General features: G+C 33.6%; 1 pseudogene across 1 annotated transcript; it reads right to left on the bottom strand.

Moving 5' to 3' along the window:
- Positions 1–231,275: 231,275 nt before the first annotated feature.
- On the bottom strand, positions 231,276–248,014 carry LOC308340203 (small ribosomal subunit protein eS6-like; annotated as a pseudogene). The gene is made up of 2 exons: positions 248,009–248,014; positions 231,276–232,025 (listed from the first exon to the last, which is right to left on the bottom strand). The product of its transcript is annotated as a small ribosomal subunit protein eS6-like (transcript).
- Between the last annotated feature and the right edge of the window lie 40,344 nt (positions 248,015–288,358).

Here is a 288,358-nt window from a genome sequence, read left to right on the forward strand (position 1 = left end):
TAAAACTTTAATGGTCATATACTCTGATGTGAAATACCTATCTATATATGTACATATATATATATATAATACACACACAGACATATGTACACACAGACACACACACACAATGATTTCAATGACAACCAATTTCTACTTTAAGACACTTTTTCCCCCCATGGGCTTTTTGTACCAATTAAAGTTAATTAAATCATCTGTTTTTTGTTTTCCTTTTTCCAGTTAATTGAAGGAAAACCTTGTCACATCAGTATTCTCTCCCCACTTCTCTTTCAGTTGGTAGTGAGTCCAGCGATCCATATATAATAGCACTGGAAGGAACATCTAAAACTCACAAATTCTAAGCTAGCATTTCTATAGAATTTATATTGTTTCATTCTACTCTAACCAATATTTCACTATACTTACTTCATCTCTTCTATTCTGGCCTATCCTGAAATGCCTCCATTTTTATCTGGTCTCCAGTAGTTTGTTCTGGTCCATAACAATGATCCAGTTGATCTCACCAAAACAACTTCAGATCACTTGCCTTCTAAACCAGTCTGCTGTACTCTCAGCTACAAAGAAAATGTGTATATGGCTATGTGATGACTAATATTATATGTCAATATGTCTGAACCACAGGGTGTCCAAGTTAAACCTTACTTCTGGGTCTATGAAGTTGTTTCCATTGAGATTAGCATTTCAGTGAACTAAATAAAGTAGATTGCACTCCCCAGTGTGAGTGGGCATCATCCAATCTTTGAGGGCCTGAATAGAACAAAAGATAAAGAAAAGAAGAATTCACCCCTTTGTCTTCCTGCCTTCCTGCTTGAATCAGAACATATGTCTTCTTGGGCCCTACCATGGGATTTACACTATCAGGTCCCCTGGGTCCCAGGCTTCTGGATTCAGACTGGAATTACACCACTATTTTTCCTGGGTCTCCAGCTTGCAGATGGCAGATTATAGGAATTCTCAGCCTTTATAACTGCATGAACCAAGAACCAATTGTATATATCCATATCCTATTGATTCTGATTCCTTGGAGAAACCTGATTAATACAAGCTGCTTAATGTATCCAGAGTATGAAAAGACACTATCAGATTATGTAAGCACATACGTTTAAGGCATTCAAAACTTCAATTTTATGCTGTACAGTGTCAATATGACCTTCTGGAAAATTCTGGTTGGATATTTTCTCATATGAAACACACAGAAACATATAAAAAAAAGTATATACACTGTTTTCCACTTCCTAGGATCTCCAAATTAAGGGTTTCTTGAAACCTCTAATTACATTTAATCTAAATAGACAAGCTAAATCAATGATCTCTTCAGAGAATTACACCAGTATCTTGCTGCATTGTTCTACATTCCAAACCATTCCTTATCACAGACCAGGGGAAACGAATTCTTATTTTGCTGGGATAAAATTACAACAACAACAAATAAGCAAATATTCTCTTAAAGGGGGAGGTTAATGGCATGATATCAGTTGTTGAAACTCTTCAAAATGTTTATATCCATTTGATTTGTCTCGAAAGCTATAAGTAAATAAAAATGATAAATGCATATAAAATTTTGCTAGAATGAAAATAACATCATTTTTATAAATATTATCCATTTGCAGTAATCCAATTAAAATACTTCCATAAAGTAGATTACTGAAAACCAAAGAATGTTTATGAAGATTTTAAGTAATGTGAGGATCATAGCATGCTTAACATAGTTGAAAATAGATTTTAATATAGACATAGATATAAATAGCTAGATACTTTAAGTAATAGAATAAAATGTTCACGGTGATGCTCTTTGCATGATATTATCAGTGTTCTATTCTTCATTTTGATAATGCAATAAAAACTTCTAAAATATTCAAATAGTAAAGAACATAATTTTCATTTTTTCCTCCTCTCCTCCACAAATTAAACCAATAATGTTTGATATTTATTATCAAAATTTTTTTTTTACCTTTGCACTTTAACCCATTTTCATTTTTCAAATCATGTTTTTTCTTGAGCATATAGTACAAAATGTGAGTGCAGGTTCAGGGAAAATGTGTTGTGTAGAAATACACATTTGGAAGTCATTAGCATCCATGACCTCTTTCTCTCTCTCATGACTTATCCAATCTACCTGAAGTCTTGCTGCCTCAGTTTCCAAACTATACTCAGAATGGTATCAGCTCATATGTTTCTCCCTCTCTGGTTCAAGCCAGAAGCAATTCCTCACTCATTTACTACTCTTGCTCCTATGAAGGTCATTCTCAACACAGCAATTAAAGCTCACCTTATATATAAATGCAGACAAGGTCTCTCCTTCACTCAAACTCTGATTTCTGATGTTTCTCCAACTCGCATTATATAAAAACTAAAGGTCCTCATTAAAACAATGACATCACTGGGTAAAGGCACCTTATAGCTTACAGTTATTACACTCTGACTCCTGTAAAGGTTTGTGGCCACAGCTTTAAGTTTTTCTCCCCATTTAGAGAAGCTCTTTTGTTTCTTTAATGTATATAGTAACGTCTGAATTTTTAAATAAAACCACTCAAAGTACATAAATACAAAGAAAATACATTGTAAAGTATAATTTAAATCTTCCAATACATGTTGCAATTCTCAGTATCCAGAAGAACATACACATATCTCCTGAAAATTTTCTTGCCCAGCTGCCAACCTGGGACAGTATATAATGATCCCCTAGAATACTCTAAAAAAATAAAACTGAATTTCCACAACACCCAATTAGAATCCATGGTTTTGAAGTGGGAATAAATCTAAGTGTTCTAGGCTCTGTGTTCTCTCTCTGTGCATTTTTTAAATTTTTATTTTTTTATACTTTTTTAATTTTTTGATTTTTTATAAACATATAATGTATTTTTATCCCCATCTCCCTCTGCATTTTTATTCGGAATACCTTTAAACTCCCTTCAGTTATTTATCTTTCTCAACTCATTACCTGCACCTTCCTATTAAGCTGCACTGATCACTGAAATCAGCATCACCACTCTAAGTCTCAATATAACCTGTATAGATTCCCACATTTACCAACACAGCTCTCTGAATACCATATGCAGTTTGATTCCACAGTGACGCTCAAGATATGTAGATCTTCAGTCCTGGACGCATTTGCTTACTGGAATTATGAAACACACAAGGCATACAGCATGTTTTATTAAAAAGCAACTATCAGGGCGCCTGGGTGGCTCAGTGGGTTAAAGCCTCTGCCTTTGGCTCAGGTCATGATCTCAGGGTCCTGGGATCGAGCCCCGCATCGGGCTCTCTGCTTCTCAGGGAGCCTGCTTCCCTTCCTCTCTCTCTGCCTGCCTCTCTGCCTCCTTGAGATCTCTGTCTGTAAAAAATAATGAATAAAATTTTTAAAAAAAAGCAACTATCAAAAAAAAAGCAGCTATCAAATACTATCAACTACTGATACAGAGGACAGTGAATGCAAGAGATCTACAATTGCCATCACTTTCGAGTTGCCCATTTTGGGGGCAATGTTATCTTTACGTTGCCTGTGTTTTGCTAGGTGAACATATAAAATTAGGAGTATTTTTGAAACTACTAACAAAAATATACTTTGGGAAGCTTCATTTACTAATCTTTCAGTTCTAAAATATATATAACATTATATAAAATAAAAGACAACAAGCTTGATTCAGATGTACACACAACGATATGATTTATAGGATATTCAAATATTATGCATTACTCTTAATTTATATAAACACACTGGATATTAATCAGAATATATTAACTTGTTTTTTAGAGGTTTGACAGATTCTAAAATTTTATATTAGGTTACCCTATGTCGCCATTTCTAATTTGTATCACCTCATACTTCCTGGTCTGTATTATAATTGCCATCCTATGTGGCCAAAAATGCATTCTCATTTAATTTATCAAAATATTTCAAAGTTCTAAGTTACTAGTGTTATGCATTATTTGTCTTTTTCTCTCTTCTCTTTATGTCATTCACTTGAAATTTTTCACACTGGTAGCTACCAAAAGGCCTTTTTCCCATTTATTTTTATTAATAATACCTTACTTCTGCCCTAGCCTAATTAGTCTAAGACTATCAAGAACAAACTTTTAGCCTAAAAATATAAAGTGTAAAGGGGGAGGTTTCAATCCAGAGGAACCAAGGGCTACCTCACAAAAACTTGGAGAAAATATAATTATAACTGGTTTTTAAGGAACAGTGAAGTTTAAATGAAATTTAAATAAAGCAAACTCACAGCAAAGCAGGCCCATGTGTAAAGTCACCAAATGGTCTGGATGGCAAAGTGAACCCAAGATCTTTTTTCTTAGGAAACTACAAAGTTAAGGAAAATATGGGAAGGCATATCCAGAAAACTTTTATCTCGAGCTTTGCACCTGGGTTATAAATTGAAGTGCTTCTCTGTGTCAAAGTGACTTAGATCTTCCAGCTAAGAATGGAATTATATCTTAGATATCATTTCAAATAGCAAAATTCCTGATGGTCTGAGTTTAGAAAACAAATATTCTCAGAAAGAAAGCAGCAGTCAGCCAAAGAAGGGGATTTTTTTATGACACTTCATAAGTGCAGCATTGCTCTGGTTGATAGATGATTTCCTGTTAACTTTTCACTTGGCTCTGTATCTACTATTTGGGTCTATTGAATTACTTGGCATATTTTCATTTCTTTGTTAGAGATAACCATTAGTTTCTTACTTCGGAATGACCAAATATCGCAACTTTAGTCATTATACTTACACAATTTGTTTTTAAGATAGCTATCCTAAAATAATGATGTATCTCCAATACTTTCTGAATTTTTATTAAGCCTACATGACATAGAATAAAAATAAATACAAGAACAATTGAGATGAGTCATTGAGAGGTATAAATAAATATTTTTAAAAATAGATCAGGAGATAAAATTTTAAATTATTTAATCAGAGTATCATATGGAAATGTAAATAAAATAAAAGTTACTGACATAAATGACCAGATTTAAAAGTAAAAAGTACTTGTTTTTTTTTTTGTTTTTTTGTTTTTTGCTATTGTTGTTGTTTTCAGCTTCGATATTTTTAGGGTAATGCTCTAAATTCCTTGATTAGGAGGGATAAATCAGGTACATGAATAGTACAAACCTTAACCCAATCTACTTAAAAAAATATGATGTTAGTAAAACTAAAGCATCTAGACCAGCTATCTACACTAAAAATTTCACTCAGGGCACCTGAGTGGCTTAGTGGTTAAGTATCTGCCTTTGGCTCAGGTCATAATCCCAGGGTCCTGGAATGGAGCCCAGCATGGAGCCCCACATCAAGCCCCACATCAAGGCCCTGTATTGTGCTCCCTGCTCAGTGGGAAGCCTGCTTCTCCATCTCCCATTCCCCCTCTTTGAGTCCCCTCTCTCACTGTCTCTCTCTGTCAAATATATAAAATTTTAAAAAATAAAATAATAAAATATTTCACTTAAATTTTAAGTTTGTATTACCACTTTAATTCTATTTAACAGAAACAAAATGAAACAGTGATGGGAAGTACTAGGAAAGGTTAAAATGAATATGTAAAATCCAGAATATGTGTATAACTGGTATTCTGGCAGTGCTAACTATACGTTAATCTTCTTAATCCCATTTATTTGAGGGGGAAAAAAAAAACTGGAGATTTGAAGTAATTATTTCAAGTCCTCAAAAGAGAAACCTCTCATTCTGTCTCTATAAAGGAAAAAGCGACATAGGAAACTTTCATATTAATAATAAAGCCTACTGAAACTCATAATACTATTTGTGCATTTCTCTAATTAAGAGCTTGATTTTATGAAGTTAATTTCTTTTTATAGCAGTTCGTTAGGACTCATAAAGTAAGTAGTTATTTTTGCAACATTTGGAGAAATAACAGAAGTTCAATTTCTTGAGATTAGACTCACATTCCTGCTGTTCATCTTCTGGTGAATGTTTTCTGAGATGTATTAATATGCAAAGTAACAGTTATAATTTAATATTTTTAATTACAGCAGTTTTACAATTATGTAATTTTTTACATTTGTCACTGATAAATTTTAACCTTTTCTCTTTTCCCTATGATTATCAATATCTCAAAATAGAATTCTAAGTGTATATTTAATCAGTCATGAAGTGTTCTGAGGTGTTTCCGAAAACTTGCTGAGCATACAACAAAATAATATTTGTGTTAGGGAGAATCACAATGCACCAAACCATTAATTTTGAATCAAGAGTCATTCTATGTGCTATTAGATGAAACCTTTCTCTTTCATTTTTTTGAACCTAGATATGTCAGTGTCCTATTTCAAAATTATATAAGGCTCAGTCATGTAATTCTACTTGAACCCTAAATTTCTTCTATAGCCCTGTTCTATTTCTGTCAGTAGATTCAGCCAAACTATAAAGTAAGTCATTAAGAAAAAAAGGAAAATCAAAATATTAACATTAATAACCTAATATACCCATCAACCCCTCTGTAGGTACTCATTTTAATTTTTTTCTGCATTATTCTTTTTGTGTTACTTTTAGGGGAAAAATGAGAAGATATATTCATATGTTCTTATTTTATTTTTCTTATACAAACTATACAGTACTATACATACATTTTTGCACTTACTATTTTCAATTAGCAATACATTGTAGATGTTGTCAATGTTTTGGTTTTTTTGTAAAGATTTTATTTATTTATTTGACAGACAGAGATCACAAGTAGGCAGAGAGGCAGGCAGAGAGAGAGGAGGAAGCAGGCTCCTTGCTGAGCAGAGAGTCCGATGCAGGGCTAGATCCCCAGACCCTGGGATCATGACCTGAGCCAAAGGCAGAGGCTTTAACCCACTGAGCCACCCAGGTGCCCCAAAGGTTTTTTTTATTTAAATTCAATTAGCCAACTTATAGTACATCATTAGTTTCAGATGTAGTGTTCAAAAATTCATCAGTTTCATGTGCTCATCAGATCATGTGCCCTCCTTAATGCCCATCACCTAATTACCCCATTTCCTCACCCACCCCCTCCAGCAATCTTCAGTTTGTTTCCTATAGTTAAGAGTCTCTCATGGCTCTTCTCCCTCTCTGAAGATTTCCCATTCTGTTTTCCCTTCCTTCTCTTGTGGTCCTCTGCCCCGTTTCTGATATTCCACATATGAGTGAAACCATATGATAATTGTCTTTCTCTGAGTCCCACAATAGCCAAACTGTGGAAGGGGCCAAGATGTCAATGTTTTTTATAATTACAATGGACTTTATTGCTCACTAGAAGCATGGTTTATTTAATTAATTATTCATAGGATACAAGTTGCTTATATATTTTATAACTATAAATAACGGTCCAATGAATAACTACTGCACATAAGTTAATGGACTGTTGAATGTGTATTTTCAGAATAATTACCTGGAAGTGGGACTGCAGGTTCAACATATGTATTTGCTACTATGTAATGGAAAATTTCCTTCATTAAGGGTTTTATCAAGTAACAATACCAGAAGTAATTCAGGAGAGTGCCTGTTTTCCCACAGCTTCTCCTAAACAAGACTTTATTTTTCTTCCCTAACTTTTCTTGTTTAGCAGGATAATTTTCATTACAGTTTTCATCTGTATTTTACTTATTCTTTTGTGAACTGGCTCTTCATGTATTTGTTTATTTATTTTGTATTTTTGGTTATTTTCCCTCAGTTTTACAGTTATATGTATATTTGCTAGTATTACACCTAAATTATCTCTGATTATTTGACAGTGCAACTTTAATGCAGATGCTGTATGTTTTAATTCCTTCCCCCATAGATTCTTTTTTTTTTTTTTAAGATTTTTTATTTATTTGAGAGAAAAAGCAGAGGGAGGGAGAGAGAGCACGCACACACACACACACACGAGTAGGAATAAGGGGCAGAGGGAAAAGGAAAAGGAGACTCCCTGGCCCAGTAGGGAGTCCAATGCAGGGCTGGATCCCAGAACCCTGAGACAACCAATGACCCTAGCCAAAGGCAGACCTTTAACTGACTGAGCCACCCAGGCACCACCCCCACCCCCACATAGATTCTTTTTAATTATGTGCTAGATATATATGGTTGTAATTTTCAAAGAATTTCAATATGAATTTTTGAATCTACATATTTTTTATTTTTTATCAAAATTATATGAAGTATATAAATTAACTTAGAACTGGCATCTTTAGAATGTTTAATTCCTTCTCCAAGAATTACAGACGCCTTTCTATATGCTGAAAGTCTACTCTTTTGTCTTTCTTTTCTTGTGTTTTTATATCTTCTTCATAAAGATCTTGCCCATCTATTTTAGGTTTATTTCCAAGAATTTTATTTTCTCACTGGATATTGTAAATAGAATTTTTATTTCAACAAGTTGATCTTCTAACTGGTTATTATGTGTGTCTATACGAACCTAACCTATGTTAATTTTTTTTTACCTTCTACCTTAGCAAACTGTTTATTTCTTTAGTTATACATATGACTGGTTCTGTTTCAATTATGTTTTACATCACCTGAAAATAGGATGATACTCCTTCTTTTCTTATTCTAAAACTCTGATATTTCTTGTCTAATTGCATTTACTAATACCACCGATAGTGTTCATTGTAGAAGTAATGGACATCCTTGTCTTATTCCTAATCTTAGTAGAGGTATCACTTGTTTTTCTTTTTTGTTTGTTTGTTTTTGTTTTGTTTTTCAACTATTATCAAAACTCAGGCTTAAGGAATATGTTTTATCCTGTTAAGGAATAATTTTTCAATTCCTGTTCCCTGAATGTTACTATCAACAATGTATATTTAATTTTTTAGAATTTTTTTTTTGTAACTACAGAAAAACTATAAGTTGTCTTTTTTTCTTGATCATTTTTTATTGTGGTAAAATACACATAAAATTTACCATTTTAGCTGTTTTTTTAATCGTACACTTTGGTGGCACTAAATACTTTCACATTAGTAGGCAACCATTACCACTATCCATTTCCAGAACTTTTTCAACTTTCTAAGCCAAAACTGTACCCATTAAACACTATCTTCTCTTTCTCCCATTCCTTCACCCCCTGAAAACCATCATTCTACTTCCAATCTCTATGAATCTGACTACTTTACATACTCATATAAGTATATAAATAGAATCATACAGTATTTTTCCTTTTGTGAAAGGTTAATTTTACTTAGTATAATGTTTCCAAGATTCATGCATGTTGAAGCATGTCAAGAATTACCTTCCTTTTTTAAGGCTATATTCCATTGTATGTATAGCTCACATTTTGCTTATGCAGTAAGTCTATCAATAGACACTTGAGTTTCTTCCACAACTACGCTATAAACATGGATGTACAATTATCTATTCAATGTCCTCTTTTTATTTCTTTAGGGCATGTACACAAAAGTATACTTACTAGATTATATGATAGTTCTATGTTAATTTTTTTTTTTCAGGAATCACCATACTTTTTTCTACCGTGTCTGTACCACATTACATTTCCAAAAGCAATGGAAAGGTTCCAACTTCTTCACATTCTTACCAATACTTATTTTTTCTCTTTTTTTTCTGTTTTTTGTGTTGTTTTCAATAATAGCCAACCTAATGGGTGTGAAGTGTTATCGTGGTTTTGAATATGTCCTTGTTTACACCTACTATTATGATATAATCATATAATATGAAATATAATATATATTTTATAATAGTAATGGATTACCAATATTAAAACAACATTGAAGCATTAGAGTAAATCTCACTTTATCATGATAAAGATTTTCTTATGTGGAATTAGATTGTTTAATAATACTTTATTTATTAATTTTCTATTTTTTTAAAATATGTTTTGGCTGAAAACTGAATCAGCTAATGTAGCTGAGGTGAAAAAATGTTTCTGGAGAGCAGCTGGCAGGAAAAATGAGCAAAACAAGAATAAAATCTTTACTCTCATCTGCTCCCATACAGTTTCTCTCCCATCCCCCTACTAATGTAACCTCCAGGAATCCTAGTATCCAGGAATCCCTAGTATCCCAGTATCCTAGCCTCCTGTCACAGAACAGGGTATAGAAGCTTGGGCTTAGGTCTAGAGGCCTTTTCTAAAAACATATATTTATTTTGCTACATTGTTTAATATTAATTGCACTTGATCAAAAAGGTTATTTTTAGGACTTGTACTTCTCTAAGTTGCTAATGTGCTGTAATTACTGTGAAAATATTATGTCCATGTACAGTGAGAAGGGAATAGGGAGGAGACTTTATGGTGCTGCAGTGGAAAATATGAATTTTATAAGCTTATACTCAATAATATCTTATTAATTGTTCATTACCTTCATTGGCATTAAAAATTTTAATCAAATTATTTTGATGTTGCTCTTTTGAGACATCTTTTTCATTATATGTCCAAATATATTACTATTATTTCACAATTGTATTGAAAAAAAGAGAATTTCTCTCCTTAAGCATTAACAATGTTAGAAGTTTACATCATGGAGCAAAAATAGAAATAGCCTGCTTTTATCAACTGCAAATGTACTATGTTCATTTTGGTGCCATATTTTTACCAAAGTAATTTTTATCTGATTCTTTGTAAAATCAGTTTTCTTCCAGTCCCTTTATTAAAGGTCAAAATGTTCAGTCTTTGTCTGAATTTCTCACAAATTTTAAATAGTAACTCAGTTTTAGTCATTTTTCAGTGGGCAGAATAACAGAATAACTATGAAAAATCTTCAACTATCTAGAATTAAATTATACACTAACTGCAATTTAACAGGTTTTAGGCTTCTGCCACTACTTGACCTGTATAAAAACAAGTCTTCATATTCTCTGTGGTATTTCTGATTTCTTTTTTAGTTTTCTAAAGAATTACACCTACACTTTCAAAGGTAAAAATTAAAAGATTTTCAATTTTTCTTTAGGAGTAAAAACACCCCCAAATTTTGTGTTTCAGTCTTACTAAAAGCACCTAAAAGAACAAAAGAATAGATATATAGGAATAAAAAACATGTGAGTCACACTTAATATTTACATTTAATATCACAGTTCATCTCTACATTTAAGGAAAATATTCAGATTTAAATGATCTGATTTTTAAATTTCTTATACCTCAACGTAATTGTTCAAATAACTGCTCTAAAATATGTGTCAATTACAGTTGTCAGTAAAAAATTATTAATTTAAATTAAGGATTTACTTAATGAGTGTTTAATGAAGGCAGAATTCAAAGAGCTGTTTACAGGTTTAAAGGACCACAGGATTTGATGCAACACTGTGGTAGTAGCTTCAGTAAAAAGCCATTATACCCATAGACCTAAAGGGGAAGACAATGGTGTACCAGATTTGTGAGTCCAAAAAACAAGTGACCATGTGACATTAATCAAACACAGTAATTGCTAGAACGATGGCAATACAGAGAGCAAGAAGGGAATATATCTCTAATGTATTTCTCCATCTGTCTTCTAGTATCCTGTTGAGGTTTTCTACACGCTGAACACAAAGTAAAATTAGAGGTAAGGAAACCTACCATCATTATGTAATGTGTAGTGATTAGATTTAAGCCTAGGTAATTCATTGTGAGTGCTGTTAATGTAAATGGTATTCTGTTTCTAATTTCAAATTCCATCTTGATCATTGTTGGTATATAGGAAAGTGATTGTCTTCATTTAAATAGTCCCTTAAAGTTATGCAACTACTGTTGAATTATACAATAAAACCTTTTTATTGCTCAAAAATGAGCATATAGATCTCCTATATTGTATAGTGCCTTTCATTTTACTTTGCCAAGTATGCCATGAAGAATCATTTCTGGTATACTGTTGCAAACGCTTCTTCAATTTTCCATTCCTCCTCACGCTCAACCCTTGGCAAACAGAATTAGTTTTTGTACCATCACATGGTAGAGGTAATTTTCTTCTCTGAATTTAAGCTATCCTCATGTCCTGCTTTGCCCAAGAGAATGTGATGGAAATGCCACAGTGTCTGACTTGAGCATAGACTTCAAGAGGCCTGGCACATTTTTTTCTAACAATTCCTTATGAAGAACATAACCACTTCAGTAGAACCAAGTTTGGTCTATGCTCAAGGAGGATTGAGATCACATGGAGGAGAGCCAGATTCTCCTCCCAAACTATCTTAGATCAGTTATCAGCCTACCTATTCCCAAATAGAGCCCACCTAAATTCAGTACAGCCTCCAACCAATCTGTAGCTCAGCAGAGATATATGAGTAAGGCAAGCTAAAATCAGAATAACCATCCAGTTGATTATAATTGTGAGAAATAAGAGATCCTTACTGTTTTAAGCCACAAATTTTGTTGTATATGGTGAGCAACAAAGTTCACCAGTCTCTATATCTATACTTATTTTGATTTTTTGGAGGGAAATTAATAATCAGAGATATTAAAAATAATAAAAAATCATACATTTAAGAGATAGTTATTTTTTAGTGAAAAACACAATTCTTCCATTTATGCACATTGCATAAATGTATAGCATTATGTATAAATGTATAACATTTATTATAACAATGAAGTATGATGGTTCAAACTGAAACAACTATTGTTTGTCTCAGTCATTGTTATAACTTTACCACAAAAGAGTATTTTCACTGCCTACATAATTCTAAATTGGCAATTATTTTAAACCAGTGTATCGAAGATAGGATTCCTTGGTCTCCTGGCTAGTGTTTTTTTAGGACAAGTGAAACATCAATTACCTTTAAAAGCAATTTTTTCTTCTTTCTCAGTTTTAAAAGTTTTTCTCTTTACCTTCATTTGTTGTTATTGTTTTATTGTTGTATACATGATAATTTATTTCATTTCTTTAACTTAATGTTAATAATGCTTTTCAGGTATAAACTGTCCCCAAATGCTGGACTTACATGTCTATATTTCCAACTTCTGAATTTTGTCCCATTAACACCATGCAATCTTGTATACTTCTAAGATAACTTTAAGCAAACATTTTCTAGTTTTGGGTTGGTTGGTCTGGTTTTTATAATAGTTCTCAGATGGGAGATTTGTTCCACATATCTTAATAATAATCAAATCAGTGGTTTCTATTATTAATTTTATAATTTTCATTATTATAGAATACTTACTATATTCATTTGTATACTCTAATAAGGCATATATAACGCATATAGAATTATAAAGCAAACTATGTACCATTCACCCAGCTTAAAAAAACAGAATTCTGCTTCTGTTTTCCTTCTAAACTACACAACTAGTCCTCTCTTTCCTACCCTAGGGTAAACATTATTCTGAATGTTGTGCTGATTACTTTTTTTATTATAGCTTTGATTCATAGTGATGTTTCCTTCAGACACATATTACTAAGTTATGCATGTCTTGAGACTTTGCATGAATAGTACTGTATTGTAGTATGCAGAACTATGGCACCTACACATGTTCAAACCATAATCCTTAGAGCCTGGAGAAAGGGACTTTGCAGATGTAATTAAAGTTACAATCTTAATCTGAGATGGGCAGGTTAATCTGGAACATCCTTGTGGGTCCAATTTAATTGTGTGAGACCTTGGAAGCAGTCCTTTCCCTGCTACAGTGAAGATGTGATGAGAGAAAAGTAAGTAAGATGTTATGCCCTTACCTATGCAGATGCAGAAAGGAAACTATGAGCCATGGAATGAGGCAATTTCCAGAACCTGGAAAAAGCAACAAAATAGATTCTCCCTTGAAGCACCCAGAATAAAATACAGCCCAGAAAATTCTTTGATTTAAACACAGTGAAGAATTTTAACTGTGTAGGGTGCCTGGGTGGCTCAATTGTTAAGTGTCTGCCTTTGGCTCAGGTCACAGTCCCAGGGTCCTGAAATGGAGCTCCCTGCTCAGAGGGAAGCCTGCTTCTCCTTTCCCCACTCTCCCTGCTTGTGTTCCTTCTCTCACTGTGTCTCTCTGTCAAATAAATAAATAAAATCTTTAAATTTTTTTTTAACTGTGTAGAATTTCTAACAAAAAGAACCATAAGAGTATTTGTGTTTTAATTCACTAAGTCTGTCGTAATTTGTTATAGCAGCAAAAGAAGTTACACGGCTACTTTACATATTTTTCTGCAACTTGTTCTCTTCACTCAAAGTTACTTTTTATAGGCATCCATGTTAACAAAACTACCATATTTCATTGTTTTTTTTATACTGGTTTATTCTATTCCACTGCACAAATGTACCACAATTTACCTATTTTCTTATTAACGGTTACTCTAATATCTTTTTTTCTAATATCTTTTTAATTTGATATTCTCTTTAAGTGGCTATTATAATCAGCAAACCCACTTCTGGGTATTTATCCAAAAACCCTGAAATCAGGATCTTGAAGATGTATTTGCACTGTCATGTTTATTACAGCATTGTTCACCATAGCCAAGATGTGGGAACAATCTAGATATCCACCAATGGATGAAAGGATAAAGAAAATGTGGCAAATATTTACAGTGGAATATTAATCAGCCTTAAAAAGGGAAAAAATCCAGACATATGCAACAACATGGATAAACCGAGATGACATTATGCTAAGTGAAATAAGCCAAATACTGCACTTATAAGAGGCATTCATATAATAGAGTCAAATTAATAGAAGCAGAAAGTAGAATGGTAGTTACTAAGAGTTGAGGGGAACCAGGAATAGGAAGTTGTTATTCCATGGGTATATAGTTTCAGTTATGCAAGATGAATAAGTTCCAGAGAGCTACTGTACATCATACCTATAGTTAACAATACTGTATTGTACACTTAAAATTTTGGTGAGAAAATAGATCTTGTGTTAAAAGTTCTAACCAAATTAAAATAAATTAAAGCAGATAGAGAATGCACATCATGTGTTTTGTGATGCAAATAAGAAAGAATTCCAATACCTTCAGGGTGTATTTAGTAAGTCATTTTTCTTATTCGCAGTATAAGCATAATAAAGTTTTATGATATTCAATATGAAAGTAGAAATGTACAGAATTAAAAGCAAATTAAAATAGAAATTAGTAACAAAGGCAGATGTTGGTCACTATAAAGTTTTATAAAATAAGACCCATTTACCATAATAAACCAAGAAGAGGATAAAATAAATTTTACTTGAAATAAAAACTGGCAATTTCACTCATTAAAATCTTAAATTCATATATATACATATATGTATATAAAGGAAAATATTCACAAGCATATTATATTTTTTCAGGAATATAAGGTTAGTTTAATATTTGAAAGTGTAGTTAACCATAATAACTGAAAAAAAAATTACCATCTTAAGATATGTAGAAAAATATTTTAACAAAGTCAACAGTGGTTCACAACAAAGACTTCAGAAATTTGGAATTTAAAGTAGAGAAAGATGATTTAAAGTAACTGGCCTACAATCTATTTTTTTATTGTTTTTAATAGGTGATGATGCAAAGCAATTGAGTATAAACACCTTGTCAACTAAACCTCCTTTGAGTAAACAGATTAATGATATTTGCTAGAAAGGAGAAATCATGTCTCTGTAACACCCTTAGCAGTGTTGTTAGCTAAGGATTTTCTAGAGTAAATAGAACACAGGAACTATGAGGTATAGCTTCTGAAGACAGCCATGCAAACAAACAAATCCCAGAGTTATAAAATGAAGTGGATACATATTTTAATCTCCCAAAATAATCTTAAATATTAAGAAAAAAATTATAGAAGTTGTTACTGTATTATTTCTTAAGGCAATCACAATCTTGAGGGTTTAACTATGACAACAATTTATTTTCTCATAGCTCCTGAAGATAAAATTCCAAAATCCTTTCTACTGTGCTGAAATCAGTGTGATCAGCAGGGCCACAGTCCAGGCTGAGCCTTTAGAGTAGGACATTTCTGCCCTGGTGGCTGTAGGCATTCCTTTGCCTATAGTCACATCACTCCAATTTGTCTCTGTGTCTTCCTATTCTTCTGAGCATGTCGAATCTTCTACTGCCTCCCTCTTAAAATGATGCAAGTGATTACCCAGATAATCCAGGATAATTTCTTCACCTCAAAGTTCTTAATTTAATTATCTCTTCAGTCCTTTTTTTCTCATATAAATTAATATTCACAGGTTCCAGAGATTTGGGCCATTTGGAGGGCCATTATTCAGTCTACCATACTGAATTTACTTTATCTCATCATTATAAAGGCTCTGATGTGAAGCCGCCTTCTTCAAAGACACTGGGTTGGCTATATATCCATACATACAAAATGAAATAAACACCTAACAGCATTCAGAAATATTAACTCCACGTGAAGTGTGATATTAGATACAAAACAATAAATATATAAATCTTCTAGATGATTTTATACACACACACCCCTCAGATTGGGGAAAGCAAAAGTTTTTATAACAGGTCATCAAACCCAATAATCCTAGAAGAAAAGATTTACCAATTAGATATTCACAATGGGAATTTCTGCTTATTAGAAAACAAACAAAGGGGCACCTGGGTGGCTCAGTGGGTTAAAGCCTCTGCCTTCAGCTCAGGTCATGATCCCAGGTTCCTGGGATCGAGCCCCACATCGGGCTCTCTGCTCAGCGGGAAGCCTGCTTCCCTTCCTCTCTCTCTGCCTGCCTCTCTCCCTACTTGTGATCTCTGTCTGTCAAATAAATAAATAAAAATCTTAAAAACAAACAAACAAACAAAACCTTGAGTTAGAAAATAAGCCATAGAATGGAAAATGATATCAAAACATATAACCAGTAAGGGTTGTATTTTTCATATCCAGAACTCACAAATGAGTAAAAAAAAATGTAAATCGCCCAACCCATTATATAAATGGGCAAAATATTTAAACAACTAATGGGAAAAAAAGATATATAAGTAAACAAAAAACTTATTTATGGAAAGTTAAACCATACTGCTCATCATAGAAATGCCAAATAAAACAAACCATACTGCTAAACCATACTGCTCATCATAGAAATGCCAAATAAAACAAATGTAAAACAACCACCACCACAGCTCTGCATGGCTAAAATATAAAAGCCCAAGAATACCAAATGTTGATAAAGAAATGAGGCAACCAGAACTCTCATACACTGCTTTTGAAAGTGGAAAATATTAAAAATTCACCATAAAATGTTTTTCCGTATCTACTAAAGCTCAACATACACATGCACTAATAATAAGCACTTCTACCCCTGTACGTATACCTAAAAGAGTTGCATGCACATACATACCAAATTTATGCACTTGTTCCAAACTAAAACAAATCCAAATTCCCAACACATATAAAGCAAAAAATTTATTATACCTTATTCTTTTTTTTTTTTAAAGATTTATTTATTTATTTATTTGACAGACAGATCACAAGTAGGCAGAGAGGCAGGCAGAGAGAGAAGGGAGGAAGCAGGAAGCAGGCTCCCTGCTGAGCAGAGAGCCCGATGCGGGGCTCGATCCCAGGTCCCAGGACGCTGGGAACATGACCCGAGCTGAAGGCAGCAGCTTTAACCCACTGAGCCACCCAGGCACCCCATACCTTATTAATTCTAAAGAATACTACGGAACACTGTAAATAAAGGAGATTCAGCTACCAGGAACAATAATGAATGGATCTCACTAACAATAATGAATGAAAAAAAAGAAACACAGAATCATATATATTCTATAGCCCATTTATATAAATTACAAAACCAGGCAAACTAGCAATATAGGTTAAAAATTGAAAACAGCACTTACCTTGGAAAAGATACTTTAAACAGTGACTAAAGGGCACAGGGCAGGAGCTCTGAGACATAAATACTATTCTTTCTATTAAGCTAGATGGTGAAATCAAGTTTGTATCCACATACAATGTATGTAATTTACTACGTGTATGTTATACTTACTATAAACTTTAAAGAGGAATTTCATTTTATTTTATTTAACGTCTGATAATTTTAGTAGGAGGGATTTTCAGCATATTTATTCTGGCATTTACTGGTTTAATAAGACATTAAAGCAATGCATTTCTATTATAACACAGAAAGTAAAATGCTTGCATATGTGTATCCTCACCTCTCTTTCTGTCTCACATACACACCAATTTCTAATTTATTCCCCTCCGAAAATGGATTTTTTTTTACCATTTTTGCTTACTGTAAAATGTAAATTCTCTTTCAAGATAAAAGTGAAAAGAAACACTTGAGGGAGTAATTACAGAAAAAAAATCTCAAATTTGCAGGAAGGTAATTTATAATCTTAAATAACTTACATTTTCATAATATTTCTATTGATTTCAGCCTGGACTCTCAGAAGCATAACACATAATAGTAGTTCTAATTTACTTGCACATTTACATTTAACAAAAATATACCTAACCTTATATCGCTAGTAAAGAGTCATGTCTGATTTTTATTTCTATGCATTACATTCTTCCAGGTAAAAATTGATTAAATGGGCTTGTTAGTTTTAATTATTCTGATATGTATTGAACTGAAGCTTGCTTTCACTTCCTTTTAAAACCACAAAACATGAAAGGGAAAATATATTCTTGAAGTAGTATTCAGAACAATTTAGTAAACACAGAATATTATTTTATGCTTGTAAGGCACTACAAACAAATTTAAACTCATTTCCAACATAGCATAATGCAGTTCAATTACTCTACTTAGGACTAAGATGAGGATAAAGAAAACAGCAAACAATTTAAAGTATTAAATTACACACACTAAATCAGAGAGCCCTTTATAAAGCACAATTCTCTCAGTGCCTGTCTCTGGAATTAAGTTAACCTACCCAAGAAAAGAAATTTTTTTTTTTTTTTCAGAAACATAAGGAATGCTAGTTTTTATTTCAAAATTTTTCATGGGCCTGAATTTTTTGTATTATTTCTTTCTTTTTCTATAAAATGTTTGAGATAAATATGTATTATCTCCCTTTCATGGAAACGCCACCGAGGCACTGATGTATAAATTTTAAGCATAGTAACACCAAGTGTTCAAACTGGAATTCCAACCTCAGTATATTTAATCCTGAGTCCTTTGTGGTTGTTAAAACACATGTTTTCAAGCACCTGGGTGGCTCAGTCTGTCAAGCGTCTGCCTCTGGCTCAGGTCACGATCCTGGGGTCCTGGGATTGAGTAAGCCTCAGCACCGACTTTGCTTCTCTGTCTACAACCCTCTGCCCCGCCCCATTATCTCTCTCGCCCTCTCTCTTTCTCTCTCTCACAAAAGTAATAAAATAAAATTTTAATTAAAAAAACATATTTTCTTTGGTAAGCTATTAATAAACCCCCAATTTGTCCACATTTCTTTGTGTGCAATTCACCTTAAAGAGATTAATAACGGAAGCCGCCTACCTTAAGATCCAGGAGGGCTCGTAAAAGTCTGCACAGCGTCCTCAAGAGACAAGCCCAGGAACTGACGAAGGCCACACCTCAGCCCAGAGGAGCCACGGACGCAAGGGCAGCTGGCCACCGACACAGCTCGCTCCCAGGCCTCAGCCCCCAGCAGATCTGTCTGTGCTTTTGTTCCTCGTGGCAGCAGCCTGTCTTCTCCCACTGACTCGAATGTGAGGGGCCCCTGACTGGGTCTCACTCTCCACTAGCTCTGAGTGACAAGAAAAGCCCTGTGTGCGGAGCTGGTCAGGTGGCAGTCCTGTTTCCGCTCTCACTCAGGCTGTGGGAAAGATGGCTCTAGTTTAGTTCCGCTCTGGACCTCTCGAAGGCTCAGCTCCCCCGCGTGCTGCCAGCAAGGGCATGCTTCCAGTCAGGCCACCGTGGGAGGTGTTCGAGGAGCGCATCAGGATCACGTGACTGCTGGTTGCCTCAAGTTAAATCCGGGCAATTTGCGGCTCCTCATCCCCCTCCCCTGTCTTGGACTATAGGCTCCGCCCCCTAGCTTCTGTCGTGAAAGTGCTTTGAAGGGCTTACTTAGCCTTGGGAGAGCAAAGGGTTGAGCCCCCGGGGCAAATACAGGTGGCTGGAGCACGTTCAGTACTCTACATAAACTTTGAAGATTCTGGAAGGTGGTCAGGAATCTACTCACGAGACACAGTCTTGCTGAGTAAGTTCCCGTGCTTGTTACTACCACCTGCTAGTCTAGACTGGTCTGTTTTTTTTCTTCAGTCTCTGCCCACTCTCTGTGGAGGCCATCTGTGCATGGACAGAATCCCCTCATGCTGTCCGTCACCAGCAGGCAATGAGGCAAGGCAGTTGGGGTAAGTGCTGCTGGGACTCTCCACTTCAGAGCTCACCCGAGTGACCTATGGCTGTCAATAAAGGTCGTCAAAAAAAAAAAAAAAAAAAGGTTCAAAACAAAACAAAAATAACTCTTTCAGCCTGTTGGGTTTTTTTTTAACAGAAAAGTTGGGGAAAATAATCGTTTCACTTCAGAAGTTTGTGGACATAATAAAATACAGTTGACAGTGAAATGTAAACCTTAAATTTATGAATCCTAAAGAAAAATAAATAAATAATACCGAAAACTTATTTCCAATAAACCTGGTGAGTAAAGGTCACTCAGGAGTCCCGTTTACTTCTAGTCTCTGTTTTATTTATAAGATTTGTGACTTTGGGTGAGATATTTAACTTCTCTGGGAAATGTACTTAATGATAGGGTTGTTAAAAGTATAAAATTAATTAATATTTGCAACTTAAATTATCCCTGCAACAAGATAACTGCTATGTAGCAGTTATTATCATATATAAAGTGGGAGAAAAATAACGCCTATTCTGTTTAGAAAAAGAAAAAAAACATGGAAAAGGTCTGGGATCAGGGTCTTGTATCCATTTATACTGCCCTATGACCTAAGTTAAGGCATTATTCTCTGAGACCTAATTTCTGCATCTGTGAGAAAACTACAATTTCAGAGGACCTTTAAGTTGGTTGTATTTAGTAATAATTTTTTAAAATGAAAGAATTAGAATGTTATTCAAGTTTGTCTCTGGTACCAATTTACTACTTTTCTACAGGTAAAAGGAACTTTTTAAAAAGTGGATAAAATCAATATTCAGCTATCCTATCAGAATGCTCTTACGTCTTCAATTTTCAGTTTCTTTCCTAATTAAACACTAATCCAACTGGGAGATTTAATATAAAAGGTAGGGGAGAAATAGAAACCTCATTATTTTATAAAACTCAGAAGACAGTGCAAAAGTGATAATCAGTAGACTAATTATATTAGTCATAATTAAAATGGTGGTGAACTATAGCTAAATTATAGATCAAATAATTAATGATTTGCTTATAGAAAAAATGAATTATTTTTAGATTGTGCTAATAGGAATGATATAAACTGCTATGCGTAAGGCAGTTACAGTCAGCTCTCATTCTTGCAGTAATTATCTTATAAAGTTGCTTTGACACTGAGTGAATACTGAACTGTTTTTCCAGCAGGAAATGTAGGGTTAGATTACTGCAAGCCTTTCGTCATAACTTTTTTTTTTTTTAACCAACTAATCAATGCATAACCTTGTTTTATGTATTTTTTGTTTTTAAAAAAAACTTAATTTTAATACGTACTTTTATTCATTAACACTAAACTTACTTCCTACGGTTCTATAACTCATGCCTCAAGCTTATGGTAGACATGTAATTTCTCTGTAAGGTGCACCACAACCTTCTTAGGAACACTGGACTGTACCTTAGAACTATATTTGGGGGCCATTTTAAACAGTGAAACACCAAGAAAAAAAGAAAAAGAAAAGAAAGAAAAAACAAAGTAAAAATATGGCATGATATAGACTGCAGAAGGGCTACTTGTGTACAGTATTAGGATCACGTTGTTCCACCTCATCTAGGAATACAGAATCAGGTGACTCAAATTTTTCAGTAATGGCCATGAATGACTAAAAAGACACTAAGAACTCATTGTGGGTTAAGGGGGGATTGAAACAAGTAGGCAGATTTGCAAGTATGGGATCTGCTAACAATGAAATCGAACTATATTTTATACCATGCTCTGGTTCTCATTTCAAAGTTGTTATTTAAAAAAAAAGATGCTGTTTCACACTTGCCTAATTATAGATACTTTTTGGCAGACACGTAAACATAAAGCTAAGCCATAAACATAACACATATAGATAACTGTAATACATAAACATAAAACTAAGTCAAAAGTACTCATCACCTCTTCCAGCATTTATGCCCAGGTCTTTAGATTTTTTATTTAGCCATTTTACTATGATGAACATTGACTCTCCTTTGAGAATTTTGTTTTGGTTCACACCTGTGAATTTCAGAATCTTAAGCTCCCTTCTATAGGGTAACCCACCTAAACATTGACTACCAGTTCTACAACTGAAGCCACATGATGATTTCTCGGAATGTACAGCCTCTATATAGGTATTCCATTCAATATGTAAAAGGGAGGAGAATTTATATGGTAGTCATGTAAACATCCATGCCGTGGATTCCCCCAGTCACATATGCCTTAAATTATTTCCTGCTTAATTACATTTGATCTTTCAGCTTTACCATATGTATCTGGAAGATGAACCAGTTAGGCTATGGCACTTGCCATCTTCTGCCCACCCTTCTGCCTTTGATAATTCTTATGTATGAACAAATAAATACACACACAGAATACATACTAAGAATTTTGTGGGGTAATTTTAATTATTAAATTTCTATTATCTTAGTCATAATTATTGATTGATATGACTAAGTAAAAGACTCTATTCATGAATATCATTTGGAAGTGATAATATAAATTTATGGCTATGTTTGTCTAAAAAAGAAACTTAAGTCTTTCATTGAAAAGGCCTAAAAATAATCACCAAATCTATAAGAATGATATTCAGAGTGCTAAGATTGTGGTTTCCAAAAAATAGCATTTTAAAAAAGATTTGTTTACCTCAAGCTACTGAGAATATTCTACTGTGTTAACTTAGAAAATCTATAAACATTTCTGTTTCAGGTTTGGGCCTGCAATACTCCTGAAAGTGATTTTTTTGTGTGTATGGTGTCAAGTGGGGTATTGATATATTTTTTTTTCCCATGTCAATATTCAACTGATCATGTACACTTTAATGAAAACACTAATAGTCAAAAAAGACATGGCCAACAAGAAAATCTGTTTTTGTATGATATGTGAGCTAAGAAAAAACTTTACATTTTTAAATAGTTGGAAAAAATTGGGGCGCCTGGGTGGCTCAGTGGGTTAAGCCTCTGCCTTTGGCTCAGGTCATGATCCCAGGGTTCTCGGATCCAGCCCCGCATCAGACTCTCTGCTCAGCAGGGAGCTGGTTCCCTTCCTCTCTCTCTGCCTGCCTCTCTGCCTACTTGTGATCTCTCTGTCAAAGAAATAAATAAAATCTTTTAAAAATAAATAAATAAATAAATAGTTGGAAAAATAAAAAGATAATATATGGTGACATGAAAATTGTATGACTCAATTTCAGTGTTCATTAATAAAGTTTCATTGAAGCATAACCATGACCATTTGTTGACATCTCATCTCTTGATGTTTTTAGGTAGAATTGAATAGTTGCAATAGAGTCTACATGGTCTGCAAAAGCTAAAACATTTATTATTTGGCACCTCACAGAAAAACGTTGCTGATTCTTGGGAAAATTTCATTTTGCTACTGGAGTTCAGTGTCACCTTTGACAAAAATCAAGTGACTATATATGATAGGGTAATTTCCTGAGCTCTCTAGGTGACCCATTTTTCTATGGGCTTATCTTCACACCAAAAACCCACTCAACTAATTGTTAAAACTTACAGATATACCTTGATATTTCAAAGTATAATTTCTCCAGTTGTGTTTGACATAGCTATATTAGGCTCTTGCTGTTTTGTATCTTTTATACATTTTAGTATAAACAATAATTTCCCAACAATGTATCTCCTGGATTTTGATTAGGATTGCATTGAAGTATAGATCAATGGGGGAGAATTTATATATTTATAATAATGAGATTTCCAATGCATAAATATGAAATATCCTTTTATTAATTTAGTTTCCTTTTTAAATTTCTCTCAGTAATGTTTAAGAACTTAGGTGTAGATATCTTCTGTATCTTTTATTGTATTAGTCTATATATTTGACGTATCTTTATTTCATGATAATATGTTAACATATATATGTGTGTGCGCGTGTGTGTGTGTGTTTGTGTGTGTATATGGGAATTTATGTAGAAATTTCTTTGAATTTCCTACATATACAATATTGTTGCTTGTAAATATTGATCTTTTTTATTTTCTAATTCCAACACTAATAATTTTTATTTCATTTCCTTGCCTTTTTTGGAGTAACTTTCTGGGTTCAACATGTAGCCACTACTGCTTGGGGTGCCATATTAGCAAAATGAAACAACATTCCATGTCCTTTTAAATGTTCTCTTTGACCAGAAGGAGTATATCTAGGACACCAATCCCAAAATGCCAGGCCAGCTCTAGGTCTTCTCACTCTAAACAAGATTTACTATGTGACACCAACCAATCAGTTATTTTCTGTTTTTCTCTTCTTTATTCTTCATTCTTTTTCCTATAAAAGCCTTCTGCCTTCCACTCCATTTTGCAGTTATCCAAAAGAATTTTCACTTCATGAAATATTAAATAAAGTTTATTTGTATGACCTAGATTATTTTCTTTAATCACTTTTAACAGCTTTTGCTGACAAGGAGTGGGATCTGAAGCTGAGTGGGAATGGCTTGCAGGATGAGTTGCACAGGACAGGCACCCATGGAATGCTTTGAATTCACTCTTCATCTAATCTTTACCAAGGTCATGGGTAAGTGGCTATCGGATCTGAGCTCCGCCCCCTTGCGTGCAGCTCTCTGATGGAAACTTTATTTTAAAAATATATGTTTATGTAAGGGGTGGCAGCCATTGTGGTACTTACAATGCCTTGAGTTAGGTTAATAGCATAAAAAGCTGGGAAAGATGGAGAAATAGATTAAGACCACAGATTTGGACTGTTTGGAACTTTAAAATCAAAATCTTAATAGACAGGTTGGACTATTAAAATCCATTGGGCATCCATCATTTTAAAGAAATCTTCAGGTAAAGTTGTAATAGATCTATTGTTAATGGTAATCTTGGAAAATAAAGTTGCAAAATTGGTGGGCATGGATCAAGCACTTAAAAACTATTCCAGTGCTCTCTACCAAATTCAGAGATTTCCGTGGTAGGATAAGTTGGTTATGTGATGAGTTAGATTGGCACTAGGTCACCTGTCAAACTTGAGAAAATTTCCATGTAACGAGGTACACTGTAAAACACCACAAAATCCCCAATCCAGCTGCACATCCCCCTTAGGTGTTAATTTGGCTACAAGGAAGTTTAGCTGAAGAAATGGGGCCCACAAGTTTCAAAGAATTGAGCATGGCCCCTGCTTATTTTATGTTTAAGAACTGTAGTCCCAGACATCTACAAAAATGGTAAAAATCTTACTAAGACAACCTAGAATTACAATGGCCACTATGGGAAATGTTCCAATTAGATAAAATTGTTCATTTGAGAAGTTCACTTCAAAGCAAGGGTTCCCAAATCAAACAAACAGAATGGGATATTTATTTTAACTGGCATGCAAAAACTCCCAGATGTCTCTAATATTCCAAAATAACTTCATCAAAAGATTCATTGTATAAGGCCAATGAAAATTTATATACGCAAGAGGTACCTAAATATAGTCTTACAAGACTGATATGACTCCTGCTACTCCCCTTTATCCTTCTTTACCTGAGTATTCACAGCCTACTAATCCTCTATCTGAATTGCCTTTCTACTTTGAATAGACCACAAGACCATAAACAAAAGTCTACCAAATTAACGGTCTTATAACTGCAACAGCTCCAAGGCCTTAAAGCTAAAACAACATCTAGGCCTCCCTTGTTTCACCCTCCTAGGGGTCCATCATCAGAGCACTGGCCCAGAAATCAGTGTTTCATTTGCAATCAACTGTGACGTGGGAAAAAATAGTGTCCTTGAAAGTTCTGTGAAAATTCTTCCACATCAGCTCGAATGCCTCGTATCTACACTCTAAGAAGGGCCACCATTAAAAGCCCCTTCCAGCATTGATGGGATCTCAAGGGATTCTCCAGTAAACTTCTGCCAGTTATTCCCTTAAACGGCCAAGGGGAAAGTAAAATTAATGGGAAATCTTGCCAAATTCTGGCAGATATCAAAGCTATATGCTCTACTTTAAACCCCACTACTCCAGAATCTGCAAATGGGATCCTGGCAGAAGCAAGTGAGGGGTAAGAATTCTTACCAGAGTTAGTTCTTTCAGATTTCTGCAATGCCTAGCCAAGAAAAGAAGGTAAATTTCATGATACTTATGCCTTTCCAAATCAGACTCCTGTGAATTTGGTTTTGGGTGCCCATTGGTTATTGATCCTTACTCTCTTAGGGAAAGCTATTGCCTTCTTGTTTGTCTCATTTTGTGTTCTGAAATTTGACTTGGCTTTCTGCTTGCCTGGGGCATGCAGGTTTTGGTTCTTCCACAGACAGGCAGCTCAACCAGTAGGTTGAGAGCCCAAAATTATGGTCAGAGAGAAATGTGGGTTTAATTTCATTTGTGACTAGACATGACTAGAAAGAAATGTGGGTAGTACTCCATTTACCCTACTGACTATTGCCAGCTCTCAGGGGGATTGTCTTAAGTCTTTTGTTTTTGGGAGGGAGGTATCTTTGGGAGTGGATCTCAGGGGAATAGTATTATTCTCACCCACTTAGGGAATGCCTCTTTCATCTATGGAGTAATTCAATACTTCCATGAATATTCATTTTTTGTAGTGGCTAAAACCTGGCAAGGTATTGGAAAGGACTTTTTAAAGGTAACTCTATGGTCAGATGTCCAAATTGGAAGCTAGTATTCAGATCCTGACAGGCTATTATTTAGGCCTTCTCCCCTGAGTTAAAGGAAACTATCTGCCCAAAGGGAAAGATAAACATTTCAAAGATAAACCGCTCTAAATTTAGAAAATAATGAACTTTATGATTTCTGTCTTAGTCAGCAAACCAAAAGTTGGGTAACTTCCATGTTTCTGTAAATACTCCACTTGACCAGAAATGCAGGATGGCCAATCAGTCATTTACCAAATTCCAAGCTAGCTCTGGACCTTCTCACCTCAAACAAGGTTGACTGTGTGACCCTAGCCAATCTGATATTTTCCATTTTTTCTCTTCCTTGATCTTCATTTTTTTCCTATAAAAGCTTTCTGCCTTCTGTCTCATTTTACAGTTCTTCAAAAGGGGATTGTTCACTTCATGAAAGTTTATTTCAATCACATAACATGTTTTCTTTATTTAACACCTTATTATTTTGACTAATATCTCCAGGGCATCACAGTGAGTATCTCCTTCTCATTCCTATATCAGGGCTAAAGTTTTCCATATGTTGATATTTTTTATTTGTTTTGTTGTAGGGACCATTTATGAAATTGAGAACTGTCCCTTCTATTTTTGTCTTTCTAGCAGCTTTAATCTCAAGTTGATATTAATCTTAATACTAATTTTCACCTATTACTATGCTTATGATTTTTCTCCTTTTCACATAAGTATTGTGAATTATGTTTTTAAATATCACACATATATCATGCAAAATAAGTTACCTAAACACAAAACCAAAATTATAAGATAATCAAGTAAATGAGTGCAGAGAAATCTTGATACTTCTAATCATTGGTACCTCATTGCATTACACCTTAGGAATAGTTTCCTTAGCAGATAGGAAGGTATGTAAGGTTTTAACATGTACTGATTTTAGGTCTTCCATATCAGACCCATGTACTGAGATCTGTCTCTTTTTCTTATGTACCAGAGGTCATTTTTGTCATATTATCTGATTAATCTCTTAGATTTATTTGTTAATAGATTACAATTAGTTACATAAAATAAGAAGAACTGGTAGTTCTAGTCCCTTAAGATGGTAAAATGCCAATTTACCTACTTGAGTAGGTGTTACCTGATAAGATTGGACAATGCAGGGATTATAAAGATGGTTCATAATACACCAAAAGACCTAGAATTAGTCTTGAGTTGTTATTTTTTTAAATATCACTAAGAGAATTTTATTTGTAGATTATTCATGCACTCAAAAATAATTTTTACAGGGGTGCCTAGGTGGCTCAGTGGGTTAAAGCCTCTGCCTTCAGCTTGGGTCATGATCTCAGGGTCCTGGGATCGAGTCCCGCATCGGGCTCTCTGCTAGGCAGGGAGCCTGCTTCCCCCTCTCTCTCTGCCTGCCTCTCTGCCTACTTGTGACCTCTCTCTGTCAAATAAATAAAATCTTTAAAAAAAGAATAATAATAATAATTTTTACACCGAGTTTGTACCCTGAACTCTCCTATTTACTAGGGATACAACAGTGAAAAAAAATGACCATTTCATAGATCTTAGAGTCTGGATATAGATATTATATATCTTTATTCATCTTTTACATCAAACTTAAAGCCTCAATTTTATATTTATAAATTCCAAACCATAAATGTTACCATTTAATCAAAAGTTTTTAAAGATCAATCCATTCATTTAAAAAGGCACTTGTTTCTATAGATTAATTCATTATTCAACAAAAAATACCTTCTTTCTTAGGTTCCTCAGAGAAATTTATAATCTCCAAACTTCCACATTCCTTTCTTCTTGCTTATTAAGTCCAAAAGGCTTGGATCAAATGCAAGGAGGCCTTATCAAATATTATTCATATATGAAAAAGCCCAAAAATACTTCTCAGATCTCAACACTGTAATATAATATAAAACCATACACATGCAAAGAGGTAACAGAGATCAAACAACAATAGACAGTCCTAATTTTGCATGGTCCATATATGTACAAATTGTGATTACCATGATTTAGTTATATAATACCATTCCCCCAACAACAGAGTTGATTTTGGTCACCACAAAATAGGCACTAAGTAACTGAATGAAATATGTACTTGCTGCTAATTCTTCAGTCCACAGATCACAATATAAATAACATATGTGCATCCAAATCCATGTTTGGTCTTACTACTTTTTTCAGTCTGTTGGTGATTGTTACCATGCATCTGCTACTCAGTGTATGCACAGAAAACAAAGCATGTAGTTTTGTTGCTTCTCTGTCTTTAAGTGATAAAGCCATGCACCATTGAAAAAAAAAAATGGGTAAATGAAAGAGGGAATTAATCGACAAATGTATGACAAAGAAACAAAATGTGAAAATGCTGGAAGGTAAATTAGAATTTGTTATGAATAAAAACGTAGAAGAAATAGCTGGCCATGGGGATACAGACATGTAGTCCTTTGAGAGACTCCTGATACGCACCCAGAGAAACTTAATTAAGGTAAACTTATTGGCATAAAAGAGGTACATGATTGGTACAGAATGGTTGGACATATCTCGTAAGAGGTGCTTGAAAAAACTTAATATTAAAGAAATTCCATAGATGTTTTATAATACTGAAAGTGAAAGGGATAAAATCATGGAAGGTGATCCAAACTTAGAGTTTGACAACATGTTAATGCATAGGAAAAGATGCTCACTCTGTACAATAAAATATATGTGAAGAAAAAGGCAAACATTGTTTGAATTGTATTTAAAGTTTTATGCAAGCAATAGAACAGTAATCAAATGATTGGTATTTCCCATATTTTAAATTAAAAACATATATTTAGGGGCACCTGGGTGACTCAGTCAGTTAAGTGTTTTCCCTCGGCTCAAATCATCATCCCAGGGTCCTGGGACTGAGCCCCGCATTGGGCTCCCCCTTTAGTAGGGAGTCTGCTTCTGCTCAGCCCTTCCCCTCTGTTCATGCTGTCTCCCTGGCTTGTTCTCTCTCTCTCAAATAAATCTTAAAAATATATTTAAGTATTTATATATATATATAGATAGATAGATAGATTTTATATATCTATATATAGATTTTGTTTATCTATATCTATATATATCTACATCTATATATCTATATTTTTTTAACCTTGTCCCCTGTTCTGGCACAGAGCTCCAAAACCCATAAACTGAGATTGTGTTAAGGAGGAAATCAGGGCCTCTAGATAGCCTCAGGATGAGGTTGGTAACGAGAGATCAAGTGTTGGGGCGCCTGGGTGGCTCAGTGGGTTAAAGCCTCTGCCTTCGGCTCGGGTCATGATCCCAGGATCCTGGGATCAAGCCCCGCATCGGGCTCTCTGCTCTGTGGAGAGCCTGCTTTCTCCTCTCTCTCTGCCTGCCTCTCTGCCTACTTGTGATCTCTGTCTGTCAAATAAATAAATAAAATATTTAAAAAAAAAAAAAAAAGAGAGAGAGATCAAGTGTTTAGAGGATTGGAGCTGACAGCCCCAGCCACCAAAGTCCAGGGAGTGGAGAGAGAAGATGAAGATTGACACGTATAAAAACTGTGGATCCACGGAGATTGAGAAAGCTTTCTGGATTGCTGAACACACTGAAGTGCTGCCCTCATACCTTGTCCAATGCATCTTTTCAATTAGCTGTTCCCAAGTTGTATCCTTTACACTAAACTGGAGAGGCATAAGTAAATGAAAGTAAAATGTTTTCCTGAGTTCTGTGAGTCATTCTGGCAAATTACTGAAACTGAAGAGGGGGTTATGAGAACCCCTAAATCTATATTCATTCAGTCAGAAATATGGGTGGCCCCTGAGACTAAAAATGAGTCCGCAGTAGGGCAGTTTATTGGGACTGAGTCCTTACTTTGTGGAGTTTGTGCAAACTCAAGATTGTGTCAGAATTGAATTTGATCATTGGATATCTAATTGGTGTCAAAGAATTGAAGAGTTAGTATAAAAAGTCCACACAATTTGGTGTCAGCAGTGATGTAAAGAAAAAAGACATCTCAGTATTAAATAGCTATTAACTTTACTATTGTTTTATTTCATTGTAAATGTATGGTGAGAGTGAGAGAGTTTTGTAATTTTTTTTCAAGATCTATTTATTGATTTTAGAGAGAGAGAGAGAGCATGTGCAGGAAGGAGGGGCAGAGGGCAGAGGGAGAGAGAGTCCTGAGCATACTCCATGCTGAGTATGGAGCCTGAAGTGGGACTTGATTTCACCACCCTGATATCATGACCGGAGTTGAAACCAGGAGTCAGAGGCTTAACCAACTGTGCCACTCAGGTGCCCCTAAAGAGTCTTAATCTTTGGACAAAATATTTAAAGGTTATTGAATGATTTTTTCCCCAGTGATTATTAAGATAGCTTTGCATGATTTCAGCTTGCACAGTTGTGTTTTTGTTGTTACTACCCTGCAAAGTGAGGACAGACTGTGTAAAGTTTGCTTAGGTTATTTATCTGTTTGCCTTTGTCCTTTTATAGCAACACAATAAACCTTAGCTTGGGTGATATGGATAAAAAGAGAATATCTAAAGAAGAAACACAAGTAAAATCTGAAGTTTTTTAAGGATTCCTCAGTGTTTTGTTATTCAAGATATAATGAAGAAAGAGGAAGGAAAATGTCCCATTTTTGCTGGAAAGTTTAAAGCTTCTTGAGCCCTTGCCTCTGGTTTTATTCTGAGTTTACTTTTTGGTCTTGAGGGGGGTCTAACATTTAACTAGTATTTCAGTTTAGTAAGCAAGTAGCTGAACAGTGTAAATGTATGTTTCTTTTAAAACTATGTTAATTACCAAAACAAGAACTAATTACATATATTCAGTGGAATAAACCCAGCCTTTCCTTTCAGATAATTGTTTTGTTAGACTTCATTATCACATTGTTCTAGAACAGTGTGAGATCTAGTAAAAATACTTAAGAGTTCTAACCAAGTTTATTATAGACAACTTTGTTAGGAGGCATGGGTGCTCTAGAAATTTCATAAAAACAGGTATCTCATCTAAATAGATTAATGTGCTTGAATATCCCCTTATCCATTAACTGCTGAAAAGCTGCTATAGTATAGAATATAATCATACTTTGTTTAAAATAATAAAAATCTATGTATTAAACATTAGCAATTTTGTTTTCAGTCCTTTTACAACAATTAGAATTTTATATCACATATAATTCCAGAACATAGTCAAATAGTTAACTCTCTTCAGAGGATAGTAACAGAACTCAAGGTCTTTTTGATATATCATATTTAGTGTTTAGTATAAAGTCATAGTAAAATAAAATAAAATAAAATATTAGACATGAAAAGGAACAGAAAATATGACCTAGTCAATGGGAAAAGATAGCAAGAGAGAAAATGTGAAGTAACTCAGATGTTGAAATTAGCACAAAGTGTATTAAACCAGTTATAAATAATTTTTTATATATGATGAAAATATGGTCCTAAGAAAAGAATAGATTGGGAATCTCAGTAAGAAAAGTAAAAACTTAAAAAATTAATGTTTTTATAGGTGAAAATTATATGAAATGAAAAACTCACTAGATGGATTTAATAGCAGATTATATGTGATGGAAGATTAGGACAGTAAGTTTAAAGATAAATAAAATTAAATTACTGAGCTAAAGACCAAAGAGAAAAAATCTGACCAAAAATTTTATTTATTTATTTATTTTTAAAGATTTTATTTATTTATTTGACAGACAGAGATTATAAGTAGGTGGAGAGGCAGGCAGAGAGATGGGAAGGGAAGCAGGCTCCCCGCTGAGCGGAGAGCCCGACGCGGGGCTTGAACCCAGGACCCTGGGATCACGACCTGAGCCAAAGGCAGAGGCTTTAATCCACTGAGTCAGCCAGGTGCCCCCACAAAAAAATATAGAAATTCTCATTATTAAGTGGGTAATATCAACCTAACATACATGTAGTTTGAACCCCACAGGGAGATAAGAAAGAAAAGGCAGAAAAGTATTTGAAGTAATAGAAATGAAAAATTTTCCAAAATTAATGAAAACACACTTACTGATTCAGTAAACCTCAAGCAAATGTACGCAAAGAAAACCATACTTAAGTACAACATAGGCAAACTTCTCAAAACTAAAAACGTAGAGTAAATCTTGAAATAGAGAAATAAAACAGATTACACAAAAGAAACAAAAATGTGATGACTGATCTTTCATTAAAAGCAAGAGAGACAAGAAGTCAATTGAAAAACAGTTTTAAAGCACTAAAACAAAAATAAATATCAACACAGAATTCTACATTACTGAAAATATGCCTCAAAAACGAAGGTGAAATAGATTTTATAAATAAAAAGCAACTGAGAGAATTCCTTGCCAGCTACGTGAACAGTGGTTTTAGTTGTTACTTCTTGTCACCCATCTGACGCTCTGTCCTAGACCTGCCCATTATTGCAAACAGTATGAACATTTATTCTGATTAGACAGAAAGTTTCATCCCCTTTCAGATAATAGTTACTGAGACAACCACAAATACTGATCCTGAAAGGAAAAAAAAAAAAGGACTAAACATGATAGAAACAAGACCAGTTGTTAGAAATTTGGCTGATTAACTGAGGAGGTGAGAATCTTATGGTGAGTAGTGCTTGCTATTTAAGAATAGCAGTGAGAGGCCTATCTCAAAGCTTAACCTGCCCTGCATTCAGCTTTCATGCTGACTCTGATGTTTTTAATATAATAGTAAAAGATCTCTAAGTTTTGGGGAGTGAGTTCTGGTTGCTATAATGGAACTTTAGTCCTCTTGAAGTGATTTCCTCTATCTCTAGTTCACATGGGAAGTCTTGAAGAAGAAATTGACTGATTTGGGGGCTCTTAGTGCTCTGTAATGGGTTTATGATATTAATGAATGTCAACCACTAGAGAATGAGAAAATGAAGAAAGCTATCTAAATTCTTACAGTCATCCCCCTCCCTTAAAAACAACACTATCCCTTTTATTGAAACAGGGTGAAAAAGTAGGTTATATAATCTTGATAATGAATATTGGATATTCTGTATTAATGTATACTCCTCAAAGAAGATTGTCTGTATGTGAGCCAGTCCCACATCTTCAGAGGACTCTTATTTGTCCAAGCCAGAAAGCAAAATGGCTAAAGCTGCTGAGTGAAAAAGTTGACAAGCCTTAAATAGTTTGAACTTGCTGCATGATATATAGCATTAGGTAGGCTGAAAATATTAGAAAATAGTCTGGTTGATCCATAGGCTTCTGCCATACAACTAAAAATGGAATATATAATCAAAGCCTTGTTTAATGGCAGGGAGCAATTGTCTCCCTTCACGGCTCCTGATTCCTTGCTCACTCTACCTATATATCTTTCCATATATTTGGAAATATATATTATTCCTACTTCTAGAGTAGTCCTTTGGAGAATTAACTATTCTTCAGTTGATGTTAAATGCAGTAAATTAAATTTCCCTGTCCAATTCATGAACATGGAATTCAACTTGGTCCCTCCCAACTCTGCCTCTTGAGATATGACTCGTGTGGAATAATACAAGAATAAATTGTTGTGTTATTTTTTCCTGAAAACTGTTCCAGGACATTTTCATTAATTCCTGTTAATTAGATCACATCTTAGGTTTCATGTTTTTGTTCTCATTCTATCTGATACTTGAATATACAGTTTTACTTTGAAATCTCTGGGTCCTTGAGCCTTTCTGTGGCCTGTGGAAATAGTGAGAGTTAATGTCTTTGCTTATAATCAAAGTTAACTGAAACAAAATTCTTATCATTTTTTTCAGAACAAAACTTTTGTTCGGTGGCGTAGAGTACAAATAATGTGCTAACATCAAATTACATAATTCTTTATAATTACTCCTTCTATATAATATGATATATTCTGTTTCATGAAAATATCAATTTGCAAACTTTTAATGAAATTCTATTGCTTACAGTAATCTTTTTTGTCCTTTTGTATAAGCATATATTGCATCATTATGAAAGTTAAATGAAATAAATTCTTAATACAGGTTGACTCGTTCAAAATTTACACTTTAAGAAAAGTATCAAAATTAATTCTTAAATAGAAATGTGTTACAATCATTCATCATTATTGTAGTGGTACAAAGGAGGTATACAATGTAGCTTTGGCATTAGAAAGCTCTGGGTGTGACTAATGACTAAACTATTCACTTATTATATAACATTAGTCATTGAAATTAGACTGTCAGATTTTTCAACTGCTAAAATGGATAATTACAGGATTTACCCTTGCAGGTTTCTCTTATGAATCTTATGGAAATTAAATGAAATTATGTACTTAAAGCATTTACCTTAATGCCTAGGCAATTATGATTAGATACTATATGTTGACTATTTTTATTATGTAGACAGGCCATTCCCCTTTACATCTCCATACCATATGGACATTGTGATTGATATTGACTTTATTTACCATAAATCATATATGGAAAATGCAAGTACCATGAAGTTGAAGCTACAAAATGAAACTGAACAGAAAATTACTGACCACTTTTAATTACTTCATATCTACTTACTTTATATCACTCAATATTTGGAATTAATTACAGATATCCTTAGTGTTTCTTTTTTTTTCTTTTTTTAAAAGATTTTATTTATTTATTTGACAGACAAAGATCACAAGTAGGCAGAGAGGCAGGCAGAGAGAGAGAGGAGGAAGCAGGCTCTCCGCTGAGCAGAGAGCCCAACGTGGGGCTCGATCCCAGGACTCTGGGATCATGACCTGAGCCGAAGGCAGAGGCTTTAACCCACTGAGCCACCCACTGAGCCACCCAGGCGCCCCCGCTTAGTGTTTCTTTTTACTAATCCTATGTTACACCCTGGAAATATGTGATATGGTTAAATGAACTCTTGTCACAAATTTATCCTCTTGCTCCAGGGAAAGTGTTACTACTAAGAGCAGTTATTAATGACTTTGGGAATGTGTATGGTAAAATCCTGATTATCAAAGCTCTGTGACTTCTAATATTGGTCACTTGGTTGCTAAAACAGATTCTGTATTTGTAAGTGGTAACTCTTCTGGGGAAAAAATTAAAAAAGGTTAGTTTCTGTTTAGAGCAGAAAAAGTATTTTTGTTCCTTCTTTGATTTATTTTTTGCTATTTTTTAATATTTATACCCATAGAAAAATGACAAGATTCTCATTTATATATTATAACACATTAATTTAAGCTGATTTAAAGACTTACTGCTACCACGTATATTATAAGATAATCATATCAGAAGTGCTAATCTTTTCAAGGAATGTAGTTTTTATTTTGAAGTAAGCTGTGTTTTAGTATGAATATTTATAATTCTTTGTTTTAATTGGTGACTCACATAACTGAAAATAATTTGTGTAACAATTCATTTTGCTGACTCTTTAGTAATACTTCTTAAACACAGTATACAATAAGATTTTTCAAAATAAATTCCATATATTTGATATGTCAGCTTACTCTGTTTTATATGATAGAATTTCTACTTAATATAAAAGTACCATATTATCTTTGTTCTACAAACAGCAAATATAAGCAAAAGGATTAAGTAATTTTCTAAAGGCAAAAAAAGGGGTCAATGTCAGCAATCGGATTAGAGCTAAAGTACGCTTTGATTCCCAGGACTGGCTTAGGATGATTAAAAATGCCTCTTTTAGTCTGACTTCAATAATTAGTTAGAAGTTAGGTCTTCCAATTGAAAACTTAAAACCTATTGTTTTGCTTATTCTAAGAAACACTAAGAGTTCACTAATTATTTAGTAAACTGAAGGGAAATTTGAAAGATAAGTTAATGTTTTTATTTGTTTGATATTTTATATTTATATTCTCCTTTTCTCTTATTTCCACTTATTTACTTTATCAATGAAACTTATCTCCATCATCAAAATATAGTCTGAAATCTTTTAGTTCACTCCTCCTCGTGATACCTTCTTTACCAAAGCATCACTTCATATGCATCACTTACATATATGAACTTACCGCCCCTTTTGACCCATTTAACAACCAGAATATACTTTTCAAAAATTGTATTCAGTCCTACCATTTTGGGGCTTGAAACACTAGTATTCCTCAGTGCAATTTTGCTTTAGGATTTCATTTTCACTTTAGGATTTTAACTTTTATGCCCTCCTTAAATTGGGCTTCTTCAGACTTTGCTAATTTTTTTTTTATAAATCCAATGTCACCGTGACCAGTGCTGTGTATATTTAGAAACTTTAACAATCATTCAGTACCATTAGCATGCTCTCTCACTTCCATCTCATGTTCCTGCTTAATTTTCCTCATAACGTTTATCACTATGTGAAACAACTGGTGTATTTATTTCCTTGTTGATTCCTGTTCCCTCCACTCACACAGCAAAACCAGAAAAGAGAAATTACACCTATCTTCTCCATCCTTGCATGTCTCCAGTATGTAGATGAGTATCTGAGAGATATCAATATCAAAATAGATATTTTTGATGAAATTAATAGATATAGTCTGAGAAACACTAGAAAAATACACATAATCTGATGAATTGTCCCCCACTATGAGTACTAATCTCACTTTTATTTATATCATATCATCCTTCATTATCTCTTTTAAAAAAATCAATGACCCATTAATAAGGAGAAAAAAATAAGTTGACAGCACAGAAAAAAATTGGCATATAGATCTAAGCTTATTTTTTTTAAAAAATCATATGTGATAATGAGGCATATTTAAATAATGAGAAAATTATTTTTCTTCTACAATTGTGCTATGGTATAAACACATTTAAATTCTAAGTGCTACATTTAAACTCTACACATAGAGAAGAAACATAAAAAGTATAAAGAGAGCCCAACTTCATATATATTTGGAAAGAATGATATGACCTTATAATTTTCTGGTGTCAAGGGTCACAAAACATGATCATGATTCAGTCACACTGTAGAAATCACCTACCTCTTTGTCTTTGTGATTATGTGTAATTGATACATATTAGATACAAACTGTAGTGAAAATTATTTCTGTGGTTCAACAAGATGATCTTTGGGTTTTTCCACCAATGGCATTGTATAAGTCAAACTTGATTCTGGAACACATAGCTAAAGGCAGTTACCATCTATCTCATTCTGCCTTGATCCGAATACACAGAGGGGAGAATTATTTAAATTGTGTATAAATATAGCATATTATAACCTTGACACACCATGAGAAATTGACTTCATTTGGCCTGAAAATTTCTTTTTTTTTATATTTTCCATAAAAAAAAAAAAAACACTTAAACAGGTGTTTTATTTTTCAAAGAGAACAAAGGGAGCCAGTGGTAAGCATAGCATATCACTGTGGTAAGCATAGTCAGCCAGTGGTAAGCATAATCAATATCACTGTGTTAATGTTTCAGATAATTTACTCTGAATTCCTTTTTTCAAAATTTAAGCATGGAAAATAGCCATACCAAATTTCACAGTGCTATTCAGTTTCTTTAATCCTTACCAAGCCTAGTGCATGCTTGTAATAGATGCTTCCTCTTGTATCTCAGCTCCTCTAGATTCTCTCTTGTGACAATGATTTTCCATAGGGAAAATAAAAGCCTCTCTTGAGTTTCAAGAATTTCTAGATATGGTCTTTGAAAGAATATGGAATGTCTCTTTGTGACCGTGCCTTTCTTACTGGAGAAGCCCATTCAAGTTTTCTATGCATTAGCTCACATTTGAGCACTTAATTCTTATTCTTGTCCTTAATGCAAAAAAAACATTTGAATTATATATTAAGGGAAATGCAGGTAAGTTATTAACTGCCAATTAGTACTTCCTCACTTAGAGTGTAGACAGTGAATCCAGTGGTCATTCATATAAACCTCCAGATGAATTAAGCCAGGGGAGGGATTGCTTTATATTTTTTAATCATTTTCATCAAATCAGCATTCATTGAGTACTTCACTATGTGTATGAAAGAATAAAACAATAATAACGAAAAGCTAAGATGTATCCTTTGCATTCATGGAATTCACACACAGAAAGAAAATATTTCTAACAAGTGATGTTTATAAACAAAAAATAATTGAAATACTTGAATTCAAGTGATAGATTCAGAGGATCTTTAAATAAGACGTAAAGTGAAGGACAGCTGTTACAAAAGAACTGGAAGTCTTTCCTAGGCAAGTTAAAAGGTGATGAAAAATACTTAGATGCATATAACAGCTGATAATAATAGGGATCCAAACACAGTTTAGCATATATAACACAACAATGAGACAGTTGTAGCTCATATAGTACAAACAAACCAAGTTTTATAGACTGCAAAATAATATGCCTCATGGTTTACTTAGCAAATTAGCATTAATAGATTTAAAACTGTTGCATAATTTGCAAATAAATGCTTATTTACTTTTTAAAACAGTATTATAAGTCTCCCAATATTCTTCTTGTTTAATTGTAAACACTTCTCCATTCTTCTGTAGCTCCCATTACTACACAATTTATAGAATAAACTTGTCAGATTCTATTAAAAAAAAAAAGACCCCTACTTTATTTTCTTTGGTGAAGGCAGATTGTATTGAATTTTTTTATTTTGTTTTAAGATTTTATTTGTTTGAGAGAGAGAGCACGAACAGGAAGTGGGGGCAAAGGGAGAAGCATATTCCCTGCAGAGCAGGGAGCCAAGTACAAGACTAGATCCCAGGTGGGGCGCCTGGGTGGCTCAGTGGGTTGAGGCCTCTGCCTTCGGCTCGGGTCGTGGTCTCAGGGTCCTGGGATCGAGCCCCGCATCGGGCTCTCTGCTCAGCGGGGAGCCTGCTTCCTCCTCTCTCTCTGCCTGCCTCTCTGCCTACTTGTGATCTCTGTCTGTCAAATAAATAAATAAAATCTTTAAAAAAAAAAAAAAAAAGACTAGATCTCAGGACTCTGGGATCATGACCTGAGCCAAGGGCAGACATTTAACCAACTGATCCACGCAGGCACCCCTGTATTGCAATTATATACCAATTTTGAAAGAACTGACATCACAATAATATCGAATCTTCCACTTTCTGAACATGCATATCCTTCCATTTGGGTTTTTATTGGTTTCTCTTATCAATGCTAATTTTTACTATGAAAGTCTTGATACCTTGCATATATTTTCTTAAGTATTTTCTAAATATTTTATGGTTTTTTACACTGATATAAAATGAATTTTTGAGATTACATTCCACTTTTCTTTAGTATACAAAAACATACCTTGATTTCTGTATGCTGGTTATTTTTCTGTATCCTTGTTAATGTAGTTTTTTCTCTAGGAAATTGTTTTTATAGATTCCTTAGGATTTCCCACATAAGCAGTAATATCAGAAAATACAAACAGTTGTACAACTTTCTGAATTATGTGTAGGTTTTTATTGTCTTATTATTATGGCTAGGACCTCCATTACACTACTGAGTAAAAGAAATGAAGATCAAAGTCCTTGCTTTGTGCCTTATGTTAGAGAGAACATGATCTAATTTTCACCACTGAGTTTAACACTCCTTTAGGAGCCCATAGGACAAACATGGATTTTCCTTCGCAGAAAATATAAAAGTAAGTAATTAAGTAAATAATAAGGATATACAGAGTTCAAAATAATTCATATAAATATAGCATAAAATCCTTATTATGTAATGAAAATATGTATTTAAATGCTTATTTCAAACACACACATAAAAGTACAGAATATAAAATATTTGCAAAATTTTCTGAATAGTTATCTATAAATGATGGCATCTACCATTTTTATTCATTTTTATTTTATAGTCTTTATTCCCACGTTTTACTCCAGGAATCAAATAAAATTATTACATTTATATTTATTAAAATTATTATATTTATATTATAGATTTTATATTATATTTATATTTATACTTGAATATATTTTTAAATGTTTATCTGAAAATATTTCCACTTTTCTGCCTCTTTTCCATTCTTTCCTAGGAAGATACAAAAGTGTTTTCGTCAAGGCAATATTTTCTAAAGTATCTACAGCTAAAATATTTGTTGATGTTCCTTCTCATTTGAGAGCACTTCTTGTTTCCAAACAAAATTGTTCATCACCTGGAGCAGGGATAGTTAAACTCCATCTCAGAGTTTGATGGGTGTCATGAGAGTCTATGAATCTCCTAACAAAAGCTTCAAGATCCTGTGTGCAGATGGTTGCAAATTGTCAATTTCTTTAATTGATGCCCTTTGCTTCAATAAGGTACTTAAGGGCATTTTTATAGATCTTTATATATATGTTTGTGCTCATCTATACAGGTACACAGAAAACTCGTTTTGTTAATGTAGCTTACTCTGTACTCACCATGCACTTACTAAATTAAATGTTTGTTTAAGATTCATTTTCTCACAATCCCAATGCTTCTTGAACTTACCTGTTTAGAAAATAATTTAAAGAAAAAAATCAGGGGTGCCTGGGTGATTCAATCACTTTAGCATCTGCCTTTGGCTCAGTTCATGATCCCAGGGTCCTGGGATGGAACCCAGCATCTGGCTCCCTGCTCAGTGGGGAGCCTGCTTCTCCCTTTCCTTCTGCCCCCACCCCCGACTTGTGCTTTCTCCCTCCCTCATTCTCTCTCTCAAAAAATAAATAAAATATTTTTTAAAACTTCAAAAACTTCTTTGACTTCCTGAACTGAATTTTTTCATTTTCTATAATAGGATTGAACTTCCCTAGAGCAAAGTGAATGTTCAGTATTAGAACAAAGTAAACTTGCTTCAAGCTTTGATCATATATGATATGGTAAAGCAATTCCCATTTAGAAATATAAACCTTATCTGATAACATTATCAAAATCACTCTTTTCTAGTAAAAACCAAAACTCACATTTTATATTTAAAATCAGAAAATTAAGGGAGTAAGAATATATTCATATCAATTGAACAGTTAAATATAGGAGTAAGGAATGCACAGTTAAAGAGAGATAGAAATGAATTATAAGCTATCTATCACTTCTAGATTAAACTCTGGAGAATATTTGTTTGTATTACCTTTAAGAGATAGTTGCATTATCAGATTTTATTTTGTTTTTGATAGTCAGAATATTACTTTTTTAAAAATTTTAATATGGATTTAAATGTAGTCTCAAAGAAAAAGAATTATATTCACTAATTAAAAATCTCCTTTTCTATTTACCATCAGAAGAAAATAAAGTATTTTTTGTCAAAATATAGAAAGAACCACTTAAGGTTAAAAGTTTCATAAGAGTACCTCAGGTCAAATTTGAGAGTATATCTAAATTGATTTTCTTATATTCACAATTAAATGAAATTTTATGTAGAAGAAGCCATTGCTACTTTCTACATCATGCAAAATATTCATCCTGTAAGGCTAAGGCTGAACATATTTGAATGATCTCTATGACAAACTTTCTAAAATAGCATAAAACATTCAGGAAAATACCTTATTATGTTAAAGCATACTACTCTGGAAAAATTTTACGAATGTCCAGAATAGCATAAAAGCTTACACATGCATATTTGTCAGAGAATCCAATGACAGAACAAATCAATTCTTTTAACATTTCAGAGTCATTTTACATGCCAAAACATGAGGAAGCAACATTGTCTTCCCATAGGCTTACATTTATTTTGATCCACTCCATTGTAACATTGAAAAGTGTTCTCACACAAAGTTTTGATAAAACCAAACCACTTGGTTTGCCAGGTGAAGAATGTGAAATTAACAATCATGCCATCAAGCCACTGTGTTAGATATAGATTTCCTTGTCTTTAAGTTACATGATAAATGCTTCCAGAACTTTTAATCCTGGCATTAGACAAACTAAACAGAAATTTCACTTTACTTAGCAGAAACTTTAATTATATAGAGGCTTTACTTAGAAACACACAAAATAATGACAAAAATATTTTTTAAAAGAGAAGAGAGAGGAAGATTTTAGTTAGAATCATTGCTTGTCAGAGTCTAAGAGATACTTCCAGATTTCAAGGATGACCAGAAAGCACTGGACTGAGAAAATATATTGAAAACATGTATTACCAATAATTTTATATGTCTAGAAGACATAAAGAAGAAAAGAAAACACCAGTTTGTTTAAAAAATGGACAAATTACTTAAGGACAAATTATTCAAGAGGAGTAATCTTGAGTGGCCAACACACATTAAAGACACTTAACCTCATTCATCAAGAGCATACAAATTATAGCTACAGTGAGAAACATTTTGTGTTCTCCAGATTTTTAAATATATAATTCTAGTTTAAACTTCTGATTGTGAGGTTTAGAAAAAGATGAGGATTGTCAACATAATGATGATTTACTTAAAATCTGGAAATGCTAGTGAAATTGAAATTTTTCTTACTCCTAATAAATGTAACATAGTATAAAGTGGAAAAATAAATTGTGTTCATACATTTAAATCTACAGAGTATTGAAAATTAATTTACTCTAGCATCCACCTAAAGGAGTCTAAAAAATTAATTCTGAACAAAAGAAATGGCAAGACACATAAACTACAGCAGAATGATTTCCCTAATATAAGATCAAAAGTAGGCAAAGTTGCATATGATTTAGGGTTATACACATGTCTGATAATATAAGAAGTAGAGCAAAGTATTTAAAATTTAATGATACTAATGTAGAAGCAGGTAAGGGTTATGATATAGGAGGAATAAAGAAATTTCTTCCAAGTTGCTAATGTTGCTAAAGTTGCTAATGTACATGACCGGGACATACATTATTATACTTTGATATTTTTTCTTTTTTATTATGTAATAATAATTTTGGATCATTTTATTTTTCATCAAGATAAGTGTGCTCTTTAATCCCCCTCCCCTATTTCTCTCATCCCGTCACCCACCTCCCCTCTGAATTATTTCACATACTATACTCTCTAGCTCTATCCATATTGTTGCAAATGGCAAGATTTAATTCTTTTTTATGGCTGAATAATGCCATTATATGTATATATACAACTCCTTTTTCCATAGTTCAACTACTGTAATTAATGCTGCAATAAATATAAGGGTGCATTTATCCCTTTGAATTAGTGTTTTTGTATATTTAGGGTAAATACCCAGTAGTGTGGTTCCTGGGTCATAGGGTAGTTCTATTTTTAATAAAATTAGAATTAATTATTATTAAAGTTAATTATTAAAGTAATTAATATTAGTTATATTAAGTAGAATTCAATAGAATTTTTAATAGCATTTTTGAGGAGCCTCCGTACTGTTTTCTACAATGGCTGCACCAAATTGCATTCCTACCAAGAGTGCAAGAAGATTCCTTTTTTTCCACATCTTCACCAACACTTGTTTCTTTGTTTTTGATTTTAGCATTTCTCACAAGTGTGAAGTGATAATCTCATTATAGTTTTCATTTGCTTATCCCTGATAATGAGTGGTGTTGAGCATCTTTTCATATGTCTGTTAGCTTTCTGTAGGTCTTCTTTGAAGAAATGTCTCTTCATGTCTTCTGCTCATTTTTAATTGGATTATTATTCTTGGGAGGAATGGTGTTGAGTTTTATCAATTCTTTAAATATTTTGGATACTAACCCTTTATCAAATATGTCATTTGCAAATATCTTCTTCCATTCAGTAAGTTTCTTTTAGTTGTCTTAATTGTTTCCTTTGCTGTGGGGAAATTTTTATGTAATCCCAACAGTTTATTTTTGCTTTTATTTCTCTTATTTCAGGAGAAATATCTAGAAAAATATTTCTATGGCCAATATCAGAAAAATTACTCCCTGTGCTCTCTTCAATAATTGTTATGGTTTCAGGTCTCATATTTAGGTCTTTAATCCATTTAGAGTTTATTTTTGTGTATGGTGAAAGAAAGTGGTCCAGTTTCATTCTTTGCATGTGGCTGTCCAGTTTTCCCATCACCATTTGTGAAGAGACTTCTCTTTCTCCCTTTGTATATTAATTCCTCCTTTGTCAAAGATTAACTATATAACCATGGGTTTATTTCTGGGTTTTTGGTCTAGTCCATCGATCTACATGTCTATTTTTATGCCAGTAACATACTATTTTAATTACTACCACTTTGTAATATAACTTGAAATCTGAAATTGTGATACCTCCAATTCTGTTTTTTCTTTTTCATGATTGCTTTAGCTATTCAAGGTCTTTTGTGGTTCCGTGCAAATTTTAGGATTGTTTGTTCTACCAACAAAATGCTGTTGGTATTTTGATAGAGATGACATTAAATCTCTAGATTGCTTTGGGTAGTGTAGACATTTTAACAATATTCTTCCAATCCATGAGCATGGAATGTCTTTACATTTCTTTGTGTTGTCTTGAATTTCTTTCATCAGTCTTTAATAGTTTTCAGAGTATGGATCTTTCACCTCTTTGGTTAAGTTTATTCCTAGATAATTTATTGTTTTGGTGCAATTTTAAATGGGATTGTTTTCTTAATTTCACTTTCTGCTGCTTCATCATTAGTGTATAGGAATTGAACAGATTTCTGTACATTGATTTTTCATCCTGTGACATTATTAAATTCATTTAACAGTTATGGTAATTTTTTGGTGGAGTCTTTAGGGTTTTCTATATACAGTATGATGTAATCTGAGAGTTTTACCTCTTCCTTACCAATTTTTAAAAATTGTTTACACTCTATTCTCATTTATTATATTTATATTTGTTATATATAAACAAATAGAGATTTTAAATCACTTTTGTCTAAAATTATCTGTGGTGTACCATTACTATGTTATCTCTCCAATAATGGTGAAGGAGCTGGCAATTTTATATAAGTGGGTATAACTGGCATTATGTATGCACAAGAAATTAATATCTTGCAGTATACAACTAATGATTCTTGTTCAACAAATATCTCTTTATTGGGTCTCATATTTTTAATCTGTGGTGAATTATGGAGTTGCAGATTTCTCAGTTTTGACCTAATCCAGGATCTTAGATTTATGTCCAATTTCAGGGACTGTGGTGCTAGTATATAGAAGTTAATTTGCTAGGTATATCTGAAATAATTACTATTTTTACATCTTCAGTCACCAGAGGTTTTTGCCCACATTTATTTAGCATGATGCCATGGTAGAGAATTGGCCAGGGGTGAATCTTCCTGGGAATATATCACCAAGTTCACAACTGACATTGTACTTTTTATGTAAGCTGTTTTGTTGTGTGGTTACTTTAATGTTTCTTTTGACATACTAAAATACCAACTTTCAAAGATTTAGCTTTATATTTTCATCTTCTTTGTCCTCCTGGCTCATAAAAATGTTTGGCAGATTAAATATGTTTCTGAATGAGCACATATATTGGACACATATTATTCAAATAATACAATCAGCTTGGAAGAAGTCCATCTATTGACAATTGGATTCAAGCTATATTTTACTCCTCATACTATTTCATCTTATACATTACTGACCATTTCCATAAAGGTAATGTTATTTAAAACAGTAAAAAAAAAAAGTCTAAAGCAGATATGGTAAAATAAGAGGTATAAAGATTGCCTTCACTCTTTCTAGATGAAAATTATGGTTCTTTTCCAGAAAGTGAACTTTTCAATCAGCCAGACAGAGTATTTTATAGGATTCTAGACAGTTTTATTTAGCCCATTAGCTAAAAGTTCAAGTATATGACCGTACGTTTTTGTCTTGTAAATTGTCAACCAAACAAAAACAAGGTTGCCCTGTATTTAGGCTAACGCTCATTTTGTTTTTCATGGGAATTTAAAGTAGGAATAGTAACATTAATAGAACAATTTTAGAAGTTAAATTGTCAAGAATACCTAAAGTCTGTAACTACCATAGTAGAGTTTTAATTTTAATTAAACAGAAAAATTACTGATGTTGCAAAAGTGTAAAATCTTACAAATACATAAATCATAGAAAGTGAGTTGACAGTGATAACTATGTTAATGCATTGGAAGTATAATTACTATAGTAGCTGTATCTCATGAAACGTCAGGAATTACATCATAATTTTTCATTTCAAATTTTATTATAAAAAGAGGATTTTAATTCATAACATATATAAATATGAGAATAAATGCACGTTTTAATGATAAGGCAATAAACCAATAGATACTCAATAAAGTTTGCAATATAGCACATGTATAGTTATGGTATTTGCAAAAAAATAACAGAAAAATAACTAGAAATAATGAATATCAAGATATATCTATAATAAAGATGAAAGTCTATAACTCATTACTTTACCCCTCAGTAAAATGTGGATTTATTGTTCTGACTTATGAATTTATATTACTATCACTAGTTTACTTCTCTATTATTCCAAAGGAAATGATGCTTATCTATTAATTTTTTTAAATACCGGTGTATGACCTCATTTGACTTGATGTTTAAATGTATAAAGAAGTACTCTAAAAGCTTTGAAGTGTTAAAATATTATGTCCTTTATATTTATGTAGTTATTTAGTCAACCAATGTCATCATGCATATGGAAACACCAGTTACAAGATGAAGAGGTTGAAATGAATGATATTTTTCTTATATAATGAGAAAAAAGAAACATTTACTTTCATTCTAATTTTTATTCTATATTACACTTTTTACTCTAAACACAAAATTGAATATACTAGGCAATGGTACAAGCCCATCTCTATAACACAATTGCTTTAATGTGATGCAAAAAGGTGTCAGTTTTCATTGGTTAAATACCATGATGTGAAGTAGAGCTAGATAATATAAAATTGTTTTTCAGTTATTTTGGATGAGAAATGAAGGTTGTTGCATGATAAAACAAGGTATACAGTTAACTTTCCAAAAATTCATATAATAGAAAATGAGAATTGATAATAGGACTAATAAAAATACAGTTAATATTTTTTAAGATTTTATTTCCTTATTCGAGAGAGAGAGAGAGCATGAGCAGGAAGGACAGAGGAAGAGGGAGAGAGAATCTCAAGTGGGCTCCACCCTGAGCACAGGGAATGATGCAGGGCTTGATCTCATAACCTTGAGATCATGATCCTGAGATCATGATCTGAGCTGAAACCAAGTCTGATGCTTAACTGAATGTGCCATCCAGGCACCCCAAATTATAGTTAAGATTTGTAGTGAAGAAAAAAAAATGAACATCCGAGGTAGAGAGTACTATATGGACTCAATGGAGAAAAATATAAGTACTTTAAAATAACCTAATTGTCTTCAAGAAGACAGTGACTTTTAAGTTAGGGAGTGAAAAATGAATGAATCATGTTTTTAAAGTGGGACAAAAATTATGAGGAATGGGTATGATTCTGGATGAAAACTATATATGTCACTTGGAAATATATTTTTCCACCTATTTATGCATTCACCACAAATCTGTTGAAAATTAGAATGAGTCAGAACTAATGATGTATGCTGGGGACACAATAAAGAATAAAACAAAAGAATTTTCTGACTTCATAGAGGCATCTTCTAGTGAAGAGATCAACTAATAACCAAATGAAATGTAAGGATCAGAGAATTTAGATGGGCTAGAAAAGGTATAAAACACAGATGCTATGATGGAGAATGAAGTAAAAAGTAGAGGGTAACACAAGGAATTCAGTTGGTTTGGGAAAGCCTTTCAGGGGAGGAAATAATTTGATTGAAATATGCCATGGGTAAACATGCTAGCCAAGTAAAATCTTAAGGAAAATATTTTCTTCAAAGGGAATTACCAGTTTTAAGCCTGAACAATTAAATGGTAGGTGGATGGTGAAAGCAAACTTTCTCACTGTGGAATGGCAATTTGCTGGTGAAACTAGAATTACCTAAGTGGTAATGCATTGGTTGGAGATAGGATGAGTTCACATTTAGCTTGATATAAATACATAGTTAAATATAGAAATAATTATACAATTGTGCATATGAGCAAGTTAGTTGATACAGTTCTTTGCTGTGTCAAATGGGAGAGCTTAAAAAAGCAAACAAACGGAAAAAAAAAAAAAAAAAAAAAAAAACCTTTTATCTGGGAGCATCCCTAGCATCCGATTTGGTTTCTAATATCATTATCTAATAAAAAACAACCAGGCCTCCTTGGTAAATGATTGATTCTAATATTGGGACAGTAAATATCCAAGATGAGTCTTGAGCATCTTGTAGTATCAGAAATTAAGTCCTCAAAAGAAAGAGGAAAAGGGAGAAAGAAAGAAAGTAAGTTACAAGGGTGGTATGTTAAAGGGACACAAGAGTCAAGGACTTCCCAATATCAAAAGCTGGAACAATTTGATCAGCAAAATGAATTACTATTATTTATAACTCAAAGTAAAAAATAAATATCCATGAGTCTATGCTGATATAAATAAATGACAGAACAAATAATGAGAGAAAAAATAACTAAATCATTCTTGTAGAAAAATACCAAAATATGTGATAATCGTAAGGGTGGAATATCCTTCTAAAGAATACAGCATGGAATTTTTTTTTAAGTACATTTACAGTGCAGAAAGCTGACAAACACTATCTCAGCTGGGTGATCAAGGTCAGTATCAACTATGATAAATCATATTGATATGTATTTGTGGTATGAAAATCATACTTCATCTCTTTGACCCTTCTCCCCCCCGCAAAAACAAAGCCACTCTAATTGTAGAGAAAAGTAGACAAATTCCATTAGAGAAATATCCTTCAGAATATTTGACCCATTCTCCCCCAGATTTTCAAGGTCACCCAAAACAACTGTTCTGAGAAACTGTCATTGCCAAGTGGAGCATGAGTCGTGATAACCAAATTTATCCTGGATTAAAGAAAGGCATTAAGTAAAACTAAGTATTCTGAACAAATTCTAAATTTAGTTAATTATAAATATCAGTTTTAATATTGGTTCATTGATTATAATAAATTTACCATACTAATGTAAAATGTTAATAATAGGGGAAACAGGGTGAGTGAGTATATGAAAACTTATCATACAACCTTTTAAATTTTTCTGTAAATTTAAAATTGTTCTAAAACATGAAGACTAAAAATATTTCACTGGCTTGGAGCCCCTGAATGGCTCAGTTGGTTAAGCAGCAGACTTGATTTTAGCTCAGGTCATGATCTCTGGGTCCTGGGATGGAGCCCTGCATTGGGCTCCATGCTCAGAGGGGAATTGGCTTAAAGATTCTCTCTCTCCCCTTCCCTCTGCTCCTCCTGCCTCTCTCTCTTTCTCTCTCTCACACACACAAATAAATAATCTTTAAAAAAATATTTCACAAGCTCTCCAACCTCCATTGCAGTTAGTGGCAGGTATATGACAGTGTTCTTGCCAAACACTGTGCCAAACACAGAGAAGCCTTGCTTCTCTGATATAAACATTACCCTTTCCTACATTTCTTCCATTTCTTTCTGTCCCTCTTCCTGGAATAAGTATGCAGTGCCTGGAAGAGCAGCAGTTATATCACATGTAAACATGAGGTAACAAGCACAAAGACTGGCCAATATGCTGTACATGGCAGGGCAGGAAGAATAAAAAGGAAATATATCTTTTAAAATACCATGGAATCACTGCCCTATCCTTAGATTGCTACCTCCAGGCAATCTTTTGCACCAGATTTTTAGGTATACTAAAGAAATGATAAGAATTGGTTGCCTTCACTTAAAATTTCGATTTTAATAAAGAATGTATCTCAATATACATTGAAAGGTATATATTTTTCTCTGGCTCGTAAATGCTGTAACACTGATATTTTATATTATAGCTCCATCTTTTCCACTAAAACACTTTAATATAGATTATATTAATTAGGGTACCAACACAGAGTTTGGTAATGGATCATAGTGTTTGCAAAACACACATTTCATACACTAATGACTTCAATTATTAAAGCAGAGAGTCATCAGCAAATAAACAAGATTGGTCATGTAACTACAGACTCAAATACCTTAATATACAACTGGATTGTGAAAACAAGCAGCTGTACCAACAAGATAGGCAATCAAATTGACAAAGTGTGTCTCTGAATTAATGAAGTACGATCCACTTGACAAATTTAAATAAGTGCTGAAATGGTGAAACAAGTTGATTTGGATTATCACATTCATTCAGAGTAGACACAATTTAAATAAGATAAGTGTGCATCAACATCAGGCAAATACATAGTTTTGTAGGTAACAGAGCATAAAAATAGACTTAGAAAACATATAAAAAGCAAAATATTTCATGTGTAATTAAATTTAACAAATAAACACTTGATATTTAGAAATAATACAAGTTAGACAGCAAATTGGCTGATATTTCAAAAATGTTAAAATACATAATTCTCAGTAAAGACACAATCCAGTTCAGCACAACTTTATGATCAAGTACGGGTGAATACCAATACACCATAAACAATTACCAATAAGCAAGAATAATTAAATATCGGTGACATTATTTGATTATTATTTTCTTTCATCTGTTATAAAATGTGCATAAGTCTTTTAACCTAATGACCATGAAAGAAGCAAAGAGGACTTCATGTAAGTAAAATACTTTATTTTTAATAGCTATTCAACAAGTATGGTATAGATTAGCAAACAACATAAGTAAGTAAGATTTGCTTTTATTTCTCACTATATCTAGTATTGCTCAAATGTATGGAGTATTTATGAGTGTGTGTGTGTGCTGTTTACGAACAGAAAAATCATCTGTATTTATCATCTTTCACCTAGATAAAAACAACAACAAAAAAATTTTAAGTAATTTTCAGCTTACAGAAATATGGAGAGTGAACGTAAAGAGAAATGCATGGTTCCTATCTTTACCCCTAGCTACTTAGTTCAAGAGACCCCCTCATCTTACCTGTTCAAATCCATCTTTTGACCTCCATGCTTTTCTTCTTTCCAGGAAATAGTTCAGTCTTAATCAAAATCATTACCGAAAACAAAAGATTATATAGTTCTCCTGCAAAAAATTTTGTTGCCTCACTGTGAACCTAATTCTTTTTCATTCTATTCATACTATACTCTTTGGAAGAAAGCCACTATCAACCAGGTTTGAAGGGTAAGGAGTTATACCCCACGTCACTGAGGAAAGAGGACCTGCTTAAATCATTTAAAATTGTTCGTCACAAGTGATTTGCCTATTCCTCCTGATTTACTTGTTTATTCAATCATTTATTTATATCAGTATAAACTTTCAGATACTGACTTTATATTAAGGATTAAAATCCAATATTAGTTTATTTTGTTTTAGGGTTTTTTGTTTTGTTTTGTTTTTTGTTTTTAGGTTTGGTCCATTGGCCAATCTTATTGCCTCCTGTCTCCCTTTGACATACCCCCATCTGGGAGATGTTACTCCTTTTAAGCACTTCATTAATTTTTGGCAATACAAGATGCTCTTGGCCCATCTTGAATATTTCATCTTCCATTTTGATTACAAGCCATTTTTCCAAGGAGTCCTGATTCCTTTTATTCAATAATGGTATTAGAACCCCAGATCTGGGTTCTATGTTGGCTCGTTGTTGTTGGAGTGTCTTTGGTTCTAGGCTCTCCCAATTGAAAAAGCAACAATATATGTGGGCATATACTATCCTGTGCATATATACATATTTATATTTCTACATTCATGTGTGTGTGTGTGTGTATATATATATATATATATACATATATATATATGTATATATATATATATATATATATATATACACACACACACACACATATATATACACACACACACATATCTGGTGGAGGCACCAGAATGAACTTATATTACCTTATATTATATATTATATTATATTTTATGTATATTTTATATATATAAAGGTAATTATATATATAATATATATATACACCTTATACCTTAATATATATATAATATATATATAATCTGGAGACACCAGAATGAACTTATATTACTTATATTACCTTATACCTTAATATATATAATATATAATATATATTTATATATTTATTTATATTTATAAATAAATATATAAATATAATATATATAATATATATTATATTGAACTTACATTACCTTATACCTTAATATTTATATATATAATATATTTATATATAATATATATTTATAATATATTTTATATATTAATATATATATAAATATTAAGGTATAAGGTAATGTAAGTTCATTCTGGTGTCTCCAACTCTAAAATATTAACTTTTGGATAATTTTTGCCTTCCCCACTTACTTGTCTATAATATCCCATTCCAAAACTGAGAAATCTTGCTCCCAACCATCAAGCATCCACTTACTAATTTTTTCCGTTCCAGTGTACATGTGTAGTGGATTCTGAATTGTTAACCTGTATACTCATAGATACAGCTTTATCAACTAATATATAGCTCCTATACGCAGTTACTTTCCCACTCATCTCTAAAGTTACTTGGATCAGCACTTTTCCCTACCACCCCCCAAATAAGGTTGTTTCATACATTTGAAAAGTTAGATTTTATTGTCACATTCTGAATTCTACTTAAGAGCTCCAAACTCCTAAACATTTTTTTTTAAATTTGCATATATTTATTTTGATTTTTTTGTTGTTTTATAGTTCTGAGGGTTTTAACAAATACATAATGTCATTTATCTACTATTATAATATCATACGCATTCAGTATCACACATACCATATAATATCATACACATATCATAGTATAGTATCATACACATACATATGTAGTATAGTCACTCTAAAAAAATCCTTTTTGCTTTATCTGTTATACACACACATAAAAAATACATAATTCCTTTAAGAAAAGGCAACTTAAAATCTTATCCCATTAGAGTGATTTAAGATATATAGTTATTATGACAACAATGTGTTAATAAAAATTTTATTTTTGATTATTTTACTTTTTTTTCTGTTTTGTATCAAGCCATTTAAATGTCCCTTTGATTTATAATGAAAATTGTTGGCATCATGGATAAGTTGAGGGAACACTAGTTTAGATGCAGGAAACCTCTCTCTAAACTGGCTCCATTAATAATCAGGTTGGTGGCCATGGCTGAGAACTAGTTTCACATTAGTACAACTTTGGAATAAGATATTGATGATGACCAAGAGGGAGAAAAAAGGATATTGAAGATGCCTAAATGTAGAGAGGCAACTATCTTTTCTCTAAGGAGTAATATGCTGAGCTGTCATCCCAAAGTATTAATTTTATTAACTTAATGATTTTATTAACTTAATGAGCATCTCAGTGGACCAAATTTTGATTTCATTTATTCTGTTCTTGTTATCTGTTTAATTGATTTCTTTATTTCTATTTATTTTATTTAGTTCATTTTTTACTCTTTATTAATTCCTTTCCTACACTTAATTTGCATTTTGTTGTTGTTATTCTGTTTTATTGAATTGGAGGCTGAGATCATTCATTTGAGACATTATTTTTCCTAATAAAAACATCAGCTCAAAAAGTTAGATACTTTATGTTTTAATTTTTATTCTGTTCAAAATATTTTCAAATTTATTTTTTTCTCTTCTTTGATATGCGGACAATTTAAAAGTGTTTTATTTATTTTGCACAGCTACTTTGTTTATTTTCTATTGTTATTAATTGAATATAATTTTAGGATTGTTACACATTTTTGGTAAATTGATTCCTTTATCCCCAAAACCTTTTTTCCCTCTAAATCTTTTTCTGACATGTGTATATCCATTCCATCTTTCTTTTGATTACTGCTAGTTTTGCATAACTTTGTCTAATATTTTACTTAAAATTTATTTGGGTCTTTCTCTCAAGGTCCATTTTTTAGGCAACATACAGTACGTCTTTTTTAATTTCATCCAATTTGAAAGTCTCTGCTTTCTAATTGGGTGTTCATATTATTTACATTTGTTTGATATAGTTATGCTTACTACCATCGTGGTGCTAATTTTCCATCTTTTTCTTTTACTGGCTTGTTTTATTAACTTATTATATTTTTAATTCATTTTAGAGACATTTTATTGCTATACTATTTCCTATGTTAGTGGTGCATTCAGGTGTATAGTGTAGATCTTTGACTTATTACAGTCTACTGTGACATTATACCATGTTAAGCATGGTATAAAAACTTTACAATAGCCTACTTTAATTTTTTCTCTTACAGGTCTTTATATTATTATTTTATAGTTACATTTACATATTTTAATTCCAACAATTTTTTTTTACAAGGAAGTTTTTCATAGCTTTATTGTTGTAATGGCAAGAAGGAGGGGACAGTACAGAAATAAGTCAACAGAGTGTTGGTCGAATTACTTTGATACAATGGATATGTAGTTAGTTAATGCCACAAGACAATATCCACAATATCAAATGAAGCAGATCCAAAGAAATATGTGTACCAAGGTCCATTTCATAATATATGTGAATAAAATGCAAATGAAAATATGTGCATAAAACTATTAACAGAAATAAGATTTTAGGTATAGTGGATTGAATAATATGCACTCAAAATTCATGTCCCCCTGCAACCACAGAATGTGACCCATCTTTGGAAAAAGGGTCTTTTTGCACAGACAGTTGGTCAAGATGAGGTTACACCAGCTTAAAAATTGTTTTTGTTTAAAGTTAAACATCTTGAAATTAAATTAAATGAAGAGGAAATATTTTATATAAGTATCCACACAGTTGACATTTCCATTGTTCTTTGTTCATCCGCCTGGATCCATAATTTCTTCTGCCTGGAAAAGGACTAACTTTATACTACTAATTCAGATATGCTGAATTCTTTAAGCTTTTACGTATCTCTAAAAAGTCTATTACTGTTTTGTTTTTAAAGACCTATTCTGCAGTTATAGTATTCTGGGTTGGCAGATTTTATTGTGTGTACTTTATGATGCTGTTGCAATGTCTTCTCCCATGCATTATTTCTCATTAGAATACTTCTGTGAATTGTATCTTTGTTCTTCCACAGTAACATATCATCTTGTATCGGTTCTATTAAGATATTGTCTTCATCACTGGTTTTTGGCAATTTGATTACATCGTGCCCCCCTCCCCGAGAGAAAGAACATGCAAGTGGGGGGGAAGGGGCAGAGGGAGAGGAAGAAAATCTCAAGTGGACTCTGCACTGAGTATAGAGCCCTACTCTGGGCTCAACCTCATGACTCAGATCATGACCGAGTTGAAACCAAGAGCCAGTCACTTAACTGGCTGAGCCACCCAGGCGCCCCTACATTGTGCTTTTGTTGTCGTTTTCTTTAGGTCTCTTGTGCTTGGGGGTTGTTGAACTCTTAGAGCAGTTATTTATAGCTATTTCAAAACTGGAGGTTTTAGTTTCATTTTTTTTCAAATATATTTCTGCTCCACTTCTTTTTTATTTTTTTTGAGACTCTAATTGCATATACTTTAGTTTCCTTTAATTTATCCCACATCTCAATGATTTTTTTTAATTTTTATATTCCTTTTTTTTAATTTAATAATTTTACTGCTGTATTTCCAACCTCACTAATCTTTTCTTTCAAAATATCTGATCTGGTCTTAATACCATCTAGTACACTTTTCATTTCATTCATTTGCTTCTCATCTCTGTTAAAATAACTTTCTAGGCACAAAGAAAATAGAGCCACTTCTGCCTGGGGTGCCATGTCAGCAAACTAAAATTTAACCAACTTTCATGTCCCTAAAAGTGTCCTGCTATACCAGAAACACAGAATATTCAGTCAGCTAATCCCCAAATAACAAGCCATCTCTGGGACTTCTCAACTCAAACAAGATTGACTGTGTGGCCTCAGCCAACTTGATACTTTGTTTGTCTCTTACTTGTTTTTTACTCTTTATCCTAAAAATCTTCTTGCTTTCTGTTCTATTTTTCAGTTTTCGGAATGGAAACTGAACACTTCATGAAGTGTTAAAGGTTTTTTGTATCACCTAAACGGTCTTCTTTAGTAATTTTTTTTTAAAGATTTTATTTATTTATTTGACAGAGAGAGAGATCACAAGCAGGCAGAGAGGCAGGCAGAGAAAGAGGGGGAAGCAGGCTCCCCACCGAGCAGAGAGCCCAATGTGGGGCTCGATCCCAGGACCCTGAGATTATGACCTGAGCCGAAGGCAGAGGCTTTAACCCACTGAGCCACCCAGGCGCCCCCTTTAGTAATTTTTTTAACATCTCTCAAAGTTTGAGTTGAATCCTTCTTTTAGTCATGGATGTACCAACTAGCAAACAAATGACATATACTTATAAAAACAGTCTTAGTAGCCTTACCTGCTAATTTTAACATCTCTGTTACCTCTAGATCAGTTTTGATTGATTGATGTCATTCATGCTTGGGTTGTGTATTCCTCCTTTTTTTGTATCTCTTATACCTTTTAATCAGGAGAAAGACATTGTGAATTTCACATTTTTAGGTGCCGAATATTTTTTATTGCATAAATATTTCTGAGTTTAGTTCTGTTATGCAGGTCAGTCACTTGTAAACAGTAACTTATCTGCCTTTGAATCTTGATATTAATATTTCTTAGGGGGGACCAAAGCTGTGTTTAGTTTATTGTTAATTTTTCCCCACTATTGAGGACAGATACTTTATGAGGTTTTCTAGTATGGCTGGTTGGAACATGAACTATTTACTATGCTAAGTGTGTGTCATACACTACTCTTCTTAACCTTTTGAGTTGTGTTTCCCCAATCTTGGATAGTTTTCTCTCATATACGTGACATTTATTATTCTGACAAATACTTTTGAAGAATCATCTAAAATCTATGGAATTCTCTCCCTGTGCTTTTTGCTCCTGTCCCATGAACCATATCTATCTACCTTTGTTTCTCTGGACTCTTGGCCCTTTCCCCCAACTCAAGGAAGCCATCAGTATTTGCTGAGATTTCTTCTCCATTCTACAGTCTGGCAACTTTCTCAAATCAGTAAAGTGGAGCATTCATAAACCTCAACATGTTTGCTTCCCATCTTTCATGGATCACTGTCCTTTATTTTTCCTGGCACAATGTATAGAATACAATGTGTATTTCATTGACTTTGCTCATTTATTTTTCTACTGCTTCATATGGGAGAGTAACTATCTTTCCTATTCCTCTATCTTGGCCCAAAACAGAAGTTCCATGTTGTGCTTTATTCACGTTGTTACACCAGTATGTCATACCACTCTGAAATTCATTGCAATAGGAAAAACATATATACTAATAATGTACCCAGGAGTGAATACATAGAGTGGGAGTCCATGAAGAGGAAGGAGTATGTAGTACTTGGGGTGAATAAATGCTAAAACAAGCTTGAAGGATGAAGGAGGCATTAAGTGTAGCTTAGCAAACAAGTCAATGCCACTCTAAAATTCTACTTGGGTACTTCAATCCTGAGCAGGTTATTTAACCTATATAAGTGTTAGTTTTCTCAAGTGTAAAATTGGGATGAAAATAATGTTCAGCTCATTGAGTTGTTTAGAAGAATTATATGAGTTAACATGCAAAGTGCCTGACATACTGCATTTGCTCAAAACATTGAAGTTCCCATTCATCTGCCATAAAGATTATTGCAGCATGTGGGAAGAAATATCTTCTCAGCCATTTTTGCTGAAGGGAGAACTTAAATTGAACATACTTTCACCCTTGAGTGTAAATTATCAACAGAAAATTGCAAAAGTATATTTAGGGAGTTTATAATAATTTAAAAAAAGAAAACTTCATTTCAGGTTTTATCTTGTAGAAACAAGACACCCCTGGCTCTTGTAAATTTTGTAAAGTTTTACGGATACATAAGGGATTTGGAGCTCCATAGTGGTGGGTCAACAATTTATTTGGCTTCATATTTCAAGTAGATAAATTCGAACCAGTGTTGACATTTTCTCTTTTTTAGTGCTTTAGTGAAGGTAGAATCAACCATTCACCTTTACTTTCCTTATATTTCTTATTCCCATCACATCACTTAGTTTACAAACTTCCTTCAATAGAATACCAGCCTACCAGTTAGGATAGACAACCAATACCAGAATCCTATTTTGAAGTTCTCCTCGCTGCAATCATTCCATATAAAAAGTGCTTTGTTCTTCAGGTTTTATGCAAAGTATACAGTTATCCACATTGTAAGGTAAACAGAATGCTAATTATCAGATTGAGCATGTCTAAGTAAAATAACATTGGAGTGCATGGGATTCTTCTAGCCTCCATAGTTATCCAACAAAGCATTTGCTGTGGAGGCAGAGATCATTATACCATGAAAAGAAATCCTACAGAAAAAACACGAATCACTAATCCCAGGGAATGACCTTGAGGAGACTTTGAAGCTCAGCTATTGAAATTACATATTGAGGTTGTTGATATCAAGTGGAAGATTTGGAGTTGTTAGGTAGGTGGAGTGCAGGGTAGGGAGACGTCATGGCCATCTTAAATAAAAGTTCTATTTTTCCTCAGTATAATTCTTGGCCTATTGGGGATTATTTAATGAAAACTTCCTCTTCAGGAAAAGTGACTAATTGGGCTTTACATGAGAACTTCACAATTGTTGATAGTATTAGAGGTCCAATCCACTGGGAGCCAACAGGAAGAAATGAGAGCCTTAATTGGCTAGAAAAGAAAAAGAGAGTCTAACACAATTAATATGACTACCAAGAAAAGCTCCAGGAAAGACAAGCAAAGACTTCAGGTAATTATAGAATGAAAATTCTTAAGGCATTATCTGGGAATGGTTTCACAACAAGACAAATTTTGGGGCCATGTTATGTTGGTCTTAATATTTCAAGGAAATCATACTGTAAGTTGACTATACCAACTGGTATATTAGAGGAGGCTTGTTCTAGGCTATCTGCCCATATATGTGATATAAAATAAGAAAGAAAGAACTTTTCACTGTAAATAAGCCCTGTCCTGTGTGAGCTTCCCTCTTTTTTTTTTTTTTTTTTTTTTTTTGTGGATAAGAAGTATTCATTCTGATCAACCAAGTTTTGCTGTTCCTGCTGGAGACTGGCCAAACTGTATCCTTTCTTGGAGCAGTAAACTCTAATGAAAGACAGGAGTCACTGTTCCACCAAATGTTCCTGGAAATGGATAAGAGTGACTGCATGGCACATGGAATCCACTAAAAATAGATAAGAACTGGAGCAATATTTTCTACTTTTAGAGTAGACAACCAACAAAATTGTATAATCACTCCAGTTGTAGCTAGCATTAGAGTTGCTCTTCTAGTGAGAGGGGCTAGTGGGTTTCTTCCTGAAAGATAAAGAGAAAAAACATTTGTGGTCATCCAGTTGTCTTTATTGCAACCATTGTGAACCTACTGGGCCATTAGCTGGAGTTGGTTTGGGAAGAGAAAATGGAGACAAGTGCTCAAAGCTGAGATATGGAAATTCTAGGTCCTTTCCTATCAGATAAATTATTCCCATTGTTTCTTCCTACTATATTAGAAAACTCAAAAGCCTGGCCAATTCAGAGGATCCTTTGCAGGTGATACTAATATTCAGAGTATACATATCTGAATATGTTCTGAAGAGGATAGGTAGACCAGCTAGCCAGTGAAGGTTATTGTTAGAAAGTCACCAGCCCATGTTGTCTTTGCAGGATGAGAAGCATGAAGCAACCAATTAATAGTATGTCGAAAAGTCGATTCCTTGTTAGCTACAGCTGGAAAAAGAATATGATTGCCTAATTATAATATCAGGAAATCACAGTACTGAAGGGGAAAAAAATATGGTCACTTAGGACTTTAATTTTATGTGCCTATTGTCTGTTCCTGCATGAAACACAGCAACTTCATATAGACATAATGCATATGGCAAATAAAATACATCATAGGCCCCTGTATACATGTAGAGGTTTTACAATGGCTGTCTGAGAAGTGCAAGCTTGTCCATGTCCACAAATTATATGCTAGTATCTTTCCAAAACCTGTGTCCTTGCAGAGGCTTACAAGTAGCTTCTGTTTATGAGAACTGGTAGCTAAGACATGTACCACATGAATCCCTCATTCAGTACTAAATGCCTTCATGGAGCTTTTATCTTCCCAGTAAATTCAAATATGGATCCAGAGAGCTAAATAGAAATGGAAATACTGATCAATGTTATTTCTCTAGTTGCTTTCCTCTAGGCTCATATCAATTGTGTTTGCTTCCATTTGAATTGGATCTTCATATGGATATCCCTTTAACAACCCAATCCTGGAAAGTCAAAGGATCTAACTCTTTGTCTGGGCCATCAACAGTAGCCTTTATATCCCAAAGGAAGTATATTTTACTAGATTTTCAGAATGACATATTTAGGCAAAAAGCACTGACTAGGAGCTTAATGTGTTATACGGAACATATAATGCTACGTGTGGGGTGCCAACAGTTTGCCATAGTCATGGTGAATTACTGCTATACTGTTTTGAATTTGCCCATCTTATAAGTGAGCTATTCCCTTACAGAAAATCCTGCTTTCTTATTAGGTAAAGCAATTTTGTAGATAACACTCTATTGGAATAGTGTTAAGGGGGGAAAAAAAACAGTAAGTGGGACCAATTCTGTAAGCAGTGGGTGAGCCGCTGCTCAATTTTTGTGTGCTGCGTATTTTATCTTAAAAGTTAAACTTGGTCATTGATTGGATGTGTCATTTTCATTTCACAATAACGCTTCTCATACTCTATGCACATTAGGCCCAGAAGCAACTGGTTGTATTATGCGGAAGTCCTATCAGAAGAATAGTCTTTCCTTCAGTGAGGTAAAGTGGTTTCTCTAACATCCAGTAACGAGGATACTTACCCCTCAAAGGGCAGCAGAAGAAAGTCTTTCATTACAATTCTGGGACCAGAAATCACAAATAACTTCCATCAGCTATGAGATGGCCTTAGATGTATAACTCCATAGGCGTTGCAACTCCATAACTGAAACAGAGAGGGCACCTGAAGGCAGAGACTGTTGTGCCAGTATTTGTACTCCAGTTTTCCAGACTACAAGTTGTAAGATCTCCATTAAATTTTGCCACTTAGCTGGTTAACTATTTTTCTTTCCATTTCCTTTTTTTTTTCTTTTTTAACAGAGCAAGCTATCTTCCAAGATAGGGAATGTACTGCTTCTGTGTCAGTTCTACATTACAAATTTGGCTTGAGGTCATATCATTGACAAAATTCAAATTGAATCCAGAAACATAGCTCCAGTGCAGTCTTGTGAGGAAAAACAAAACAAAACAGGTTTTGGGCTTTAATTCTCTGCAAGTCAAGCAAAGTAACAAAGGAGATGGAAATAGAGGCTGAGTGCCAAAGCACAATATCCACAAGAATATTTTAATTACAATGCTGCTCATTCAACTTTAGTCTAAAGGAAAAACAATACTGTGTTTTAAAAGATTCTGGCACCCTCCTCCATGTCATGGGAGAGTGTCTTAGGTAAGAGTCAGAGATTGGTGAATGGATCAACATGATAAATGTACTCCATTTTTTTGTTGTTGTTGTTCTGAGTTTTGTTGTTATTCTGTGTTTTAATTCACAACATTATACTAAGGAATTTCTAGCATCTTATCTTCATTTATTGTGGAACAGTTTTGAGATTTCTGGGTTTAGACCATCAAATGAGCAAACAAGAAGCCCGTCTCTTGGGTGTAAGAACAAGCCCATTAAACTATAAACTCTAAGAAGTTTATCTATAATGCTATACGAAATTATATTCTAGGTTCCATGGCCTAACACTACAAGAACGTACTCAAATACACCATCCAAAATTTATAAAAATCATACAAAATTTCATGTGAAATTCCACTGCTACAGAATATGGGAGAATTGGGGCGCCTGGGTGGCTCAGTGGGTTAAAGCCTCTGCCTTCAGCTCAGGTCATGATCCCAGAGTCCTGGGATCGAGCCCCGCATCGGGCTCTCTGCTCGGCAGTGAGCCTGCTTCCCTTCCTCTCTCTCTCTGCTTGCCTCTCTGCCTACTTGTGATCTCTGTTTGTCAAATAAACAAATAAAATCTTTTAAAAAAAAAGAATGTGAGAGAATGGATCTAATTATACTGGGATAGAGTCCAACTATAGGAAATTTGGAGAAGGTATGAGACTGAAGTGTTTGAAAATCCAACTTAGGAAGATGTGCTTTCCCTTGCAATGTTTGCCACATGCATTAAGAGAGGCTAGTATTACCTCCTTATGTGAGGGGGAAACTGTTGCACCTGCTGGGGAGGGAGAGGTAGAGATAGCTGGGTCATGGGACTCATCAGATTCATCTAGCTCTCCCACATGCTTTTAAGTCAATTCTCATTGACTTCAGGGAAGTCAATCAAGGAAAGTCAATCAAGGAAAGACCTTAATTTTTATTTTTAAAGGCCAACAAATCTAAGAATTCAAATGATATAATTTGACAACTTGAAAGTTTAACCTTTGAATTCTGGGTAACTCAGCCCTTGGGAAACTAGGATATAGTACCTATGTCCAATCAGAAAAATTTCCTGTTACAAAACCATACTTTGAATTAAATGTTCAGAACTTTGAATTTGTTCTTTCTTTATTTAAAATCTCTAGTATAACTATAAGTAGGCAACACACACTAAATCATGATATTCTTCATGTCCCTCACACTGTTCTTTGACAGAACCTCTTCAGTTTCCTAAGATCTTATGTTTGATAGACAAATACAAACAGACATTAATTTTTAAAAACTCTGCATCTGCATGCCAAAGCCTACCAGATTCTCATCCTTTAATGCTAGCTGGATCTTTAAATCCTTCAAACTCACAAAAACATAATAAATAATCAGAATTTCATTAAATGAGGGTCTGTTACCTGTAGTAATCCATTTATGATTCCAGTCAGTCGGAGTCAGCATTCACAGTTACAAGACCTATTATAGCTTGTTTATTTATCAACATTTATTATAAGATATAAGTTAACTATTAGATTGTTGAGAGGAAGTTTGAAGTCTAGTCAGGTAATAGCAACACCAGTGTTACAGGATGCTAATATTATAGAGTTCTATCAGCCATGACTCATTGATGCTGACCAGACCACATATGCTATAGCTCACCTAACTGACTCTGGCCATTATGTATGTAACTACTGTCATAGTCACTTGTGATAAACTGAAGCCTTTCCTGAAATAGATTCTGAATAGCACCTGCTTTCTCAGGTTGTTTTAGGGCTAGACCAGGTCATGTGATTATACTTTTGTTGCCAAAGAAACTCCAGAAGTAAATATTTATCTTCTATTTCAAAGATTCAGGAATGAAAATGTGAAAGACTTTTCCCCATTTGAAGAACAATCAAAATATATGGAGTAGCATAAGTTATAAATGTCTACTGTATATGGTAGTGAGATGCTAAGTTAAAAATAAATTTTAAATGTTTATTTTGTTGAGATAGTTGTTCACTATTCCAAAAAATGGCCATCTGAGTGGACTTAGAAATAAAAATTTAAGACAATTATTGATACCTATAATAAACAGCATCTGAGGGCACCTGGGTGGCTCAGTTGGTTGAGCGACTGCCTTCGGCTCAGGTCATGATCCCGGACTCCAGGATCGAGTCCCGCATCGGGCTCCCAGCTCCTTGGGGAGTCTGCTTCTCCCTCTGACCTTCTCTCTCATGCCCTCTCTCACTCATTCTCTCTCAAATAAATAAATAAAATCCTTAAAAAAAAAATAAATAAATAAATAGCATCTGAAAATAAAGAATAAAATGGTTAACAACTCTATAGCTAGAGACAAAAAGAGTATTCATAGACAAAGAAATGTTACTTCTAATTTATCTTTCATATATAAAAAAATGTTCAATTTGCTCAAAGTAAGAGAAATGTAGATCACAGCTACACTAAGACAATATTTTTCGTCTATTAGATTATCAAGTCCAAAAGTTATCTGACTTGGTAAGGCTGCAGGAAAACAGACACCTATGGTGGAAACTGCAAAATTGTACCATCCTGATGAAAGAGTTACAACCAAAGATACACTTTAACAGTAAAGATATACTTGTAAAATTATGAAAAGTCATACACATGGTTATTATTTTCAGTATTATTTGTAATAGTATGATTCTATAAGTAGCACAGTTGGCCATCATTAGGATATGGGTTGAAAACATTAATTACTAAATCTCATAATAGGGTACTATACAGCTTTAAAAAGGAAAGAGAAATATAATGTACAAACATGGAGTGACCACTGGGATTTAACATTAAGGGGAAAATAAGAGTGGTAAAATTTTGTTTACCATGCTACTATTAAACAAGAAAATCTTTAATTTGACTTTCAAGCTATGACAGTACAAAATATAGTTTGGGGAAGGAACCTCTTCATTTTGGAGTGGAAGGGATTATATATGGTCTTTTCCTACTTGGGGTTATGGTTGAACAGAGCATAAATGTGTAAAGTTTTACATGGTCAGAGCAGTAAGTTTGTGCAATTTTCTTAGTCTGAATATAGACAGCAGGAGCGAAACAATTCTGATACTATGTGGGAGCAGGTTATGGGGCTAGAGAAGGTCAGGTTTTAGTTGAATGAATGGAAGATTACTAAGAGTGAAGAATTTTCCAGAGACCCTGACAATAAGTATATATGTATGTATGTGTGTGTGTGTGTGTGTGTGTGTGTAGTCACAAGTATATCCTAATAATAAGTGCAAATTTACAAGCACTCAGCAATATTTATATTTCTACTTATATTTAAGAAAAAAGAACAATGGAAGGAAAAAGTAAGAATTAGAAAAAAATATAAAAGTAAATAGATAAAATAATTAGATTGGAAGGGGTAGAAATAAAATAGAAGACACATTATTTCTGGGAACATATTTTTATTAGCTCCGACTTTGTAACATGAATTATATTGCATAATTTTAATAAAAGTTTAATCTTAAAAGGAATCATTAAAATTAAGTAAAATGAAATGAATAAACATAGATAATACTACATGTGCTTTTAAAATACTATAAAACAATATTTTGATTGTGCATTTTTAATGTTATAAAACCTAGGTACTAAATAAGTAAAATGTTTCTTAAAAGACTGTTTTTCTATAATAATAATGTCTGCATTAGTCCTTTATTTTTTATCTTGGGCCGTTATCCATGTAGTATAAGATAAAGCATGAATAATTGTGCAGGCATCATTGAAAACAGAGATTCTGGCATTCTGAATAACATACATATGGAAGACTTATGAAGTCATGTAAAAACTCTGTGTCCTTGAATAAAATAGGAAGTATCAATGTTTCAGATATCTTATCCTTAAAACACATATTTTCTAGTTCTATCTTTTGAAAACTGCTCAAAACCTTGTACAAGCCTAGAGCACCAAACATACCAAGCATTAATAATTAAGGTCAGCAATTACTATGTCCCACTCTAGGTAGCCAACCCACCTATTGAAAAATCGCTGCTTCTGAATATAGGGTAGAATTATACATGGTGATTCCAAAATATATCTTGATGGTGGTTATCAAAGGCTACTTATCTTTGATATTTGACTAGTTGACTATATGTCAAGAAACTTTTCTCAGTCAAAGAAACCTCTTACTGGCCAATCAGGGACAATCTGAGTATCAACAAGAATAATCACTGCTATGGATTAAATATATATTAAATATGTTTAAATCCATGAGTTCTTAAAAATCAACCAGCCAATCCTTGAGTTCTTAACATATGTCAAAAGATTTTAATAGGTCCTCCTCATCTTTGGAGAATGAAAGAAAATTTAATAAAAATTCTACAAGATAAAAATATCAAGAGTTTATCATGCCTTTTATTCAATATCTTGATCTTTTAACCAAATAGTTCATGAACGAAAGTTTCTTTTATAGAAATATCCTGAAGAATATGACAAAATGAAAAGTAGAATTAGAATATAAACATTTTGTAACTCCTGATGAATTAATGGATCCAGGCAAAGATCATCAATGGCTGATACAGCAGAGTGATATTCAGGCATATACCTCCTAGTGGAAGTATACAGTTTCACTCCTATCAAAAAATTAGACATCTGTTATTATCCACAGAATGACAATTCCAGAATTTTCCTACAAAAGGGAGTTATGAGCAGTTATCTGTTTAGAAGAGTGCCTTAGGGATGCTGGGAGACTTATGTTGAAACTGCTTAGCAAGCTTACTATTTGAAAGAATTTACAAAAGTGGTAATGAAGCTTATAAGTTGACTAAGACCTGTCTACCAGTGTCATTTGCCATCACTTGTAACTGTTGTCTTTACATTTATTTTATGAACATCCAAAAGGTAAGTATATCCTTGCCTGGAAAAAGGAAATAGATACTGCTTTATTTTTCTTCACATTATTACTCAAATAAATATGTTTTTCTTTAAGAGGCAAGGTTTAAAAAGAAGAAGAAAAAGAAGAAGCAGCAGCAAGGTGCTGTAACTATCTGGTGTCAGGTTTGGCCAGCAAACCCTGAGATTGCGAATGAAAAGATTACTCCAGACACCTTAGTACAAGAAAGGAGAGGCCGGGAGTCCACCAGATGGTTTAGTGGTGAAAGACCTAAGCCGGGCTTTGTCTCACCTTTATTGGGGGTTCTTATCAGTACACCAAGTGTAAGCACAAAACAGGGAGGAAAGTGTAACCTTCATGGTCAGGACAATAATATATGGGGCAATGTGTGATAAGGGCAAGCACTTCATGCAACATGCATGCAAAGAAAGGTGGCAAGGAGTTTATGAAATACGTGACCACTATAGGTGTCTGTTTTTCTTCAAATTTAGGCATTTACTCCCTAGATGAGAGCCTTGCACCTCAGTAAGAATCTGGCTGCTTTCAGCCAAGAAACTTCAAAGGAGGCCCAGCATTCCAGGGACTCCTTTTCTTTTCAATTAGTCTCATCCAGAGAGGCATATACAAGTCAGATTTTATTTATCCAGGCACTGTGAATTCCCACAGTTTGGCTTACATGCATTGTATAGGTTACGAAATATGAAAAAAAAATTACCTCATTCTATTGCTTCTGGGCTGTAGAATGAGAAGTAGTATTGACTAGAGCTAGATATTATGTCTCCATAACCAAGTGTCCCTTCTTATAGCTGTGTGACTATAAAAAAATTATTAACTCTTCTCGTGTTCTTCATTTGTATTCCCACAAAAATAAAGATAATAATAGTATTTCCCATTGTTGACTTAGAGTAAGGATAAAATGAGTTAATAAGTAAAAAGTTATGGCCCATAGGGAATGTTTGATAAGTTAGTCATTGCCATTATAAGTTGTTAGAAGATGCTCTTCTAAAAAATTCAAGGTTGTGAGCACATGAGATAGGGGGAAAATCAAGAGCAAACTTGAGAGCTCTCAAAGAAGTCCATAGACTCATTGACCTGAGAAATGTTTTTGGAAAGGGTAGCATGCAGAAGTTGTTTGTCTCTCTGCTCTCTCCCAAAGTGGTTTATGCAATCCAGACTTTGTTTAGATTTGCATCTTTAAGTCAGAGATTTCTTTGCTTTCCCTTGTATTTCTTCAAAACCACCAGGGGCCTATCATAGAAAATTAAAATTGAACGATTTTTAAATTTTTTTTATTTTTATTTTTTAAAGATTTTATTTATTTATTTGACAGACAGAGATCACAAGTAGGCAGAGAGGCAGGCAGAGAGAGAGAGGAAGGGAAGCAGGCTCCCTGCTCAGCAGAGAGCCCGATGCAGGGCTCGATGCCAGGACCCTGGGATCATGACCTGAGCCAAAGACAGAGGCTTAACCCCCTGAGCCACCCAGGCACCCACGATTTTTTTTTTAAATTGAACAATTTTATCTTTTAAGAGAAAACATTTAGGAAATGTAACTTTTAGTGCAGAAAAATAATCAATGGATATTGCAAAAATATAGTGCCACATACAACATAAATATTTTCAAGATTTCTTTAAAAATAGGATATTTACATAGACTTATATGTTATTTATATATACATGATAGAAAATTTTGAATTTATATCTAATATGAAATTGTTAAATTGACATATGCCTGTATCTGAAAGTCTGTTCATATCTCTGAACATCTACATTTAGAAAGAAAATACGTTACAATATTCCTCTATCATAGATGGTAACTTAAAACTGTAGGAAGCAATTACAATTATTTCAGTTAAACTATGCAAATCACTATGCAATATAATAAATTGACAGAGAGCAGCATACATCACAATAGGATATGTATGTGGTTTTTTTAATTTGAATACTAAATTACCTCATTTTCATGCTGCAGGTTTGCTGACTATGGCTGTAATTAACCTCCTAATGATTAACAAAGAAAGACACTTTTTGATGTCAAATAAATGAGAATAATAGCTTCCATGAATTTTGTGAAAATCAATTTATTAAGTGGGTCCATAACATCTTGGAACACTTCCACTAGTATAAGTGAATGGATTCCAGCAATGAAGTATTTCCTATGAAGACAAGATTTACACAGGAAAATGCTCTTGAAGGAATCTTATCTTTTATACAATGGAGGTGACTATAAAGTTAAATGTATAGCATAGTTTAAAGTGAAATTGTGAAGAATGAGGTTAAAATAAGACTAAAAAAGGTGAAGGGCATATTTGATAATGTGATATCATTTTCAAACATAGAATACTTAACTCCCAGAAGCTACTTTAAAGAGAAATGCTTAATGATCCTTAAAATTCACTTTTATATAGTGTTATATTGTTACACACTTTACGGTAATACTTCTTTCTCATATTGATATATAACAGAAGATAAAAATGTTATATAGCACTTTTCCACAGAGTACTAAAAGATACATACAGAGTGACATCAAAAGACAGAGTTGTATTTTATGAACTACTATTCATTATAATAATTACATGCATATTGCTTCAGAAGTAATAGGAAAAGTAGTGGTGTTTTTAGGTATTATTTATTAGTAACTAATGTGGGCCATAGAGCAATCCAAGGTTCTCTGTGAGTATGTCTTTGTTTCATTCTCCAGCCTCAACTCTCCTATACCTGCCACATACATTTTGCGTTGCCATTCTCAAATAAGTCCAATTTGCTATACGTGTCTCTTTATGTAACCTTGAACTTTGTTCATGTTCTTCCGTTTCCTGAATACACTTCTCCTTTCTTCCTTGTTCCCCATAGTAGGACTAGCAAATCAGTACTTCATTTTTCTGATTCATCTCTAGACAATATTGTGTCCTTTCCCCACCAGGGAAGAATTGATTATATCCTCCTTTGGACTACCACAATGCAACAATTCCAATTTTATTTTGGCAGTTGTAAAACATTATCAACTGATATTTGACAAATCTGTCTCCTTATTTGAAACATGATTATTTGTAGCCGTGTTGCTAGTATTGAGCTAAATGACTGCTTGTTGAATGCATGCCATGGTTTAACTAGTATTGTCTGTAGGATTATTACACTTGATCTTAGCCAAAAGGCCGAGAAGCGATGTCTGTAGGATTATTAATGGATTTTTTTTTTTTTTAAAGATTCAGATGTCAGGTTCCTTTGATTTGATCAGTCTTATAAATAGATTAGGGATAATTTAAGATATACCAGTGCACTGTGGAAGTTATGTATTTCATCTATTCTAATCTAACCTTGAGGACATATGTAACAGATAATGTTGAAATATCATATTTTCCAGAGAACTATCCAATAAAACTTTCTGCAGTTGGAAAAGTTCTACATCTTAGGTACCCTCTTATATGATAACCATTATTTATATGTGGCAACTGAGCATTTGAAATGACCATATGAAAAAGTGAGTATTTGGTTTTATTTTATTTTAATTAATTTATATTTAAATTTAAATAGTCACATATAACTAGCTTCTAAAACTTAGCATCACTCTTGAATTAGCATATAATTAAAATTCATATATTTTCAGTGGTGTATAAATACTCACTATGCATCTTTATGTATTGACATTTAATTAAATAAATGTGTGTTTTCCAGCAATATTGTTGTGCACTGGGAATTCAAAGATAGTATGATACAGTCTCAGAACTATAGACATTTTTACTTTTCCAAGGAGAAGTTGTGATAATATCTACTTCAAACTTTATGCATATTTGAATAATAAATATTTATGTCTACTATTTTCCCTCACCGAAACACAGTATTTGCAGAGAAAGGAAAGGAGAGTGAGAAAAACAATACTCTTCATGGAGCAGGAGAATAAATATGAAAAATAGAGTGAAGATGTAGATAAAAGAATGAAATGATTCAAAATGAATTTAATAGGAAATACAGTAGATAGAAAACCTAGATAATGCTGGGACAATGAATATTTTAAGAAATAACAGTTTAATTTTCTAAATTTAATAAAAACACTTAAGATTTCACATTATATATATTTTGATCTATTTGGTTCATTTCAATGTTATCCCTTCTAGAGTGTGTGCATGGTGAACATCAGAGATTACGTCTGCCTTCTTCAGAATGCCTTTATACCTAGAATAGCGCTTGACCCACAGGAAGCCCTCAGTAAGTTTTAGGTAAAAAACTGAATTATTTGCTGAGTCTTGATCAATATCATAAAAAATAAATCCACATAAAAGCATATTGATGAAAACAAATAGCTTAAGAGACAATAAGTAATGGAAGCAACTTGGAAATTACAGATCATTTACATGGCAGCAACAACGGCATAATTCTCATCAACAGTAGGAAGTAAGAGTAGCAAAAGAGGTACCATTCAAATGACAAGGTAAGCTAATAACCAGTGTCAACATGTTGTTTGTTGGTAAAAGAAAGCATCAACAATATCATTTTCATTTTCTTACTTAAGGGCTACTTTCTTTTTTGAATTTTGTATGTTTTTCCCAATGTCTTAATACATGGGATATGAGTGTGTGTATGTGTGTTTATGAGTGTTTTCATAAATTATGTAGTTATTTTTTGCTTAAGGAACAGAGAAAATTCAAAACCATGGTGTTGTTATTGGAAAGAAAAAAGAGCAAACTATACTTAAAACTCTCTTAGCATTTCATTTCAATAAAAATAATTTAAGTGAATTGTGGCAATATATATTCTATGAAATCTGAATGGAAGTACATGGCTCTTAGAATGTCATTAATCTTTACTTTTTTTTTCAATTTGTTTAGAATATTTTATAATTAGGGTGCCTGGGTGGCCCAGTAGGTTAAGCGTCTGCCTTCGGCTCAGGTCATGTTCCCAGGGTCCTGGGATTGAATCCCGCATCAGGCTCCTTGCTCAGTGAGGAAGCTGCTTCTCCCTCTGCCTTCTGTTTCCCCTTGTTGTCTCTCTTTCTCGCTCTGACAAATAAATAAATTAAATCTTTAAAAAATTTGAAAAAATTTTATAATTAAAAGTGAAATAAAATTAAGTCTGTGATGTAAAACCTTAAATTGTGGCACTGTCATATAGTCCTAAAAACATGAAATGAGCATTGTGTGCACCAGTGTATGAATTAACATGAATTTACAAATTTTATTGCACTCTAATACCGTGAATCACTGAAAATATTCGAGTTAAGTTATTCCTTATTATTAACTGCATAGTTCTTACATAGTTATTGTTACACCAGTCTTCTTTAAGTAAATGCTAATTTATGCAATTAAAAAACCAAACCTTTGAAGTATCTAAAGTGCTATTTCTAATAACTTTCATTAGAAGCTGCATTTAAAACCATTTGAGATATGCATATCTGTATTTCTTTGAGTTTAGAAACAATGCCATTAAATTGGCATATTCACTCTCATTAATTTATATTTGAACACAACATAGCAAGTATCTAATTATAGTTTGATTCCATGTTTATAAAATGTATACATGTTTATTCATGTTGGTTGTTTTCACCAATTTTACAAATTTCATTGTTTTACTCTTTTCAAAGCAGATCTTGCTGATTTTTTTTCTATGAAGGATTTTATTCCAGCACTGAGTCATATTAAAATATGAAAAAGTTTAAGTTGGCAAGGAACATATGAAATCAGCAAAGTTGAGAGAAACATAGTAGTATTGGGGGAATTTGAGAAAATGCTGCTTATCCAGCATTGTCACTGTGGCTGCCTAGAGGCTAGTTTAATTAGGCTACAATTCATATGGCAGAAAGTAGTTTTGTAATTACCTTCAAATGACCAAACGATATAGAATTCTAAGGAGAGTTGCATATGCCAGTAATGAACCAATTTGCAATTCTAGATATTTTATCTAAGGCATTTATTGAGCAAACAATATTTAAATATATGTTACTTCAATTCTATATCCATGTAAATAGTTGAATTTTAGGAACTTATTTCAGAATACATAGAAGATGTAAAAAGATGTTAAAAATAAAACATATCAATTTTTAAAAACCTGTTTTGCTTAAAGTAGAGGTACTACATCTAAAACCTAGAAATATAACCATTAACTAAGTTTCAGACTATGCCATGAGAATTTACTTTGTTGAGTATGGAAAGCATAATTAAAATTAAAATACTTAACTTAAAAAATTAAAAAATATTTAATTAAAATTAAATAAAAATTAATTAAAAGTAAAGAAATGTAAATACTTCCTTTTCTGATTCAGTGTTTATAGTCAATTCTTTGTCAACAAAGTAACTAAAAAATCATATCTTCTTGATAACACTTTTTCTCTTTATCTGCATTTTTGCCTTTCACAAGGGATATGTGACTTTCATGGGTTAATGCATAGTCTCAGACCTGAGACATATCCTCTATATTACATAGAAGTAAAGTCAACAAGACTTTAGGCAGATAATGTGGTGTGGGGGTTCTTTTAACTAATCTAAAATACTTCCTTTCCTAGGGTAATATCAAGAGAAAAATTGATAGGCTGTAATACAAAATATTTTTGAAACATTATGAAGAATAAAAGACATCTAAATGTACATTTTTTTATATTTCAAAAGAGGAGTTTTAAGAGAAAAAAGCAGCAACTTCTTATAAATATCCAGAAAAATTATAAAAATGTGATTTGGAAATAGAAACAAAAGCTGAAAGAGTAACAATTTGTCATATTTTCTGTTAAATACTTATATTAATTATTATTTATAGATTTTAAGAATATTAATTCAATCCTCACAGCTGAGTTAACAATTATTATGAGTTTCATTTAAAAAAAATAATAGTTGGGGCACCTGGGTGGCTATTGGTTAAGTGTCCAACTCTTGGTTTCGGCTCAGGTCATGATCTCATTGTTGTGAGATGGAGTACCATACTAGGCTCCATGCTCAGCGGGGAATCTCCTTTAAGATTCTCTCCTCTCCTCCCCCGACTCATGCTCTCTCCCACTCTCTCTCTAAAATAAATAAATAAACCTTAAAAAAAAAAAAAAAGAAACACACACACACAAAAAACCTGAGATAAAGAAATTGAATGACTTGCCAAGGTACTCATTGGTACCACTACTGGAAACAAAATTTGACCCTAAACAAACTTAATTAATTTGAAAATCCATTTTAAAATATTATGAAAGCAGCCATAATCTAAGACTGACAGAATTAAGTTTTAAAAATGTACATGTATGAGAAAAATTAGATTTTCACCTGTGTCTTTATCCCGAATAATTTTTGTCATGAACACATCATGTAGTTGTTATTGAACTAAAATATATAAAATTCAGACAAAGAAACAATTGTAACAAAATAAAACAAACCCCAAACTCTTAAGGTTAATACATCAAGTACAGAGAATAAAAAGATTGTTGGCTGGAGCTATCATGGCCCATAAGGCAGGAGAATATATTGAAGGGCTCCATGAGGAAGGTCAGTTTAAACAAGTTTTCTTTCTAAGATGTTTGTTACAGTACACAGCTATGTATACACAATAAAAAAAATATTTTTTTCATGTGGGACCCTAACATGAACCTAAGTGTAAGATGAACTGGAACAATTATTTCAATTTTTTAAAAAATTTTTTACTGTAAACCAAGATAGGAGGAGAAAAACAAGGGAAAGGGAAACGGGGAAGAACAGTAAGAGAAAAGGAGGAAAAAGGAGAAGAAGAACAGAAGTAGAAGGAAAAGAAGGGGGAAGAAGAAGAAAAGTAGTAGGAAAAGGGCTGGGATGGGGGAAAAAAGGAAAGGAGAATAAGAAGATGGAAGAAAAGTAGAAGAAGGAAGAGAGGAGAAGAAGACAGTTGAGACAAAAGAGAGGGAATGAGAAGTACCATTTCATGCAGTAATTAAAGCAAGAAGACTTTCCTTTCTCAATTCATCAAATAAAAGAAGTTTCCAACTTATTTGCGTATTTCTTGCACAAAGATAAAGGGAAAAAATGGCTAGCAGGATACCTTTCTAATATTCACTATTTTAAAGCAATCTCAGCCCTCAAAAAAGAAAATCATCTAATGAAACTCATGATACTAATAGCCATCAATCTAGTCTACTTAGAATGTTGAGAGTACTACTGAAAAACCAGGTACATATAAAAAGAAAATACAAAAAATAGAGAAACATTAGAATTATCTAAAAAGAGAGTACAAAAAATGAAACTAAAATAAAATAAAATGCATTGTGTGTGTGTATATATACTCTGTGGTGGAATATTGTCCAGCACAAAGCCAGGCATCTATCTTGATCTATCTATATGATCTCTTTGGGACTTGGAGGCAAGGAGAATTGAAAAAAATACATTATTTATGTTCCCTGCTTTGCAATTGGGTTACTTTTGCTTTTGACCCATGAATATTGTGTTTTTGACAAAATCTGTAAAATCTTGGCAAGATAAATTTTTATTTTGCATGTGAGGAAAAGTAACAGACTCTTCACTGTTCTCTGCAAATATGTTATAACAATGATACTGGGTCTGAATCCACTGACTGATCAATGAACAAATTAAAAAGAAAGCACTGAAAGTATATTTTAGCAGTTGAAGGAGTAAAAAATAGGCTACATTTAGTCTATTAGAACTGTTTTAAATTTTGTCTTAGAAAGAAATTAAAATTATCATTAGGAACTACTCAAAAATAATGACTTGAACTTACATAGTAAAAATTATGTAGATGGGACAAGTTTGAACACACAAACTTGCTTATAAAAAATGAATGAAAATAATTAAATTAACTATTAATTCAAGGAGGGAGCTAAGATGGCAGAGTAGTAGAAGGACCCTAGGCTTCTCTTATCCCTAAAACACAGCTAGATAAGTATCAAATCATTCTGAGTTCTCAAGACTTGAAGACTGACAGAACAAACTGCACAACTAGTAGCAGAACACATTAAGGAAGGTAGGAGGTATGGAGAGATGGTTTGAGGGAGAAATAGATCATGGGTGAGGCAGAGGGGAGTGAGTCGCTGGTCACAGAGAGAGACAAGAAAGGCAGAGAGAAGAGCACACAGGATTGCACAAGAAAAACGCTTCTCTAAAATCATTGACAAGGAAAATGAGAGAGGTTGATTTTCCTGAGTTTTTGCAACTAATGGAACTCAAAGACTGGAGTCTTAGAGGTCCGCAGCATTGCTGTATAGAGCCCCGAGAGTGCTGCAGTGCTCCTGGAGAGAAGGCACAGAGGTAACCCCAGAGACATATCACACAATCTGAGGATTGCCTGAGATGCACTGGGAGAGACTTTTCTCTCTTCTTGGAGCACATCGGCAAAGGTGGCATTGCCTTTTCAGGTACAAAAGAGCCAGCAGGTGCCATTTCCTACCCCCACCCCCACCTCTCAGCGTGGGCACAGAGACACCTGCTAAGAGTAGCTAACCCAGTTGCTGCCAAGTTTAGTGTGCTTTGCTTCACATTCCATGTTCTGTACACCAGTACAACTGCCTTTCTGGGTCAAACTTTCAACAATCCCAGTGCAGCAAGACCCTCCCCCAGGTGACCAGCTCAGGTCCCTGCTACACCAGGTCCTTAAAGTTTGGAGTTGTAAAACTTAGCTGGCCTAGCTGGGATAGAGCTCAGAGTGCACTGTGCTGCAACAGGCAAAGCAACCCAGATACAGACAGTCTGAAACAGCAATCTGAAAAAAAAAAAGCCTAGGATGAAAGAGGGTAATTATCTGCTCTTCAGGGAGGGCTTCCCTGACAGCAGCAAACACAAACTCCCCTCTCCAGGGACAAAAGAGCTGGCTGGAACCATTTCCTTCCCCTGCCCTTCAGATTAATCCAACTTCAATAAACAGCACAGCCTCAACACTGGTTGCCTAACCTACTTATGAATCCCCACCCGACCCCCACCCCCACCCCTGGGCTCTTTTGGTGCTGCTTTTCTTAGGCAACTCAGAAGTTTTCTTGGGTGCCTGAGAAGCAGTACAGCAGGCCCCTCCCCCAGAAGATCAGCACAAAACCCCACATACAGCATATCTACTAACCATGGAGTTTCATAAAACTTCAGTTCTAGTGGAAATAGCATCAGGTCTCTTTTAACAATCAGACCAGAGCACATCTAGTTAAAACTCCCCACACTCTGGCCATGGTCCAAACACTTCCTAGTGCAGGCAAGGAGAACTCTGCAGATGACTGACCTGAGGGAAAGAACAGCCAAACAGTGCAGCAGAGTTCAAATGCCACACACCAGAGACACTTCCTGAAGCTCAAGGCCCTGGACACTATATGACATCTTCATAAAGTCATTACTCTCAGGAACGGGAAACATAACGGGCTTTCCTAACACACAGAAGAAGACACAGACTTAGACATAGTGCCAAAATGGAGGAATTCATCAAAAAGAACAAGAAAAGGTTATGACCAGAGATCTAATCAAAATAGATATAAGTGATGGGGTGCCTGGGTGGCTCAGTGGATTAAGCATCTGCCTTCGTTCGGCTCGGGTCATGGTTTTGGGGTCCTGGGATTGAGCCCTGCGTCAGGCTCTCTGCTCAGCGGGGAGCCTGCTTCCCCCTCTCTCTCTCTGCCTGCCTCTCTGCCTACTTGTGATTTCTGTCTGTCAAATAAATAAAGTCTTTTAAAAAAATAGATATAAGTGATATGGCTGATCCAGAATTTAAGGCAATAATTATAAGGATACTCACTGGACTTGAGAAAGGCAGGGAAGACATCAGAACTAAAAGAACTACAAGTAAATTAGGCCAAAATGAAAAATGCAATAACTGAGATTCAAAACTGACTGTGTGTAATGATCTCAAAGATGGAAGAAGCAGAGGAATAAATAAGTGATAATGCAAAATAGATTTATGGAAAATAATGAAGCTAAACAAAAGAAGGGACGGAAAATCTTGGGTCACAGAAGTTGACTTAATAACATTCATATTGAGGAATCCCAGAAGAATAAAAGAAAGAAAAGGGGACAGGTTTATTTGAGGAAATTATAGCTGAAATCTTCCCTAATCTATGGAAGGAAATGCACGTCTAAATCCAGAAGGCACAGAGAACTGCTATCCAAATCAACAAAAGCAGGCCAACACTGACACATATTGTAGTTAAATTTGCAAAATATAGAGATAAAGGAAAAAAAATCTGAAAAGGAGCAGGACAAAAGAAGTCCCTAACCTACAAGAAAAGACCAATAAGATTTTAGTAGTAGATTTCTCCACAGAAACTTGTCAGGCCGTAAGAGAATGACATGTTATATTCAATATTCAATGTGCTCAATGGGAAGAATATACAGGCAAGAATATTCAATTCAGCAAGGCTATCATTCAGAATAGAAGGAGAGACAGAGTTTTCCAGACAAACAAAAACTCAAAAAGACCTGACCACTAAACCAGCCATACAATAAATTTTAAAGGGGACTCTCTGAGTAGGAAAAACCAAAAGCAACAATGACTAGAAAGGAAACAATGACAAACAAGTAATAAAATGGTACCAAATTCGTATCTCTCAATTAAAAAAAAAAAAAAAAAAGACATATCTATATGCTGCCTACAAGAGACTCATTGTTGACCTAAAGTAACCTGAAGATTGAAAGTGAGGGTATATAAAAATATTTATCATGGAAATGGACATCAAAAGAAAGCCAAAGTAACCATACTTATAACAGAAAAAGTACATTTTAAACCAAAGACTGTAACAAAAGATGATAAGGGGCACTATGATCTTTGTGAAGGGTCTACCCAACAAGAAGATGTAACAATGACAAATATTTATGCCCCCAACATGAGAGCATGCAAATATATAAAACAATTAGTAACAGACAAAAGCAAACTCACTAATAAAATGTAATAATAGTAGCGGACTTTTACACCCCACTTATAGCAATGGACAGATCATCTAAGCAGAAAATCAACAAGGAAACAATGGGTTTGAATGACACACTGGACCAGATGGACTTAACAGATACACTGAAAACATTTCATCCTAAAGCAACAGAATACACATTCTTTCAAATGCACATGGGACATTTTGCAGAAGATCAAAAATCAAGCCTCAATAAATAAAAAAAGATTGAGATCATACCATGCATATTTTCCAACCACAATACTATGAAACTTGAAGTCAGCCACAAGAAAAAATTTGGAAAGACCACAAATATTTCAAGGTTAAAGATATTCCTACTAAAGAATAAATGGGTCAACCAGGAAATTAAAAAGGATAGAATTACATGGAAACAAATGAAAATGAAAACATGATGGTCCAAATCCTTTGGGATGCAGCAAAAGTAGTCATAAAAGGGAAGTATATAGCAATACAGGCCTACCTCAAGAAGTGAGAAGAATCTCAAGAACCTAACCCATCTCAAATAAGCAACCTAACCCTACACCTAAAGAAGTTAGAAGAGGGATAACAAGCAAAACCAAAAGCCGGTAAAAGAAGGAAATAATAAAGATTAGAGCAGCAATAAATGATATAGAAAGAGAAGAGTAGAACAGATCAATGAACCAGGAACTGGTTCTTTGAAAAAAAATTTAGAAATTGATAAACCCCCAGCCAGACTTATCAAAAACAAAAGAGAAAGGACCCAAATAAATAAAATCACAAATGAACAGGAGCAATAACAACCAACACCACAGAAATATAAGTAATTAGAGGAGAATATTATGAAAAATTATATACAACAAATTGGACATTTTAGAAGAAATGGATAAATTCTTAGAAATATGTAAACTACCAAAACTAAAATGGGAAGAAATAGAAAACTTGAACAGATCCATAACCAGCAAAGAAATTGAATCAGTAATCAAAAATCTCCCAACAAACAAAAGTTCATGGCCACGTGGCTTCACAAAGGAATTCTACCATTTAAAAGAGGTAATACCTATTCTTCTCAAATGATCCCACAAAATAGAAATGGAAGGAAAACTTCCAAACTCATTCTATAAGGTCGGCATTACCGATTCCAAACCAAAGACTCCACTAAAAAAGAGAACTACAGGCCAATATCCCTGATGAACATGGATGCAAAAATTCCTAAAATACTAGCAAACTGAATTCAATAATACATTAAAATAGTTATTCACCATGACCCAGTGGGATTTATTCCTGGGTTGCAAGGGTGGTTCAATATTTGCAAATCAATCAACATGATACATCGCATTAATTAAAGGATGATTCTCTTAATAGATGCAGAAAAAGCACTTGACAAAGTACAGCATTGATTCTTTTTTTTTTAATATTTTATTTATTAATTTATTTGACAGAGAGAGAGACAGAGAGCACAAGCAGGCAGAGAGGCAGGCAGAGAGAGAGGAGGAAGCAGGCTCCCCGCTGAGCAAGGAGCCTGATGCGGGGCTCGATCCCAGGACCCTGAGATCATGACCTGAGCCGAAGGCAGCGGCTTAACCCACTGAGCCACCCAGGTGCCCCTACAGCATCGATTCTTAATAAAAACCCTCAACAAAGTAGGAATAGAGGGAGCATACCTGAAATTCATAAAGCCCGTATATGAAAAATCCATAGCTAACGTCATCTTCAAAGAGGAAAAACAGAGCTTTTCTTCTATGATCAGGAACAAGACAGGGATATACACTCTCACCACTGTTATTTAACATAGTACTGGAAGTCTTAGCCTCAACAATCAGATAACAAAAAGAAAAGGCATCCAAATCAGCAAGGAAAAAGTCAAACTTTTGCTATTCATAGATGACATGATATTCAATGTAGAAAACCCAAAAGACTCTACCAAAAATTTGCTAGAACCGATGCACAAATTCAGTAAAGTTGCAGGATACAAAATGACTGTACAGAAATTTGTTGCATTTCTTTATACCAATAATGAAGCAGCAGAAAGAGAAATCAGGGATTCTAGTCTATTTACAATTGCACCAAAATCCATGATACCTAAGAATAAACCTAACCAAAGAGGTAAAAGATCTGCACTCTGAAAACTATAGAACCCTTATGAAAGAAATTGAAGATGATGCAACAAAATGGAAAAACGCCCCATGCTGGAGCAAATATTGTTAAAAAGTCTGCACTATGCAAAGCTATTGACACATTTAATGCAGTCCCTATCAAAATATCACCGATATTCTTCACAGAGCCAGAACAAACTATTGTAAAATTTGTATGGAACCACAAAAGACCTGAACAGCCAAAGCTATCTTGAAAAAGAAAAGCAAAGCTGGAGGCGTCATGGCTCTGGACTTCAAGCTATATTACAAAGCTGTAGTCATCAAGACAGTTTGGTATTGGCGCATAAACAGACACATAGATCAGTGGAACAGAATAGAAAACACAGAAATGAACCCACATATATATGGCCAACTAATCTTTGACAAAGCAGAAAAGAATATCCAATGGGAAAAAGACAGTCTCTTCAATAAATGGTGTGGGGGAAACTGGAAAGCCAACATGCAAAAGGATGAAATTTATCACTTTCTTACACCACACACAAAAATAAATTCAAAATTGATGAAATAACAAAATGTGAGACAAGAAACCATCAAATTTCTAGAGAACACAGGTAACAACCTCTTTGAGCTCAGCTGTATCAACTTCTTATTAGACATGTCTCCTGAGGCAAGGAAAACAAAAGCAAAAATGAACTTTTGGGACTTAATCAAGATAAAAATTTCTGCACAGTGAAGAAAACAATCAACAAAACTAAAAGGCAATCTTTGGAATAGGAGAAGATATTCGAAAATGACATATCTGATAAAGGGTTAGTGTCTAAAATCTAGAAAGAACTTACCAAACTCAATACCCCAAAAGCAAATAATTCAGTTAAGAAATGGACAGAAGACATGAATAGACATTTTTCTAAAGAAGGCATATAGATGACTAACAGATGAAAAATACTCAAATTTCTCATCATCAGGCAAATATAAATCAGTACTATAATGAGAGATCATCTCACACCTGTCAGAATGGCTAAATTTAACAACACAGAGAACAACAGATGTTGGTGACCATGCAGAGAAAGAGGAACCCCTTACACTATTGGTGGGAATACAAACTGGTACAGCTACTTCAGAAAACAGTATGGATATTCCTCCAAAAGTTAAAAATAGAGCTGTCCCAGCATCCAACAATTGCATTTATGGTATTTACCCAAAGGATATAAAAATACTGATTCAAAGAGATATGTACACCCTGACATTTACCAGCAGCATTATCAGCTAGAGCCAAATTATGGAAAGAGCCCAAATGTCCATTCACTGATGAATACATAAAGAAGAGGTGGTAGATATACACAAGGGAATATTACTCAGCCAGAAAAGAATGAAATCTTGCCTTTTGCAAAGACATGGATGGAGCTGGAGGGTATTATGCTAAGCTAAATAACTCAGGGAAAGACAAATATATGATTTCACTCATATGTGGAATTTAAGAAGTAAAACAGATGAACATGGTTGGGGGAGAGAGATAGAGGCAAACCATAAAACAGACTCTTAAATGTAGAGGACAAAATGAGTGTTGCTGGAGGGGAAGTGGGTGGGAAGATGGGTTAAATGGGTGATGGGTATTAAAGAGGGCATTTGTTTCTATGAGCACTGGGTACTGTATGTAAATGATGAATTACTAAATTCTATACCTGAAGTTAATATTACACTGTATTAACTAACTGGAATTTAAATAAAAACTGGAAACCACAAAAATAAATTAATTAACTAATTAATTAATTAAAATCACTAGTATTTCAAGATCTGAAGAAATGTAATTAACATGATATGGAGATGGACCTAAGAAATTATTGTTGATAAACTAAAATGTATTGGCTTTTTTTGAAAACACAGAATGAATCAACAATTGGAAAATGTAATAAAATAAATCAATGTCAGAAAAAAGTCAGTGGGATTTACTCTGATAAATATCTGATACTGATATTTACAGTATCAGAAATGAGAAGCTGAATATGAAGAAGACAGAATAACAATTTCAAGAATTATAAGAGCAACATTTCCAATTTGTTTCCTAAGAAATGTGAAAGTCTGTAGGAAATACGCACTTTCTAAGAGAAAAATACATTTTCTTAAAAATGGCATGGAGGGTTTTTAAAAGTTTAATAGTAAATATAAACCAAGATGAATTTTTTTAATTTAATTTTAATTTTGTCAGTGTTCCAAGATTCATTGTTTATGCACGACACCCAGTGCTCCATGCCAGAGGTGCCCTCCTTAATACGTACCACCAGGCTCACTTGTCCCCCCATCTCCTTCCCTTCCAAAACCCTCAGTTTGTTTCCAGAGTCCACAGTCTCTCATGGTTTGTCTTCTCGATTTCCCCCAATTCACTTTTCCTTTCCTTCTCCTAATGTCCTCCATATTATTCCTTATGCTCCACAAGTAAGTGAAACCATATGATAATTGACTTTTTTTGCTTGACTTATTACACTCAGCATAATTTCCTTTAGTCCCATTTATGTTGATACGAAAATTGGGTATTCATCCTTTCTTATGGGGGTGTAATATTCCATTGGATATATGTATCAAATCTTCATTATCCATTCGTCTGTTGCGGGACATCTTGGGTCTTTCCACAATTTGCCAGATTGTGGCCATTGTTGCTAGGAACCTTGGGATACAGATGGCCCTTCTCTTCACTACATCTGTATCTTTGGGGTAAATACCCAGTAGTGCAATTGCAGGGTCATAGGGTAGCTGTATTTTTAATTTCTTAAGGAATCTCCACACTGTTCTCCAGAATGGCTGGACAAACTTGCATTCCCACCAACAGTGTAAGAGGGCTCCCCTTTCTCCTCATCCTCTGCAACACTTGTTTCCTGTCTTGTTAATTTTGGCCATTCTAACTGGTATAAGGTGGTATCTCAATGTGGTTTTTTTCGTTGTTGTTTTGGGTTTTTTTTATTTTGTTTTATTTTATTTCTTTTCAGTGTTCCAAAATTCATTGTTTATGCACCACACCAGTGCTCCATGCAATACGTGCCCTCCACTACCAGACTCACCTAACTCCTCAGCCCCCTTCCCTCCAAAACCCTCAGTTTGTTTCTCAGAGTCCACAGTCTCTCATGGTTTGTCTCCCCCTCTGATTTTCCCCAACTCACTTCTCCTCTCCATCTCCCAAGGTCCTCTGTGTTACTCCTTATGCTCCACAAGTAAGTGAAACCATATGATACTTGACTCTCTATGTTTTGAGTTATTTCTGTCAGTATCATCTTGCCCAGTCATGTCCATGCCACAGTTGCCACTCTGTGGAAAGAACCAAGATGCCCTTCAGTGGACGAATGGATAAAGAAGATATGGTCCATATATACAAAAGAGTATTATGCCTCCATCAGAAAGGATGAATACCCAATTTTTGTATCAACATGGATGGGACTGGCAGATATTATGCTGAGTGAAATAAGTCAGAGAGAGTCAAGTACCATATGGTTTCAATGTGGTTTTGATTTGAATTTCCCTGATGGCTAATGATGAGCGATTTTTCATGTATCTGTTAGCCATTTGTATGAAAGACGAATTTTTTTTAAAGATTTATTTATTTACTTACTTACTTACTTATTTATTTATTTGAAAGAGAGAGTGGGAGGGATGGGCATAGGGAGAGAGAGTCTTAAGCAGGCTCTGCACTCACGTGGGACTCAATCCCATGACCCTGAGATCACAACTTAGCCGAAACCAACTGCCCCCCACCCAGGTGTCCCCCAAGACGAAATTCAAAGAGCTCTTGAAAGGAAAAGATACTGATAGATTAACCTAAATCTGGCATTGTGATTTGTTATTGGGTTGTATAAAAAATAATTAGAAACAAATATTCATATATTTCTTTCCTGAAATCAATTCCAATAGTTGTCTCACTAATTTTTCCACTTTGCTGGTTTGTTCTTATTTTGTTTCTCTATTAGTTTGTGGGTTATAGGTAGTGATGTTGTAAATAAACATGTATAGTTTCTAAAAAGACTTTCATAAACCCAATCAAAGATACTCATTTCCACTTACTCAAGCATGAAGTTACCAGTGCTAGATTTACATTCTTTTCATTGCTTTTGAATAAAACCATGTGGAAATTATCTTCAAAATAGAAGAATGGACAATATAACATATTTGGATGTCAAAAAGTTACTTATAGGATGGGAATAAAATGTATTTCCTCTTTAAGTCTTTTATCTTCACTAATTTTCCTGGTCTGGCTTTATATAACCAATGTCAAGACCAAAAAAACAATATTGTCTTAGCAATTATTACATGAATGTTCTCTGGTATTTTTCTCTTAAGTTCATATCGCTGTATCATTAACATATCCAGAGACAAGAAATTTGCAGTCCATGTTTTTCAAGGGTAAAAATGAAATAATTATATATTCTAACATTATGCCTCCTGCATATAAAGCTTAAAATAGGTACTATTTAATTAAGATCTGATTGGTAAAATATATTTTATCTTAAGAATTAAAACTTAAAGATACTCCTAAAGAAATAAATTGAAACGTGTGTTTCATGTACAGAAAGTGTTGAATTGCTGTATTTTACATCTGAAACTAATATAACACTGTATGTTAACTAACCAGAATTGAAATTAAAATTTAGAAAAAGAAACATAGAAAGTTTTACAGATTAAGCATTTTACATTATTTAAAATAATATAATTACTGGAAATATATTTGGGGTGGAGAAATATATATGCCTTTATTATTTATTTCATGTTTCTCTATATCTCTGAACTTCTTAGTTAGCAGTATATCTCAAGCTTCACATTGTAGATTAAGATAAAATTACAGGAATGCTATTCCTTGTGTCTGAGAAATTATTTCCTTATCTGTCTCATCTGTTAAAATAAAATTTATGATGATAAGTCAAGAAATTTAGAATACGAATGCTAACATATGACAAGCTGAAAATGAGAATAGAGGTGAATTCATGACAAGATAAAAGTACTTTCTCAGTATATATTTTTAATAAGTTCCAAACTAATACTACTTTGAGGAAATATTTACAAGTATGCAACAAGTATTTTATCTCCTAGACCAAATTTATCAACTTACCTAAATCCATGTCAGGCTTTTTAAGGAAAAATCACTACACCTACCAAAGGCCAATCCAAAGAAGCTTGATCCCAATATCTTTTATATACTTAATGTAACACTCTAGAAACTTAAAATCTTGCTCTCTAAATTCATGGACTCACCATTTACTAGCTCCCACGTAGTAAGAGGAGAAAAGAGTAAAAATGGGAAGGAAAAGGCAGGAAAGAAGAAAAAGGAGAAGTCTATCCCAAAGAGCCCTATCCCATCTCCATCAATTGCTCATATTAAAAATCTTGGTCATATTTGATTCTTAAACTTCATTTCTTCCCCCACTCAATCTCACAACTGAACCTGTTTGGTATATTATTGAAATATATACCAGTTTCACTAGGTATTACCATTAATTCAACCACAATCCGTAGCCAGCCACCATTTCTTTTAGACTAAGCAAGTGCAGTAGCATCCTAACCTTTCTCCCAACTCTATATGCTCATTCTGTTATCCACTCTCTTTAGAGACCACAGCAAGAGCATTAATTCTATTCTTCAAATATTTCAAATGTTTCCTTGCCTGTTACAGAATTCTGCATTTGCTCTTCTCTCAGTGTTTCTCCCTTATTTATGGATGGATTTTTTTTTTTTTTCTTAGTATTCTGATCTAACTCAAATGTCTGCTAATTTAAGAAACTTTTTTTCCTGGCTACCCTAAATTATGATTCCATCATCCTATATTGGAAAGCATTATTTTAGCTTCTTGTGAGCACTTATCATTATGGGAAATTATTTTATTCTATTTTGTCTCTCAAAATACAAGCTTTTTAAAAACGATTTTATTTATTTATTTGACAGAGAGAGACACAGTGAAAGAGGGAACACAAGTAAGGAGAGTGGGAGAGGGAGAAGCAGGCTTCCCGCTGATCAGGGAGCTCGATGTGGGACTTTATCCCAAGACCCTGGGATCATGACCTGAGCTGAAGTCAGACCTTAACAACTGAGCTGCCCAGGTGCACCAAAATACAAGCTTATTTTGAACAAGTACTTTTCTCTTTTTTCATGTCTCACATATATACCTTGTAATGAATATTTTTGAATATCTAAATTAATGAATAAATTGATGAATGCATTTACTTTTCTAATAATATTCATAGATTATAAATAAATAGAAACATTACACTACATTGAAACATTGAAGACTAATTTTATAAACAATTTAACTTTATTGTTGGTCAGGCATACAATCAAAAATTAAACAAAAGTTATAGAACAGAAATTGGAAATTTTAAAATGGATATTTCATGAATGCTTGAAATGCTCTAAACTAGATGGTATCAATAAGAAAATTAACAGTTCAAAAGTAATTTGGATTTATTTATTGCAGTAATATTGATAGATTGATTAAATAAAGCATTTGGCTACAAGCATTGTAATTATTTATTCATTTATTCATTCAGTAAATATTTACTGAGTATTGTCATGTTCTAAGTTTTGTGCTGGAGAGAAAGGCCCCATTTGAAAAAAGGCAAATATGACATCATGAAACATAAATCAAGCAAGAATAGTAATAAATATATAACTCAATAATACTTTTCTTGTAGGAATAAATGCACTAATCATAAAAAGTACTAAAAATAAGACGTGGTGAGAAATAAAATTTAAGATTTAATTGGTAATATTTTGTCATAAACGTCAACAGTATCATCACTAGAAGACAACAGGATGATGAGAATGACTATAGAAGTAATGTTCATAGGGGCTACCTAATTAAACAATGTTTGAAATCCAATCCCAATGTCAAAAGATATAATCCAAATGTATTATTAGAGGCACTAAGAACAGAATACATAGTATATATTTTTTAAAAGGTTATTTAAAAGAAAATCAAACTCTTCCAAAACATGGATAAGAAGTACATTGCAAAATCTTGTTTTAGGGGACTGTCTTCTCTGATCTAAATGAAGCTGGGCTTTACAGAGTGATATGTAAATGCATTTTCTAAATTCCTCTGGGTTAATTATCTGTGAGGGACACTATCTTCCTGAAATAACATCAGAATTTGAAGATGTTGAAGACACCTCATCACATTTGTGTCTTCTGTAGTTATCACTGTAATCGCATTGGTAAATGTTAAAAGATATTTTTGAACAAGTCAACAATTCAAAATCAACCTTTTTGGTGAAATGAGTATGCAATCGCTTGTCTTTCCATTAAAATGTGTTTCATTTATTTAAGGTCATTGCTGCTGTAAGTGTTTATTGCAAAAGATAAGTGTTACAAATCATGAAATAATACACACTTACTTATAAAAAGAATGCTTTATGTCAGACACTAAGTTTTATGTTTTGCAGATCTAGAGCATATGCATCACTGATAACTTTGGTTTTCATTAAATCCCAGCTGATGCCCATGTTCTGATCCGTGGACCACACTGAGTAGCAAGGTTTGAAGGAATAAAACTAGTGTTTATATAGGGCATTCTATTAGTAGTCTAAATATGTTACTATAGGAACTATTATCTCTATTTTCTTGCACTTCTGACAAAAAAAAATTAAACTTCTGATCCCATGTGGCAACTTTAGTGACTTCACACATCTCAAGGCTTAGGATGGCTATGTCAAATCTGGTTGCTTTACCAAGTGATGAGTAGAGACAATGGCATTGATCAGTTCTCCCATCACTGATATCTAAAGTGGTGAAAGGATGAATTCTGTGCCTTCCCTGTACAAGTGAATTGTTTCTTTGTTAGAGAACACCATGCATACACTTTTTGAAAGGAGTTTCTTCACATTATGAAAAGATGTAAAAAAGAAGCTAGTTGGTGATAGTGTTCTTTCAGATTTAACTTCTTACCTGTGTGAGAAATATATTCATTGTTTATGTATCTCACAAACTACTCAATTAGACATTGTTAAAATCCAGAACAAATTGGAGGTCTAACATTAATTTTTATTTTAAAATTATTATTAATAATATGCTTTTTCAAAATAATTACAAAGAAAAAAACTAGGAGAAATGTTAGATCAAATATGACACTGAACACATATGAAAGCAAGGAAATACACTAACACTAAGTAATTTTAAAGAAATAACTAAGGAATTTCTAATTAGGGAATGTATTTTAGACATTAGGAATAACAAAGGAATGTCTTTTAGAAGACATATTTCTAAATCCACACATAGAGGTACCATATGTGATAACACCAAAAACAAAGTAGAATTCTCAACAAGCAAAGAGAGAGATTACATATCAACCTAGTATTATCAATTCACTTATGCTAATCTTTAAGAATATAGTAAAATAAAGATCTTTTGCAAACAAAAATAACAGATTTTACTTAGCAAGCCCTCACTTAAAAGATGTGAATTTTTCGCAAAGAAGAGATTGAAACTTACAAAGACTACATTGGGTTGATGACAGTAAATTTATGAAGTTTTCACTAAATGACATCGATGAAAACTGTAAGATTAGTGTTTTTTAAACAATTGGAGAGTTTATAGAACTGGAAAAATATTTTATACTTTATTTGAAAAAATTACTCCACAATCTGTGGATTGAAGCAAGTAAACTATTTTCTATTTTTGTTAAATCAAGTATACAATTTAAATTATTGATAAGTGCAACTTTATAAAAAGTAGCTAGAACAGAGAGGAAACTCAGAGGAGACAGAGTTTGGCATGTATTGAATAAATGAGTAAATGGGTACACAAAAACAAAGATACGGATTCCTTACACATGAGAGTAAAAGGTAGTTGAAGAATAGGAATTTGAAATGAGAAAGGAAACTCAAATGGGTAAGTGCTAGAATGGCTAAAATTTGAATTAATTGTTGCAAATAGAAAAAATACCCATTAATAATGAGTTAGACCGACATTCATTCCCCTTCTTTATGAAATTACTGAAATACTGAAATATTTTAGGGGAAAATTTCCAACTGAAACAGCTGTAAAAACCTAACTTATTTAGTATAATATTATCTCTAATGTAAAGGCTGTGAAAAAAAATGAGCAATAATGGAATTAATTATGAGGAGATAAGATATTAGCAGAAGGCTTCTAAGAAGAAAAGTTATTCCTTTGTGAGTGTGTGTGTGTGTATTATAATTGCTTGATATTGTATTTTTGGAATTATATAGAAATCATCCTTTGCCTCCCCATGGCACTGGTTACATGAACATATGATTTCAGTTGTCTTGTGAAGGAGAACAAGCCTTAAGATGATGATGCTATAAAATATGGAGCTTCATTGCATTGTTGAATCAAATGTACTTTGATGCTAAACTACCTCTAGTGTAGCCTCATATAGTTTTGGACTTCGAGTAACCATATAGATCACAGCTCAACCACTGACCTGAGTTGGACATGGAGAATGAGCAAAGTATGTATTTATTTTAAGCCACTAATATTTTGAGTTTATTTGATACTGCGGCATGATCTGAAATTGCCTGATTTATACAGACATTGGTTTCAGGAGTAGAGTGCCATCTCAACAAATCTAAAATGTGTGACACAAGCTTATCAGTTGGGAGTGGAGGAAACAATTTGCAGAGCCTGGAAAAATGCCACCTTTGAACAGTAGCAGAATATTTGGTAACACCGTGTTTCTGAAAATCTTGTGAGGCTGATTGCATGTCCAATTATTGTGTAGCTCTAGGGGAAGAGTTCAAAAACAGAACATTAGTGTTTTTGATTGTTATTGACTGAATTTTATCTGGTATTACCAGAAAGAGATAAGTAAAGAATTTGATTGCTGAAAAGCAAAAAGTGAAGTGAAGTAAAAACATTCTAGAACTCTGGACTCAAGGCTCAAACTGTAGGAGATAATTGATAAGGGTTTTAAGAGGCAACACCCTATCAAAATTCAGCATTTTAAAAAAGATAAAAATAAGAGTGTAGCCTTCCCATTTATTTCCAAAATTCCCAGAGGATCCATGTGCCTCAGGGTAAAGATCAGATTAAGGATATGGAGGAGAGTTAAACGTCAAAATTGCATTAACTGATTTAGAGAAAAATCAGTCTATAGCTTTTCTCCAGAAGCCCAGATTTCTACTTACAAACTTAAAACTTAAAGGCAGTTGAGAGAGAGAAGGGAGGAATATATGTGTGTGTGTAATGTATATACATATTATATATATATAATTGTATATTCATAAATCATATATTACATATGTGTATGTCAGATATGGAAAATTATATCTTAGTAAGAACTGTAGGTATTTGCTAGCGTCACATAGATAAAAATCTTAATGCTTTACTCTAAAACAAGTGCAAACCTAGAATAATAATAGTGAAATTTTAAAAATTTTGTTACTGGACACTTTTGCCCCTTCAAATCCCTCTAATTGAACATGAGTTCAAAAAGTTGAACAGGGGCATCTGGGTGGTGCATTTGGTTGAGCATCTGACTCTTGGTTTCAGCTCAGGTTGTGATCAGAGTCTGCAGAGTCATGAGATCAGGCCCTGCACTGGGAGGCATGCTTAACACAGAGTTGCCTTGAGACTCTCCCACTTCCTCTGACCATCCTCCCCCACTCTCTCTGTCTCTGTCTCTCCTAAATAAATAAATCTTTGGGGAAAAATTTTTGAACAAATCCAAGATAGGCACATTCCTTCAAGGGAAGCCAAGAAGAATAGGTTAAAGAAGCATTTCCTTGAGTGTACAGACGGGACCATAGGAAACAATGCACCATGAAACAAATCCTATAAAGCAGAATTAGAGTTTAATTAATAAATATTCACCAGCACTATTGTAGGTCCTGGTTATAATGCCTATTCAACAGAATTTTAGAAATGCTATGGTCCTGTGACTATTGAGGGTCTTCTATTCCTCCCTTTCTGATAATGAGAATTCAGTACAGATATCCAGACATTTCACTAATATTGAGAATTAGTAGAGGAAAAGTAATTTATCCTTTAGTTCATAGTTTGTTCAGATGAAGAGCCACAGCCGAACCTGCTACTGAACTTACTAAACAGCACACCAGCATTCTAAAATTTGAGCTGAATAGAGTGAATGCATTTTTAGGTGGTTTGTTCTGGGGATGATTTATTGTGTATAATGTGTTAAAAGAAAAAGAAATGCACAAAGACATGAATAAACAAGTAATATGCACCAGATAATCTGTTTGACACTCTACATTAGCCAGTCCTTTTTCATTTAAGTCCTTTGGCATTGAATCCCAATGAAATATGAGGCAACGTGGTTGTATGATACTCTAAAGCTTATTATCCCTCACACAGTGTATTCTGAGGTCACATATTGAGATGCTGGTATTGTAATGAATCCATCTATCTGAGTCTCTGGGTGACTTCATAGTATAAAGGACCCTCTCGCCATGGTCCATAGTTTATACATTGGGCACACAACTGGGGAGAGAAATGAATACTTAATCCACTGAAAGTTTGGGGAATGGGGTTCTCCATAGCATAACCTAGATTACCTGGTATAATAAGCACTTGATTGACTAAGGAATATGTATATTGAAAGACAAATTAGTGATCTATGCTCATGGTCTATTATGTTCTGAAATCAATCCCTTTTCCTAAACCCTGTACAGGGATAATCATTGTGTGGGTACTAGTACTGATATCTGAGAAAAACCATGCTGAATGTAGGTGAAATTGTGAAGTAATTGGAATTATGAGCTGATTTAAGATGTGAACTAAATATCAGAATGAAGTACAGATCTTACAAAGGATAGTTGGTACTTGTTAGCCTTAAGCACCATCAACTCTACCTAATATTCATATTTTATTAGAAATGATATGAAATAACTTAATATAAAACACCACTCTAAAATTTTGGAAAATATTAGATAAGTCACTTGCAAAAAACAAACAAACAAACAAAAAACCCTGTTACTCTAACTCAAATAAAAGTGTCTCTGCCTTCACTGTTCATATTTTTATTTTATAAATATGCTTTTCATGTTGTCATTTTCATAGGAAATTCTTTATACTTATAAGTGTGATGGATTTGTCATATTCCAGAAACCAGATATATAATAATTTTCATAAAATATTTTTGGAGCTAAAGGGGTGGCATACAAATCAATACTATATATATATATGTGTGTGTGTGTGTGTGTATATATATATAATTTTGTATATATAATTTTGTATATATATAATTTTGTATATATATAATTTTGCTGAAAATCCCTATACAGAAAATATTCACATGATTCATATTACCTTCTTAAATTAATTAAAAATACCACTATATTTTATGATTACTATAACATATCAATAAACTGCTTTCTAAAGAAGAAAGATATTCATGATATAGCTGTTCATGCTGGTGCATCTTTTTTAGATTTATTCTTTTATTGACAATATATTGACCTACTTTTGAAAATAACATTTCATCAAGTCCTGATAATCTGAAACTGAATTCTATTTGTCACTTCTTTGTCTCTTCCTGTCCCTGTCTCTGTTTACACACACACACACACACACACATTGTCTTATCTTTTGCCTTCCTTTCTACCCATCTTCCCTTCTTTCCTTCCTTTCCTCTTTCTTTAATCTTCTTTTTTAATTTCTTCAATCTGTGAATACAAAAAAGCCTTATATTCCTTATATTTTTCTAAATAAATATGTCTGCTGCATAAATCTGCTGTAATCCTGGTTAATATTAGTTTCTGAGAAGAAAAAGCCAGGCGTATGTTTTGTAAACGGTACCTCTTTATATATCTTTAACTATAACAAAACTCATTAGGATTTTGTTATTATTGTTTATTTATTTATTTATTTATTTATTTATTTATTTGCTCTATGTGTCTTAGCTAGTGCTCTTTGCAAAATAGGGCTTGGATTCAGATAATTTATTTAGAAAAACAATCACGTGTATCAGATATGGGGGGGGACTAGCCAGGGGGGAAAAAAAAAAGGTCAGTAGAGTCAGTTAATCCAAGAGTAAGCTACTGCTCTCAGTTATCAGGAGGCAAGCTTGTAGATGAACCTCTCAGGAGCTATGTGAAAGCAAACCAGAATCCATTGGATAATTTTGGCTCTTGTCCTCCATTGACTGGGAATTGTCTCAAAGAGTTTAAGCGTGTTGTGCATAATAGTTAGGAGTACATACAAAATATATTTAAGATCTGTATATCTTGTCATTAATGTTTTTAAATTAACTCTTGGAAAAATTGAAAATAGTATATATGACAATGATATAAACTTTGTAAATAAGATGAATAATGTTTTAAGTTGAAAAGAGGTAGCCAATGGAAATTTTATTTTTACAAAATATTTCAGAAATATTCTACCTGAAGAAGTCAGAGAAATTAGTGCATCGGTCCTTTGATCAATGATTCAAGGGCTATATATTATAAAATGATATTTAACATGCTACTAATAAGAGATTTAGTACTCTTTATCTCCTAAGTATATTTAATATACCACAATTTTTTTTATTTTTTTTTATTTTTTGGAAAGAGCAATCTTTTTAAAATCAATTTAAACTAACTTCTCACGATTTTCCCTTGACATATTTATTGGTTCATATTTCACTCCTAGTATAACAAATCAAAATGGCCTGAATCAGAGATTCAGTAAAAGTCACTCTTATCTCACATTAGTATACATAATCCTGTTTGTTTTAATATCAAAAGCAGGGACATCTAATTATGATTCTTAATGTGAAATAATTTGAATTAGAAGAGTAATTAAATAATTATGTTTGTTGATTTCACCCATCCATGAAATAATCCAAGCACAATATGTATGTTCATTTCCCAGGTTTCTAAGATGAAGTCAGTATGGATAAATAATGACTGGAGAGATAACAAAAAAAATGTTGACAACTTGAATGTGATTAAATATAATTAAAGGATAATGTGTATACAATTTGTTGCAAACCAGGTAATACTATGAAGCCTAATTCTAAAACTATGAGACTAGATTTATAAATGATTAATGTGTACAATAAGTCACAAATGATATTCAATCACATATTATTCATAATAATACAAATGTTCTATATATACCACTTTCTTTAATACACCTATATATTTTCTAAAACAGGAAACATTAAAATCTGAATTATGAATTTTAAATAACCCCCAATCAGATAAATACTGTTTGTAAAGTTAAAAAATAAGACCAAATATAGCTCTTGATATTTAAGTATGAGTCTTGTATGGACAGAGGAAAGGGTGCAAACTTATTGCCCTCTATCTATTTAGTTGTTAGAATTTTGTGCCAATTGTACATTAGGAAAATAACCTTGTTTCAGAAGTATTTAATAGATTTTGAATAACATGTTGACTTACCATTTGGAATATGAAAGTAATAAAAGAAAAGTAATAGTTTTCTTCACATAATGAACACATAGTTATTAACTGTATTTATAGATAAATTCCAATTCTTGTTCAAATATTTTTTGGACAAGATGCTACCTTTAAACTAATGAACCTAAACATGATGTGCAGTTAGAATATACTGTTTGCATTACATGTAGTAATGTAAGGTGCAACATACCAAGTTTGAGACAACCATACTTAGTCTAGTTATGGGCAAGAATAAGAAGTTGATATCCAGTTACTACTATGATTTAATTATTTCCTGGAAGTTACACCAATTCACATTAGAAGAGAAGAAAATTTTCATTATCATCAGTTAACATAATAGTCTACCTTTCAACCTTAGAGAAATCAATTGAAAATCTATTACACCTAGAAATAAGATTCACTAAAGTGCCTACTTACCAAGTAAAAATACAAAAATCAATATTTATATGTTATTCATCCTTTAGATATCAGTTTAAATATCATCCTCCACAAAATTTCAAGTAAACGCTGACATCACTTTCACACCTTCCACTTTTCCTTCAAAATTTTATCACATGGTAATATTATTGTTTATGTAAGGGTTTCATAAAAATTATAAATTTAATATTTTAAACAAAATACTGAAATAATTTTTTAAATGTGACCAAGCATTTCTAAAGTTTACCTAAAAGAATAATTAGTGCAAATAGTCAAAAAGATTTCTGTAAAGGAAAATGAGAAGTGAATGGTTACAACACAATCAATTAAGTGTATTACTACCTTAACTACTTTAGAATAGTGTGATACTGGCTCAGGAACATAAAAAAAATTTCACATAATAAAAACAATTATATAAGGGGGCGCCTGGGTGGCTCAGTGGGTTAAAGCCTCTGCCCTCAGCTCAGGTCATGATTCCAGGGTCCCGGGATCGGGTTAAAGCCTCTGTCTTAGGCTCAGGTCAATTCCAGGGTCCTGGGATTGAGCCCCACATCGGGCTCTCAGCTCAGCAGGGAGCCCACTTCCCTCTCTCTCTGCCTGCTTCTCTGCCTACTTGTGATTTCTGTCTGTCAAATAAATAAATAAAAATCTTTTTAAAAATTATATAATTGTGATGATATTTATCATATTACATATACGTGATCTACATTATATATTATATACTATCTATACTTACACAATTATATAAAATGTGAGTATAAATAAGTGAGAAATAATACTGCTTTTAATTTCACTACCTTAATTTTTTAATATAAATTATTTTCCCCTAATAATATAACATACAGATTTTTCCCAAGCCTGTAAATGAAAACAAATAGTTTCAAATAAAATGTCAGATTTAAAGTGTGACATAGTTTTCTCACTAATTTGGAAATCCAAATTGATATTAAACTCATTCTGGTCAATTTTTACCTGTTTCTGTCAACTCACCATTTTGTGTCATCTGTCCAGTTATCATTGAAATACCAGCAATAGTGCTATGAGTTATCCCTGGTGTATAGGTGGGAAGTGATTACTCAAAGGTAATGGCAGGTGAAAATTCAGGACACAGAGCTAGTATCTCTTGCCATGTTTCACACAAAGACACACACACACACAGCATGACAATCGAGGTACTGATCAAGGTCAAAAGCATTATCACCACTCCTCTAATACATACACAAGTAAAAACAGTTCTCCCCCAGAAACTTCTTACTATTTTTTACACATTTTTTTTATTTTTTCTCTACAATAGTCATAATAGATTGATCTTAAGAAAAAAGCCAAAAAAAAAAAAAAAGAAAAAGGAAAAAAGCCAGTATTTTTGTGCACATTCAGAACCTTGGCAAGGAAAATATTTTTTTAACTTATCTGAAGTAAGTATTGAAAATTTACCTTCAATGGGAATTAGACAGTTTTTTCCAATTTGTTTTTCTCCAGCAGGGCCTCAAAAATCATTTTAAGTTACAGTGACACTATTTTGTACAAGCTTAAAGCTGTCTTTAAGAACCAAAACCTCTTAAAAACATAATATATACCCCTAGACAGACCTTGGGTGGTCTCCATCTCCATATGTCATTGACAAGCCAGGCCACTCACTTCTTTTTGCTTTATTTTCTAATATTCAGGCTTTATGTAATTTTTCTGTTGCACATTTGCACAACCCTGTACAGTAACAAATAAATACAGTGAATTATGTAATGGCTTTCAAAGCCTCTGCCCAGAATTAACAAATGCCCTTTCTGACCATATTTAATGAGAAAAAGCAAGTCACATGACCAAACCTACATGGTAGGGACATTGCATTTATATCTTGTGCCTAAAAATTAGAAGCAATAACAATAACAACATAGAGTTGGCTGAGCATTAAACAAAGGTGATGAAGATAAAAATGAATTGAATAGGTCCTGGTGCTTAGCATACACAATATGAATCTAATCTGTTTTTTATGGTATTTCATATTTCCTGAATTTGGTTTATTTTATTAATTTTATCAAGGAATCATCATTTTTTGTTTTAATCCTCTATTATTTTAACTTTCCTACTTTCCCCCCTAGTTTTATCAAGGTATAATGGACAAATACAACTTGCATATATTTAAGATGTATAATTTGATGATTTGATACACATGTACTTTGTGAAATTATCACCACAATCAAGATACTTAATATATGCAGTTATGTGTGTGTGTGTGTGTGTGTGTGTGTGTGTGTGTGTGGTGTGGTGTGTGTGGTGAGAACCCTTAAGATGGACTCTCAGCAAATTTAAACATTTTAACATTACACATCAGAGCTCAAGAAGTTTTTCATTTGCATAACTGAAATTTCATACTCTTTAACCAGTATTTCCCATTCCCCCCCCTTATACAGCCACTGACAACCACCTTTTTACTTTCTGCTTCTATGACTATTTTAGCGTCCATGTGTTCCAAATCAGATCATGCAGTATTGCACATTTTTCTGTGTGTGGCCTATTTCACCTAGCATAATGACTCCCAGGTTCACCTATGTTGTTGTTGCAAATTGCAGGATTTCCTTCTAAAAAATAATTAATTTTTGATATATAATTGATATAAAATATTGTATCAATTTTATGTGTACAGCTTAATGATAGCATATATCTCTTTGAGGTCCTGATTTCATTTGTTTGACTATATATCTGGAAGTGAGATTGCTGAATAATAAGGTAGTTCTATTTTTAATTTTTGAGGAACCTCCATCGTTTTCCATAATAGTTATACCAATTTACATTATCACCAGTTATGTTAAAGTATTCCCTTTTCTTCACATCCTTGCCAACAGTTTTCCTTTGTCTTTCTTATAATAACTATTTTAATAGACGTGAAGTGATACCTCCTTGTGATTTTGATTTGCATTTACTTTTAAGTAGTGAAATTGAGCATTTTTTCAGGTCAGCTGTTTCTCTGATGATTTTCCACCTTGGTGATGTATACTTTATTGTAAGTGGGGTATTGAAATCCCTTCATTATTGTATTGTTGTCAGATTCTGCCTTCAGATCCAGCAATATTTGCTTTATATATTTAGGTGCTCTGATGTTGGAAGCATATGTACTTATAATCAAGGTATCTTCCAGTTGAATTGACCTTTTTATAATTATATAATTACCTTCTTTGTCTCCAGAGACAGTTTTGGACTAAAGTTTATTTTCCTTCATAGATTTATAGCTATCCTGATGATAGCTTTTCACAGACTCACAGAACTGATAAGGGAGTCTTCATGATTATGGTCTATGCTTAGGGACTCTAAGAAATGGGAGTTCTGATTCTTTGAGCTCTATGTAAGGACATTAAGTATAGTGTTTTTAATAACCTACTATCATTAATCAGGTCCACAAATGGATAAATAGCTTTGCATTCACTCTAAAGTTATAGGTGACTTGATTCTAAAGTTAAAGATCTTGAGTTTGTAAGTTTGAAGATAATGTCAGACTATCATTCTAATATCTCTGCCAACAAGTTGTTCCAGGTTAATAGTACCAACCTAGGAGGTATTTTGCAATGTGACTAATTGTGTAGAACATAAGATTTGGGTCATATTAATTTGGAGTCCATATTTCTAATAGAGAAAATTTTAAAACAGCATCATTAGGGTTATTTACACTTACAGAAATTAATGGAATGTTTAAAAATATAACGTAGATACAAATTGAAAAATGCATTTTTTTCTCACTGTGGATCAAATTTTTTTCTCAAATCTTCTATCTTTTTTTTTACCTGTCCAAGACCATTGGGGTTTTTTTGTTTGTTTTTTATTATGTTCAGTTAGCCAGCATATAGTGCATCATAAGTTTTTGTTGCAGTGTTCAATGATTCATTAGTTGCATATAACACCCAGTGCTCATCACAACACATACCCTCTTTAATACCCATCACCCAACCATCCTACCCTCCTACCACCCTTCCTTCTTATATTTTAATAAATATTCTCATATTTCTGTTTTATCATGAAAGTTTTTAAATTGTCATCCTGCTTTGAATTTTCTCTCACAGCCTCAGGCTGCACCTGACTAAATATAACTTTATCTTTATGAAATGCTTTCTGTTCCTACTGAGGCTAGGAAATGCAGCCTTGCAAAATCATACTTTGTCCAACTTTTTATTTACAAGTACTGATAGAGTTAGATTGATGGAAAGTTAGATACATACACAGATACATAGATACATAGAGCCCTCCAAAAAACTGATAGTTAAAAATGCATGGGCTTATGCATTTTTAAAAACTAAGAATTTTTAGGAATTGTAATTTTAGGCTTTTAAAATCTTATATTTATTTTCAACTTGGAACACTTATCTAAATATCGGCCAAAATATTTATTTACTATGACATACACAATTTATGAAAGACAAAATACTTTCATTTCTCGTCTTAGAAAAATAATGCTGATTTTTTCAGATTTTACACTTAATTTATAAATGATATGTGAATATTCCTGTTGAACCAGTTATTACAAAGTGCAGATAATGTGGTCTGAATCAAATAAAGAACAAGAATTCTTTATGTGAACCCAAACTGGATTTCAGACCCTCTCTCTACCACAAAAACTATCATCCAATGCATATTATTATCTGAAAAAATATATGAATTTAAAATTTTTAGTTTATAACATTTACCTGTAACATACTAAGCATGTATTAAACTGCAAATTAAAAAAATTAGAATATTAGCTCAAATATATTCTAAACCTAAACTCAATTGCAGTAATAATAAAAAGATAACAAAATAAATTATAAAAATAATAAAAAGACTCATGGAAATACATTTTACTACATAATTGTTTTTATATTCTGTACTTGTCATTTATGATTAATAGAAAACAATAACCAGAAAATTAGATCAACCGTCAGATAACTAAGGTCCACAGGCCAAGTCCAGTCCACTGTTTGTTTATGTATCTCCTATAAACTTAGAAACATTTTGTTACATTTTAAATTTTTTTTTTAAGATTCTGTTTATTTACTTGTCAGAGAGAGAGAGAGTGCACAAGCAGCAGGGAGAGCAGCAGGCAGAGGGGGAAGCAGGCTCCCTGCTGAGCAAGGAGCCCAATGTGGGACTCCATCCCAGCCCCTGGGATCATGACCTGAGCTGCAGGCAGACACTTAACTGACTGAACCACCAGACATCTCACATTTTTAAATGTTGTTTAAGAAAGAGAGAGAGCATAACTCACTACTCCTTAAGTGTCAGCTGTGTATAATGACTTCCCTCTAAGCACAATATGGAAATCGGGAAGAGTAACTTCGCAGCGGAGAAAGCTGACAAACACTACCTTAGCTAAGTAATCAAGGTCAGCATAAATAACCATAAATCATGTAAGCAGTGTGATATGACTCAATGAAAATGGTACCTCACCTCTGTGATCGTCCATTCCCAAATCACTATAACTAATCTAATAATGAGAAAAATATTAGACAAATTATACTACAGGAGCATATTTCAAAATACTTCAAACCTTTCAAAGTCATGAAAAACGAGAAAAGTGTAAGGAACTGTAATAGCTAAAGAGGAGCCTAATAAGATGCAAAAAGTAAATTATGTGTTATCCTGGATGGGATCATGAAGCAGAAAAAAGATATTAGGAAAGACTAAGAGAATGTGAATCATTATGGACTTCAGTCGTTATGTGTCAACATTGGCTCATTAATTATAGCAAACATACCATATTAATGTAAAATACTAATAATAGGCAAAATTTTGTGAAGAGAGTATGTGGAAATTCTGTACTACCTGCTCAATATTTTCTATAAATCTAAAACAATTCTAACTAAATAAATACTATCAATAATAATCATTAAAGTAGAACATATGACAGAAGATGTATTTAACCCACAAAATCTAAAATGTTGATCATCTTGCCCTTTACAGAAAATGTTTGCTTATATCTGAATTAGATTTTTTATGCATTTTTTATTTAAATTCAGTTAATTAACAAATAATGTATTCTTGGTTTCGGAGTTACAAACCTGTGATTCATGAGTCTTATACCCACTGCTCATTACATTACATGCCCTCCTTAATGTCTGATTTAGATTTTTAAAAATTCTACATTTTTTCTGTCAGGTATGATAAGTTATAATACAATAATAAACAACCCTAAACCTCAGTAATGTAGTGAAATCACAAAGAAAAATATTCCTAGTTTTTCCCATAAATAATACAATTTTAGTCAAGCTGCATTTTTATTTATATAACTGTAGTATATTAAAATTATATTTTGAATGTCTCTTTTGCCCACCAGGCAGTCAAGTCTTAGGAAGAAGAGACTATGCCTGTTTATATCTCCATTACCAAGTGTACTGCCTGAAACATGGAATTCATGAAAAAATACGCATTGAACAGGACTAAACTAAAATAAGATAAAATTTTAGGAAAACATGACTTCTCAGCAGCAGGATGTGAAATCATACTGAAATCTGTCTTACCTGTAGTGGAGGAGAGCCTTCAGAGAATGAAATAGAAACAAGTGCTGTGGGGTCACCTGGGTGGTTCAGTCAGTTAAGTGTCTGACTCTGGATTTCAGCATAGGTCATGATCCCAGGGTCCTAAAAATTAAGGCCCACATGAGGCTCTGCACTCAGCAGGGAGTCTGGTAGAGATTGTCTCTCTCCTTCTCCCTCTGCCCCTCACCCCCCTCCTCCCTCTCTCTCTCTCTCTCTCTCTCTCTCTCTCAAATAAATAAATAAATCTTTTTTTTTTTTTTGAAGCAAGTACTGTAGGGAAGAAATTAATTAGATCAGTTTTATAGAGTTCAGTATTAAAGTGTGTGGAAACCAGTTTTTGGAACAGTTAAAAAGACAACCTATTAACTCTGTGACTTTGAGTTGTACTTTTTTTTTTTTTTTTTAGATTTTATTTATTTATTTGACAGACAGAGACCACAAGTAGGCAGAGAGGCAGAGAGAGAGGGGGAAGCAGGCTCCCTGCTGAGCAGAGGGCCCGATGTGGGGCTCGATCCCAGGACCCTGAGATCATGACCTGAGCCAAAGGCAGAGGCTTAACCCACTGAGCCACCCAGGGGCCCCAAGTTGTACTTCTTTATGCACCTCATTTTCATCATGTTTTAAACATAAGTAACAATATTTACAATAATCACCAAAAAATGTGATGAACACATGAATTTAATCCATGTAATCTCCACAAGCATGTTTAAGAAAGAGCAGAAATCAAACAAGTAAATTTTACTACACTGTAAAGCTATGATAATTACTAACATTTTTATAAAATCTCCAGGCTAAGCTAAATATTTTATATTTAATCTTATAATGGGTGGGTCATATTTGTTGAAATAAGTTTAAACAATACTTTGACAGAGAAATTATTATATACAATCTTATATTTTTACATGTAACAATTTTATACTATACTAGTATCTTCAAACAAATCTGAACTATAAATATATTCGTCAAAACATAGAATAATAGTATTCTCATGTTATTTGATTTGCTGACATTTATTTCCAAAGAGTATTTTTTTTTTTTTTTTTAGATTTTATTTATTTATTTGACAGACACAGATCACAAGTAGGCAGAGAGGCAGGCAGAGAGAGAGAGGAGGGGAAGCAGGTTCCCTGCTGAGCAGAGAGCCAGATTCGGGGCTCCATCCCAGGACCCTGAGATCATGACCTGAGCCGAAGGCAGAGGCTTAACCCACTGAGCCACCCAGGCGCCAAGAGCATTCTTTTTTATGGAAGAGCTATAGAACCCGAAAAAGAAAGCTTTCTAATTGTCATTCATACCTTCCTCAAAAATTAATTTAAGAATCATGTTATGCATCAGAAACTTTTTTTCTTTAACAGATTTGCATATATATTTCCAATAAAAGTATTTGACATGGCATCAAATCCCAAATTGTTATAGACTTGCTCCTAAACTGTAACAACTATAGATACATTTCTTTTTGAAACAGTCACTAATATTCTAATAAATCTCTATTTTAAATAGTTTGTTTTAAAGTTACATTTCTTCATTTTTATATTACTATTTCAGGAAAGTATTACAGCATAACTTTCAAGGTAATACTTTTTTCTTAAATAACCTAAAATTGTACCCCTTGCAATAGAGTTTCAAAAACTAAAAAAAAAAAAAAAAAAGTTAAAACACAAATACATATATTTCTATAATATATTATTTATATTAAAACTAAGTGGTATTAATTATTGCATTTATGTTTGCTCAGTTATGCATGTGTGAAACTAAAACATTTTGAAATATTTTTAAGATCATATTGGGAAAATGAATATTTTTGAAATGATTCATAATAACATATAATAATTGATTTCTCTAGCACATTTCTAGCACTCTCTGCTCACTATAAACATTTTACACTTTCAGGAAAAAAAAAACTTTTTCCTATAAAATAATTTTGTACAAATAAAATAAATTCTACTCGGCTGGATTTGATACATAAAGTGTCACTTCATTGAGTTTTATGTTTGAGCATTTATTGAGAAGAAAATTATATTTTATTAAAGAGAGTGAGAGAGTGTATGAAAGAGAAAAATGCTAAACATTTAGAAGATCTTTCAAATATACAGATATGATCTGTAGTGTGTGTGTGTATTATTTTTATTATTTATTATTTTTTGAAAGAAAAAATTAGATATCATCAAAGAATTATTAATTTTTTAAGTTAATGAATAGGGAATTTTAGACTTGAAATATATATGTACGTGATTGAATTATTTATTTTTGTTGTCAAATATGTATTGTGCTTGTTTTTCTGAATTTGAAAAAGACAATGAAATAGAATAATCTTTTCATCATTAGTCATATGGTCTGATCTTATAATCATATTTTGGCTACCTACCAAAAATAAATAAATAAGCAAAGGTGGAAAATAAGGAAAGAAGGGAAAGTGGTAAAAATGCTCTATTGGAAAAGGGCCTGAGACCTGAGTTATAGAAGAATTTTAGCCATCTTGCCATTAAACTTCCTAGCTTTTCCTAAAGTAATTAGCAAACTTAAAGTTATATGCAATGTCATTTGGCACTAAACTTCATTTTTAAATTTCATTTTTAATAGTTAAACAAGTTATGCCACTTATTTATGGCAGAACACAAGTAGAAAACCCCAACCCGCAACCGAGATTTCCTTCAGTAGGTGAATGGATAAATAAATCATTGTACATCCCAGGAATGGAATTCACACTAAAAAGAAGTGAGTAATCAAGTCACATAAAGTACAGATATGGAGGAAACTTAAATTCATGTTACTAAACAAAAGAAACCAAACTGAAAAGGCTGCATACTGTATGATTCCAAATACGTGGTGTTCTGGAAAAGGCAAAACTATGGAGACAATGAAAGACCAGTGGTTTAGAGTGGGGTAGGGAGGAATAAAAAGAGCACTTTTTTGTGGTTTGGAGTGGGGTAGGGAGGAATAGGAAGAGAATTTTTAGTGCAGTGAAAATACACAGTAGAATGTCATATGATCGATATATAACATTATATAATTGCCCAGACTGATAGAATAGGTAACACAGAGAGTGAACTGTAATTTAAACTATAGACCTACATCAGTGTAGGTTTATCAGTTGTAAAAACTGTACCACTCTGGTGGGGGATTATGATAATGAAGGAGGCTATGCATGTGTGGGGGCAGGACTATATGGCAAATCTCTGACCATTCCCTCAATGTTGCTGTGAATCTAAAAACTGCTCTAAAAATAGTCATGAAAAAAAAATCCAGGATGCCAGGTAACTTTAGATCTTAGTGTAATGTCTAAATCTCAAACGGAAGTTAACTTTTGTACTGCAAATCAATAGAAAAGACTGATGAAATTTGGTTGAAATAAATTAAATAGGGAATTAGATGAAAATAATCAAAACTAAAACTTGTTTCTAGAATAATAGTTTTAATATTGTTCATGAGACCTTATTTAGCTTTTTCACAATTATGAGGGTATGAATTATGCAAATCATCATCTAAATTGTAAAATTTTTAGAAAATATATTGTGAAGAACATTGCCTAAAAAGAACTAATTATTATTTAGAAAATATTTTATGGAATTGCTGCAAAATACTATAATAATCGAAGTGTCTACTGATTTTCAATTTATATACCATAAGATCTATGATTATTATCCTAATTAGTTTCACATTTTATACCTATTAGCTCCATTTCCTAACTCCCATTTGCGCTTGAATTCACACTAATAAAACATCTACTTCTATACACTTCTATAGTAACTCTTGTCAAGAGAACCCAATAACCATCACTTTGAAAAATTCAAATTCACTCCATATATTTTTTCACTTTAGAGTTTCTTAGTTTTGGCCAAGTAGAAAATTCCATATTTTTAATTCTTTTACTCTTGGTTTCTGTGTGTGCCACTCAAATGTAAGTTTCAAATTGTCTTCATTCCTACTATCCTCAGTGAATACTTAAAAATCTAGAATGCTAAGAACCTGATTCTTATACACAATAGATATTAGTGACTATTCATTAGAGTTGTGGTGTATCTATTATATTTGAATATTATGTGACATCTATTAGCTTACTGATTCTTATCGAGTAAACTTTATACTGTGCAGAGGAGATTCTTGTAATAAGGCAATGTTTCTTACAAAATAGTCAATAAATGACTACTGAAGTGAATGGATCAACTACAAAATTGTCTGATTCAGCTCCTTACTACTATTACATGCTAGATTTTATTTACAGGGGTGCAGCTTGTTTAGCGTACAATTTTCCAAAAAGTTTTTTGTTTCCCTTTTGTTGTATAGAAGCCTTGATGTACTATGGATGGACAATTTTTTCTTTAATATATAATTATATCATATCCATATTGCCCTATTTTCCAGGTCATGCAATTGGAAAATTAAGCTGTGTGATATAACTACCACAAACTAAAATCTTGTTTTTGCAAAAGCTATTTCATCTTTGGTAATAAACATATCTAAAATAAATGCAGAAGTATAAATCAACTTCTAAATTATATTATATTCTATGAAAATAGTTGTTTTGCTGAGTTTTCTTGAACCACATAAATACTAAATTAAATTATTCTGAAACTCCTAGCAATTTTCAACTCACTCAATGTTATACTCTAAATATACAGGAAACTTGTAAAACTATTGGGGGAAAACATCTAAGATGGAGTAACTAAATGTAAAATGCAAAACTGTGTTTCTCTTCATATTTAATTTTACCTGCTATTGTAGATATTTCACCATTTTGATCTGTTCACATCAAATCACAGTGAAAAAAATTTCATTCATCTACAGTAAATCTAATTAAGTGAAACAGGATAAATTTCATACAGGCTCAGAATAATACAGATGGATGTGCACTCATGTTTTGGAGTTTCTGATGGAAATTTGTTTTAAGCAGGTTGCAGTAATCCAATTTCATTTTGACAAGTTACTACTAAATGTCACTCAGGGATATTTTAAAATATTTTTTCAACTTCAGGAATAAAATTTTTAAGTTAAAAAAAGATAATATGTATCTTTTATGTCAAAACCATTCGCTCTAAATTTGAGAAAACTGTTTCACAGAGGGAATAAGTAATGTGCTTAGTCACCTTAGTCACATAGCTAATGGAGATGTGAAATTGAAAAGTAATTTTTTTATGTGACTGTATTTTAATGTGTATTGCTTTGCAGCAAGGAAACCATATGAAGAGGAATTTGGGAGTGGAGATGAGTCCCTTAAAAACAAGGTTAAGGGAACTTTTCCAGAAAAGAATCATGACTTAGAAACTCTTTTTATTTTTCCTGAGTCTCTACTCCAAGGACTTTGTCATTAGATTCTTGTATATCCATCAATCTAAGATTAAAGGAAGCCATGTCTTCCTGGTAATGACTGAATGTGTAATAGCATTGACTTTTCTTATCTAATTATTGGAGATGGCTCTGAGCTCATTGCCTCAAAGAAGGAGTTAGCAGGTTATTTAGTGGAACTGAAGGGATATTACTGTAAATTCTTCTTAGAAAGTTTTAAGAGAATTTCCTCAATATCTTTTAACTCCCTACAGGCTTAGATAATGTTTAAGAAGTAAAAGAACTTTTGAACATAATATGGAGGCAGCATTTCAGAATTGAAATACATTAAGGATGTTAAGAAGTACAATTTAAAAACAGCCAGCAAAGCCAGATGCAAAATCAATAGACTCCTCAGACCATACGTATATAGGTTAAATGTCAGTTTATAAAGTCATTCATAAGAATATGTTAAATGTTTTTCCTCAAGATCTGTACCATGTGAAAGAAAATAATGATGAATAAATCAGATTCTTTGTACCAGTAATCATCCATTCCAAATTAATTGAGTCTTTAGTATCTGATAATATTTTATATACTAGTTTCACAATAATAAATAATATGCAATCCTGCCCCAGTTGTTTCAAAATATGTAGACAAATGTACATTTAAAAGTCCATGTGTTTAAGGAGGGCATGTAACATAATGAGCACTGGGTATTATATGACTGGTAAATCACTGAACTTCACCTCTGAAACTAATAATACGCTATATGTTAATTAATTGAATTTTAATTTTAAAAAAATAAAGAAAATAAATAAATTGAAGGCTCTAAGCAGCCCCCCTCGAAAAAGTCCATGTATTATAATAAGAAACTAATGAAAGAAAATAGATAGGTTATAAAGATGCAGAATAATAGATAATTCTTTAGATGGGTTTTAAAGAAGCAATATGAATTTTCCAAGAATATAATAGGACAATAGAAATAGAATTTCAGTGACAGTGGTGCAAAATGCACATTTGCAGTTGGCTAGTAGAAAGCCTGGAGATTTAAAAAACTGCGTGGATAGATTCTGACATTTTAACAGGAGGCCCCTTGTGGAGAGAGTTATGAGATGATCTTTGCCATCTAAATGTTGGGGAGACTTGATACAAGGTATACAGATTTTAATATAGTGAATGAAAATAAGATTTTTCAGATGCTTTTAAAAAGAAGCTGGATTGAAGAGATGATATAATTCTGTAACTAAAAAGACTTTGACCAGTTAAAAATGGAGCAAGTGGCTTAATGATTAAAATATAAAATTCTAAACTGTCCTATGACTTCCTAAGCCCTTTTCCCAGGCTGTTTGTGATTCAAAGGTACTACCATTTTACAACATCCTGTCTTTCTGCCAACTTCATAGTCCAGTCAGTTCCTATACTGATCAGGGGCTGTTTGTATCCAATTTGTTTTCATTGGTCAAATTGTTAAACAGATTGTTGCCAGATAGCCCTGTCAAGTGGTGTCATAGAAGCCAGTTGTTGTGATTATCCCAGATGTCTCTTTCTAGTGCCAAGTATTATGCTTTTTGTGTTTGTTTGTTTTTGCAATACAATTATCATTTTATAAAGTCTGCTGAAATATATCTGTATTTTTTAACTCACAGATATAAATTGAACTATTCTGTAAATGTCTGACACTGCGGTGTCTGTAACACAAATAAGATAATTTACATAATGATATCATAGAATAAATGTTCTATCACTTAATGATTCCCTATTTTCTCCATCTTTCACATCTATCTGTAAACTTATGTCTATAATATAAGCAAAGTACTTGTATTTGAGGATTTTCACTTTTCATTTCATTCTTTTCCAAAAGGAGAGGATGATCTTACTTTACATTACTTTGTTATGTCTTCAAGTTCAAAATAAGAAACTTTTATATAAATAAGGAGACACTATTTCTGGTGTATATCAAAAGGGAATCATTGTCAAGTGTGTCAGACCATATTTTAAACAAAACCATGATATCCACCAATTATCTGTAGATGGTTTCTTAGAAAATCTTTATGAATACAGCATGAAAACATTTGGGTCTTGGAATAAAACATATTTAGGTGATTCCTGAAATTGACAATTAGGGGAAAACAGAAAAGTGCTCAGATTTTTAATAAATTTATTGTGCCTTATTCTAGAAAAAAATATTTTATTGGAAACTTTTGGTGACTGAGTTTTGAGAACATAACAATTTTAATATCTCCAATTAGCCTCATGGATAAAATCAGACTATAATACCCATTTCTAAGAGAAAAATTAATTAAATGTTATCTGTGAAATGCCCAGAAATTCTGAGACAATACACAAACTTCTCTGGTACCCTCTAGTACAAATCTGTGAAACTTTCATACAAGCAACAAGAAACTTTGATTGTAGAATTTTAGCATAAATCCTAAACAACAAAGGAATACTGAATCATCTTTCAAATACTAATCAAAATACTTCATTGTGCTACAAACTGATAGAACATCCAGATTCTGGATGCAGAGGTCCTGGATTTAAGTCTTGGTTTGTTCAATTTCTAATTTTTTGATCTGTGACAATTCACTTAATATATCTAATCTGCAAATCTGTATTTTAAAAAAGAGAACTGTAATAACATACCTATCTTATAGTACCTTTGAGAGTTTTAAGAGTTCATCAATGTCAAATTTTAAGAAAGTACTTTGCAGAAGGTGAGAACTCAAAAAAGTTAGTTTAATTAAAATATATAAAACACAGACAAAATAAATGCAGTATGAGTCCCTTGATACCCAGTTTTTCTAGTTGTATTTATTTTGTTCCTTCATTATTGCATTGATAAAATTATTCATTCACTTTTCAAGGCATTCCTAACTGTCATATCAATAAGAACAATAGCATGCACATAAGAAGCAGTTGATGAAATTAAGTATGTATGAATAAATGTTATCAATTAATCAATTTGAAATGGATTCATGCTCACTAATTCACTGTTATTCAGGATATGTTTATCACTCTAAACATTTTTTTGGTCAGCCTAACTATGGGTCTGACTGTTGAAAAATAATGAAAGATTTCAATACATAGATACAAGAACATCAGAAAACTACCAGTGAGATGGTTAAATACATGTTATTGCTATTTATTGTTAATTTTAGTTATCACTAATAATAATACCAGACACAACAAAGAAAAAAAAACTCAGAAAACCCAATAGATGATAGCCAGAGGCAAAGAAGATTGCTGGCAGAAAACAAAGATAAAAACATAAGCAGAAAACATGCAAACTAGAAGTTGTAAAATGACTTCCTCTAAATACTGAAAGGAAAAGAAAAACAAAACAAAAACAAAAATAAACCTGTCTACTTAGAATCCTATCACAAGCAAAAATTTATTTCAAAAAAGAAGTTAAAAAATACATTGTTGGAGAAGCAAAATGTGAGACTATAATTTCAGTGTATTAGTGACACAAGAAAAGTTAAAGAAAACTCTTCAGACATTCAGTTTGATATGAGATACTTGCATCTACCAGATATGAGGAGTGCTGAAGATAATAACAAAAGAGGTAAACATAATTTTTTTTAAATTTTAATTGCTCTAAAAGATAAGGGACTGTCTGAAGTGAAAATGGTAATCATGTACTATGATGTTAGCTATGTGTGCAAAATAAAATGATGGACTGTATTACAAAGAATGATAAGACTTTAAACTATACTTGAAATAATAGTATAATTTAAAGATTATTGTTTGCAAATTATCTGAAAGTTGAATGTGACAAATAATAACATATATATTAACCTAAAGATGGCCATTTTCTTAAAAAGGTGCAACTAAATAGTAATAATGGAAATAAAGTAGAATCTTTAAAAAATACTTTAAATACTTTAATAAGCCAGAAAAATGCAGAATAAGAGAACAGAAACAAGGAAAAGATGGAAGAAAGAGAAAAAAATAACAACATAGGAGATCTAAATGAGTCATATGAATAATTAAGGTAAATGTAAATAATCTAAATATTCCAAGTAGAGCTTATAAGATTAGATAAAAAACAAGTACCACCTATGTGTTATCTAAGAAACTCATTAGTTTAAAAGATTGACATAGATTCAAAGAAATCATCAGGAAGATGTAAGAATTTAAAATACATGAACCTAAATCAAAAGTTCAAAATGTAGCAAAAACTAATAAAACTGGAAGAAAAAATATATTTGGGACCTCCATATTTCTCTTTTATATGTCTCCAAATAGATGAAATAAATTTCTACACATAAAAAAAATGAAAAAAATATTAAACAATTTAATCTAATTGCCATTTATAGAACACTCTACTAAACAACAGATTTCAAGTGTCTTTGGAACACTTACTCATATAGAACATATTCTGAGCCAAAAAAGAAATGTTAACAAATTTAAAATAAATTAAATTGTGTGTATTTTCTGACAACATAAAATTATATAAAAATTGATAATATAAAAGTATCCAGAAAATACCCAAATAGTTGGAAATTAAATAATGTTCTTCCAAATAACCTGTTGGACAAAGGAAAAATCCAGAGAGAAATCAGACAATAGTTTTAATGCTAATGAAAAAAAATATTTTGTGTAATTTAGCTCCATAAGAGAAATATGTATCATTAATTCCATTTACTTGAAAACAAAAATCTGAGTAGTCCATTTAAAATATTATCAAGTAAGAACAAGATTAGCTGAATATCTGCTGAAAGTGATAAAGTGATAAGTTATAAAGATCAGGAATCAGGAGGACCAATAGCTTATTCTTCAAGAAGATCAAGAAAAAATGATAAAAAACATTTTAAGAATTTGAGAGAAGGTACATACCATTAATATCAGGAGTAAAATAGAGGATATCATTACAGATCCTACACATATTAAAGAGATCAAAAGAGATATGTCAATATGTATGATCATCTGGTTGAAATAGGTTATTTGCAAGACACAAAGTACTAAATCTCACTCATGAAAGGAGATAAATTAAAATGTATCAATCTTTGAAATAAATGAAATCCCTAGTTAAAAACTTGCCCTCCAAAGAAAAGGCTAGTCACAAATACCTTGTGAATACTACAAAATACTTAAAGAAGACTTAATTTCAATTCTACAAAAGCACTTCCAAAAAATAGAACAAGAGGGCCCAGCTATCACTTATTATGAGGCCAGCATTATCCTGACATCAAAACTTAACAAAGATAGTAAAAGAAATCAAAATTGCAGACCAATGTCTTTCATGAGCATAAAAAAATATCTTTAAAATATTAGCAAATAACTTTCAGCAATAAAATATAATCCAATCTAATCAGGCAGAATTTATTCTAGGGATTGGAGTTTAGTTCAAAATTCAGATAACAATTATTATACTTCACAATATTGACAAAGAAAATAAATGCTTATTTGAATAGATTTTTTTTTCTAAAGTGTCCAACACAATTCATTGTACAGTTATTATAAAAACTTCAAGAATCAAGGAATAAAAGTATACTCTTCATACTAGTAGTAAAGGACATATATGAAGTGCCTGTACAGGGCGCCTGGGTGGCTCAGTGGGTTAAGCTGCTGCCTTAGGTTCAGGTCATGATATCAGGGTCCTGGGATCAAGTCCCACATCGGGCGCTCTGCTCAGCAGGGAGCCTGCTTCCCTCTCTCTCTCTCTGCTTGCCTCTCTGTCTACTTGTGATCTCTCTCTGTCAAATAAATAAATAAAATCTTAAAAAAAAAATGAAGTGCCTGTACATAATTAAATAATTATTTAATAAATAATTAAATGATTAAATATGGTGTAGTTTGAAAGCTAGTCTCTTGAGGTTTGGAGCAAAGCAAAGGAGATCCCCCTTGCTACTCCTATCATTTTACAAATGTCCTAATTACTACAAATGAGGAAGGAAAAACAAAGAAAATGTATATTGATTAGAAAAGAAGAAAAATTTTTTATGTAGAAATGGCATACCATCTACATTAAAAATCACCCAAATCAGGGCACCAGGGTGGCTCAGTCAGTTAAGTGACTGACTCCTGGTTTCAGCTTAGATCATGTTCCTCTGGAGCATGGCTCTGCCCACTCAGCAGAAAATCTGCTTGTCTCCTTTTCTCTCTGCCCCTACCCTTGCTTGGGTATGCTCTCTCTCTCTCTCTAAAATAAATAAATAAATCTTTAAAAAAAAAAAAAATCCCAAAAATCTATAAGAAGTTACTATACTAACCAATAAATTAAACAGTGTCAAATAATACAAAGCAATATACAAAAGTCAATTAATTTTGTTTTAATAAAAATAAGAATTGAAATTTTAAAATATAATATCATCAAAAGTCAAAAATATAAAAATAAAATAAGTACATGCCTAACAAAATCATTGGAAGGTTTATATGCTATAAATTATAAAATATTGTTGAATAAAAATAATGATTATTTAAATAAATAAATAGTTAAATACTGTGTTGATTGATTAGGAGTCTCAATAATGTTAATATGCACATACCTATGTTGTCTCCAAATTATTTTGTAGGTTGGATAAAATCTATCAAAATATTCAAGTTTTTTTTTTGGACAACTCTAACAGAAGCTGATTCTAAAATTTATATTCAGGGAGCATTTCTAACTACTTCTGTTATGGCACTGCCTGATCCAAATTAATTTTTGTTTAAATAAATTCTTAAAATTTTTAATATGTTTCTGTTTATCATTAGTAGTTGGTGTCAGAGATAGAGCCAAAAGAGATCCACAAGGCCCTCAGAAGCAATTGCAATGAGCAACCAGGTGTAGGTACCTGTTGAACCTCTTCAGCTCACTGCTTTCTCACTACCTCTCATGGTCCTAGATAAGTCCCTCTGGGACCCTGGATCCTGATTCTGTAGCTTTTGAACTCTGACCTTTATTTGACCATTTCTTTTTCAGGACTGGGTCAGGAAACTGGAGTTGGACTGGATCCAACTTAAAAACCAGACCAGGTCTGAGGTTAGACTGGGCCTGACTTAGAAATCAGAGTAGGTCGGGGTCAGACTGTGTCTCACTTTATCAGGTCTGGGTCAAGTGTGAAACCTCAGTTGAATAAAATTTTGTTTTAAGATTGAACAAGTAGGTTAAACTTACCAAAGATAATCTTGAATTACAGTGGCCACAGTGGAGAGTTTTTAACCTAGATAAGCTTATCCATATATGAGGTACACTAGACAAAAAGGGATCTCAGCCATACATTCATTATAAAGCAAAGAGGAAAAAAATATTTTCCTCTTGTACAGTTTCTGGTGAACACCATGAAACCTGCTGGTATACTTCACTCACTCTGGAATCTGCAGACTGCATCCTATGAAAATTGGCAGGAGACAGAAAAGAATAAGAATTCTTACCAAAGTCTGCTTTCCCATTTGTGGTGTTTGGTCAAGAGAGAAATGAAGGTGATGTTTCATCCTTTTCCTTCTTTACCAAAATCAGATTGGCAGGAAAAAAACATTTGTTCTTAATCCCTTCTCTCCACTAAACCTTGGGACCATATCCTGCCATTAAAAATGTCTCCTCCGAGATCTTGGAACTGCACACCAACCGGAGATCTAAAATTAAAATTGACTATGGAGTTTCCTCTCCAGCAGACAGCATCCAGTGATAGACAACTTTCACAGGATCATGGATCAAGATCTTCATCTCCAATGTGAAACCTTTATTCCTTTTGCCTATTTGCTGCTTGCTTTTTCTCTCTCTCTCTCAATGTACAAGACAATAATGCTTCTTAACTCTAGTAAATATTGCTGAACCTACTGCTAAAATCATAAATGCACAGCAAAGAAAATCATAGATTTTCTTGCTAAGGTGATCATAAATAATAGAATTGCTTTAGATTACTTACTGGCTGAACAAGAAAGAGTCTGTGCCATAACAAATACTTCTTGCTATACCTGGATCAACACCTCTGGTATTTTATCAAATACAAGAAATTGACTGAAAAAGCCACTTGACTAAAACAGATTGATGTCCTTTCAGGTACATTCTTTGATGTATTTCGTATCATATGGTTTGGTTCATAAAGGCCTTGGCTAAGGAATATACTTCAGTTTTCTGGTCTTATCCTCCTAATAGTTATCATTGTACCCTTCTGGGGTGCTATGTTTTCTCAGAGGTCTTAAATTAATGTTCACAGCCACTAACAATACAGCAGAAACCTCACTGTGCTTGGAGAAACAGAAACAAATGGACAATGAGATGAATGGCAAAACAAATTCTTCCAGGGATCTGACAGCATAATCTATGAATTTCACAATGTGATACGAACAGTTTCTATCTGATGGTGACTGAGAGTGGTGCTAATACCAAATTTTTGATCAATTTCTCATACATGAAAGGTTGATCAAAATTAAAGAATTGTTAAATTAAACAAGGAGGCCATTAGACTGATATAGCTCTAATGCTGTGGCAGCCTTTGTAAGCAAACCAAAAAATTGACCCATAAATGTCTAAGGTTACAGAATCAAAACATAAGATAGGAACAACCAATCACAAACAACCAATTAAGCTTTAAGATTAAGTCAATCAGTAATTTCCTTACTTTACCTTTTCACTACACAAATCTCTCCCTGAGCTTATGTTGGTGGAGTGCACCTAACCACTTCTGATTTTTCACAACCCAATTTGAATCAATATTTGTTCAAATAAACTCTTAAAATAAAAAAAATAAAATTTATATTCAAACACAAAGATATGAAACCAAAATAATTTTTAAGAGACTAACAAATGTGTATTCAAGTGGCTTATTTTAGGCTTACTATATAATTACAATAATCAAATGGTGTCATATTGGTTAATCCATAGACATATGGATCAGCAGAACAGAATAGAAGGACCAGAATAGAGTTATACATAGGTGATCACTTGATTCTTTTATAAAAGTTATAAGATAATTCAGTTGGGAAAGAATAGTCTTTCAACAAATTACTCAATACAAATTGTACATTCAAGAGCAAAAAAAGTGAATTTTGCCACATACCTTGCATTAAATATGAAAATTGACTTGAACTGCATAATGCACATAAATATAAAACCAAATACTATAAAACTTCCTGGAAAAAAAAAAAAACAGTCCAATTTCTTGGGTTAAGCAAAATTATCTTATATGAGGCATAAATCAAAGGAAAAAAGAAAGAAGTGACCAATTCTCAGGAATGAATGAGGTGGCATTAGTACTGATCCCAGGGACATTAAAATAATAACATGTGCATATATTTATTTGTTTTGTTAGCTGTACAGACCTATAAGTACTAAAACCCCAATGCCATTAAACAAACCTAGTACCTAGAATCTTGGTGTTTAATACCATTCTTTTTTGTAATACTTATTTTAAAAGACTCATTTATTTATTTTTAGAGAGAAGGGGAGAGAGCACAAGCAAGGGGAGGGGCAAAGAGAGAGGAAGAGAGACAATCTCAAGTAGATTCCTTGCTGAGTGCAGAGCCCAACACAGGGCTTTATCTCAGAACCCTGAGATCAAGAATGAGCTGAAACAAAGAGTCACTCAACCAAGTCACCCAGGCAACACTCTAATACCATCTTTTAATGAAAGAAAATCAGTGTGTTCCTTAGAAAATTGGTTACTGATAGAATTGGTGCAGAAAATGCACATGATAAGCGTGGACCATCATATAGTGACATGAAGGAATATGTTCTCTCCACCTTTTTTTCTGTTTGTCTCTCTCTTTCTCTCTCTCTCTCTCTCTCTCTCTCACACACACACCCACACGCAACAATGGAGGTATATCAAAGGGACAGAGGATGGAACTGAAAAAGTAATTTTTGAGAATAATATAATTAAGAAATATTGGATTATAACCAGTAGTATAAAGTAAAAATATTTACGAGGTCATACGATATAATTAGGGAGAAGAGACAAAGTATTATGCTGAAGAATTTCAGATAGTTTGTGTAGATACTCTGTTACTCAAGGAGTACCACTATTATGCAACTTCCTTCCTTCCAAAGAGTACAGTATGGAAACAGAGAAAACAAGAGTGAGTTTATGTCACAAAAACCTGACAAGAACTACCTCAGCCAGGTGATCATCATTTATATTAACAGTTATGTCATGTTGATAGCATATATTCTTGATATGATATTATTAAAATGACACTTCATCTCTGTGATCTTTGTTCCACAAACTCATAAACCTAGTCCAAACATAAGAAAAATATCAAAGAAATCTCATTAGAAGGAGATTCCACAAAATATTTGAGTGAACAGGACTTCTCAAACTTAATAAGGAAAAATCAAAATCAAAAATAAGGAAATAAATATCAAAATACCTCAAAAATAAGGAAAGTCTCAGAAAGTGTCAAGGCCAAGAGGAGGCTAAGGAGATATGATAGGTACATGAGAGAGTCAAAATAAGAACATTATTTCTTGACATTTCACCTCATTCAGGTGACCAGTCTTCAGCTTTTCCTCATACAACACTCTTCTCTGTTTTCTATTTTGATGATTACCCGTTTTATTTTAAACATAAAAATGAAGGCATATGTGACTACAGAAATTGCAGGGAACAACAGCCAGGAAAAGCTTTATTCAGAATTATTGCAGTAGAGGAAAAAAAAGCAGAACTCAGTCTAAACTTGACTCCACTGGGGAGATAAAAGGTTTTATTTTTCATTAATATATATTTTTTAAGTGGCTGGGTTTAAAGGCCATCTCTGTTTACTAGTTGGCTTTATCTTAAAAAAAAATAAATAAATAAACTTTCACTTCTTTCTGACAGGAGGTGATTTTACAACTTGAGCAAGGTTAGACTTCTAACCTTCCAAAGAAGCAGAAAGTGGTGCTATCTTCCTTGATGATGACATTTTAAAGAGCTGGTCCCCAAGTCTTTGAAAAGAGATAGTTGTGGGTTGTAAGAGGTTTTTAAAAGTATTTACATCTCAAAGGGGCAGTGAGAGGGTTTACAATTACAATTTCTCTAAAGTAAATGATCAGTAAAAAGATCCTGCAGTCAGGGGCCTACAGTCAGGAGAAGCCTGTCTAAAGTTTATCATACTGAAAAGAATACTAAAGATATAGTAGTCATATATATAAATATAAATATATATGTATATATAAATGTATAAATAAATATATACAGATATATTTATATATTTGCTCACTTTAAAAATAGAAACAAGTACACTGACAAATCATTTCATGTTTATCTAGACATTTAGGGATAATAAATAAATAATAAATTTATTTCTTAATCACACAATTTAATGAAATATTTAAATTCCATACTAACATGAATATACACAAATATCTATATCTGTAATATCCATAAATATGTCTATATATTCACATATATGTGAATATACACATTAAACATAAATATAAAAATATAAATAAATGTGTATACATATATATAATCATATATGTATAATATTGGTAACTATATTAGCTAAAATGACTTTCTGCTGCTGTCTCCAGCTCTAATCCATTAGCAGCACTTGGGCAGTACAGCCTTATCGCCTTGCTTTTCTGTAACCTCGCATTCCAGCAGTGAGAAGCATGGCTCCCACTTTCTGCCTTCAGTTGACTCAGTTGTTGAATCACAGCATTTATGTATAGTGTTATCATAATTGTTAGCCCATACCCTTGTGGGGAAAAAATTTTTATCAACTAGAATGTCAATTTATCCTGCAGTATCATATAGAATACTTTTACCCCTACAAAATATCTCCTGTGTGTTAGTCATTCAGTGTCCCCCTACTTCCCTTGTCTTATTTTGCTAGGACTGCCACAACACAATACCACAGACTAGGTGGTTTAAAAAATGACAGTTTGTTGACTAATGGCTCTGGAGGTTTGTAGTCCAAGATCAAGGTGCCAGCATAATTGGTTTCCTTTGAGGTCACTCTCCTTGGCTTTCAGATAGCCATTCTCTTGCTACTTCTTTACATGGTCTTCTCTCTGAATATGCACACTCCCCATGTTTCTTTGTGTCCTCATTCTCCTCTTAAAAGAACACCAATTAAATTGGATTAGGGCTCACTCCAAAAACCTCATTTTAACTTACCTTTGTAAAAAGATCTTACATTATAGTTTTATTCTGAGGTACTATGAGTTTAGGGCTTCAACATGAATTTTGGGAGACAGAGTTCAGCCCATAACAACCACTAAATCTATAGTGACCCATGACATTTTTATCTTGGCTATAATTTTGCCTTTTCCAGTATGTCCTAAAACTGGTACCATATATGGTGTAGCCTTTATGAACTGTCTTCTTTCATTTACCAATATAAATTTAAGATTCATGCATGTCTTCTAATGGCTCTAGAACTAATTTATTTTTATTATTGAATAATATTTAATTGTATGAATGTACCTCAGTTTGTTTTAGTGCATGTGCTGCCAAAGCGAGCACTATACCTCAGTTTGTTAATCTATTCACCTATTCAAGGATATCTTGGTTGCATCAGGTTTTTGATGAGTGTTAATGAAACCTCTCTATATATTTGTATGTGTAGGGGCCTACTTAGCCAGAGCAACTCCATCTTGGTTAAACAGCCATTTTCTTGTTTATGCAGTAAAACTTAAGCTGACCCTGCCCCCACACCCCAGGGGAACTTACTAAAAAGCAAGTCTGGGAAACCAGTAAAATATGGTCGACCAGTCCCTGATAACAAAGCCCAAATACAAGGACGGGTCAGGTCAGGTGGAGATAACAGAGCCCAAATATAAGGATGGGTCATGTCAGGTGGAGATAACAGAGCCCAGAATGCAAGGATGAGTCAGGCCAGGTGGAGACATCCAATCAGTAAAGCACACATACTATCTCCCTAACCACCAAAGAATGTAAACCCTGCCTTTTGGGCGCCAAACTAGGGTGCCAGTTCTGACCAGAGTGATAGGCTAGTTCAAACAGCTACTATAGGGTAAATTGTAATTCAATTTGCCACCTGCGTGTGACCTAACATAACTATGTAACTTTCTCTGTGTGTTACAGTCTCATTGGCCGGGCTCAACCACGTGGCCTTTGCTCTATAAAAGCTAGTCTGTGAGGCTGGGGGTGGTCGCTCTCTCCATAAGAGACAGCCCCGGCTGGTCGGTTTGGTCCTTGGTGCTGGCGCGAAATAAAGCTTTGCTTGACCTTCGGTTTGTATCAGTCTCGCTACTTTGATCATGGACCCCATCAGTATGCATGGGGTTTTTTTTGTTTGTCTTTTGGGTTCTTTTTGTTGTTATTTTTTGGGATTTTTTTGTTTTATGTGCATCTGTTGTAAATCAGTTGGGCGCATACCTAGAAATGTGATTACTTGGTGTGATCTTCCTTTCCCATCTGTATACCTTAATGAAATTTGTCATGCTCAATGCACAGGAACAACTGCTTAATTTTATAGGCAAGGTATCTGTATAAAGTACATGTTGTTATAAACTTAGTAAGTGATGATTTTTTTTTGGAACTAGTAAACAACACATGATTATTTTCTTAACAGTGAGAACCATCTGTGCACAGTATTTATTTTGTTAAGCATTTTCTTATGATTCAGAAATTATTTTAAAGTAAACTCATAATATCTTTCTGTATTTTTATATTCAGGGTACAATTTTAAATTCATTTTTTCTTGATGTCACAAAAATAGTGCTTTTAAAAATATTTGAATATAGTAATCTGGAAGGACACCACCATGCTCATTCATTCTAGATCCATTGTTTTCATTCTAGAACACTGCAGTTATACCAGGGCTACCCTTTATTACTCTATCTGGTTTGGTTCTTTCATTCCTATATTCCATGCATTAATCTTTCATAGTTAACTTCTATATTTTAGTTAAGCATCTCTTCAAGTGACAGTCTTAAGGGAACCCAAGCAGTGTCTGAAAATATCTTTACTTAGCTTTCATATGTCACTAATAATGTGATAGAACACAGGATTCTAAATTCAAAATAATCGTCTAGCTGAATTTTAAGCTAATACTTATTGCTATTTAGTACTCTGCATTAATTATGAGAAACTCTTTTTAGGTTACCTCTTTTTCTCTATTAAATGTCTCTCTATACATGATACAAAATTTCACAAAATATATAGTACTGTGAGTGTTTCTGTTTGTGTGCATTTAAACAATCCATTCTATTGGGAATTTGAGCTGTTCAATCTGAGAAAGAAATCACATCAAAACAATAAAGCAGAAAGTTTTTATTGTTTTTATTTTGTTTAAGATTTCCAGGTAGATTTGGCTAACTTACTCAACCATACCCATTGTATAAGTGGACCTTTATTCCTTATAACAGAGGATGGCTATTCCATTTCTGTTAGCTTTTATAAATTCCCAAAATCTGTGAGCAAAACTTTTCTGTAAAATATTCACCATTTAACACTAGCCTTAGCAACAAAAAAGTTAAGTCCCAAGAATATCCTGTCTTTAACCATTCACTGCTCCCATTAAACATAATTAGCCTTTAAAAACTGTATTCAAGGGCACCTGGGTGGCTCAGTCAATTAAGCATCAGACTCTTGATTTTGGACTAAGTCATGATCTCAGGGTTATGAGAAGGAGTCCCATATCTGCTCTTTGCTGGGCGTGGAGCCCGCTTGAGATTCTCTGTCTTCCCCTCCTCTACTGTGTACTCTCTGTCTCCCTCTTTCTAAGTTAAAAAAAAAAAAAAAAAGGAAAAACAACAACAAGAAAATCTGTATTTGAGCAAAAAATTGCTGTTCAGTATTTTTTTTTTTTTTTTTGCATCTTTAGGACTCTAAGGACAAAGATATATTGCCAGAAGGGAGGGATCAGAAAGAAGGGGCACAATGGGTGACGTGGGGAGTGGGAAATACAGGCTTCCTGTTGTGGAATGAACAAGTCACAGAGATAAAAGGTAAAACATAGGGAATATAGTCAATGGTATTGTAACAGTGTTGTATGGTGACAGATGGTAGCTATACTTTTGAGGAACATAGCATAATATATAAAGTTTTTGAATCACCATGATGTACACATGAAAGTAATGTAACATTGTGTGTCAATCATACTTCAATTAAAAAAGAATAAGAGGTTTCTACTGGTTAGGGAAAGACAGAAGTTTTCCGGGACCCAGAGCAGTGGGGACTAAATAAGTAAAAAATAAAAATAAAAATAAAAATAAAAATAAAATAAACCAGTCCTGAAGAGGACAGAAAGAACCGTAGATACAAATGACCGAAAATAAGGAAACACTTCCCATCCTACCAAACCCCCTCATTTCTTAACCCTATAAAAGCCTTAGATCCTTACTATACACTGTTTTCACAAAAGTTTTGCCTTTGAATACTAATTGCAAAGCATGAGATACGAATTGCATGTTTCAAGTTGTTCATGCCATTATTTTTTATTTATAATTTATTTTATATTATTAAGCTAAATCTGGCAACATTTTGTGACGATAATGCAAATTCAAGTACTTTTGTTCACTTAAATTTAGTAAAAGAGCAGACATAGCATTTAGAATCAGAATACCTCTTCTCCAACTCTTTATCTCTATTGCTATTAATATGAGTGCCTTATATAAGCCATTTATCATCTGAGAACTAGTTTCTCTACTTTTAAAAATTTTTTTAGGATTTTTCTATTTATTTGAGAAAGAGAGAAAGCATGAGTGAGAGGGTCAGGGAGAGAGGAAGAGATCTCAAGCAAACTCTGCCGAACGCAGAGCCTGACGCTAGGTTCAATTTCACAACCCTGAGACCACAATCTGTGCCCAAAACCAAGAGGCAGATGCTTAACCAACTGCACCACCCAGGTGGCCCAGGAATTCACTTTTTTTTTTTTTTTTAAGGTAGACTCCAAGCCCAGTGTGGGGCTTGAACTACCACCCTGAGGTCAAAAGTTGTGTGCTCTACAGACTGAGCCAGTCATGCACAAGTTTCTCTACTTTTAAAAATTATAGTAATGATTCCAAAATCTCTCACTCATTTTGAAAATAAAGTGATTTAGTGCAGAACTTATAAACTTCATTAGGTTATCATAAAGAATCAGGAATCTATATAATTGTAAAGAATTTCAATAATGGAAGACCTATTGTTATAAGAAAAATTTTCCTTTAAAGTCATTAGGAGAAAAAACTATATTCATAGATATAAATGATTTATGAAGAAATACTTAATTACTAACATAGTACCTGCTATTTGAAATATTTCCAGTATTTATTTAAATACATTATGACTCTATAATTGACTTAGAATTTTATGCTTTATGGATATAATAATCATGTAATATGTAAAAGGGGAAAGTTCAATAAAGTTTCAAAAAATCTTTCTTCTTCTATGAAAAATTTAAAAAGCCTAGATAGTTGCATCATCAGAATACAGTGTGTACAAGAAATGTTTGCCCCATCATTAAATTCATTAAATTGTTCTATTATGTATATTAATATTGAAAACCTCAAAATTAAAAAAAAATCATAAAATCATAAGCGATATTGTTAAGAAATTACATTTTGACTTACATCTTTGGTTGATGATTACAACCTAAGGATACTTCATAAAACTACATCTAAATATACTTGATGTGATAATTTAATCAAATAAAGTTTTATAACTAGTTATTTGAATGAGCAGGGATTTAAAAATAGTTATTGTAAGCTATATGTTAACACTGTTTTATGTATTGAAGTATATCCTGAAGAAACAGTTTTCTTGAGTCATCAATGCTATTTGTCTCTGAAACAGAACTTTTTCCTCTTAATTCAACACTCAGCAGTACTGTGAACATATTGATCTGTAATCAACTGCTGACACAGTTATTTGGCTTAAGCCATATATTTACTAAACTGCAAACACAGCATTATGACAGGCATATATAAAACAGTTTTCTAGTACACACAAAAACTCATTGCAAACACTTTATCTAAGTGACAATTTTATCTGCAGTTTTCTTTCTTTGATTTGTTCAGTAAAGGGTGTATATGTTAGTCACCATAAAAATAGCATGCTGCTATAAATCATCTCCTGGAATGAAATTAATTTTATATTTCCTCATTTGTAATAAGGATCTTAATAAATTTCAAAAGCCTGTGAACAGCACATATTCAATATAGCTTGACTACAGAGGATTAGCACTTTGAGTATTAATTTATCAGCAATATATAAAAATTGTGGGGCAATTTTTCATATATCGCAGGTTTTTAAAATTTAATTACTATTGTAAAAATTATTGTAGTTAAATACTTTTTAGTGCTTTTAATATATGAAGTCACCATTCTTCAATATTTTAGCATACCACTAAGCAAATATAATGAAAATTATTAAATGTATAAACATGATAGTTTTAAGAGATTATATTTACACAGTGTCTTACTTTATATTATGGCTGTTTTCTGAAGTTTGTAACTAGAGCTGCAAAGTGTATTTCTGTCTTGTGCCAACACCATGCTTGCTGCTTGAGTTTAACAAAGTAAAGAGATTATTTATACATCTAGTATATGATGACTTTTATGATATATATACATGAAACTTTGTATATATACGTGTGTGTATGTGTGTGTGTGTGTATGTGTATATATATATATATATATATATATATATATATATATATATATGAGAAACAATACTGGTGTAGATAGATTATCAGACAACAGTGCATTGCCAAATACACACATGAAGCCAAACAATGACACTGTTTTTTTCAGTGCAGAAAAGTGGTTTTATTTCAGGGCACCAAGCAAGGGGAAAGGAGATTTCTAACAAACATCTCTGTTGAGTTAGATGTATTTAAGGGTAGGGGGTCAGGATGTGAAATATGCTGAATGGCTATAGAGATAAGGGGAGGTAACACCCTTCTGGGCATGCACATTCAGGAATCATGCCACTTCATGGGAGGCATGATCAAAAAATGGGCCAGCAAGCATGACAAATGAGGGAAATCTCTGGGTGTATCCTCACAGAGGTTACTTTCCTTTACTGGGTCCCTTCTGCTCAACTGCAAGAACTCTTTCTTCCCAGTTTACTTATCTTAATTCCTCTTATTGATTCTGGACCAACTTTCTACAAAACAGGCTTATAAACCAATCAAGTGAACAGAGTTTTCTTAGGGCATGATGGCCAAGCATTTGTCAATTTAAATGTAATGGTTTCAGACATACTTGCCTTTTTTTTTTTTTCAATTCCTTGATGGTCATGGAAGACCTTCCAAAAGAAGAGCTGTAGGTTTTGGGTTTTACTTTGAAATTCCATTTGTATAATGCAGAGAAGTACGTGGCATCGTCAGGGAGGAAGACCATCCTCTGCCTATGGTCCTTCAAGTTGGACTTAGAATCAAATTGCCATGAGACAGATTAACAGAAAAAAAATCAAATTTAATAGACTTATGTATGGGGAATCCATACAGACATGAGATTTCAAAGACAATGAGTCAACAAACAGGAAGCTTGTGTGAGCCAGGGAGAGGGGGCCTGAGGATACACAGAAAAGAAAGCTCATTAGACAGAAGGTGAAAGGAAATGTTTGGAAAAACAATGTTGATCTCCTATGCAGGTAAGTTCCTTAGATAAAAAGGAGTCTCTGTTAATAGCTCTCTTCCTGTTATAGGCTTTCCTTTCCAATGTAAATTTAGGCAGTTCATTGAGAGGTATCTGCTGGGCTTTGTTTAATTTGAACTTAAAACAATCTTTATGCCATCCTGGGGCAGCTGTCCTGAGTCCTTCCAATGTAAATCAGGAAATGAATGTTTGAGATTACTGAAATAATTGACATAATATTTTCAGCATTTCCAGGTCCTAACTGACCATGTTTTCTACTATCTTTGTTTTCAACTCAAACAAGTACCTTATTATGAAATGCCCTATAATGCAGTAGTCCATAATTTCAAATGACATATGCAAGACCGTATTCTAAAGAGTGCTTCTTTCAGGAATGACAATAAGTGCTCCTTAATTAGGGGATGTCATACATGAGAAATATCAAAAGGGAATTATTTCAGAAGAAAACACTCACAATGCTAGATAATTATACACTTAAAAAATTCCTGTCCAGAAAAAAAAAAAAAAAGTCCTGACCAGTTGGCAGAAAAATATGGGAACTTCTTAGAAACCAGAGACAAAATGAATCCCAGCTTCAGAGATGTGAGTGGACACTGAACCTGGGGTATCTGTATATCTTTACCATGAATCTCTACTCCCTTGAAACTGCATTTAATGCACCACATGGATGGTGTAGGACATGTTGCATGGAAAAACAGATGAAGCCTAGCACTCAAGTAAATGACACATAATCCAAAGATTCTAAAGGTGAACATATTTCATGGGTAAATGAGGGAAAAAAAAAACACTCCACCAAGAGTCATAATTACCTTGTTTCTAGGTGGAAGTTGGAAGGAGGGAAAATAAAAATTTCCCTGCAAATTCACAATTACAAACTTAAGTTCACCTGAATGAACCTAACATTATCTGAATGACCTAAATTTCAAAGTAAAGGTCCTAGTTTAAATGGATTCAATTTATAAATACTTCATGTAATTTGCAACGGCAAATGTAAATAATTTTTTGAGATATAATATATTCCCAGAGATCTTTAAGCACATCAACTAAAGCATTACATAATAAAAAATAAATTTAAGAATTCATTTAAAACTACCATGTCCAAAAATCAGAAGTAATACAAATCATAGATACATAAGCATATAGCAAAATCAGGTTCCAAAGAATAAAAGTAACGGAAAAATTTTAGTGTTACATTTAAAATACAAATGTGGGAGTGCCTGGGTGGCTCAGTGCATTAAGCCTCTGCCTTCGGCTCAGGTCATGGTCTCAGGATCCTGGGATTGAGCCCTGCAGCAGGCTCTCTGCTCAACAGGGAGCCTGCTTCCCCCTCTCTCTCTGCCTACTTGTGCTCTCTCTGTCAAATAAATAAATTTAAAAGATCTTTAAAAAAATAAAATAAAATAAAATAAAATACAAATGTGTAGGGCACCTGGTGGCTCAGTCAATTAAGCATCCAACTCTTGATATCAGCTCCCGTCTTGATCTCAGAGTTGTGAGTTCAAGCCCTATCTTGGGCTCCACCCTGGGCATGAAGCCTGTTTAAAACTAAAATAAAAAATAAAATACACATGTACAATATGTTCAAAAAATAGAAGTGAACATCAGAAATGTGAAGACGATGCAACATACTATCAGACAAAAAGACAAAGCAGAACTTTAAGGACAGCAAATACATTTCTAGAAATTAAAAATATGAGAAAGAATTTCAAATAAATTTCAAAGAAATTTAAAAATATGAGAAAGAAGATTAGACACTAAATACATGGTTTAAACTGGAGATTGACCACAAATTGAAATGAAATTAGTAAGCCTGACAATACAACTAAATATAAATAAACATAATGATGTCTATGTAAAGAAAATTAACATGAAGAAGTTAAACATAATGATGTAAGTTGTAAAGGAAAAAAATTGTAACTATTAAACAGAGATCCAAAGGCCCAGAGGATTTTAAATATCTAATCAGATTGCTGAGAAAAGTATATAGAAAATTGGGAGGAGATGGTATTAAAAAAAAATAGTAAGGTGGGGCGCCTGGGTGGCTCAGTGGGTTAAAGCCTTTTCCTTCAGCTCAGGTCACGGTCCCAGAGTCTTGGGATCGAGCCCCACATCAGGCTTTCTGCTCGATGGGGAGCCTGTTTCCTCTTCTCTCTCTGCCTATCTCCTCTGCCTACTTGTGATCTCTGTCTGTCAAATAAATAAATAAAAATCTTAAAAAAAAAAATAGGTATGTATATTCCAGAATTGTTAAAAATCACAAATCAAGAAGCCCAAATAATTTTGAGAAAATATTTGTTTGTTTATGTTTAGAGAAGGAGAGAGAAAGAGAGAGCAAGGGGAGGGGCAGAAGGAGAGGGAAAGAGAGAATCAAGCAAGCTCCATTCTCAGTTCAGAGCCCAACAAGGGTGCTAGGTCTCCTGACCCTGAGGTCAGGACCTGCACCTAAATCAAGAGTCTGACGTTTAACTGACTGAGGCATCCAGGCACCCATTAAGGAAGTTTACATTAAAGAAGAGCTACTTCTAAACCTGCTAATGAATATTGAAAAGATGATATAATTAAATCAAATTTAATTTAATTTGGGGGATGTGGTAGTGCAACTGTAGACATTTAAAGATGAAAATATATCTTAAACGGGGATTCTTAAAGGAAAGCCTCACACAACTGTTGCCTGACCTTCATCAGAATGCATTATTGAAATGCATGGCATTTCTGAATGCGGGAAGTCTTTCTTTACCAAACAGCTGGGAAAGGGGAAATAATGCAAATCTGCTTTTCATCCTGTTTAATATGGCAAGCAAAATGGGAACCTTTAGAATTGCCTAAACCCATTTAAGTTGTTAATTTAAAACAATATAGGATACCTGGGGGGTTGTGAGGGGAGTGGCAATCAGGAAATTTCAGCTAATTAAGTAGCCAGAATTAATTATAGGAAATGTCTGTTCCATACACCACAGTGACTACACCCTCTAGGAAAAACCGGTTACTGGCACTCATCATCTACTGCTGGAATTTGATGCAGTTTCTAAACACATGCCATTTGAAAGGATTTGTTGGTTTGTTACTGAATTTTCATTGAAACATCTTTGATTACAGAAGAATATACATATTGTAAGCTGAAACAACCCTCATGTCTTGGGTTATAACAAATTCCATTCCCACAGAAATGGAAATGCAAATTTCATTCGTTATGTGGAAACAATGTATTGAAGCATACACAACGTTGGTGACCCCTGGAGTAACAGGGACTAAATGAATTGAATTGGTGGTCACTGCCCTTTTGGCTGGGTCAACCTTAGATCCCCCTTCAGGACTTACTCTATCTCAGCCAAAGAGACACTTACCATGAACAGTTACTGGATGGTGCCAAACAATAAGCTTGGCTTACAGAAGATAGATCAAAGGTGGTTAATTGGTACTTGATCTGAAAAGCAATTGCATTGCAAATAGTTGATGGTTGTTTTTTTTAATGGAAAGGGAAAAAAACATTCACACAATGGGCATAATTAAGATTGATGTTTCTTGAGGCATTAAGAAGAATAAATAACTACAATGTAATGATGTAGAGTTTTTTTTAGTGATTCTTGAGCAGTAGCTACTGGATTAATGAAAATGCAAGGTGTTTTGTTATGGTAAACTTTTTGGCATTGTAAATAGAGAATCAAATAGAAATAGAGAAAATCAAATAATCATTTTGATGGCCATTAAATTTAGAAGATAGAAACCAAGTGGAGCATTTATTCACTATTTGGAAATTGTCCCCTGGGGACATAAGTAACCATACAAACATTCAAAAAATGAATTTACAGGTAGAAAAAACAATGTATTGCATAGTTTTTGTCAAAGCTCACAATATAACTAACAATTGTTCTATTTACTAACAAGACCATTAGTGATGAAAAGCAGCTACAGATTACCTGGATAAGATCCTGGTCAGACCACAGCTGGCAGAAAACTCATATAGAAATCCATTTCAGTGTAATAAGACAGTATAAATAGTACATAGGGCTACGCCCAAAGTGACATAAGATCCAGTTTTAACTGAACTTATTAATTTATTCCCCAATCCAGGACAATATATTTTAAAAACAAAGGCTGCTCTTGTTTAGAAAGCCAAAATTACTAATGTGATTCAAACCAATATGTTTTGCAATGACTTTAGTCCAACTCATAATTGGTAACTGCTATGTGGTGTGTATTTCTGTTGTAATTGATGAAATTAATTTGATTGATTTAACAAAACAAAATGTATAGTATACTTTGATGACCAGATGAACTGGGTGGTTGAATTTAAATCCCCACATTCTATTCTTCTAATGGAAGCTGATTAGCCAAACAAGAAGATAAAGTTAGTTAATAGTCATTTACTTGTAGGGACACCTGGGGGCCTCAGTCTGTTGAGCATCGGATTCTTGGTTTCTGTTGAGGTCATGATCTCTGGGTTGTGGGATCCAGCCCTGCATCAGGCCCTATGCTCAGGGGCTTTTCTGCTTGGGATTCTCTCTCCCTCTCCCTCTGCCCCTCCCCACCCCTTGTGAGTGCACCCTCTTTCTGTCTTGCTCGAGAAGATAAATAAATCTTGGGCCTCTTGGGTGTCAGTTAAGCATCTTACCTATGGTTTCAGTTCAGGTCTTGATCTCAGGGTCCTGAGCCTGTGTTGGGCTCTGAGCTCAATGAGGAGTCCGCTTGAGATTCTCTCCCTTTGCCCCTCCCACCATGTGCTCACTCGAGCACACTCTCTCTCTCTCTCTCTCTCTCATAAATAAATAAATAAATAAAATATTTTTATTTGAAAAAAATTTTAAGATTTTATTTATTTATTTGAGAGAGAGATTGGAAGTACAAGCAGGCAGAGTGACAGGCAGAGGGAGAGGGAGAAGCAGGCTCCCCATGGAGCAGGGAACCTGGTTCGGAACTGGATCCCAGAACCCTGGGATCATGATCTGAGCCAAAGGCAGATACTTAACCGACGGAGCCACCCAGGTGCTCATATTTGAAAAAAAATCTTTAAAAACCCAATCATTTAATTATATATTAAATCAACTTGTCATAAAGTTCAAATTTCTGTGGTGGAAGGAAATTTATTTTATTTTCTTTAAAGATTTTATTTATTTGAGGGAGCGTGAGAGAGAGAGAGAGAGAGAGCACACAGAGGGAGAGGGGGAGAGAGAAAAGCAGACTCCCCATTGAGCAGGAAACCTGATGTGGGACTCTATCTCAGGACCCTGGGATCATGACCTGAGCCCAAGGCAGACACTTAACTGTATGAGCCACCCAGGTGTCCCTGGAAGGAAGTTTAAAAGAGCAGTCAATTTGGGGCATGGTTATGAAACCAATGTGCTTAAATATTTATTTGGTAAACTTAAATGTATCTTTATTTTAAGATTTTACTTATTTGACAGAGAGAGAGCACAAACAGGGAGAGTAGTAAGCAGAAGGAAAGGGAGAAGCAGGCTCTCCACTGACCATGGAGCCCAATGTGGGGCTTGATCCCAGGGCTTTGGGACCATGACCTGAGCTGAAGGCAGACACCCTGTGGACTGAACCACCAGGTGCCCCTTAAATGTATTTTTAAAGAAATATCTGTACCCCATTAGAAGATACAGATAATTAGTCGGTGTCCTATTATTTATTTATTTTGTTCTATAAATACTGTGTAAGCCAGGGAAGGCTGCCCCAAGATGGGCCACTTTGATATAAGGATTATTTTGAGTTAAAAATCATCAAAACTCAGCAGATGCAGAAAAAGCTCTCTGCCTGCTCATCATCTGCCTAAATTTACATTGGAAAGGAGACTCTCCTTTACCTTAGGAACCTACCTTCCTAATAGAGCAACCTGGTTTTTCCAAACATCTTTCACTTTGCTGTTAATGAGCTTTCTCTCCTATGTATCTGCAGCCCCTTACCTATCTCCTTAGCTCACACAAGCTTCCTGTTTGTTACCTCATTATCTTTGAAATTCCAGGTTTGTGTGGATTCCTCATACATAAGCCTATTAAATTTGATTTTCTCCTGTTAATCTGTCTCATGAGAATTTGGCTCTAGGTCCAGCTAGAAGGAACATAAAGCAGAGGAAAGTCTTTATCCCCAAGTGCCAAATATGCAGAAAAAAAATAACAAACAATTCAGAAACAGAATCGGCAAGATGGACTATGTAGAGCAGAGTTTATTTACAAGTCGACTGGGACAGTGTTCTTATTTCTAGTGATTCTTCAGAGATTGCTACTGAGTCTTGGTCAAGATAAGGGCCAGTTGGTTAACTAATGGTATATCATGAGCTATCTAAAATTCAAAACTTCCCTGGCAGCCCACTCAGGGCAAGATTGCTTACTGAGAGATTACCTATGGTATAACTGATTAGAATGAACCATATTATAAAATACGATAGGCAAACAAAAGAGAACTAATTGGTTAATAGGTACATAAAAATGCATAGTTGTGATTGTTTCAGCTTTCTATAACTTGTCAAAAGCCTGAGAGATACTTTGTATATTTTACCAGTAATGATTTCACATTCCACCTGCTCACCTTACTCCAGGGTTACAGTGACTTTGTTCTCTTACTGCTGGTTTAGTATTCACTAGGACATTAGTAAGCATTGATGGCATGTTTTCATTAATTTGTCTTGAAAATAATGTGTGAACCAGCTTTCTTGATCACAAACCTCTTGTTTCACTATATCTTTACTTACTACTTCTGCTCAATTTGTTAATTTGTATTATTCAACTACAACAATTATTGGTATATAAGGCCATAATTCTCCTTTGTGGGGATACATGCTTTCATTTAATTGATTTGATCTCTTTTTCCCTTTACACTGCATTCCTTACAATTATTTTCATATAGATTACCTATCTCACTAGTTGTAGTTTATGCATGTTCAAATCTTTCCTGTAGGTAGAAAGGCTTTGTTTTATTTACATTTCTTACTGGGTTCTTATATCAGGCTCTGTTCTAATCCTTTTATTTCATTTCAGGTTATGTTACTTTATGATTTCACATATTTAATCATGTCATTATTTTAATCAATATTTTCCCAAATATTAAAACTTCTATTTTTCACATTTCCTATAAAAACTATTTTCTAAAAGTACAGTTATATATTAGATCAAGAAACTTGCATGGTGAGCTCATGATAGGCATCATAATATGAAAAAAGGCGGAATAGAAGAAATAAATATTTTATTCATACCACATAGAATATATATTTTCAGTTCGATGCATTGTTCCTTGGGATTATAAAGTTCACCTAAACTTTATATTTATTTTGAAGAACCTCTAATTGATAATATACATAAGCCTGATATTGGCTTAAATAGATCAAAGGAATAAAAATCTGTGATATGGGGATGGGCTTCCGAAATTCAGTGTAGGCCGTTTACCATCAACGGTTAAATGAGATGAGTTGGGAAGATATTCAGTCTTCTTTCCCTCCCTTCTTCCTTCTCTACATCCATCCCTTTCTACCTTTTTCCTTCCTTCTTTCTTCCAATTTTAAAGTTCAGCCTACAAATTCAGAAATTTAATCCTTGTATAAATACCTTTTTTTTCCTTTGCATCTTGAGTGCACAAGATCTATGAATGAAAAAGTGTATGCAGAGGTCCTCCATCCTGTTCCAAGTAGCATTGCATTTCCAGAACTATCTCCTGAATGTATGCAGTAAAAAGAAATATGACCAAGAAACAATATAACACTGAAGAAAATATTGACATGGAATATGTACAGGAGCTAGAAGTACATTATGTGCATATGTGTTGTGGTTATTGAAATTACCTACCAGCTCATGCCTCACGTGGGCATATGCTTTTTTTTTCCTCAGAGATTCAATGAAAACTTTCATTCTCATTTTTATTTTGTTTTAAAGTTAGATTGCAATTTAAAAAAATCCCCAAATGTAGAACAACACCATTTCTTTTTAAAGATTTTATTTATTTACTTGAGAGAGAGAGCATGAGAGGGGAGAGGGTCAGAGGGAGAAGCAGATTCTCCACTGATCAGGGAGCCCGATGTGGGACTCGATCCTGAGCCTAAGGCAGTTGCTCAATCAATTGAGCCAACCAGATGCCTCCACACTATTGTTTAATTCATGGTTTTGAGAGTGGATGATGGTCTGGGACAAACTGGGCATTTATGCCTATTTTGGCCAGGATTGCTGAATTTGGCTGAGCTCATTCCTGGGTTAACATGGGGTGAGGGACTGGCTTGTCTATGATGGTTCTGCTAAGATAGTTCTCATCTTCTTATTGTGGTATCTCATCCTCCAGAAGGTTATCTTTTTTGTTATTGTTTAGATGGTGAGCCAGATTCCAAGAGGAAAGCAAAGACATGAAAGGCCTCTTATAGCCCACGTTCATTTAAGTAAAATGCTTCTGTGTTTTAATGGCCAAATGAAGTCACAATACCAGCCCAGATTTTTAGGAATGGAGACTAAATTTATCCTGTTAAGGTGAAAATTGCATGAGAAAGGTATTATATGAAGAGGAAATTATGGTTACTTTCAGAATATGTCATATATCTTACACTGTTTTTCTTCACCAATTACTTTTTTTAGTATGTCAATTATATTAGACTGAATTTTTAAAAAATCAGTATTTAAATTTTAAATTCTTAAAATTTGAAAAAAGAATGTTTTCTCATAACAGTGAGTCTTCATACCAAAATATTATGTTAAAATTATTCATGTGTTCCTAATGGCAACATATCCTCATTATAAGGAAAGTAAATTAGTAATATTTTAAATCTACTATAGTGGTAAACATAATTTTTCAATTGTTCTTAATTTTAAGTTGGTAGGTGGCTTCTGAGTCTTGGTAAAACTCTTGAGAGAGGAGATAAACATTTTTATGCATGTGCATTTTCAGAGTAAATGGTCCATGGTAAATCAAATTCTTAAGAATCTCCTACACAGAGTACACAGGTGTTACAGAGAATACTTTTTACTCCTTGAAAAAAATTTTTTTTATCTCAATATCAGTTGATTCATAATTTATATGTAGATTTTAGCTTTTACCACAATTTCAGTACCCCATACCTTTAATTGATCATTATTTACTTGTAGCTGCTAATACATTACTTACTAGATATTAAAGATACTATAAAAATCTAAGAAAGGTATTATGATAGTAGCAGATTGATATTATGACTAGTATAATATCTACTTAAAAGGCATCATATTTTTGGCTTTCTATCTGATGACAGATACAAGGTTTTTCCTAAACTAAAAGATTGATCAAGATCTGCTTTGCATTAGAGCCTTTAAAAGTCTGATGGCATATGGCATACCTGCTGAGGTATTCAAGGGTGCTGATAAGATAATACTGCAGTGACAGCAGAGTCTTTTTGTTCTACATATGTAATAACTGACAAGAAGAAATTTCAGAACTGGTGTTGGCATCATCATCTTTGTGATAAGAAGGTGAATATATCTGTGGTTATCTGCCAATTATCTTAGAAACTAAGAAATGGAAAACAAGTGAATGAATTCCATGTGTAATTCCTAAATTTAGATTTAAAACTATTTAGTCAAGTTTCACAGACTCTATCAAACCTATGTGAAAATTTTAATGAGTAAAATGTGAATATAGAAAACAAGACAGATATATACTATGAATAATCTTATAGTAAATCATTTTTAAAGTAAAAATGAAGTTTAGTTACTCTGTGTACTACCCTTCTTTTGAAATATTTTCAAGAAGATTATAGAATATAGGGAATATATAGGAACATACGAAAGAATTTCAGACAAAGATGAATGCATTAACCTTACTGCACTTTAAATGTGCACTGAGATTTCAGTGCTAAAGTGCAAATATTCAGTATAATTTTATTTTAAAAAATATATGTAAGTTCCAAAGATATGTTAGATCTGTTTCATATTAGTGAGTGTGAAAGACCATTGTTAAACATTCGGGAATTCTCTTGAGCTAATTGGTTTTGTGTTAGTTGCTTGCAGTTGGCTTTGGTAGGGGTATTTTATGTTTACCATGAAAAATAACAATGACACAATCAGGATTTTGTTTGTTTTTTCTTCCAAAGAAGGTTCTTAAACATTTACCAGCTTATTAGTGCTTATAAATAAATCTTAGTAATATATCAAATGTCTTTTAAAATTTTCTTTCTCCACTATTGCTCTATCTTTTCTGATTTTTGAAGTGTTTTTAATTTAAAAATTTATGATCATATTAAAAAAGCATATTTAAAAGTTTGAAGCAAATATAACAAATACATAAATTGAAATATATATACATTTTTAAAGATTATTTATTTATTTATTTGACAGAAAGAGACACAGCAAGGGAGGGAGCGCAAGCAGGGGGATTGGAAGAGGGAAGAAGCAGGCTTTCAGCCAAGCAGGGATCCCAATGCAGGGCTCAATCCCAAAACCCAGGGATCATGACCTGAGCTGAAGGCAGACATTTAATGCCTGAGCCACCCAGGCACCCCAAAATTGAAATATATTTTTAATATCGGGTGAAAATAAGTGAAAATATCCTATGATAACTATAATTCTTTTTAAATCATTTTTTTTTCCTAATGCTTCTATAAAAGAAATGATAGAGATCCAAGTGACTAGTACTTAAAGACCAGCTTTAACTAGAGGAGCAAATTTGGAAAAGTTCATCATGTGGTTAAAAGAAAGAAGAAACTTTTTATCATACTTAAAGTGGAAAAAATAATATATATCTGAAACACATCACTGGTGAGAGGTATCTCACATTTATAAATTAGTCATGTCCTCTGTAGTCTATAACAGATAGCTTCATTATTGTTAGTGACACTGATGTAAAAAAATGCTTTCAGATATACTTGTACCATTTACTGTGCAAGTTCAGACAGTGTTGTGACACAGAAGTAAAAGAAGTATATTTTTACAAACAAAACTAGGGTTCCTAGTCATCCTCAATCAGTAGCAAGGAAAACAAAGATTTTCCATCAAAACAAACTAATCCATATATGCTTTTTTTCATATTTTTATATTTTTATATATTTTAAATTTGGTTTCCTAATATTTTGTCTAAGATGTTTGCACATAAGTTTATGATGTTATTGACAGTGTGTACCCTTTCCATGAAAAAATATTTTATTCATACGTAGAAAAGTTTATGAGTATTTGAGATTCTCTGTTTTTAGGTTGTATGTGTTTGCTATGAGACAATTTGTCCTCTCTTAATTGAAATTGTTTAATTCCCAGGTTGATTTCTTTATGGTTATGAAAATTTTTGTTTATTTTTGAGTCAGGTATGTTAAATGAATCTTCTTAAATTTTACTATTTTTTTTGAAAGATTTTATTTATTTATTTGACAGAGAGAGAGATCACAAGTAGGCAGAGAGGCAGGCAGAGAGAGAGAGAGAGGAGGAAGCAGGCTCCCTGCTGAGCAGAGAGCCCGATGCGGGGCTCGATCCCAGGACCCTGGGATCATGACCTGAGCCGAAGGCAGAGGCTTAACCCACTGAGCCACCCAGGCGACCCAAATTTTACTATTTTTATCTAAATTTTAATAGTGATTATTTCTTAATCACTGGCTTTCATATTGCATGCATATTTAGAAATATCTTTCCTTCATACCTCAGTTATCTTAAAAACCTATATCACATTGCTAAATTCAACCTAATAGAACAAAAGGAATGTCAGCAATACATAAAAGGCATAATAACAATTGTTAATTTGCAACTGCCCCTCAGAACAATGTATTACTTAAAATATAACCCCCAGGAAATTTTACTAGTTACCAAGCACATTTAGATACAGCCTTAAGAAAAACAGATACTACAACAGGCCTCTGGGGGAGAGGACGATATACGGCCTTGAAGCTGAGCAGCTGGGGATGCCGGCTCGCCGCCTGCTTCATGGAAGCTGAGCAGCTGGGAACGCCCGGCCCGCTCAGGGCGGAACGCCACCTGCTTCATTTTTCCCTTATCCCCATTTCCCCCCCGGAGAGCACCTGTGGCTACTTAGATAAGTCCTTTGAATGTGCTTGTTCAGCTATACACTTTATACTACTTGTACAGACATATTCTGCTTCTTGTTTATCTACATGGCATATGACTAACGTTTGACCCTCATCGACTCTTCTGTTGGTTACTGTTTCTATCTAATAAAAGCGAGACTGAGGAGTTGCTCCGGGCAGCAGTCTCTTCGACTGTTGTCCCCTGCTCCCAATCTCTTGCAGCTGACTTGTTCGTGCCTAATTCTTCTCCCGTTTGCCGACTGGAAGCGGCAGTAATTTAGAAAATATTTTCATAGGAATATGTGCTATGACTATACTATGGAAATTCAGAGATGAGAACATTTTAATATTTTGCGTAAGGAGAAATAGAAACTCTGTACCCTGTCCCCCTAAAAAAAATTCAGTGGTAATGTTCTGAACATCAGATGAGTTTATTTGAGAATTATTTGAGGAAGACCAATTTAACTTTCTAATATAACATATTTTTTCTGCCAATATACTTACATTTTGTGTTTCATCCAAATAATACCCTCTCGGTCCCCATCACACTGTGCTATACATAACAGATAATTCATTTTACTCTTACATTCTCCTTACATAAGTGTACTCAGATTAAACCGTCACCAAAATATAAATTTTCACTGATAGGGATATAGTTTGTTGTTCTCTATAATGCTGTTTCATGGCCAACTTACTTAAGGACCCTGCAAATTATAATTAGCCAATACATACTTTTATACTTAGGTAAATTTTATCTCCTTGGTACTTTCTGACCTGTACTTATATTAAAATTCTTAATGTTCCTTGCCTCTAATCTTAAGGAAATTTTTCATAGAGTTTTGAAAATCCATTTACATTTGTTCAAACTATTTCTGCTTCTCAAAATATTTCTCTGTATTCTTATAACAAAATTAATTTTGTTCTGGGCCGGTAACTTCACACTACATAATCAAAGTTATCTTAAAGGTATGTGCTATGGTGAGTGCTGTGAAGTGTGTAAACCTGGCGATTCACAGACCTGTACCCCTGGGGATAAAAATACTTTATATGTTTATAAAAAAATTTAAAAAAAATTTTTAAAAAGGTACATTAAAAAATAAGGTTAATCTTCAAAGAAAGATACTTTAAAATTCAAGATATAGTATGAGTCTTTAACAATAATTATTTAAACTAACACAAAGAAAATATTCATAAGCAACAACATAAACCTCTGAGATATTGTAATATTATTATTTTTATCATATTTTTGTTCTTGAATGTGAAATATTTTTACTGCTGCTGGGTTTATCTGACCTTTAAAGCACTCACAGTGACTCAGGCAACCATCCATTGTTAAATAAAATAAGGGATGTTATAATAATAAAAAACAGTGATTCATACATCTTTATAGTAGAATTTCAAGATGTTTGTCTTTCTCAAAATAAGCCTTTTTCCTCTGCAATAAAATAATACTAGTCCTTGTCAGAAAAGAAAAATGTAGTCCTCAGAGTTACACAAAAAAATAACCCTCTGGGAAAAACATGTTTAAGCTATGTGCTGATTTATTTTCAGTGACTGATCTTATGATGTAATATTTTAAAAAGCACTTTCAGTTAATCAATAAATCATTTTAAAATACTCTAATAAATATATGATCCAGTTTAAATCAGTGAAAAATATGATGTGGTCACTGATACAACATAGAAGGTCAATGCAACTGAAATATTGGAAGTATTAACAGATTTATTGCTTGAGGTAAATTATGGTTTCTGGGTGATTGTTTTATGCTTTGTCCTTTTTTTGACAGAAATAATTATTAGAGAAACTTGTATCTACTGCCTAAGGACAGAATAATATCACTTCTATTTTTATCCATGGAATTTCCATATTTGTTCAGTGTGTTCTATTTCTTGGTTGACAATGATAGGTCCCTATTTGCATGCCAAATTAATGGTCCTAGATGACTACTAGATAACCACACTTGTTATCAATGAATTGATTATTTTGGGGGGGAGCTTTCTTATGAAGGTTATTTCTATAATTGCTCAAATTGTAAGGACTACTGTCAATTAAAAATTTAAATAAGAATGTTTTCAATTTTCCTACCAAAATGAAATTTGTGAATGTATAGCTATATTTATAAACAATATGGCATTTCATGGACTTACAAATATATTAATGGGTATGTACAATTCTATCCACCCTAGCTACTGTCTGCAAATTTGAAGTTGTCTGTACTCTCAATTTTATATCCCCTTCTCTCCTTTTCCCCTGAGTCCATTATAGCTGATCTTTTAACTCTAAAACACAAGTAAATCATGTTTTTAGTTAAGGTCATCAACTTCCATCTTTCCAAATGCAATGGCTGTTTCTCAGCTCTCTTTATTTTTCTCTCCATTTAGAAAAATGTTCTTCACTTGACTTCAGAGCAAGTCTTACACTCCATGCCAACCAATGGCCATTCCATCTCAGTTCTTTGCTACGTCTTCTTCATTTTTAAGGTCTTCAACTACTAGAGGAAGTCAATGTTTAATCCATGTGCCTCTTCTTTGTCTACACTAGCTTCCTAGGTGATATTATTTATATGCTTTAATATGGCTTTGATGTGTGCTTTTGAATCCAAATTTAGACTCAGAATTGCATACTGGATGTTGAATGGATCTCTAACACAGTATGTTTAAACTCATACATTTGCTCTCCCCTACCAATCTCTTTCTTCTTGATTACTCATTTGCTGTGTTTGCAAATGAACATGTTACATAAATTGAACTTGTTACATGAATTTAATGATCGGCATTTAGAAAATATTCCAGGTCTTACTCTCTCTTTCTCTTATGTACACACACTCCACCACACAAAATTGAAAATGAAGAAGACAAAAAGAAAAATAGATTGCCAGGAAAATAATAGTAATTATATTACAAATAATGATCTTGATGAAATAAAGTCAGGGAGTTTGTGTCAGGAAAATCCTTACTTTAAGTCTGTTAATAAAAATGATGATATGGTGATAGTTGGAAGTAAACAAAAATAACAGCTGTTGAATACCTAATATATGGCAGACATTCTTTTAAACATACAATGTGGATATGTTTATTCTTGAAATAGTCAAATGAGGAATGCAGACATAATCATACTCTGTATTTCTTCAGGCCATTTAGACTCTCCTATAATACATAGAGTAGCTACAATTGATAAATGAAATATAATATATAGGAAATACCAACTCAAAATTTTGTCTCTGTGACAGTTACTTGGGTCAAAGGAGAAATGTAGATTTCTTTCAGTGGAAGACCATCTTTAACCACAGCTTTATTAAGTTTTGGTCTGGGAAGCATATAGAAATGGAAAATAGAATGGTGGCTGCCAGAGCATGAGATGAGGGGAGAAGGGAAATGAGGAGTTGTAGTACCATGGCTATAAAGTTAGAGTTATACAAAATTAATAAATCCTAGAGGTTTGCTGTAGAACATAGTGTCAATAGTTAACAACAATCAGTATTGTGCACTTAAAAAGCCAAGAGAGTATTTAAAGAAGTACATTAATTAACTTGCTTGTAGTAATTATTTCATTATGTGTATGAATATTAAATCATCATGTTATACACCTTAAATTATGTATGATTTTTATTTTTAAAAGTTATATCTTAAAAAATCTGAGAGGTTAGAGCTCAGAGTAAGTGGTCTTACCACAAAACAAAGCCAAAACAAACCAAAAGACTCAATGGGACACAAGCAAACTTTTGGATGTGATTGATATGTTTATTGCCTTGAATGTGGGGGTGGCATCATGAATATATTCCTATCTCCAAACTCACCAAATTCCATACCCTACATACTTGAAAATTTAAAGTATCAATTATAATGTCGAAAAAGATGTAAAAAAAAAAAAAAACCTACCAGATAACATGATTTTTACTTTCTTCTAAAAGGAAGGAAATACAACAGGGTTTTAAGGATACCTTTCTCTTACCATTACCATTCCATGTAAACTAATCATATTAACATTAAAACTTCCCATATAAAAAGTTTATGAGAAAGTATACGTAGTTAATACAAAACTGAAAACTATGAAAAGATTATAGTCTCTTGAAATCTTGGTAGCAAAGTGGTCAAAAGAAATTTCATATCTTTAATACACTTAACTGCTCTATCCATGTTAATATGTTAAACAGTTAGTGTATGCTCAATTTTTTACTCAGACAGTCCTATATAATCTTTAAAATAAAATACTTAAAAGAGTCATGGAAGTATTCTGAGCCATTGATTCCAGAAGTATATTAAATGGTATATAGTACATAGCAATTTTCATGGGACTACAATAGACCTTCTTTTACCCACTTAGGAATATATTATTTTTACTCAGGAAAAAATACTACATATAATCCATAATTTATGGGAATGGACAGACACAGACATTAGGGAGAACATCAAAAAGAAGGATGGATCAAGTTAGGAAGAGCTCCAGAGAAAAGCAAACAAATCTATCAAGTCCCAGTTTAACCTATTAAGAAGGTATATGTATCACTTTTAAGAAGATGTGTGTAGTTACTATACCTGTAGAAAGGAATATATAATTACAAAGAGCCTGCTCAAGGAAAATTGCCCATAGTCATTAAGAGAAAAACTCTGACACAAATAAGGGACGACATCTATGCAGACTTTGTAAAGCAAAATGGTATGATATTTAGAAAAAAGATAGCCAAAGTTGGAGAAAGAGGAACTAGGATAGACATATTTATACTGTTGTTTAAGTTAAAATGAATTGTGCAAGTTAAACAGAAATAAAAATCTGGAAATGGAAGGCCAAGTGCCAATCAATACAATTTCCAGAAATGTAAATGTATATAGTAACATGGTAAACTGTACATTTTCTATTTGAGTAGCCATTTGGGAAAAAAAAATGGTTGTGCTTTTTTATTTGGATTTAAGTCAACCTCTGATATTGATGTTTGATAGATAGATAGATAGGTAAATAGGAAGAAATAGATACCTATTAACTGAGTTCATTCCCTTTGTATTTTCTGTTGTTAGTAATTCACATGACTATGGTAGAACTATCAAAACTAAGAAACTACTGGTATTATATTGACTTTTAGCAGTGCTTAACCCAATATTCTTTCTCTGTTTCTGGATCCTATATTAGAACATGTATTGCATTTACTAATAAAGATTTTTACCCTCCAAAGAGCAATAGTTCTTTAATCTATTCTAATTTTTCATGACCTTGATACTTTTGAAGAGTATTCACCAGGTGCCTTGGAAAATGTCCCTCAATTTGGATTTGTCTTATGTTTACTGTGATAGAGGCCACAGATTTGTTTGGAGGTATATACATCATACTTAATGTGCCCTTCTTAGCACATTATATCAGGGGACACATGGTATTGATATGTTTCATCACCACTAATATTGATCTTGATACCATGTTTAAGGTTGGTACCTGTCACATTCTTCAGTACAAAGTCACTGTTTTCCCTCTGTGCTATTCAACAAATACTTTGGAGGAGACATATTGAAGCTTTGAAAATATATCTTTTATAAAACTAATTTTAGAATTCTTGTTTATCTTGCCTGTGGAAATTATTTCTGTGCTGTTCTAATGACTATTTAATTTCATTTATTACTTCAACTTTTAATAATTGAAATTTTTCTGTAAGTAAAAGTTGTCTTCCCTATTTATTTATTCAAACATTTATTTACAGTAATATGAACTTCTTTATATTTATTATATATTTTACTCTTTGGTTATATTCCACACTATCATTACTACCATTCTTTTTTAAATACCAGTTCCCCAGTATTTTTTTTTAAATTTTATTTGTTTATTTGACAGAGAGAGAGATCACAAGTAGGCAGAGAGAGAGGGGGAAGCAGGCTCCCTGCTAAGCAGAGAGCCCGATGTGGGACTCGATCCCAGGACCCTGAGATCATGACCTGAGCCGAAGGCAGAGGCTTAATCCACTGAGCCACCCAGGTGCCCCTCATTACTACCATTTTTATTGTTTGCTTAAATGTTTTCAGTTTGGGAGACTGAAAGCTCTTTCATGCTGAAATACATACATGACATTTTCTATATGTTCATACTAATATCTGTAATTATAAGCCAGAATCCCCAATGTTCATTACTATTCTACTCAGAGTAGAATAATAATGTAGTAATATATGTGTAATATGTCTGATTTTGTTTCTGATTTTCATTTCCCTAGTAACTGATGCTGCTGCACATTTTTATATACTTATACATTACCCATATGTATTTTTGAATAAAATGTCTGTATTTGTCCATTTTGAAAATTATAAAGTCTGAAAATACTTTGCCAAACCCAGAGTTAAATAAAATTTTGTCTATACTTCCTTCCTCCTGAAAATCTTATATCTATACTATTTACATTTAGTTCTTAGGTCCATTTGAATTAATTTTGTATAACATATAAGATGATACGAGGTTTATTTTTCTTTTTTTAAAATTTTTTTTACAGATTTTACTTATTTATTTGAGAGAGAGACAGAGAGAGAGAATGAATAGGGAGGAAGGGAAACAGGCAGAGGAAGAAGCAGACTCCCCATTGAGCAGGATGCGAGTTCAATCCCAAGACCCTGGTATCATGACCTGAGCCAAAGTAAGATGCTTAACCAACTGAGCCACCTATGCACCCCCTGAAGTTTATTTTTCTCTGTGGTTTGGTTTTCCAGTAGAATGAAAATTACTAAAATGCTGCCATTTTCCATTAATTAGCTTTTGTACATTAGCCAAAAATCAGTTGTTATATTTCTGTAGATCTATTTTGAAGTTCTATAATCTGTTCCATTGATCCCTATTTCTGTGCTTTTGCCAATACCCTATGTCTTGATTACTGTACCTTTATGGTGAGTCTTAAAATTGGGTAATGGGAGTTCACCTATTTTGTTCTTCTATTTTAAAACAGTTTCTAGTTTGTTTCCCTTATCATATAAATTTTAGGATCAGATTGTGAATATCTACAAAAAACTTTCTGGGATTTTGCTTGGGATGGCAATTGAATCCATAGATAAAATTGGGGAACATTAACATCTTACCAATAGAGTTATATAATTATTGCACTTGGCGTATTTCTTACTTTATTTAAGTCGTCTTTGGTTTCCATCATTGATATTTTATATTATTCAGTATATGGATCTTGTCTATATGTTTGATTTATTATGAGGGGTCTTCTGGGGGGGGTATTAATTGATTTTTTTTTTGTTATTTTAGTTTGTAAGTATTTTGAATTAGGCTTGAATTCCCTAGGGTCCTTTTGAGTGAGGTTTCCACCCAATAAGTATAACAGCCAGGCTGGTCTCAGTTTGCTGTTAGGGAAAAGACAGGCCATGATAACAATTAGTCAGATGGATCTTGATTTTTTTTTTTTTTAATTTTCAAAATTGGTCCATATATGTTCCTGCTACTTTTGTCCCAATATCACTCAAGAGGCAGCTTCAAAAAGATGACCCTCTTCTGAGAATGGTTGCATTCAATCATCTAACTGCCTTACTAAGTTGTAATAAGGTAAGATGCAAAAACTTATAAGTATATATATATTTACATATATATATTTATATTTATTTATATAAATACTTTTGGGATAAGGATGGACATGCACATAGTACAACAAATCATACTGTGTATTCAAACACAGAAGCAATAAAATCAGTGCATTCAATTGGCCCTTAGGGCTCCACCTACAAACCCTTATGTTCTCCCTCTGGTTGTGAATCCAACACAAAACACATCAGTTGGATCTGGATGACACTTCTGCCCACAGAAATAGGCTGAATGGTGACTTTCATGCCTATGTCTAATACAACCATAAAAGTTTTGATACCTCTCTGACCTCTGTACCACCCCAAGATTACCAACTTACTCAGACAAGTGCCATGTCTTCAGTCCTCATTGGGACAGGAAGACCTTATCCTCACCCCTATGTTTTTCCCTAAAGCAACCGAGGTTAAGGTGGAGGTCCAGGGAGGGATCACAGGTCATAGAGAGAGACAGCAACTCTATAACAGAATAAACAAGACACATTTACTTTCATTTTCAAGCAATATGACAGCTGCTTACAGTTCCCCCCAAACAGATTTTTAATTTGAAGTGCCTAAAGTTAAATATCAGCTTTGGGCACTCCCTCACTTAGAAGCCGCAGACACACTGCTTTTTGGGTGGGCTTGCTGCCTAACTGACACATCCTCTTACTACCCCATGATAACATTCCTTTTTCTTCCCAACCCCCAAAGAAGAATAAACAAAAATCAAAGCAATATTTAGGCAGCTTGTTTGCTTTGCTTTGCTTTTCCTTCCTTCTCTTATAGTAAGAATACTTAACATAAAATCTATCTTATTAAGAAATTTTAAGTGTATAAGACATTATTATTGACTATAGGTACCATACTGAACAGTAAACCTCTAGAACTTATTCATCTTGCTTAACTAAAACTTTTTCTTGGTGACTGCTAATTCCCCAATTCCCCCTCCCTCCAGCCCTTGGCAATCACCATTCCATTCTTTGATTCTATGAATTTGACTACCTTAGATTCTCATATAAATGGAATCATTTGCACTAAAAATAGCAGTATTTTTCTGTGACTGGCTTATTTTTCTTAATGTGATGTCCTCAAGAGTCATCCTTGCTATCATATAATGCAGAATTTTCTTTTTTTTTAAAGACTAACTAGTTTCCATTGTGTGTGTATGACACATTTCTTTATTAATTCATCTGCAGACAGACATTTAGGTTGTTTCAACATCTTGGCTATTGTGAATAGTGCTGCAATGATCATGGAAGTGCTACTATCTCTTTGAGATTCTGATTTCAATTCCTTTGGATAAATTACACAACACTGTTGATGAAAATACAAGATGGCTCAGCTACTGTGGGGATTCCTGAAATCACTAAAAATGGAACTACTATATGTTCCAGCACTCTAGCTTCTGAGTATTCATCCAAAATAATTAGAGAGCTTGTTTCAGTTGTCTATTTTCACTCAGCTTCTAAGCTTCATTAACAGATAAGATGCATGCTCTTCAGTGGGAGCCCTTACTCTCCACTCATCACAAGAGTTAGCCATTTGATATAAAATCTCAGTTGATCTTAGGTGCCCTGACCTGGCCTCTGAAGAGCCTTTGTACTTTGTTTTTCAGAAGTAATGTCTCTGTCAGTGCCCCATCCTCATCACCAAAAACTGTCAGGAACTGTGATGGGTACCAAATTTTACCCCACTTTCAAACTAAGATTAGGTCATCCCAGTTTCACGGATACTAGAAGACAACTAAAGACTTCAATGTCAGAGCAAAGGATTTATCCCTCATACTGCACAACAAACAGTATGAGCTCCATGTTCATAGTGTTTCCTCTTGCTATTGAATTCCTATGGGAATGATGCAGAATTAGGCATAGGCATTTGCTACATAATAGCTGAGGATAAACTTCAGAAACCCCAATATTTTATACACAGTTGCAAGCAAACTTGCCAATTCTTTACCCCAAAAGGGAGAGATTGTCTTTATTGCACTAGACAACAAACAAATCTGATCTCTCCATGGAATCAACTATTTCTAACCTCCAAGACTATTTGCTACGCAGGCATGCTTAAAAAGATCAAGACTGTCAGTTCCTCTGCTTGCAAGATTTGAAGAAATGTGAGAGACCAAAGGAGTATTGTCCTAAAACAAGATGTATCTCACACAAAGACATGCTCTTTCCATTGCAAGCCATTAAGGGATTCCAGCAAACAAAGAACTAGCCATTTTGGCCTACCATGTGATATCTCTGAGATGCCGAGTATGTTTCAGAATTCCTTGTGGCAATGACCAAGGCTTTATTCAGCCTGAATCATGGTTCAGTTTCTCCCTTCACCAGATCATACTTTCTTCCTTACTCTTTTCAGATGTTGATGCCTAATCTTTAAAAAATACATATACCATTATCATGCTTAATATCTCCTTCTAGAAATCTCTTCCCAAGACAGGAAAGTGTTTCTGCTCTTATCAGTGAATGTCCTTGATTGCTGCTACAGGCCTTTGAGCCTATATGTGCTCTCTATTAAGCCTGTTACCACTCTACCATCCACTTTATATTTTTCAGAATTCAATGGTATTACTTACTTTTCATTGTTTTCTCTTTAGATAATTTGGTTTTGTATTATAATATATATATATATTTCTTTACTCCTTGTTGACTTATTTCCCGTTATTTTTTGTTTGAAGAAAAAAAGGCAATAGTACGTGTAACTACCTGCTATGTTTAACTGGGTATTTTATGTTCAGTTAGCCACCACCATTAGTTTTTGATGTAGTGCTAAAATGTATTTTTTCAACATCTTCTTAAATCTCTGTAGTATTTCACACAAATAGACTTTTTTGAGGTCAGATGTAAAATGAATTTATATTGTTGCAAACAATAAATATCTTTCAAGGAGATTTTCTTCTTACATTTTGTGGGGTCCTCCTCCTTACATATTATAAAATAATTGAATTGAGTTATATTTGGGTTTATTTTCCTTTTTTATTTGTTAACTTTGTTCTGTGGTTTTTGTCTGTACCAGAAGATTCCTTGGATTGTGTTTATCATTAGATAGAGCATGCCTGCATTCAGGAGAATCTGGCCTTTCTGAACTGTCCTGCTGCTACTGTGGTCTGAGGCTTTCTGCTTTAAGAGTTGCTTGATACAAAACTATAGCAAACACTAACCTGAGATTCTATGCATTTGTGAATATGCAACAAAAATGAGCTTTAGAAATGAGGTTTTCACTCACAGTCTCTCAATTTTTAATGTTAAAAACTATTTGTAAAATAACATTTAAATAACCAAGCTGGAATGAATCATTTTAAATAAGACCTGTAATTTATTCAGTTTTTTTAAAAGATTTATTTATTTATTTGAGAGAAAGAGAGTGCATGAGCAGGATGGGCTAAAGGAGAAGAAGAGACAATCTTAAGCAGATGCCACACTGAGCACAGAGTCAAACGCAGGGCTCTACCTCATGAACCTGAGATCACGACCTGAGCCAGGCATCCCTATTTATGTTTTTTTTTTTTTTAAGAATTTACATATCCTTAATAACAAACTGTGGAATAAATAGATATTTTATATCTGTCTAACTATATCTCATTATATATACATGGATAATATACTGTAATATACATACACACTATATATATACATATATATGTTGTGATGATAAATAACATTGAATGACATGACACGAATAAAATTGAAACTGTGAACATTTATATAATTAAAATGCTTGCACAGCTATTTTATTGGTTCATTTGGTAACTTCCTTGTGGCAATCCTTTTGTGTTAATCTTTTCTTTTTAATGTGTCTCAGAAATTCAGTTCCTGTTTATGTCTAAACTGTGCTGAATTCTCTACTGTCACTTTATTACTGACAATGAAAACAAAATGGTAAATAAGCAGGAGTAGCATCACTTTTGTACTGAAATAATTTATAGTTAAAATTATATTTAATTCTTCCTGAATAGAGTATTCCTGGAAAGCAGGTTTTTTCCTTTCAGCACTTAGAATATATCAAGCCATTCTCTTTGACCTGTGAAGTTTTTGCTGAAAAATCAGCTGATAGCCTTATGGGATTTCCTTTGTATGTAATTGTCTTCTTTGCCTCACAACCTTTAAAATAATTTCTTTATCACTTTTTTTTTTTTTTTTTTTGCCATTTTAATTACTGTATGTTTTGGTGTCAACCTCCTTGGGTTGAATTTGTTGGGGAATCTCTGTGCTTTTTGAATCTGGATCTCTGTTTACCTCCCCAGATTCAGGAAATTATCAGCTATTATTTCTTCAAATATATTCAGCGCACCCCTTTCTCTCCCTTCTCCTTCTGGCATCCCTTTAATGCAAATGTTATTATGTCTGATGGAGTCACTGTGTTCTCTAAGTCTATTCTCATTAGGCAGTATTTGTCTCTCACCTGCTCAGCTAACCACTTTTTGCAATTGATTGAAAAATGTATGCTTTCACCTTTCATCTCTCTATTCAGAGAAATCCATGCTATTTTTAGATAACAGTTAAGAAGCAAATAATCTAAAAGTTGCCCACAAAAGGAAACTACTAAGAGCAAAGACACTATGACTTATCTGACTTGTATTAATTTACTTCTAAGATTTAACAGAAAAATATAGTCATAAATTATATATTAACTCTGAAATTTTATTGTCAACAGTTGTAATTAATAATACATTATTTTCATTTCAAATACACATAAAATTAGTAATATCCTCAAAAATATAATACCACAAAAGTTTCAACACCATTTTACATGTACAATCATAGCACATACTTCAAAAGTCCATTTTACCTCTGTCTTTTAACTGAAGTTCTAAGTAAGTTACTCTGCCAAACTATCATGAAATTACAATGTTCTTCTTAGAACAGTGATAGATTTTGAAAGTGAAGTAGTAAATTACAGTCTCAGGAAATTTAGCATCTTGCACAAATAATCAGCAACATTTAGGTTCAATAAAGAACAATGTGAGAGTCTAAAAAAAGAAGAGATGTCAAAATGATGGGTAAGCCCCTAGACACCTACACTATTTATATTTTTAGTCATTTTAAAAGAGATAAAAAGTCACTAAGATTAGATTTCTTTTTCAGGCAGCTTTCTTTTCTTGCATTAGCTGGATATTCCAGACACTTCTAAAATATATTTTAAGATTTTGTTCTTTGTAGTGCAAATAAGGATGTTCTTATACAGAATAAGTTTTCATTAATTAATTAGTTATCAAGATGATTTTTTTCCAGGAGGTATTTGCTTATCGTATTTGTATATGTCATTTGATTTATATTTGGCCTTTATTATGTGCCTCTTAGGTCTTGTGGTATATTTTAATTTCTATTGATACTAACATAATTGAAGAAGGAATTAAACAGAAACCAATAATAAACTATACACTTTAGTAAATAACCTAGGTTCTCATTTCAATCACCTTTGTTCCTCTCTTGCAATACCATTCATTTAGCAAGAGAAAATTCTGCCAATATTATAATTTCTCATCTAACATCCAAAACTTTGCAGCAACTCAGGGAAGTAAAGGAGATAAAACCCTTAGAATTAAAAAAAAAAAAAAATGACTAGTAATAGCATTTGGATTCAAATGCTGAGCCCCAAAGAAGGTAGAAAACAAACCTGGAGATGAAGACATGTAACAAATTTTAGCCCTTGTGGACAGAAACGTTATTATGTTGGTCTCACACCAGAGTAGTATTTGCTCCCTTACATTCTCCTTAGTTCCACTTCAAAAAATAAATAAATAAGTAAATCTTGTTCATAGGTCAAGTTTTCTTTTATCTTTTTTATACTGTGCATTGAAGAAATTTCTGATTCCCTGTGAATATTTTAAATGCTAAAAATTTTAACATGCTAATATTTAAGTATTAATAACAATAACAAGCAATCCAGAAAGTAAAGAGGATGTAGAAAATAATAATTATATTAATATTATAAAATAACTCCCCATTTTATTATTTCTATAATATTTGTTAAATTGTACTCACATGAATAAATGACATTTTATCATCTAGTTATTGTTATTTTCCACCAAAGTAGACACTAGTTATTCATATTTGACATTATACCATCATCTGAATTTCTCATAATTTATCTTTTTATCCAATGGATAACTAAATATATAGATATTTAACTAAATATATACAGAAAAAAAGAAGCAAAGTATTATATCTATTCTAATTATAAATGAGATTTAAGATTTCCATTTAATTAAATTATATATAGTGTAGAAAAGTGAATATAGTGCATCCAGTGGTATATAGAAAAATATAATGCATATTTGAATATTTAAAATAAACTACTGTTTTCAAACACAGTAGAAACTAGCTAGAAGAAAACAGGTCTATAAATTGGATAATGGTCCATTTAGCTTCTGAAGTAAGCAGCACATATTCCCAAGCAATGGGTCTAAGGGAAGAGAATTTAGTGGGAAAACTCTTTTGGTTGCTCCCATGTAGAAGGCGGTAGCTGACATTTGTTGGTGGCTTTCGGGACGTTTCAAATTTCAGTTTCCTTTGTTATTTTCAATGGCTACCCCAGCCTTGTTATTTTGGTTGTGATAATTCTGTTAGTATCGTCTGATTCCACACATTCATCTACCAGAGCACAGGATTAGATTTATTTATGGTTACATATCTCATTTCACCTCATGGAAGATTGATAGATGCTTAATTTGGAATCCTTTGAGTTATTAAGAAAATAAAAATCGCATTTTAAAAAAGATTTTATTTATTTGTTTATTTGGGAGAGAGATGAGAGAGAGAGAGAGAGATTGGAAACACAAGCAAGGAGAGGGGCGGAAGAAGAAGCAGACTCCCAGCTAGCAAGGAGCCCTATCCCAGGCTCTATCCTGGGACCACTAGATCATGACCTGAGTTGAAGCAGGCACTTAACCTATGGAGCCACCCTGCCTTTTGTTTTATATAAGAGTAAGGATGTTCATAGCCCCAGTAGTTGCTAGCATAGTCTGGCAAACAAGGAAGGAGATCATGCCAAGACTAGACTACAAACCTCTTATAGGACATAGAAATTGATCTGGACCTTGAAGAATTAGTTATACTTAAGTAGATACTTATTGCATTAAATAAGTTAATAAGCCAAAATTACTCTCTCAGAGTAATGGTACAACTAAGAATTTGCATTGATTACTTATAAAACTCACTCTGTCCCTTAATTAATCAATATATTAAATGACTAAAAAATAATGTAATGAAGGATAAAATTTACAAAGCAACAGTTTATAAGCTAAATATTCTCAACAGTTATCTTTATGGTAAAAAAAAAAGGGGGGGTTGAGGAGAGAGCCTATTGTCTACAGAGGTAAATAAAAGCCACAAGATTTAGAAATGTGTAACAAACTAAAGGTGTCTTTTATTAATATACGATAAAATTAATGAGAGAGGGGTGCCTGTGTGGCTCAGTTGGTTAAGCATCTGCCTTCAGCTCAGGTCATGATACCAGGGTCCTGGGATCAAGCCCCGCATCAGGCTCCCTGCTCAGGGAGGAATCTACTTCCCCCTCTCTATGCCTGCTGCTCCTCCTGCTTGTGTGCTCTCTCTCTCTGTCAAATAAATAAATAAAATCTTTAAACAAAATTAACAAGAGGAAAAAATAAATATTATGAAGAATAGAGAAGAGGAAAGCAAATTGGAAAAGAAGCAACTAAAAGTTACATGAGACACAATGAAGGAAAGAACTAATGAAATTACTGTTAGATCTTTAGGTATTAGCCAAAACAGGTTAAGATACATGTAGAAAAGGATAAGAAGATCTAATACACATCTAGTAGTAGTTCAAAAAAGAATTAATTGATAGCATGAAAGAAGAGTACCTTGAAGAGATAATGGAGCTGGAATATAAGTGAATCATCAGATTTAAGGACCATACCAAATTCCAGACCTATACTGGATTTAACTAAACCACAAAAATATCTCTAACCAAAATTTCACACAATATTTTTAAAGTTGTCCTCCCAAGTTCTGAACTCTAAAAAAAAAAAATTTACTAGAGAGAATGGAGACATGTGAAGTGCACCTGCTACCTTTTCTCTGGACACTAATCATTTTTAGCAGATGAATCACTTGGTTTATGAAATATATAATATTATAGCACTTTAAATCAAATTTTACAAGATTTCTTTTTTTTTTAAGATTTATTTAAGAGACAGAGTGAACGAGCAAGAGAACCTGAATGGGGGAAAGGCAGAGGGAGAAGCAGACTCCTCGCTGAGCAGGGAGCCCAGTGTGATTACTAGATTGTAGGGTACTTCCTTTTTTTAATTTTTTTTATTAACATATAATGTATTATTTGCCCCAGGGGTACAGGTCTGTGAATCGTCAGGCTTACACACTTCACAGTTCTATTTTTTTTAAGTTTTTGAAGAAGCTCTATACTCTCTTCCACAGTGGCTGCATCAGTTTGCATTCCCACCAGCAGTGCAGGTTTCCTTTTTCTCCATATCCTTGCCAACACGTACTCTTTCTTATATTTTGGATTTTAGCCACACCTGACAGGTGTGAGGTGATATCTCATTGTAGTTTTGATTTGTATTTGACGATGAGTGATGTGGAACATCTTTTCATGTGTCTATTGGTCATTTGTCTTCTTTGCAGAAATCTCTGTTCATGTTTTCTGCCCATTTTTAATTGGATTATTTGGTTTTTTTTTTAGTGTTGCATTGTGTAAGTTCTTTGTATATTTTGGATACTAACCCTTTATCAGATATCTCATTTGCAAATATCTTATCCCATTCAATAGGTTTCTTTTAGTGTTTTTTTTTTCCATTATTTCCTTTCCTGTGTAGAAGCTATTTTTTTTTAAGATTTATTTATTTATTTTTGAGAGAGAAAGAGAGCATGAGAGAGAGAGAGAGAGAGAGTGGGACGAGGGGCAGAGGATGAGGGAGAGAGAGAATCTCAAGCAGATTCCCTGCTCAGCATGGAATCCAATGTGGGGCTCAATCTCATGACCCATGAGATCATGACCTGAGCCAAATCACAAGTTGGAAGGTTAACCAACCGAGCCAAATAGGTACCCCATTTTTAAAAATATCTATTTATCTATTTTAGTGAGAGAGGGAGAGAGAGAAAAAGCACAAATGGGGGGAGGGGAGAAGCTTTTTATTTTGTTGTTGTCCCAATAGTTTATTTTTGCTTTTGTTTCCCTTGCCTCAGGAGACATATCTAGAAAGATGTTTCTATGGTTGATGTCACAGAAATTAATGCCCATGCTTTCTTCTGGGACTTTTATTTTTTCATGTCACATATTTAGGTCCTTAGTCCATTTCGAGTTTATTTTTGTGTGTGGAATAAGAAAGTGGTCCAGTTTCATTCTTTTGCATGTACCTGTCCAGTTTTCCCAACACCATTTGTTGAAGAGACCATTTGTCTCTTTAAAAAGTTACATTAATGATCTTGATTATTATAGTCTTCTAAAGTATTGAATCTAAAAAATATACCAAATTTGTCCACATTTATAAATATATATAAATGAATTTAATTGCAACTAAGTTTACCAAGACCATAACCTTTACATAATCTTGATATTTTTCTAAAATTTTATATGTATCAAAAAATTTTACAATTTTGAATTTACAAATTTACAATTATGAATGCTCTCAAATTAAATATAAATATACTTGAAAAATGATCAATTAAAAACATATATACTTTGTCTTTTAAATGTTTTATTAAATAACATCCTATTTCATATATAAAAGTATATAATTCATATATTGTTAAATAAATTTTTTCTACTGGGCATTGTCATTTCACAAACACTCTTGTCATGGCCGGAGCATTATTCAACATCTCAGAGCTCCCTCATGCTCTGTACTTGTCACTAAAAATCCACCAAGGTAACAACTATCCTGATGTCTTCACACTGCAGATTAGTTTTACATGTTTTTTATGCTTTATGTACATGTAATCATGTAGTATGTACTCTTTGTGGTTGGCTTCTTTTCCAAACAGTTGTATTTGGAAAATGCACTCATATTTTTGCAGATTCTGTAGTTTGTTCAATTTCTGGATTTTACTTTCTTTTATGATAATTTTTTTTTAAGATTTAGTCTACTAAATCAGTCTAAATTAGCCATATTCACTGCCTGAAACTAAAGACTATCTGCAATAAGGTGGGAAAGGACAATCTTTCGCTTTCATGACTATTCAAAATAATACTTTAGCAACTGAAAGAAAACTAGAGTTCTTCTTTACAAGAATTTTCCCTTAAGATTTCCTCTAATGCTTTAACAGTGTTAAAATATACACATATAAGGCAATTCACTACAGCATTTTCTTTAATCACAAGAGATTGGAAAGAACTAAATTATAATAGTTAGTAGGTTATTGAAAAAAAATAGCTTATATCCGTGCAATGTTCTTCTCCACAAAAGTAAAAAAAAGGGGGTGGGGGAGAAAAGAAAGAGTAAGGTGTGTGTGTATGAATGGATGGATGGATAGATAGATAGATATAGATGTAGATACAAAAAAATAAAAAATAAAGAATAAAAAAACAAAAACAAAAATTAAAAAATAGATGCAGATTCAGCATAAAAACTCAAGAAGTTATTAATTTAAAAAAGAAAAAAATGTGCCTTCAGTCTAAGGATATAAAAAACTCTAAAAATAACCTTAAATTTTACTTGGTAGTATTATTTTTCACAGTGCTATTAATTTAGTATTTCTAAAAAAAACTTTCTATGTATCGTTGAGTGATGTTGGGGTAGTTTCCTCACTGTAGGAGAAGAGTAATACAAATATGGAATATGAAAAGGCTTGTCAGAGCTGTGATGCTATATTGGGGATAGGTTCTTCATTATAAATTCATGAGTTTAATACCCATACGTATGTAAACATACATGTATGTTTGTATAGAATATATGCATGCATATATTTGTGTGTGCATATATTTCATAGCTGAAAAGGGCCTAAAATCAATGACTCCCAGTAGTATTAATAGTAATGAGAATACCTAGTCCCTGACTGGGGGATACCATTCCTTAGCATAAAAAACCAAAGTACCTTGGAGAGATAGCTAATGAATTTAGGTCTCAGACAAAGAAAGTCGGAACTATAAATGCAGCATCCTGTAGTGCCAGAAAGTAAGTCAGTCAAAAATTGTGGGACATTGCCAAAATATACATGAGCTGGATTGAAGGGGCTTCATCTAACTAAAACAAATAGTGGCAGTTTCAGATTATAACTTACTGATTTAAAAAGAAATCTTTGAATCCATACAGATAAAAATAAATGAGAACAGATGAATAATAAATGGATGATACGGACATACATACATACATAAAAGAGAAATAACAGCTTCGATTACATCGGAATATCAGCTAACTATTAAAGGATTAAGAGAGAATGATGTTAAAAACAACTTTTTTTGAAACCATGGTAATACAAATTTATTTACACATTAATTATCTTTGGATGTTAAAACTTGTGGATTGAAGATAAATGAAGAGAAATATATTTACATAGTTCTGAAACAAATGCCTATATTTGGAGACAGTGTAAATGACTAAGAAAACATCAAAATTTAATGGCCAGGTAATCTGGTGAGGAGTATAAATTTAAGGATAATCTTGTAAGTTTTCTTTAGGTTTGAAATGATCTCAAAATACAAATTTTATAAAATCACTTTGTAAAGTTTTACTTTGCTTTAGAACCAAGGGTCTAAATACTGAAAAAAGTAAACAAAACCACATTTCTATCGAAGACAAGTTACTTGGACACAATCCAAATTAAAATACTAAATCAGGGATTGTGATTTGAAATATGCAAGAACATGAGATGAATTTTTCATTTATACTCTTGGGATGATGTGGTAGGATGGTTTTCTAATAGGTGTAAGCTATATTGATGACTGGCTCCCTGAGAACAGCAGTGATTTTCACACATTTGAATGATTAATATTTGCATTAAAACTACAGGTTCAATAACACACTCAGTTAATTTTGTGCTCCACAGGATTTTAGATTTACCTTACACCATAGTTTCTTTGATTTATTTTCTATTAAAGGCAGTTTGTGTCATCAAATTTAATAAAATAGGTTAAGCTAACTAGGCTCCTCCTCTAGAATACGTACTTTAGGAAGAATTTATTAAAAACCATATCTAACTGCCCTCAAATATAGTTTCAAAATTCTGAATGTCACATAAGTAATTATTTTATTTAAATTCTATAATTCTTCAGAGGCTTGTGTATTTTTTTAAAAATTATCTCATGCTCAGTAATGTCACTTTTTCATTTATCTTTACTAATCCACCACTTTTTCATATGCAAACTGGATTCTATGTTACTTTCCCTTAAAATTTTCAAAATCATTATACTCCCCCATAATTACCTAATAAAATATTCATATTGGATTTATGTATAATAAGATCAACACAGATATTTGTATGTAATAGACTCTGGGCATTTGAGAATTTAATATTTCCCCTTTCCTTTTTAACTCTTTTGAGAGTTAAAAAGATGAGATATCCTTATATATAACTTGTAATGATGCTTTAAACTGAATAATGTAGAGCATAAATTTGGGAGGTATATGCTAGATACTTAACTGATCTTTTTTTGCATATTGGCTTTCTATTATTTTACAGTTCTAATTACTAATTGATACATTTTTCTTTTATTTAGTCCCCCCAAAATGGCCTATGGATTACACTTTTTATTTAGTAATAAGGAAACTAAGAAAAATAAAATGTCACTTGTTCAATACAATAAGAGGTAGAGACGAGCTTGGACTCAAGTTCTGCAGGTGATAGAGTATATTGCATTAATATCAGGATTCTGAGTCCAGATTTCTTTAGGGACTTCATACTACATTACTATCAAATAGGTAAAACTGCTATTACCTAGTCTCTACTAAATATCCTCCCCATATTGCTCTGGGCTGCCTTTTCTCTAATAAAATGTTTTTATTTCTACTTCCTGAATGTGTTTACTACATACTATTCCCATTATATGAGTTAAAATTTTGTATGTACTTTCACCGTAAATTTGTTTTATATCTTATTTTGAAATCTCAGTCTTTATCGAAAAAGACACTTCCAAACAATTCTTCTCATGACTTTGAGCAATATATTTTCCTCTGAAGCTGTCCAAACTGTCCCAGGTTATCAACCAAGACTATGTTACTAATTTTATCAAAGCTTAGATCTCATATTCATGGTCTTCCTTAATATCCTAATATGGAAATCACCCTGGAAGATTTGAGGATAGAGCAAATAATTCATCTGTTTTTTACTTAAGGATGATCTTTATAGTAGACAATGTCGCTGGAGTGATTTCAAACAACGTAATTTCCTGATTCTTGATGGAGTGTCATGCAGTCAGGAAATGAACATCCTGAATATAGTTAGTTCTATAATGTATATTCAGAATAAAGCATAAACTGTCAAAGAAAAGTCCTTCTCTTATTGCTACATTTTTCAAATTTCACAGACTCAGCTTTGGTCTATCTTCCCCTCAATACTATAATTTTCCATTTTGGAAGAGATATATTAGCTAGAAGAATGATGTCTTTAAGGATGTCCTAAAAAATTATCCTTTATAAACATCATCTAATTGTTAGCTTTGCTCATAAACAGATTAGTCTCAAACTTATGAATTGAAAACAATAACCATTTATTATCTCTCCCAAATTTATCAGCAGCCAAACAAGTCTGCTGATCTTGACTAGGCTCATTTGTGAAAAAGGAGTCAGCTCTTGGGGGGACTGGGAACCTGGACTATGATGGCCTTGACTGGGATGACTAGGCTTTATTCCACAGTCTTTCATTCACCAGGAGACTAGACCAGGGTTTGTTTTTTGGTTGTTGTTGTTGTTGTTGTTTGTTTGTTTGTTGTTGTTGTTGTTGTTATAGCATTGTCAGGGTTCCAAGGAAGGAAGCAATAACATAAAACCAATTTTCAAATCTCTCCTTAAATCAAATTTGCTACTCTCTACTGGCCAAAGAATCTCCCAAGGCTAAATTCATCATTAGTAAGGTATGGTACACAGAAATAGTAGGGACATACGAAACATTGAGGCCATTTTTGGAATTAAAATCCATCACTAGACACCCTTTTTTAAATTCTTACTGATAATGTATTAAGTTCTGATCACTGTACTCTGATGATGAGATCTTTTAGCTTGGCTACTATTACAGATTTGAATTCTCATTTGTATCTATAGAATTAGAATTTTGCTACTCGAAATTATATGAGATCATGTAAATATTGTACCTCTAAACTTGTAATAAACTGCTCCAGTATTTTCTGCTGGACCACAAAGAGGCAAATAAACCAGGTTTGGAGTAGGAGTTAGGAAGACAGGAAGATTCTGTAGTTGACTCTGGTCTATATAGCATTGATTGGCATCCCAGAACAGGGGAGACAGTTGAGAGCTAAGATTACCAAAACTTTTTAAAATTTAAAAATGAACAAGGAATCCAAGAAAAAATTACTCTTTCCTCCCTAATACTTTGGAATGAGAACAGGCTAAATTCTCTTATTTAAATGACCAATTTATCTACATGAAGAGTAAGACGACATGGCATCCCAGCTTTCAGAAAAACAAATGGCAACCTTTCTTGTTTGTGTATAATCAAGTGCTAAGTTGGGAATAAGGCTTTGAAAACAATTAAAAATGGAAGTTATTGGTTTTGACTTTTATTACCTTTTTTAATGCGGAAGTGTTCCTTTTTATCTCCTTTTGGACCTCTAAGCATTTTAGGACAATCAGCTACATATTTTGTTACTTGGGGCTATTCCCAGTTAAGCATCATTACTTATGCTTTCGCCTAAAATACAGATACCCTAAATAGCAACTAAGGCAAAAATAAATCATCATCAGATACAATGAAAAAAGGGTTATAGAAGATACTTCTAACAATATTAAGAGTATGGAGAATGAAATTATCTAGCATTGCTTAATTCTAGAATATTTTTGGCAGCAATGGTTGATGATCCCAGAATAAATTAGCAATTCTGATTTTACCCACACCAAACATGTGAAATCTTGTTCATTAGTTCCTTAATCTTCTCATCTTCATCTTTTTTAAACTTCCAGAGTTTATCAATAAACTGAACCTATGACAGTAGCCTAGACCTTATCACAAGAAGCAACTAATCTAGTTATGAAATATTAAATTACATATTATTAATATTTTATATAAAATAATTAATAATTAATAAATTATATTATTGATTTCATTATTAAATATTAAATTAAAACTCTCTGGTCATTAAAAAGACTTTCTATTGTTCCAAACTGTAAACTAAATTATTTACACAAAATCTATCATTTTATCAAGCCACTCAATGCAGTTCTACAGCCCTCTGGGTTATATCCCAATGTTCTTATCTCCACTTGCCTTAACTTGCCCTCCCCTGCTCTTTTGAGGTAGTGCAATGTATCATTTACTCAACTCCTTTGGCAGAATTTTTAGCAACTGCCTGTACTATTGTGCCTGGTTTGCATGACTGATGAAACCCATACGCTGGATATTTGAACCATTTTCTTCTTTCACCTAAACCCTGCTACTTTCCACTCTGTACAAAATCACAGGACTATGAAAATAAGTCCCTCTAAAGAAAACATGATTTCCAACCTCTGTTGGATACACAGTGTATTCTAGCTAACCTTATTCTGCTAGATTATCTATGAGACATATCAGTTATTTCAAAAGTTTTCTTTCTAGTTTAATGTATTTCTGTGTAAGTTTCCTGAGTCTCATATTCCATATCTGTAGAACAGAGATGATAATAGTGACCTTAGTGTTAATTCTAAAGAGGTATTTGTGAGATTTCATACATAGTAGCATTTGGGGGAGGGGGTGCTGAATTTATATCCCAGGTAAAATTTTAACAAATATATCGGGGGTGAAGATGAGACTTTGTAGAGTCAGATGGATGCACCTAAGTTATACAAATATAGAGACACTCCTAATTAAGAAGACAATAGGAAGTATAGTATGAAGAGTGAGGATAAAAGAGAGAAGGTGGATCTGGAAGCAGGGAGAAGTCAAGCATTACAAAGACAGTTGGAAGTTGCCTTTGTGATTAGGTTGGTTAAGAAAACATGACTAGTAGGGATACCTGGGCGACTCAGTCAGTTAAGCATCTGCCTTCAGCTCAGGTAATGATCCCAGAGTCTGGAGATTGAGTCCCTCATGGGGATCCCTGCTCAGCGGGGAACTTTCTTCTCCCTCTTACTCTCCCTCTGTGCTTTCTCTCTCTCCCTCCTTCTCTCTCTCTCTCTCTTTTTCTCTCTCTCTAAAATAACATCTTAAAAAAGAAAACATGAATAACAATAATATCTAATTTTGAATTCTAAACATTTTGTGTTTCTATGAGGTACTGTAGAGACTAAACAAGGTATAAAGCAAAGATGTAAGAATTAAGCATCAGAAAGCCCTATGCATCTAGACTTAAAACCTAACAACATCAGGACCTTGGAAACAAATTACCTAAACTCTATGAATCAAAGGAGAAAATGGAAGTAAGTATGTATTAAGTAAACTGAAAGGCCATACAAACTTTACTTAATTTGATCTAATGACTGAACTTAAACTAGTAAGAGTAAAAAACTACTGAGAGTAAAAGCTAGTAAGAGTAAAAAAAATCTATTCATTAAAGGTTAATTTATAGTTCTGTTAAGAAGAACACACATGCTGTTTGTTAGTTTACATAACACTTATGCCTTTATTACATAACCACAGGGAGAAAATAATAATTATTTGCCCATTAACTTTAAAGCTAAAAAAACTGAAATAAAGGAATAACTTGTAGCAAGTCAAAATATTGTTTGCTTATTAATGCTTTTAGGAGGTAAAAATATTTCAAGAAAGAAAATAAAATCAACAATAGGCATGTAAACAGGTAAATAAGTAATAAATTCATTACCTTTCCTTTTATGCAAGTTTGTTATCTTGTGTTTTTGCTGCTTGACAAACATAAGTGCAAACTACTCCTGCTGTGGAATCAAAGTGACAGTTTCAATTATCTTTTTCTTGATTTCTTGACTGTTGCTTCAAGAGAAACTTATGCAACACAGATTAAAAATTCCTTTTTTATAATTCTTAATTTGATTAAGTAGTGATCACTTTTAGAAATTTTAACAATAGATAGAATGTCATAAAAATGTAATCGTGATAATATTAACGGAGAATTGAAAAAACTGTTTAAGAAACTAATTCAGGGTCACAGACTTTTAATAAGAAAATGGTTATATAGGGGCACCTGGGTGGTGCAGTTGGTTAAGTGGTCAACTCTTGGTTTCAGCTCAAGTCATGATCTCAGAGTAATGAGTTTGAGCCCACATCACACTCTGCACCCAGCACAGAGTCTGCTTAAGTTACATAGTTATATATATAGTTATATAGTAAGCAATTGACATACACAGTTTGTAATCCCAAATGATTTGTTTACAGAAGTCACAACATTAACTACAATGTAGTTTACAAAGTAATTTACAATTACAATTTACAAAGTAAATTGCTCACATCAGTCCTTCAGAAACCTTTATCTGTTGTCCTGCCAGAAACAATTGCCTTATATTTGAAACAAATAGTATTTTTTTCTTTCTCTTTCCCTCTTTCCTTCTCCCTTGCCACCAATTTACCAATACTTACACAATTTTATTAACTTTGGCTTTTTATTTATTTAGGTTGTTTTTTAATACTGGCCAATCAAAAATCTATTATCTTAATGGAGGTAGAAAAGTAAAATAGCTGAGTAGGCCTCCATTTTCTCTAGTGTGCTTTAATGTAATGCGCTTATTTAAAATATGTTAAATGACATTCTTATTTATATTCAGCAGACATTTTCTGTACTTACTAAATACTTAAAATTATTAGTCATTCTGAAGTGAGTCCATATGATACTGTTTTAAAAGATTCGTGTATCTTTATTTTTTATTCTTCCTTGATTATGTACTCATGTCTCTCTTTTTTTTTTTTTTTAAGATTTTATTCATTTATTTGTGTGAGAGAGAGAGGGAATGAGCATGCACAAGCCAGGGGAAGGGCAGAGGGCAAGAAAGAAGGAGAAACAGACTCCCTGCTGAATGGGGAACCCAACGTGGGGCTCGATCCCAGGACCCTGAGATTATGACCTGAGCCAAAGTCAGACACTTAACCAGCTGAGCCACCCAGGCACCCCTTGTGTCTATTCATGTCTACTTTTAATATCTACTTTATTATTGTGAGAGAAGTCGCTTAAGATACATTTCACCTTGGATTGTTCTTTATTTTAACACTGGGGTTATTTAGAATTGTCAAGTTTTTTTTTGAAGGCTATTTACAGTTAGAGCAAGTAGTAATTTTTTTTCTGTGAAATTTGTTATTTGATTTCCCAAGTTTTCAATCAGCCTTCATGTGCACTTGCTTAATCATCCAAAACACTTGATGTCACAACTTCTTTGGGTCAATTTTTCTGGAAGTACCATTTCCCCATCTCAAAACTTGTCAAAAGCTGATCACCTTCTAGGAGAATGTAAATGTTGCAGTTTTCTGCTTATAGTTACTCAAAGGTATTCATAAACTCTAATTCAGCACTCTAAAATAATACATGAATTTGAATATGATCCTCTACTTCCACTGAGGTTAGCTTTTAAAAATATAGTGAATTTTTACTTCTTTTTCAGATTCATTTTACATATAATAACTCTCCTGTTTTATGTCATCATTGTTAAACAATGCCAGTGAGTTTATTTATTCACTTGTTTGCTTCTTGGTCAGCAAATAACAGCCAGGATAATATACAAACTTGACTAAGTCTATGCATTGTATTTATGTATCAAGGATATGTTGAATAATTCAAATTGGTTTGAGAAATGGAAATGTTAAATGTTCAACTAAATGAGATAATAAACAATGCTTGTTCCTGGAATAATCCAGTGGACACGAAATAAACAGAAGCTATTGTTTAAGCTTTTTAGCTTCTGTATAATTTAAGGAAATATGTTTTTTGTGCATTAATATTGCCATATATCCCGATAGGTTATATATACCATTTAATACCAGCTCAATATTTTAAAATAAATGTAGTACTTCCCAACTGCTGAAAGGTTTCTAAGGGGAATGTTTTCAGGATTATGTATGTGTAGAGATATAGAGATATCATTTAGTTCATTTCTAGTATTTGATTAGCATAATTAAACTCAAGGGCTTATGTCTCCATAAGTCACCAGATCGGATCCCATTACCTTTTTATTTTCATGTGTTTATACACCCAGTAAATGCAGGCTTACTGTAAAAATATGAATTAGAAGATTCCCTCTACAATGAAAAAATATTTTTATTAATACATACTATTTATAAATATGCATATAGAATTGTTAACATCCTCACATCATTTGCTATGCTGGATATTGTGAATAATTTTAATAGTATTAGTGAAAGTTAGTAAGATAATCTTAGTGTGCATTTACCTGAGTATCAGGGAGGTTGACCCTCTTTATTCATAGTGATCATGATTATGGCTTCCATGAATTGGCATTTTATGCATTTTGGTCATTTTACTTTCTATTCATTTTTCTTTCTCACTCACTTGTGGAATCTCTGAAAAATGAAAGTTATATTAAAAGCCATTTGGCAGCCAAAATATGACAAGTTGTGAACTGTCCTTTCTAAGGCTATTTGCTATGTTTTAAAAAAATCTGTTTTTTGTAAATATTCATGAATTTCAAAACAAATATAAATTGTTTCATTAATATGCAATATTGGGGAATCTTGCTAAGGACCATTCATATAACTTCTAATACGTACCCTCCTCCCCCCAAAAATTTTGATTTCTAAAATATATGTGGTTAACATGAGTTCAGATAAGAGAATTAAGCTCATTAAAAAACAAGAAATAAATATTAAGTTTATTAATTTTTTCTGACATTGATATTCTCATTTTTGTTTCTTTTTTTACTTAATATGGATATCAGTACATTTTAGTAAAATATTTTCTAACAGACTATTTTATTCATTACTAAAACAAATCAAACTTGGTTAGGATTTTTAAAACCTTTCAATTGAAGTATTTATACACAAACACATGTATATAAGTATAAACATTTAATTTTTTAGTTCTTCATAGAGATTATATATATGAGTATAACTCATTAATTTTCACAAACTGAGCATACATAATTTGCATCCAGATCATGAAAGAATATTACCATAGTGCTAGTATCCTAGAAGTGCCCCTTTGCTCCCTTCTAAACAATAGTCACACAATAGTCACTGCATCAATCCTGCCTTCTTTTTAAAGATTTTATTTATTTGAGAGAGAGAGTGAAATACTGAGAGAGAGAGACAGAAAAAGTGCAAGCAAAAGAGTGGGGAGGGGCAGAGAGAAAGGGAGAAGCATATTTCCTGCTGAGTGGGGAGCCTGACACAAGGCATCATTCCAAGACCCTGGGATCATGACCTGAGCCAAAAGCAGACACTTAACTTACTGAGCCACCCAAGCACCCCTCTGTCTTCTAATAGCAAAGTGCAGTTTGGGTAATGATTACATTATTAAAAATGGTACTATGCCTTCTACCCTCTTGCATCTGTGTTTATAAGATTTGATGTTTTTGTGATTTATCTGTTCTCACATGTATAATTGGAATTTATTTCCATTAATATGTAATACTTCACTGTGGAACACATTGTATGAACATACAATAAATTTTATTGGAAAACAGTTTGGGATAATCTACAAAAGTTGAAGATGTGCATATTCTATAAATTAAATTCTATATTAATTGTAAAATGAACAGAAATATACATATGTGTTCAACAAAATGTGTATTTTGGAATTGGATGTTGTAAAATAGCTGTTAGTATCTTTGAGTACCACATAAAAATTAATGATTAAGATCTGGTTGTAGTAGCTCCTTTTCCAAATCACTAAAGTTACAATGATTTAGTTCAATAAACTAGGGAAAGTTCTATTTTTAAATTCTCTTTCCCTCTCTGTCTTTCTCTTGAACCAGATTAAATGCCATTCTGATTGTGTGTATGTTGCTTGAAAGATTGGTAGAGTTCATGTGTGAAAAGACCTGGGATCAGTGCTTATAAAACTTTCTCAATTAGTTTAATAGAAATTGTCCTCTTTCATTTCTGCCTCTTCTGATGTTAATTTTCATTTTTTTTTCCTGGAAAATCATGAAATTCATATATTTTTTTAAACAAAGAAATATTTTTAATAAAAATTTTTTCATGGTTTTTTCAGATTTTTTCCCATTCTCATTTAGAAATTTGTCAGTTTTGGCCTTTGTTATTTTCTGATTTAGTAAATCAATGGGATGTCCAATTTAGTTATAGTTTTTTTAACCTAGTTCTTTGATTTTTTTTAATAATTCTATATATATATATATTTTCCATAGTAGTACTTTATTTGGATCTGATATAAGTTTATTTCTATCATTTCCTATATTTGGGAGTTTCATCATTTCTCTGACTAATGCTTTTTTTTTCATGTCCCTTTTCTGTGCCACAACAAACTTAGAAGCATGTTTCACTATAAAAATTCCATTAAATTGACAGCTGGAATTTTAAACAAGCATATGAAAGCTACTGCAGTAAGGAGTGAATTAGTTTCAAAGCAAATGTCTCTTGAGAAGGGCAAATATATGTATGCAAATGCGTGTGTGTGTGTGTGTGCGCGTGCCCACGCGCGCATATATTGTCACTGAATCATGATATACCTACCATGACTTATGTGCAGGCATGTGATATAGACATTAATATCACCATGCCCACTGTACAATAAGAACATTCATGGTAGGGATGTTAGCTAAAGTTGTTAAGTGTTAGAACCAAGATTTAGACCTATCTTGCAATGTGACTATTTGCTAGAATTCATAGTTTCATTCAGAGTTTGTTGAAGAGAATCGAATATACTTAAGAAATGATTTATTTGCTTTTCTGCATGATATATTGGTATAGAAAAAAATAAGAAGTTATTTCCAGTACTCAAAAGTCTTAACACATATTTGAGCCACAAAAGATAAATATGTGCACCTAAAAATATAAATGTAAATTAAAGTTTAAATAACAATTTGTAGAGTGATAGAAGACAAATATAGGAGCAGAATATGCTCAAACTGGATTCAAACCACAAAATGGATTCAAAACCTAAATTTTCCATTCATTATTTTTTATTTGACAACTGTTTTTAGTGCCTCTTATTTGCGTGGCACTTATTTTGGCACTGGAAGTCAATAATGAGTAGCAAAGAAAAACCTCCTCTTTCACTTTCTAGTGTGAAGAGAGATGGACAGTGAATAAATAAATACATAGTGTATCAAATGACAATCAGTGCTATGAAGGAAGATAAAGCAGGGTAAATGTATAAAGATGGCAAGGATTCTGTTTTATGTAAAGTTAAAGATGTTGTTCTGGCGAAGTGACATTTGAGCAAAGTCCTGGACAAGGTTGAGGGACAAGGTAAGTAGATATCTAGTAGAAGAGTATAGTACATTGTACATTGTACCATAGTACATTGATACTGTAAGGAGGGTCAGCCTGTGATCAGATTTTGGTCCTTTCATTTGCTCTTTTACCTTGGCGAGGTTCATAACTTTCTCTGCATCAGTTTTTCCCAATATATAGTACACCTGTGGGTTTCTTTGAGTATCAACAGATTAATAACTTAAAGCTCTGCACCTAGCACATACTAAGTACTCTGGAATTTAATTTGTTGCTATTGTTGACAGAGTAAGCAGCAAGAGCTAACAACCCTAGAGCAGGAATATGTTTTTCAAGGATCAGTAAGGAAGCTAGTAGCAGAAAATGGGATCAGAAGTAGATGGATAGGGAAGAGACTAGGAATGAAGATAGAGAGGTTGCAGAGAAGCGGATCATTCAGAGTCTGGAAAGCCAAGGTAAGGATTTGGATTTAACTTTGACTATTAAAGAAAAAACACAGGGAAATTTTAAGCAGGAGTATGACGATCTTTTCAGCTTTATGCATATGTGAATGGTTTCACTGTGTCTTCAGTAACTGGAGTTCAATGTAGGTTCAACGTGTCTGACATCTGTTATCAAAAAATCCACAAACTTCAGTTCCTTTTTATCTGATAGGGACTCAATATTATTAGTAGCTCTTTGTAGGGCTATTTAAGTGATAAAATGATATAAACCATGTACTGAGCCAAAATTCTGTGTTACCAGGCTTTCTTGGCTGTGGCAATGTTCATGGATCACTGCTTTGGTTATCAGTTGCTGAATGCATCTCAAAATTTAGTGACTTAAAACAATAATGCATTATTATCTGGGCTCAACTGGGCAGCTCTGTTGTTTTTCCTTTGGGTCTTTTAGGTAGTTGTAATCAGATGGTGACTGGGATATCCAAGATGATTCTGCATATTTGCCTGGCTCTGAGGCAGAAAGGACTGGAAATTTAGGATCACCTGGGTTGTTGAAATGGTCTGATCTCTTTCCACATAAGTATCAGGGCCTCTTCCTCTCCATTTGGTTTCTCAGTGCACTCTATCCACTTTTTTCTTCTTACTGGGCAGCTCAAGGCTTCCAAAAGTCCAAAATCTACCTGTAATGCCTTCTTAAGATTTTGTCCAAAGTTAGCACTGTGTTACTTCTGTTCCCTCTGTGGCTTAAATGAGTCTCAGGCCAGATAAGTTTCACTGCAGCAAGAGACCACGAAAAGAGATGAACACTAGGGGTTGCAGTTCATTAGGGACCATCTTGGGACAAGAGCTACCACAGTGACCATGCACCCCAGGTTCTCTTCCTTCCTCAGAGCGTATTTAGAAACTCTGTATTCATTAATCCTAGGGTTACAGAACACTGAGGAGGAAGTTGAATGCCCAAAAGTATTTTATTATTTTATTTTATTTTATTTTATTTTATTTTATTTTATTTATTTCTCTTATTTTAGCTCTCTTATTTTATTTTATGTTTGCATGTACTTGCAGGACATATTCTTTGATGGTTAGATAAACTAAAAAATAAATGAAAGGTATGTCAAAAAGTTGTTTGGTAAATGTACACAAATTATTACAAAATGATCAGAAAATGGCAAAAGAGTTTAAAAATGTAATTACTTGTATTTGTCTCCCCTATTCTACTCCTTCAAAATGCATGTGCATTATGCATATATCAGCACCATGCTGCACATTAAAGACCATCTGCTTAAAATTATCTTTTACTACAACTAAAATAAAGTCAGAATTGAGAAAAGCAACATGGTTATTCTCTTTTGTGCTATATATTAGTTGCAGAAAATTTTAGAGTCAATATGTCCTTTCTTATCTGTTGAAATTACTTAATGCACAGAGGTATAATCTAATTTTAATTTTTCAAGATGCTAGCTTTTATTTGCAAGCATAAAATGGTGCCCTGGTTTCCTGAAAGAACTTTTTTTCCACCTTTTATAAGATATCAAAACGGTCTTGCAAGAAAGTTCATGAGCCCAGCTTGCCAAATTACTATATCAAATAATAATAATGAACCTTTTTATGATCACCTGCAGTGAGCTACTTGCGCCGGAGAACAGCTACATAAATGCGTTCTCTTCCTGATGCGCTTGAATAAAAGAAAACTGCTGTCTTCAATTCCTCATCAGAAGACCACTGCTGACTAATCTGATGAAGGAAGGAAGTCTGTAGAGGAAAGCTGATTGAAAAGGTAAAGTACTCCATAGGATATACTATTTCCTTTAAATGTCAGGAGAGAGACTAACACATTTATTTTTCTTGTGGACCAATATGGGAAAGTGAGAGCAAATTGTAACTGATCCAGACATTCTATTTTTACCATAAAAATTAGAGGTTTGCTTTTTGACTGATTTCAGTAAAGCCATTTTGTTCCAAAAGCTAAAATGCTTATACCTTGACCTAAGTTTATTGTAATACATTAGTAATATTAGCAAAAACTCTCTAATTATTCATGGCATAACTTATAATGAAAAAATAAGTAAAATAAAATGTCAGAATAGTAATGGGATTTATAAAGTATTTAAAATAGTTGAGATACTAATGATATTAGAATTTTTACTTGACATTATTATGGGGAAAGCCTATTTATATTGTAAAATAAAATAAAATGGAGCCTAATCTTGAAGACCCCCCAAACAGACAAAATCCAGGTAAGCCACATAAGCAAAATTTAATCTAGCTCATATCATGAACATAAGAAAAATATTTCTTTTAAATGCCTCTGATAATCATAAATGAAACTTAAGTAATTTCCTAAAATGATATACGATAATCATATTTATCTCTCTCCCTGCTTCTGGACACCTTCCATGGTAATAACAGTCATTAGAGATAAACAACTTTCTCATTTCTACATTATAAGTCTTCCTGTAAGGTCAGACCTCTGATTTGCATACCAGTTTCAGGTTTGAAATCCCCCTGTTTGTGAATTTGTTCCCTGCCCGATATAATATTCAAATCAATTAAAAGTTTCTGAATTTTCTTTGGAATAGATGTATAGACAATGTATATTCTAGAAGTATATACTTTTTTGTATTTGCCCTTTGATTAATCTAAAGGCTAAATGTAGTAAAGGGAATTTTTAAATACTCATAAGCCAACTTAAGAAAAAAACTGTAAGTATATTTTACTGATATGTACGGTTTATAAAAAATAAAAAAGTAAATTTGCCCTGAATTACAAAGTCATGTCAATTTTATTTTTTCTCATTGCTAACCACAAACACTTGAAAATTCAGAGACTACTTTTCTTAGCACCTTCCAAAATACTACTGAATCAAGAGTCACATAAACTCTGCCAAAGTAAGTTTATCTGTTATATATAACCATATAGTAGCTTATTGCTAGATATAAAATAAAATTTCTATCATAGAATGCCAGTTCATCATAGCAATGTAGTTTTCCCAGCACCATTTATTGAAGAGACAGTCTTTTCCCAATTGTATATTCTTGCTTCTTTGTCATAGATTAATTGGTTACATAAGCATGAGTTTATTTCTGGACTCTCAATTGTATTCCATTGATGTATATGTCTATTTTTGTGCCAGTACCACACATTTTTAAATTACTATAGCTTTAAAGTGTATCTTGAAATCTGGTATTGTGTTACTACCAGTTTTGTTCTTTTTACTCATGATTATTTGGCTATTTGGGTCTTTTGTGGTACCATACAAATTTAGGATAATTTTTTATAGTTTTGTGAAAAATTATGTTGCTATTTTAATAGAGATTGAAATGAATATATAGATTGCTTTGGGTATATTAGGTGCTTATGGGAAAATTGTATATTCCCTGCTTCCTATTATCATGTAACTGAATAAAATGGAAATGAACAAACTCTGGTATTGCTCAATATAATAATAAATGCAAGAGAAGCAGCAGTTGAAATATGTGAGTAGAAGTAGAGACCACTCTTGGAAAGCCAAACCAAATCAGAGGAAGAGTTGAGAACCCTTGATCCCTTCACTGAACTTGATGTTCAGATCCTTGAAAAGCGCTAGTCCTTAATGGTGTGACTCTACTTTTCTCATTATGCTCTGAGCCGTATTTGCTGAGATATTCAGTTGTCTTCTGAGGTGCTCAGGTGCATTTTGGGCACCTGATAGAGTAGGCATCCTCTTCTAAGGTGTTTTCAAGGAACATATAAAAAACAAGATATTTCTTTCTGTGCTTGCATATGTGTGTGTAGTTTTATTTTTTTTTTAAATTCAGAAGTACTGGTCTTCTTACTGAAAGAATTTTTATAAGGGTAAGGCACTCTGAACTCAAAAAGCAGCCCTTTTGCTTAGACTTTTTCTTACCCTAAAGGATATGTATAGCTCACTCCAGGTCTCACCCTAATTCCAAGGAGAAAGAAGGAGATCTGCCTAAATTCATAGATTCAAAGATGCAGTTAAATATAGCTCAACTCATAATCTGTGATGTGATTCTTATACCCAGAGGTTTCTCTCTTTCACATACACACAGAGAGACATATCCTTCAGAAGGTGCATAAGACCATCTTTGTCCCGATTGGGTGGGGTTATCACAAAGACCTTCTCCATTTCATACCCAGATTAATTTTTTTTTCATAACAGCCCCATTAGAAATAAGATCCATGTTGAAAACAGTTTTTAATCTGTTTTTCATTGCTGTCACTCCAGAACTTAGAATAGTGCTTTATGCATGATAATTTCTCAATAGTCATTAATTGAATAGATTGATGAAGACATGTCTTAAAACTGAACTTAAAATGATCCATTATTGGGGTGTAGAAGGAATGTCAACAGAGAGGATTCTATGAGCTGGGAATCAAAGAATGTTTCAGAAAACAGCTTTTTTGGCCATTAACATTTATTTAAAATTCATGTTTATCATTTTACAATTACGTATATGCCTTTATTTCACTCTTTTTTTTAAATTTTTTTATTTATTTGACAGACAGATCACAAGTAGGCAGAGAGGCAGGCAGAGAGAGAGGGGGAAAGCAGGCTCCCTGCTGAGCAGAGAGCCCGACGCGAGGCTCGATCCCAGGACCCTGAGATCATGACCTGAGCCGAAGGCAGAGGTTTAGCCCACTGAGCCACCCAGGCGCCCCTTTATTTCACTCTTAACAAAACTCTCCTTGTGTATGAATTCCTCTAGCATATGCTCTCTCATAAACATTCAGACTACTCAAGTATATCCTGCATTAGAGAATGTCATATTCACCTTTACTCAAAGTACAAAGTGCTTGAAAATTGTATTCATTCCTACATCACCCCACTTCTCCATATAAACTACCCACTCATGTTTTCTGTAGCTGGATTATAGACAAATATAACACATTAATTCAAGAGCCCCAGTTCTCAAACTGAGTCTCTGAGCCTTTAATTGAACCTGGTCTGGATTTTAAAATGACCTCAAATCCAAATGTTGACAGCGCTGCTCTGTGGGTGGGTGGGTAGGGGTTGCATATTGGCTCATCAAATCCTGTAAAATTCTGATTGGCAAAATTTTGTGTGGCATTTGGGATATATTTCAGAGAAGGGCAATCTTCACAGAATATGCATTCAGCATTATCATATTACCTATCAATTTCACCCCCCCAAAAAAGTGTTTGTATCAACTATCACCCTAGGAGGCCCAATTATCATGCTATATAAACGTGTACAATTTATCAGTGAAGACTTTACTATTTATACTCATTCTGAATGCTGTTTTATTCATATAACTCAGAGATTTCAACAATACAGAGAACATTAATCTAACCATTAACTTAATTACTGAGAGGGCCATACGAATATACATGAAATGATTCATATCTTTGTGGGTTTTGATGGGATAGTTTCTACTTTTATGCCATGTGCTTTCACTCAACAAAGAAAGAAGAAAGAAAATTGAGTACAAATCCAAAATATTTTGTATATATAAACACACGCAAATTTCTTTTTAGCTAATTTATCTATCATTGTAGGAGTTAATTCTTTTTTTTTCTTTTTTCTTTTTTTTTTTTTTAGATTTTATGTATTTATTTGACAGACAGAGATCACAAGTAGGGAGAGAGGCAGGCAGGGAGAGAGGAGGGGAAGCAGGCTCCCCGCTGAGCAGAAAGCCCCATGTGGGGCTCCATCCCAGGACCCTGAGATCATGACCTGGGCTGAAGGCAGAGGCTTTAACCCACTGAGCCACCCAGGTGCCCCGTTGGAGTAAATTCTTAATGTTCTTTTCCTAGAGTCACTCTCTTTGAGCTTTTTAAACTCTATTCAAAGGAGACTTGAAACCATAAAGGAAGTCAAAACTCATTGTATATTCTTGAAATTTTGGTTAATAAACCACCTTATCATGCATTGGGCTGTCAGTTTTAATCTGTACCTCTCCAGATGTGGAAAAACAAAAATCACTGGAAACGAAATATAAGAAGTATAATTTCAGTTCCTTTTCAGTTCTTTTATTTGGAATAAATTCAGAATGGGTCTGAGTTATAAACAATATTATGCAACTTATAAGTGATTAACAGGTATTTAAAAAAGCAAACATAATGTTTTTAAGCAAATTAAAAGTGAACACATTTGGGGGCACCTGGGTGGCTCAGTGGGTTAAAGCCTCAGCCTTCGGCTCAGGTCATGATTCCAGCATCCTGGGATCGAGCCCCGCATGGGGCTCTCTGCTCAGCGGGGAGCCTGCTTCCCTTCCTCTCTCTCTGCCTGATTCTCTGCCTACTTGTGATCTATGTCTGTCAAATAAATAAACAAAATCTTTAAAAAAAAAAATAAAAGTGAACACATTTGACATAGAGCTTTTTTTCTTTTAACTAGCTAAACATGCGATTAGCATTTTAAGTCATCTGTGTTGAAAGCAGGTAACTAAATGAAAATTATGTTTAATAGGTAAACTAGAGGGGGGCATCTGGGTGTCTCTGTTAGTTAAGCATCTGCGTTCTGCTCAGGTCATAATCCTAGGGTCCTCTTTCTCCCTTTACCTCTCCCCTGGCTTGTGCTCTCAATCTCTTTCTCTCTCTCTCTCACCCCCTCTCTCAAATAAATAAATAAAATCTTAAAAAAAAAAAAAAAACACACAGGTAAACTAGGTTTTGTCTACATAGCCAAGATTGATATCTATGATAGTCCTGAAATAGTTGGCCTAGAGTAAAATGGAATGATAAAGATTTGCCTATATTAGCCCTTGTCTTTATTGTAGGTAAGAGGACATTCTACTTCATCAAGATTCAAATAGTTTGGATTAACATCTTCCTCCATTCTCTACCTGTCAATTTCCCTGTTCCCACTATCCACTAAATTTGTCTTTAATCTTTAATATGTCAGTAAAAAAGACTAATGTATAGTCAATTCTTCATGAACACTGAAATGTTAGCATTATTATTATGTTTGTTTACTTAAATTTGCATATATTCCATAGATATATGAATAAATGAAGAATATACCAAAAAAATGATTTGAATTTAGTGAACATGCAACCAAAATAATATCATGCTTCTTCAAAATCTGAGCCCTCCAGAGTATGTATCAAAGTGAATAATAGTAATGGAAAAGTATTTTGTGAAAATCAATGGGGGAAATTAAAAGATAGAATACCTATTTAAAATAGAAATTAAAAAGTTAAAGTATGGTGAAATTATTTTTAACTCAATTAAGCATGTAACTTTCCTTTTCAAATGATAGTTCATATTGAGTGCATAGTAATAGGATGTCTTTCAACTGTCCTAGAATTCTACATTTGTACTTTTTATGGTAATTTCATGTTAACCTATGATACTATCGATTATATTATTTTCCTTCAAATTATTAAGCTAATTTGCTAAAGGAATCTTAAATGTTACTTTGGGTTAATTAATTAAATTATAATAAGAAGAAAGTTTAAAGACTCCTGTGAATAACCAAACAGATTTTCAAATTAGAACCTTAATTAAAATGCTATGGTCTAGTAATTACAAACTCATTAGTTAAATCCCCCATAGTGTTTTATAATTATTTTGAAGTTATCATATTTATTTCTGTACTTCATATTTTCCCCTCATGTCCTTCATTTAGTGTAGAAAAAAGTAAGAACACCATGCTTCCATTGAATCGCTACCATGCCCAACATATAGGTCATATAGTCACGATTTTTTTTTAATAAGCCACATAATTTTCAGCAACAGAATCACTCTAAGTAATTTAAAAATATCAACTAATTATTTGGATAAAACCCTTCAAAACAATTAATTAATGAATAGCAAAATAGTTGCCACCAGGGAAGGAGATCTAGACTAGGCCTAGTAAATCAGCACTTAGTGTTTTACTGCCAGTTGATTTGTTCTCTTCCTTTTCCTCTCTGGCTCTTTCTGTCTAGTTACCAATCTCTATCTATAGCTCAATTTTTTTTCTTATTTGAGTTATAGTAATGCTGGTGTTTTACTCTCAGCTCAGCCGGAAAAAAACATTAATTTATTCAATAAACTACTTGGAAACTAGGTGAAGATTCAAATTTACCACTCACCTATGTAGCCCATGAAGTCAATCTTTTGGAGCTGGTTGATTCTTTACTTTTAAAGCAAATGGGTACCTAAACCACAATGAAAGAATTTGAATGAAGAAAAATATTTAATAAAAACATCGCCTTCCAATAACTTCATAAATTAACTTATACTTAGGAAAAAAAGACTGATTTTGATGGTTATAGCCTTTGAAAGTGAGTTTGACTTCTTTAATTTACTATCCCGTGGGTACTGCTAAAGTCATTTAAACTCTCTGAGACATAGTTCTTTGCCTTATAATGGAAAATGGTTAACCAGTCAGCCCCTTGTCCAACCAATAAAAGATGGAAAATGTAAAAAGTTTAGGTTTAGGGTATGTGTTTGTGTGTGTGTGTGTGTGTGTATGCGTGTGTGTGTGTGTGCTTTCACACATGCATAAGGGAGATAGTTGATATGTTGTATTTTTGTTTGATAATATTTTATTAGAAATGCTCCTGACCCATCCAGTTAGCTGTTGGGTTTCAATAAAATTGGAATGATTAGATTTACATTTTGGAAGGAATATACAAAGAGAGTGAGGATCGGGGCACCTGGGTGGCTCAGTGGGTTGAAGCTTCTGCCTTCGGCTTGGGTCATGGTCTTAGGGTCCTGGGATCAAGCCACATATTGGGCTCTCTGCTCAGCGGGGAGCCTGCTTCTCCCTCTCTCTCTCTGCCTGCCTCTCTGCCTACTGTGATCTCTGTCTGTCAAATAAATGAATAAAATCTTAAAAAAAAAAAAGAGTGAGGATAAAATAAAAATAATATTAAAAGTTATAATAACAAAAACAATAGTGATAATTAAGTCTGAGAGTAGACTCTCTCTTAATAACTTTAATATTTTAATAAGGGAAATAATAATACAATACAATGAGGATACCAAAAATATAAGTATAGAACTGTAGGAGGGGAGACATGAGTGAAAATATCATAGGCCAAAAAGAAAGAATTTTAAAAGACAGTGGAGGGGCACCTGGATGGCTCACTTGGTTTAGCATCCAACTCTTGGTTTTGGCTCAGATTATGATCTCAGAGTTGAGAGATTGAGCCTGCCTTGGGCTCTGTGTGCCGCACAGAATCTGCTTGAGATTCTCTCCCTCCCCTTCTCCCTCTGCCCCTTCTCCTGCTCTTGCTCCCTCTCAAATAAATAGTCTTTGAAAAAATAAAAAAAATAAAAGACAGTGAAATAGTCAATATTCTCAATTCTTGTAAATGTTTCAGGCAATATAAATACTGAGAAATTACAGTGGATTTGTCTCCAGGAAGCCATTTATTCAGAAGATATTCCAAGGCATAGTGGCAACAGAAATCGGACTTAAATAGGTGTTAGTGAATAAATGACTTGACTGGGTAGATGTGTAACATGAATGTTCTCTCAGAAATGGAAGTAAACTTTGTTAACAAATTAAAAAAGTAAGAAGGACTTGAAGATCAAATGGAGCCTCATATCATTATGTTGTAGTAGAACTGGTCATAGATATTCCAAGAAAAATGTGAAGAAAATAAAAGCTCTAAATAGAGTAACAGAAATGAGATTTTGATTTTACAAAGATGATTCTGTTGAATAAAATGGGGCAAGAATTGAAGAAGAAAATCATTTAGAAGACTAATGTAGTCTGAGTGAGGGATTAAGTAGGGTGGGCTGAATCAGAGTACAGGCTCTATGAAAAGAGAAAAATAACAAAAGTAATGTATATCTTGGATATAAAATCAACAGAGCTTATTTTTTCAGTCTTGTGGAAATCTGCAGGTGTGTGATATATCCAAAATTATTCCTATTTTTGTTTTGTAACCAAATAAGTAGATCAGGCAAAAATCTTAAACAAGAAAATTATACAAATATATAAACCAACTCTTACATAAACTTACAGATGAAACAATCATTAGATTTTTAAAGAAAAATGAATTGACAATGCAGACATAATTCCATCCATTCTTGGTAATTCTCCTATTTCCTATAGAAAAAAAAAAAACCCTACAAATACTCTATGATGAAGTATGGAATAAAAATAAGGGTAAACTTTCGGAGTCCTTGGAATCACAACAATCATCCTTATTTGGGAAGACTCATGCTTTTGAATCTCTGAATTCTGCAGAAGTTTTTCTGGTCAGATGACAGCACCAAGGCTAGACAAAGAATTCTGTTGAAGTGAAGAAATACCTTTGTATGGTTTGTTATGATCAGTTGCAATTCTTGTAAAGAGAATAGAGTTGGTTCATATTTTTTTCTATCCACTCAGCCAATCTTGTAATTTGTTGGTATATTTAGATCATTTACATTAAAGGTAATTATTGGTATGTTAGAGGTAATGTCTCTCACTTTATCATCTTTTTTTGTTTGTTTCCTCTAGTTCTCATTACTCTGTTTCTCTTTTCTTTTCTTTCTTCTGTTTCTTTTCTTGCCTTTCTCTTGGGTTACTTGAATATATCTTTAGGGATTACATCTTGATACATATATATACACACACATATATATGTATATATGTATATATGTATATATACATATATGGTGTTTTTGAGTATACCTCTTTGTATGCTTTTTTCCATTTTGAGTATGCATACATATGTATGTGTGTTTGTGTGTGGAGTATGGAAATCTTACTCAATTTACATGCTTTTACCTTCCTCACTTGTAAATATCATAGTCGTGAGAACGAGATAGTGTCATAATTTTTAATTCAATCACCTATATGATTTATAAAACTTATTAAAAAGGAAGCCTATTATATATAACCATATTTTTGCTCTTTCTGTTCTTTCTTTTTTCAAAGCTCCAAGCCTTCTGCTTCTATTATTTCCTTTCTGTTCCAAGAATTTCTGTTAGCCGTTCTTTAAAAGTTCTACTATCAATAGAGTATTTTAGTATTTCATGGAGGATATCTTTATTTGCTCTTCTCTCCTGAAGTATAGTTTCACCAGATATAGAATTTTCATTCAACAAATCTTTTCTTTCACCATTTGAAAACATTATACCACTTTCCACTGGCCTCTGTGATTTCATATGAGTAATATGCTGTCATTTAAATTAGTGATTCCCGGGACGCCTGGGTGGCTCAGTTGGTTAAGCCGCTGCCTTCGGCTCAGGTCATGATCCCAGGGTCCTGGGATCGAGTCCCACACCGGGCTCCTTGCTCAGCAGGGAGCCTGCTTCTCTCGCTGCCTCTGCCTGCCTCTCTGCCTGCTTGTGTGTACTCTCTCTCTGACAAATAAATAAATAAAATCTTTTAAAAAAAAATTAAATAAATAAATAAATAAATAAATAAATTAGTGATTCCCTTTGGGTAATAAGTTGTTTCTCCCTGCCTTCTAGGTTTTTTTTTTCCCCCTTTTTCTTTAATTTTCAAAAGTTTAATTCTAATTTGTCCTAGTATGATTTCACTTTCCAAATGAAATCTTTAGCAGTCACTTAAGTGGTAAAACTTGTGTGTGTATGTGTGGCCCAGGGATGGTCATTTTTTACAATAACAATAAAAATCAGATACTTAGGAAAAATCTACCAAGATACATACACTTGTTTAAGAGAGACACACATGTGTTTGCTGAAAAACATTAGAAAATAGGTCAGTATATTGAACATAAAATAAGTTAATATTTTTAATATCATAGAAATTTCAAATTTCCTAAGACTATGTATTAAATAATGCTTCAGTCAGAATAACCTAATTTATTATAAAGCTAGAGTAATTGAGACAACATTATCTGGCAAAGTTAAGTCAGTGGTACAGAACATAAAACCAGAACTTAAGGCACTAGCATATATAAATATGAAATATGACAGGTTTCTTTTTTTTTTTTTAAGATTTTGTTTATTTATTTGACAGAGAGAGACAGATCACAAATAGACAGAGAGGCAGGCAGAGAGAGAGGGGGAAGCAGGCTCCCCGCCAAGCAGAGAGCCTGATGTGGGGCTCGATCCCAGGACCCCGAGATCATGACCTGAGCCGAAGGCAGAGTCTTTTTTTTTTTTTTTAAGATTTTATTTATTTATTTGACAGACAAGGATCACAAGTAGGCAAAGAAGCAGGCAGAGAGAGGAGGAAGTAGGCTCCCTGCTGAGCAGAGAGCCCAATGCGCGGCTCGATCCCAGGACCCTGGGATCATGACCTGAGCCAAAGGCAGGGGCTTTAACCCACTGAGCCACCCAGGCGCCCCAAATATGACAGGTTTCTAATGAAAATTAGAATTTCAAGTTTCTAAGGAAATACAGCTGTCTAATAAATATTACTGGTACAATTGGCTACCTATGAACAAAATACTGCCTTACATTGTATTTTAAAAGTCAATTACAAATAGATTAATGATACAATGACAAAAATAAAATGTTGAATATCTTCAACAAAACCTAGGATAACTTACTCAAGATCTCAAGGTAGGTTTTTTTCAAGTAAATGTATCTTAAAATACAAACTTTTCATTGATGCATACTTTTGATTGGTAACTTCTTATATTGATATCTAGAGCTTTATTCTTTAAAAATTCTGTTAGAGAAGCAAAGGAATATTTCAAATATTAGAATTAGATATTTATAAAAAGCATTGTTTCTGGAACATAAAGATCAACAAATCAACTAGAACATAAACTAATAAAAAAGTAGAAAAAACATATAAATAAGAAGAAACATCTATGGAAATAGCAAATAACTGTATGAAAAATTATAAACTACATTAACAATCAGATAAATGCAAATAACATACTCAGTTATTATCACTTCATACTCACAATTTTATTAGATTTTAGGTTTGATGCCACCAAGCCTTCTGAGGAATTGGAGTAACAGCTACAATTACTTATTGCCAGTTCAAATTTAAATGATTATAATCATTTCATAGAACCATTTGACATTATCTAGTCACCTTGAAGATACAAGGTTAATAATTCCACTATTTAGATACAGTATAAATGAATCCTTTTACATTTTGATGAGGAGACATGTATTAGAATGCTTATGGCATGCAGTAACAAATAATGCCACTGCCCATCAAAACTGGAATAGATGTATCCATACTATAAATATCATGTAGTAATGATATTCTCATCAAGCGGAATGAATCAAAACAATTTGAACACAAGATAAGTAAGTCATAAAAAATACACTAAATATTATTTCATGTCATCCAAGATGAAAGGATGCACAAGTATGTCATATAACTGTAAGGAGAATAAGGGTTGACTAACAGTATCTTTCATGTGGAAGAGAGATAAGTGGAAGCAGTGTAGACGGAGCAACAAAGATTCAGGTAATATATTTTTCCTGTGATACAAAATTTTAGAAAATCGAGTTATTAAAATGCAAAAATCATGATTACAGCTGCATTTAGGAGGCAATATGGGGTATAACTGAGAAAAGTCTCTAATGTACTCAAATATTGCTTAAGCTAAGTCATAAGGATTTGCATATTCATTTTATTTATTTATTTACTATAAATACATCTCTGTGATCTGTCAAAAGTATCTATTCTTAGTAGATTATATAGGATTAGCTATAGCTTTCATATTCAGAATAACTAAATTAGTTTCTCCCATCACCACACTGTGAGTTAAATTTTTGTTTCACACACTCTTGTGTGTTTTTAATATTGGTCTGAAAACAAACACAAATGGCTATTTTTTCATGTTTCCAAGTGTAAAAATTAAGTGAAAAGTGAGCTTTTTCCTCAATATTGGTTCTTTCAGGGTGCCTGGGTGGCTCATTGGGTTAAAGTCTTTGTCTTCGGCGTAGTCCATGATCCTGGGGTCCTGGGATGGAGCCCCACATCGGGCTCTCTGCTCAGCGGGAAGCCTGCTTCCCTTCCTCTCTCTCTGCCTGTCTCTCTGCCTACTTGTGATCTCTGTCTGTCAAATGAATAAATAAAATCTTTTAAAAAAATATTGGTTCTTTCGTGTGCCAAAATTAATTTCAAATATTTCTAAAGTGTCTTGAAAAGGGATTAGAAGCACTCAATATAGCTACACTTATTAGTTCTGTTTTGTGTTAGAGCTAATATAATACATACATATAAAGCATTTTTAAAAAAACAACTAAACTTATATGTGACAAGAGGTAAAAGTATTATAGTTATGGACATTAAAGTCTGATGTATTGACCTTCATCGATCCAAATGCATTGAATTGAAACAAAACATTTGAATATTGAATATTGAAAATTTTAAAAATGAGGCAATGATATTTTGTTAATAAATCAATTGACATTTTGGTGAATAATTAGGACAACATCCAAACCATGCCACAAACACAAAGGATGTTCCACTGCATAAGTACAATGAACAAGAGAGTCTGAATAACTGTTGCATGGCAAAATATTAAATATGTAGTAAAATGACTTTACATCACTGAAAAGGAAAGGAAATCAATAAGAAAATACACAGGCATCAAATATGCAAAAATTGGAATCCAGGAAAGTAAACATCTCCAAGGCTCCAGGTATCCTTATGGATAACTGAAAATCTCTTAACAACTTGAGTAGACTTTTTTTTTTTTTTTTTAAACAGGAGGCAGAGATCTTCCCATATGGAGATGAAAACATAAAGCTGCAAAGTTCAAAACTTAAGTTTTTTGTTAAAAAATAAACTAGAGGAGCGCCTGGGTGGCTCAGTGGGTTAAAGCCTCTGCCTTCGGCTCAGGTCATGATCTCAGGGTCCTGGGATCGAGCCCCACGTGGGACTCTCAGCTCAGCAGGGAGCCTGCTTCCTCCTCTCTGTCTGCCTGCCTTTGTGCCTACTTGTGATCTCTGTCTGTCAAATAAATAAACAAAATCTAAAAAAATAAAATAAAATAAACTAGTGTAAAATCAAATCCACAGGGAGAGACCATAAGAAATCACCTCACTGTCTCAAATAGAGAAGAGTTGGAAAGTAGGGGAAAACCAACATAATAAAACTTAGAAATTTTGCAACCACAAGCCACATGTGAGTTTGCTACCTAAGTATGAAATAACCTCAGATCCAACAATCCTGGAGGCAAGAAATTATTTTAAAACAGTCTTTGGATGTTAGGAAACCAGGTACCTAGGAAAGCAAACAAAATTCTCTCTAGAGGACTTCTTTCTTCCAAGAATTGCCACAGGTAACGTTTGATCACACATGATCATACAATAAAAAAATCTCAGAACACATGGGAAAACAAGGTCCCACCATGGAGCGCTGGCTGAAATAATAACCAGAAAAGTGTTATGGAATCATCAGATACAGAGTAAAATACTCTCTCTCTCACACACACACACATACACACACACATAAGCGGTTGAGATACTCTTTCATATGTGTGCCAAAATAAGTTACCTGGAAAAAAGTGTTTATAGCAGCAAATGCATTGGAAATGGGAAATATGGCTCAGAGTGCATTAACAGCTTGTTTCTTCTTGCGAATGACAACACGTATCTTTCCTCAGCCATCCTTCTCATCCTTTTATTGCACCCTCCCTCCATGATTGCAGGAGAGGATTGGTATAGGGAATCTTGGGAATTGTGAATACTGTATCAAAAATTTTATTTCCTAATGCCTCAAACACCATCAGGAAAACATTTGCTTTCTTACAGGCTAAGGACTGAGCATTAGTTAAGGAAAACAAAAGGTTCAGAATAATAGAGTAAAAATATTTGAGCAAATAATAGCTGTGATATTTGAACAAATAATAGGTATGATGGGGTTTAGCTTTGATGTGGTCTTATCAGAAGGGGATCTACATTTTATCATCACAACCTGCTTTTCAGAAAGAGGAGGATAAATAAAGTTGTGGTCAGGGATGAGTAATTAGGAAAATTGTCTTGTGTATGGCCTGGTATGGCATATCTGGGAGTAAATCCTGTAAGTACTGTTCAGGAAAATGATTTTTGGATCTCACACACACAAAAAGGATTACAGGATCAAAAATATCTGAACACATGAGGGGCGCCTGGGTGGCTCAGTGGGTTAAAGCCTCTGCCTTGGGAACCTGGGTGGCTCAGTGGGTTAAAGCCTCTGCTTTCAGCTCAGGTCATGATCCCAGGGTCCTGGGATCGAGTCCCGCATCGGGCTCTCTGCTCAACAGGGAGCCTGCTTCCTCCTCTCTGCCTGCCTCTCTGCCTACTTGTGATCTCTGTCTGTCAAATAAATAAATAAAATCTTAAAAAAAAAAAAAATGCCTCTGCCTTCGGCTCAGGTCATGATTCCAGGGTCCTGGGATGGAGCCCCGCATCGGGCTCTCTGCTCAGCAGGGTGCCTGCTTCCACCTCTCTCTCTATCTGCCTGCCTCTCTGCCTATTCATGATCTCTATCTGACAAATAAATAAAATCTTTAAAAAATATATATCTGAACACATAAAAGGGTTAACTACTCTGTGAATGAGACCTTTTTTTTAAGATTTTACTATTTATTTTCTTTCTTTCTTTCTTTCTTTCTTTCTTTTAAATTTCTTTTCAGTGTTCCAGAATTCATTGTTTCTGCACCACACCCAGTGCTCCATGCAATACGTGCCCTCCATGATACCCACCACCAGGAAGATTTTATTATTTATTTGAGAAAGAAAGAGCAGAGGGGAGGTGCAGAGGGAAAGAATCTCAAGCAGACTCCCTTCTGAGCATGGAGCCCGAGGCAGTGCTTGATCTCACAACCATCGGATCACTGAACTGAAACCAAGAGTCAGAGGCACAACTGACTGAGCCACCCATGCACCCTGAGGTCTTTTTAATATTTAAAATGAGTAAGCTATGAATGTACATTTGACATTTTCTTTCTCCTAAATGTTAGTGTTTTAGGTTATACCCAAGGGGTTATTTTTTAAAAATCTAATTTTTTATATATATATATATATATATAAATATATATATATGTGTGTGTGTGTGTGTGTGTGTATGTTTTCATTTTTAATTTTAGTGTATTTTGAGTAGAGATAATTATCAGAGATTATTAAATTTCTCCTTGGGGAATATATTTTCTGGTTTTATATATCATATATAAGATAATATAATTAATTTATATTTATATTGTATATGATGTGTTTCTTTATATAGTCATGATGTATGTTTATGAATAGTTGTTTGTGTAGTATGCTATTGTGTATTAGCTTGTGGTTGTATTTTTGCTTTCTTTCAGTTTTATGTTTCTGCTTGATTTGATTCATGATATCTTTTTGTAATGAGTACATCTCAACTTTTAATTTGGCAACTTTGCCTTCAAACAACATTTAACAGTTTTTATTGCTGATGTGTCCTTCCCTGAGAAGGCTAGTTCTACTTTCTCAGAAGAAACTTTTCTTTTTAATCTTTTTGAAGATATGAATCACACAATTTCTATGTTCCTGTTCTACTCTGAACAATAAATCTAGTTCAAAGAAAGTTATTTCTTCAATGCTTTAAGGTAGCCTTCTTATATATCTTTCAATAGCCCTTTTTTCTTTTCTTTTCTTTTTTTTTTTTTTAACTGCTGTGGCTTCCTGCTTGTTATGTGTCTTTCTCTGCTGTGGAAAAGCATCACCAGAAAGTTTGGGGTTTTTTTCCCCCTCTTTAACAGGCTCTTTGAAACCCTCTCAGTTCGTTGGTATTGGAAGAGTTTTATCTCATTCCTCACAAGTTTTCCTTCTAGCTATGTTGCTGTCACTAAAAACAGTTTTGTTGTCCAATATAGGTCTGCCTGCCTTTTCTTTCTTTCTTTCTTTCTTTCTTTCTTTCTTTCTTTCTTTCTTTCTTTCCCCCTTTTTTTCCTTCCTTCCTTCTTTCTTTTTCTTGGCTAGGTTTTATTTAAGAATAGGCAAAAATTGGATCTGAATTTTATGTTCTCATTTTTTCTCAGAATTAGGGAAGAGAAAGAGTAGAAACCTTATGGCCATTATGATCTTGCAAATAATTTGAATATTATACTAGAGAAGACAAGGAATTTAATTTTTTTAAATTTATAGAGAAAGGTTATACTCCATATAATCATGGCTGAAAATATCATGCTATATTCAGGAAGAATACTTCTTCTGAAAGTGTGGTACACATAATCACATAATGTCCCAATCTCAATGTATAAATGACCTGGCATGTCACTGAACATTATATAGATTCTTAGGAGGCATCTCTGTATAACCACCCTTTGACTATTTTATGTCAACGTATCACCTTTTTCTTCTATGTTCCAGAAAACTAGTACAAAAATAAATTCAGTGAAGCAGAAACTTCACTGACTTGAGACTGAACTCAAGAAATATTAAGAAGTTTCTATATACTAAAAAAAAAAATCTTATCTACCAATATGTTTTGGAAACCAAAACAGAGAACCAACTGAAGAAATTATTATGATATCAAAGATTTTTAGAAATTGTGTTACTTAAGTGGCACAAGAAGAAGAACAAAGATAAGGTAGACAAAGGAGTTATCTCTAATTCTGAGATACTAAGGAGTTTCTGATGTTGATTATACAAACAACTAAAATTTTTCAAAGGGCAGCTGCAAAAAAAAGCTAAACTGCTATTCAGTAGATATGACTAGATTAAATATAGTTTTCAATTTCTGTGTTTCTTAAATAATACTTTTCCTTATATATGTTCTATAGCTTTCAATATGCCATAACAATTTTAAAGTAAAAGGATCATCCAAGAAGAAAATTATAACACAAGGAATCAAGCATATATTTTTGCATCTAGCAATTTGTTAACATCTTAAAAATAATAAATTCTTATAAAAGTAAAAATATTCAAAAAAATACGGAGTATTCTACCAAGAAGTCACAATAAAGCTGAGGCTAATTTAAGCATCTGTATCTGAAGTATTTTTTGTCGTTGTTTTTTTTTTTATTGTGACTATAGAAAATTTGCTCCTGGCATCTAGTGAACAAAGGCCAAAAATGCTGCTAGATGTTTTATAATGCCTAGGACTGTTCCCACCAAAGAAATGTATAGCCCAAAATTTTACTAGTGCTAAATTCAGCAACTTGGATGTCTATTAATTTAGAAACGATATAGTGGAGAAAAAGAAGAGAGAGGAGTAGAAAAATGATATAGCACAGTGGAAAAGTAAGGGGAAGAAAAGGAGTAAAGAGGAAGGGAGAGGAGAAGGAAGGTGAGGACAAAGAAAAGAGGGAGAGAGAAAAAGAAGGGAAGAAAGACTAGCAATGAGGGAGAAATGAGACAGTTTGTTGATATATTAAGGAAGGAATCAAAGGCATTTTCCATTTGATTTTCAGGTTTCTTTCTTAGCCTCCCTATATTTGGAAAATATTCCATTCCAATCATGGTCTAATATAGGTCCTTTATGTGATTATCTTCAGATTTCTGAAAATTACGAACCATTGCATTTTCCCCTAGACTATCAAAATCTTGAAGCATGAGTTATACACCAGAAAACCAATTATAATTATTTATCACTACAGTTGGGTGAGGAGGAAAAAAAAAAAAAAAAGCTTCCCAGTAATCATGAGTGTTCAGTTTTGTACAGAAATATTAGGAAAATGTCCAAATTGGCACATTTAGGAAATTCTTGATTTCTGAATATTCTTCCCAATGTAATTAATGTGACTGACAATTGTATTTAAAGATTTAAATTTCAGATGAGGAATTAGTGAGTATATTTTACGTAGCATTACTTGCATATATTGTTGACAGTTTCTTATAAATGGAAAACTAAAATAGTAGTTCTTTTGTAATCTGGGAGCAACTGCTATTTGGTTAAAATATTACTACGAATCAACAGAGAGAGAGAGAGAGGGATGGGGAGGGCCAGAGGGAGAGAATCTCAAGTAGACTCCCCATGGAGCACAGAGCCCAAAGCGGTGCTAAATCTCAGGACTCTGAGCTCATGATCTGAGCCAAAATCAAAAGCCAGTTGCTTAACCAGCTAAGCCACCCAGGCTCCCCTGACCTGTTCCAAAATTTAGATTAGATTAGCATTAGATATTATTTTCTGACTCTTAATTTTATGTAAATTATCATAAAAGTGATGTTCTTTCAGAATTAATGTTTGTCAGGAGTAGTAAGCTTGGACTAATTTTTTCTTCTTGAATTCATTCCTCTCAATAGGGAGGCTCTTCTTCCTAGAACTACACACACAGGGCAAACTGAAATCTCTAAATCCAAACCGAATTTCTGGCAGCCTGTCACTTAGTACACCTTTGCTCAATGACAATAATGACTCACTTATTTTAACAGTTTTGCTTTATTTCTGATAATGAAATAGAGTACATGCAAATATTTATTGAAATATTAAGGAAACTATAGGTAGGATGCCCATATATAGAAAATATACAATAAAACATATCTTAAGTAGGTGCAATAGTTATAAAGTAGATTTAAAATAATGTAATGCCCTATTTTAGTGAGAAAAAAATGGACTTTGATTCAACTAATTAAACTTCAAAAGTAATGTTTTCCTCAGATAAATTAGGGATGAAAAACCTATCTTGCAGTGTCTTTTGAAGTTTAATTAAAATAATTTGCCTTTAGTATCTAATGCTGTAGCAATATGTCACAATTTTCCAACATAAGGCCGTTGTCTCTCATTAATCATTAGTTTGACTTGTTCTCTCTCTCTCTCTCTGTCTCTCTCTCTCAATACCTGTCTATATCTAGATCTGTATTTGTTGAGAAGGGTATCTGTACCTAGAGTCTGTATCTGTTAAAAAGGAAAAAAGAGGGAAAGAGAAGAGAAAGTCAAATTCATGAGAAAAATATGTGATCAATTAATTAATCAATAAACATTACTTGATAGCAAATCAAACCATAAGTAAAATATAATCTTTATCTAAGGCATGTATACTTCATTGGAGGCAGCAGGACATTTACAAATGGAATGATATTTCTAGGCATTAAATAATGACTTGCAGGTCGGAGTCATATAATTTCTCAAGGTTTTTTTGAGGTTGATGTTATTCAGTGCACCACTAGGGATTGATATGAACTTTGTTCACAGAAACAGTGCCAAAGTAGTTTCTGATATTTGTCATCATTTAACATTTCCCTTTATTATGATGATAATTAATAGTCCCTAACTTTGATTCCTGGAAGCATAAGAAATTCAAGTTAGAAGGGTGCTTTAAGGTCAACTTGTCCAATACATTCATTTTGCCAATAGGGAAAGTTAAATACTTTCTTTCATTTAATTTTGGAATAGCTGAGAATTAAGGTCAGACTTATAAAACTCCATAATTGCACTCCCACATCAATTGGTGTGCTTCTATTACCCTATAATTCTTTTCTCCTCATATTTCTTCCTCCTTAGTTTTTCTTTTGTTTCCTCCTCCCATACTTCTTTCACAACTCACTACAGTACTCTTTTCTGAATCTAGAATAGCCTTATGCTACAAATATATTTCTCAAAATGTTATATTCTTTCTTTCTCTACTAATGCTGTATTAATAGTGATTCCACAGGAAAGAAATAGAAAAAAATTCTGTATGTACTTATTCATACAGCATTTTAACAATTGGTTGATTAAATAGGAGTCCAATTTCTAATTAATAAATATATAAAAGTATAGAACAACTAGACATAAGCTAATATTGAACAGAATGCTATTGCTCAGTTTTTAGTAATTGTAGATATTATAATCTTGGTTGTATTAGTCAACTACTGTTTTAATTATTTTATATATCTCTATATTAGAAACCTGAAATGATTCTTTGTATTTAAAGTTAATAAAGGGCTGGGGCGCCTGAGTGGCTCAGTGGGTTAAAGCCTCTGCCTTCAGCTCAGGTCATGATCCCAGGGTCCTTGGATCGAGCCCCACATCGGGCTCTCTGTTCCGCAGGGAGCCTGCTTCCTCCTCTCTCTCTGCCTTCCTCTCTGCCTACTTGTGATCTCTGTCTGTCAAATAAATAAATAATTAATTAAAAAATAAAGTTAATAAAGGGCTTATTTTTAAAAATAAAAATTGTGTACTAAGATATTGCATTATAATAAATCCTATGTGATAATACACATTGAAATGAACATACCCCTAAAATATCTTTGACTGTAAATATATGTCATAATACTAAGATTGTGCAATAGTTTTATGGTTATAACTTCTGTTCCTTTTTATCAACATAGAGAAAGGAATCTTGGATAGAAGAATCTATTCTACCTACTAGGGATTTAGGTAACTTGTCTCAAACCCCCCAATTTGACTTATGAGAACATAGAGATAACCACAAGATTTCAATGAATTAAGAGTTCTTTCTTCCCTATGATCATGAGTGTTTCCTTACCTGTGTGCAAGCAGTCCATTTCAGTTCCATCTTAACCACCTACTGGACAAACTCGACTGTCTTACTGGTTCCTACAAAAATCCACTAACCAAAATAATTAAAAGGTATTATAAAACTGTCATTTTTAATGTATTACTGTTAAAGGATCATATCATGTAGGCTAGTCCATGGCTGTCTGACTTGCAAACCCCATAAGATTGTGCCTCCTTTCTGTTACCTTCTCTTTATTATCTCCCTAACATCTCTGGCTAGGCTTGAGTTTCTTTTATTTGCTTTTTCAAAGTTAGTTTTATAAATTAGTTTTATCAAAAGTGTTAAATATCACACTAAACAAAATTCTGGTGCCAAGTACTGAGAGTATAATATTTCTACTGTTACATTAAAGAAAAGTCTGGCATGAAACCTTAAACAGATTACAATGAATAGAGTTATCTTTTATCATGGAACATTCTTCTGGGTCCTATTGGAACACCAACATTTTTCATAAGATTCAAATATCTCCCATTGAATTACTTTTTGATGCAGAATCTTTCTCTGATATTCTGTATAAGAACTTGACTATCTTCCTTCTAAAACAGCTCTAATATATTTTTGTTAAATTATTTCTCAGCATTTGGGCTTTATCATATACATATTACAAATATTACTTACCAGTGGACCTGGCTTTTTCTGTCTCTTCTTCCTTAAGGTTTTATTAATGATGTATGTGCTTTAAGGCCTTTTTTATCCTCTGTATCATCAGCATTCTCCGAGCACTATCAGTGAGGGGCTGTTTTGAAAACCTTTTGGCAGAAGGAGTCCTTTCCTGGTTGAAATATCATCTAAAAAATTCATCCTGTCATTTATTTTTCTTTTTAACATTATTTTTCTTTTTAAAAATATTTAGTACAATACTGTGCTTCACTCAAAAATATTCCTCTTTGGATGCTACATAGCTTGTATCAAATCACTATTCCAATTAGGAGCTAAAACAAATTTTTAATTTTTAATGTAGTCCACCACATTGTTAAGTTTATCAAATAGTTCTTCATAACACTAATATTGATTAAATTAACACTTCGCAAGTACATGGTACTAACTTTTTCAAAGATATTTTTTGTCTTTAACTCCTGTTTTTGTCTAAGTTGTTGACCCTATGTAACCAAGGTCTTTAGTGACCTAAATGTTTCTAAATCCCATGAGCATAATTTAGTCTTAATTTTGCTTGCTTTATTTTGCTCTATTTTTGCTTCGACAGCAAAAAATGCTCTTGATCATTCTCTCCCTTATGGAATAATGAAATATTATTTTCCCCTGAGTTCCATGCATGGCATCCCATTTTTCTTACACTTTTTTACTCTTATCTTAGCTACTTTTGAGACTTCCTTATCATTTATGCTTCCTTTCGCTAACCCTGAATTGTGGAGACCAAACAACATTAAATTTTAGTCTTGTTCATTTCCAATTCTAAAAACTTTTCAGGCAATATCATCTACTCCCTTCTCTTTTCAATTATCATCCAAATTATGTGTCTTCTGATTCTTTGTCTACCTCACAGTCATTAAATCCCATTTAATAAATAGATATCCAAAATATCCAGAATAAATTTTCTCTTTGGGAATTTTTGTGTCTTTTCTAGTACAGTTGACTTTGTACAAGTCACTATCACCCATGCATTACCCCAAATATCCATAAACATGAGAGTTATTCCTAATCTCGCCTTCTCTCTTTCCCTACATACATTTACCAATTGCCACACTATTTATCTCATAATTAGATTTTCAAATATGTTAATTATTTATATCACAAACAAAATCTGTTTAGTAGTGTGTACTGTCTTCACTTCACTGGAACACTGCAACAGCCTCTAAATTCTTTTACTTTCTATTGGTATTTCCTTTATTAAAACAAATTTTAAGTTCTCCAGACAGAGCTGCATATCACACTACATTCCTTTGAATCATTCCATTGCTTCCTTTTGAATTTAGAGGAGAGTCCAGAATCCTTGTTTTTAACTCTGTCATATTTTCCTTCATAGTCTCCCATCTTTGACTACGCATACCTTCTTTTGGCTTTTGAAAGATTTTCTAGCAGATGTTTTAATGTCGCATGTTCTTTCTTTTAACATGTTGTTCCTTCTTTGTGGAACCACTCCCCTATTTGCTACATCTGACTAACTCATACTCATTTCAAGTTTCAATATGAGTATACCTTCCTTGGAGAGGTTTTTCCTACAGTCTTTTCTTTTTTAGAGATTTTATTTATTTATTTGAGAGAGAGAGAAACCATGAGCAGGGGGAGTTGACAGAGGGAGAAGCAGACTCCTGACTGAGCATGGAACCCAATGCAAGGTTCCATCCCAGGACACTAGGATCATGACCTGACCCAAAGGCAGATGCTTAATCAACTGAGCCACCCAAGCATCACTTCCCTACAGTCTTGATCACCTGTGGACATACCCCTCACATGTGAATATGCCATCTTTATATTAAGCACATATATTTTAACTCCTGATTTATGCTTCTTTAATTAAGTGTGAACTATATGAGATCAGAAATCATGTCTGCCTGTTAACAGCCAAAAGGCCTAGTAGATAAGTTGAGATTTTGTTACATTTTATGCAATCGATAAAAATAACTGAATATGTATATTTAAACACTTCTTGAAATATTATAAAATAGTTTTAGAAGTAGAGACTTCTTTTTAAGTAATAATAAATAATCATTTATTACTATCAATTTAGTGATATATATCTATCTTCATATATTTATATTAAGATCAAAGATCAGTTTCCTGATACAAGCAACCTTGTCGGTTTCATTCTTAAGTAGTAATAGAATGGTTTCTGTTTTTCATGTAATCAGTTCTAAGTACCATTAAATAAATCATCCCTTTCCTAAATATTTAATGATTACAGAGGATATGGAAGTGTGTGTATGTCTGGTGTGTTTTAGAAGGAAGTGTTTTAGCAGATGAATTTAGAGTTACAGAGTTCCTGTAAACTAATAGTACTTTTAAAACCAAATATACCCATTAATTTGTTAAATGACTAGTATCTAGTTTTAAGAGCTTATTAGTGTATCCAATGTTTCATGCATTTTAGATCTCGTAGTCACTCCTCTATATCCTGTGAGATGGTTACTAAGGTTTCTTTTCCCTTCCTTTTTTGTTGTTATATTTTTCCTTTTTTATTTTATCATTGAGAAAACTGGAGTGTGGAGATAGAGTATTAACCTTCCCATGTTTACATATAATAAATGGCATCTTTCAGGGATGGCAATAAATCTGTTGAATATCAAATCCCATGTTTTTAATTTGTTTATTTACTTTTATGATGCAAAGTAGCATTTTCAATATAAAGATTTTCAAGAGGAGGAATATTTCTATTCTCTTAGGAAAAGCCAAGGTTTTAAAACTTATAATAACAGTCATTGTAGGTGAAGCATCATTGTAAAATTTGGCTAAATTGGACACTATTTCAAGTTTTAATACTGATAGCTGTTTCCCTACAGCAATTAAGGGCCAGAAGAATATGGATCTTTCAACACTGTAAATTCTTGAATACACTGAACAACATGTCCTGAGAACCTCTTATTGAGATCTCAGAACAAGGAGAAAATTATGGTATAAAATTCTGATATCCAATAAATAGCTAATAAATAGGCACTAACAATATCGGTTAAATGACATTTAATGTGTATAATATCTCTATAGATAGCAGAACTTATTCTCTTAATTAGAGAAATGAGTTAGAGAACATTTAAACAATGTAATCAAGATCACAAATATGATAATATTTCTCAGATTTGATCCTGAGGGTGAAATACTCCAAAATTTAGTTCTTTTTCTTTACACTGGGCATCTTCACGCAAAGTTGATACAGATAATCACACAAAAAAATTATTTTACCATCTAGCCTAAACAATATCAAGGAAATAACAAATCTAAGTAAATAGCAATTATGGTTGTTAGTAATTAATTATGTGACCTCTAGCAATTTACTTTTTAGTAGCAATTTCCACATCTGAGAAATGAGGAGTCTGGACTCTATTGGTAGTTCTCTTCTTGCTTGAACACTCTAGTTTGTAAGCCATCTACATAATTATGAGTGATTAGTGACAATGGATATTTAGCTTATATATGATTGAAGAGTAAATCCCACTTCCAGTTAAGGAACAATCCTTCTTTAAATGTTTCTACTGCTGTCTATTCCTTGATTATCTTTCTTTTTCTGATTTCATTATTTTCTACTTTGCTCTCTTGTGCCACCAACTGCTGACAACTGCAGTGTCACTATCTTGTTATTTTTTGACCTCCAGTTAGAAATCATTTCCCTCAAAACCCATTGTAATCTTTATGTGGTAAGAACTTGACATTTTAATTTATTTAAATGTTGACTTCACTGTGTGTTGATAGAGGTCCAAAAGTACCTCTGTTATAGCAATCAATCAACAAATAAATGATGTTGCTGAGAGATCCACCATTCAATAAATTATAGCCATCATGTGTTACTGGATAGCCTCTACATCTTTCTTGGAGTTAAATATAGTTATTTTACTTAGAGAAACTACCTGTTAGTTTTATAACATTCATGGAGCCTAAAAGACTTTAAAGTAAGCATGGTCTTCACAGAGAATTGGTGAAATATATTTAATGACAGAAGAAAAATATTTTTACTTATCTTAATATACAACTAATTGTTAACTACATCATATACATGTCGAATCATTATTATTTTTTTATGAATTGAATTAAAGTTAGATTGCATGGTGCACACTTTTTATTTTAAACCTGTATATTCAAAGTCTACCTATATCTCACTATATAAACATAAAATTTTTAACTATTATTTACTGAAATAACATCAAATCTTTCATTTTTGTTTACTTAATCATACTATTAATTACTGAAATAACATCAAATCTTTCATTTTTGTTAACTTAATCATTTACAAGTTTGAATGAAAAGTAAAAACAGAATATGTCTAAGCTTTGATTATAGATATTGAAAGCAGACATTTTTCTTTGTGTGTTCCTTACTGTCAGTGTGAACATGTAAGGTTCTTGTGAAATACCGGCACTGATTAAGAATGATAAAAATAAATGATTTAGTATTGCTTGTAAAAACTAGTGCTTTTCCTTTCTCCTCATTAATGGTATATGATGATGTGAGAGAACCTCATTTTATAAGCCTACCTCAGTTTTGCCTTTAAAAAAATCATAACTAAATTTCTTGGAGCTTTGTTACTATGGAAATTTGCCTCTTTTGAAAATTCTGTCATTCCAGATACAGCTATTTATCACATTTCATACAAAAATGGAAGAAGCTTAGTAATATTTTGAAGTATCAAGCACAAATAAGCTGAATGCATTCTTACTGTAACATCCAGTATTGGATAGACATGTGCATGCTACTTTCTGAAACCACCTTTTATTCTCAAATGTTACAAATGTACATTTGTAGAATACCCAGGAGTATTTCCAGTATTTTCTTAGATGCTAGGTTTTTTTTTTTAAAAACAGCAAGTAAATATAGAAAACATAATTAATTTGGCATATAAAAATACAGACGAAGAGTAGATTAGTAATGTCTTAGTCTTTGAATCCATTCTTTTTTACTGTGATAGATTGACTTCATTCAGAGGGATCCTTATTTATGTTTAGGTATTAAGGTATTAGGAAGAGACTCTTGTTTGGCTCATGAGTGTGTGTGTGTGTGTGTGTGTGTGTGTGTTTTAAAAAATGAAAAAGCAATCTTGTATCAATCCCTAATGCCATTAAAGAGATATAACGTTCAGCCATCAGAGTCAACAGATACTTTTTAAGTGTCTATCAGTCACTATGACATCTGGAATACAGTATTAAAAATACATTCATATGCACAATAAAACCTTTTCCTGGACTTTAATTTCAAGTAAGAGAAGTAGGAAAACATGGAAAAAGTTGTTAAACACAAAGGAAAGAACCTCATATATTATGTAAAGGTAATATGTGGTACAGTGAAAAAATTAATCAAAAAGTGGTATGGGGAGTGTTGGGAGATAATTTTAAAAGGATTATCAGGAAGATCTCACTGGTTTTTAAGTATAGCCTGATAGCAGTGAAGACGCATATCATAGAAATCTTTAGCCAAAACATCAATACCAGAAAAAGGAAAGAACCAAGGCAAAGAACCCCGGAAAGTTCAAGAAACAGCACAGCACGATTACATAAAACAGAATAGATTGGATAAGAAAAAGGGTGACAAACTAAGATGAGATGGGGTATTATGGCTGTTATGTAAGTCATTTTGGTATTTATTCTGAATGTACTGAATCGAGAAGCAGAGCAAGCAAGGTCTGAAATTTTTTTAAATTATCTATCTTGAGGGCACCTGGGTGGCTCAGTCGGTTAAACGTCTGCCTTCAGCTCAGGTCATGATCCCAGGATCCTGGGTTGAAGTCCTACATCAGGCTCCCTGTTCTGCAGGGATCTTGCTTCTCCCTCTGCCTCTCTCTATCTCTGTCTTTCTGTCTCTCATGCACAAATAAATTTTAAAAAATCTCTTAAAAATTATGTACCTCGACAATAGGGACCAAGAATATTATGATGAAGATCAATAAGAAAGTCATTATATGTCAGGTGGTGGACAATGAACTGAGTCATAGTGATTTGGGTGGAGTGGGGAAGTCAGAAGAGATCAGAGAAGGGTTAGAGTCTGGCCTTTGAGAGATGGACAGAAAGTCTTGGGATCATCCAAAAACAGGTATCATGGGCATAATATCATTTTGGCACAACCATAATGGGCTTTAGAGGGAGTGGGGAATAAACCAACTGCTTGTAAATAAAAACTGAAATTAGTCCCTGCATTATTGTGAAAGCAGTTTACAGTGATTCACACATGAGTTGCCTAAAACACAACTTTGTTTATTCCAAATATCTTAGAACCTAATTTCAATTTGTTTTATTTTTAATGAAGAGAAGGGAGTAAACACCACTATTTAAAAATCAAGTTTGATCCCTTTCAAAGCTGTTTATTGTTGATGTTAAGTCCCAGAAAAAAAGTTTAATAGACTCAAAATCTGATTTTGAAGGTAAGATTATTTCAGAAATTTAGTACATTTGTTATTTCATCTCATTGTATTAAGATTATTTTGAAGTCATTCAAAAGTGGAATAAAGTAAATCATTCGTTGATTTTCACTGATTATAAATGATGTATTGTATCTTACAGATACAATTTATCAGCTTTCATTCTGATTAATATTTCTTAAGCTATTTATTTTATGTGGAAGTACTAAATAAATCATTCACAAAGATGTTCCTGTTAAATAAAAGCCTAGAAACCAAATAAATTTGCATAATATTTAATCTGTGGTAAAACAAATTGCTAAGAATTAGGATGCAAGCTCAAATAAATTATGTACTGTGTTAAATATTACAATTAAAGAATCACTCAAGAAGTGATCCAATGGTTAAATTGTATGCACTTATAATAGGATAACACTTGCCATTATAACTCATGTATGTATTACTGATTCCTAACTCTCTTAGAATTTGTAAAAACATTATGATGAAGCTTAAACTTTTCTTATTTAAATATAAACTCTCAAGTTAGTACAATAATAATTCTAAAACTGATAAATATTTGAGTTATTTTTTTGCAATTTTAATTCATTAGTACAATGATTAACTATTCTGTCAATTATACTAGTAGCGGTAGTGTGTCTATTTTGGTTTTCTTTTTTGGGATTTTATACTTGGCTTTGGCCATTTCTTAAAGGCTGTGTGATGTAAAAGGTAAATATCATTACCAAGAAATACTCATTTTCTTTGAAAAAAATTGATGGTATTTTGATAGGGATTGCATTAAATGTGTAGATTGCTTTAGGTAGCATAGACGTTTTCACAATATTTGTTCTTCCAATTCATGAGCATGGAATGTTTTTCCATTTCTTTCTGTCTTCCTCAATTTCTTTCATGAATACTTTATAGTTTTCTGATTACACATTCTTTGCCTCTTTGGTTAGGTTTATTCCTAGGTATGTTATGGTTTGGGGTGCAATTGTAAATGGGATTAACTCCTTAATCTCTCTTTCTTCTGTCTTGCTGTTGTATAGAAATGCAACTGATTTCTGAGCATTGATTTTATATCCTGACACTTTACTGACTTCCTGTATGAGTTCTAGCAGTTTTGGAGTGGACTCTTTTGGGTTTTCCACATAAAGTATTATATCATATGCAAAGAGTGAGGGTTTGACTTCTTTGCTGATTTGTATGTCTTTTATTTCTTTTAATGTCTGATTTTTGAGGCTAGGACTTCTAGTACTATGTTGAATAGCAGTGGTAATAGTGGACAGCCCTGCCGTGTTCCTGACCTTAGCAGAAAAAATGAAACAAATAATCCTGAAATGTATATGGAACCAGAAAAGACCCCAAATAGCCAGAGGAATGTTCAAAAAGAAAACCAAAGTTGGCGGCATCACAATTCCAGACTTCAAGCTCTAATACAAAGCTGTAATCATCAGGACAGTATGGTATTGGCACAAAAACAGACACATAGATCAGTGGAATAGAATAGAGAGCCCAGAAATGGACCCTCAACTCTATGGTCAACTAATCTTCGATAAAGCAGGAAAGAATATCCAATGGAAAAAAAAAGTCTCTTCAACAAAGGGTATTGGGAAAATTGGACAGTCACATGCAGAAGAATGAAACTGGACCATTTCCTTACACCACACTCAAAAATAGAAATTTCTTATTTTTTATTTCAATTTCAAAATACAATTAAGTTAGTTAAGGTCATCATTTTCTAATAGATTAGTTTTTCAAGGCATATTATAACATATTTCATATAATATTTTGTAAGTTTAGATATTTTCTAAAATTCAGTTTTACAAAACATTTTATAACTCATGTGCCTCATATTCACGTCTAGCCAAAGACAAAATTAGATTCTGTATGTATTAACCATATACTGTCAGATTTTGCATCTGTATCACTCACATTCTACAAGATTCAAGCACCTGTAATACTGTGGTTGTCATTTGCTCGAAAAATATTCCTAATGGTACATTATTGATATCAAACTGCCAATTAAGATCCTTATCCCAGGATACAAAATCATCATTGCCTTGTTTATAGTCTTAAATGAAAGCTGAAATTAGAACCAAAGTTATTAAAGTATTACACATTTTATCACAAAGATAAAAACCCTTAGCAGTGAGGGAAAGTAAAAGAGATGGGATGTCAGTCAAGGAAAGATATTAAGCATTGAGATAAGATAGCATTTCACTGTTGGTTTACATTTGAAAGTGAGCCATGGGAGCAAAGCAAATGTTTGGTTGTCATGTGGGAGTTCTATAAAATGATTAAGTGAAGGAAATGCATCTTGAACTTGTCCATGGAAGATAATGCATGGTGAATATCTCTGGACGGTTCTCTCCCATTTCCTATCTCTTATTTTTGACTGTCACTTCATGGGTCGTTATTTCCACCATACACACTGATTATATCTAGTCCTTAGGAGCTACTTAGTACACTAAATGCCATTTGCTTTGTTTTGGATTCCCAGTGATGCACACCTTAAAGCAAGGGTTCAATCACAAATCATTTATTTTGAAGGTTTGAGAACCACAGTGAAAACAAACTAGCTTATGACTGGCATATTATCAAGTCAACCATCCCTAAGTGTGACTTCATGCTTAATCCTTCTGAGATTTTCTGGGAAACAATGTAAAACTTAGATGCAGAGTTCCATAGCTGAGTCTTCCAAAGTATGATCTACTTTATATCAGAACTACTATTTCTGTACTATTGAATATATAGATATACAAGAAAATCTGATTTCCATGATCTCTGTTACCTCCTTTTACATGTGATGACTCCTTTGGTCAAAGATAATGCTCTATGGGCTGCTGCACTAATCAATAGTGCATGAATGTTTTTTTAATTTAATTTTATTTTTTCAGTGTTCCAGCATTCATTGTTTATGCACCACATTCGGTGCTCCATGCAATACGTGCCCTCCTTAATACCCATCACCAGGCTCATCCAGCCCCCCACCATCCTCCCCTCCAAAACCCTAAGTTTTGTTTCTCAGAGTCCAGAGTCTCTAATGGTTTGTCTCCCGCTCTGAATTTCCCCCAACTCACTTCTCCTCTCCATCTCCTAATGTCCTCCGTGTTATTCCTTATGCTCCACAAGTAAGTGAGACCACATGGTAATTGTTTTAAAAATAGTACATAAATGTTTAGATTGTGCTTAAAACAAAAGAACCACCTTCTGGGCCTGCTTGATGCCTGTCCTTAATGTACATTCTCAGTCTTTTGACACAGTAAACCAGTTAACATCTAATTCCTAATAGGCAGTTCAGAATGTATGATCATTTATTGTTCTATCATTATCTCATCAAATTGTACTTGGAACCTTCTGGCCTGCCGTATATATTTTTTAACATAGGTTATTTCTCTACTGTAGAAGTAATGATAACTTTACTCCACATGTTTCCTACTAAGGTGTCTTACTTAATTGCAATTTCTTAATCACCAGTTAATGTTGTCTAATTAACATGATGCCCAACAAACACAAAGCTATAATTTCAGTTCAACATTATGAGATATACAGAACGATAATATGATTAAGGTCCCTGTGAACTACATTATGACAGAGAGCTGGACTGCTGACAGTTCTGATTTAAGTAAATAAAAGTACCCTTTTGTCTTCGTCAGATAAGAGCCAAGTCATTTTGATCTTCCCTAATGGTAGGTATGGAAATGAAAATATTGGTCAAATAAATATTCAAATATTTATTTGAATTGATTTATTCAATTTATTCAAAGTGCCAAAGATTTATTCAATTGCTCCAGTAAATATATTACATCCTCCATAGCGGCTGGATTTTAGACTACAACCTGATTAAACTCATGGTAGTATGCAGTCATCTATGATGCAGCTGGATTTATAGAGGGCAAACAAGTAAATTTAACAGGGATATGATAGGCAAATTTCACATCTTCATTGGTGACAATTACTCCTACAGTTCCTTTCACAATGTACCACTGATTTTTATTTACTATCATGACATGATTAGTTAACATTTTAATGGGTTTCCACTGTGTCTTCATACCACAATTTTCCTTATTTTCTAGATTAGGAGCAAATGTTACAGTTCTACCTTCTGGTAACTATATATGTCCAATTATATATTAATGAATGAGGAAAATAAATATAGGATCACCTTAGACCCCCTGTGAAACTGTCACTTATGATGTTCATTAGTTCCTACTCTAATTTTGACCACAAGAGTGTTTTGAATCATGAGGCATTAGTACTAGCTCAGACTTCCTACCTAAGATTATGATTTCTTAAAAAGTTATGACATCTCTTTTGCAAAGTGTATTTGCCTTGGAAAACCATTGCCAGTGTCTTTGAAATATATCAGAGAAATAATTAATGTGTAGCTTTTAGAGTTGGAGTTTTGGAGCATTCTTTCTCAAGGTAATATTTGTCCTTCAAATATTGGCCTCTGAAACTGTGAATGGGTTCTGAAGTAGGAAGTAAGTGGTAGACTGAATTTTCATAGGGATGGCTGTTATCAGATTTCTGCTACTCAGCTGTTGAGTTTTTAGAGTTACATAAATGGAGTAGCACCTTGTTTGACTTTTACTTATCACACCTCCTGGAAATCTATTAGCAGTCATTCTAGTCTTCATCTCCATTGAGGTTATCAAACTTGCCTGTAACAATTATATTTCTATCTGGTTTTACAAGTTATATATTAGATGATAATGTGAAGATATCTATATCTGTGTCTGCCTTTATCTATCTACTGAGAGAGAGAGAGGATGAAAGAAAATATCAGCTTTGTTCTAGGATATGGATTTGTGAGTGTCGTATAATGTAGCCAAACAAAGTCTCATGAAAAAAAAAGTGACATCTGAGCAAAGGTCGTAGTGGAACAAATTTGGAAATGTGTCAAGTAGATAAGTAGATACCTAGAATTAGAGTTTCCTCAAAAAAGGGATAGCTAAAGACAAGATTCCAAGGCAGGGATGTTTTTCACATGTTTTTTGCATGGCAGGACCAGTATGACCAGAGTGGAGAAAGCAACAGAGAAAGTAGTAAAAAGAGATGTCAGCTTTTGTAGCATCTTATAAGCCACTTTAAGGAATTAGGATTTTCTTTTCAGAGAAATATTAAGACATTGGAGCGTTTTAGGTAGAGAAGACAAGATCTTTCTTAGGTTTCAAAGGGATCACTAGGTGTTTTGTGCAAGAATATAATTCATTGCATGTCCACTTAGTTAATAGTCAATAAGTTCATTATTTGCACAATATCCAAATTATTGACAGATATCTCAGATGTCAAGATTAACAAATTTCCTTTATCATCCTTCTTGGCCATAATACATGGTATATCCCTTCTTGTCATGATTTATTACTTTCCTTATTCTCCCTAATGTAGTATACTTGAAGGTTCAACTTCTAATTGAGAGCACCTGTATGAAAGACTATCACTTGTTAAGTCAATATTCAATTATTATATGGGTACATAACTTTAACCTACAATTATTTTAATTCGGCCATCTAGGACACTTCTGGGACATCTATTTCAAGTAACTTCCACTTTATTTTTTTTTTAAAGATTTTATTTATTTATTTGACAGACAGATCACAAGTAGGCAGACAGGCAGGCAGAGAGAGAGAGGAGGAAGCAGGCTCCCTGCTGAGCAGAGAGTCCGATGCGGGGCTCGATCCCAGGACGCTGGGATCATGACCTGAGCCGAAGGCAGCGGCTTTAACCCACTGAGCCACCCAGGTGCCCCAAGTAACTTCCACTTTAAACAAGGCATTTGTACTATGGAAAAAATGAGCTAATATATACGACATTCTCAAAGAAAGTCTGATACTTGTTACCTGCTAAATAAAAGTTAACTAATGTTATTATTTTTGTATCATAGTCTTTTATTATAACTAAATGAAAGACATTCTTGCAATATAATTAGTCCTCCTCTAATATATCCATAGAAAGTATTGTCTATATTTTTTTTCTAAAGATTGGACTCTTGAAGTCTTTTGTTGGCTATTTCTAAATACTTGTCTTTTGTATTAATATATAGTAGATTGGTTTTATATGAAACTAGATCTAATAAGAAATCAGGAAGATATAATTGCTTTGCTAATCCCATCACTGATTAGTCATATGTCCTGGAACAAGATATATCTCCACTTAATCCTTCACTCTGAGATGAAAAGTACTCATTGAATGATTTTACATATGTAAAAATTATACCCTGTGTGAAGTGTTTCACAGAATATGACATGACATAAATATGAGAGTTATTTATTCCATATTTTAACACATTTGGGGGAAGTCTAAATTGTTTGAAATATAACAATGTTGCACATATTTGGAGAATAAGTAAATAAGTTTTTTCAAAAGGCATTTTGATGGTCAAAAATTAATCTTTCTTTACTTATGTTTTAGTTCTTTTTAAACTTGAGAAAATATGTCTTCCTTTTATAAATCTTTAGAAAGTTTTCATATGAGATATAGTTTTCAATATTTTGGTTCTTCTCCTTTCTATTTTATTTTATTTTTTTCTTTAATTTTCTTTTTTTTTGTTGTTAACATATAATGTATTATAGCCCCAGGGGTACAGGTCTGTGAATCCCCAGGTTTACACACTTCATAGCACATACCTTCCCCAACGTCCATAACCCCACCACCCTATCCCTAACCCCTCCCCTCGGCAGCCCTCTTTGTTTCCTGAGATTAAGAGTCTCTTATGGTTTGTCTCCCTCCTGATCCCATCTTGTTTCATTTAATTTTTTCTTACCCCACAAACCCCCCACGTTGCCTCTCAACTTCCTCATATCAGGGAGATCATATGATAATTGTCTTTCTCTGATTGACTTATTTCACTCAGTATAATACCCTCTAGTTCCATCCACGTCTTCGCAAATGGCAAGATTTCATTTCTTTTGATGGCTGCATAGTATTCCATTGAATATATATACCACCTCTTCTTTATCCATTCATCTGTTGATGGACATCTAGGTTCTTTCCACAGTTTGGCTATTGCGGACATTCCTGCTATAAACATTCGAGTGCATGTGCCCCTTTGGATCACTACATCTGTATCTTTAGGGTAAATACCCAGTAGTGCAATTGCTGGGTCATAGGGTAGCTCTGTTTTCAACTTTTTGAGGAACCTCCATGCTGTTTTCCAGAGTGGTTGCACCAGCTCGTATTCCCACCAACAGCGTAGCAACCAAGCCAGCATCTGTCATTTCCTGACTTGTTAATTTTAGCCATTCTGACTGGTGTGAAGTGGTATCTCATTGTGGTTTTGATTTGTATTTCCCTGATGCCGAGTGATGTGGAGCACTTTTTCATGTGTCTGTTGGCCATCTGGATGTCTTCTTTGCAGAAATATCTGTTCATGTCCTCTGCCTACTTCTTGATTGGATCATTTGTGATTTGGGTGTTGAGTTTGGAAAGTTCTTTATAGATTTTGGATACTAGCCCTTTATCTGATATGTCGTTTGCAAATATCTTCTCCCATTCTGTCAGTTGTCTTTTGATTTTGTTAACTATTTCCTTTGCTATGCAAAAGTTTTTGATCTTGATGAAGTCCCAATAGTTTATTTTTGCCCTTGCTTCCCTTGCCTTTGACAAGGTTTCTGGGAAGAAGTTGCTGCAGCTGAGGTCAAAGAGGTTGCTTCCTGTGTTCTCCTCAAGGTTTTGGATGGATTCCTTTCCCACATTGGGGTCCTTCATCCATTTTGAGTCTATTTTCATGTGTGGTGTAAGGAAATGGTCCAATTTCATTTTTCTGCATGTGGCTGTCCAATTTTCCCAGTACTAATTATTGAAGAGGCTGTCTTTTTTCCATAGAACATTCTCTCCCGCTTTGTCGAAGATTAGTTGACCATAGAGTTGAGGGTCTATTTCTGGGCTCTCTATTCTGTTCCATTGATCTGTGTGTCTGTTTTTGTGCCAGTACCATACCGTCTTGATGATGACAGCTTTGTAATAGGGCTTGAAGTCTGGAATTGTGATGCCACCAACTTTGGCTTTCTTTTTCAGTATTCCTCTGACTATTCAAGGTCTTTTCCAGTTCCATACGAATTCTAGGATTATTTGTTCCATTTCTTTGAAAAAAATGGATGGGAATTTGATAGGGATTGCATTAAATGTGTAGATTGCTTTAGGTAGAATAGACATTTTCACAATATTTGTTCTTCCAATCCATGAGCATGGAACATTTTTCCATTTCTTTGTGTCTTCCTCAATTTCTTTCATGAGTACTTTATACTTTTCTGAGTATTGATTCTTAGCCTCTTTGGTTAGGTTTATTCCTGGGTATGTTATGGTTTTGGGTGCAATTGTAAATGGGATGGACTCCTTAATTTCTCTTTCTTCTGTCTTGTTGATGGTGCAAAGAAATGCAACTGATTTCTAGGCATTGATTTTATATCCTGACACTTTACTGAATTCCTGTATAAGTTCTAGCAGATTTGGAGTGGAGACTTTTGGGTTTCCCACATATAATGACATATCATCTGCAAAGAGTGATAGTTTGACTTCTTCTTTGCTGATTTGGATGCCTTTAATTTCTTTTTGTTGTCTGATTGCTGAGGCTAAGACTTCTAGTACTATGTTGAATAGCAGTGGTGATAATGGACATCCCTACTGTGTTCCTGACCTTAGCAGAAAAGCTTTCAGTTTTTCTCCATTGAGAATGATATTTGCAGTGGGTTTTTCATAGATGGCTTTGATGATATTGAGGTATGTACTCTCTATCCCTACACTTTGAAGAGTTTTGATCAGGAAAGGGTGCTGTACTTTGTCAAATGCTTTTTCAGCATCTACTGAGAGTATCATATGGTTCTTGTCCTTTCTTTTGTTAATGTATTGTATCACAATTGGTTTGCGGATGTTGAAACAACCTTGCAGCCCTGGAATAAATCCCACTTGGTCGTGGTGAATAATTCTTTTAATGTACTGCTGGATCCTATTGGCTAGTATTTTGGTGAGAATTTTCACATCTGTGTTCATTAAGGATATTGGTCTGTAATTCTCTTTTTTGATGGGATCCTTGTCTGGTTTTGGGATCAAGGTGATGCTGGCCTCATAGAATGAGTTTGGAAGTTTTCCTTCCATTTCTATTTTTTGGAACAGTTTCAGGAGAATAGGAATTAATTCTTCTTTAAATGTTTGGTAGAATTCCCCTGGGAAGCCGTCTGGCCCTGGGCTCTTGTTTGTTTGGAGATTTTTGATAACTGTTTCAATCTCCTTACTGGTTATGGGTCTGTTCAGATTTTTTATTTCTTCCTGGTTCAGTTGTGGTAGTTTATATGTCTCTAGGAATGCATCCATTTCTTACAGATTGTCAAATTTGCTGGCGTAGAGTTGCTCATAATATGTTCTCATAATTGTTTGTATTACTTTGGTGTTGGTTGTGATTTCTCCTCTTTCATTCATAATTTTATTAATTTGGGTCCTTTCTCTTTTCTTTTTGAGAAGCCTGGCCAGGGGTTTATCAGTCTTATTAATTCTTTCAAAGAACCAGCTCCTAGTTTCATTGATTTGTTCTATTGTTTTTTTGGTTTCTGTTTCATTGACTTCTGCTCTGATCTTTATGATTTCCCTTCTCCTGCTGGGGTTAGGCTTTCTTTGCTGTTCTTTCTCCAGCTCCTTTAGGTGTAGGTTTAGGTTGTGTATTTGAGACCTTTCTTGTTTCTTGAGAAAGGCTTGTATCACTATATAATTTCTTCTCAGGACTGCTTTTGCTGTGTCCCACAGATTTTGAACTGTTGTGTTTTCCTTATAATTTGTTTCCATGAATTTTTTCAGTTCTTCTTTAATTTCCTGGTTAACCCATTCATTCTTTAGAAGGATGCTCTTTAGTCTCCATGTATTTGGGTTCTTTCCAAATTTCCTCTTGTGAATGCTTCAGAGCACTGTGGTCTGAAAATATGCAGGAAATGATCCCAATCTTTTGATACCAGTTGAGACCTGATTTATGACCCAGGATATGATCTATTCTGGAGAATGTTCCATGTGCACTAGAGAAATATGTGTATTCTGTTGCTTTGGGATGGAATGTTCTGAATATATCTGTGATGTCCATCTGGTCCAGTGTGTCATTTAAGGCCTTTATTTCCTTGATCATCTTTTGCTTGGATGATCTGTCCATTTCAGTGAGGGGGTTGTTAAAGTCCCCTACTATTATTGTATTATTGTCGATGTGTTTCTTTGATTTTGTTATTAATTGGTTTATATAGTTGGCTGCTCCCATGTTAGGGGTATAGCTATTTAAAATTGTTAGATCTTCTTGTTGGACAGACCCTTTGGGTATGATATAGTGTCCTTCCTCATCTTATAGTCTGTGGCTTGAAATCTAATTGATCTGATCTAAGGATTGCCACCCCAGCTTTCTTTTGATGTCCATTACCATGGTGAATTGTTTTCCATCCCCCCCATATTAAATCTGGAGGTGTCTTTGGGTCTAAAATGAGTTTCTTATAGACAGCATATGGATGGGTTTTGTTTTTTTTTATCCATTCTGATACCCTGTGTCTTTTGATCGCAGCATTTAGCTCATTTACATTCAGGGTCACTATTGAGAGGTATGAATTTAGTGCCATTTATTGCCTGTAAGGTGACTGTTACTGTATATTGTCTCTGTTCCTTTCTGGTCTACTACTTTTAGGGTCTCTCTTTGCTTAGAGGACCCCTTTCAATATGTCCTGTAGGGCTGTTTTGGTGTTCACAAATTCTTTTAGTTTTTGTTTGTCCTGTAATATTTTTATTTCTCCTATTTTCAATGACAGCCTAGTTGGATATAGAATTCTTAGCTGCATTTTTTTTCTCACTTAGTGCTCTGAATATATCATGCAAGTTCTTTCTGGCCTGCCAGGTCTCTGTGGATAAGTGTGCTGCCATTCTAATATTTTGGCCATTATATGTTATAGACTTCTTGTCCCGAGCTGCTTTCAGGATTTTCTCTTTGTCACTAAGACTTGTAAATTTTACTATTAGATGATGGGGTTTGGACCTATTCTTATTGATATTGAGGGGGGTTCTCTGTGCCTCCTAGATTTTGATCCTTGTTTCCTTTGCCATATTAGGGAAATTCTCTACAATAATCCTCTTCAATATACTTTCTGTTCCCCTCTTTCTTTCTTCTTCTTTTGGAATCCCAATTATTCTAATGTTGTTTAATCTTATGGAATCACTTATCTCTCAAATTCTCCCCTCATAGTCCAGTAGTTGTTTGTCTTTTTTTGGCTCAGCTTCTTTATACTATGTCATTTGGTCTTCTATATCACTAATTCTCTCTTCTGCCTCATTTATCCTAGCCTTAAGAACCTCCATTTTTTATTGCACCTCATTAATAGCTTTTTTAAATTTCAACTTGGTTAGATACTCATTCTTTTATTTCTCCAGAGAGGGCTTTTATTTCTCTGAACAGGTTTCTCTAATATCTTCCATGCCTTTTTTGAACCCAGCTAGCACCTTGAGAATTATCATTCTGAAATCTAGATCTGACATATTACCAATGTCCATACTGATTAGGTCCCTAGCCTTTGGTACTGCCTCTAGTTCTTTTTTTTTTTTTTTTTTTTTTTGTGGTGAGTTTTTCCGCCTTGTCATTTTATCCAGATAAGAATATATGAAGGAGCTAATAAAATACTAAAAGGGTGACAAAGACCCCAAGAAAATGTGTTTTAACCAAATCAGAAGAGACCCCAAGTTGTAGGGGAAAGAGAGGGGGTAAAAAAAAATGTTCAGAATAAAAATTAAAAAAAGAAAAAATAAGAAAAAATATAAAAAAGAAAATATGTATATTAGACTGGTGAATAGAACAGAATCACACACTTAATTTTGAGAGTATTTTGATCTCTTAGAAGAAACTACCTCCCAAAATTTTAAAGAATGAAAAAAAATAAAAATACAAAACAAGGCTACACACAATCACAGTGAAGGAATGGAATATGACTATAATGATGATTTTTTTTTAATTTCTAAAAAAGGAGTTGGTAAGATAAGTTGGTTGGGAGAATAAAGAAAAAAGAAAGAAAGAAAAAGAAAGTGGAGAGAATTTGCTCAGGCTGGAGACTAGAACAAAACCCTGTGCTAGACTTAGGGTGTATTTTGATCTATTAGAAGAAGTTGTATCCCAAATTATTTTAAAGGAAAAAGCCCTATGTGTATACAAAAAATAAAGTTAGATACAATGAACGATAAATATGACTATAATAATGAAGGTTCAAAAAAGATTTTTTTTTAAATGAACGGTATTGTTAAGATAAACTAGTTAAAAAACATTAAAAGAGGAAAGAGTAAAAGTTAAAAACAATTTTAGCTTAAGAAAAAAAATAAAATTAAATAAAATTAATTAACTTTGCAAGACTAAAGAATCATGGGGAGAAAGCCATGAATTCCATGCTTTGCTTTCTCCTTCTCTGGAATTCCACTGTTCTCCTTGGTAAGTGAACTTGGTCTTGGCTGGATTTCTTGCTGATCTTCTGGGGGAGCGTCCTGTTGTAGTGATTCTCAAGTGTCTTTGCCTGATGAGGAATTGCACAGCCCTTACCAGAGGCTGGGCTAAGTAATCCTCTTGGGTTTGCTTTTGGGAGCTTTTGTTCCCTGAACACTTTCTGTAGAACTCTGGAGGACAAGAACGAAAATGGCAGCCTCCCAATCTCTGGCCTGGAGGAGCCAAGAGCTCAGGGCCCTACTCCTCAGTGCACCCTCAGAGAAAAGCGCTCAATCACTCCCATCTCCCTGGCCTCTGGCCGTGCTCTAAGCTCACCCCGCCTATGACCAAGCATCTCTGTCTCTGGCACACAAGCCTGCCTGGAGTCTCCAAACCCAGCAGATCCCTGCACACTTGCAGGGGGGGTCTCCCTGGATCTTGTGGGGTCTCTGCTTACCGAGCAGTGGCCTGACTGTGCCATGATCACAGTTTAAGGTAACCCCGAGTTGGGAACTCACTCCTTGGCTCTGTTTCTGTAGCCGGCTTCCCCGCTCTAATACCTGTGAGCTCTTGACACTCAGACACCCCTGATCCTTCTGTGACCCTGCACGACCTGAGACCACACTGTCCCCACATGGGCTTCACCCCCTCTTAGCCTCTGGAGCAATGTCCCTCAGTGGAGCAGACTTTTAAAAGTTCTGATTTAGTGCTCCATTGCTCCACCACTTGCCAGGAGCTGGCTCCTACCCCCTCGGTCTATCTTTCCATCGCTTTGGATTCGCTTGTCCACAGGTCCTACCTTTCAGAAAGTGGTCAATTTTCTGTTTCTAGAATTGATACTCTTCTTCTCTTTAATCTCCTGTTGGAATTGTTGGTGTTTGGAATGGTTTGATAAGCTATCTAGCTGATCTCCTGCTACCTGATGTCATCTCAGCCTGCTACTTCTCTGCCATCTTGACCACTCCTCTCTCTTCTCCTTCTTTTTAAATACTTTACTCCTTCTCTGACATTTAAACAATACTAAAAAGTTGAAAATAACCTAAATATTCAATGGTAAAATGATTTATATACCTAACAATAGAGAATAGATTGATTAAATTATAGTTAGTTATAAAACAATATCTAAATTGTAATGTTATTGGGGCCCCTGGGTGGCTCAGTGGGTTAAGCCTCTGCCTTCGGCTCAGGTCTTGATCTCAGTGTCCTGGGATGAAGCCCCGCATCAGACTCTCTGCTCAGCAGGCAGCCTGCTTCCTCCTCTCTCTCTGCCTGCTTCTCTGCCTACTTGAGGTCTCTGTCTGTCAAATAAAATCTTAAAAAAATAAAATAAAATAAATTGTAATGTTATTTTAAAAAAGGATAACAATAATATGTCTGCAGTCAAATGCTCTGCCACTGGGCTATACCGCCAACAATAATATGTCTGAATGAGGGACACAACTGTGATTAATAGCAAGAATTTGTGGGCTTCCCTTTAAACACTGGCCTTTTTCTCACTAATTAACTTCAAGCAAATTATCAAACTTTTTGTACCACAGTTTCCATTTGTAAAATGGGTGGAATGATGAATAATAATATATCTAAGCCTTAGAACATAACCTGTCCTAAAAATTTAGTAAGCACTAAGAATTTGCTATCATATATATCAGTAAACACAAGCAAGCATTTAGCCATAGAAAGGACATTGAAGGGTTGCATGGATGGCTCAGTCAGTTAAGTGTCTGCCTTTGGTTCAGGTCATGACGCCAGAGTCCTGGGATCAAGCCCCACATCGGGCTCCTTGGTCAATGGGAGCCTGTTCTCCCTCTCCCTCTTCCCTCTGCCTTCTACTTCTCCTGCTTGTGTTCTCTCTCTCTCTCTGTCAAAAATACTTAAATAAGATTAAAAAAAAAAAGATTAATGTGGTCTTCCCTAAATGAGTGGGATTTATGCCATCTTGCTTATTCCTTTAAAGTATTTCAAATAACAAATTTTTTATAACCAGAAAAGTAATCAAGTTTAAGGAATAAGTCATTGATTATATACTAATAAGAAGATGTGATATATATATAGATAGATAGATACACACACACATACATACACACACACACACACACACACATACACAATGGAATATCACTTGGCTGTAAAAGCAGAATGAAATCTTGCCATTTACAATGACATGGATGTACCAGAGAGATTATGTTAAGCAAAATAAGTCAGTCAGAGAAAGACAAATACCATATGACTTCACTCATATGTGGAATTTAAGAAACAAAACAAACGAGCATGGGGGAAAAAAGAGGGAGAGAGAGAAAGAGAGAGAGAGACAAACCAAGAAACAGACTCTTTACTATAGAGAACAAATTATTACCAGAGAGGAAGTGAGTGGGAGGATGGGTAAAATAATTGATGGGTACACTTGTGATGAGCATCAGATATTGTATGCAAGTGTTGAATCGCTATATTGTACACCTGAAACTAATATTACACTGTATGTTAACTAACAGGCATTTAAATAAAATGTGAAAACAAAAAAAAATTTAAACAATTTTATATACTTAATACACATATATATTAAACTTTATATTTGATATAATAATTCAATGTTTACTATTATTTAGTTTAAACTAGGACACCTAAAGCTAAGTACAATAATACAAAAATAAAAATAGTACTTAATTTTCACAACATAGAGTAAATGAGCACATTTCTAATACCATGCATTCTAAGAAAGAATAATGTTATTTTTTATTGTGTATCAAACTAATTTCATTTGGTTTACCTGACTATATGTTTAAGGTTTACTCATGGATATTTTAGAAATTTTCTTAAAACAATTTTTTCCTTATAATGTGCAAGATTAATAGTAAATCAATGGGAGAAACAAGGAAAAAACCATTAAAGGTCTCTTTTATTCATGAAACTTACAGCAGGGGAACCTGGGTGGCTCAGTGGGTTTAGCCTCTGCCTTTGGCTCAGGTCATGGTCTCAGTGTCCTGGGATCAAGCCCTATATTAGGCTCTCTGTTCAGCGGGGAGTCTGCTTCACCCTCTCCTTCTGCCTGCCTCTCTGCCTACTTGTGATCTCTCTCTCTGTCTCAAATAAATAAATAAAGTCTTTAAGAAAAGAGAAAAAAAAGAAACTTATAGCTTACCTCTATGTGTAATTAGACAATAGTATATTAGTCACCACAAAGAAGAGGAAAATGATAATATAGCCATTGTAAATTAATTAACATTTATTGAATTCGTAAGATATAATAACTTATATTTGTGGTTAATTTGATAGATGTGTACTGACAAAGAGGCTGGAGTTACATAGGATATAAAGGGAATTTATTTGACTGTTTTATAGCTACAAGTTCATAGAAAGCAATCAGACTTTTTTCCCTCTCCATCATTCTCTCTTTATATTCCTAACTTTTGAAGTTTGTAGGATAATAAAAATTAATTTGCACTGGATTGCTTACAATTAACCCACTCCAAAAGAATTATCTGTAAATTTAATGTCTGTCTTCTTTAATAGAAAGTAACAAATAGAATTTTTCTACTTTGAAACACATCACTACATCTCTGTTTCAAGAAGAATGCTTCAGTCTGCAATTACTATATTCATTTCTTCATTCCTTCATAAAACATCTAGTGCTTGATTATTCACTTGATTTTCAGACCCAGTACTTTTCTTGAAAAAAAGAATCACAAAAGCATATGACATTATCCACACTTTGAATAGCTCAGAGGTAGTTACCTAATTACAGTAATATTAGCAGGATGAGTGTAGGGAGAAAGAACTCAAACTTTTGCAGCACCTACTGTATGACAGGCATTCTGTTCAAATTTACAAATACTCTTTTATATATCCTTCATAAGTAAGTGATGGGTTACTATTCTAAATGTATAAATGTGGAAACTAAAAGAATAAAGGATAATAACCTTCCCCAAATCACAGATCTAGTAAGTTGCCTCTCTGAGTTTTGATAGCACATTGATTTAATAGCAAAAGTGAGCAAACTAAGAAAAACACTATGGTCACAATATTTAATACATTCCTATTCTATTTTCTTTTTTTTTTATTTGAGCTTATGTGGAATAATTGACAAGTACTCTTTTAACCCATACATGATCTTTAACATCTTTTTTTAATGAGCTTTGTAATTATTAGTCATAACCTTTAACATGATAACTGATTAAGGTATTATTTATATTTTTATCTACATATTAGAAATTTTATGTAATCCAAGTCAGCATATTGTGAGATATTTCATCTTTCTTGTGCCTGCTTACATTAACTAGAGTATAGGAATAGATTCATGGGGGAAAAAAAAAAAAACAAAACACATGTGGAAAGTAATCCTAATAAAGTAGTGGGAGACTTAAAATGAGAAAATGTTAGCTTTTAAACAACTTCTCTACCTATTTTAATATCATCAGCTCTATTATGAAGCTTAACCAAAGATGATATAATACATTCAGTTGAGAAAGTAGGCATCAATTTTGAATTCATGAAGAAAGGTATTTAAATATGAATTTGTGTCCAATATCTTTAAATGAAAATCTTCTGTAAGGGATATTTCTTGGAAAACAACTAGGACTCATGGGCTAGTGCTTTTGTAATCCTTCACCAGGTCATTTTTCAGTGGTACTGGTCATGGGTTGAAAGGCAGGAGAAGTCAGTCTTCTTTCAACTATCTGTTATCAATTGTATTTGAGAGGTAAGAATTTGAACTCCTTGACAGAGAGAATATTACAGACACTGGTATCTTTTATACCTAATCTTTCTGTCACGTTATATTTAAAGTCCCTTAAAAGCAGAATAAAAGTTTTGTTTTTAATGAAATTCTCCTGTGAACAATTTCTATCATTTTTAGTTTGTATAAAATCCCATTATTTGACTTTTATTTTAAAGAATCTTTTTCCTGGCTATAGATTTCAAGCTGTTAAGTTTGTCATTATTGTTGTTTTCCAACACTTTAGAGGTATAATTTCATTTTTCTCTTGGTTTCTGTCATTTCTGCTATTAATCTTGTTGTCAGTGTTATTTTTGCTCTAATTGTCTATTCCTTCAATTTTATCAATGTTCTGGTATCATTTTCTTCATATTTTTTGTTCGGATTTCACTGAGCTTTGAAAATTAATGTTTTATTGCTTTCATCATTATCAAGATATTTTCACATATTATTTTTTGTAATAATGCTTTTAAGTCATTCTCAGTTTCCTCACTCCTTAGGATTAAACTTTTGTTAACACTGTATTTCAAATATCTAATCATTTTCTGCTCTTTACTTCTCTTATCTCTCTATACTTCAGTTTTAATATATCCTAATGACTGTCTTTAGTTTCACTAATCCTTTCTTCTATTATGACAAATCTGTTGTTAAATGAATATGTTACTTTTTTTAAAAAGTTACTTTTTTTTAAACTATAGTCAAGCTAATTAACTATCTTCTCACATAGTTACCAATTTTGGTGTGTGAGGAAGAGCACCTGAAATCTACTCTATTATTAAATTTTTGGTATTCAATACAGTACTACTATACAGTACTACTAACTATGGTCTTCATGCTTTATGTCAGATCAATAAACATTCATCTTATATAATTGCAACTTTGTACTCTTTAATGAACATCTCCCCATATCCCCTACCTCCTGTCACCTGATAACCACCATTATTAATTTTAGTTGTATTTTCTATTCTAATTTTTCTGTTTGACTCTTTCATGTACATTTTCATTATCTTATGAGCTTCCCAATTCACTGTTTTTCCTTGAACATGTTTTTCAGTTTTTTGAAAGACTCTTTGATATATCCAATATTTAGATGACCTTGGTTATTTTCATATATTGCTACTTTTTCATTTTTTTGATTATTCCTTTCTTTTGTTTTCCATCATTGGTCCTCTCTCTTGGCATCATAGTGAGGTTTTTTTTTTTTTTTTTTAAATTCAATTAGCCATCAGATTAGTTTCATACATCATTAGTTTCAGATGTAATATTCAGTAATTTATCAGTTGCTTATAATACCCAGTGCTCAGCATATCATGTGCCCTCCTTAATGCCCATCACCCAATTACCCCATTTCCCCATCTACCTCCCCTCCAGCAACCCTCAGTTTGTTTCCTATAGTTAAGAGTCTCTCATGATTTTTCCTCCTGTTCTGAAGACTTCTCATTCAGTTTTCCCTTTCTTCCCCTATGATAGTCTACACTGTTTCTTATATTCCACATGTGAGTGAAGCAGTATGATAATTGTCTTTCTCTGCTTGACTTATTTCACTCAACATAATACCTTCCAGCCAATCCATATACATGTAAATGGTAAGTATTCCTCCTTTCTGATGGCTGAATAATATTCCATTGTATATCTTCTTTATCCATTCATCTGTTGATGGACCTCTCTACTCTTTCCACGGTTTGTTGTTGTGGACATTGATGCTATGAACATTGGGGTGCAGGTGCCCCTTTGGATCACTACATTTGTATCTTTGGAGTAAATACATAGTAGTGAAATTGCTGGGTCATAAGGTAGCTCTATTTTTCACTTCTTGAGGAATTTTCATACTGTCTTCCAGAGTGGCTATACCAACTGGCATTCCCACCAACAGTGTTAGACAGTTCCCCTTTCTCTGTATCCTCACCAACATTTCTTGTTTTCTGTCTTGTTAATTTCAGCCATCCTGACTGGTGTTAGTTGGTATCTCATTGTGGTTTTAATTTGTGTTTCCCTGATGTCAACTGATACGGAATATTTTTTCATTTGTCTCTTGGCCATTTGTATGCATTATTTGGAGAAATGTCTGTTCTTGTCTTCTGCCCATTTCTTGGCTAGATTATTTGGGGTTTTTTGGTGTTGAGTTTGGTAAGTTCTTTCTAGATCTTGGATACTCCCTCTTTATCTGTTATGTCATTTGCAAAAATCTTCTCCCATTCCATAGGTTGCCTTTTAGTTTTGTTGACTATTTCCTTTGCTGTGCAGAAGTGTTTGTCTTGATGAAGCTCCAATAGTTCATTTTTGCTTTTATTCCCTTGTTCTCCAGACAAGTCTGGAGACTTGTCTAGCAAGAAGTTGCTGCAGCTGAGGTTAAAGAGGTTGCTGCCTCTGTTCTCCTCTAGGATTTTGATGAATTCCTATCTCAAATTTAGGTCTTTCATCCATTTTGAGTTTATCTTTGTGTATGGCATAAGAAAATGATTCAGTTTCATTCTTCTACATGTGACTGTATAATTTTCCCAACACCATTTATTGAAGAGGCTCTCTCTCTCTCTCTCTCTTTTTTTTCTTTTTTCCATTAGAAATCCTTTCGGGGGGCGCCTGGGTGGCTCAGTGGGTTAAAGCCTCTGCCTTCCGCTCAGGTCATGATCCCAGGGTCCTGGGATCGAGCCCCGCATCAGGCTCTCTGCTCAGCGGGGAGCCTGCTTTCCTTCCTCTCTCTCTGCCTGCCTCTGTGCCTGCTTGTGATCTCTGTCTGTCAAATAAATAAAATCTTTAAAAAAAAAGAAAGAAAGAAAGAAAGAAAGAAAGAAAGAAAGAAAGAAAGAAAGAAATCCTTTCCAGCTTTGTTGAAGATTAGTTGACCATAGAGTTGAGGGTCCATTTCTGGGTTCTCTATTCTATTTTATTGATCTATGTGTCTGTTTTTATACCAGTACCATACATCTTGATACAGCTTTGTAATATAGCTTGAAGTCTAGTGTTGTGATGCTACCAGCTTTGGTTTTCTTTTTCAACCTTCCTCTATTTGGGGTCTTTTCTAGTTCCATACAAATATTAGGATTATTTGTTCCAGCTCTGTGAAAAATTTTGATGTTATTTTGATACGGAGTGCATTGAATGTGTAGATTGCTCTGGGTAGCATAGACATTTTCATAATATTTATTATTCCAATACATGAACATGGAATGTTTTTCCATTTCTTATCCATTTCTTCCTCAATTTTTTCCATAAATGTTCTGTAGTTTTTGGAGTATAGATCCTTTATCTCTTTGGTTAGGTTTATTCCTAGGTATCTTATGGTATTTGGAGAAATTGTAAATGGTATTGATTTTTAGATTTCTCTTTCCTCTGCCTCATTGTTAATGTATACAAATGCAACTGATTTGTGGCCATCGATTTTAAATGCTGCTACTTTCCTGAATTCCTGAATGAGTTCTAGCAATTTGGGAGTGGAGTCTTTTGGGTTTTCCACATAAAGTATCATGTCATCTGTGAATATGAGTTTGACTTCTCTGCCAATTTGAAAGCCTTTTATTTCTTTTTGTTGTTTGATTGCTGAGGCTAGGACTTCTAGTACTGTGTTGAACAACAGTGGTGAGAGTGGGGATAACTTTTGTCTTCCTGATCTTAGGAGAAAAGCTCTCAGGTTTTCCCCATTGAGAATATTATTTGCTGTGGGCTTTTCATAGGTTACTTTTATGATATTAAGGTATGTTCCCTCTATCCCTACACTGTGGAGAGGTTTAATCAAGAGAGTATGCTGTATTTTGTCGATGCTTTTCTGAATCAATTGAGAGGATCATATGGTTCTTGTCCTTTCTTTTATTAATGTGATGTATCCCATTGATTGATTTGCAGATGTTGAACTTTCCTTGCATCCCAGAAATAAATCCTACTTGGTTATGGTAAATAACCCTTTTAATGTACTGTTGGATCCTATTGGCCAGTATCTTGGTGAGAATTTTGGCATCCAGTTCATCAGGGATATTGGTCTGTAGTACTTTTGGGGGGAGTCTTTGTCTGGCTTTGGGAGTAAGGTAATACTGGCCTCATAGAACAAGTTTCAAAGTTTTCCTTCTGTTTCTGTTTTTCGAAATAGATTCAGAGGAATAGTTCTTAGTTCTTCTTTAAATGTTGGGTTGAATTCCCCCTGTGAACTCATTCGGCCCTAGAGTCTTGTTTATTGTGAGGTTTTTGATTGCTTCATCAATTTCCTTTCTGGTTATGGGTCTGTTCAGGTTTTCTATTTCTTCTTGTTTTAGCTTTGGTAGTTTATAAGGTACCAGGAATGCATCCATTTTTTCCAGATTGCTTAATTTGTTGGCATATAGTTGCTCATAATATGTTCTTAAAATTGTTTGTATGTCTTTGGTGTTGGTCATGACCTCTCCTCTTTCATTCATGATTTTATTAATGTGGGTCCTCTCTCTCTCTGATAAGTCTGGCAAGGGGCTTATTAATCTTATTAGTTCTTTCAAAGAACCAGCTTCAAATTTCATTGATCTGTTCTACTATTCTTTTGGTTTTTATTCCACTTTTTTCTTCTCTATTCTTTATTATTTCTCATCCTCTGCTTGGTTTAGGCTTTATTTGCTGTTCTTTCTCCTGCTCCTTTAGAGGTAAGGTTAGCTTGTTTATATGAGACTTTGCTAATTTTTTGAGAAAGGCTTGTATGTGCTGTACACTTCCCTCTTAGGACTGCTGTTACTGTATCCAGAAGGTTTTGAACAGTTGTGTTTTCATTTTCATTTTCATTTGTTTCCATGAAGATTTTAAAGTCTTCTTTATTTTCCTGGTTGACCCATTCATTCTTTAACAGATGACCATTTACCTCTGAGTGTTTGAGTTCCTTCCAAATTTCCTCTTGTGATTGAGTTCACATTTCAAAGCATTGTGGCCTGAAAATATGCAGGGATTAATCCCAGTCTTTTGGTATTGGTTGAGATCTGATTTGTGGCCCAGTATGTGATCTATTCTGGAGAATGTTCCATGTGCATGTGTGAAGAATATGTGTTTTATTGCTTTAGGATGGGATGCTCTGTATGTATCTGTGAAGTCCATCTGGCCCAGTGTGTCATTCAAAGTCCTTGTTCCCTTGTTGATCTTCTGCTTAGATGATCTGTCCATTGCAGTGAGTGGGGTGTTTAAGTCTCCTACTATTATTGCATTATTATCAATGTGTTTCTTCAGTTTGATTATTAATTGCTTTATGTAATTAGATGCTGCCAAGTTAGGACCATAAATATTTAGAATTGTTAGATATCCTTGTTGGATAGACCCTTTACGTATGAATAGTGTTCCTCCTCATCCCTTATTAAGTCTTATTTTATATATATATATATATATATATATATATATAACATAATATATAATATATAATATAATATATAACATAATATATCATATATCATATATATTATATTTCTTATAATATAGACTTTGGTTTAAAGTCTAATTTGTCTGGTATGAGGATTGCTACCCCAGCTTTCTTTTGATGACAATTGGTATGATAAATGATTATATCCCCTCACGTTCAATCTGGAGTTGTCTTTAGGTCTTCTTTTGGTCTCTCGTAGACAGCATACGGATAGATCTTGCTTTTTTATCCAATCTGATACTTGTGTCTCTTGACTGGGGCATTTAGCCCATTTACTATTGAACAATACAAATTTAGTGTCATTGTATTACCTATAAAGTCCCTGTTTCTGTAGATTGTCTCTGTTTCTTTCTGGTCTGTGTTACTTTTGGGTTATCTTTTGCTCACAGGATCCCCTCTAGTATTTCTTGCAGGGCTGGTTTAGTGATCATAAATTCTTTTAGTTTCTATTTGTCTGCAAGCTCCTTATCTCTCCTTCCATTCTGAGTGACAGCCTTGCTGGAAAAAGTATTCTTGGCTGCATATTTTCTCATTTAGTACCCTGAATATATCATGCCAGCCATTTTTTTTCTTACATCTCAGACTGAATTCATAGGTGTTCAGAATGATTTGATAGTTATCTAGCTAAATTCAAGGGACCAAATGAAACGATGCCCCCTATTCTTCCACCATCCTGCCTCCCTCCATCCTAGTGAGCTTTGATTGACTGTTGTATTTTTTGTATAAAACCTAATTCTCAGGTTTTAGCAGGATGATAGGATATTGGAAAATAATCAAGAGATTGAACAAAAGTTTTATGCTCTGTTAAGGATGATTTGTATTGGCCAATTTATTTTTTCTGCCTCTAGAAATTTCTTTTCTTCTAGAGGTCAGCCCTTTCAACTTCTCATTGGAAAGAAAGTTTCTGGAATTACCAGTGATCTTGGAATCTGCCACCTCTGAACTCTAAATTCTGCCTCCTCGGACAGCAAGACTGCTGAAATCTGTGCTCAGGGTTTATTCTCCAAGACAGTGTTTTGACTGTCTCTCCCCCCCCCCCCCTTATTTTTTTAGGTTTGTCTTATACCTCCCTAGTACAGGAGTTAAGTCCTGAAATGAAATTGCACTTGAAATTTTAGTCACACTTCTGGAGACCCTTCAAGTCCTAATTGCCTTGGGAACTCTGAATCCCAACTATTTTTTTTCAACCTCCTATCAGATTGTTGTAGGTCTTAGTTACCACTTCCTCATTTATCTCTATTCTTTAAACTACACATTGGCAAAAGCCTTGATCAAAAATGTGAAGTAGGATGTGGAAGTCATTGTGGTACTCCAATGTTTTCTCTGGATTCTTAGACCCTTAAGTCATAAGTGGCTTAGATTTTCTCTGAGACTCTCAGTTATTTCATATATTTAATCCAGATTTTATAATTATTTGGGGTGGATTGCTCATCTAATACTAGCTCTTTTTTTTTTTTTAAGATTTTATTTATTTGACAGAGATCACAAGTAGGCAGAGAGGCGGGCAGAGAGAGAGAGGAAGGGAAGCAGGCTCCCTGCTGAGCAGAGAGCCCGATGCGGGGCTTGATCCCAGGACCCTGAGATCATGACCCGAGCCAAAGGCAGAGGCCTAACCCACTGAGCCACCCAGGTACCCCTAATACTAGCTCTTTTGTCATGGCTGAAAGCATAATTTACCTAAACCCAAATTTTTGTCACCTGAAACCTTTGAGGCTGCTGAAATATCTTCTTACCTCCTCAGAGTCACAGGGCAATTTAGGCTGAGGGAAAATAATATTAATCCAGTCAGAGATTAATTTGAGTTTGGAGATCATCATTTATAAGACCTGATTCATTTCCAGTTGCCATTATTTCTAGTTCTTAGCTCTACAGATCTCAACTGAAAGCCTAGGGTGTAGCCTATGTTGATGTGACAAGGACTTCAATTTTTGTCTCTGCTATAGAGTGAAACTACAGAATGCTGTGATTAGTTCACAAATTCCTACCCACCAACTTTGATTTGCTTCAAGTTGAAAAGTGCCTCTGAATTTAATGCTTATCTCTTCATAATTCCATGCCCAAATCTGAGGGTTTTCATATCTCAAATAACTTTGAGGATAGATAGAAAGATAGATAGATAGATATCTTTGACTTATGATGAGATTATATCCCAATAAACACATTATAAATTGAAAGTATCATGAGTCAAACATGCATTTAAGTCATCTATTCTACAAACAACGTAACTTAGCCTAGCCTAACTTAAATGTGCTCAGAACAATTACATTAACCTGTAGCTGGGCAACATCATCTAACCCAAAGCCTATTTTATAATACAGTGTTGAAAATATCATGTAATTTATTGACTCCTATACTGTGAGTCAAAACCAGCATGGCTATATGGGTACAGAATGATTGTAAGTGTATGGGTTTTTACCCTTACATGGCTGATTGGGAGCTGTGGTTTCCTGCTGCTGCTTAGCATCATGAGAGAATATTTACCACATATTTCTAGCCCAGGAAAAGAGCAAAATTCAAAATCCAAAGTACAGTTTCCACTGAATGTGCATCACTTTTTAAGGATTGTAAATAAAAAAAAAATCATAAGTCAACTATTATAAATCAGGGATCATATGTGTGTGTGTCTTACTAATATTTGATCCAGCACATCTCAGTTTTTCTCAGAAGGAAGTTTGTCAAATACGAGGTAGTTCTCCATAGGTAGAAAGAGAACTCTCTACAGCCACTTTTGAATAAACACTGCAACTACTATAGCTAATTTAAACTTCACAGATTTGCATCTTGAATTTCAACTAAATAACAGTGTTCATCTCTCAAGCTTACAAGATAAAATTATTTTGACACATAATGAACAGAATAAATGGTATTGGAGACTTTTTATTTCATACCACCAGCATTACAGAAATTTGGTTACAATTTGTCATCTATAATATCCTTTCAACAAAGTAAGCACATCCTTCTTTCAGTTAGAAGTCATCTTTTTTTCATGAAAACACATGGATAACAAATAATTCTAATTTAACAAATTATAAGCATATTATGCAATATCAGAATTCTGTAATATTATTACTTTGGCACATTTTTCATTAAGGGAAATATTTTTATTTCCTATGAAAAGTATGATTAGGAAACATGCAAATATATTTTGTATCTTGGCCTCCAATGAAATAGAATTACAATACTGTTAAGGAGGAATTGAAATATGTTTATTTTCATCCCAGATGTACAGTTGAAAATTATAAGAAGAAAATATATATGTTTGTGTTTCAGAAGAGATACACTCTGCTACTTCCATAATTGTCAAGCTCTTCCTAAAGAACTCTAAGGGGAAATTATGATTCTCATTCATATTGCCTAGATTTTATCACAGTTTTTGTTTACATCTGTTAATATGCAGCTAGTGGTATTTAGCATTGATGTTGCAGATTAGGAATGTAGAATTTCAGGGCTGGATCATTGCCTTCACTTTTTTCAGAGTTTAAGATTTACCTTGTACTATCAGATCAATGTGACCTTACCTTACCAAGTTCCTGAAACCCCTTCCACAATAGATGTGTTTCCATTCTTTACAATTGCTTTTTAAAAAAAAAAACAGTTACTGTTTATTAGCTACATATAATGTTCAGGCCTTCTTTAAAGAACTTCAAATCTGCTAGCACACTTTCTCTTCAAAATAGCTCTAGAAAGTATTATTATCCTTCTTAGAGTTTTGTAGAGATTGAGCCACTGACGGTAAGGTTTGGGTCATATAGCTCATAAGTGGTTAATCCATGATTCAAAATCAGACAGTTTGGCTTGAGGCCAGGGTCTTAACTAGCACATTAAAAAGCCTACTTAGATTATTTACTGAATTGTCTATTTTACTATGTGTGAAATTGGCTGTTTTCTTTGCTAGATGATAAACATCTCTGTTTTATGGTATACTAATTTAGATCCCTCAATGACAAGCAACAGAAGTGTACCCTATTAACAGAAGAAAATAGTGAATTTATTGAATGGGTATATAATACCTCAAAGAATTTAAGTGTGATCTGAAGAGCATTATGTCAGAAATGGCAATAACTAGGGCATCAGTAGGGTCTAATTAACAAGTATTAGTGGAGAATTTCTTTAGAGTATGCAGAGCCATCTATTCCCTGTTCTGTGTTGTTGTTCAACATTCAAATTTCAGTGAGAACTCACATGACTGACCTGTCTTGGGTTAAAAAGGAGCAGGAAGAAAGTTAATTGTACTAGCAAGATAAGATTATGTCTGTGGGAAAAGTCATATTTCCGAAGCAGTTTTGTGATGCTATTTCCTAAAAGATGAATAATGGAGGCTGGGAAGGCAAAAGTACCTAGGATTCAATTCATAAAGCAAATGCTTCACCACAGAATATGAAGAACCATTTGACAATAGTTATATGCTACACATAAGAAATTATCACCTAAAATTCTTCACTTGTTAGGCTAACCAGAGTGTGTTTTCCTTTATTAGATAATTATTTCTTTTAATATACACAATTTAAAGTTGTATTTTTAATATTTTTGTATCTCCTACAATATCCATTTTATAATCAGTAAACTATAATAGTAAAAATGACAACCATTAAAAATGTCTTCATGTACTGTTTGTTTAACATTTTCACTGTGCCTGGGTGGCTCAGTCAGTGAAGCTCCTGACTCTTGGTTTTGGCTCAGATAGTAATCTTGTGGTCATGGGACTGAGACCTGTACTGGGCTCTGCGCTAAACTCAGAGTCTGCTTTATATTTTCTCTCTCTCTCTCTCTCTCCTGTGTGTGCTCTCTCTTTCTTTCAAATAAATAAATATTTTTAAAAAACAAAAATAGCAATATTTTCATTAGTCATATAACTCATGTTAGACACTGTAGTGAGATACTTTCTAAAAAGACACAGAAGACATTGTATTCTATTGGTTAAGAGCTTTTTAAAATATTTTTAATAATTTATAATGGTTTGCAGTATGAGATTCATGACTTGAAATTATAAAACAAAAACAATTGATAGTTTGAGACAAATTGATTTCCATGCAAGTGAAAAATTAATTGTGTACTAATTATTTTAAAATTACATCAATTCACAGCACTCAAAAATAATGAGATTATGGGAATTTGAAATTTATACAAAACTCCCATGAGTACCACATATTACTGCAATTTCAATTATTTTATGCATTGTAATTATGTAATTTATCATTCCATACAGGAAATTTTTGAGTCTGAAAGTGAGTGCTATTAATAATTACTCTTGGATCACAGATCCTTTAGTGGCCTTAAAGAAGGTAAGATTTTTGTAAGTCACAGGAAGAGATTTAAGATAGAGGACTGGGAAAGGAATTAAAGAGAACATTGGCATAGTCCAAGAATAGAGAACATTATCAAGGCTAAAAATAGTGATAGTAATGGAATTAGTATTGGAGAATAGAAAGAACCTAATGTAAGAAGCTAATATCTGAATCTGGAAGACTTAGATAGTTCTTCTGTCTCATTATCCATTTAGGAACTGTCATGGTTGTTAGTATTCTTCATTACATTCTGTGTGTATCCGTCCACTAAGTAAAATTTCATAACCCTTTTGTCATAGGACAACTATATGTTTTTGATGCATATGATTTATAGCAATTTAATATCTGTGTTGTCTATTAATGTTATATAATAATCAGTGAGAAGCTAACTGGACTGAAATGTATCCTTGGTAGCAAGATTTTGAGACACCTTGATGAAAGAGTTTTGGAGTGTTCATACCTAAGTGTTAAGCAAAGATACTATTTATATATATGTTCTTCCCAGTACCTCTTCTCACAGCTTGCAATGGCTAAGGCTGGTTAGTTGTTAAGTCAGTATGAGAAAGGAAAACCCTGAAAGGTATTTCATGAAAGGAGACAATGTCAACTGGAATTCATTAAAAAAAAAAAAAAAAAAGTTCTCCTTAGAATTGAGTCCCCGAGATTAGTAAAGTTTCCTAGGAATCCAGTAGTCAGAGTAAAGGAGTAACAGGGGCTGCAGAGCAAAAGAAACCATAGCTACAATTAAAATAATACTTTGGCATATATTTGAAAATTTAAATTTAAGATAAATCATAAAGAATTTTGTTCCACATTCAAAGAATTTTTTAAAATATCAGGAGATACCTGTCCATCTCTTGGAGCTTCAGTAGAATATTGACAGGATGAAAATTATGCTTAAGGAATATTACTTTGGCAGCAGTATAATGGGCATATTGAATGGTTAAGCAGGGAGTTGAAGCTAGAATGAAGAATTAGAGGGTCATTCATAGATGGAGTCATTTTAAACTGTTGTTTCTGAGTATGCAAAATGTTCAAATATTGGCACTTTCATATAGGTAAACCTAATAGTATTTCTAGATATAATGTAATAGGGTAATAAAGTGATGTTTTTGCGACAATAGAATAAAAGAGATAGGTGTAAAAAAATTGCCAATTTCAGTAATCTTGTTTCAGTAAAGTAACAGCATGACTTTAACTGCTTTTTGGAGCTTGCTAGGTATGAATAGAACATCTTTGAAAATAGTTATTGTTTACTGAGTACTAAGATAAGCCCAATATACTCCTAGTATCTTACATAGATGAGTTCATAGAATTATTATAATAACCTTAAGAGATAGGTATTATTATCACACTCATTCAATAAGTTAGGAAACAGATGTACTGAGAATATTTCCAACTTGCCCAAGGTAACACAGCTAGTGAGAATAAGATGCAGGACCAGTATTTGAATCCCAGGTGAATCTATAGTTCATACTTCGAATAGCTAAAATACACTGTTTGGATTAAGTTTCCAAAACATCTTTTCCACATACAGCACTAATTGCACATCTATTTACAAGTAAAAAACAATAATTAAAAATAGGACTTATATTCAACAAAATTGAAAAGTAGATGAAATCTGATTTTTATTCCTAGAAATTATTCTCAGCAAATATTATTCAAGATCACTAAATCTTATTAAAGTCTGTACCATATTCTTTCTCATTTCAGGCTCTACCACTGCGATCAAATACATAAATTAATTAAAACTGTATTTTTAATGTTTGTAATGGCTTCCTTTGTTTCTTTATGGTGAATATTTGCTTTATAACTTGGCTTTGTTGGCCTAAACCTAAAGAAGTAATCAATTTATAAACTTGAGAAAACATATCCACATGTCACATTGGAACAAAATTCTCAAATCTTACAATAAAGATGACTGATATGTCCTTGTAAATTCTACCCCCTAATGTTGAACTTTCTTGATTGTAAAACAAGTCTTTGTAAGTATATAATAATAGCACTTCAGGGATAACAGAAGGAAAGAAAAAAAATAGGGAAAAACATAACAAAATTTTCAGTTATTATAGAATTTAGCCATTCTAATGTCTTATGAAACAAATTAATAAAAATCAGGTATAATTTATATGTGAAGCAAATTTATAGCTGGAAAATTCATAAACGTTTTTTAACTTGAAAACAAATTTCAAAAGTTAATTAATCTTTAATCAGATATAGAAACAACAGGGTCTCTAAGAATATTAAGAAAAAAGTTTCTCCTAGTAAAAACAATATCACCACTTCTTTTTGAATGATTAAATTCATGTCTCAAAAGCTCCAGTTTATATGGATAATGTAAATATTTGAGGTACCCTCACACACACACACACACACACACACACACACACAAAATGACCTGCTAAACATCCTAACATCATGTTACTCTGTTCTTTTTCTCTGTGTCCTGTGTTCATCTGCCTCTTATTTTCTCTTTAGCTATGGAATTTTCTTCTGTTCATTTAATTGTGCATCCGTATACTGCTTCTTATGAATTTGTGCATTTTCTTAATTTAGCTTTTAGTTTTTTCCAATGTACCATGCCTCTGTAGCTTGGTTCAAATTATAGAAATTTGTCTCATAGTGGTTATATGTTTCATGTCCTTATCTGAAGAAATAATATTTTGCAAGTCTCAGTGTTAGGGGGGAAAGAAAAGGAAATGAAATAATTTTTATTTACTTAGCTCCAAGCAATGATGAAATTAGATAAACTGAGAAGAAAGTCCTTATAACTTTATTAATTAATATCTTTCTTTAAACTGTGGAATGTATAATATAATTATATATCTATAATATAAAATTTAGTATTTCTTTACTGCTTTAGAATTTGTAAGGCTGGGTGCTTGGGTGGGTCAGTTGGTTAAGTTTCTGCCTTAGGTCTGCTCAGGTCATGGGATCCTGGGTCCTGGGATGGAGTCCAGCATGGGAATTCCCGCTGGGTGGGGAGCCTGCTTCTCCCTCTGCCTCTGCCCCTTCCCCCTGCTCATGTGCACTCTCTCTTTCTTTCTCACTTACTCTCTCACTTGCTTTCAAATAAACAAATAAATAATCTTTAAAAAAAAAAAAAAAGAATTTATAAGGCTTTCACATACAGTTTTTCCTAACAGAGAAATGTGGACCACTCCTCTCCACCCAATGCTCCTTCCATTATTTTGCCTGTTACTTTCAAACAAGTGTCATTGTCTAATGTATTGATTCTAATCTATTATATCCATTTCCTTTTTTATTTTATTCACTTGGTTTCTCTCTACCCCAATCCTGTCAAATGATTTAAGATTTTTGAGAACATGTATTTTGTTTTGTTTAATGCTATGTCTGCAACAACCAGAACATTGAAATGGCACATAGCTGGAAATTACTAAATAATGGCTGAATGCATATAAAATGAAATTATCCCAAACTTGATTTTATAAATGAAGAAAAAGTTAAGGATATAGACTTATCCTAATGATACAGAGCTATTAGTATAGCGATAGTATTTGAACTCATTTCTCCTGCTTTTAAATCCAAAATCCTATCAATAAGTATAATTGTCCATCTGTTGATTGTTTCCCATTTAAAGGCTTAAGATGTGTTTTTCAATGTGAAAGGAATATCTAGTTAATGAAAACATTCAAAGGAAAAAGGGAAATGATTCTAAGGTGTATTTTCTGGGTATTTTTGTTTGTTTTACTTCTAGAGCAGATTCCATAGTAACTGAGAACTCAAGAGTCATCTAAATAAATCATCCCAAATTAAAGTATATAGCATTTAAATACTGAAAAAGAGAGACCCTTGAAATTTTTTGAAGTGACAAGTGGAACATCATTTCTAGCAATGGATTTCCTGTAAGTGCAAGGCCTTTCTGTTTTGTTACTACTAAATTGCTACAGAGGCTCTTATAATATAAAACTCAAATAGACAATGAACTGTAGTTTTAGTAGGAACTTAGAGTGAATTGGATGTATTTTAAACACTTATAAACAATGAAAAGGGAGAATTATAGATGTAGTGCAATTTGCTGTGCAAAGTTTAAACAATGTGACTAAATTATATGCAAAATGATCATATTTTGAAAGGAAATAACAAATGCTGTTCTGAATGAGAGTACCCTGCTCATATTTTGGGAAAAACCTCTATAGTTTTTTAATAAGTAGATCCTTTACCACCTGCTAAGTTAAACATTGCCATATTATTTTACTATAGATAGAAAAAATTTAAAAAGCAAAGCTAATATTCAACATCTTTTTTGAATATTTTCCATACTAATTTTAATTAAAATGTTTGTAATTACTACTATTGTGAACTATAGTTTAAAAATTACTTCTAAGTTTAGATCATACATTACCCCTAAGAATGTGTGTTTTATATTATTATGAATCTTATGAATAAATAAAAATGTATTTTAGTCAAAATTCCAAATCTTGGGTAATAGAGAATATTAAAATATCATGATCAAATTTATTTTCTAAAGCCAAGTTTTCATATTTCTTGGAATAATATGATGTTTTCAAGTGAATTAATTATAGTTGCGTTAAAAGAAAAATGTTTTATTTTGTTTTTTAATTACCTTAAAAAGACTTTTACTATTCTCAAGTTTAGCTGGCTGAGCAAAATAAGTTATTTAGTTGTGGATTAATCAGTAGAAAATTTGAAGTTTTATTTTTTTATTTTTTTTAAATTTTTTTTTAAATTTATTTATTTGTTAGAGAGAGAGAGTGAGCGAGCACAGGCAGACAGAGTGGTAGGCAGAGGCAGAGGGAGAAGTAGGCTCCCCTCCTAGCAAGGAGCCCGATGTTGGACTTGATCCCAGGACGCTGAGATCATGACCTGAGCCGAAGGCAGCTGCTCAACCAACTGAGCCACCCAGGTGTCCCGAAAATTTGAAGTTTTAAACCACTTCTTTCTTGTGTTGTTTTCCCTATAGTTACAGAACTTAGAAAGTTGAAGCATATTTTGTCTGGTGGTAGATGTAGGAATGGAGGGAGGAAGGGTATCATAAGAGGCAGAGATAATATTTTTGCCATTTGCAATTACATGCAAAGGGAAAAACAAATATTATATATATGATTTCTTTCAAACCATACCTAGTTCTTTTTGTTCAGATAAAACCTAAAAATAGCAGCCCTATGAATTTACTGAAATAAAGTTGCTTTGGAGTGCATCTTCAGGACATAGCCACTTTTTTCTTCTATGTCATGTTTTTTAGGAAATAATAATAGCTAATATTTACTGAATGGTTACTATGTCTCAGGTACTTTCTTAAGCTTTTCATATAGTTGAAAGAATTTAAACCACATGAGAACCATATTCAATGGAAGTGATTTATTTCCCCAGTTTTCTCATGAGGGTAGTAAATACCTTTCTCTTGATCACACTGATAGCATGGCAAAATGAAGTTAAGAATTAATGTCAGGAATTTCAAAACCAAATGGTTAATGAACACCTACACCAAGATATCTTGAAGCATTAAGATGAATATTTCTATTGTCAATGCTCTTTTGTAACTGCTCTTTAATATTTTATATGAATATAAATTTATTTTAAAATATGGATTTCTCTGAGAAGCTTCAAACATTTTTTTTAGTATTCTACTTTGAAGCCAGCAATTTAATCATGATATCACATTTTGAAACATTACTATTATTTCTGGCACATTTAAAAATTATTTTCTATTTTATTCATTACTTTACTTACCAAATAATGCCAGACTACATTGTCCTTGTACAAATTTAAACACTGAAAATAAGATTAATGTCCTCCTTGAACAGGTTCCCAAGCTCAAATAACCAGTTTTACATTTTTTATTTCAATTTTTTTCTTTCTTCCAATTCTCAAATTTTTATAGGCTCCATGAAAATATATATTAGTGTTTGTTCATATGTATGTTTATATATGGTGGTGTGCTCTAAATGTGTCTAGAATTTTTTTTTTTTTTTTTTTTTTTTTTTTTAAAGATTTTATTTATTTATTTGATAGAGATCACAAGCAGGCAGAGAGGCAGGCAGAGAGAGAGAGGAGAAAGCAGGCTCTCCATGGAGCAGAGAGTCCGATGTGGGGCTCGATCCCAGGACCCTGGGATCATGACCTGAGCCGAAGGCAGAGGCTTTAACCCACTGAGCCACCCAGGCGCCCCTAAATGTGTCTAGAATTTAATTGTCCTATTTGTTGCTTTGCAACATTATAATAAATCATTTCTATCCCTTATATTCTGGTATAGTTTTTCATTGCTATGTCGTATTTAGTCGTATACAGTTTACTTTTTCAATTCCCAACTACTCTTTTCTTTTTTATTTCCTCTGCCACAAACAACACTGCAGTGTTTTCTTATGCATCCATGCTTAAGCTTGGTGCGCTCATGTAAGTTAAATGCTAAGAAATGGCATTGCTGTCTTACAGTATTTTATATGGTTGAGGATACATTATACCCACATGTTACTGTGATAATTTTTATTCACATTAGATATTAATAATAAATGTTTTCCAAACTTTTCAGTGTGATACTAATTACAGTTTGAAGGATATAAAATTTTTTTTTGCATTTTTTAATTAAATGACCTGGGCTTTTTTTTTTTTCCTGTCTGATTTTATTTATTTGTTGCCTTTAGAAAATCACATTTTTTACTGAATTCAGACTCAGAGGTAGAAACTCTCAGAGAGGAAAGCCTCTGTCTCTTGACATTCTGTCCCTGGTGTTTTTCTTTGGCCTCTATCATTCTCTTGGCCAAAAGTTTAGCATACTCTGCAGCTTTTCCTTATTTTTCTTAGTACACTGTTTTTGCAGAGCAACATACCATCATTTTTGTTGGTGGACAAGTGGTGTAACAAGATGCTGAATCTTGGACTTTGTTTCTAGATTTCTTACCTTTTTTGTTTAGGAGCTTCCTCACAACATACTGTCAGACATCATCTTCTTTAGAGAGACTGAAATATTTGTGGATTCTGCTAGCTCCTTGGGACCCCAAGCAATGAGGCACAGTAGTATCGATGAGTCTGGGAATGTCCTTCTTCCCTTTTTTACAGTGACCAAGTTGAGAACACTGAGAATAGCATCTCCATTGAAACCCTGAGTAGATATGTGCTTTCTTTCTCCAGTCCTTCATGGTCTGTAGCAGGCATGCCCCTTACTCAGCAGGAGGTGAACGTGGTCATGGGTCAAGACACTCTGCTTCATGGGGAAGACTTGTTTTTTAATGCCACCAGGGATTTGGACCACATAACCTTCCATTCTTCACCTACAGCCTCAGCAACAACTTCTGTGGCCATAAGCTTCTAATTTTGTGTTCATAATCCACTTCAATGAGTTTCTGGTAGCTAGTAGCTGGGAAAGCTTCATCCTAAAGCCCCCCTATTGCGTCCGAGGTGCCATGAAAAAGAGACATGTGTGGGCTTCTTTTTTAATATATTTTGAAACCAATATGCATTTCTAAAAACCACTCATTTGTATATTTCGCTTAACTTCCTTTGGGAATTTTGTTTCCTTTTTTGTTTTGCAGAAATATTTGATATATTCAGTATAGAACTTTTATATATTTGTTGGACATACTTTCTTCTAGGTTTTCAGTTATATTTATTCTATTTGTATAATATCTTTTGAAGTATAGAGGTATTGATTATTTGATTTGTTGGTTTTCTTTAGTCATATTGATCATTTTTTTAATGTTTTTATGAGAGCAGAGGTAAATAACATCTCTCATGTTTACAAATTCCTACTATTATTACTAGACCCCAGAACAAATTAAACATGCAAAAAGTATTCTCATGAATAAAATAATGTATGCATTATCCTATCTTCTTATAGTTTACATTTTTTCAAACCTTTACTTTTTAATTAATTTGATTTTATTTTTGCAGTGTGAAATAAGATCATTTTCCCCAATTAGATATCTAGTCTTCTCCTATAATTTTATGAATAAAAAATCATTTCCCTACAGATTGATAATACCATTATACATAATTTCATTTGTCAAAGAAAAATTACACTGTACAAGTTAAACAGGTAAGGAAGACTTAAAGAGGGAGGCTTATTTGGAAAAGGGGGTAAGGGAATAGGGAGAGAAATTGAATCCAACCTCCACTGAAACAAAAGGCAGAAGTTTTTAAGCACTCAGGTGAGCTAGTGGAAAAGAACTGGAGAAAGATTTGTCAATGTAATTAGGTCAATATGCTTGCTAATTGGTTCTTATTGAAATAAGGCTCTTACCCTCCCACAGAGACTGAGCAATAGGAGCTGTAGCTTTCTTGATGAATACACTCCAGAGGGATACCACCCAAGTTCTTGAGAAAGGCATTCCTTGGTTGTGAAATTTGGAAGAAAAAACAAATGAGAGAGAGAGAGAGAAAACAACTGGGAAATGTTTACATCTCAAGAAGCAAAGAAAGTATTTACAATTTTAAGTTTTCTAATGTAAACATTCTGAGAAAAGGTAGGTCAGGAGCCTAGAGTTGAGAAGAAATCTGTGTAGTCAACTTGAAGAGAATGTTACAGCTATCTTGGTTACATTATATATTAAATCTCTTTCTGGACTTTATTCTTTCACATTAATAAAAGTGTTCATTTTGGAACCACTTCTCATTTAATTGCAGTTGCTTGCTGATGTTTCACTATCCAGACGTTAGAAATTTCTTTTTGTTGTCTTCTTTTTATCAAACTTCTCTTGATTTTTTTTTTTTTGACAATTTTCTTGTTGACATGAATTCAACCCCAACTTATCAGGTTCTGTGAAAGATTATGTTGAGCTATGCATTGAGTGTAAAAGACACTGACATTTACCTATACAATTTCCATTCTTTGTTCATTCCTTGCTAAAAACCCACCATTTTGTTCAGTGCAATAATATACTCAGCTAAAAAGAAAAGGCAAAACATTTGTCAGTGTCAGATAAGTGGTAGCCAGTGATTAGTAAATGAAATTCCACTGAAAATATCTGGGATAATTTTCTTGATGTGGGTTCTACTGCTTCCTCATCATTACCACTTTTTTTTTTTTTTTTTTTTTTTTGCTAGGAAGGCAGGAGAGAAGTTGATGTTGGAATGAACATCAGCAACCAGAATGGAACCATCCAATGATTCACACCAATACAACTATGCCATGTTCCCAGCTGTTAACCTAAAAATTACTTACACTCTAATCAAAATCAAACCCTTCCATAATGGCCCTAGGTTCTAGCCACTTTCATCTGCATTAGGACATCCATGAGAAAAACACTCTTTTTCTCTACAACATTATAAGGTTAGTTTTTACTAAAAACTATATATATTTTCCCCCAGCTGCAGTTGTAATTATTTGATTCCCTTTGAGCAAAACATACTTCAAAAGATAAAATAATATTTAAAAGCATCAATTATTTCCCAATTCCTGCCTAATTCAAAATCAATCTTTCTAACTCCACCACATTACAAATACTGTGTAATATATCAAAATATCAATTAATACTACTAAAACCAAAAGTCAATTCTTAATCTTTACTTTTTGCATAGTATATCAGAAACATCTGACACAGTCCCTCAATCTATCCTTTTCATTTCTTTTTCAGGTCATTATTCTCTTAATTTTCCTTTCAATTCGGTTGATACTCCTTCAAAAATACTTGTATTAGTTCTCCTCTTCTGTATAACCATATATTGTTAGACTGTTTTAGGGCTCCATTCTTAATCCTTCCTTCTTCTGCATGTATTCCCTTGGAGATAAATTTCTGTACAGACTTTAAATGACATCTATATAATCATGACCTCCATCCATCCAAACTTTGCTTAATAGAATATCAAAATGAACTCCTGACCTACCCTGCCACTACCCAGCATCCTATCTCAGTTGATGACAACTCTGTCCCTCAAAGTGATTATGAAACAATTTGGAGTTATTGACATTTCTAACCTACATTTACAGAACAACCAGTCCTCAAAAAGATTCTGTTTATTTTCAAAATATGCTTATGCTAAGATTAATACAAGAGAAAGATAGAAGGAAACTGGGACATTGATCTTTTCATGGAGCAGCTTTACTAATCCATACAGGCTTTGTCCAAAAATTTTGAATGAATAAATAAACTCTGATTTTGTTATGTTACTGTGAACACATATATATCATATACCACCAAATTTAATCTTAAGTGATACAGAGTATTATTTTTGGTATAATATTCAGTACATTCTTCAATGAATTTCTTATATACCTCCCTGTATCCTTTAGTAATATATTCGTACTTTTCTTTATTATGTTCTAGTACAAATCTTATAAAATTATCCCTGGAAATTTTGTAGATGTTGTTGTGATTGCAAAAACATATAGTTTTTCTCCTATAATTTTTTGTTAGACTTTTTAAAAGTTATTAATATTATACTAGTAATATCCTAGTGATTGTTTTGCTATGGCTTGGTCTTTCATGGTATATTGACTAGAAGTCATGATAGTAGTATTTATATAAATTAACTTCAAAAATATTAAGTCTGTTATAAATTATGATGCTTCCCATATTAAGACTTCATCAAATTAAGGTTTTTTTGAGTAACTAGTTATATGTTTTATTTTCTTTAATTAATCTGGCCTTCTTTGAATATGCTTTCTGTATTTTAAGATAATCATAACTTATCTTCTTTAACTGTTGATATGGTAAATGCACATTCCTGCCATTCTCTGAGTGTCTTTTGTTCCCAGTGGGACCTCGAGCATAAAAGATTCATGGAGAATTTAAGTATGCTTATGTTATCTTGGGTTGATGTCTTCTTTTTTACCCAACCATATTGTCATGTAAGCCTAGTGTGTAAGCATTCTGCTCCTCTTCCTACTCATGTATTCTACTCTTCCCTTAAGAGTGGAACAGTGTAAGAAAACTTAAGAAATATATGGTGGAGGGTGGCTTGGAGCTAGAACTTAATCCCATCCCAATTCACTCTTTGGAAATACCATTTTCTATAAGCAGATCTCCTCATTGAAAACTGCTAAATATTTAGAAAATTGGGAACAGATTATGAATTTTGTCTGAATTCCTTCTTGTTATAATATTTCCATGTAATATCCATGTAATTATAGTCACATTTTGAAGGTTGCTGATTCAAGACTAGTGCTAATGATAGACAAATCACAACATTAGATTGTTCTTGTTTTCTAGGCCACATTTATGGGATTAGCCTGCACAATATTCCATTATCTGTCTCATCCTTACTATGTCATTCTGGATCCATCATTCCAACATTTTCATGCTGGTTACCAAACATATGAGACCATCCTGTCTTACAAGTCTGAATATAAAAGTAACAGTGCATGTTTGAGTATATGTGTGTCACATGACTAAAAGAAATGTTTTTGTTTTCACTACAAAATCCTAGTAGAATTTTAATGATTTTACTATTTATAAATTGGAAAATTAAGATTTTGTTCTCAATTTAATAAATTATTCTTTAATATTTACGTTAGACAATATTTAAAAATCTTTACACTTTCTACTCAGCTGTAATGAACATATATATTTGAGTTTACTTCAATGAGAAATTCAAGGATTTCCTCATACAACCTTGCTAAGCTATTTTCTCACTGGTGCATGGTGCCTCTTACAAAGCCAGTGGTCTTTTTTTAAATTTTTTTTTTTATTTTTTATTAACATATAATGTATTATTAGCCCCAGGGGTAGAGGTCTGTGAGTCGCCAGGTTTACACACTTCATAGCATTTAGCTTTCCCAATGTCCATAAACCCAACACTCTCTCCCTATTCCCTTCCCCCTGGCAACCCTCAGTTTGTTTTGTGAGATTAAGAGTCACTAATGGTTTGTCTCCCTCCCGATTCCATCTAGTTTCATTTATTCTTTTCCTACCCTCCAAGCCCCCAACGTTGCCTCTCAACTTCCTCATATCAGGGAGATCATATAATAGTTGTCTTTCTCTGATTGACTTATTTTGCTAAGCATAATACCCTCTAGTTCCATCCATGTTGTCAAAAATGGCAAGATTTCAATTCTTTTGATGGCTGCATAGTATCCCATTGTGTATATATATATATATATATGACCTCTTCTTTATCCATTCATCTGTTGATGGACATCTAGGTTCTTTCCATAGTTTGGCTATTGTGGACTTGCTGCTATAAACATTCAGGTGCACGTGCCCCTGCGGAGCACTACATTTGTATCTTTAGGGTAAATACCCAGTAGTGCAATTGCTGGGTCATAGGGTAGCTCTGTTTTCAACTTTTTGAGGAACCTCCATGCTGTTTTCCAGAGTGGTTGCACCAGCTTGCATTCCCACCAACAGTGTAGGAGGGTTCCCCTTTCTCCGCATCCTTGCCAGCATCTGTCATTTCCTGACTTGTTAAATTTAGCCATTCTGACTGGTGTGAGGTGGTATCTCATTGTGGTTTTGATTTGTATTTCTCTGATACCAAGTGATGTGGAGCACTTTTTCAGGTGTCTGTTGGCCACGTGGATGTCTTCATGGCAGAAATGTCTGTTCATGTCCTCTGCCCATTTCTTGATTGGATTATTTGTTCTTTGGGTGTTGAGTTTGCTAAGCTCTTTATAGATTTTGGATACTAGCCCTTTATCTGATATGTTGTTTGCAAATATCTTCTCCCATTCTGTCAGTTGTCTTTCAGTTTTGTTAACTGTTTCCTTTGCTGTGCAAAAGCTTTTCATCTTGATGAAGTCCCAGTAGTTCATTTTTGCCCTTGCTTCTGTTGCCTTTGGCGATGTTCCTAGGAAGACGTTGCTGCGGCTGAGGTCGAGGGGGTTGCTGCCTGCATTCTCCTCAAGGTTTTGGATGGATTCCTTTCTCACATTGGGGTCCTTCATCCATTTTGAGTCTATTTTCATGTGTGGTGTAAGGAAATGGTCCAGTTTCATTTTTCTGCATGTGGCCGTCCAATTTTCCCAACACCATTTGTTGAAGAGGCTGTCTTTATTCCATTGGATATTCTTTCCTGCTTTGTCGAAGATTAGTTGACCATAGAGTTGAGGGTCTATTTCTGGGCTCTCTATTCTGTTCCATTGATCTATGTGTCTGTTTTTGTGCCAGTACCATGCTGTCTTGATGATGACAGCTTTGTAATAGAGCTTGAAGTCCGGAATTGTGATGCCACCAACTTTGTCTTTCTTCTTCAATATTCCTCTGGCTATTTGAGGTCTTTTCTGGTTCCATACAAATTCTAGGATTATTTGTTCCATTTCTTTGAAAAAAATGGATGGGATTTTGATAGGAATTGCATTAAATGTGTAGATTGCTTTAGGTAGCATAGACATTTTCACAATATTTATTCTTCCAATCCATGAGCCTGGAACATTTTTCCATTTCTTTGTGTCTTCCTCAGTTTCTTTCATGAGTACTTTATAGTTGTCTGCGTATAGATTCTTAGCCTCTTTGGTTAGGTTTATTCCTAGGTATGTTATGGTTTTGGGTGCAATTGTAAATGGGATGGACTCCTTAATTTCTCTTTCTTCTGTCTTGTTGATGGTGCAAAGAAATGCAACTGATTTCTAGGCATTGATTTTATATCCTGACACTTTACTGAATTCCTGTACAAGTTCTAGCAGATTTGGAGTGGAGCCTTTTGGGTTTCCCACATATAGTAACATATCACCTGCAAAGAGTGATAGTTTGACTTCTTTGCCGATTTGGATGCTTTTAATTTCTTTTTGTTGTCTGATTGCTGAGGCTAAGACTTCTAGTACTGTGTTGAATAACAGTGTTGATAATAATATCCCTGCCATGTTCCTGACCTTAGTGGAAAAGCTCTCATTTTTTCTCCAGTGAGAATATTTGTGGTGGGTTTTTCATAGATGGCTTTGATAATATTGATGTATGTGCCCTCTATCCCTACACTTTGAAGAGTTTTGATCAGGAAGGGGTGCTGTACTTTGTCAAATGCTTTTTCAGCATCTATTGAGAATATCATATGGTTCTTGTTCTTTCTTTTATTAATGTATTGTATCGCATTGATTGATTTGCAGATGTTGAAACAACCTTGCAGCCCTGGAATAAATCCCACTTGGTCGGGTGAATAATCCTTTTAATGTACTGTTGGATCCTATTAGCTAGTATTTTGGTGAGGATTTTCACATCTGTGTTCAAGAATATTGGTCTGTAATTCTCTTTTTTGATGGGATCCTTGTCTGGTTTTGGGATCAAGGTGATGCTGGCCTCATAAAATGAGATTGGAAGTTTTCTTTCCATTTCTATTTTTTGGAACAGTTTTAGGAGAATAGGAATTAATTCTTCTTTAAATGTTTGGTAGAATTCTCCTGGGAAGCCGTCTGGCCCTGGGCTTGAACTTGGTCTTGGCTGGATTTCTTGTTGATCTTCTCGGGGAGGGGCCTGTTGTAGTGATTCTCAAGTGTCTTTGCCCGAGGCAGAATTGCACCACCCTTACCAGGGGCCAGGCTAAGTAATCCGCTAGGGTTTGCTTTCGGGAGCTTTTGTTCCCTGAATGCTTTCCATAGAGTTCCAGAGGACGAGAATGAAAATGGTGGCCTCCCAGTCTCTGGCCTGGAGGAGCCGAGAGCTTGGGGCCCCACTCCTCAGTGAGCCCTCAGAGAAAAGAGCCGAATCACTCCCGTCTCCCTGGCCTCTGGCTGCGTTCTGACCTCACGCAGCCTGCGACCCATTCAAGGTAACCCCGAGCTGAGAGCCCACTCCTCGGCTTTGTCACTGTAGCCGGCTTCCCCTGTCTAATACCTGCGAGCTCTGTGACACTCAGACACCCCCGATCTTTCCGTGACCCTGTGGGACCTGGGGCCACGCTGGCTCCGCATGGGGCTTCACCCCGGTTTAGCCTCTGGAACGATGCCCCTCAGTGGAGCAGACTTTTAAAAGTCCTGATTTAGTGCTCCATTGCTTCGCCGCTTGCCGGGAGCCGGCCCCTCCCCCCGAGGTCTATCTTCCCGTCGCTTTGGATTCACTTCTCTGCCAGTCTGACCTTTCAGAAAGTGGTCGATTTTCTGTTTCTAGAATTGCTGTTCTTCTTCTCTTTGATCTCCTGTTGGATTTGTAGGTGTTTGTTATGGTTTGATAAGCTATCTAGCTGATCTCCTGCTACCTGATGTAGTCTCAGCCTTCTACTTCTCCACCATCTTGACTCCTCCTGCATCGTTTGGAGATTTTTGATGACTGCTACAATCTCCTTACTGGTTATGGGTCTGTTCAGGTTTTCTCTTTCTTCCTGGTTCAGTTGTGGTAGTTTATATGTCTCTAGGAATACATCCATTTCTTTGAGATTGTCAAATTTGCTGGCGTAGATTTGCTCATAATATGTTCTTATAATTGTTTGTATTACTTTGGTGTTGCTTGTGATCTCTCCTCTTTCATTCATAATTTTGTTAATTTGGGTCCTTTCTCTTTTCTTTTTGAAAAGTCTGGCCAGGAGTTTATCAATCTTATTAATTCTTTCAAAGAACCAGCTCCTAGTTTTATTGATTTGTTCTATTGTTTTTTTGGTTTCTGTTTCATTGATTTCTGCTCTGATCTTTATGATTTCTCTTCTCCTGCTGGGGTTAGGCTTTCTTTACTGTTCTTTCTCCAGCTCCTTTAGGTGTAGGTTTAGGTTGTGTATTTGAGACCTTTCTTATTTCTTGAGAAAGGCTTGTATCGCTATATATTTTCCTCTCAGGACTGCTTTTGCTGTGTCCCACAGATTTTGAACTGTTGTGTTTCTTTATCATTTGTTTCCATGAATTTTTGTTTAATTTATTTATTTGACAGACAGAGATCACAAGTAAGAAGTGAGGCAGGCAGAGAGAGAGGAAGGGAAGCAGGCTCCCCGCGGAGTAGAGAGCCCCATGCGGGGCTCGATCCCAGGACCCTGAGATCATGACTGAGCCGAAGGCAGAGGCTTTAACCCACTTAGCCACCCAGGTGCCCCTGTTTCCATGAATTTTTTCAGTTCTTCTTTAATTTCCTGGTTGACCTATTCATTCTTTAGAAGGTTGCTCTTTAGTCTCCATTTATTTGGGTTCTTTCCTAATTTCCTCGTATGATTGAGTTCTAGCTTCAGAGCATTGTGGTCTGAAAATATGCAGGAAATGATCCCAATCTTTTGATACCTTTTGAGACCCAATTTGTGATCCAGGATGTGATCTGTTCTGGAGAATGTTCCACAAAGCCAGTGGTCTTAAACTTTTGAAAGGCATGGGCTTTCAAAAGTGAATAGGTCACTTAGTAATTTGCGTTTCTTTACTTTTAGTATCTTTGTCTTAAACTAGCACTTCCTATGTTGATAACTGCTTTAATACAACAGATCATTCATTTGTCAGGAATTCAAACCACTCTAAAGAAAGAATATTGGAATACCTAAATTCCAATTAAATGCACTGCTGCACTCTATTCCTATATTTGAGAAACTGGGAATAAGAACCATGGGCTGTGACCTAAAAGATGCTTTGATTGATAAGGCATGGCCTTTCCTCTATTTTTAAACATATATCTGGAATGGAAAGATACTGTAATTGTAATTAATTTGTGCTTGAGAAATGAAACATACTTAGAGGTAATGTTATTTAAACAGATTTTTTCAGGGAGGGAATTTGTATATTTAGAATTTTTCCAGTTTGATGAAGATAATGTAGCAATCTATTTTAGTTTTAAGCCATGTATTTAAAGTCTTTCATAAAAATTCTGTTTCTATCAATGGAAAATGAGGTGGCTGAATCCAGTTTGCTTCTTTTGTTACTGGAGACTTCAAATGAATTACCACAGGGACAACAATGCCAAATAACTCATGCAAAGTGAGAATCATTGGATGAGACTTAGTGATGAGCTGCCCAAGAATTAATATCAAAAAGAGAGAAACTGTTGAAGAATATTTTATTTAATGATAAATTATCAATTTGAAATTTAATTGACAATTTAAAGTCCAATTAGTTTTGAACATCAATGCCTAATATTTAAATTAAGAAGAAACATAAATTTAAAAAATAGAATACTTCTAATATTTTTGTATGATACTCTGACAAATTGCTGCAGGATAGCTTTAGAAAATTGTTTTGAGTTAACTTTGTAAATAAATTATTTTTGTTACCTCACTTGAAAAACTCTAAGGGGCATAAATTTTAAAATTTAGTCACATACAATTTGATATGATTGCCACAAAAAAACATGTAGCTCATGTTTCATGCTAAGAGATGAAAGTTGTCTCATTAAAGCTTCTGGACTAATAATTAGCACAGAATTAGACTGTTTGCTCTGCCTAATCAGTCAACCCCTTACCTTCCTTCTCCATTGCTTCCTTGGCTAACTTGTGTTGTAGTTATGAAAATATCCATACCCAGGAATAATGAATCTGAAAATAGATAGTGTTTCCAGTATTACACTTAGCAATAGAAAAGATTTCAATGACTTCTTCCCTGGTAATGTATCTGAGTGAAATGTCTGTGTGAGTGTGTGTGTTTAACTTTTTACCTTATTCTTTCAACAATCCCAAATAATAATTTGTTTGAAAAAAAGGAGAACTATGCTGGAGGTTCCTTTACATTACACTGTAATAAACCCAATATATTATAATATTTTATCAATTCAGTATAGTCATAACAAGCTATCACTATTTAGTTGAACTCCACACATTTATTTACCACCACCATCATGCTAGATGGTTTTTTTAAAGATTTTATTTGTTTATTTGACAGAAAGAGAGAGCACAAGCAGGGGGAGCTGCAGGCAGAAGAAGAAGCAGATTTGCCGCTGAGCAGGGAGCCCACTGTGGGGCTTGATCCCAGGACCCTGGGATCATGACCTGAGCCAAAGGCAGATGCCTAACCACTGAACCATCCAGGTCCCCCAGTGATGGATGATGGGTTTCTAAACTGTTTCTTGGTGACTGGCTGAATTGACAAGTTGTTAATGCACTTGTTCCCTCACTTCTATAACTACCACAGCACTCTTACTCTTATCTATTTTATATACAGGGCATTTAAAAAAAAATTGTGACTAAGTCCTTACAATAAGAAATTTGGAAATTATTTTCATGGTATTGTAAAATGGTTTTATAAAATTTTCCTATTGTGGAAAGAGCTTATAGGAGCATTGTGGATAGCAAAGAGTAAAGAAATGTTGACTACAACAATCAAAGATATTTAGTTACAGCTGTATAATAATTTTGGTTAAATAATTTTAAGGTTCTCAAAGTTCTATTATGTTTTATGAACTATGATTTAAAGTTTTCATATTTACAATGAGTGATTTTCAAGTTTCATCCATGAGCTCCTTTTTTTGTAGATACATTCAAATACTGTGTTGGCTGAGTATATGCAAACCATTGTTTCTCTGTGTAAAGAAAGAGTGTATACTTACAAATGTTTCCATTGAAAATTAATGTGGTAAATTATATTTGAGTATAATCACACTGTAAATTAATAAAATAATGTAGGAATGTGAAAAACTACTTGCATTTTCCAAAATGGAATTCCCAAGTGCTTCTTCAGAAATATTTTGGATTAAAAACAAGAATTTGGTTAACCAAATGTGATTAGATACAGACATTTTCAAAATTTACAGCAGTCACTTCCATTGGAACTATAACCTTAAAAATGTTCAATGCCAATACCTCTTTAACCATAGATTTTTCAGGGAAATTTTTTAATTTTTACGTGTTATTCTTGAAAGTCCTAATAATTTACTATTGTGAAAACTTTGTTGTGATAAAACCCTAGGTTTGATCCCAACTTTGACTTGGATTAATGCACTTGTAATATCCTTGGGTCACATAAATCCACTGAGCCTGTTTTTTTGGTAAGATAAAAAGTGTTTTATTGTTTTTATTTCACTTGATTTTTGTGAGGATCAAATAATGCCAATACAAATTATTTTTTTCCCCTTACTTGAAACTAAAATTCAGCTTGATCAGTATATATATCCCTAGTATGTCCTATTATTTCAACTAGGAATTCAGGGATATGCAGCACACACACACACACACACACACACTGCTTTGAATTATGATTACTTTCAAACATTGGTAGCAGGGTCCATCCTAATTACAAGCATCAAACAGAGAGATTATTGGAAACTAGCAGTTTCCAACATGATTCTCTTAAAAAAAGAACAGTGACTCTTTTTCTTCTGTACTAATGTTGAAGATCCCCTGATATCTGTCTTTGTATTTGGGAATGGGGTGAGGAGAGAGTAAGGGAAGGCTCATCTTTTTTTTTTTTTTTTTTTGGGGGGAAGGCTCATCTTATACTCAAATATGCTTAACACATACTATTTAATATTTGATCCCCAAATTATTTTACTTTTGTGTTTATTTTTTATACTTATACTATTAATGACTGTTTCTAGTTCTAGAACTGTTGAATCCAGAGAGAGCTTCCACTATATGCATATCTACATGATGTGAACACAGCCCTTATACCACCATAGGAGAGGCCCTGGCATTGAACCTGGTCCTTCATCTCATAACCTCTCTCCACCTTAGTTAATTACTCCTAATAATTCATTGTTATTTTTCCTATACTCGTCTTTGCAAGATTATCTCAAGTATCAGAGACATTTTAATAATTTAAAACTTAAAGAGAGAAGTAATTTAAAATTCTTCCTTTTAAGAGTCTGCTTTTATAGGTTGCAAGTCTATCAGCACCTCCCCTACAACTTTGAGCTCTATCAGCCAAATGGTGAAGGGATGGGGCAATATTTACAACGCAAAAATGCCCCTGCTGCATGTATTTTTGAAGAGAATTTAAATAAATTGTCAGCTACGTATTTTTTTTTTCCTCTCTGGAGTTATTTAGAACTTTTAAACAACAGAAATATGGAAACCTTTGTTTATAACCTGCTTTTTTCCCCCAAAAGGCATATAAATAAATTAGAAAAAAAAATCAGTAAGGTTAAAAAATAGATTAGATGTATGGTGCATTAAAGAAAAATAAGAAAAACCAGAGGTAGTGTTAGTATGCAAATACAACAGTCATAAAACATTCTACACATTTGCTAAAATGAACCACAAATTTGGTTGTAAAATTCCTGACTGCCAAAGCTAAGATCCACATAGAGATTTAGAATGTCCCTATGGGCTAACAACAAACAGTTCCTCAAGAGAAGCACAGCTCTCCTGATACTAAGACAGAAATAAATGTCTCCTGTGGGCCCCATAATGGAAGAATCTTAGAAGAGGTAGAGATATTAGTGTGCAGCTGGTCCAAGAGCCTATTCAGTTCCTGGACTCATTGTGCTCTGGCCTTTCTAAAACATATCTCTATTTGAATGCGTTCATTGACAGAAAGCTCAGCACTAATAAGGTATTTCATTATTTAGCAGACAATTTCTAGTTTTTAAAAATGTATTTCTTTTGTTTAGCCTCCTCCTATGTATAATCCTTTCATCACAATTTTAATTCTCTGGAGCAAAGTAGAACAAGAGTGCTCTATATTCTGGTTTTAAATAATTTAAGAATAGCTGCCACTGCTCCCTTACTCATGCATACATTCATTAAAAAATATATATTGTGTTTTAAAATTTACTGTATGAAAAGTTTGGTGGATTTAACTGTGAACATTGAAAAACAAGCCTCTTACTTCAACTAGGTTTACAAAAGAAAAAGAATTTTTTTTTTTTTTCACAAAATCTCTTCCTTGGGCTGAATATCATAGGTCTACCTTTTCAGAAGCACTCTTTGTCCCTCACTGCCATGCTCTGTGCCTTGGCAGCTGAGTTGATTGGAACATATAAATGGGTCCCTTGCCTTAGGGATTCTGGATGGTGGGGGTTCATACAGTGGTGGACAATAAGAAGAGGATTGAGGTCAATTATTGATTCCTTCAGTCAACTCCCTGTAAGAACATCATCAGCAGGCTTCATCCATCAACCAAATGTCTTAGCTTCTGCAAGGCAGCTTTGTTTCCAGTGTTTCATAACCTATCTGTTTGCCTAGAATCCTCCACTCTTCCTAGTTCAATGCTACTCAACTTCCCTGGTGGTTTTCCTGTACTTTGAGCAGCTTTCTAAAAGATCTGTAATTCTCCTAAAATTACTTATTTATTTTATTTGCTTTGTCCTAGGACAGGGACAAATTACAATACCAGCAATAATGCCTGGCATGTAGTAAAGACATATAGTAGGTGCTGAATAAAGAGTTTAGGGGAAGAAAAAAAAAAAACAACAACCTGAAACCCGAGAGTACAGATTTCATTATATTCTAAGTCTTTCCCTCCTCCTTCTCTTCCCCCTTCTCCTTTTCCTCCTTCTCCTTGTCTTCCTTTTCCTCCTCCTTTTGCTCTCTTTCTCTCTACACACACATAACCACACACATCCATGCATTACTATGAGAAACTTTGTGATGCTTAGAATGCCAATATTTGTGATTTATATATTAATAGGCAGTTATTTATGTGCTTCTTCATTGAACAAATGTCCTTTTTATTGATATTAATGCATTATAAAGAAAGCTTGAAAAGTTTAAAATTAAAGTAACAGAACTAGCTCATATAGTCATAAATATAATCATCTTTAAATCCTGGTTTCAATTTTTCTGGGAATACTTCAATTTGTCAAGGTTAGGCTTAAAGTATGATGTCTAAATTCTGTAATATATATTTACTAAAAACACAGTAATTGTTCTTTCATTGTCTTCAGGTGGGTGCATTTTGTAATTAATTGTCTAAAACACTTATTTTTATTAACTTTCATAAAGATAGCCATACATGAAAATAGGAAAAATTACTGATGGAGATTCTTCAGTTTTTCTCCCCAAATATTCAAGTTACATTTTAGTTGCCTAATCTTAACAGGTAAAGTGATTGTAATAAATAATCAGCAAGTCAATTTCTTGATATAAGTCCTTTCTTAATAGAATATTTATATTTGATGAAAACATGTTCATTCAGTGAGTGAAATCATATTATAAAACACATCTAATGGAAATACTTCTGTTTCCTGTAATTGTAGATACCTGATTTGTCATGATGTATACTATATGTTTGGTATATACACTGAGTTTGGAACATATTAAATGTTTGATAAATATTTTATAACCTATTAATTAAGGAAGGATACATTTGTTAAATGATTGTCATGCATTATGGAGGTTATTAAAAACATGAACTGTTCCTTGAAATAAATATTTTATAACCTATTAATTAAGGAAGGATACATTTGTTAAATGATTGTCATGCATTATGGAGGTTATTAAAAACATGAACTGTTCCTTGAAATAAGTGAATAAGTTCCTTGAAATAATATAGTATACTATATTTTTGCCTACCATCTTATTAATTTGGAAATGCACAACACATAGACAACAACACATGTATACTTTTGAGTAAGTAGTAAGAGTGCAAAACAAAACAAAATTATACTCAGAAATTGATAATTTTATTGAAGAGAAAAATAAAAGAGAATACCAGTGTTGTTTTCTGTAAGAAAGTCAGAGGTACATCAGGAATTATGGATGTAAACTTATGAAAAAATTGGAAAGTTTTACCAAATTCAAAACATTTAATTGTGGCTACCCTCTATTTTCCCATAGAAAATTTTGTTACCATCTAGTTCACAGCAGAAACAAATGACTGGACAAGTAACAGCTTCCTCAGCCTCCTCTGCAGTTTCTCAAGATGGTTTAATCACAAATATGGAGGAGGGCATAGCAGTATTCTTATAAAATAAAGCAGGCTACAACATTAGAGAATGGCAAATGGAATCTTGGGAGATAAGACCATAGCCTAGTCGTGTCTCAAGGCTTGATCAAATATGTTCAAAGGCCACAACTTTTTGCACTTTATATGATTTTTTTTCCAAGCATGTAGCCCACTTGTATTCTTGCTTGCTTAATCCACTTGAGTAGGGGTTTTCTAATATTTGTAATTAGAATATATTTGTGATGACTTTATTATAAACTTTAACAAAATAAAAATTAACACATTTTTTAACGGTTAGGTTTACATGATCACTTTTGAGCCCCTGAGGTTAATTCTACTCAAACATTATAGCTTCTATAAAAGGAGAATGGCTTGTTTTAAGGATAACTGGGGTCTGTATAACTTTATTAGCCAAATCCATATTGCTGGTAAGTCATATGTCTTGATAAATACTGCTTTCTTAAATGCCAGGCATTTACTAGTATGGCCGGAATCTGACCACACAACAGTGTGGATTAGAACCAGGCATAGATTTTGTCCCTTTGCATTTGGAATTTGTCTTGGTGCTTTAGTCATTTCCCTATCACTCAGATTAAATAGCTTCATATTTTCTTCAAGTTTAACTTGTCTTGGAGTGTGGGGACAAAGTAATGTAATTTACATCTCTTAAGAAATGTAAGCATGATTTTTAGGTAGAGAATTTTTAATATAAGTTGCTTATGAGAGACTTGGCATGTCAGGATTTACTTAAGTCTAATCTGCTAAAATTCTCACCTCCATGTCTCAACTGGCACCAACTTCACATTTCATGATACTTTCCTTCATCTGGAAGAGCCCAATGTGGCCTAGCTCCATATACCAGTTAAAAAAGTGTGTTATGTACTAATAGTACATGAGTACTTAACGTTATTTAGTTAGTTCTTGAAAACCATTCATGCTCTAAAACTACCCACATAAATCAATATGTAATATGTGATCCAAGAACTGTGTGGAAAAAGGAGTTATTTTGGAACAGAAAAGCCTTTCCCCAGTATATTGAAATCATACTAATTTGAAAAAATCTATTATGATAGCTCATGAGCTCAACCCTGTTACACAGGAAACTGCTTTTGAAGTGGGTGAAATATATTTCCCAACTTTGGGTAGAACTAAAAATTTAAGAATCTGAAGATAGCTATTTTATGAACAGCTATTTTATGACACAGATTTGACTCTGGATGGGAAGTGAATGAATGTAGAGGAGATAAGTTCACTCATGAAGAGTAATTTCTGGAGGTATTTGGATAGAGTTGAGCTCCTTTTTTCAGTGGAGTGACCACTTCATTAAAAGATTCAGCCAGAGATGATATACTGACTCTTTTTTTACGAAGTAAGATGGTATGTTGAGATTAATATCATCCTATAGCATTCTTGTTATAAAGATAACTATATAATTTAACTTATTAAAATACTAAATAAATTAAAAAGTCACAATCATAGCAGACATTTATTCCCAGTTTAATAAAATATTTATTTATGTTTTCTTCTTTCACGTTGGGGTCTTACTATGAGAGAGTAGAGCAAGTCTATTTGATAGACACCCTCAAACTTCCTTCTTAAAAGCAATCTTGTTATGGAGGGTTTTAATAAGTGACATTGCTTAGGGGTGCCTGGGTGGCTCAGTGGGTTAAGCCTCTGCCTTCAGCCCAGGTCATGATCTCACGGTCCTGGGATCGAGCCCCGCATCAGGCTCTCTGCTCAGCAGGGAGCCTGCCTCTCCCTCTCTCACTCCTGCTTCTCTGCCTACTTGTGATATCTCTCTCTCTGTCCAAAAAAAAGAAAAAAAAAATCTTAAAAAAAAAAGTGACACCGCCTATTCATAGAAAATTACTTAACTTCCTTCCCAACTTTAATTTACTCTCAAGCATAAGAGCCCTGATTTTTTTTTTCCTGTAGGTTAATAAATAAATTAAAAGATCTTTTTTTCTTTCATTTTCTCATTTTCCCTTTGGGACACCAGGTTTTTTATGATAATATTTGGAAAGAAAAAGTTAAGGGCTTTTTGTAGAAAATATATTAATTCTTACAAATAGGAAAATAGTAGCATAACCTACAAACAGCTGATAGAGTCTTCAGGATGGCTGAACAAACCATTGAAAGTTGTGTTTTAAGGAATGCTTCCCAGAACCATGTCACAGAGTTTTGTCACAAAGATATTACTCTCTCTTCTATGATCAGAAAGCCCCTAGATGATATTCCTACCAAGTGCCATAGTAGGAAGCTAAGATATATAAGGTGGCCAGTTCCTAGTTAAAAACTAGGTGTGGTTTTTCTGGCCTGACCACAGGCAATTACAAAGGCTTCACCTGAGAGTCCTGTGAAAAAGCTGAGTGGTTCACACCAGGCTTGGTGCACAGCCCCAACTCCAAGTTCTATAAAACTGTTAAGAGTCTTTTGTCTGGGGTCCCTTCACAGATAAACAACCCATGAATGCTCTGATCCATCTGACCCTCGACCTGTCCACAGGGCAAAATGGAAAAGAGGGAGCCAGCACTTTCTCCAGCTTTAGACCCTTGCTTATGTTTTCTCAGTAAGTGATAAAAAGACTTAATTCTCATTTTTGACTTGTGGATCTAATTGGTTCCTCTGACACCTGATAGCTCAGCTTGCTCTCTCCCGGCTCAGCTGAGCTCCTGACAATATGGAAATCACCAAAAAAGGAACCTGTTAGTGCAGAACTGTGTAATACTAATTACGTTCTGTTACCAGCACAATGACTGACTCAAATCTAGCCTCTCAGCACTCATGAAACAGACGTCTGAACACTGAGACATCCACTAATGCTGACCCTGAAACCCCTAAAACCTGAACACCGCTGGTGAATTGAAACAAAACCCACAGCAGACGTCTGGCCTCTGCATCACGTTCACTTTCCAGATCTTGTGACTACATCTGATTGGCTAAGCCTCCAACGCACCAGACTCCTAATTCCAAAATAGTCTTGGAAATGTAGTTTCTACATTAAATTGCAGGGTAAAACATTAGGAAGAGAATGGAATAGATACAACAAAACCTATCCAGCACAGTCAAATTGTTGCTGATAACATCCTCACAAAAACATTTTTCACATTTAATCTTCAAAATAATATTGCCTGACTGAAAAAATGATTTCCAAAGTAATGAAATTGCACTCAATGTTTCAACCCTGAGTGAAGATTATTCCTCACTTAATTCAATCAAAATCCTATCTACACTTATAACGTACTATAGATAATTTACGCTGTGGAACATACTAATGGAATGAGGTAAAAGCTCTTGCCATGACAAACTCTTTCAACTTTCACTTCATTTTTGAGAATAATCTCATTCAACTTAAAAATCCAAGTTGAAAAAAAAATTGTTGTTACTTTAAAAATGTTCTACTCTATTCTGGTTCATGTTCCTTGGGGGTAAATTCAGTCATAATTTTTGTCATTTCCTTTTATGTGATATATCTTCCTTACTATGCTCAAAGTTATTTTGAAAATGTCTTCTTTATATTTTCTTTATATCTGTGATGTGTTCAAATGTGGTTTTCTATAGATTTATCATACTGGCTGTTTTTTCACTACAGTTCTTGGACCTGAGGATTGAATTTCCAAAAACTTTGTGCACCCCCCAAAAAACAAAACACATTAACCAAAAACAATATTTCTTTTCTTTCCTTCTAGGATTGTAATTACACTTATGCTTACTATAACTCCACATTGAGGCTCTGCTTATTTTTATACAATTTTTTTTTTCTGTGGGATTCCATTGATACACCTATTTTCAGGTTGGGTAATATATACATACCTGTCTTCAAAGTCAAGGATATTTTTATTGTTACAAAGTATATAGTAATTTTTTTTAAATTTCAGTTTCTATAGATATTTTTTCAGTTTGCGTATTTACATTTGATTCTTTTGTAGAGATTACATATCTCTGCTGAAATTCTCCAACTTTTCATTCATTATATCCATCTTCATTTGAATCATGCAAAAATACTTTTAACAATCATTAGATTGTTAGAGTACTTTAATTAGATTAGATTAGAGTATTTTAATTTAATTGCTAATTCTAATAAAAATGCTGTTATTTTTTCTACTTCTGTTGATTGTTTTCCTCTTTTTATTATGGGTCATATTTCCCACTTTATGGCAATTGCATATTTTTAATCTTGTATATTTTCATGATGTATAGGTAAGAATTCTGGATTCTGTTATCTTTGTTGAAAAGTGTTAGGCTTATTCAGACAGGCTGCAAAATTTCTAGTACATCAACTTAATGCTGCAAGGTCTTTCTTTGGGGCATTATCCAATAGTATAACCATTTTAATTTTGCCTTTAGGCCTAGGATGCACCTCCTTCTGAGATGTGCTTCTCTTAAAGTTAGATTGTCTGGAGTTTCAAGAATAAGTCCAAGGTGTTCATCAAATCCCTCTAAATTGGCAGTAATTGAAATTCAGACTCTCTTTCTCAAACTCTCCGCAGCTATTAAATTTATACATATCACTTTTAGCCTGCAAGGTGTTAATTTCTGCTATATTCCGTAAAGTCTCACTTGGTAAATGTATGATTTGAAAACCAGCAAATTTGAATTGAGTGTGACATGTTTTCATTTCTGAGTGGCTTCCTCTTTTCTGGCACCTTCCCTGTGTTTCTCAGCAGTTTTGTCAGCTCTGATTCCAACTTCTGAATCCTTCATCTGATGAAGCTGCATCTTTGTCCTGTATTCTTATCTCCTGTGTTCCATATGAATTGAGGAGCTCTCTGAAGTAATATGCCAGTTAAACATGGAGTCCCCCTAGTTTTCTCTGCTCATTTGAAATGATATAACCTCTCTAATTTTCTGCCTGTTTTTGTTTGCTTTCCTATGCCCTCAAATTTTTGTTTAATTTAACCTGAAGTTTATAAGTGTTGTCAAGAAGAGAGATAGTTTGGTGTAATTTGGGTTTGTTTTTTTTTTTCTTTATTTATAAAAGAGAACAATTTTTTAAAAACCTTCTAATAATACTGGACATATCTCATTAATGATATTTGTCAATGTTTCAGCTACTATATATCTTATATTATCATAAAAAAGATAAAGATGATAGAATGTCGATATTAATGAAATATAGGAAAGTCTAGGGTACCTCTTTCAATGATAAATCTTCAGATTTCTGAAACCTACAAAAGAATATCATTTTTCTTCTACCTTTAAAATATATAAATTATGCTCTGATTTGCACAAAAATAAATACTCATTTTGCTCACTTAAAATATACATGCAAATGATTTTCATTTTTAATGAATAGTGTGTTTTGTTTTCAAAAGGAATCATTCTAGTATGATTAAAATGTTAGTTTATAAAATATAACATGATAAAAATGAATTTAAATTTTTTTGGAGGCAGCAAGACAAAGAGACAAACACTCATTAGATGTTAAGTTGTTTGCTAATTATTATATCTTTCTGGTGTTTGTTTTCATCTAAAAAATGGAAATTTTCTTAAGATTATTGTGAGACAGCACTAGGATATTAAGTGCCTTTTTATTGCATGTCACCAAGTATATCCTTCATAAATAAATTTTAACCTTTTCCTAATTAAGTCAGAATCATTTATAGGAATATACAAAATCATATTGCATGACTAAAACTGTATGAGTTTATGTGTGTTTAAAAATAACCATTCTATAATTCTTGCTTGAAATTTTTTTAAACCATATTTTCTATTAATTAACATGGCACTGTTTGACCCTTGGTAGTTCTTTGAATTATTACTTTGTTTTCAGAATAAGAATTTGTACATGACTAATGCAATAAACAAGCTGACTTCAGCCAGATTTTAAAAAATTGCTCACTTAAGAATCTTTTGTTTATCGGGCGCCTGGGTGGCTCAATGGGTTGAAGCCTCTGCCTTCAGCTTAGGTCATGATCCCCGAGTCCTAGGATTGAGCCCTGCATTGGGCTCTCTGCTGAGCAGGGAACCTGCTTTCTCCTTTCTCTCTCTCTGCCTGTTTGTGATCTCTGTCTGTCAAATAAATAAATAAATTCTTTAAAAAAAAAGGAATCTTTTGTTTATCATTATAACATTCCTTATGAAAAATACATTAGTATTTTAACTGACAGTTAAGAAATAAATATTCTCTCTATTGCTTTAATTCATCTCAAAGTTTTTGATCCATTTCACTATCTATAAATATTTAGATTTCTAGTGACCTCTTTCTTCCAATAATTTATTGTTTATATATCATAAACTGTTCTATTATCTACCATTATGAAACAGATATGCATACTTTTTTCAAGAGTTAACTGAGTCAGTTTGTACTAATCAATACCCATCATATTAATCATTGTCAAAAAAGAACAGTATTAAATCCAAGAGCAGTGTAATTTATTTGAAAGAGCCTAGAAATATGAATTAACTAGCACTGATTGTTTCTGATTTTTCTGCCAATTCAATTGAAGAATATTAAATTTATCAAAATCTTTTATAAGATGTAAAGAAACTTTTATGTTTGGTGACATTAAGTGATTTGCTCAATTACCTAATGGAAGTTGTGCAACCAGGTTTTAAATCCAAACCTGTCTATGAAATCTGTTACTAAAAAAAAATCTTTTAAAAGGTATATAATAAAACAAAAAAAACTCACAAAAAACAAAAACCCCCTTCAAGCTCATGCATCCTATTCATCTAACTATTGCCCAAAGTTCCTAAGCAAAGACTACTGAGAAGATCCAACTCTTTCTCTGTTGTTCTATCCTCCACTTCCATTTTTTAATCTACTATAAAAAGGTTTACAGTCATACTTCTCTAGGATTACTGATCTCTCCAGTTCTAATTGTTAGTCCATATTTAACATCTAAGATATTTTTATCTGTTACAGAAAACAAACAAACAAACAAACTAAAAACATTACTTACTTCAGGTTATACTAATCATTTTTGTAATTTTTTAAAATTTGTATTTTCTAGTCCCTCTCCACACTCCCCATGCCTACTTAACAAGGAGTTTGGAGTCAAATAGCTGCTGTTGTAAGTGAAGTAACACAATAGAGGTAGAGGTAGGTAGGTAGGTAGGTAGGTCAGTCAGAGGTAGGCCCTGTTGATATTTTGGCTTGTTCCTCCAACTGAATGCTGGTTGCCACAATTCCAGATAACATATCCATATTCAACTCCAGAACAGATCACATTAAGTTTGTATGTTATCCCTTTATTCAAGTATGCAAAACCTCTCTCATGAAAACTCCCCAAACAATTTTCTTTTATATCTCATTGACCACAGCTGGGTTATATGGTCATTCATTGCTTCACTAGAGAACAGGATTCTAATTTTGTCCTATATCCTCAAACTAAGATTCCCTTAGCAAAGAAGAAGGTGGGCAAATGTTATTAGGTAGACAGTTACAGAATCTTCTCTACAATAAAATTATTTTTAGACTTTATCTTATTAATATTTGTTTACATTATTGAAAATCTCTCATTTTATGTGCTATGATCCCAGATTCTCCTTCCTTCCACTTCTCTGTTTGTTCTTTATAATTTGCATTGTATTCTTTTTTTTTTTTTGAAGATTTTATTTATTTATTTGACAGAGAGAGAGGGAACATAAGCAGGGGGAGTGGAAGAGGGAGAAGCAGGCGCCTCACTGAGTAGGCAGCCTGATGCGGGGCTCTATCCCAGGACCCTGGGATCATGACCTGAGCTGAAGGCAGATGCCTAATGACTAACCCACCCGGACCCCCCTTTGCATTGTATTCTTATTTCTTTTTCAAATCTAATGTATTTCCTCTTCAAAAATTCAATCTTAGATTCTCTTCTAATTAATCACAGGAAGTTTCAATGGTTCCATTTTCGTATGCTCGATTTCTAATATTTGTATTTCCAGTTCACTCTCTTCCATTCATTACTTCCATTAGACTCTGGTAAGAACATCTGCTGACATGGGCCCCAGGCTAAAGAGGCCCACCCCTCCCTCTTTCTTTCTCTCTCTTTCTCTCTCTCTCTCACACATGCACACACACTCACACACTACAGCACACAGAATCAAGAGTAAAGAATAAAATATTTCTTTCCATTCGTTGCTAAGTAATGGAAACAAATGCTGACTGCTTAAGAATGCCGTGGGGAGAGCTAGGGTACACCACTGCCACTATTGGAGACAGATACTGCTTCAGAGTTCAGGGAGAATTTAATTGGCAAAAGTGAAAAGATATTTAATTTACCTTTTCAAGTCTTTCCACTTAGACTGCAAGAATTCAGTGATACTTGTATAATAAAGTATTGTTCTCCAACAGTGCGAAGTATCAATTTCCTTGTTTCTCCTTCTTTTCACATCTTGGATCCAGTGGCATTCTGTTAACATTATATTTACAACCATTGACAGTGATGGCTGCGAAAGGTTTTAGAATATTAAATAATTACTATCAGTATAGCTAGATACCTAGTTAAATTCACACAGCATATTTGAAGAGTGATACCAATACATTTTTTGACAATTGGATAATATTGAATTAGAATATTAGAATATTGAACTAGAATTATGAATAATTATATATTCAATAAATATGTAATATAATACAATCATATTTTTCAAATAAATAACTAAAATTTTAATGCTATTTAATCAACTTAAAATATTATCTTCGGAATTATGTTCATGGCTCTAAGAGAGATGGTAATGAAAAATGAGTTTTTCAGCAGCAACCAAATTTGGACTAAAAGTCCAGAATCTCTTTCTTTATCTAGCAATATGTAGTTTATATTTGTCACTGTGAGACATAGGATCAACAAACAGCTATTACACTTTTTACAACAAATTGAAGATTACGTAGAATATTTTCTGACTTGTCTGTATTTTGAATATCTTTCTGGCCACATTATTATCTTAACTTGTAGCTATTCTCAAACACTCAGTGAGAATACTGATTAATTATTGTTGATGCAATAGCATTTACTTTAAACAAGACGCTACTAAATTAAATAATTTAGAGAATAATGGTGCCCTTCATAATAAAATATATATATATACTTATACATATATTTTCAGATATGGGTGGATAGGGACAAATGGATGAAGTTGGTGAAAGGTTACAAACTTCTAGTTATATGATAAGTAATTTGAGGACTCATGTACAGTATGATGACTATAATTAACAACACTGTATTGTATATATGAAAGTTGCTAAGAAAGTAAATCTTAAATGTTCTTACCACATATATATATGTGTATTGTTGGATGTGTTAAGTAGCCTTACTGTGGTCATCATTTTGTAATATATAAGCACATTAAATTGTCACACTATGCTTCTTAAGCTTATACAATTTATATGTTTATTATATCTTAATAAGGTAGGAAAAAATTCCTTTGCCCCTTCACAAGTTTGCGGGCTTTTGGTTATGTAACCAAAGATTACAATATATTCCTCCTATTTTTCTGTTGTGAAGATGTGGTTGCCAAGGCAGGAGGATATAACATATATGATTTATTTTTTAGTTCGATTTGTAAATTTTTAGTTAGCATGTTATAGTTAGACCTCTGTTTGGATTTTTGCTCCACATGAAAGTACAGACAAACACATTTCCTAAAGAATGTCCCTCTTACAAAACATAAACATAAAAGTGAGTTTATGTTCTTCCTTTCCAAACTTGCTTTTCCTTTTATGTATCTTAACTCAGTGAATGGGACCATGATTCACCTAGTTGACTAAGTCTGAAACACTGGATTCATTTGAGTGGTGCACCATTTATCATGCCTTCTCACTGATTCAAAGACATTGCTCCAACAGTTTTCCCTTCTCACTCTCCTACATCTTAATTTTTTTTATTATCCACTTTATCACTCTCATCGGTACAAAAGCGTGGTTCTTTTTCATATTCTACTGGAAAGAAGCCTTTCTCCTGACTGCACTTCCTTGTTTTAGGTATCACTCCATTACTTTGCTCCCTATTGCAATAAATCTTCTTGAAAGAATCATTTGTCTTTCCTGACATGAATTCTTCTCTTCCCAACACCTCTTAACCTTATCACCATTTACTTGTTCTTGTTTTTTGCTTCTCTACTGTTACTTTCAAATATATTATCAATTTCTGTCTATTATGTTGATTGCATTTATTTTTATTTCATTGACAAATTATAGTTTCCATGCTGTCAGGGATATTTTCCCTGGATATATTGTCCAGTGATCATCAACAGGGTCTATAAAGTTGACCAGCACAAGTATGAGCTCAATAGATATTTGTGGAAGGAATTGATAAAGAATTCTTGACTATTACCTTTCCCTCAGCATCAGCCTGTACCTAATAGCCAATATAAGCTTTATATATTCTTGATTCAATCCACTCTATTTTTTTACTTTTATGTCAATCTACTATTACTTAAAAAAAAAAGTTTATTTAAAAACTATTTCTTCTTCTTTTTTTAAAAAAAAACTATTTCTTCTTTATGGCTAATCCTAACTATCCTCTTTCTAAGAGCCTTTTCCATTTCACAATCATAATTAAAAGTTCTTTTTTCTATCTTCCAGGACATCTTGCTTATATTCCTGGATCTCTGTAAATGTTATTTACTGTCGATGTTTTTTCATTTCTTCACTTTGCAATTCCCACCACATTTTACTATTTGGCAAATGAGGAAAAACTGGACTATACTTAATAGTTAAAGTGGGACTTGATTTTTATCTTACTGATAGAAATGGAATAAATATACCCTCTTCGGTAATATATTAGTCCTGATAAATTAGTAAAATTTTCTCAACCTGAATAGACATTCATGAAACCATCCCTGGTCATTTTTAAAAACACAACAATCAAAAACATGAAAGGTATTCAAGTGTAAATCTTAATTTAGTTTTAAAAATGTGTGGAGAAGCAAGCTATCTTTGGAAAACAGTAGAAATCTGACAAGATAAACTCTTGGAGATAGCACGGAATTCCCTTCAGTAGATTTGATCGTAGCTTTCCTCTGGTAGTTTTAAACCAGGCTTGGGCTGTTTTAACTTAGCATATGTACGTAGATAGATAGATAGATGAATGGATAGATAGATAGATAGATAGATAGATATAAACAAATAAAAATTAATAAATTTCAATCAGTCTAGTAGAATGTTTAAAATCTCAAATCTTCACCAGAAATTCCACACCCTCCTCATGGTAGACTTTTAACTTGGGGAACTTGAACTTGGGAGAGATACAAATTGATCTTGTATCCTCTATGTCCTCACTCTTTTCAGAATAGTTACTTCAGGGTTGGAAAAAGGAAAGACAGAAAGGGAAGGCACGGTTGTCTTATATACTTACACTATGTTTGCCCTGGAGAGGTTTCCCTATTATGCCCTGCTTTGGTCAAGTAATATCAGCCCCTTAGCTAAATCAACTTAACATAGCAAATTCTTCTCAAGTGGGGTCTGGCTTAGTAGTTTTTCCAATAATTTTAATAGTTCTTTGCATAGAATAAAAAAAAAAAAGAGCATTCCACTTAATGATGCAAACTACTAGGATAGAGTAGAAGTTACATTTGTCTTTTCTCTAAGGATACTGGGCTGAATTCCCTTCTAAGCCTACTTTCATAAATTCATCCCTTAGGCTAACAATGGGTTTATATTTCCCCTTGTTTTGTGTGAAATATATGAATCTGTCCAGAGGAATTTCTACTATTATGGTGAAAGCATTAGAATGGGCTGACAGAAATGACAGTGAATATCTACACAACATTCCCATTATGTAGCCTATCTAAAACACCATCTTGCTCTCTCCAGGGGCCTTCTAGTATAGAAAGGAGGTAGAAATGAAATCATGTTCCACGGATTAGGCTGCCTGTCAGACAAGTCAGAAGGAATTGAAATATATGAAATAGATTTAAAATACTTGTATACATGCTTGAGAAATAAAAAATGAACTAAAATATGTAAGAATAGTGTAAAAATGACAAAATTATTAAAACTTTTTAGAAAACAAAATGTAATTTTAAAATTACAAACCCTTGAACAACTTGAACAGAATATTAAACAAAGATTAAAGGGAATTAGTAAACTGAAAAATAGATATGAAATTTAATACATATGAAAATAGATATGAAATTTATGAAATTTAATACAAATTTTCAAGGAGAGCAAAAATTTGAAACAGACACTATGGAGAATTGAAGATAGAATGAGATATGTCATAGTATTTTAAAGATTTTATTTATTTATTTGACAGACAGAGATCACAAGTAGGCAGAGAAGCAGGCAGGGTGGCGGTGGGGGGGGGGGCTCTCTCTCAGAGCAGAGAGCCCAATGCGGGGCTTGATCCCAGGACCCTGGGACCATGACCTGAGCTGAAGTCAGAGGCTTTAACCCACTGAGCCACCCAGGCTCCCCTGTCATAATATTTTAATTCAGATTCCAGATAATGGGAAGAAAGTGTGTAGAGAAACAGAATACCTATCTAAATAATATATAAAAATATAAATATAAACATACATTTACTAAGAAAGAGCTATCAACCATCACTTAAATATTTTCTGATTACAAAAAATTGTTTCACACCAACATAACCAAGCAAAAGGAAACAGGAATACACAGTATCCATGACTGATTAAGCATAAACTCTTATAGACAATGCCCAGAACAAGAAAAGGCCAGGGAGATATATTACATCATTCTACCATCCTGCTGCTACATAAGGAAAAGAGAAGTGTACAGAGCCAAGTTCTTCCAGTTTTCATATGGTGATGAAGTCTTAAAGAGAAGGATTAGTTATTATTTCTTCAGGCAACAGAAAAACTTAAGAATATAGAAAAATATGTATCTATTTATATCTTACATGTATCTAATATATAAAATATGTTTTTACACACATACATATATATGCAGGCAAATAAAATACTTGTTCTGTAACAATAAATTGCTAAAAACATGAAGGTCTAAAAACCAAATAAATTAATCCAAAGTACTTACATTCTGTGAAGTCTCAAAACCATTCACTGTCCCTCTTTTTGAAGCTATAGCCATTTGCAGCAGCACTCAGTCTTCCTATTTCCTTTCATAATTACTTAAGTACTTAAGTACTATTCTAAAACTGAGCTTGACCCCAAAGGCAAATTGACCAATTTGCTCTTTTCCTTTTTCCAAGTTTACATCATGGAAAATGCCTCTCAGTGGGGATTTGGTACTGAAGAGCAAACACATACATATGTATGACTAATTTGATGAAGAGGCAGAAATCATCACAAAAGCTATTGTTATTAGATTGACAAAATAGAGTTTAAAGGAGAATTTCTTCACATGTACCTTTTAAAAGTGCATGTTTGGATTTTTTTAGTTGTGGCTTAATTTTATTATTGTTGTTTTATTACCTACGAGCGCGGAACTAGGAAAATAAAGAGCAAGACCTGATTTGATTTTGCCATATATATTGATAATACAATCTGATCAGTTTAATCCTCAAAGTTATTAAAGATGTGAAAAAAAAAGGCACTTTCTTTTGAAAAGATGAACATTTACAAAAAGACATCATGTTAGGAATACCATCCAATGCCTTAGACTGTGCAGAGCAGAAAGATTTCCCGTTGGTTACAAGTTTCCTGAAGGGCATAGTCCCCTATGCCTAAAAGTGTGTTTCAAAGTAACGAAAGACATTGTATCCTTAGAAAAAGTTAAACTCAACCTCCCAAACTAATTATCATCTTTCACATTAACATTTTTTTGCTAACCCTAGCATCTCAATGACTTAGGTTAACAGGAACTTCTGAATTACACAAAAAAAGGAAAGAGAGAAAAAAGTATTATCTCACAGCATTCAAGGTCATAATGCTGTACAGGATACCTGGGGTTAGAAATCCAGTCTATTGGTTTTTGCATTAACAAGGTATTGTGCTTCCCAACATAGTTTTTGTTTTTGTTTTTGTTTTATCCCCTCTTGGGCACAGGGCTTACAGGTGTGAATCCATAAACGTTATCTTTTTAAGGAAGATTTTCTTTTCTTTTTTCTTCAAGGCATGGGAATGAAAAGTATTACCTCTTAATGTACTTAATAGTGAAAATTTTAGTGAACTTTTTTATACCTTCGCTAACTTTCAGAAAAGCTTTTCTCAAAGGCATTGAAACTCAAGGTGAATTTAATTTTTCATTTGTGTAATAAAATAATAATAGTACTAAATGCCACAGAAAGTTATTACTTAATATTAGGCAACCAGACATTTCTTTTTTTTTAATTTGTTCATTTATTTTAGAGAGAGAGAGCACACGCACAAACAGGGGAGGGCCAGAGGGAGAGGGAGAGAGAGAATCCTAAGCCAACTCTGCGCTTGGAGCATGGAGCCTGACTTGGGACTCAATCCCACGATTCTGAGATCATGATCCGAGCTGGAACCAAGAGTCACAGACAACTCACTGAGCCACCAAGGTGTCCCCAAACATTTTTTAGTATAAATTACTTTTATCTATACACGGAAATTTTATTTCTATTATTTTCAAATAATCTGAGAAGCATCAGGGATATAACATTGTGAAAATGAACAATGAATTTCAACATACCTTAATTACTATGCATATTAATACAGTCCTTTTCCCTGTATTTTTAGCTGCTATATATAGCTGTTAGGTGATGGAGATGTTTATGTACATATTAAAGTACATACTTTCTGGGTAAGTGCTTCAATTCAATATAAAGTCATTTTTACAAAATTTATTAAATTATTTTAGATTTTATTTTTAAAATATGCATAACTTACATAGAGGTAGCAAATTGATAATCCTTTTGGCTTTTAGTTTTTTGGCAATCATAGCAATTTTTTCTTTCTTTCTTTCTTTCTTCTTTCTTTTTTTTTTGTCCTGGCTTTCCACTCCCAGTCTCTTCTCCACTATCTATCATACCAATTCATCTTGACAAGGAACACCCTCTGTCTATTTTCCATTTTCATATAATTATTTGCAAACATATATGTGTATGTATTTATTTGCATGCTCAGATTATTTTTACTGCAATATAATTATTACACATGCATTTGCTTCCTTCACTCAATAATAACTTTTGCAAATTCTCCTGATACATTTCAAATTTATTATTTTTGATTGGATAATATTTATCGATCAAAATGTAAGATAGTGTCATAAGTTTTTCCATTTACAGTCATTCACTTTGCTGGGAACTTGTTGCTACTGTAAATAATGTGGCAAAAAACATCCTTTGGTAGATTATTTTTTATGTTCTTGAGACTGTATTTATAAGAAATAAATTTCCAGGAATGGGTATTGGATTAAAAGGTATTTAAATTTACCCTAAAAATATTGCTGGTTTCTATTTTATAATTCAGATGTGCACATACTTAGATTTATGCATAAACTGTTCCTATTAGTTTATTAATAAAAAATTCATTATTTAATTGTCATAGCTTGGAGATCAGAAGTATTTTTGAAATACACGAGTTAATTCCATGATAACTTCAGTATTAAATTGATTAATACAACCACTTTTTAAACTGCATATTTTTAATTTCCCTTAAAATTCCATATCATTTCTGAAAGGACTTGCATATCACCTATTCTGAATCAGTATTATAACAGATCTTCAAAAAAAGAAAAGAATTTCAATGACTCATTTTCAGTAGTAATTATTCCAAATGCTAAAATGGTTTAATTCAGTGAAACCCACATCTATCTTGCCATAATTAAATACAGCTGCTTTGGCTCTCACTTCAATAAGGATTCATTTTTTAAAATATAATGACCCTTCTTATACAGAATACAAGTTATTAGGTCACCTGCCAGCAGTCTTCTCTCAAGCTATCTAATTATCATTCCTTTAAGCTTTATTCATATCTTATATTTCCAAGATTTAGATCATTAATTTTTCTCCCTTATGCATACATTGCATATTTTTCTACATCCTTTTTGGCCTTCAGACTTTCTGCAAAAGTTAGAATCTAGCCAAGTATTGCACAAGGTATTTTTATGTTTCTGAATTTTCTAGTTCAAATACTCAAAATTAAAATTTCTCCATTAAACTGGAGAAAATTCATCATTTTTAGTAAGCATGTACCTTATTTCCATCAATTATTACTATAGTCAGTGGAATAGGTAGAAAAGGTTTCTTCCCATAAGCCAATGCTATTGGGTCTAGAAATGTCTATGTAATTAAGGGAGGACAAATTATAAAGGTCTCCACCTCTCTCTCAGCATCATAGTGCCTCAGAGATAGCTTATATGACTCTGTCCCTCTTCCATACACTCGCTTCAGATCTGCATATGTTTCACTGTTGCAATTACCGTGGTTATATTCATTACTTCTTGACAGTTGCCACTAGATGTTTACAAATATATATTCATCTTCACTCATTTGACTCCACAAAATTCCCATTATAATAGAATACTTAAACACAGTAATCATTAGTAAGGCTCCTATCATATATCCAGTCATCCAAATCTAATACGTTATAGTTAACACAATTGTTGATATTCACTCAAAAACTTTTTACCATGACAACTACTCCTGACCTTCTAAATAGGTTTTTGTTTATCTATCTTAAGGCCTAGATTTACTTGACTCTTTTATTTTCTGCCTTTGTATGCCAACTGTTAATACTCCTTCTCTAATTTCTAATTCTAATATTCCTTCTCTAATTCAAATATGTATTACCTATTACTGAGAATATTGAAATAATCTATTACTATTTGGAGGTTAATTTTACCCCTTTAAAATTTATCCATCTTTCACATTTCAGACAGCATGAGAAAATCAAATGTTATGGTATTATTAGTTGGTTAAATCCCTTATATGTCTTTCCATATCCTATCAAAGAAAAGCATCCTTCTTGCAATGGCACATTAGAACTTCAAGAAAATTACATCATCTTCTATCATAAATTGCCTAATTTTCAACTCAGTAATACCAACCTGCTTATGGCCTTGTGTAAATGTCACTGTTATGATACTAAATCCTAGCTCATTCTAGGTTTCTGTCTTACACATCTCTTTTCCCTATTAATCAATATTTACTGATACTGCAATACCCATCTTAAAAATCACCTTGAGAAGATGTCTCTGAGTCCTCTCTACTTACATGATCCTTCTTGTGCTTTTGTAGCATTCAGAACTTGACTTTTTCTTAGCATCTATTATAATAAATTACAATATTTTCTTTAAGGCCCTCGAAGAGTGGATCTTGTTTTCTTCTTATCCCCAACAGTTGTAGTATTGACTTTTATAGAATAAATACTAAAAAAATGTTCATCAAAATAAAATATTTAAAAATAGTTACTGGACCTACTTCCTAAATGGCAGGGGTCCAATTTGTAAGCTCCTACCACAGACTTCTATAACAGTGTAAGCTCATATAATCTTGGACAATTACAAAAATAAAAGTAGTTGAAGATACTAGGAATGGAATAAAAGCAGGCAGATTCTGGAGGGGAGTCAATACTGGGAAGAAGAGTAAAGCATGGGATGAAAGATCACATTTTTTGGATTTATCCTAAGGGAAGGCTCTATGGTTGGAGGCACAAGTGGTGGCTTGAACTTTGGTGCAGAACTCCATAGACTTCCCAGCCTGACATCTACCAGATGGCAGAAATCGGTGTAATCTAAACTGTGGGAATTTAATAGGGAAGCATTCTCAGGTGTTGCTTCTGCTCCATGCTTTCTTTGCTCTGCTTCTGGAAATCCAGTTACAAGTAAAGTAGAACTTTTTAACTATACTATGTAAATGTCCTATGCTCTTTTCTGGGTTTTCCAACATTTTTTCCCCTTTTTCAGCTTGTGTGCTTTTCAGTGTCCTATTCTTCCATTTTTTAGTGGCCTTTTTAGCTGTGTCCAACCTGTTAAATTTGTTCTTTTACTTTCAGTGTTAATTATTGTATATTTCACTTCAAGAATTCTCATCATATTTTTTATAGAGCTGCTTTTTCCCTGAAAAAAACATTATATCTCACTATTTTCACAAATATATTAATCACATAGTAATTTTTAGTCCATGTTGGTAACTCAAGAGTCTAGACATTTGTAAGTTAATTTCATTTGTTACTGTTTTTCAATTGGTCTGGTTTACTAATCTGCTTATTTTTTTAGAAATTATCTGAAATAGTATATGAAAATTGTCAAAGAGGTCATATTTAATTATCAGGAAGATAATTAAATCATGTTCAATGTACCTCAGTCCAAATGCTAGTTTTTAGAATTTGTCAACTCTCTTTCCTATTTGCTCTTAACTGTGTGAATTAGCCTATGAGAGACTTAATTGAGAGAACGGAATGTTGATCTGTACTCCTCCTTCTTGATAATTCCGAAAGTCTAATTTTTTTCCCCCTCACAACCAAGAATTCTGATGGTTTCATTAAATTATTTGACATTTTAACAGCAGTTGCTTTCTGTTCGTATAGCGTAGGAATCTGGAAACACATCAACAACTAAAGTGTTGTAAAATGTCAAGCTCATTTCTCACTGGGAATTTAGCCCTTCCAGTCTGAGTGCCTTGATGGTCCTAAAATCTAATTTTCTTCTTTCCTGCCCTGTTACCTACTAAAATCTCACAGATATTCCTTCGTTTTCTGCTAGGATGCTCAGTCTTTTCCCCAGACTGCATATCAGCAAATGTCTTGATGGAAAAGCAGAAAAAAGTGCGACAATCACTACAATGATGTTTTCTTCTCGCTGGGATCCTGGTCTCTCCAATCGTAGCTAATTTCATGGTTCTCTGATACCTTCAAACTAATTTTTTAAACCCATTATACTAGTCTTTGATGAGAGTTTTGATCTTCTGCAAATTGGACTTTTGTGTCCAATTTGCAGACGATCAAAAGAGAGGTAGCACTGTTTTTTTTATAAGTGGGAAATAGATTTCAAATTGAAGTTACAATATGCATAATAAATTACTAATTTTATAATTTCTTCCTTGCTAAAATTATTGTATATTTTCCTATCCATTTTTAATATGAAAATTTGTGTTCTATAATCCTAGGACAATTATTATCTAATCTTGTATCCTGTTTAATTACTTAAATTTACCACATTTTGATGATATACTAGTATGTGATTTTTTTATTTCATTATTTTTATATTGTTATTTGTCAGAGATTGACAGAGAGAGCGAGCAAGGGAGCGCACAAGCAGGGGTAGGGGCAGGAAGAGGGAAAGGGAAAAGCAAGTTCCCTTCTGAGCAAGGAACCTGATGTGGGACTTGATCCCAGGATCTTGGGATCATGACTTGAGCCAAAGGCTGACACTTAACTAAGTGACACAGGCATCCATAGTATGTGATATTTTTTGACTATATTTCTTATGCTGTCCTTTTCATCTCTGAGTTATTCATTTCATAATTGGAAGTTTGTACCTCTTAATCCTCTTCACCTATTTAACCTATCCCTCTACCTCCCCCCACCCACCTTTTGGTGAACATCCCTTTGTTTTGTATATTTGTGAATCTGTTTCCATTTTGTATGTTCATTTGGTTTGTTTTTTTGATTCCAGGTATAAACAAAATCATATGGTATTTGTCCGACTTATTTCAGTAAACATAATACCTTCTAGGTCCATCTATCTTCTCATGAATAACAAGATAGTCTTTCCCATGGCTGAGTATACTCTATAGCTGTATATCTATACAATATCTTCTTTATCCACTCGTATGATAATGGACACTTAGGTTGTTTCCATACCTTGGCTCTAATGAATAATGCTTCAGAAGACATGGGAGTTCAGATATCTCTTCCATACTGTGTTCCATACTGTGTCTTCATTTCTTTTGGATATGTGATCAGAGTTGGATTGCTGGATCATATGACAGCTCAATTTTTAATTTTTTGAAGAGCCTCCATATAGTTTTCCATGGTAGCTACACTGATTTACATTTCCATCAACAGTTCCCTTTTCTCCACATCCTCACAAACACTTGTTATTTCTTGTTCTTTAGATGCAAGCCATTCTGACTGGTATAAGGTAATATCCTATTGTGGTTTTGATTTGTATTTCCCTAATGATTACTGATGAACATTTTTTCGTGTGTTTATTGGTCATCTATATGTCTTCTTTGGAAAAATGTCTATTCACATCCTCTGTCCATTTTTAAAGAAGTTTTTTTGGTACTGTGTTTTTTGATTTCTATTTTGGATAGTAACCCCTTATTGGATATATTACTTAAACATCTTCTTTTATTCCATAAGTTCCCTTAACTTTTGTTGAGTTTCCTTTATCATGCAAAAGCTTTTTAGTTTGATGTAGTCCCAATTGTTTATTTTTGCTTTTGTTTCTTTTGCCTGATGAGATAGATTTGAAAAAATAGTGCTAAGGCCAATGTTTCAGAAATTACTGCCTAAGTTTTCTTTTGGAATTTATGGTTTCAGCCTTACATTTAGGTGTTTAATCCATTTTAAGTTTATTTTTGTGTGTGAGATAAGAAAGTGGTCCGGTTTCATTGTTTTGCATGAGGCTCCAGTTTTCCCAGCACCATTTATTGAAGAGACTGTATTTTTCCCATTGTATATTCTTGCCTTTTTGTAGGGGGTAAATTAGTTGACCATATAAATATGAGTTTATTTCAGGGCTCTCTATATTGTTTTACTGATCTCTCTGTCTATTTTGTGCCAGTATTATACGGTTTTGATTACTATAGCTTTGCAGTGTAGTTTGAAACCTGGGATTGTGAAAGCTCCAACTTTGCTCTTCTTTTTTCAAGATTGCTTTGGCATGCTATTTCTATTTCCTGAAGTGTAGTGGATTAAAAATGAATAGGCTATTAGAAAACAAGCCAATTATCCTTTTATTATATCAAAATTCCCTCCATTTAATTTTGTATGACTAGTGTAAAAGCAAATTATTTAATGCTTCCATGCACAATATGTCTATTAATATTTATAATATTGATGCTATATTTTTTGTGAAAGCTGAATTTTTTTTCATAGGCAGAATGGAAGATAAAGAACAAAGTATTCTTTTCCTATTTCCCAAAAACAGTTAAGAGTCACACATATATATTATTCATTTTACATAATCTTTGTAACACAATGTGGTAGTACTATTATTACTCCCATTTTATAGAGAAGGAAATGAAGACATAGAAAGGTTAAATAAATATCAATTCCCCAAGATGACACATAAGTGGCAAAAGTTAAATTTTAATCCATATCATGACCCTCTATATTTTCAAATCATTAACCATAAAATCATAGCAATGTACAAACCTACAGCTGCATGCACACACATATATAGAGTTGTGAAACAAGAAAGATATACACTTAAGATATAATATGTGCATAAAGCCATTCTTGTTTAATAAAAATGTGAATTTTATCAATGTACTATAAAAAATTCTGTAATCACAGATTTTTTTTTCTATTGAAAATCCTTATGCCATGGAAGTGAGGAAAATGCCTTCATGGATTTAGCAATACTTAAAAATCTGTAATCATGCTTTTCAAATGTTTTTTATGTTAATTTGAATATCTCTTTTTTTAAGGTTTCTTTTTTTTAAAGATTTTATTTATTTGACAAAGAGAGCACAAGCAGGAGGAGCAGCAGGCAGAGGGAGAGGGAGAAGCAGGCTCCCTCTTCTCCCTCTCACTCCCTCATTGGGAATGAGCAAGGAGCCCGATGTAGGACTTGATCCCAGGATCCCAGGATCATGACCTGAGCCAAAGGCAGATGCTTAACCAGCGAAGCTACCTGGGCGCCCCTGTAGTATTTTTAATACCTGATACAACACAATTTTTAAAATATTCTATTTTTCATCTGTTTTATTAAAATGATAGCTGGAAATATCTTCACTAGAACATCGAAAACAATATGTCAGTTATTTAATATTCTTGTCTTATAATCTATTATGTTGAAATATTGGAGAAAACCTATAATCTCAAATTAATCGATTTATTTTAAATGTAGTATTTTCGTATTCACCATATCATTAATTAATATCATAAAACAAATAATGTTTAAACATGTGCATGTCATTGATATTTCAAGATTAAAAACCACTTCTCAATAAAGTTGTTTATAGGGAGCCTGGGTGGCTCATTTGGTTAAGCACCTGCCTTTGGCTTGGGTAAGATCCCAGGGTCCTGGGGTCGAGTCCCAAGTCAGGGTCCCTGGTCAGGAGGGAGCCTGCTTCCTCTCCATCTGCCTGTCCCCCTGCTTGTGCTCGCTCTCTCTGTCAAATAAATAAATAAAATCTTTTAAAAAAATAACATAAAGTTGTTTAAAGTTTATTCCTTAGTCTTGAAAAACATCACATATTGAAATACATTTTTAAAATCCATCAATGTTCTAATTTTCTTTTCCAGGAACAACATTATAAATTACTTACATACGTACTTATTGCATATTTTGGATATTTAGGGAAAGAAAAATTTTCAAATTTTCTAACATACAACTTTAATTAGAGAAAATTTTCAGAAATATCAATATATTTATCTTTGTCCCCCAACTGTTTCTAAATTACCTTTTACATGACAGTGAGGGGAAAATATTTATAATGTGATAATTCCATATTTCATCTTTAACATTGTCAGGAAATCAGCTGAACTAACAGATTTGAACTGCCAGGAGTCAGAGTAGCCAGTTAAATAGTTAAAAAATTAGAGTTAAGGGGCGCCTGGGTGGCTCAGTGGGTTAAAGCCTCTGCCTTCGGCTCAGGTCATGATCTCAGGGTCCTGGGATTGAGCCCCGCATCGGGCTCTCTGCTCGGCAGGGAGCCTGCTTCCCCCTCTCTCTCTGCCTGCCTCTCTGCCTACTTGTGATCTTTCTCTCTGTCAAATAAATAAATAAAATCTTTTAAAAAAAATTAGAGTTAAGACTTTAATCAGTTATCAAGATGGTATAACCAGGAGTCTAAAATCAGAGAAAACACTGACCTATCTTGCTCCGTTTTGGGTCACCACCAGGGGTTGGGGAGGTTATCTCACTATTGAGGAAGCCCCAGTAAAAGGTTCTAGCAGTTTTTAGATTCTGCAGTGAGGGAATGCATGAGAAGGGAGAATTAGTAGTTCCAAAGTATTGGGTATTTATAGTGGGGAGACATGTCTTTGGTGTTTTTCCCCTACTGCCCCCACCTCCTAGTACACATACGCAAGGAAGCCTCAGCAAAGACAGCTGAAGACCTTGGCCCAAGGACTCAGATAAAAGAGATCTAGAAGGTGCCAAAACTAGGAGTGCAGACATGCAGAAAGCATGGTAGCCAGAGGCCCTGAATTCTTGGCGACAGCTTCCTTTCCAGAGTATGGTGTAATGCACAAGCCAGGTGTGGGGAAAGCAGTTTTGCTGGGAGGACTGCCAGGTAAACCTTTTATAATGTGTGTGGTCAGACCTGAAAAACTGGCCTTAAAAACGTAATATAAGTTTTCACCAGGAGCCAGACTCCTCAACTATATATTGATATATTGTATTTTTTTATTCACTGCAAAATGTTTTAGTATTTCAGGTCACAGAGGTAAAGTCCATTTGGTCTGGAGTTGAACTTTTATTTCATTGTTGGTGTAGTTATTTTCAGTGCACCATAGACTGATTCTATCAGCAGTGGGCTAAGTCTAATTTATGCTTGTTGTGGGGCCTGGCATGCCAAAAGATTTTTCTAACTTTTCCTGTTCCACAATCTGTAGGTCCTGTATACATGCATTGCAGCATATTCCCCAGAAGTAAAGTGTTATTATTTGTTACTTAGTCCAAGACTCAAAGAACCCTCCCGACTCTCTGACTTAATTGGTGTTGTCTTGGTCTCAAGCATGGTTTATGTTCCTGGGACCCACAGGTAGGGTTTTCTCAGTGTACCTTCCACTTTCTTCCCATGGCATTAAGTCTCTGCCTTGTAGCTCTGGGTGGTCTCGGGCAGGAGGATGTTGCTAGCTCTTATAGTGGTAGCCATCTCTACTTTGTGTCAGTACAAGATTCTGGGTCCAAATGTGTCTTCTGCCTCTCCTCTAGGATTATATGGCTTTTATTTCTTCTCTGCCCCAGGTGGCATTGTTCCCACGTCTGAAATTAATGGCAGAGAGTCCCTCCTCCTGCCTTTGCGGAAGGCTGCTTTTTTTTGTTGTTTTGTTTTGTTTTGGGGTACTTTGCCAAATGCTGTAAGTGCAGTCCTTAATGTGGTGTTTTAAAATAATTTTTATATATGGTATTTTCTTCTTTGTTTTCATTATCCTTATGTCATTTAGTTTTGTAAGGACTATGGTTACATAAGTATGATGATACTAGACATTTATTTTTCTATGACCCTTTGGGGCATTTATTAATATGTCCTTGAATGATTTCCCCATCAGAACAAATGAATAAATATGCACACAACACCATTGTGGTGCTTCGTTGTAGTTCATAGCACAATGTACTGTAAATCATTTAATTATTCTCATAATGATAGAGACATAGTTTTCCATTTTTATGTTATTATAATATTGAAGGAAGCATTTGTACATAAATCTTTGTGCATGTGAGGAAATTTTACTATGGAATACGTACTTAGAAATGTAGCATTGCATTAAAGGGACATTGAGCTTTCCTCCTGTTTCTCTCTTTGTTTCTATCATAAGATATCTGAGCACAATATGATAATGATTTCACTTAGTGAGTTACAACAAAATATTTCTTACAATGAATCTGTAATTCTTTCTAGTATTTCCTGATAAGCTATATGGCATTTAAGGAAATCTGCATTTATCTAAAAGAAATGAAATTAGGTTACTGATTAAAAGAATACTTAGACATTTTCATAGCTCTATAAGTTTACTGAATGTGACATAAAAAAATAAGTCACTCATTAGTAACTTTAGTATAATTCCAAATAAAGTTTCCAAGATTTTATAGCCCAGAATGAAGAATAATTTAGCATTGCAAAGTGAAACTATTTTACATGGTAAAATGCATATAAAGTTACCTTTAAAACTTATAAACAACTCAATATGACCCTTTCTATTTCAAAGATTGGATAATATTTTATCATTTTCAGCAATTATTGTCTCTTGCTTATTTATCTTGTGCTTTCCATGCATGATGAATAGATGAATATTTGATGGTACACCATTGTGTATTGGTCAGGGTTCTCCAGGAAAGCAGAGCTAATAGAATATATGTAGAGGATTAATGCGGATATATATAAGAGGAAATATATTGTAAGAATTGGCTCACATGGTTATGGAAGCCAAGAAGTACCAGAATCTGTTGTCTGCAAGTTCAAGAATCAGGAAAGCTAGAGTGTATTTCAGTCCAGAGATCAAAGACCTGGGAATAAAGGGACCTGTGTGTCATGGTCTGAGTCTAACCACCCAAGGAGTCTGATCACCCAAAAAACAGGAACCTTGATATAAAAGGACAGAAAAAAATGGATGTCTCAGCTCAAGAAGAGAGAACAAATTTACCCCTCCTCCACCTTTTCATTCTATTTAGGCCCTCAAGAGATGAGGTTATGCCCACAAACATTGGTGAAGTTAGTCTTTATCCAGTCTGTTGATTCAGTACTAATCTCTTCCAGAGACATCCTCACAGACACACCTATAAATAAATGTTTTACCTGCTGTCTGGGCATCTCCTATCAAAATCAATTTGGCACATAAAATTAACCATAACACATCCTTTTTTCCAGACACCCAAAATAGAATTATCAAGAATAAGAACAGAACTTAATTATCCATCCCTAATTAAACCACATGACACTTAGACAATAAGTACAATTTGGGATGTCAGGGAAATTGGTAAATACCAAATTACATTTACATTTGTTTTCTTAGGCTCCCCCTCGGATGTGATAATTTTCACAGACCTAGTTTGTTTGTGAGTCATTGACAGTTTTAAAGGGGTACTGGTCAGGTACTTTATAGAATTTAGAACTCTAGAATTTGCTTGATATTTTTCCTATAATAAGACTGGATTTACAGATTATTGGGAGGAAGATCACAGAAGTAAAGTGCCATTTTCACTGTGTCTATCAACTGTGCTTACTAGCAACATAATGACAGTTGCTGTTGGCAATGAATCACTGGACGGAGGCGGTATTTATCAGGGTTCTCCACTGTAAAGTTCTCTTCCTCCCCACCTACATCCATATTGTACACTTTTGAAGTAAGTCACTTGCTTAGTCCACATCTATAGAACATAGAATTATGCTCCCTCTCTTTGAATGGAGAATGCCTACATAAATTATTTTAAATTATTCTGTATGGAAAATTGGTGTTTGCTTTCCCATTTTAAATTATTGAATCAGTTATTTATGTCTATATGGACTCAATATTTATTTTGTATTCTTGGTTATAATTCAGTAGTATTTTTTTGTTGTTGTTCACAAAAACTATTTTATTAACCTAGTAAATGAAGACCCAGTCCCCTTAAACCCCAACCCCATCAAATCAAAAGGATGGAGTCAGAAACCTGTCACAGAAATGTCCCTTGTCCTTCAACATAGAAATCTGGAGAGAGAAAGAAGGGAAGTGCAAACAATTTACCAGAGATAGGAGGAAAAGGGAAACGTTAGGCCAAAGTGGTAACTGTAAAAGAAGAGCAGGAAAGGGGTGGGATGAGGAACTTGCTGAAGACCCAGGAAAACAAGAGGTATGGAGTTGGGAGACAAAGGAGGTAGAAAAAGTGGGTCTTATGGGTAGGACTCTGTTTCATTTGTTCTTTGGTCAGTTGATTCAGCTGGGGTCATACACAGTCTATCTTCACTGTTCCCAAGACCAAAACCAGCAGTCCCACAGTCCCTGTAAAGGGATGAGGTAATAGCCCAAGGGGAAGCCATTTTCTGGAACTGGAAGCATCTGAACCCTCTTTTGGTAGACCAAGAGTGCATGTCCATCCTGGAGTTCTTCTCCCCAATAATCACAAATAGAGTTCACATCTGCTGTGGAATTTCCTCTCTATTTCATTCCATCTTTGGAAGTTCATTGGCATTCACAATGTGTACCACAGATGGACTACACCTAGCTCTCTTCTGAACATGTAGAACCTGGAAATCAAAGTTGTAGTTGAATTTTGGAAACAGTAGAATAAAGACTAAGTTTTTGCCTCAGGCTAAAGATAGTGGGCAGTGGGGCCACAGGTGTTGGCTTGGTGAACCTCCACAAGGAACCCCCAAAGAACTTCTTGGCTCATGGTAGCCCCAGGGAGCTTTTTCTTGACTCTTTACCATAGAAACCTTGTGGAATGTCAGGAGATAAGACCCATAAAACTGTGGCCTCAGGAATTTCTCTTTCACAGTATACACTGCCTCCAACAATTTGTTAAAGTTACGTTTAAGTGTACTATCAGATCTAGTAGCTTCTGCTTTCAGTAAGGTCACTTTGGCTATGACTTTCAGGTAGTGTCTTCCTTGTGATTTCAGTTGTCTAGTAAGTCCATAACAAGTCTTTGATTTTCAGGGTGTTCTCCTTATTTTTGTTGTGAGGATAGGAGTGATGACTTCCAAGGCCTTTACATGTCAGAACTGACAGACCAGAAATATCCCAAAGTCACTTTATTCATTTCAGTTTGAGGCTTTAGTATTTGTTCACAAGTATAGATGTATCATCAGTCTTCCTCATAAATTTAAAAGAATACTCTGTTCTAGAATAAAATAGAACAATACATATAAAATAGTATTGTCTTTTGAGTCCAAATTTTCTGCAGTGTTACAGTGATCTTATAAAAACCAGAATTAATAAGTTAGTAGACATGCAGTGAAACAGTACACAAAGAGAGAAACAGTTACATCACCCTGAAGTCAGTTTTTGATATATAAAATAACAACAAAAACAAAACTGAACGTAGTAGTGTGCTGCAATAAAATAAACACTATAGATATAATATCATATAAAAACACTGAATAAAAACAACAATTCCCAAAACAAAATTAGGTGTATTTATTTGATATATTTTGAAATATATGTCTGATAAAGAAATATAAGATGCATTTATAATTTTTGCCAAATATTCTGTCAAGTAAATTCTTAAAATAATGAAATATGATGACAAATAATAAAGTAGTTTAAAATGAACAGTACCATATGACATTTTCTATTCTAAATAGTTTTGTCTTTTTATCTGATGGTTCGTCATTGATGTAAAAATTTAAAAAAAAATTAAAATGTAAACAATAATGATTTTTATATTAAATTTCTATTAAATTCAGTATATATTTATTTTCTCTTTTTACTCATGGCCCCAACATTCTTGGTCAAGCTAACAATTAAGTACAATTTTTTTAACATTTAGTTATTTGAGAGGGAGAAAAAGAGAGCACATGTGCACGCATGAGCGACTAGGGGGCACAGAGGGAGAGAATCTTCAAGCAGACTCTCTACTGAGTATGGAGCCCTATGCAGGGACCCATCTCATGACCCATGAAATCATGACCTGAGCTGAAACCAAAAGTAGGACACTTAACCAACTTAACCACCCAGTCGCCCCTAAGGACAAAATGTTTTAACACATTTTCCTTTACTTATACTCATAATTTAACACTTAATTGAAGAATAATAACAGGTAATTTTTTAAAAGATTTTATTTATTTATTTGACATACAGAGATCACAAGCAGGCAGAGAGGCAGGCAGAGATGCAGGCAGAGAGAGGAGGAAGCAGGCTCCCTGCTGAGCAGAGAGCCCAATGAGGGGCTTGATCCCAGTATCCTGGGATCATGACCTGAGCCGAAGGCAGAGGCTTTAACCCACTGAGCCACCCAGGTGCCCCAATAACAGGTGATTTTAAAGCAATAAAAAATCTCTGAATTTTCACAAGGTTAATATTTATACATGGACACATATGGGAATACTAGTGGACAATAAGTTCAAAAACTACCAGGATTTAATAAGCAGAATATTAAAAAAATAGCAAAGGGTGAGAATTAGGTGAAATAAAGCATTTTTAAATTATCCAAATAATGGCATCTGCTACTTAGCTTCAGATAATTATTAGTTTAATTACTTTTAAGGAGATGCCAAAAAATCTAGGTTTTGGGGGTTTTTTTTGGTTTTAAATGCTAGATCAATATTTTTTACATGATATGAACAAAATCAATTATATCTACTGGCTGAATTTGGATCCAAGCAAAAATTGTTTAATTCCAGAATACAAGTCCCAGTAATTCATGATAAATAATAAATTTTTAATTTAAAAATTATTATATATATATACACGAATAAGATACAACTTTTTAAAAGACAATTTTGGGGTCAGAAATAATTTGTAAACCAAGATAAAACATCCAGACTCCGTATAAGCTATCACTTCCAATCAGGATAGACATTAATGATATTCACTGAAACCTCCTTTTCATTGTGAATACAGAGAAAACCTATCCTCCCTATCCCTTTATACTGAAAAGGAGCCATAGGAGTTGTTCTTTTCAGCGAAACACAACTGGTAGATAGATATGTGTATCATATGTAGTCTGAGAGCATGAAAGTTACAAAGTAAATCACCAAGCTCTCTACCTCCTGCCATGCATAATTTAGAATGCCCATGTTCAGGTAATGGAGGAGTAAGATTGAAATATCTTGGTTTGAGGCCCTGGAGATTTGCCAAAACCTGCAGAAGACTTTGGATGAGCAAAAAATTAACATGTATCTATAGAACCACTGACATTATAATTTTAAGTATTATTGCAGCATAAACTACCCTGTCTAAAAAATATAAAAACAAAACTATGATATTTTAAGACAACTACTTTAATTCACCCACTCAACATTCTCTAACACACTAGTATTAAGAATGAAAATGAAGATATTCATTACTACAGATTTTGCTGATATCAAAAAGATGAAAAAAATTTATGAAATCAAATTTGGGTGACACAACAAATTTGAAGGAAGAAATGAAGAGAAATTTTAAAAATCATTTTTAAAAAGTCTTAAATCTAGAACACTTCACTGGTGAAATATTTTTTTTTTTAATTGAGGGCTTCGCTGATGTTTTTTTCCCAAAATTGACTGCACATCACTAACAAACTTTTCCAGATAATAGAAATAAGTCAAATGTTTCTTAATTCTTTTTTTTTTAAAGATTTTATTTATTTATTTGTCAGAGAGAGAGTACACACAAGCAGGCAGAGAGCCAGGCAGAGGCAATGAGAGAAGCAGGCTCCCTGCTGAGCAAGGAGCCCGATGTGGGACTCGATCCCAGGACCCTGGGATCATGACCTGAGCTGAAGGCAGCGGCTTAACCAACTGAGCCACCCAGGCGTCCCGACAAATGTTTCTTAATTCTTATCACAAAACCATAATTAACTTAGTACAAACTCGACAGGGCATTACAAAAAAAAGAAAGGTTTAAGACCAACATTTATTCTTCATGTAGAAGCAAAATTCTTATGAGAAATTATTAAATCAATTCTAGGGATACATTAGAGAAGATAATGCATTATATCCAGGTAAAATCTAATCTAGAAAGGGAAAAAATATTTAATATTTGAAATTCACTCAAGTCAAATAATTCAACTGAATAATGAAGAAAGTGACACTTAGGTATGATCATAGATACATATAGAATTGATTGATACAGAAAAAAATTACAATTATAAGCACATTATATTAGGTACATTTATATTAAGATATAATAGACTTGAAATAACTTCCTTAGAAAGATAAAGAATTATATAGAAAGTGTTTCATATTATAATGAAACACTTAACGTACCATCATTTCCTAAGATCAAGAATAAGATTAGAATGTCCAATATCACCACTCTTCTTCAACATTGCAATGTAGGTATAGTCAGTGCAATACAGCATATATAAATACAAAACATGAGTCTTGGAAAGAAAAAATAATACTTCTTTATTTACATAAAACAGCCTTGTGCACCTTCAAAGTCAAAAGAATATAATATAAATAATATAAATTAATAAGTGAATACAGTAGTCACTCCATAAAACATGAATAAACAATAATTAACTTTGGTTTGGAGGCTGTGAAAAACAAAAGAAAATTATTTTTTTAAGATTTTATTTATTTATTTTTAGAGAGAGAGAATGAGAGAAAGAGCACAAGCAGGGAGATCAGCAGAAGGAAAGGGAGAAGCTAACTCCCAGCTGAGCAGGGAGCTCTATCCGGGGCTCAATTCCAGAACCCTGAGATCACGACCCTCACCAAAGGCAGACACTGAACTGATTGAGCCACCCAGATACCCCAAGACAAATGAAAATTAAATTTAAATTACCAATTACACTAGCAAGAAAAACATCAAATTTATTGTAAGAAATCTAATTAAAAATAATGAAAGTCTTCTTCAACTAAAAATTACAAAGCATTATTGAGAAATAAAACAAGCTAAATAAATGGGGCAATATACTAGAATCATGAATTGGCAAGCTCAGTATTCTAAAGTTGTCAATTTCCCCAAATAATTTCCTATATATTGTTCTTCAGACTTTGCTTTCATATGTCCATTAGGAAATTAAAAGGTGGGGTGCCTGGGTGGCTCAGGCAGTTAAGTGTCTGCCTTAAGCTCAGGTCCTGATCCCAGGGTCCTGGATAGGAGCCCTGCATAGGGTTCCTTGTTCAGTGGGGAGTCTGCTTCTCCCTCTGCCCCTCCCCCTGCTCATTGTCTGTCTGTCTGTCTCTTTCTCTCTTTCTCAAATAAAATAAATAAAATCTTAAAAAATTTAAAGTTGATTTAAAAATTCATATGGAAATGCAAAGTCTGGACCAAGAACAAATAAAGTCATCTTAAAGGAAAAACAGCATGGCTAAAGAAGTAATATTATAAAATATTAAGACCTGTTATAAGTTGAGATAATTAAGACAGAAAGGTGATGTTGCGAGAACAGAAAATACTGAATAGTGGAACAGAGTAGAAGGCCCAGAGTTGCACGTAAAGTGTTACTTGTTTTATAACAAAGAGAACACCTCACACAGTGGGGAAAGGATGGTCTTCAATAAATGGGGTTGTGTCACCTGGAAAAAAGTAATTTATGACACTTAAACAGCCAGATGAATGATTAATATAATTGTAAATGTTAAAACAAAGGGTTATTAAAAAATAATAGGTGAACAACTTCAAGATTTTGAAACAAAGATTGAGGAAAGCATACAGTACCTATGTGTGTTGGGGGGAGTGGAGGGATGGGTGTGTTTATGTGTGTGTATGTGTAACACCATTTTAAAATTATGAACTTCTGATCATCAAAAAATAGCATTACAAATAAATAGGCAACTATCAGAATGGAACATGTACATAAAATATATTTATATTTAACAAAGGACTTGATTAAGAAAAATTCACAAAATTATTACAGAAATTAGTAGAAAAAAGACAAAAAGTATTAACAGAAATGTAGTTTAAAACTTGACCAATTATATTACATAAGGGAATATATAAATAGCCAATTGGGGTTCCTCAGTGGCTCAGTCATTAAGCACCTGCCTTCAGCTCAGGTCATGATCCCAGGGTCCTGGGATCGAGCCCCACATCGGGTTTCCTGATCTGCAGGAAACCTGCTTCTCCCTCTCCCTCTCCCGCTCCCCCTGCTTGTGTTCCCTCTCTTGCAGTCTCTCTTTCTCTCTCTCTCTGACAAATAAATGGAATCTTAAAAAAATAAAATAGCCAATAAAACACTCACAGGTGTAGCCATCAAGGGTATGCAAATCAAAAAACACAATATGGTAACATCATACACCCACCATATGGCTAAAATGAAAAAGATAAAAAATGCCGGGGTGCCTGGGTGGCTCAGAGGGTTGAGCCTCTGCGTTCGGCTTGGGTCATGATCTCAGGGTCCTGGGATCGAGACCCGCATCGGACTTTCTGCTCCGCAGGAAGCCTGTTTCCCCCTCTCTCTCTGCCTGCCTCTCTGCCAATTCATGCCCTCTCTGTGTCAAATAAATAAATAAAATCTTTAAAAAAAAAATGCCAAGGGTTCAACAACTGTTATTGTCGTAAAGCACTATTGATCATTTAAATTAGTACAATCACTTTAGAATTTTGTTAGGCAAAGTGCATGCTCTAAGATACAATGATTTTACCGCTAAGTATATACTCAAAAAGAATGTATAAATATATTCATCAAAAGCCATACACTGGAATGATCATGTCAGTATTACTCATTAACAACCTCCAACTGGAAAATATGTAAATGTACATCAATGAAAGGATGCATACCTATGTTGTTTTGCTGTATTTCCAAGTTTAATACTGTTCAGCAAAAAGAATGAACAATCTACAGCAACATGTAATAATATGGGTGGATATCACCACTATAAATTCCAGCAAATTAAATCAGAAACAAATGTGAATATGCTGGTCAATTATTTTTATCTGAATACACAAATATAACTAATCTTTTAGAAGTCAGGATATTGGAAAATTTGAGGATAAAGTAATAACTTGAAGGAAGCGGCATAAGGATAGTTTCTGAGGTGCTAATAATGTTTTGTGGCTTAATTTGTGTACTTTAGATACTAGTTAAACAGCATTTGGAAGCAGTCCTCTATAGACTTCTTTTATTTGTATACATCTTGCGGGGTATTTCCAGATTGCAGGGCCTTGATCTCCCCTCACCCAAGACCATTTTTTAGGATTGTTTATACAACTAGCAATTCTGAAAGGTCATAGTATGGCTCTCTCTGCACAAAGAGTATTTGCCATAAAATCAGCAGTTAACCTCATAGCACTATTATGATGCAACCCAGTGTTCATGGAGAATATCTGGCTTTCCAGGTTAATGCGCAGCCATGCTGATACTCTGGCTATTACTTGTTTGGGGAGTAAAAAAGTTCTTTGATCCAGAAGCCTTGGGTCTTCTGTCAGCATCCTTGTGACCACTGCAAGCTATCTTATTAACTTGTGAATAGGGTAAAGTCAATCTCTCACAGTTTTCGTAAAGAAGATGGGATACTTGATAGAGAAATGGCTTTCTGGGAAAATGTCTGTTTATGTGCTTTGAGGAAATCCTTGAGAACCAGTGATCGATATCTTGACTAAATGATATGATCATTTGGCCAAGAAATAGTTCTCCAATTTGCCTGTGGTAAAGAGGGAAAATACCAAGTGATAGTCTCAAAACAGCTCTCCTATAGCATGAACTGGTCTGCCAACCATATTGGAAAAACTAACAATGAGACCTTTCCAGAGTTGAAGGAAGTCTCTACAACCTTCAACAATATTTACAGAGATATACATTTACAGTGAGCATGACATGAGAGGAATTCATAACTGCTATATCTACATCACCAGAATATTAGCAAATTCACCTGGAGCATTCAAATGTAAGACATACAATGCTCAGTAAGAAGGAATGACAGCAGATAGTCCGCCTTTCTGGTTAGCCTCTCTTAAAGTTTCTCAGGTCAAACTTAGACCTATGCTGCAAAGGCAGTAAAACCTCTCAAAGTTGTCAGTGGGTCCTGGCTGTTACAAGGGAGATTGGCTGATTTTACTGAGACAAGCAAACTACTGTAGAAAACAAAAGCCTAAGCATTGACTAGTATTTGCCTCTTATTGTCTCAATTTTTTTCTAATGCTGATGAAAATGACTCTATGTAAATTTATTTCTGTAGGTATATTTGTGTCTCCTGATCTTGATCCTTCTGTTTACCCCTGAACTCATCATCTTCTCTAAAGAAAAATATGTATGCATTCTCCCTGTTTCCAATGCGGAGAGTGAAAGCTATGCATCACCATCAAGCATTCTGGAAATTCCCAGGAAAGGAATAGAGGGACATTAATTTTTATGACCCTGGTGGAATCAGGTGCCCAATTTACTATCTTACCAGGTTTTATATGGGGAAAGTCACACAAATTCAACAGATGTGGCTTGGAAGGAACCCATAGTGAGGAAGGAACGTTAAATCGATGTTGTTTTTACCCCCTTAGCTAAAAGGATAATAGAGTTGATGTGCTACATGTTTGCAATTTCTCATCCCTTTTGTCAGAGGAGATTCTCCCATTGTCTCAAGGATGACTGCATGTAGAGATAGTGAAACAGATCACTCAGCAACCTTTCTTCCTATCCTCTCCCAGGTAGCCTAGGAGAAATGATAATTATAGGAGGAAAAAGACAATACTTAAGAAAATTATTTGCAGCCTAAATACTCAGAGAAGCTATTTCCCAAAACAAAAGTGTCACCTTTCTGACGTAACCACAAAACATACTGTTTTTGAATAGCTGAATGCATGCCACATACATATCTGTGAATCTCCAGCCTGATATCCATATTTTGTTGTGGTCACTTTAGACTCAACAAATAACTGTGCAGGAAGGGCCTTACTAGTGCTGATTGTTAAATAGAAATTGTATTTTCAAGAGAGTAGCAGACTTGGTCTTGGCAGCATCTCAGATCTGCATTAAAAAGTAAAAGCTATCCCTTTGGGGGAATCCTTATCTTTCACTTCACTGCCTTAAGCAAAACTGCTGGCTCAATGAGGCTTTCCATTCACAGAGATTTCCCTGAATGCCTGGGCCTGGTCCACTGATTGCTCATCTATGTTAAAATATGATGGTGTGCATTGTACTGCTATGGAAAACCATCTGTGCAAAATCAGCACCCGCTATGTATAACCAAGAGCCAATATGGTCTCTTTTCTGAGTTGGCAGAACTCAGAAAATTGTTCACAGCCAGGCCAAGTCTACCCTTGATGAACTTTGGGACATTTTTATTATCTCCTAGGCAGTTGTCTATTGCCTAGTTGTTTGGTGTGCCATTTGGGATATCATAGACTGACAGATTAAAGTCATTTCTCTTTGAAGCTATGAACTGTAGGGACAAAAAACTTCCCTGTTGCTATTGAGAAATTCTGGGTCATAAATGTAGATGCCCATGGTAAGGAGAGGTTCTCTGATGGGACCAATTGGAATCAAGCCTCCCTTCCCCTGCCAACTGAAGAAATTCCTCTTGGGAAAACCTCAGTCATCAAAATTACATTTTCAATCTGGAACTACCATGATTACCACCAGGACTATACTTCTTATATGGAAGCCTGGACAAACTTCCCTGCTTCAAAGCCATAATAGATTGCACATTATTGAATAACATAACGCAATTTAAAAAATGATTATGAAGCAAAAAAAAAATTGCACATTATTGTGTTCATAAGAGACCTTTACATTTTTAAAGGAATTTCCATCAGTATCTCTCAGACAACTCCACAAATCTCGCCAACATGGGGTGACCCTTAGTTATTTGGGGAAGTTCCTCGGAATGCTAACTGACTCATTTTTTATGCACACTCTTTAGGAGTTAAATGCTGTGATAGGGATCTTCCAATTAGAAAAAGTAGTAAGAATTTTCCCCTGATGTTCTCTTACATTATCAATGACACTACCTTGGCCTTTGAAGGCATTCAGCTCAGGCTAATTCACACCCAGAGTGTTTATGAATGATAGAATTACCCTAGATTTCACCCCAGGCCAAGGCAGTCAGTGCAACCAATAATAAATTCTGATATATCTGGATTATCGCCTTGGGGCAAATAGAAGGTCAAAGCAGAAATATAGTGAGAAAGCCTCCTAGTTTTCTAAGATAGACTCAATGGCTTATTTGCTGTTTTCCCCTTTCATTAGGCATGTATCCCAGAGGGCATGATTGAGGAATATACTGTATGTTAGTGATATAGGCAGAATATTTGTACCTTCCCCAAATTCACATGTGTTGAAATCCTGTGTTCTGTGTTATGATGTTAGGAAAAGAGCCCTCATAAATGAGATTAGTGACATTATAAAAAAGGTCTGAGAGATTCCCCTATCTCTTGCTCTATATGAGGACACAAAGAGAAGACTGCAACCAAGAAGAGGGCCCTTACCTGACCATGTTAACACCCTGCTCTTGGACTTCCAGTCTCCAGAACTGTAAGGCATAAATCTGTTATTTATGAGCTATGCAGTCTGTGGTATTTTGTTATAACAGCTAGAATGGGCTAGGACAGTTGCCCCGTCTTTGTTCTCAGAATCTTGTTGATAGGAGTCCTAGTTAAATTCTGTGAGAAAAATTCAAAGAATTTGATTTCAGCCTCTGTTGGTCACATAAGATTGGTCAAATATGAAACTGTTTTAGAAGTCAAGACAAGGGTGAATTGTTGGAAGCCCACTATTAAGTCATTGTGCTCATACACTTCTTTCTATGTATATTGGGATTATAAGGCCCTAATAGCTTTTTAACTTGGGCCATTTTTTAGGATTTTTCATATAGCTCAGATTTTGGAAAGATATAATAATATCTCTTTTTTTCACAAAGACCTGGCTTGCTTCCTGCTTGTCATAACTCAGTGAGTCTCTTATGTACAGAGTCCCTTTCCAATCATGCATCCCACTGCATGTACCAGCTTCAGCTGACCCTCCATATTGCCCCGTGGGATGTAGAGTTTAGGGATCCAGAACAGCTATGAGGATGTAGTTACTTTCTTTTTAATCCAGGAATCTGGCATCTTCTATCTGCATTCAGGTGACTCTGCTACTCACTTATTAGCATTTAAATAGGGCCAGTCAATTCCTTTATATCAGGTGTTTTCAGTTCAGAAATCATCCATCTCTACTGTTAAAATATCTACATATTTCTATATATTCAAATATAATAAACAACATTAAAGATTTAAACCTGAATCAATTATATAGATAGATGACTTAGGATAAAATGAGAAAAAATTAAATATATGATATAGATTATATTTATTATAGCTTAGTTAAAACAACTTTTTTCAAGATTTTCATCCTCCCAGAAAGAAGAAAAGCATTAGTAGTTATGAGATCTTATGACAGATTCTATCTCAGCATTTCACTATCAATCTGAATTAAGTTCTACATATACATATAGTATTTTTTTCACAAAGCAAAGCTTGAAATTCTCATCTTTTGTTGCTTTATTAAATGTATAAATTTATAGAAGATAAAAAATACGATGAGAACAAAATAGCCTCAAATGCCATTGCACAGATAATACTTGTAGAGAGCCACAACATACATACATAAACAAACACACATATTCACAGACCATTCATATTGGCTACTCTCACTTAATAGCTTAGAGGTGTTTTCATTTCAACAGATACCTTTTCTACTAATTTCATTATAATGGCCAACAGGCAGATTTTTGTATGCATATTTAATAATGTGTCACCTACTGATAGTCATATACATTAGTTCTGGGATTTACTAATACACAATAAACAAAAATGCATTTAAAAACATCAAGTCTAATGTTTCAGGTAAAATACTTCCTTGAAAATTGACTAAGTAATTAAACTGAAATTAGTAGGACTCCTAAATCCTGAGGGCTGAATATAATAAATTTTTAGTGCTCTAAAATCGGTTTGAAGATCCCTTCTTCAAAGAAGAGTAAAATTATTTTACTCCTTTCAAAACACATCATACACCTAAATATGATCTGATAACAATGACAGTGTGTTATCGGTTTACATTAAAACATATCCCTCATTAGGGTCGCCTCGGTGGCTCAGTCAATTAAGCACCTGACTCTTTTTTTCCACAAGATTTCTTTCTTTATTTTAGAAAGAGAGAGAGAATGGTGGGGAGGAGCAGAGGGAAAGGGAGAGAGAAACTACAAGCAGACTCCCCACTAAGGGTAGAGCCAGCCATTGGCTCCATCTCAAGACTCTGAGATCAGGCTTGAGCCAAAGCAAGAGTGGGTTGCCCAGCCAACTGTGCTACCCAGGTGTCCCTAAGCCTCTGATTCTAGATTTCAGCTCAGGTTATGGGCTCTGCACTCAGCGTACATTCTGCTTGTTCCTCTCCCTCTGTTCCTCCTCACTCTATCTCTAAAAATGTGAGGACCTATCAAATCTGACTCAAGACATGGATTGAGCTATTAATTAGCTTTGATATATATTGACATATTGCTTCTCAAGGTGCAAATTTAAAGTGAAAAAATATTAAGATAGCAATGAACAAACCAAAAATAAAATTAAGGAAACAATTTGATTAGAAAGAATAAAATACTTAAGAAAAACTTTTAGAAAAAGAGTTCAAAACATACTCTGATGACTATAACCATGATGAAAAGTAATTTTTAAAAAGCAAAATAAGTGGAAAGACATCCATGTTCATAACTCTGAAGACTTAATGTTGTTAAGATATCAGTATCCTCCAAATTAATCTATAGATTCAGTGGGTCCCTATCAGAATCCCAGCTAGCTTCCTGTAAGAAATCAGCAAGCTGATCCAGAAATTAATATTGAAACTCAAGGGTCACAAAATAACCAAAACAATCTTGATACAGAAGAATGAAGTTGGAGAATTCACTCTTCTTGATTTCCAAACTTACTACAAAGCAACTGTAAACAAAACAGTTTGTTATTAGAGTAGAATAGACATATGAATTAATGGAATTGATTAATTAATAGAATAGAAAACTATAGACTTTTAACCAGTAAACATTAATTTTGTTTCCTTAATTATAGCAAATATACATTACTGCAAGATATTGATAAGGAAAAACATTTGTAGGTTTAGAACAGATATATGTGAACTTTCTGTAATTTTTGCTCCATTTTTTTGGTAAACCTAAAACTGCTCTAATCATCTATTAACTATTTTAAATGGGCAAATGATATAAGTAGACACTTCTTGAAAGAAGATGTACAAATAGTCAACAAATAATATAAAGATGCTTGGCATCATTAGTCAATAGAGAAATACAAATCAAAACTACAATGAGATTCCACTAGGTATTCATTAGGATGGAAAAATTTAAAAGTCCAATAATATCAAGTGTCACACAGGTATGGAGAAGACAGTACACTCATCCGCTGCTGGTGGAAATGTAAAATACTGCAGCCACTTTGTACAACAGTCTACATCCAACAATTCCACTCCTAGATATATGCCCAAGGGCCATTTAAATATATCTGCACATAAAAACTTATACATACATATTTGTAATAACATTGTTCATAATAGCCAAGAGGTGGAAACAACCTAGATGTCCATCCATTGATGAAGAAAATGTGGTACTTCCACATAATGGAATATCATTTGGCCACAAAAAAGGAGTGAAGTGTTGATACATAATACCATACAGATTAACCTCCAAAACATGATGTTACATGAAAGATGCCAGTCACAAAAGACCATATATGATGTGATTCCATTCACAGGAAAGCCCACAAAAGGGAACTCTATAGAGACAAAAGCAGATCAGTGGTTGCCTAATGGAGTATTTAGAGGGAGATAACTGGAGTGGGAGAGGTATCTTTCTGGAGTGATAAAATTATACTAAATTTGGTTGTGATGATGGCTCCACAACTCTGTGAGTATAATTTAAAAAGCTGAATAGTACACTTTAAATGAGTGAATTGATAATATGTCAATTATAGCTCAATAAAGCTGTTGAAAAATATATATACAGGATAACAAAAGATAACTTATATTAACATAATGATTAATAAACTCTAGCACAGGATGATCTATGTTCATAAACAAACTCTGCCACTTACTAATTCTAATCTTTCTGTGTCTTACTTTTATTTGGAAAATTAAGGTAGTATTAATTCCTTTCTCAAGGGATTCTTTTGTGCATATGTGTGTGGGTGCACACATGTATAAAATAATCCATTCAAAACACGTAAGACAATGTTTGTACATAGTAGGTTGCATATATTTGCTGTAATGGTGATACTAGTTATTCAATAGAGGAGATTCTAAGTTTTAGAAACTAAACAACTTTTTTGGGGGCCTCTTTTGAAAAGGTTGGAGGTGATATCAATAAATATCAAACAGATTTTTGTATTATTGAGTTTTGCAAAGCACTAGAGAAACTTGGAATAATTTTTTTTAATTGTCTCAGAATCCTACCTTTGGTGTAAAGATATCCAAGTAAGGCAGGTATTTCTCCTAGGTTCTCTAATTATTACTGAAAATAATCTTAGTAATGTAATGCCAGTTTGCACCAGTTTTAAACTCAACAGGCAGGAAAGCTTCCCTTTTAAGATATGTCTCCTTAAATCTGCTGTCCTTTATCAGGATATATATGTGCACACTGGTACCAGCAATAAAACAATTTCAAAGAGTGTAAAGGTTGATCATAAGAAACCTAATAAAAAAGAATGAACAAAATTCAAGTTGACCTGCTGTAACTGGACCCAACAGGATATCTCAGTAAGCACCGCCTTAATTCACCACACTGTCACCAGATAACGATGAAACCCCAACACTTTACTATATTCTCTTCAACCCTCATGTCTTTAAATGCATTTTATTGCTTAGAAAAAAATACATCATGTCTGATGTTATTGTCTTTGAATTGCCAAATTATTTATGATTAAACCATGAAAGCT

This window comes from Martes martes (assembly GCF_963455335.1).
Source record: "Martes martes genome assembly, chromosome: 3".
NCBI classification, from domain to species: domain Eukaryota; kingdom Metazoa; phylum Chordata; class Mammalia; order Carnivora; family Mustelidae; genus Martes; species Martes martes.